Genomic DNA, 248,487 nt, shown 5'->3' with positions numbered 1-248,487 from the left:
CCAGGCCTTCCTAACTGCAAGAGCAGTGCTCCATCTACTACAACAGACTGCCTATCAGGGTATCCATATAAGAAACTGGATGGTAAGAAGAATTTGCTAACAATTAGGACTACCTAAAGGTAGAAACAGGATGCCTTGGGAGGTGATAAGTCTTCCAAGTAAAGACCGGGTACCTACTGTTCTGGTTGAGTCATTTTTCAGTCTTGTCTGACTCTCTGTGACCCAATTTGGGGCTTTCTTGGCAGAAATACTGGAATGATTTGCCATTTCCTTCTCCAGTTCATTTTACAGATGAGGAAACTGAGGCAAACTGGGTGAAGTGACTTACCCAGGGTCACAGAGCTAGTAAGTGTCTGAGGTCACATTTGAACTCAGGTCCTCCTGACCCCAGGTCTATCCACTGTACTCACTGTGGAGGCACTATATTAGGGAATTCATCTATAGGTACAAGTTGTACTAGATGTAGATGGCCACTGTGTGCCTTTCTAGTACTGAGTTTGATGATTCTTTAATGTGTGTGTGTGTTTAAGTTTTGTCTATGAAACTTAGTCTTGCTCTCAGTCTTTTGGGTATACTTAAGGATGCCACAAAGATTAATGAGTTAATGTTAGTAAAAAAGGTTTGAAAAGTCTAGTATGAAATATAGAAATATAAAATGTTACCATTTCCTTTTCTCACAATGATTTTGAAATATTCCATTTAAGTTTGACAGTCTTTGGAAATTCTAAGGCTGAGAACCCATCTTGATATGCTTCTCTTGGAAGAAAAATGGTCCTGCCATTTGTATGCTCGGAGCTTAAAAAACTTAACAGTTGATCATATCCTTTCTACTTGTTTATGCAGTTCAATAGGGACTGATTACTTACTTAAATACCAAAGAAGTTCTCAGGGAAAGAAATCACAATCTTTTTAGTTTGGAGAAATAGAACCGAGCTTCATTTCCCCTTTTGTGTAGCCAGCATTCTGAATGGTAAAGAAACTCAAAGAAATCTCCAACCTTTAGTTGAAGACCTTCAGAGTGAGGCATATTTAGAATGGAAGGTTTATGCTTTGAAGTACTCTGAGACTTTTCGTTAAGTCAGAAGCCATGAATTCAGTATTTGAGATCCTTGAATAAATTAGAGACACTGAGGTTTCATGTTTTCTCTACCAAGGGTTTCAGAGTATTTGTTGGTGTCTCCGGGCAACAGAGTAGAATGTTTTTTAGCAGAATCCTGTTTTCACCAGACAGCTTCTGTGTGAGCTAACTTTAATTAACAGGAGGATTTCAATTTCCACGTAACAATATACTCAGACAATGAAGCAAACTGCATCCACTGTATTTGTGATATAGGATTCTCAACAAAACCAAGTAGCTTAGAAGTCCAGAAACAGAGATTTCTTTGCCTGGATTATACATGAAAGGTACCACCCATTAAGATACCAGTATTAAAACTAGAAGGAAATCATGAAATATAGGGATTTTAGCAATGCATTTTGACTATCTAGTCAGCCCTAATTTACAATACATTAATTATACAATTAATATATGGTGTTTACATTTAAATATATAATTCAAATTCCAAATGAAATCTATGTTATACCATATGCAGAATATATTAAATAGACACAAAAATAACTGTGAACTACTAATAAGCAAACAAAATAAAGATTAGGACCAAGACTGAGGATGACAGACAAAGCTATAACAGAAATAGAAATACATACATGCAAGTAAGTATATGATCTATATATGCGTGTAGAAACACACACGCGGACCATCAAATCTCAGTGTCAGAGGGGGCCCTCACACACAATCTACAGGTAGTCTAACCTGTTCCTATGGATGAACCCTGCCCGATACAATGTCTCCAATAGAGAAGCTTCTATTTAGACTTCATTTGCAAGAGTATCATCTCCCAAAACAGACTGTTCCCACCTTACATAGCCCTAACTGTAAACAACTTCTTTCTACCATGGAGACAAAATCTCTTTCTTTGAAATGTCTACTCACTGCTCCTAATACTACCCTCTGGGGCCAAGCAGAAAAAAATAAAATTCGTTCTTCCACATTACAACCCTTCAAATACTTGAAGACAGCTATCAAGTTCCATACCACCCCCCAACTCCATCCACTGGACTCCCATACTTTCTTCTCCAGATGAAACACTCCCAACCCCTTCAGCTGAGCCTCATATGTTATGATTTCAAAGCCCTTCACCATGCAGGTGTTCCCTCTAGCTTGTCAATATCCCTCCTATAACGTGGTACCCAGCTCTCCAGATGTAGTCTGACAATGAGGCTCTTGCCTCCCTCACTTTGGCCCCTGCTTCTCTTAACATTAAATAGTTACAATATGAAACTATCAGTCGTTTTGCAAACAGAACTTCCAAAAATTCCTAAATGATTCCTTCTCGAAGGTAACAAAAGACAAAGAGGTTTTCATTCTTTTTGAGATGCAAAGTACTCAGAAAATACACTGAAGAGTTAAATTCAGTTTTTAAAAGTTTTTGCTTTCAATTTTGAACATATAATGCGGTTGACATCTGCCTTTGGAAAAAATAAAGAAAAGAGGGAAAATTTACATCTGTTGGTAGAAAAAAAAGTGTTCAGATGGAAATGTTTTGAAGAAAGAGCAGAAGAGAAAATGGAGGGAGGGCAAAGCAGGTTGTTTACATGGAACGTTGGCGACACCTAGTGGCTGTTTTCATGTATTGACTTTCCCCCTCGTAATATAATGTTGTGTAGGAAAGTGTCTATACTTTGCTTACAAAAAGCATACAAGGTTTTCCCTGAAATTTTTAACCCATTTCACCATAATGCTTTAATACAGTGTTGACAGAGCCCAAAAGGGAATGAGAGTAGGAATACAGGTACAAGCCATCATTGAAATAAGCTTCAGAAATTCCCTGACACAAAGACCACAAGAGATGATTGGTTGGAGTTTGAATGGCTTCACATACAGTTGAACCTGCTCGACATGACATGGTTGCAGGCCTAAAGTCCCATATAGCTCCCAGTTGGACATGTGTGGCTCTGGAAAGCTGTTCTTTTGCAACTCAGACTGTGGAATAACTGATCACTAATGCTTGTTGACTGACTAAGCTTGGAGGCACCTATGAGTCTCTCTCTCTCTTTCAGCCCTCAGGCCAATTAAATCCCATATTCATTCCAGACATAAAAGACTTTTATTCTCCAAGGTGAATAAAGAGAGTATTCATGCTGCATTATTCCTTAATAATTAGTTTCCAAGTATCCAACAATAGTCAAAATACTTTTTCCTTAACCTTTATGCTCTGGACTAATACAGAGAGATGGACAGAGAGGTAGAGACGCAAGAGAGATGGAGATGTAGGAAGTAGACAAACAGACACACAGGTAGACAGAGACAGAGAAACAGAGATGTAGGTAAACAGACAGACAGATGGACAGACAGAGGTAGGTAGAAGCAAAGAGGAAGATACAGACAGAGAAGTAGGTAGGTAAATAGATAAAAAGAGTGACATGCTTTTTACACATTTTTTTCTTTTCATATTCATGCATTCTTAGAGGTTTTTTGTTCTTTCTTTTTTAATCCACGCTTAAGGATCAATGCATAACTGTTCTATGATATCATGACAGCATTTTGCAAGCTGCAGTACTAGAGAAATGGGAGCTATTGTCATTATTTTAAGCAGCGTGGCACTAAAGTAATGAGGCTGATTTCCAGACGTCCTGAACGGCCAGGAGTGGCCACGAGTCTCCAGACTTTCCAGTCATGCCCTATAGCCACATCTGGATATGGATATAGCTGGCTGCCCTATGCACTGTGGGGGCACACTTCTCTGTGTATTTGCACACTGTCTAGCCAATCAGAAACTTTTTCTGAACTGCTATTATCTGAAGCAAGTGTAACGCATATAAACCCAAGGTCTCTCTGATCACAAAGGCAAATTCAAGTGAAACATCGGGCATTTGATGCCAAGTTAGAATGTGTGCCTTTATAAGTCAATTACTCATAAAGATTCTAATTATATAATTCATAAAACATCATGAATTAACAGAAGAATGTGGTGTGTTCAGAGATACATATACGCATGTATGTGTGTGTATATATATATCTATATATACACATATACATACATGTGTGTCTGTGTGTGTGATTTTGGAAAGAGATAAAACTGTAGAGGAGCTGGTGTCTCAACATTTATCTAAGTTCTAGCTTCCTCCCTAGAATTCTAGAGAAATTCCCCTTAGGTGAGATCACAGACCTTCTCTCTTGATTGAACTTGCAGCCCACAGGGGAATCGATTCCTTTGCATATTCTGGCTTATTCTTATCTGTATATACTGCTCTGATTTCTGTTTGTTTTCTGCTTCAATAAATGAATTTATTCAAAAAAAAAAGAATATGGTGTGCTGAGAGGCAACAGTGTTGTGGAAAGACTACTGGAGGGCAGACTTAGAAGACTTTGGTTGGAATGCTGAGTCTGGAACTCGTTAACTGGATGACTGTGGAATGGTCACTTCACCTCCTTAGGCTTCAGCATCCTCATCTGTAATACCTCATGAACCCCTGATTTAATATGTGAAGGTGCCTCAGTGGATGGTCTGCAAAAGTGACTGTGGCCAGAAACCAAAACAATACACCTCATCACTTTGTGGCCAATCAGGAGGTAAGCCTCTCCAAATTGAGCTAGGCTGGACCTCTGCTAACAGACATCCAATCTCACTGCTGTGTCTGTGATCAAACGCCTTTCCATCTTCGTACTAAATGCTAGAGCTGGCACAGTCATCTTCTATGTCCTGATAAGGCAGCTGAAGATGACTTTAGTGAGGGTGGTCTCATCTATCAAATGCAGACAGTAGTGACGTTCCCATAGTGCTTTAAGGTTTACCAAAAACGACCTTCTGTCACTGGAGCCTGACAACCACCTGTGAAGGTAAGTTTCTACTCTACAGATGAGGAAAAGGACTCCCAGAAATTACGTGATTTTTTGTCCCTTTCCTCCCCTCTTCATAGCAAACATAAGAGGCAGGCATAACTGGAGGCCAGATCTTCCAGGCCCCATGTCCAGTGCCTCTGCAGATGGTTGCTACTGCTTCTATTACATCAGTTTTATAAGGTCATGACAGAAGTACTCTGTAAACTCTAAAAGCGTTTCTACAAATGTGGGTAGTTATTTAATTTTTAAATGGACCCAATCTCCTACACACTAAAACTTCTACTAAAAACGAGTATTTCCCACAGAACAGCTCTGCTCCTTGTCCTTCCCCTCAAAGGAAACAAAGAGGGGATGTTTGCTATAGCCACCAAGCTGGAGCCAAGACTGGGGCTTCAGAGAGCCAGCCATTTGTGGGAAATGCGGCCCATTTTAGGAACTGCTATAGAACCACTGTTTGGGTTGTTGGCTTCTAGTCATAATCTTTTCTTGCCTGAGAAATCTCAGTTAAATCGAAACTGTGGCCACTATTCATGCACTACCTCCATGAAAGTCCTCCTCTGACTCCTGTGTCAACGTGTGGAGGTGACCCCGAGCTCTCAGAGATCATGCTGGAGGAATGCCAGCTTGGAGACATGCCACCGCCCCAAGCTTGGAGTCCAGGGCCAGCTAGGGGCTGACAGAAAAGATGGACTCGTTACCAGGCTGGCTACAGAGGAACAACTTTGGGGGATGAGAAAGTCCCAGGCTCAGATTTTGCCTTACCATGATACTTACCGATTGTGAAACAATGGAAGTCCCTAGGCCTGTCCGAAATGCATTTTCCCCATTGGGAAAATGGGGATAATAAGCACTTCCTAGATATCTGTCCTTCTGTATGTAAAGTGCTTTGAAAGCCCTAAGGTGCTACAGAAATGCCAGGTATGATGACTACGATCATTTCCCATGGGTCCATTTATTATCTCTACATAGTCCATTCATATCATTCTACAGACATCTCAAATGGAACCCAGTATCTTCCTTCTCTCCCCACCCCCATTTGCTTAATACCCCATTTCTGTCAAGGGGCACCACTATCATCCCAGTCATACAAGCTGGCAGCCGCAGAGCCATCCTTGACTCTCATCAGCTACTAAGACTTTGATTCTGTTCTTGTTCAGTCATGTCTGACTCTTTGTGACCACCCCCCGCCATGGACCATAGCACAACCACCTCTGGAAGTCTGTCCACATTCATGTTTGTTGTTTCCACCCTTCATATTACATTCACATAACCACCAACCAAGTTCAGGCCCTTTTTACTTCTCACCCAGACTATTGCAAGAGCCTCCCAACTGGTCTCCCTGGCTCCAGGGTCTCTGCCCTCTCCAATCCATTCTCTCCCTAAAGCTCTGGTTTGACCACATCACTCCCCCTGCTGGGAAGCTTCATCCTGCCACTAGGAGAAAACATAACTCCTCTGTTTGGCACTTAAAGGCCTTCACAATCTAGTTCCAACCTATCTTTCCCCACTGATTTCACACAGTAATGTGCCTCTCCCGCATGCTCTATGTTCCTGCACGTTGGCCTATTTGCCATTTCCCCAGGAGGCATTTTATCTCCTGCCCCCATGACTTTGCACAGCCATCTGCCATGTCTGAAATGTATGCCTTCCTCACACTTCCACCCTTTAGAATCCAGAACTCCCTGCAAGACTCAGCTAAAGTGCTACCTCTTACAGGCATACTTTCCTGACTCCCCCCAATGGTAGTGTCCCCATCCCCTGAACTGACTTGGTTTATATTTTTTATTTCTTACCTGGCTACATGCTGCCCTTCCCCACCTCACCTCCAAATAAAATGTAAGTTCCTTGGGAGCAAAGCCCGTTTCAGTCTTGTCTTTGTATCTCAAAACATAACATGGCGCCCAGCATACTTAATAAATGTTTGTTGAATTATAGTCATTTATATCATCTGGCAATATTGGGAACAGGATGGGGAAAAAATGTACCTTTTGTCTAATTATGTCCTAACTTCCAATGTCTAGAGAGACCTCTAGAGTCAAGTCAATGCAACAGGTTTGTTTTTCTGGATACATACCATGGCAGTTCTCGATTTGATAAACCAATCAAAACGAAATTGAGGAGCATTGCGCACACACTGCCGTAACTCTTCATACACATTCTCCTTGTCAAAACCCATTTTATGGAGCATACAAATCAAGAATCTATCTTCCTCTTCAGTGTAGTTCTTCCCTTTGTTGGTTCCATACTGAATGCGCAGCTGATGAAATGGTGCCTTGTATCTTGCAATCTGAAAACGAGATAAACAACAACTGTGTCTATTTGGGTACACGAGGGCAAAAGTTTGACCACTACCTCATTACTAGCAGCCTAATGATTCCAAACTTAGAGGAAAAATACTACTTTGGCGTCCAGGGCTTTCTTGATACTGATCCGGCGCTGAATTCTAGCTTCTCCTCGTTCAATTTGAGCCATGATTCTTTCGATATCTTGTAGCTCATTACAACGCTCCCAAAACACAGCTGAAAGACAGAAGAATTTACTTTTTAATAACAACCTGTCACCCACACCAAATGCACACAACAAGTGGACAAATTGGATTTGATGGCATTGACTAGACTGGAAAGGACAGAGCACTTAATAGAGTAAAAAGAATACGTGTTTTACTTACATGAATGCGTGGTACAATGGATTATGGACTACCAAGGATCTGAGACTTACCTGTGCAGGGCCTCAATGGTGTTTTTTCATTCCTCAAGAGATACTCCAGTTAGACAACGGATGCAACAAATGAAAAATGATTTACAGTCCAAAATTTTGTAACAAATTCCCCTTCCTTAAAACAGCATGGAATCTTTTATGATTGCAAATAATGAAAGTGATTCAGAATCCCAGGATCTCTGAGTTGGAAGACACCTTAGGGACCCCACTATATTATCTCATTTAACCTTCACAACAATCCTGGGAAGCAGATACCATTACTATGCACATTTTGCAGTTGAGGCAACTAAGGCAGATATTGCTAAAGTAACTTGATCAGGGTCACACAGCTAGTCTGAGGCCAGATTTGAACTCAAACCTTGCCTTCTCCAGTCCCAGTGCTCTATCCACATACCATCTAGATGCAGAAATCTAAGCATACACTGTGACCACAGTATGGCCCTAACCTATCAGCCTAGTTACCCTATCAAAAAAGGTCATGAGGGAAGTCTGCTATAACCTACTTGGGATGAATCCATGCTGGCTCTTTATGATCACTGTTTCTCTTCTCTTTCTCCCAAACCATCCCCCTTAATGATGTATTCTAGAATTTTGCCAGAAGTAGAAGTCAAATTCACTAGTTTAGAGTCTGCAGATACCACTGCCTTTTTTTCTTTAAAAAAATGGGCCTTTTTCCTTCTTCAGTCCTATTGACTGATAACTTTCAAAGATCATCAACAGCAATGAAATAATCAGATCTGCCAGTTCCTTCTCCTCAGGCATGCCTGAAGCTCACAGAAGACAGCTAGAGGCTTTCAAACCATTTCCTTCCTGATCTTGGGCAGTCACTCCTTCCAAAGCCAAAGATCATTCATCGTCAACTGATTCTGGATTTGGGTGCACCTGACACTATTCCTACAGGATGATACTAATCTTCTGAATTCATCCTCAGTCATTTGTCCTGACTTCCATCTTTTATTTAAGTCATTTAAATGTGAAAATGAAATAAAAATAAAATGTGTATTTGGTTTTGGATAAAGAAAAATTAAGTCTTTTAAAATCTGAGTTTATCACTGAGTTCTCCAGGTATCCAGGTAGCTTATCAGAATCATTTCTGCTCCTACCTTCAGAAATTCATTCCTGAAAAGCTCCTGCCCATCTTAGGCCAACCGCCCCTTTACAATATTAAGCTATTAGAGGCAGATAAGCAGCCCAGTAAATAGAATGCTGAGACTGGGGTCAAGGAAACATGAGTTCAAATTTGGCCTGGGCAAGTCATTTAAGTTCTCTTTGCCTCAGTTTTTTCAACTGTAAAAATGGGGATCATAATAGCACCTTCATCCGAGGGTTGTTGTGAGGATTAAATGAGATAACATTTGTAAAGTTCTCTGCAAACCTTAAAGTGTTTTATAAATGCTAGCAATCATTATTATTACTCCTCATTAGTCAAAACTCAGTCCAAATACAAATTCCCTTTATAATTTCCTCCATGAAATTATCAGTAGGGCAAATTCCAAACTGATCACTTTTGACAGACAGATAAGGCCATCAGATGCCCAGACAGATGGAGTTTCCCATTATTACAGTATCATGTTTCTATGTCATGTTTGATCTGTTTCCCAAACCCATATCTAATTTTTTCTTCTGTCCAGGTAGTCTGTAGTAAACCGTTGCAACATTACTTCCATTTGATGCCCACTGATCATCATCATGTTTCTCCCCTCAGATTCCCAAATTCCCTCACATGAGTTCTTAATATACAAAGCTATTCTACTATATCTTGCATTTATTCTATTCCTTCTAAATAAGGTATATATTCTTCCGGAGCCAAATTCTAGATGTAAGTCCCATCACTCAAAGTCTCAGTAAGATTTATATTAGAATCATCCTGTTTATTACCCACCCTTTGTGCATTTGTATGTAACATCTGAGGTCCCAGGTTTTACATTCCTGATTCATTGACTATTAAGACACAAGCCAGAAATATGAGACCTTGGGCCCCCCATTAGTGCAGACCTATACCCTCACAGTTAACTAAAACTAAACTAACCTCCAAGGGTAAAAATTCAGGGCACAATGTGTTGCATTTCTTGCTTTCAATATTTAGCAGGTAACACACTTTTAGGTGGTTATGTTAACTAATTAGTGCAGTGCTTTTAATGACCCCAAGCTTCTCCCTGAAATAAAGGCCAATCTTTTAACATCAGTATTAAATTGCAGTGATACTGCATGGCTGCAAGCTATGGAAAACCATGTTCACTGAAGACATTATCTTACAGGTTACCCAAAGGGCAATGCAGAGACTCGTTGTGGGCATCCAGCATATCAGCAACAAAGAAGAGTCTACCAGAAAAGGAGGTGGGCCAATCCTGTGGCACAGGCTAACCAGTGTTCTGTCCATCCATCTCCGGATAGTGTTAAAAAAGAATCTAGAAAAATACCCTCAGGACAGTGTATGGACTCTTTGGAAGCCTCACCGGAGGACTTGGAGGAGAGATTGGATTGCAATCTGCACTGCTGGAGGGAAGCCTGCACTGATGAGATCACAGATGCACTAAAAATAAAAGTATCAGCTGAAATATTCTAAATCAGATTCATATATGGAAATTACCATGATCCAGAGGGAAATAGTTTAATATTCTACTTTCATGTAAGTTTCACACCTTTAAGTTAAAATGATCTTTAAACAAGCCAAAATCCTATTTGAGATTAAAAATAAAAAGAAATGAATAAAACTAAGCTGAGACATTGTTTCAACCAATGTACAAACCTGAATATTCAATGACCTCCTCAGGTGATTTTCCCTCCACCTCTCGGGCAATATTATCTATATCATCACGCCCATACTTCTCATTAGCTTTAATAAACTGGTTAAAATCTCGTTTGTTCCAGTTTGTGAATCCCTGTAAGCCAAAAGAAAAACATCGCTATTAACGGAAAACTGAAGCCAGACTTGGTGCTTTTTGCATATTACTGTTAATAACGTGGAAGACTGTTTAAAACACCTTCTGTTATATACTTTTAATATCAAAAAATATGATAGTGTTTTATTCCAGAATCCAGAGTTATTGTATAAATAACTCTTCTCTTTTATCAAGAGAATGGAATCCTTTTGATCAACTAAAGGTTAATTTGCAGTTCTAAAACTGGAGATACTTTGTAATTTTTAATTCCAAGGCTTATTAATTTTATTTATAGAAAATTTATAAAAAATAAAATTTTATAGACCTAATATCATTACTGATCAATAAGTGGTAATAACTACATAGGCAGCTAGGTGAAACAGTGAATAGGGCACTGGGGTTGGAATCAGGAAAACCCTGAGTTCAAATCCAGCCTGAAACAATTACAAGCTATGTGACCCTGGGCAAGTCACTTCACCCTGTCTGCCTCAGTTTCCTCATCTATAAAATGAGCTGGAGAAGGAAACGGGAAACCACTCTAGTACCTTTGCCAAGAAAACCCCAAAATGGGGTCACAAAAGTGACAGAGCTGAATACAACTGAAAAACAACTGGGACAACAACAAAAATGATATTTCTTTGAATTTTCAAGAAAATAAAAGTATCAAATGTAGCTATGCATAGTCGATACAGTACAGGACATGAGATCAGGAAGACCTAGATTTGAACCGGACCTCGGGCATTACTAACTGTACAAGTGTGGGCAAGTCAATTAACCTCTCCAAGGATCTCTCCTCACCTCTAAAATGGGCAGAACAGGGTTGTTGTGAGGATCAAATGATATAATGGATGTAAAGTGCTTTGCTAACCTTCAGGAGTTATAGAAATATAGGCTGTTATAAAATAGCATCTTCTTATTACTACATTCAAGCAAATCATAGAGAGACACTTAGCAAGAGTAAGGAGTTTTCATATAGATTCACCTTCCATTACAGAATTCTATTTTCTTGTTTTAAAAAAGCAATCACTCATTAAGTAAATCATTTTTTAACTTCAGTTAAAATGCTGGAGAAATGTTCCCACCTTAGACTGAAGACCATAGCAAGGCTAGGAGAGGACACAAAAGACCCTCCCACCATCATCAGCAGAAGCAGCCGCAGCAGCAGTAGCCTATGGCAGAGGCTAAATGCAATAATCCCTTTCCTTGCCCTCTAACGGCAGGAAAAGGTGAGGGAAGAGATGATTCCCCCAGAAGAGAAATATTGACAGAGGACTGACACGCAGACAACAGATAACCAACATGGAACTAGTCCCCTCAATGTTTCGAGCCCATTATACTTTTTCTCTCTACTCCAGCAGAAACCAGGCAGAAATGGTTAAGTACACAGAAGAGGTGGAGAATATGGCCAGATGTTTTAAAGAAGCAATAAAGAAAAACTTGGAAGCATGGAGGTCTGGATTTCCCAGAAGCTCCTACACGTTCCATACATCAGGGCTCACATACACAACAAGCACTAAGTAAAGCTCCCACTATGCACCAGGCATCGCACTAGAAATACAAAGACAAAAAAATGAAACAGTCCCTGACCTCAAGAAGTTTATGAAAATGTCTTTTAAATCCACAAACTGTTTCATTTTGTAGTTTGAATTTCTGGATAAATGTTTCTTTGATTGGAATCCAGCAATTTTGAATGGCAGCCATTTTTCTAAACTGTGGTCAGTCCACAGAGCTTGCTGATATGTTAAAAAAAACACATTTGTTTCCATTCAAATGTTAAGAATTTGGATGTATTAGTGCAACAAAAACTAGGGAAATATGGAACAGAATTTATCCCCCAAATCTTTGTCACTCTCTACATGTTATTCCAAACCACTGTACTTAAATCACTTAACTGTACTTAAAAGGATATTGGAAAATTGAATTTGTATAAATATCATACTGTCTCCATAATTTCACTAAAAGATATCACACTATAACTAAGTGTTTTAACTGATCAGGGTATTAATTAACATAACTTAGAAGTCACCAGGGGAGAAACTTTACATATACACTCATTCAAGGGTGTCAGAGTAAATGTTTAACAACTGACTCTCTGAGGGAAAAAAAAACATATGCCTCAGGACATACTTTTAAGTTTAATCTGTGTTATTAACATTTTTTCCATCACTTTCTAGACTACACAATCAACAAAACAATAAATCAAGCCCTGACTTTTTTCCAAGGTGTAGATAAATGCTCACACTGAAAATCTGACAACCAGCTGCTCACCAACAAACAGGAACTAGCTGTAGCACATCCCTGCACTCAGCACCCCCTGGCCCCCCTAAAAAATCTAATTTTTCAAAATACACCATTGACTGCAAAACAGCTCAAGTAAGCTAGAAAAGATTTAAGAGGATCTTAAACCTAGTGCTTCCCCCCTGTCCACCTTGCTATTCCTCCTTTTTCTTAAAAAGAAAAAAAATGTAGTTCCCTTTTAGGGTAATAAATTCACCTACTGAGAGTGGTGGGGAGACCTCCTAGCCTCTATATTACTCCTTAAACTTGCTCTGTTCAAATGCATTCAGCAATCTTCATTCATAATATAGCAACTAGGCAAGCCCAGTAGAATTTATAAGAGCATAACAGCATAGCTCCATTTTTCTGCGTTCGGGAAAAAATGAAAATAAGATATAAATATGGCAATGCTTTGATTCACTTCTGTGAATGTTCCTAATGTGCTGTAAACTGACTATAATTTCAAACTAGACTTTAGCACCTGTGGGCACTCAATTTGAAGAATAACAAATATAATTTTTAAAAATTCACTAAAAGTACATTAACAATGTACAACAAAACATATAGCAAATAAAAAAAAAACTCACTTCCAGCCATGGTCTACCTTCTAAAACAAGAGAACTTCCCTATCACAAAACCTTATACATAAGTAGGTATTCAAATATTGATTCAACAAATGGATGAATCTTGCTGAAGTGGGACTAGATCGTAGAGAAGCCTAAAAGAGGTAAGAAGTAAGAAGAGTGGAGGAAAAACAGCAATTCTCGCAAAGGCCTTGCAAATTAAAAATCTTTGAAACAGAAGAATGGATGAGGTGAACTCTGTAGGGAAGTCTTATCTGAGTTGGGAAAGAGAAGGGTTAAACAAAAGGGAAAGACCAAAAGAATAAAAGGAAATTCAAAGACATTAAGGTTAGGAAAAGTAATGAGAGGGAGGAAAGCCTCAAGGAAGAGAATGGGTTCAGGTTAGTATAAGTAAAAGAGATGGGAGAGACAAAATTAAGTACTGACTTAACAGGTAAATTTATATTTTGTGTGTGTCTGTGTGTGTGTGTGTGTGTGTGTGTGTAAATACACACACACACATATGTATTTACATATATACATATATATTTACATATACACACATGCATAATTCATATATACTTATGTAAATTTATATTTAATATATACAAAGCTAAAGGAAGAAAACAAACTTAACAATTATAACCCTAAATGTGAATGGATTAAATTTCCCCCAAAAGAGATAAAATAGAGGAAATGATAAGAAAACAACACCTAAGGATTTGCTCCTTAACAAAAAAAAATGCATTTTAAAAATATAGACACATAAAGGGTGAAAATGAAGGAAGGGATAGAAGAAAATCTATTCTGCTTCAGGCTACTATAAAAAGCCAGAGTTGCAATCATGATCTCAGATAAGGCAACAATGAAAATTGAAAAAGTCAAGAGAGACAAACAGGGAAACTGCATTATGCTTAAGGGCACCCGCAGACAATGAAAACAGCAATAGTAAATGTATATGTACCAAGTTGCACAGCAGCTAGTTTTAAAAATCATAAAGAAATGTAAAAAGGCAGCTATAACAAATGTCTCCTTTTACAGACTTCATACAAAATAAAATGGGCAAAAACAAAGGAAATGTGAGCAAAAGATACAGGTCTAAAAGAATATGAAATAATGACATACTAAATAAGAACTGGGTCAAGAAACAAACCTTAGAAACAAGAAGCAATTATGTTAAAGACAATAACAATGAAACAGCATACCAAAACTTTGGGGATGACAGTGCAGCAGTCTTCAGATGAAATTGTTTATTTCTGAAAACTTATATTTACAAAATAGACAAAGAGATGATCAATGAACAAAGCATGCAACTTAAAAGACTAGGAAATAAATTAGCAACTCAAACAAATACAAAAGAAGAAATCTTTATAAACTTAGAGAAATACAGAGATACTAAAACATTTTAGAGAGATTAACAAAAATCAGTAAAATGTTAATCTGATATAAGGAAAAGATAGAGGGAAAACAAATTCACATCAGAGAAGAAATAAAAATCATCAAGAACTACGACATATAACTATATTCCAAAAAGACTGATTATTCAGTAGACTAGGATCTACAAGAATATAAAATAACCAAACATAACAAGAAATAGAGGGCTTAAACAACCTACTATCAGAAAAATAAATAAATTAAAAATAAATTAATAATAAATAAGTTAACTGCCAAAAGGAGGTTGGGAAGAGAAACCCAGGCCAGATGGATTTATAAGTTTAAGTTCCATCAAGCATTTAAAGAGCAATTAATACCTATGCTATGTAAATTATAATTAAAAGAGAAAACACTAACCAAATTCCTTTTATGAGATAAATATGGTCCTAATATAAAAAAGGGACAAGGCAGAGAAAGAGAATGATAGGCCAATCTCGGTAATGAATATTGATGCAAAAATTCAAATTCAATCCATATATCTGGAAAATAATTCATTGTAACCAAGTAAGAGTCATATCAAGTTGCTAGGCTGGTTCAACAATAGGAAAACACAAGGGTAATTAATCATACAAGCAACAATACCAAAAACCACACAACTATTTCATTAGGTACAGAAAAAATCTTGGACAAAAAAAAAAAAAAGAAAAAATCTTGGACAAAAAAGTGCTCATTTATGTTACAAACTCAAAAAAGCAAAGGTATGGAAGAGCCTTTCTCTTATGTGATCAAAAGCGTCTATTTAAAACCAAGATCTTTTGAAATCAAGGAACTCAAGAAGCTTTCACAATACAAACAGGAATAAAGCAAAAGACCCACCTTCCCTCTGCTATCTTTTGATATAGTTCTAGAAATGCTAGCTATGGCAATGAAGGAAGTATTTATTAAGTGCTTAATATATGCAAAACACCGTGCTGAGCACTGGGGATACAAACAGAGAAGTCTCGGCCCTCACAGAGATATACTGTAACACAGCAGACACCACCTAGGGAAGATCTTGGATATAAATCAGATGGAAAAGTAGGTCCCATGTTCCTTAAGGTACAATGACAAAGCAGATGGTGACGCCTCTTCCTTGATGTCATCACCACTGATAAAAACCCATCAGTTTCTAATGTTGAACCATTTGACAATCCCAAGGATTTTGGTAGGGCTTCCTTTCTGGGTCTTTGGGAGCAGTGGCCAGGCTACATCTCCACAGGGGTTGCTTCCCAGGATGGTGGCTGAGGGGCTAGAAGCATTGTAACTCCCAGGCTATCTGGTTCAGTATCCCCAGCCATCCCTGTCAATATCTGAAAGAAGACAGTGGTCAAGGCTTCAGTTAGACTGGCTGTCGTTTGCCAGGCATAGTTGGACCTTCCTTCAAAGGAGTTATTTCCCTGGGGCTGTGAGGGCTAGGCTAGAAGTAGGACTGGTCATCTGGGGAGGTACTGCCATTCCCAGAACTCCTAGTGGTGGCGACTGGTTGGTAGTTGTTACTGGTGTTCAGAAAGAAGGTGTATCCATTCTACACATGATTTCTCCCCTCAACCAAGGCTGTGAGGACTAGGCTGGAAGCGGGTCTGTTGGCTTAGGGGGCTCAGGATCCTGGGATGTCTACATCAGGGTGTCAGGATAGAGACTGTTGCCAAGGTGGCAGAGGTGGTGGTGGTGTTTTGACTTACCTAGCATATGCTGCCTTCTGTCTTTCCTAAAGGGTGCCCAGCTGCTTCAGCTAGGGCAGTAACACAGAGAATAAATTCAAAGACATAAGCTTAGGTAAAGAAGAGACAAAAGTATCCTTATTTGCAGATGACATGCTGGCATACTTAGGAAAGCCCCAAGAAGCAGCTTAGAAATTAAGTAAGATGGCCAAGAGCAAGAATGCGAGGTACAAAATAAATCCACCATTTCTAGACAGTACAACCCCAAACCAGAAAGCAACAATAACAAGAGAAATTTCCTTCAATATAACTACAAAATTCATAAAGTATCTTGGAAATAACCTACCAGGAGGACACCATTAAGATGTGTACAAATACAACAACAAAACTCTCTTTATAGAAGAGATATTCATAGCTCATTGTCAGGCCGTGCCAAATAAAAAATCTCAATGCTTCTTAAATTTACAGATTTAGTTCTGTGATAATCAAATTACTGAGGGGAGACTTTCTACAACTAGTCAAGCAACTAACAAAATTTGGTTGTAAGAACAAAAAAATCTAGAACCTCAAAGAGAATAAAGAAAAATGTATAAATGAAAGATAAATAGGATTCTTAGGCCTCAAGGTAAATGAAAAAGCAATAGCCAAAAAAACTAGTTGGTATGGGTTACAAAACAGAAATAAAACTTAGTAGCATTGACTAGATAAACATGAAACAAAGCTTACACCCCCAAAAGGAGATGTTGTTCAGTCATTTTAGACATGTCCACAACTCTTAGTGACCCCCGTTTGGGGTTTTCTTGGCAGAGATACTGGAGTGGTTTGCTATTTCCTTCTCCAGCTCATTTTACAGATAAGGAAACTGAGACAAACAGGGTAAAGTGACTAGTCCAAGGTCACACAGCTAGTATCTGAGGCCACATTTGAATTCAAGTCTTCCTGACTCCAGCCTCAACAGGCTATCCACTGTGCCACCAGCTGCCCAAAAAGGAGGACAATATTTGATAATCTTAAGAATATAAATAGGGGAAAACTCTGCTCTTCTTAAGTGCTGGGAAGACTCTGGAAGGCAGAAATCAGAGTAAGAACAACGGCATCTTAAATCATAATGCCACAATAAGCTCAAAGTAGATGCACTATCTGAATATTTAAAACCACACCACAGGAAAATCAGAAGACAAGAGCAAGATTGGGTACCCTCCACACCAAAGGCTAGAGGAGAATTCTTAACTAAATAAGAGATGAAGGATAACATAAAAGATAAAATGGGCAATTTTGACTGCGTAAAATTAAGACACTTTCACAGGAATGAAATCAATGAAGATAGAATTAGAAAAGAAACAGTAGAGAGTAGAAAAATATTTGCATCGATTTTTGGCCATAAAAATCTGATATCCAAAATATAAAGAGCTGACTGAAATACTGGAGTAATGAGAGTCATTTCCCAATAGCTAAGTAATCATAGGATATGAACAGTTATCAAAAGAAGAACTGCAATCTCTAAGTGAACAAATGAAACTGTTCCAGATCACTGATAGTGAAAGGAATGCAAATTAAAACAACTCTGAGGTTTTACTTCACACCATGTAAAGTGGCAAGAAAGACAAAATATGGGAGTAGTTAATGCTGGAAAGGCCATGGAATGAAGGCTCACTGATGCACACTGTTTGTGAAGTCGTGAAGTGGCCCAAATGTCTTAGATAACCAGTTTGAAACTATGCAAGGAAAATGATTAAACTGTCCATGCCCTTTGATCCAGCAATGCTGGGCATATATTCTAAGAAAGTCAAAGACAGAAACAAAGATCCGATGAGGTATATTAAAATATTCAAAGTGCAGATATTTCTGATAGCAAAAAAAAAATAATAAAATGGAAAGACAGGTATTCATTGATTTGGGAATGGTTAAAAATAAAAAACAAACAAAAAAACCTATGATGTAAGAATATAATGGGAAATTGTTGTACAGTAAGAAAAGATGAATGAGTTCAGAGAGGTATAATATTTGTATGAACTGATGCAGATCGAAATAAGCTGAACCAACAGGATGATATATACGTGACTACAGCAATGAAAAGATCAGTAAAAGGAAGCCAACCATAATCATAAGAATCATAATATCCTGAAGAAGAAATAAAGAAACATATGTGATGGCTCCCTCCTTTATAGCCAGAAGGTGGGGATCCTGGGGCAGAATGATATAGACAGTACAAGACATAGTTCCACATATTATATGTTTTTGCTTAATTGTTTTGCTTTGTCACAAGGCATCAACAGGCCTGACAAAAGGAATCAATAAAACGTAATTTTTTTAAAGAGGTACTATCTTATTTTACAAAAACCTTTTAAGTCCAACTTCTATCTGTCATTTACTTTACAACTGTGCTATTTAGAACACACAATAAAGCAATAGTTACATAAAACCACAGTTATTTTGTTTAATTGGAAAAGTTCTCAATCTGATAACTGTGAACTTTTAATTATTCAGCAATCAATGATCACCTTGGAAAAAATTCTATTTCTGACTGAAGGATGAGACATAAACAACTACATGAGAAATCTTTCACAGTTACAGTCAAAACCTTCCTCCAAAGGTAAAAGAGTTCTAGGTTTTCCTCTGAGAATTACAAGATCACTCTAGAAATAAAGATTGATGAATAGGGTGTGTTTTGAGATGCCAATTATTATTAATCAGCATAAGCGATTTAAATATCAAAAAATAAAATAAGAACTTTCTATCAGGATAATTAAATGACTTTAAGATAAGAAAAGAAAATATAACAGTTCTTTTAAAAAAGGTTGTTGTAAAAGATGTTTCAGATTGCACTGGAATTCCTTTATAATCAGTATGTTAGAGAGGATTTGTCTTTTAAAATCTTGAAAGGATTCAGAGGCCCAACCCAATGGTTTTACAGATGAGGAAACTAAGGCCCAGAGAGAAATGATTCCCTGGAGTTTAGGAAACTAGGTAGCAGTAGAGCTTTGTGCCTGGGGCACAAAGCGTGCAGGACCAAGCTAGGCCGAGGAGGGCCTTAACTGGAATACAACTGCTAGCAGATGACGAGCGGCTCACAAATACAAGGATGTCTGCTAGAAAAGAATATTGGCAAAGTGCCTCTGAGCTCTTGTCACCTGTAGAGTCAGGAGAAGGGGCTCTGTCGTTCACCCTTTCTTTCCTAAGTGTGTCGAGTGTGCCTCGTGACTGTCTGGGGGAAGAGTTTACAAGTCTAATCAGATAGAGAAATTTTTACTTGAGTGAGAAGTTTTTCTTTCTCCTCAGTCTCCTCAGATGTGTGAGGCTCGGCTTCATCAATCTTCTTCTGCTCCTCTTTCTGAGCCTGGGCTGAATTGGGGAGTTCAGGATTCCTTGGCACCTACAAATCAGCACAGCAAAGAGTAATGAGCAAGCGGTTAGGGAGCGCTCTTCTTGTGGCTCTAGACACACAGCAAGCTTAATGAATGACATAAAGTCTAAACACATGGAGATAGCCTTTGCCACATTTATTACAAAAGGAGCCATTTTGTCTGTCATGAAATTCTCGTAATGAAAATCGTTTTTTAAATGTGCCACCTAGTGATTGTACTAAAAGCCTATTCTGGACTACCTCATTATACTCCAGATCGGAGTATGCCATGTGATCAATTATGTCTCCTATGTACACAATAACATATAGGGTATTCTCTCTTTCTCACTTTAACGGAGAAATCTTAGAACATGGAAATCAGGCATTACCTTCCCCTCTCCTCCCAATACCAGCATCACACAAGACATTCTCAGCTATCCAGTATTTGTCCCTAGACTCCCGGATCGGCTTCAAAAATGAAAGTCCACACCTGACCCCTGCCAACCCAGTCTTTGGGTAAGAAGCATTGGAAAGCCAAAGCCTACACACAATGGGTTATGTCTGGTAAGTCAGTCACACAAAGGCAGAAGGTACTCTGCCTGGCCATTGCTGTCTATAAACCAGCCCATTTTTTTTAAAATGTGAAAGCTTAATACAGGAGGGCAGTGATAGGAGCCTAGAGAGACAAGAGAGAAAAAAAGTTGAGAAGTGGTCAGAGAGGAAGAGACGGTAGACACAGCATGGATTCACAATACTGATGGCAGAGAGCAGAAGACATGATAGGGCTGGCAGTAGCCGGTGGAAAAGCGAAGCAAAGACGGAGACAGCAGTAGCTCGAGCCAGAAGAGACAGGGTGGGAGTGGGGATGGGGGCAGGAGGAAGACACAGCAAGTGGTAAACACTGACAAGGGAGTGGCCAGAGCCAGAGGTAGAGAAGGGACAGCATATCTCAGCTGAGGGAGGCCAAAATTCCTAAGAGGAAGAGGGCACCACACTCACGGTAGGGACAATCATCATGTCGCTACATACACATAGTCTGAAGCACAATAACAGGTCATTAACCCACCTCTATGTCCCTATCTATGACAGCCAGGTTTACAGCTACATCTAATAAAAGGGAACATCATTTAAGATGGCACTCCATGAGATCGTAAAAAAATTTCTGTTAAAAAAAAAAAGCTTCAAAACTAAAAGGTGTCCTTAAGGAAAACAGAATTTCATTCCCTATGGGTAGCAGGTAATCCCCCTGTAATAGGATTCTTTTATATGTGAATGCCATAGAATATCATATTGCTCACTTTCCAGGTGTGATTATGTTTGATGAAGATGTGGGGAGTTGGAAAACAAGGCCTTTTTAATTTAACACCCAAGTGACCATTCTCACCTAAGCTTAGCACAGAATCATGAAAACAAAACACTTGACCTTTAAAGGCTGAATGTAATACAGCAGAACAAAGAGAAGCATCTGCCGTGTTTAAGATATATTAGAACTGTATTCTTTCTCAATTTGTTGTTTTAAAAAAAAAAACAAATCTGTAGGTCCAAGTGTTCATGGGTAATTTAAGTATTACTCTAAAATATCTAATACAAACATTTTCCTTTTGACATGATCCAGTTTTGGCTTATTTTGCCCACCTTCCCCCACATTACTTACTGTCTTTCACTGATGCACTGGTCAACCTGGCAGCACTCACCTTTCCCGAGCTCATCCTTCTGGTCTCCAGGCTTTTTGCTCACACCTGGAAAGTATGGCCCCTTCCTTCCTTCCTCACCCATGAAGCTTTCTGTTATCTCCACCACCTCGCTCCTCCCCTCCTCCCCCAGAAGTAACCCTCCCTCCCCTCCAAACTCTTTTGTAAAACCTTTCCGGTTCCCCTAAAATGCCACTTACCATAGTCTAATTTATCTTACATAGCTACTTATGTGTTTGTCTTCTGGGATCACAGGCAGAAGGCTAGAAATCCCTGAGAAGCCATGAAGTCCAACCCCTTCATTTTACAGAGGGGAAAATGGAGGCACAGCTAACCAGATTATAAAGCTTCTTAAGAACAAAGATTGTCTTATTCAGCTTTCTATTCCCCCCTCAGAAAGCTCTGAGCTTGAACATGGTAAAGTTTAATACATGTTTGTTGAATGCAGCACATATAACTCAGAAGATTAAAATTCTTAATTTCTTACCTTAAAATAAAGATATTGATATGTGTAGGGGAAGACTGGATCGAAAAAGCAAGCCGGCATATTGTATGAGCTATTGGGACAGGACTGTGCCCAAGTTCAAAAACCACAAAAAAATACCAGCCCCAGCAAAAACATGCAAGCAAAAACAAAAACCAAAAAAGCAGGATATGGCAGGATGCAATTCAGGGTGTCCCTATGGGATGGCCCTCTCTCCTCCACAGTTAAGTTCTGCTGCTCTATGATACTCCTTTGGACAAAGAGCTAACTTGCCTATATAGAAAAGAAACAAAGTAAAGAACCTGTAATATCACACATTCAAATAGAATAATAGGTAAGAAACTCGAGTAAATGGTTTTGATCAGTGATAGATATGAGAGCATTTGGCAGAGCTAGGGAGAAAGAGAAAGAAACAAATGTATACAACAAGGTCAGGAGAAGAGGCAAAAACGGAAGGCAAGGACAAAAAGAACAGATATGAGCCCAAAGCAAGGAAGGCCAACTCATGATGTAATGGTTGTGGCCATGAAGGCTTGAGAAAGGGGAGGGCAGGACACTCGGAGCTTTGGCCCCTGGACTGGACACTTGGGCCCATCTAAGACAACCAGCAAGGGGCCTTGGCAATGAGGGAACTGTGGTCTGCCCTGTTCTCTCCTGGCCAATAGGTCTATCACCCATTCTCCCAGATAGTGGGAGAAAGAGGTACCAGATACCTCGGTGTCTGATCGAAATGTCCCAAGTCCCCTACCATAGGGTCAGGAGTTAGTTCAAGGACAGGGCTCATGGCTGGAGAGGCAACCTACCAAAGGGTAATTCCTGGCCCCCTGGCCCTACCTAGAGCCCTGAAGGAAGGAATCCCAACCCTTTTTTGTGTCCTGGACCCTTTTAGCAATCTGGGGAAGCCTATGGACCTCTTCTCCAAAAAGATTTTTTTAAGTGCATAAAATCAAATGTGTAGGATTTACAAAGGAAACCAATTATTTTGAAATCCAGTTATCAATTTTTTTAAATGCAGTTCAAGGACCCCAGCTTAAGAGCCCTTGCTGGATGGGGAGCATCTGTCCTCACCTGCTTACAGGGAGAGCTCAGAGTACCCTTAGCCCAGAATTGCCGGCCCTTTAGGGATAGGAAAAAGGAGCTGGGAATCCTGTGCCCACACCACCCCCCACCTTCACCAACACAATAAAATGCTTGCTTTTTACTCTGCGAATGCTCTACCTACACATGGGGGTGTGGCAGGGAGTGGGGGGTGGGGTGGAGAACCAGACCTGTGACTCCATAGGGAATCTTATGGAATCATAGGGAACTCCTAAAAGGAAAATTCCTCTAGCAATGCAGATCCACACCTGGTGTGAAACTCCTAGGCTTAGAGAGATGCCTGGAACAGAGCAGGGAAATGACTCGAACCCAGATCTTCCTGACCCCTGAGGACAGCTCTGCCTAGTTTGTACTGCATTAATAAGTTTAATTCATTCTCCCTCACCAATACAACCTGTATGTCGGATTCATCTTCCCCAAATTGTTCCTTCATAGGATCATTCTCTATCAATCAGTCAGTCAACCAGCATTTATAAAGTGTCTGAGCTAGGCTCTGGGGACATGGGGGAGGCTGCCCTTAGAGGAGCTTCCCATCTAGCTGGGAGAGACCATAAGTTCCCATCCAGAGAGGATCATTTGGAAAGCAAAGCCACAGCAGCTTGGGGGGGCGGGGTGGGAGGGAAGGGGCGGAGGCAGGCAAGGTGGGGCCTCAAAGGAGCCAGAGTTCTAAAAGGTAGAGGCCAGGAAGGAGCTGTAAGGCCCGGTAAGTTGTGAGAAGAGGAATAATGTGTAACATAGCTAGAAAGATGGGGCCGGGATCAGGCTGTAAAGGGCTTTCAATGCCAAACAAGCCTTTCTCCTTGATCCTACAGGTAACAGCGAGCCAGTGAAGTTTACTGAGCAGGTGAATGACATGATCTAGGTGCAGCTATATGGAGGATGGTTTGGAGACCAGTTGTGAAGCTCATGCAGGGGCTATGTGGGTGGAAAGGGCAACATGTGAGAGATGCTGGGGAGGTAAAACCACAAGCTTTGCTAAGCAGTAAGACATGCCCCCCTCCCAGGACAGCCAGTTTAAAAAGACAGTCCTACTATTTGGGGCAACTAAAAAAAAGAGGGTCCTAGACAAACAAATCCTGCCTAATTCTTCATTTTTCGTCCCCACTCTTCTTTAGCTCCCCTGGCTCTTCCCAGGTCAGTCTCCTCCCCGTCTCCCAACATACTCAGCTCCTTCCCTTTTTCATGGGCTTGATGTCCTACGGGCCACCTGGAGTCCACATCCTCCCCCTTTCCACTTTGTATAACCAAATCCCTCACAGGATGCTAAAACCACCAAATTTGAGAGCTGGAAAGGGCCCGGGATGTCATTTAAAACAGCCTTTTCATTTTAAGGGTGAAGAAACTGAGGCAGGCTGAGGTTAAGTGATCTGCCCAAAGGTCACACAGCTAATTAAGTAGCCAAAGGCACTCTCCACTGTGCCACCTGGATGCCAATATTGGAAGGCAAAACAGTATCTTCCAAGGACTATAGAATATATTCTTTTAAAGAAAATATAAATATCAAAATAATGAACCTGTTCATCATTAAACTTCTTGGCAGGTAAATCCCAAAGAGTAAAGACATTTCCCTAACTTGCAATAGAAATTTTAAGCCAAGCTGTCCAGTATGACATCTTTAAAAGTTTCCAGTAAATAGTGTAAAACCTTCCCCTCTCACCCCCAGCCACTCCCTGGCCAAGTCACTTAATCTCAGCCTGCCTCAGTTTCCTCATCTTTGAAATGTGGATAATAATAGCATCTACCTCCAAGGACAGCCAGGAGGGTAAAATGACATAATATTTGTAGAATGCTTGCCAAACCTTAAAGTGATATATAAATGGTAGCTATCATTCTTCTAATTGTCAGAATGGAAAAGACTTAGTCACACAAAATAAAATGCCTATTCTTATTTAGAAATCCCACATAATCAAATATCCTACTCCAGGTACCAGTTAACTGAAACTGTGGAGTTTAGAACAATGAATATGTAATACAATGGATTCCAGGACCTACAGCACCATCAATTCTGAGAACAACGACTTCACTTAGAATTCAACCATTTGTGTCTCCTGCTTATTTGCCAAAAGCCTCAACACTGGAATAACTTTGAATGCCTGACCTTCTCTCCAAATCTGATGGAAGAGGTAGTTCTGAGGCTTTCAGCAAGTTCCAAAAATCTCCCAAAAATCTCTTAAAGTGGGCAGACAATTCACAGATTTTACTTCATCTGCTTCTTGGCAGCATTTGGCTTCTAATGGAGGTAAGCAGATAAATTATAGCCCTACTCCTTTGATAATGCTGACCGGATACTTCGAAGGGTTTGCCGATGTCTTGGTCGGTATGTTATCGTTTGGGGCCCAGATAACGGACAACTGCAATCTCCGAAAAGGAGATTTTAAAGGGAAACTCTGAGCACAATTTGGATTTCAAGGCAGCAAACTAAGCAGCATTTGATGAAGAGCTATAGAGTGGGGAGAGGCAAAGGGCCTTTTTTTGTCTTTAGCCCACGCTGGCGTTTTAGGCAGCATTCCACAGAAATATGGAGCGCAGGATTAGATGTGATGGCACATAAAATGAAAAAGTAACCTGAAATCACCTCAAACTCTTTTAGCTATACCTCTGCAAAATTGGTTGCACAGTGCTGCATCCCCCAAACTCATGAACATTACAGAACCAACCACCTTCCTGTGAAGCAGAGGCTTGCTACAGAATTCTGATTGAGAACAAATGGCCAAAGGTGTTTGCATTTTGCTCATTTACAGAGAGGAACCCAGGAAAATGCTTTCAGTCCACATCTCAAACCCAACTGTGCTACTATTTCTCTGAAGATTTCTAAGTGATGTTCTAAGAGGAATATAAACTGATAAACTCCAGAGACTGAATTATCCTCCCCCAGCATATGGAACTTGATGACTCTGGTGAATAGTGCTGAGAAGCTGGTGCTGCTTCTGAAAGATCTAGCCCCTAAGAAGGACTGGTTTACATTCTATTATTAACTTAAAAGCAGCAGTGGAGTCAGGAAGACACCCTCTGACATGTATGTTCTCACTGCCTCAGGCACCAAGATTATAAGTCACAGAAGAGATGTTGAACTATCTGGGTACTGGGAGGGCTGCCACACAGGTCTGGATCAAAATAAAATCTTACTAAATTATTTTTAAATTGAAAAATAACCACAAAAATGAGCTGAATTGTATCACTGAGTTAAAACATCTATGCCAGGGAGTGAACTGATCACTTGCGGAGTGCTTATTAACTACATATCCTTTTAACTGGATCATAACACCAGGATCAAGAATTAAACAAGCATTTCTAAAACTAAACATTTTACTCTGAGCCATTTATTAGAATCACAGCTCGCATTTACACAACAATTTAAGGTTTAAAAAGCATTTTCCTTATTCTGTGAGGTAGTTAGCATATATTATTATCCCCATTTTACAAATGGAGAAATAGAGTCTGGAAGGTTATATGTATTCAATATGACACGATCAGGAAACATGTAAGCCAGGACGTGAACTCAGGTCTCCCAAGTCCAGTGATCTTTTCGTTATACCAGACTGCCTCCCATCTATTCATTTTGAGATCTCAGATATGATTTATTATCATCTTGATTGTAACATATTATTTATCAAACGATAGTCAATGATCATTATTTAAAGATGTCTATCTTTGAGCCGATAAATTTTGGCCATCAGTAAGGACTGTATATGATCTCTAAGCATTCTACTGATTACTGGTTAATGAAAATAAATACAAATCTAAATGTGGCATTATTAGGCATTTCTGATTAAAGATCGGTAACACATGCCTCAAAATTAAGGGTAAAGTAACTCCCCCTCAATTAAATACTCTATAAAAAAAGATCTAGGACATAGCAGACACTTCATATATGCTTACTGACTGACTGATCCACCTTAGAAAAATCTGGAGTCATTTTCTTCCATGATCACTGAGAAACTGAAATAAGGAGAGGGTATGTTTTGTTTTGGGATGTTTACACTTAGCCTTCAATTAATCAAGGTTAGCTTTTAACTAATCAAATTAGTGAAAGAACACAAAGAAATCTCCATCTTAAGATATAAGTACTCACATAAAAGGAAAGGCTTTTGGGGGGACTCACCAGAGTGAATAATTTCTGCCCGAAGAAGTGGTTTCTGAACTCACAATGGAAGCGTTCCTGGCGAGGGTCACTACCCAGGAACCCTCGACCAAAATTGGCGATGGGTAAGATCTTCTGATCAAATCCCACCCTACCTCAAGACCAACAGAGAAATAGTCCCCAAAGCCCTGGTCTCTATGCTGCCCTCAGGCAACAGGAGACTTTCCCCACTCTCCCTGCGGTTGTAATTCAAGCCAAGAGAGCCTCAATTTCACTATTTAGTTTTTCTTTTCTAAACAGAGGCAGTCCTCGACTTACATAGATTGTGTTTGGAATGCAGAATGTATTTTCCCACTGAAACTATGTGATAAATGGGGCTTAGGTTCTCAGCTCAGGCCAACAAACCCAGCCTATTTCAGCCATGGCTACAAAACTGAACCACTGTTTATAGCCTCGTTTCTATGGGGAAATGCATTCTAAGTTCCGACTTGGGATGCCAAGCGCACATCTCTCTCTAATGTGACCCTAGCAGTGGGAATTCCCTCAGCTCCAAGCTGCTGGTGAAACAGGGGAGCTCATTAGAGCAGAAAAGAAAGCCAAGGCTTCTTAGGACTGCAGAAGAGGGTACAAAGCAGGGGTGGGGGTGGGTGGGTGGGGGGCGGAATGGTGGCAGAAAGCCCCACTCTCCCCTCTTCTCTCCTGCCAATTAACTTTTCAGGCAGAGAGCAAAAGGAGAGAGCGGCAGTGGGGGCCTCCAATATTCTGCCTTCCCCTTCCCCCCCCACTTTCCATTCTTGTCCTCCTTCTCATTCCCCCTCAACACTACCTCCCTGGGCAACAGCAGACATCACCCCACATACAGGCAACTGAGGGAAGGGAAGAAGCCAGAGAATGGGGGAGAAAAAAGAGTGGAAAAAAACCCAAAGCCATTCTTAGAATGCCAGACTGGGATAGCAATCAGGTACAGCTAAGTTGAAACTGGAAGTCGATTAAGTTAAATCTAGGATTGTACCCAAAATTCAATGTGTCCCACTGTTAGCCCTGTTAAGTTTCATCAGAGAGCCAAGTTACACTCTCTAGGACAGGAGTGGAGAATCTGAAACCTTAAGGCAACATGTGGCCTTTTAGGTCCTTAAGTGCAGCCTTTTGACTGAATCTAAATTTTACCAAACTGTAAAATTCAGATTCAGTCAAAAGGTCACATTTAAGGACCTAGAAGGCTACATGTGGGGCCTTAAGGCCACTGGTTCCCCCCCTCCGAGGAACTTGGGGTGGTCCAGTGTGGGGTGGAGGATGGCTGGCTACCCAGCACTCCGGAACTGCTTAGCTGCTGTTCCTTGCCCCCCCCCCTTCCTGTGAACATCCCATCCCCCTCTCATTAGGTCACAGTTGCCATGCTCACAGGCCTTGGGTCATCTTTGGGCTGCAGAATGCCATGTGATCAGATCTGAAGCTTAAATGGTTCAGCCCCACTTTGAGGTCTATGAGGGGGTTCATGAATCAAATGCTAGGCCTCCTTTTCAAGTCTTCCTTCTGATTAGTGTGGTAAATATCAGATTTTAAAATGTGAATATTATTCCTTCAAACTTTAAGAGACAATGTTTTTTCACCTCCTTAAATCTCTATGCACCTTTGTTACAAGAGTTTTGTTTTTCTTTTCTTGTTTTCAGTAGAGAGGAGTAAGAGGGAGAGAAAACTGATTTGTGTTCATTAAAAAAAATACAATGTCATTTAAAAAACCTGACTTCTTATAACCCAGTTCACTGAGACAAAAACATAATGATGTGCTTATTAATTTGGTGATTTTTATCTGGTTGAGTTTTTAATAAGAAGAGGGCCTCCATGTTCAGGCCCAGGCTAGAGTGTACTGCCTCTTCAGTCCCCAAAAACACCTCACCTACATTCACTCCCACCTCATCATCTTTCTTTTCTTAAAAACTGCTTGTAGTCCTGTTCTCTTGGGAGTTTTCCAGAGGGGCAGTGCTGCTTTTCTGTTTATTGCTTTGAAAACCTGAAGATATGTTTTATCCAGTCCTGTTGGTTTCAAGAGAGTCACATTTCTAACTATTTCCTCCACTGGTCTCTAACCAGCCCCCTGTTCCTGGACGGGCCAGAAGTTTTCTGAAACCTAAGTAAGGCTGTAGGTAGGCTTGGGTCTTCTTGGTTGGGCTCCTTTTCAATATTTCACCACATTGCAGCCTAATCTAAAAAGCCTTCCTACAGCTCCATACTCCAACTCTACAACTGTCAACATAGAGCGTTTCTGGACCCTTGGCAGCTATCAACCTCTGCTCCCTGAAAGTCACAATCCAATGCACATATACATAAAGTTGAGGATTTTAACAAATGCAAAACAGGTATGTGGTTGCTACTGTTTATTTTCTCCTATGGTTATAGACATCTATTTTTTTTACCAGCCCTTCACAAATTAATTTATTTCTCAACCTCTGGAAATAGCCTGCCCCTCTTACTTAATTCAGTGAACACATTCTAACTTAATGGCATTTAGCTCAGCTTGAAAACGGGCCCTTCACCTATTCTGTGTTATGTCCTAAGATGACTTGTCTGAAATGTGTAAACTTGTTATCATTCCTACTGAAGTGACCCCAAAAGCAAACACACAGTCCACTAAGAACTATCCCCAAGTATAAACAAAGAACCCCATGTATAGGCTTCAGCACCAATTTCCTTGACCTTAAATCATGGCCTTCCTTTTAATTACATACACAAATACCTCACTGAGGCTTTGTAAACAGTCATCACAAAATTCTACATTGATATCATGTTCGAATACCTCATAAAGTTCCATTCATCTCATTAAGTGAGAATTGGTGATCCAGGAGACTAAAGTGGTGATCCAGGAGAATTTCATGGCACCTTAAATCTCCTTTTCGTTTTATAAACACAGATTGCCCCTACTTACTTCAAATGAACCGATACTTTGACATTGCAAGAGAGTTCATTGCTCACTAAACAGGGATGGTAGAGAGGGAGGAATTACCTTATAACCTATAGTCTTCCGATAATAAAGAATTTCTTTTTCCAGAAGCTCAAATAAACGTGGTGGAAAGAATTGAAAATCTTGGATGTTTGGTTGTTTTGGTGGTCGGGGGGCCTGTAGAAGGAAATGGAAAAAAAAAAAACAATCCATAATGATACTTGACTCGTTTTGCTAAAAAAAGGAAATGACTGTGTATGGGGGACCCCTTTCTAACAGTTGCGTTGGGGCACAGGATTCCATCCCCCTTAAGGGTGTGTCAGAGCGGGCCTTTTGGGGCACAGTTGTTGTCCAACTCAAAGGAGCGAGATTTGGCTGGTGGGATGCTCTATTCTACATGGTACCAAGCCACATTCAGAATACAGAGCCAACTTCACTTACCTTTGGAACCTTCGGCTCACTGACACGTAAAGCCTCCCTGAAATAGGCATCCACCGCATAATTGGCCTTGCGTTCTCGCTTAGGAGGCTCTATCCACTCCATCATGCTGAGCTAGATAGCAAACAAAACCAGGAATTTAAGCATTTCCAAAACATGCTTGGAAAAGACAGCAGACAAAGATGCCTGAAATGAGAGGGAACTAATTGAAGCCCGATGCAAAAGTTGTAAATGGTACTTCATAACCTACAACGTCTCAAGAATCTGTGTTTCAACAAGCCTAATGAAAATTTCAATGGAAAGTCTCTGAACATTATACTAAAATTCTCTCAAACAATTTTGATGGAGTATCCGTGACCTCTGGGATACTAACATGAAAGGACTCTCCTATATTATGAGATGGCCTCAGTGAGTGAATTCTGAGGGTCAGGGGAACTCACAGACCTCTAGGGAGATACTGGATCAGTGGAACTGATACACTGATGAAAAGAATAAGAGGTAGAAAGGGTAAAGACTATGGGCCACATCACAGTAGGAGTCTGTCATACATCTATTGAAACCAAGAGAAAGAGGTGAATGGGGCGGGGTGGGGCGGGGCAGGAAGCAAGGATCACAATTAGCTGGAAAATATAATTCAGAACCCCCTTCTCTGCCACCACCCTACTCTGCACCTGGGCATGCTCCAGGATTTAACATTGTCTTCACCAGATTGCCCGCCCAGGTCCTTGGTGCTGTCACCTACCAGCCTCCAAGTCACTTCAAAATACACATGGATGTCCCTTCAAGGTCCCTTGGCCTCCCACTTCACCCAGCCTCCTCAACTGCCAAGACGTCAATCTTGACTCTACCTCAGTCATGCACATGGTTGGTCTTATCTTAGACCACACCATCATTCACAACAGCTCCCTCCATGGTCTTAAGTACTAAATTTCTCTCTTCTTGCCCTGCTTATCTTTTCATCTCTCTCTCCACCTCACTCCTAAACGTATTCTTCATCTTTACTACAACCTTTAGTTATTATTATCAACAACAATAATGGCTAACATTTATATAGCTAAGCACTTTACAATTATGACCTCATTTGAGCCTCACCACTACCTTGGGAGGTAGGTGCAATTATCCCCATTTTACAGATAAGGAAACTGAGGCAAGCAGCAGTTAAGCGACTAAGAGCTGGCCTTTTTGTAACACTGAGGTTTACAAATTGCTTTCTATACATTACATTAGTTATCTCTTTCAAGCCAGTACTACTGCTTCGAGTAGGTACTTCAACTCTCATCATCCTCATTTTGCAAATGAGGAAACAAAGTCAAAGATGTAAAGTGCCTTGGCCACAGGACCACAGCTAGTGTTAAGGGCAGGATTCAAACTCAACTCTCCCTGACCCCAAGTCAGGATAATGACTCCACTCACTACATCATGTTACCTCAGTTGTACTATCCCTTTCTCTGCTCCCAGGTCACCAGCCCTACTCTGGCCCTACTTTCTTCCCTTCAGACTCTTGATTCTGCAGTTATCCAATTCAACCATACATTCCACCCATCCCCAGTGCTCAGTTCCCCATCCTAACACTGCTCTCAGGCTGGATCACACCCTACTTTCGATTCATCCTGCTGAGATGCTTACCACAGTGCCCGGCACATAGCAGGCACTTAATGTTTGTTGACTGACTGACTGACTGACAAACACATCATGCCACTGTGTAGATTCACTACAAATTCAGGTTCCCTACTCTCACCTTGTCCCTTACTGCTACAGAGCAAAACTTGTAATCTTCCTCAATTGGTCAGTCATCTCCTTGAGCTCAGCAGCTGTTGTAAACTGTCTTTTCTCAAGTCTCTTGCCATTTTACAATTTTGTAGCAATGCTGTAGAGCCCCTGCAGAATGGAGGCTCACTGGGGATCATTTCATTCTTTTGTCGTTCTATCTCCAGTGCCTAACAGTACCCAGCACACTCGTTGTTCAGTCATTTACAACTCTCTATGACCCCATTTGGGTTTTCTTGGCAGAGATACTGGAGGGGTTTGCCATTTCCTTCTCCAGCTAATTTTACAGATGAGGAAACTGAGGCAAACAGGGTGAAGTGACTTGCCCAGGGTCACAAAGCTATAAGTGTCTGAGGCCAGATTTGAACTCATGAAGATGAGTCTTCCTGATTCCAAGCCTGGTGCTCTATGCACTATGGCACAACCCCCCCCACCCTAGGGGACAGTCAGTGTTTATTAAATGTTTCTCTACTTCTTTTGTTGAACTGGAAAGAAGATGCCCTTCTTGCTTTGGGCCTTCCCAATAAGTAAGACCTAATCTGGTTCTAAAGACAGACAAACCTCACGTGAAATGACCAGAGCATTTCTTGAAATTCCTTCCTCCTTTACAATACCACTCTCCCTTTTCTCCTCCTTCCCTGACTTCCCTCTCTATTAATTCTTCTTACTATCCTATCAGGCTTGTAAGGTTTGAGCTCTAGTCTTCTCTTATTCTTCCTCTAAACTTATTCCCTTAATAAATAGACTCAACAATCATCCCCATGTACAGGATCACTGTTCTAAAGTTGGAAGGTATCTCAGAAGCCATCTTCTCCAAGCCCCTCATTTTACAGGAAAGGAAACTGAGGCCCAAGGAGGTAAAAGGACTTGCCTAAGGTCACACACACAGGACCCAAGACCCATAATGAGAAAGGACAGTGGACGCCATATTTTACAGAGAAGGAAAAAGGTCCGGAAAAAGTGAAGGGGCTTGCTCAAAGTCACACAAAGAAACCTAGTTCTAGAGCTGAAAGGAACCTCAAAGGCCATCTAACCTCCAACTGCCTCACTTTACAGAGGGGGAAACTGAGACCTAGGGAGAAGTGCGCAAGGTCACCCAAGCAGTAAGCATCAGGAGGATTCAAACCCAGTTCTTATTGCAGAACCAGCTTACTCTCCACTATACATTACTTCCGATCTGTATTTTCAGCACTGACCTCTTAGCCTCTCTCTTATGCGAGCTCACAGTCACACTGAAAAAGTCTCAAACAGAATTCATTCTTTCCCCTGATACAAGATCTGCTTACCCTAAGCCATGAGAATCAACGTCATTACTTTATCGGCACACTTCAGATTTGTCAAGGTTAGCATTTAAGCAATATTCCTTCAAGTTTCACTTGTCTTCTCAGGGGAATATTTCCCACATTTTGAGAACCTCGCTAGAAAAATGGAAGTCACAAAATTTCAATGTAATCTTAGCTCAAAGTCTTTAGAGAAAACACCCTGCTTATTTATTATCGTGTGCATGAATGACTTCTTCAATTTTATAATATAACTGAGGTTTATGACCAAATGCTCAGGTTATAGCTACAGATCCCTCTATGTCTGTGTGAGGTGGAATTTATTGCTAAGAGACTTAGCAAGTTCACATAAAAATACCCAAGTAGATAAAAATTAGCTAAGTTACTTTTTGAAAAATCGGTTTGCTTCCTAGGAATGAAACAATGTTTTTACTGGTATTTAGCTTCTTACAAAATTAAATTTTTTCCCCTCAAATGTACAAAACATTCTTATTACCAATAAGCCCCTGGATACTATTTTCAAATTCATAAAAGTCCCACATAACGAGTAAAAGATAATGTAAAAAGAAGCTTTGCTCAAGGGTAATTCTACAGGTAAAATGCAGCTAGGCCGCCATCTCAACAGGAAGTCAAGAGCCAGGGACAGTAACTGAGCATCGGCAATATACTGGTTATGCTGTAAACTAAAATAGTAAAAGCTCTGATTCTTTGTAAAATTGACAAATAGAAGAAAAAATTATTACTAATATTCATTAGGCTAGTTTACAAAATGATGTATAATAAAACTTGCCAGGTTAAATAAGCATCAGCCTCCCTGATAATGCTGTCCCTGGGTTGCATTATATGGGGCTGCTTTATAGATGACACTATCAAAAAGTTCTTTTAGCATGTCTTAATTAAGTCCATATGTTAGAATGGAGTCTAGCTATAAAATGATGGTTGGACTAAACCATCTTCAAAGTCCTCTGGACCACCTTATATCAAAATGAATAACACAGAGATATCTCCAATTCAATATGCCCCCCAAACAGAACTCTACTATCTTTACCCCTCATCCCACACCCCTCTTCACAATTAAAGGACACAACCAACCATTCTCCCAACCCCTCAGGCTCCCAAACTCAGAGTCGTCCTGGCCTCCTCACTTGCTCTCACCCCCTCATAGCCAATCTGTTGCCAAGACCCATCGATTGCCCTCTTTGGCATCTTGGAAGCCCTGGTCAGGCACCTTGTACCTAAACTATTTCAGTGGGCTCCTGGAGGGGCTGCCTGCTTCAAAGTCTCTCCCCTCTCCAATCCAGCCTCCTCTCAGCTGCCAAGGTGATTTGCCTAAAGCACAGGTCCAACCAAGCCAAAGAAAGCCCAGCTTAATGATATTTCATTTCATTTATTATATTATAATCTTCAGTTTGGCTTTTAAAGGTTCTCTTAACCTGGTCCCCTCCTACCTTGCCGGTCTTCTCACACTTTCCTCCCTTCCACGTACTCTGGGATCCAGTGTCACTGGACTCCTGGCTGTGCCTTGCAAAAGACACTCCACCTCCTGACTCTGAGTATTTGCTCCGGCTGTCCATCACGCCTGGAACTCTCTCCCTCCTCATCTCCGCCTCCTGGTTTCCGTGGTATCCTTCAAGTCTTAGCTAAAGTCCAGCTTTCTGCAAGAAGCCTTTCCTGGTCCTCATTAAGCTTAGTGCCTTTCTTCTGAGAGTATATGCAATTCATTCTGGCTATAGATTGTTTGTATATATATAGTTCTTTGCACATTGTCTCTCCCATCAGAGGGTGAGTTCCTTAACAGTTTTTTGCCTTTCTTTGTAACCCTAGGGTTTAATGCAGAGTAGTGACTGGCACACAGTGGGTACTTAGTAAATGCTTGTCACTTGAACTGACTAAATGTTATATAGGTTAAGTTCCAATCAAATTTCATGATCATGAAAATCCTGGCTTGGTCATTTTAGGGGTGAGGCAAACAAATGCTGGAGTCAGCAAGGCCTGGATTCAAACACTCATTCAAACACTTGGTAAAATGTATGACCATGGGCAAAGCCTCTCATCTTTCTAGGTCCCAACTCCTCATCTGTAAAATGAGGGAGCTGGACTGGATAGCCTCTCAGGTCTCATCCAGCCTGAGCCTTCACCTGATGATCCCATGTGGCCTTATATTCTTTTAATTTAATTCACTTCACTTCAATAAGTAATGATGGAGCAGCTTAGGAAGTACAAGACAACCTGGCACAATCAGTGGAGTGCTGAGCTTGGAATCAGGGAGCCCCAAGGTCTGAGCATGCTTCTGCCACAGACTAACACTGTCATTCTGGGGTACCTCGGCCAAGTCCCCAGGACTTCTCCACTGATCTGGATTGGTGGGAGGGTTCCCCAAAATGAGGAGGGAACAGGTCTTTCCAGGACTCGTATGTACAAAGCACTTCTTTAGGTACTGAGGGTACAGAGACAAAAACTGAAATATTCCTTCCCCTCAAGGAACTTATATTTTGTTGTGGGGTACAAATGGACACAGAAAAGTAAAAGCAAGCTGATACGAGGATTGAGAGAGATAACTAATAACACAAGGGGATCAGAGAGGCTTCATGGAGGTGACAGCACTTGGGCTAAGCCTTCGAGGAACAGAAGAAATCTAAAAGGCTGAGGAAAGCAGGACGTGCATTAGAGACTTTGCTGGTACGAAGGCCTGGTGATGGGGAACTAAATACAGAGTTCAGGAAACAGCTGATAATTTGTCAGGATTTAAGACCATGGGAAGGAAAGTAATATGCAATGTCTGGAAGGGTTTGCTAGAGGTTGTGGAGGACTTTACATATCAAGCTGAGGAATCTGTATCTTGCCCCCTAAGCAAGAGGCAGCCATTGAATGTTCTTGAACAGAGGGAATGATGTGGTCACAGCTGTGTCTCAGGAAGGTTTTGGAAACTGTGGACCAGAGAAAACTGGAACCAGGGAAACAGTTTAGAAGGCTATTAAACCAGTCCAAGCAAGAAGGGCTTAAACTAGGCTGGTGGCCAAAGGAGTGAAGAAAAGGGGATGAATGTGAGAGATGGTGAAACTAGATGTTTATAAAGGACAATTGTGAAACTCGGGGCCCTTCGGTCCCACATCCAAAGTTACCTTTTGTTTTTCTCTATAATCTTCACCTTCAAAGTTGTACAAACTTGTTTCGGTGTCCATGGAGAAATTTCTAAGAGAGCTCTCTCCCATTTTCTGCAGCCGTTCATTCATCTCTGCAGTCTAGACACACACAGTAAAGCATGCTCAGATGGCTGAATTCTTCTTTTATCTCTTATCAAGACTTTCCACCTCTATTTAAACACTAGGGTTTGACCTGCAATGTCCAAGCTGGCCCACCTGCAAGACCGGATGAGTCCAAAAGACATGCTAAAATGACCCTTTATCAAATATTAACCTGAATAGAAATTCTATTTGTCCCCGAGTATTATTCATTCACTATTGACTCTTTGTTCCCATTTCTGCTTTCCTAACAACCCTCAACCAACGGCTGCACATTTCCATTAGAATCTTTGCTCAATCTGTTTTCTTTGAATCAGTTTATTCTTGTAGGAGATAAAGGCACATTTTGGGCAAGATGGTACAATGGGGGCTACCATAAGATTATTCCAAATCCAGCTGATGACCTTAGAAGCAGAAATCGTGTGACAGTTAAATTGCATATAAAATAATAATAGTAAAAACCATTGTGCCCACAGTGGCGTAAATATATGATGAAGTAATTGACACAAAAAGACAAAGACATGGGGCTAGGCAAGTCATATAGTCAGGCTATAGACTGATTTTAATGGAGTTACTGACAGTATTTTACACAGGTTAACTGCTGAGTCATCCAGACTTCAAAGAAGAGTACAATAAAGTATTGGTTAAGTTTTTTATCTCCTTGTTCCTGGGGGTGAGACTATTTTTCCTCAAGGCTAACCAATTGAAACATTGATGTTCTCTCACATATAGATAAGCAAACATTTCTGTCATCTCCCATGCAGGTAATTAGCTACAAAGGCAGGCTTTCTTTGCCAAGTCTTCTTATCCTAAAACTGGCTTTGCCGTGCATGGACCCATTCTCAATTGACCCTGCCTTGCAGCAGTCTAAGAGGCCTAAACAGGATATATCTGGCTCCCCACAAACCATATTATTCTAACACTTCAGTAATGATTTCATTATTTTATGGAGTAGCAAAAGAAATTAAATAAACAAGTGGAAAAATATAAGTTTCAACAAGCAAATCTGCTTTGGGATATGGCTGAGATTTGGGGGGAATGAAGCCAATGACTGTGAGATTTCTGTGGGAGGGTCTGCCTTAGACAAAAGGAGGACCAGAAGCAAAGGGGGCAAGGGCTGGGCTATCCTGTATTCTCAACACCCTCAGCCGGGTCCCGTCTCATCTCATCCACCCCTTCCTTCCAATACCTTCAGAGGTGACCCCTCAATGCCCTCAAAGTAGTCACACTGCCAAGACAGATCTCCTCTGTGTATACCTGCTCTAGTTTAACTGCTTTTGCCATCTTTGCTTTCTCTAGTGCCCCTCCCGTTTCCTCTAGAAACACATCCAAGACTGTGGGACGTGTGGTGGTTCCACTACCCTTAATAGTGAAAAACAACTAGTATGGACCCAAAGTGAAATGGGCTGCCCTATGCGGTCTAGGCCAGGGGTGGGGAACCTGCATCCTCGAGGCCATAAGTTTGGATTCAGTCAAAGGGCTGCACTTGAGGACCTAGAGGGCCACATGTGGCTTCAAGGCCGCAGGTTCCCCACCCCTGGTCTAGGCAATTCAGGCTTAGGTAGGAACTGTACAACATGGCCTGCAGTCCCTTCTAACTTAGAAATTCTGTGAATTCAAAGTATTCCAATAGATTGATAATGAGTAACTTCGAATCCGGTACCTCAGGCAGCTTTTTAAAAAGTTGTTGCAATTGAACCAGGCAGCACAGTATTCAATAAACTAAAAAACACAAACCATTAGTGGAATGGCTCCTTAACATGGACTAGTGGGAATATTCGAATGCAAACTAGTAGAAATTAGACTAAAATGAACATCCTCTGCCCTCCAACAATAACCTCCCAACGAATACACACATGGGTGAAGTCTGTAGGGAGACACTAGGAAAATAGGCAACAGCTGTGGTATAAAAAGGGATCGATAAAATCGTTGTTTAAGCTGTTGTCCTAAAACATTTTTATTTCATTTTTGGTGGAGACGAGGTTTCCCTCTATCACCCTGGCTGGACACAAAGTGGCCATCCATGGTTGAACCACCATGGAAGCTTTGACCTGCTCCATTGCCCAACATGCACTGGCTCCCCTCTCCTTGGGCAGCCTGCTGGCCCCAGCTCCAAGGGGACCACCATGCTGGTGGCAAGGCTTAGGACAGATGCCTAATGGGCTTTAGAACCCTCCTGCCACCCAGAACTCCAGAGTTCAAGCCATCCACCAGCTTCAGCCTCAGCCTCCCCCAGTAGCAGGAGCTCTAGGTAGGCCAGCCCTAAAACACATAAATGACAACAGGAAATTGGCTTTGAAGTACACCCATTTTCAATTTTTTTCAACAGGCATGTTGAGCTTTTATGCCCTCCCATGAAAAGCAAAGCAAATTGCCGCTGACCGAAACAAACACCAAATTCCCATAATAAACATAAAATGAACATACTTAAGATGCAAAGTTCCATTTTGAAATTCTCCTTCAACTGACCTTCTTTTCCCCTCTCTCTAAAATAGTTGTAATGTCTTCCTCTGTCAGTTCACTTTCTTTGGAAGCAAAAACATGTGTGGCTCCATGACGTATCATCTGAAGCATCTCATCTTTTGCCAACTTGTTAGACTGTTGATCAATGAGCCTGCCTAATATCAAAAGTAAATATCGGGGTCTTTAAATGGATTGTACTACAAAGCCTGTATAAGAAAGAGCTTGTGCATCTGTTTCTTTGGTGCTGACCTATTTCATCATTATGGAGAACTCACTGTATGGAAAATCCTTGTACCTGTATCAGGCGACAAGAGTTACTTCCAGACTCCAAGAGTCACCGGAAGCACCACAAGGTTAAGTGACTTACCCACACTCACAAAGCCAGGACGTGTTATCAGTAGGACTCGAACCCAAGTCTTCTCTGTCTTCGAAGAGAACCCTCTAACCACCTATGTTCCGTCTCACAATCAAACACGATCACATTTAAATCCCGAGTAGAGTTTGAGAAGTTTAGAAAGTTGGCTAGCTTTAATTTTCCTCAAAGCTACCTGTTCTGAAGCCTCTCTTCTGGCCCGTTTTCCACTCTGGCATTACATTCTTTGTCTAGAATTCTTCTAAAACCTAGAGTGGCATCATTTAGGGGGTTCAGATTTTCCTCTGAGAGTAGGCAGTCCCTTATAACTGTTTGCAGAAAAAAGAACGTTTTGTCCCCTGGATACCAGGTGTTCCAAATTACATGCTATTATAAATAAACCAATATCAGGTTAGCTGAGGTTCGAATACACAAGCTGCATATTAAATGTCATAGGCAGATAAGACAGCTTTAAAATAATTATGTTTTCAAAGAAGATCCTTTTTTCTCATTGCTAAAACCATCCCTCTATTTCAAACCCTGACCAATCTCAGCAAAAAAGATATCTTTAAAAGTAGAGGCCTTGAAAGCACAAATAAATTTTTGCAAGAACCAACTAAGGAATCATTTATATTTATACACATCTATGTATATACATACACATACTTATCTATGAATATTATGGAAAAGCATTTGATACCTTGCTGTATAACAATGGAGTCAAGCCTCAATTTTATCTCTGCTCTTTCTACAATCCTGTCTTCCACAGTGTTGTCAGTAATAAGCCGGAATACCCGTACTGGCTTCTTCTGACCAATACGATGAGCTCGATCCTGGTGGAAATGAACCAGATGGATGTTACTGGGGATGTCTCAAGTCTCTCTCTATGCCAAACCACCCTCCACTCAGCTGCCACAGGGTGATTCCTAAAAGTATGGGGCTGAATATGTCACTCCCTGTTCTCACCTCACTTCCCACTCAATAAATTTCACTGGCTCCCTATTACCTTTAAGATATAAGGTAAACTCCTCTGTTTGTCAGCAAAAGCTTTCTATCTGGCTGCCTTTCTAGCTTTTTCAACCTCTTTACACAACTCTCCCCTGCATGCACTCTGCTAGCCAGTCACATGGTCACACAGTCCTTGCTGTTCCTCACACATGACTGACCATCTCTAGTCTTGGAGTCTTTGTACTGGCTATGTTCCATGGCTGGAATGCTCTCCCTCCTTACTTGAGTTTCCTAGAATCCCTCAATTCCTGGCAAGCCACAGTCAAATCTTCCACTGGAAGCCGTTTCTGGCATCTGCCATTGCAAGGCGCCTTTCCAGTTTACCTTGTCTGTACTGACTTATGCACATGTCTCTCCCATTAGAATGTAAGCTTCGGGGCAGCTAGATGTGCAATGAGTAGGGCACCGGCCCTGAAGTCAGGAGGACCTGAGTTCAAATCCAGCCTCAGACACTTGACACACTTACTAGCTGTGTGACCTTGGGCAAGTCACTTAACCCCAATTGCCCTGCCTTCAATTGCCCTGTCCAAAGGAAAAAAAGGATCGTAAGCTTCTTGAAAGCAGAGGCTGAGTTCACTTTTGCTCTTTATCCACAGTGCTTAAAGGAACAGTGCCTGGCACATAGTAAGTCCTCAAGAAGTGCTTTTTGATTGGCTGACTGTCTATCCTTGGCCAAAATCCTAAAAAACATAACTTCCATCTTTTTCCCTTCAGGAGGTAAATGTCTATACCCACAAAGCACCCCAGTCACAGAGGCATATTCTAGGTGGGGAAAAAAAAAATGCCTAGAAACACTTTCCTGGAGATAATTCAACAGATGAGGCTGAGGGAGGGTACTAAGGTACCAGGTAACTAAACTGACTTTCCCACTAATAATGAATTACAAAAGCCAGTAACAAGGCAGCACACTTTCAACAAAATAGCAAATATATACATATATATATGCACAAAGCCAAAGCCAGAGGCTTCCTACTTTTTGCTGTTTACTTAAGGGAGAATTTTGAGTGTAATTCGAACCCAGAGGGAGATGCGAGACAGGGGCAATGAGGGCTTAACTGTTCTGTACAGTGAGATGATTTTGAATTGGGGAGGGGGGGGGCAAAGGACACACACCATATCAGAGATCTCTGAGAAGCTGACCTTTAAAGAGCTTTTTAAATGCCCACGAGCTACAGAAGCAGGCAGCTTAAACAGAAAATGGGAGGTGGGGGTGGTGGGGGCAGAGAGAAAAATGAACCACCAAATGGTGATAGACATGGATAAATCTGCAAACCCCATATAGAAATACTAGCTATTGGTATGATTAGGGCACAGAAGCAGCTCTATTTCTGGACAAAACTTTTTTAAAGTATCTAAAAAGTACAATAACAAAGCACAGGCACAGTATTTTCTTTATAAACTCTAATCCTGCTGGGAAGGACAGATGTTGGGAGACTAGAATCTAGTCCACTGGTAGCACTTCCACACAGTAACTATAACTAAGGACTTGGCTTGGCTCTTTGGATGCTTTAGGATCTCTCAGGTGTCGAAAGTCTCTCCGATAAGGCAGATCACAATTTGTCCAGGACTTTCCCATTCATCAGTATATTAATGAGTAATTTATTCAGGTCTCAACTCCAAGCTACATCCTCCTATGAATCCACCACAGAGACTAGGAGGCAGGAAGAAGGAGTTTTGACATTGCATAGGACCATGAAAACTATGCGTGGATTATCATGGCCATTATACAGATAAGCAAACTGAGGCTTAAGTGACTTGCCCATAGTCACACAGCTACTGAGAATCAGAACTGGGATTCAAACCCAAATCTGTCCTTACTCCTACTCCAGGGGTCTTGTCTTTCGCCACACTGTCAACTTCTTTGATGTCTAACAGAATTCACCACAATTCTAATTCCCAAAGAGCTGTGTGACCTTGGGCAAGCCTCTTCCCCTTCCTAGGCCTCAGTTTCTACCTCTGTAAAATGAGGGGATTGGACTAGATGGCCTCTCAATTCCCTCCCAGTTCTAATTTTAGGGATACTCATGTGTATTAACAGGTCGATTTTAAAAAAAAATCAATAAATTGACAGACTTCATATTGGGGATTTTTTACAAACCAGCTGTGTTTTCATATTCATAACATTCACTTTTCTCCCATTTTCTTTTTTTTTATTCAAGTGATATGGTATATAATTTCACAGTTTTAAAATGATGGTAAGGGGACATTTTTTAGCTTCAAAAAAATACCTTTCCTTTAACCTAATGCTGGGGGCCTTGAACCACAAGGCATATGGTCTAGAGAGCAGGTGCTAGATGTGCCCTCCAATCTGCTTTCAGTACCTGCCAGGGGATAATCCACTCAAAACCACCCCAGCAGTCCCAAAGAAGACCTTCCCTGTTCCTCCTCTCCCTATTCCCCCTTTTTCTCCTCTCCCCACCCACGTTCTTCAAAAAACTCAGGGCTCTGAATAGCCAGGAAGGGCTCTAGCCAAATCCTTCCTAAAAAACAGCTAATTGATTTGAGTAGAAAAGGAACAAGGTAGAGAGCCAACCAGTAATGACCTACGCAATCAAAGAAGAATGCAGCCCCTCAAAGGAAAACAGCCGCCTGCCTTGCCAAAGAAAGATATGGGGAATGTTGGATAATGCCAGTTACAGGCAGAAAGAAACAAATGCAGACAAAGGTTGGGAGAATGGGAAAAGGAGAAAACAGCCAAAAATATTTGCACTCCTTTGCCTTGAGAAACCAGAGGACGGACCCACTTGGGCCAAAGGCTTAGAAAAGGCTGCAAGATGCCGGGAGCCTCTGGATAAGGTAACAATATGAGGGCTTCACTCAGAAGAGAGACTACTGGATGGACCACAGAGCGAGAAGGGACCTCAGAAGCCACTAAGTCTACCCCCCATACTTTACAGAAGGGGAAACTGAGGCCAGGGGGATGACTTGGCCATGATCAATGTAATAAATGTCAAAATTGTGACTTGAACCCAGGTCCTCTGACTTCAAATTCATTTCTCTTTCTACTACAACAGATTTCTGACCAAGGAACTCAGAATCAAATGTGTAATATTCACCCTAAATCCCAGACACACCTCCCATAAGAGAGACCACCAAAGTTCAGTGGTTTAAGGCCAGCCTCTCCCTGAATCCTCCACCCTCTCCAGCCCACTGCTAACCATAATAAATATCTTCATTTCCTGAGGACATGACAGCTGGGCAGAGAGGAGAAGAGGCCTGGGAGGGTGCTGCACAGCCAGGCTGGCATTAATGAACATAATGACAAAATGAACAGTGAGTGGGTAATGTCACAAGCAGAGTGTCCACACATGGATCATTAAGAGCTGACCATCATCCAAAACACTCCCTTGCCTCACATCCAGGGGTGTGCAAGAGCCAGCTTAAACCCAGATGATTGTTAAATTTTCACTGTGATCACTTCTACCTCAGAGATCAGTGAAGGTTCCAAAGCAGGGCTTGAGCTAGTGCTTTCTTGATCATCCAGATTTGAGAAAGTGATAGAGAAAATACTGATAATGAAAATTAACCCTTAAAATGGGCTCGTGTGATTTGTTTTTTGGAGAGTCAGTAGTTAAACATTTACTAACACACTCCTGCTTGCAATTCAAACTACCTCAGAGCATTGGGAACTACATTACAAGCCAGACCACTGAGCCCAAATATACAGACCCATTACAAGATGACTTACCATAGCTTGCAGATCAACCTGTGGATTCCAGTCTGAATCATATAATATAACCACATCCGCAGTCGCCAAATTAATTCCAAGACCTCCAGCCCTTGTACTCAGCATAAAAATGAATTTGGTACTGTTAGGAGCATTGAAGGTATCTATGGCTTCCTTTGAATAAAAAGAAGAGAGATAAAAATGTGGCCTCACCATAGCAGCAGTCCCTAAAACATATACGCCATTATTCAAACTCACTTTATGCTTTATCTTCAAAATGTGCTTCTACATACTATGCTGTGAGACCTTTGTAAACAAATCAGAGACATCAGTCCCAACTTTTAGGATGGGGAATCTTAGCCTTTCAGGGGTCCTGGACCTCACCGGCAGCCTGGTGCTACCAACAGCCCCTTCTCAGAATAATGTTTTTAAATTCACCAAATAAAATACCTAAGATTACAAATAAAAATGTCCTTTTTTCCCCATCAACATTCACAGATCCCAGGTTGAGAACCCTGCTCCAGAAGCATACACATCATTAGAGGTAACTTCACGAAAAGAAGACACACAGACAGCTTGAGATGAACAAATACTAAATTGTTGTTCTGTCTACACGGCATCGGTATGGTGTTGGGGAAGAACTGAACATGGGCCCAAGGAGAGGAGAAGCCAACCTCAGGGGAGTGAAAGAATGGCAGAAACATCAATCCTGCGCCTTACTAGCTGGGAAATAAAAGAAATATTTTAGAAGTTGGTTCTGTCATTGAAAAGGGGGGACGAAACTAGAGTTGGCCAAGACAAGGTGTTTTATATAAGGACCCAAAAGAACCAAAATTTAACTTGATGGTCTATGCTGCCCACCTCCTGATAGAGTTGATGGGTTCAAGATGCAAGAATGAGACATGGACCAGCGTGGAAACTTGTTTTTGCCCACCTATGTATATTTGTTATAACAGTTGGGGTTTTCCTTCTGTCTTTTAAATCGGGGTGGGATAAGAAGGAAAATTGTTTGCTATTTGAAGAAGAAAAAAAGAGGAGAGAAGCTTCAGCAGCTGGGAATATGAAGAATAGATAAAGGAAGATGGGAGGAGGCTTCCCCCGGGCCTACTAACCAGGGAGTAAGAGATAAGAATTGGATGAGTGCCTTAGGACATTTAGCCGAGAGGCCGGCCACCAAGGTCACAGCTAATCTTGGTCCCAAGGGGCCAGTGATAAAGAATACTCCATTCTCCATACAGAAGCCTTGGGAACTCCACTGTCTTGGCTGGGTTGGCCGAACTGGTTTTCTTTTTTATAAGGGAGGATTCTATGTGGTGGGGGGAATAATTGGTAAGTGACCATTATAAGCCACAATAAAATATTGGTGAATGCACATGAAGGGTAAGTGATTTTTGTCAACTTGGGAAACTCTTGTCAGACCTGGGGATAAATCAACGGGAGAGGCCTGGGGCACACAGAGATTCAGTGAGCTGCCCAAGATCACACAGCTAGGAAGGGTCACCAGAAGAGGTTTTCAACCTGGGTCTTCCTAATCCTAAAGTCAGCACTCTATCCAATATGCCAAACTGCCTCTTAAAATGACTTTTTTTAAAGAAAAGAAAATTAAAGCCTAATCAAAGTTACAGGCAGGAAAGATGGCTCACTAACGAAGTCATTCAAACATGCAGAGGGTCCACATAGAGGTAAGGAGTCCCATTAAAGGAAGGCTGCAACAATCAAAGCAGAAGACAGAGACTCAACAAGGAATTTTTTCAGAATAATGGGGATGATAAAAAGGACAACTGCAGAGCTAGAAATCAGGTACAGCATATGGTATTTAGTGACAGCAGACATTTCTTTAGGGATGGGACTTATTTCATTAATATGGGTAACTTCCAAATGAGGACATTCCCTCTCCCAATGCAGATTGGGAATTTCTATGAACTTAGACTTAGAGCGATGCCTAGAACACTGAGAGGTTGAGTGACTTACCCAGGGTCACAAGGCCAATATACATCAAAGGCAACACTTGAACCCAGGTCTTCCCAGCTCAGAGGAGAGCTCTCTATCTACCGCACAACACTGCCTCTGAGACATTTACGTAGCCCCCTACAAAGCACTTTCCTGACAACAACTCTGGAAAGAGCAGCTTCAGTTGAGCCATGATGTAGACTGCATCAGACTACAAAGGGTTGAGGAAAGATGGGGCGTTAAGTAGGCCAAAGTACAGTTTAGCTGAGAAAGGAAGGAGAGAGGGATGGTCTGGGCCAGTGGAAGGCTGAAGGAGAACTGGGCATGCTTAAATGCAACAGAGAAGGAACCAGTAGATAGGGAGAGGGTGAAGATTCAAGACTGTGAGGGGCCAAAGGAGGATGTGGTATGCTGGAGAAGACAGAAAGGGATGGGATCGAGTGCACAGATAGTTGGGCTTTTCTAAGGGACTTGAGGAAAGGAGGAAAGATGGACAAATAATGTCAAGGGGTTCTGAAATGAAGAGAATGGGAGAAAGGGAGCTCCCCTTGAACATTCCGTTTTCTCAGTGAAGTAAGAGGCGAGGTCCTCAGCTGAAAGAGAGGGGAGAAGAGGTGGAGGAGCTTGAGGAGGGAAGAGAAGGTTTAGTTATAATAGCTTCTATAAAGAGTCAGACAGAGAGTCAATTCCAGAGGAACCAAAGGACTGCCTTGCTCCAGTGAGGGCCCAGTTGAGGCTGGATGACATGAATTTGTAATGTACCTCATTAGCATAGTTATAAGATCTCCTCTGGTTTCTCCAGTGGCTCATGAGGAGGGGCAGAGGAAGTGAGTTGTGGGAATAATCCACAGCTGAGGTCCAGCAAATAAAGTCCAACTGGGAGAGCAGGGAAAGGATTCAAGAACAGAGGACAATACAAAGTTGAAATGGCCAGCTCCTGGGTTGAAGTGGAATGGGCAGTAAGTGACAACAGAGCAGGGGTGATGGCCTGAGAAAGTATGGGTGGGGCAGAAGGATAGAAGTCCTGATGAGAGCAAAGGACAGGTATAGGAGGGGTGAAGAAAAGAGAGAGATGGAGAGATAGAAAGCTATTGTCAGAGAGAGGAATGTCAGAGTTTCTAATTAGGGAAGTGGGTAATGGCAAGATCCAGGATATGGCCCTCCCTTGGCAAGGCTGAGTTGGAGTGAAGGAGGCCACTGGGCTTAAGGAAGCTGAGGAAAATGGGAGTTTGAGGGACCATTGACATGGATATTAAAGTCCCTTAGTAGAGTGGCCTTAAGGGCAGAAGCTAGGGAAAAGAGGAAGGTGAAATTGGTAGATAAACTATGGCCATCAGAAGAAAGACACATACACAGCAAAGTAAAAGAACATCAGAGTTAGAAGGGACTTTAAGAGGGCACCCTCCCCACAGAGATGAGGAAATAGGACCAGAGCAGAGAAGGTCACACAACAAATTAGTGGCAGAAGCAAGAGCAGAACCCAAGTCTCCCAGGTCATCCAGTTCTCAGCACTGTGTCCACAACACCACCTGAAGTCGAAGTCCTACAGCAGTACAGGATTAAATGTTCCAAGCAAAAACAACAACATCTTAAATGGAAAACTACTTCAAAGTAGAAAATACAAAGTGAAAACACATTGCTTAATGGAGCTGTCATGGTGGACAGCTGCTTAACCTTTCTCACCTCCCTCTCCTCATGCGGCGTCTGGCCATCTAGCCGACAGTACTCATAACCCCGCCACATGCAATAATCCTCCAGGATATCCAGCAATCGTGTCATCTGGCTAAAAATGAGGACTCTTGACCCTAAACATGTTCACAAAATAAAAACGTGCAAGAATGAAATAGTCGCTTCGAAATTGACATGCCACATGCTTTTTAAGGGGCTCAACAATCCCATTCGAAAATGCATGTTGGTGTTTTTAAATATTCCAGGGACAAGTAAGATTCAAAATCGGACAATGTTATTCTTGTACAAAAGGTTCTCCAACATATGCTAAGGAAAATGAACACTCTGCTTTGCTTTTCTCACCCTGTTCTTTGAGCTTTGACAAGAGTTTATCCAGCGCCACCATTTTGCCACTATTATTGACAAGATGGGTGTCAGTCGTATATGGTGGGCCAGGTTCAGCCCCGTCAAAGAGGTAGGGATGGTTACAACACTTTCGCAATTGCATGAGAATATTCAGCAGCCGCATTTTATCCATCTTTCCAGCCGAATTTAAAATATCAATATCTTTCATCAGGATCCGCGTGTACCTGCAATTTTAGAAGCATGATATAATTAAATGATTTAGTAAAAGGTTTGTTAATACCATAAAGCAATATTCCCTTGGTAGCTATTTTAAATTCCCATTTTAAAATAATGAGATTTCTAGCAAGATTAAATTCAATCAGGAAAAAAGGGGGCAAAGAAAAAAGAAAAGTTATGGGGAAACAAGTTTGGATTTGAACATTTAAACTATTTTTCTGTCATTTAAATCGATTTCTCCTTGCTTTAGCCATCAATGAAAATGGAGATCCATTGGTAGCTACGTACTGTAAAATGCTTTTTTCTTATACTTGCATATGGTTCTCAAGTTCCTGGCCTTGGCTTCCCTTGTTTGAACTAAACATCCTCAGTCCCTCCGATCACCCTTCAGAGGTCATTTCCAGTCCTGTAAACAATTTCTTCTCTCGACCTTTTGCACAAGTCAAAAGGGGATTAAGGACTCATCAACAACAACCACAAAGGCTCCTCAGAGCCCCTGTCATATCCTCATTAAAGTGAGTGAGATTCTGTTCTTCTCTTAATGCCATTAATAGATCGCTGACCTGTCCGGCCTGTGGTTCATTAAGACTCCCTCTCAATTTCCTCTTTACTTACACATGGCTAATCATATCTCATCATCCACTTATGTAACATCCCCAATCAGTTTTCTTCAACCTTAATAGGCAAACTTCACGTCAAGCTTATTTTAAGAACTTTAAATCTGAAATTATTTTACTTCCAAAAACAGAACATAAAATGTAAGTTCTGAAATAAAAACAAAATCAAAACACTACTAGGTAAAAGTTCAAAGAAACAAAATTCTCTCGGACAAACATATGAACATTAAATGAAATTAAAAAGCTTACCATTCCCTTTGCATCTTACTTAGGCCAAGGTAAATTTTTACTTCCTTTTTAGGAGGTAGGCTCTTTTCTACTTCAGCTTTTATACGCCGTAACAAAAATGGTTTTAAAACCTAAAGAGTGAAGTTTTTCATGAAAGTTTATAAGGCATTTAATACTGCAAGTTATATATTTTACATGATATTAACCAACATTCTAATTCTGAATTTCCTTGCCATCAAGTGAACTGAAAAAAAACCCAACTTTTCCAAACTTTGGAGCAGCTCATGGCAGGTTGTGTCATTTTTAGATATGCCCTAGGGGTATCTAGCCTCCTATCTTACTGCTGGGATTTACCATCTGGAACCAATGGGCCGAATGAGCATCTCAAAATCACAATGTCCATTCCAAAGAGCACATACTGACTGAAGGACACCGTGGGCCCATATTATCAAAGAATTCACAGTTGGAAAGCCTCCAAGGAGATCTTGAGATACTGTGGTAAGTACTGGTTGGTTAAGTGTGGGGCAGTACAGTACCATGGAAAGGAAACTATTCTTGGCACTGGGATAACTTAGTTTGAATCACACCACACTATCTAGACATTTAGCCCTTGCTTTTCTGTATGTCAGATAAACAAAGCCTCCTTTATCTTATATCAGAGAAATACATGTCACCTATCTGAAAGAGGTGCTGTGAGTGAAGCCCCCAAAGAAATGTGAGTCATTATTATTAACCATCCCAAATCGCAGTAGGTCCCAGGAAACTGATCAAATCCTGAGCTTACCTGGGGTCAAAGAACTCCCCAATGGGTGAATTTGTTCAGGGGCTCCTCTGGGTAATCTGAATGGCTCAGACATCCCAAAGGTCTGGACTGAAATAAGACTTCCCCCCAAGAGGATTAGTAACCCTGGGTAAGAATGGGGGAGAGAGAAGCCAGACACAACCTGCCTGGTCTAGATGAAACGCCCAAGGCCTTTGTGGATGGGACCATAAAACTGTTCATCCAACTAATATAACAACAAATACCACCAGACATTCATCAAACAATTTCAACCTTAAACAATAAAGTGAAATCACATAAAATCTCATTTTATCTTCACAGCTGCCGGTTTTATTAATCCTACTTTGACAGATTAAGAAACTGAGTCAGAGAGAAGGCAAAAAACAAAACATTACACAACTGGCTGAAGACAGACTCTCTTGACTCCTAGCCTGGCCTTTTTTCTACTAGCAAATAGGGGAGTATAAGCATATGCCAGCTGTCATCTCTCCAAACAGATGGTTAATGGCTTCTCTTACAAGTGATGAGGAGAGGGTATAGCAGGGTCACCCTGCCCAGGAACCACTAAAAGAAACAACAGGCCCACATGTGACCTTGGGTTCATATCCCATAGGTCATTAGGTCTTTACTTCCATAATGTTCCCAGTACAAATTATTAGTTTCAATTTTTCAATGTTAAATCATAACTTGAAACAAATCATGAGGACCTCCACAGGTTTTGTAACTTTCCAACAAAAAAATAAGGCAAATACATCTATCCATGTAATGGGTCAAGAGTTCCCATTCATCATGGAAGGATACACAAGGGTGAGGGAAGCAAATTATAATAGCATTTGCATGGGCAGGAAAACAGGAAAGTTTTGGCTAGCACTGAAATAATAGCAATAGTAATCATAATAATATTAAATAGTACTTAAAGAGACCCTAAAGGGTTGCAAAGTGCTTTACATTTATCATAGAATGTTATAGACTAGATATAGGAATGCATGCCAATTGTGGGAGGAAAACTGACCATGTTCCTTCATGTACCTTGTTCTAACACAAATAATTTGTGTGCCAAGCCAGAAAATCTTGGGAATTTCTAAACCGAAGTCCAGTCATAATATAGGACAAAGGACTGTTATCTAGTCCCAGAGGCATTCTGTCTGGCTTTTGTTAGCTCGATGTGGTGGGTAGCCTCTGAGTATGACTAAAGGGATGTCAGTCTGCTTTAATTAGGGAGAGGCTTTCAAGTCATGTCATCACAGAAGACCAGGGCTCGGATAGCTGACAGGTAACCCTGAAGAGTCAAAATGCAGAAGCTGGTGGCAGGGAGTAACAGAGAGACAGATCGACAAAGGCATTCTCTGGTCCTGCAGAATGACAGAAGGCAGGTGCCCCTCCACTCACATTTTCTGACTACAAATGCCCACTCCCCTCTCTCTCTCTCTCTCTATATATATATATAGGGGGGAAAAGTGTGCCCCAGGTTTACAAAGGGAATGAATGTTCTCTTGTTATTCCCCTTACTATTACAACTCTTCTCACTGTTACTACTGTTTACTATATACTTTTTACCATATTTTCTATTTCATTCAATGTCATTGCTTTGAACTAACTTCCTGTGGCTCCCTAGGAAAACTAAACGCAGCAGTAAGAGCTAATGAGCTAGGATTTCTAGTAAAGGTGGGCTCACAGAGTACCTTGAACCTGGACTGAATTTTCTGGGAATTTAACAAGTAAAAGAGGCTTCCTGAGGTGCTACATTGTGGGGAGATTAATTGGGATGTCCCTTTCAAGCACTGCAAGGATCCTTTGACAAAGTATTCGTTCACAATTCGACAAGAGTAACAAGTAAAATAGCTGGCATTTACATATTGCTTTAAGGATTACAAAATGCTTTACATATTTTATCTCATCTGATCCCCATGACCCTGTGAGGTAGGTACTATTATTAACCCCATTTTACAGAAAAGAACACTTAGGCACAGAAGAGGAGAACAAACACTTATAAAATGCTTACTATATACCAGATACCATGTTAAGCACTTTACAAATATTCTCTCATTTGATCACCACTAACCCTGGACGGCAGGTGGTATTATTATTATTATTAATTACCCTCATTTTATAGCTGAGGCAGACAAAAGATAAGTGACTTGTCCAGGGTCACACAGCTAGGAAGGTCCTGAGGCAAGATTTGAACTCAGATCATCCTGACTCTAGGCCTAGCTCTCTATCCACTGCCCCACCTTGCTGCCTCAACTGTTCAGCTATCCAAGGAGCACAGGACTAAATACCAGAGGGGGCCAACAGATGCTTCCACATTAGTCACAGAGCAAATCCCCTTAATAAAAGGATTTGTTCTGTAAAATTTGGACTCAGTCCAAAGGCCACACCCAAGTGTGGCCTCAAGGCCACCAGGTTCCCCATCCCTGGACTAGATGGTCCCTGAAGTCTCTTCCAGCCCTAGATCTAGGAGCCGATATGTGACCCTGGCAAGTCATTCCCCCTCTCTGGGCCTCAGTTTCCTCATCTCTAAAGTGAGGGAGTTGGCCAGATAACCTTGGAGGTCGTTCTTGATCTAAATTGGTGAGCATATATACAACTATGGGCATATATATATATATATATATGTATGTATGTATGTATATGTATATATGTGACAGCATGCAGGTTATAAACACTGCCTGAAACAGGTACCAACCTGCCTGGCCAAAGGGACAAACAGGAATGGTGATGCTGGAGAATAACTGAGATGATAATTTTAAAGTGCTTTGCAAGCCTTAAAGCATGGTATAAATGTGAATTCTTGTTTTATTAATATAACACTGGCAATAAGTAGGAATTAATGAGAATGTGTGCAGCCTTCCGCGTGAAAGAAGTTATCAAAGGCAGAGTAATGAGGCTCAGGACAAGTGACAGAGGCATCACGTGTGGCATTCAGCAGGTCCCGTTGTTATGACAACCATAATCCCAGCACGTCCAGATGTTAGAGCCAGGGACATCTCCCAGGCTGTTAGGCTAACAGTGCTGCTAAGGACAAAGATAACTGAGAACCTAGGACTGCCACGGAGAGTGCACCTCCAGGTGAACTTTGTGGCAATGAATCAACCCTCTTTGCCTCAGTTGTCCTTGTATGACCAGTGTCCAGAGCACAAGGCAAGAATCGAGGGAATGACCCCTGAGGACCCACCCCAGCTTTGTTCCTTAGGGGGAACAGTGCTTTACTGTTGAAACAATGGAATTTGTCACAGCTGCGGAATGGGGTGCTAGAACAAATGCTATCCAGTCCCAGCCATGGCACCAACAAGCAGTGAGGGGGATAGATATCTGGGGCTAAAGAGAAAGCTTGAGCCTCAAGGCTCAGCCCTCAAGGGCCCTAGCATATTCAGTGGTGAGTGACTGAAACGCTCAGGCCCCGAGTGTCCCCAAGGCTGGGAAGGCCTGATTCTTTAGGTAGTTTCACTGCAAAGTCTCTATCATGGTCAGAGTGGCTCCCGGCAGGGAGGCTGAATGCAGAGACATACTTGTTGCATCACGTCTCAGCACCTGGAGAAACTTTGCAGTTCCTGGTTGGGTGTGTTTGTGCACATCAGGTGTCACCACTAGGATGGTGCCTTCATTGTCCCTGTCTTTCTTCTCTAGAAGGACAAAGCTGATCTACCCAAGTCCTAATCATTGTTGGCACTTCTATCCCCACCCACCCAAAAAGCAGCACAGGCTACCCACAGCTGTGGGTAGTTTTAGGGTAAAGTGCATGTGAATTGGACTATGTGGGTGAGATGATCTACCTGTGACATACTAATCAATTGATGCATTAGGATATGTGTTGGCAGATGTTAACGTGTAGCCCATGTAATTTGCTTGGGTTGACTATTTCTTATTAGCAGTAGAATACAGGAAGAGGGCAAGGCTTTTCGTTGACCAAAATAGATTATCAAAGCTAGAAGAGTTTGCTGTTGACAAACATAAGCCTAATAAGGGCGGGACTATGGGCCAAGTAGGAAGAGAAGAATGGCCTCCTTCACTTACTTTTTGTCCAGGCTCATGTTTGTTTATTTGCCAAGCCAGAGAGGGTTCAGGGACTTGCTAAACCCAAGTCAAATAGCTGTCTAGGACAAAGTTGTCTGGTGTTGATTCGGCACCAGAAAAGGGAATTAAAGGAAAAGACAATATTGGCCTAGTGGTACCTGGTCTGCTTTTTGCTAGCTGGATGTGGTGGCTACAGCCTTTGGCTGTAATTACAAAATCTTGAGCCTCCCCTAATTAGGAAGATGTTTTCTAGTCACTGTACCCTAGGAAACTGAAGCTGAAATGGTTGGCAGATGGTCCTGAAGAAGCCCAGAAGCTGAGAAGAGCAACCCAAAAGGCAAGTGGAGTGAGCAAAGCATCCCAGAAAAGAGAGGCAGGGAGATGGAATGTCCAGTGAGGAAACAGTGGGACACTCAAGCATGGGCCCAGAACAGCAGCACAATGACATCACCAGAAGACAAGATCAGGGAGGTCAGAGTTGTCTCACCCTGGCCTCCCATGCTCCCTCTGTGGGTTACCTATATGTATGCCCCCATGCCCAGCCCCTCCTCCTGTTGAGAATGTATTTTATTTATGGGAAAGTGCAAGAATGCTCTATTAACAGGTTTTCTTACTATGTTAACTGGCTAAATGCCTTTGCTTTGAACTAACTGTATCTTCTGGATGTCTGGGAAAGGGAAAAGAGATTAACAGGAGGGATGAGCAAATCGAGAGTGGATTAGAGGGTGGGACCTCTAATTGGTGAAACTGGAAACAGATGGGTTCAAGGCTGAAAGGAGTGCACTTATAGCTCTGGAATGGTTGGGACAAAGGAAAGGAAATTGCCTGGAGCAGTCCAGCTGATAAGAGGTGATAATTGATGGTAAAAGATTTAACCAGGTCCCTGGAGTTGAGTTGTAAACACCCACAGTGGTTCAAAGAAACAAGGCTGAAAACCTAGACCATCACGGAAAGTAGGGGAAGCTATGCATAACATGCAAGACGGGTGCAATTTTTGTACTCCAGCCACAGTGGAGAGCCTGTGTTCCAAGTTTAAGCTCATCTCTCTCATGGAGGAGAAGGTAAAGGGTCTCACCCTCACATCTCTCCCCACTCACAGTTGTTAGAGAGGATGAAGGGCTCCTAAAGAAAACAAAGAAACAAAAGAAGCAAGAGTTCCATGGGAAAGGCATCTGAGGTGGACTCTGGGAAACGTGGCCCTTGTCAGGATGACTGAGAATTAGAGTATTATTACACAGAAGAGAATGGGAATGAAAAAAGGGCCTGTACAATTAGAGCTTAATAACAGCCTCTTGCTGAAGAGGATAACTAGATGCTCTGAAGAGGAAGAAGCTGCTTGTCCTCCCAAGAATGCTATGGTAGAGCCACGGGAGCCATCCGAGGGAGAGATCATGGTCCAGCACGGGGCAGAGGAAGAAGAGAAGAATAGGAATAGCTGGTGACTCTCTGCTCAGGGGTACTGAGGCAGCTATTTGTCAGCTGACTCAATAACAACTGTTGTCTGCCTGGGGCATCTATCAAGGACTTAAAAGGAAAGTTCCCTCCCAAGACTTGTAAATTTGGCAATTCACCTGGGCACAAATGACGTTTCCCGAAGGATTCTCAAAAATATTGCTGAAAGTTATGGATGAGACACTGAAGCCCACAGGGGCATAGGTTGTGGTTTACTGTTTCCTACTGAAGGCAGGGGCGGCAGGAAAGAAAAACTTGCTTGGGCAGTGAACAGCTGGCCAAGAATGTGGTGTCTGAGAATAGTATCTGGATCATGGGATCATTGCTTACGATAACAGGGTTGAGAAATTCTGGCCAGACCTAACAAAGGTTGATAATAATGTATTTGCCAGATATCCTGCAAATCAAATCAAAAAGGCTTGAATTTAAAAAGGAGAGAGGAAAGAGAAGATTGTCTATGCATATCCCCCAAGTTACGATACTTTTAAATACATCAAACTCACAGTGGAACCCAACTGAGATGTAACCGGGAAAAGTTTAAACAAAAATACAATACAATGTTAATTTTTGGTTTTCTAAGTCAATGTGTGACCAGCAGGGATCCATTTCCATTTGAGTTTGACAGTACCACTAAAGAGCATCCATAAAAAATGAAGACTAGTGACTAAGACACTCAGAAATTCACAGAAGACAAAATCCAAAAATAAAACCAGTAGTAAAAATCCACAACCTCAAATGTCTATACCAAAATGACCAAAGTTCAGGCAACAACAACCTAAGGGGACAAGTTTGACCTCATAGTTGTCAGACTTGGAGAGATGAAATCCACGACTGGGCTATGGCTCTGGATGTGTATACTTTGTTCAAAGGCAGGAAATGGTGCATAGAATTGCACACCAAGAAGGTATACTCATGTGAGGAAATCCAGGAACCATAGCAGAGAAGCATAAAGGAAAGGATTTAGATGAAGGTCAAAGAATGGAGAAATACAAGTGATTTTATTATTGGAGTATATTACAGACAACCTAGAAAGAAACGAGAAAATAGGTCAGGAGTTTAGGAAGCAGATCACAAGCCTGACAATGGCACAAGATAACAGTGATGGAGGACTTCCACTATCCAGACATCTGCTTGAATTCTCTGCCAAAAACAGAGCAGCTAAAAACTAGTAATAATTTCATCCTTCAAAGGTAGAAGAACCAACAAGGAGAAATTCTAATCTGAATCCAGTTCTTCCAAACAGAGAAGAGGTTGTTAGTTGCTGGGGTGAAAATTAAAGGAATTGGGGAATGTAGTGGAAGAGTGATCACTCTTTCTCAGAGTTTGTGATACGGAGGACAGGAAATCCAGGCATCATCTGACATGAACATAAAATTCTGAGAGGGCAGATTTCAAAGGGTTCAGAGGAAAGATATGTAGGATTCCATGGACTAAAATGCTAAAAGGGAAATCAATCCATGAGGAATGGGACATGCTCAAGAAGGAAATTCTGAAGACAAAGAGGGAAATGTTCCAATAAGGAAGAAAGCTGGGATTGGTCTGAAGAGAATGATGTGGATGCAGAGGGAACTCACCAAGCAACTTAGATTTGAAACAGAAATGTACAGAAGATAGAAGCAAGGCCAAGTAAGAGAAGAGAAATTTACAAGTGTGCACAATACTGTAAAAATAGCATAAGGAATGCTATAAAGCTCAGAATGCCCTGAGGCTAGTAAGGGAAACTGAGGCTAAAAAAGAGGGGAGGAAGCTACCCTGGGAGGAGAGGCAGGATAAAACAAGAGAGGGATGGCACCTTTTCTTGAGGTGGCTGGGATGATCATCACTGACACCAGAGAGAAGAGCTGCTCAATTCCCATCATGTTTCTGTTTTCTCTGAAAAGAATGACTTTAAAACAGAAAATGACAGAACAACAATGACTAACAGGGAGTTGATAAGTAAGGCAATAGCAAGAAAGCTCCATTTACTCTCCATCAATTCAAGTCACTAGACCCAGAAGAGAAGTCACCCTTGGGTCCTGAAAGAATGAGCAGGTGTGATTGCCAAGTCATCATCAAGGATATCTGACAGATCATGGGAAATAAGAGAGGTACTCCAAACGTTGCCTTGTGTTCCAAAAGAGGACATTGAAGAGATGGCTGGCAAAATCTAGAAAGGGAAGAGGCCATGACAATAAGCCAGAATGGCTTCATCAAGTACTCAAACTAACCTGATTTCCTGTTGACAGGATCACTATACAGATAGGATGGCCCAATGGATATGGAACCAGTTTTGAAGTTAGGATGACCCAAGTTCAAGTCTGGACTCCAATGTGTGCTGTGTATGTCACCCTGAACAAGTCACTTTACCAGTCAGTCCCCTAGGCAACTCTATAAGACTAAAAATTGCAGACAAAGTGCCAACCTTCATCAACATAGGTAGTTCTCCCATCAGGAGCTCCCTATACCAATGAAAATTACCAAATTAATAGATGAGGGGAATACTGTGTTTATGGTTTCTCTTTAGTTTTTTTCTTTTTTTTTTTTAGCAGAGCTCTGGATAACATGTCATACTATTCTTGTGGAAAAGATGGAGAGAAATAGATTAGATACTTGATACAATCAGAGGGATTCAGAATTGGTTGGATGGCCAGACTCAAAGAATAGTAGTTAACGGTTGGTCCAATGTCAACATGGTAGAAGGTTTACAGCAGAGGATCTATACTTAGACTTGTGCCTTTTAACATTTTCATCAGTAACTTGGATAAAGGCACAGGTGGCAGATAGACAAAGGCAGATCTACAGATGACAAAGAGCTGGAAGGAATTGGATGGGAAACACACAGGATGCAGAGTCAGGATCCAAAAGGATATTCACAAGCTAGTGAGATGAAATTTAATTTTAAAAATCTGTAAAGTCTTGCACTCAGGTACCAAAAACCCAACTTCATACATAAAAGTCAGGGGCAGTTGTTTTTAAAAAGATCTGGGGGTTTTAGTGGACTACAAGCTTGATATGAGTCAGAAGTAGGATATTAGTAGCCAAATGAGCTAAATGCAACCTTGGACTGCTTTCAGAGGGGCCTAGTTTCCAAGACTGGGGAGCTGATAATCTCACTGTACTCTGTCCTCATCAGGTCTCATCTGGGATACTGTGTTCAGTTCTGGGAACCATGGTCTAAGAAGGACATTGATAAGATAGAATGTATCTAGTGAAGGGCACTCAGGATAGTAAAGGGTCTTGAACAGAGGGAAGACTTGGGGATTCCTGCTAGTTATGTTCAAGGCTCTGAAGGACTGTCATGTCAAAGAGGGTATAGATTTGCCCTGTTTGGGGGTCTCTGGGGGGCAAAACCAGTAGCAGAAACCAGAGAAGCCAACTGAAGTTTAATACCAGGAAAGGCGTCCTAACAATTAGAAGTGGCCCAAAGAGGAAATGACTGCCCTGAAAGGTGGTAGGTTGACCCTCCTTAGAAGTCTTCTGTGGGCAGCTGGCAGTATGTTACAGTGGGAATTACTTCTGTGTTAGAGTTGGACTGGACAGCTGGGGAGGGCCCTTCTGACCCTCAAATTCTGTGATTCGGAAAACTCATCATGAGCTCATGAGCTGGGCTTCCAAGTGGATGGATGTATAGCCAGAGTATCAGGAGCTTAGGGGAGATTTTCTAGGGGCCCCCTGGGCTCCATATGTAGAGGAGAAGATGGGACTCATTTTAGAGTGAACAGGGAGAGCAGTCTCAGTGCTGGGATTTCACTGAAGAAACTCCTTCTACCAAGGCAAGTCATCACCTTCTTGGCCAATTCGAGTCTTAGAGATTGAGTAGCCTTAGGCATTGCTAAATTAAATGACTTCCCCAGGGTCTCACAGCCGGAAAGAGTCAGAGGTGGGGCTTGAACCTAGGTTTTCCTGGCTCTGAGGCCAACTCTCTGTACCATACTTAGGAAACTAAATTAGGCACTCAGGAGTTGATGATACAAAATGGATCAGATAGGAAAACAATAAAGTGGGAAATGGAGATGGCCTGGAGTGCCCAAGAACATTCTGCCTGAGATGTCCTAAGTCCAGGGTCAGAGATGTGAAGGAATAAGTGTGTGATTTTGTGCTCCTGTTAGAGTTTATTCTGCTCTATCTCTATGAAGAGGAAAAATTACCTTAATCTTTTTTACACCGTATCTAGCTAAAATCTGTCGTCACCACTAACATCTCTGCATCCCAGACATATAAATCCAAAAGGCACTTTCAGGAAGTGACTGGTCAGAGTGGGTGGCTCAGGACCATACCAGCCAAGGCTAGGGATAGCCCACCTCTCTGCCCCCAAGTTGCAGCTGACCCTCTGACTCCGTTCACTTCATTTGTATTTACTCAATTACCTTGGGAACTGTTACTTACTGCATGTAGTCTTTCCACAAGCTTTTGATCACCAAGACAATTTTTAGTGTCAAACCAGGAATCAAAATCCTATAGAAGGAGGGAAAAAATCTGCAATTAAGTATATAGCTTTCTAAAAATTAAATTAACATTTATTGAGACAATTCATAGCAAGTACAAATATGAGGGAAAATATGGTAGATGCCATAGGAGAAGTCTAAAGTGATTATGGAGACACAAAAGAAGGAGAGAGGATGTCTAGGCTGCAGGGAAACTGAGGCAGTGAAGGGAAGGCAAGGAAGGCTTTGAGAAGGCAGTGGCATTTAAGCATGAATGATGAATAGTATGACCCAGATAGAGATGGAGGGAAAGGCATTGCAGGCAGAGGGGCCAGCAGGAGCATGGACAGCTGGAATCCCCAAAGAGTTAACAAAATCTAGTCCTCCACAATCCAATTTAGTTCCTAATTATGGTTCATCCTAAACAGAATGCAATTATTAACTATACGAACTGGCAGTAGGAACTTTCAGTATAAGGTATAGACCACTGATGCATAAAAACAAAACTTATCACATAGATAAGTGGACAAACAAGAATTATTATTTGAGCATGTGATAAAATAAAGAGACAACAGGAAGCCGAATTTTGTAACTGTCTATAGGCCGTTAATTTGGGCTCTGAGGAGAATCAGGCTCAACCATCCTCATCCCCATGAAGTTCAGATTGATATAGCAGCAATTTGTGCTTCTAGCAAAAGCAAAGGAAAATGTTATTATCATATACCATGAGCCCTTCAGCGCCCAGATCCTAACGGCTTCAAGAAATGGATATGTGAGATTCTTTTAAAGACACTCTATACAGTGTGTTAGCCTGCTTGCTGAAGCGCTACTCCAAACACCTCAATGGTGTTTGGAATGTTTAAATGCCTCATACACAAGCCTGGGATGGTTGGCACAAGAGGCGACCTGGGCCTGCTTCGGACGATATCGCATAAGTAGGAGCAGCAACATGCCATGTGCAGTTAAGGGCTGGCTAGTCTTAGAACCCTAAGATAAAGAAAAAAAAGACTTTTCCAGGTGTGTCTGTTTTAAGATGGTTAAGAACAGCTTAAATTCTTAAACAGAAACAGCACACAAATAAAGTACTATAAATTCAATCAAATTCTCTTTTAAGAAGTTCTATCTCCAAACTTCTTTTGAAATCATATCATCCAATTTGTAAACAGATGTTTGTGAACATGAGAAAATCAAAGCACCCAGCTTAAACTTACTTCTGCGGAATTGAAGACGTCAGGCAGCAAGAAATTGAGTAACGCCCAGAGCTCGTGAAGATTATTCTGCAATGGCGTTCCAGTTAGTAACAACCGGTTTGTGGTCTTGAACTCCCGAACGATCTCAGAAAGCTAGAAAGATAACACATAGATTAACAGATCTCATTAGAAGACACTCAGAGACTTAGTTCTCACCATCTTCATCCTTTACGCAGCAAGGAAACCACCAAACTGAAGAAAAAAAAAGTTTGATACAGAACAAATCGTTGAGGAAGGTACCGCATTGGAGTATGGCAAAATGAGCATCTCTGTGCTTACAGACCACAGAAGGGTCAATCTTCAGAAAGTTCGGGGTTACAGACATTAGCCTTGACTATCTCCCTTGGAGGCAAGGCTCAGCATCGCCCACCAACCTTGTTCATCCACATACCTGACCACCTATCCTGAGCACTACAAAGGCCAGAACCAAGTCTAATTTCTTTAACACCCTATATTAAACTTCTAAGATCTAGAGGAAACATGAAACTTAGTCATCAAAAGGCATTAAAAGTTTTGCATCAAAAGGAAGCAAAAATGCTTCGAATTAACTGCTAATGATAATGGCCACATCGATAACATTCTTTTGTAATTCTTTGCCTACCCTTTTCTGAAATGAAAAAAGAAACCACCATCGCACCGCTTCTTAACAGGCACTGTATTCAATATGAAGCTAACGTGTGCCTGTGGGTGGTTGTATGCTAATTCTGCCTCCCAATAAAGTATCCTAGTGCTTCAAAGAGACTGTTCACCATAACATGAGAGCAGTTTTTCCAACTGTTGTGAGAAATCAACAGCAAGATTGTCAACAAGGGCGGGGGAGTGCAGAGCCAAGATGGTGGCTGGAAAGCAGGGACTTGCATGAGCTCCCCTCCAGGTCCCTCCAAAAACCTATAAAAAATGGCTCTGAACAAATTCTAGAGCTGCAGAAACCACGAAATAGCAGAGAGAAGCAGGGCTCCAGCCCAGGACAGCCTGGATGATCACTGGGTAAGGTCTATCCCACAGAGCTGGGATCGGAGCAGAGCACCGCCCACCATGGGCTGCACCCGGACCAACCAGACTGGGAGCCAGGCAGAACAGGCCCTAGCGCCCTGAATCAGTGAGATATGGCAGTTACCAGACTTGTTAACCCACAAACACCAAAGACAACAGAGAAGGTTAGTGGGAAAAGCTGCAGGGACAGAGTGAAAGGAGTTGTCTCTTTGGCAGGGGCAGCAGAGGTGGTGCAGCTCTGAGGACAGAACTACAGCTGCAATTGCTTACGGCCACAGGCCCACCTGGTGGAAGGAATTAAGTGGCAGATCAGAGCAGGAGTGCAGAGCCTGCTTAACATCTGAATCACAGTATGAGTTGGCAGTTCTTGGAGGAGGAGGAGCACTGGTGTGGCAGAGGTTGCTGTGTGGAAATAGCTCTGAAAACAACAGCACATCCCCTCAAGCTTGGGACAAAGTACTCTATACTCTACAAGCAGTCATACCCCAACGAAAAACTCAAGGGTCAAGTAGTTGGCTGGGAACATGGCCAGGCAGGGAAAACAGACTCAGATTCAGACTTAGACTTTGGAATCTTTCTTTGGTGACAAAGAAGACCAAAACATATAGCTAGAAGAAGTCAACAAAGTCAAAGAGCCTACATCAAAAGCCTCCAAAAAAAACACGAACTGGTCCCAGGCCATGGAAGAGCTCAAAAAGGATTTGGAAAAGCAAGTCAGAGAAATAAAGGAAAAATTGGGAAGAGAAATGAGAGTGATGCGAGAAAACCATGAAAAACAAGTCAATGACTTGCTAAAGGAGACCCCAAAAAAACTGAAGAAAACAACACCTGAAAAAATAGACTATCACCTACCCAGCAAAACTCAGTATCATGCTCCAAGGCAAAATATAGACTTTCAATAAAATAGAGGACTTTCAAGCTTTCTCAGCAAAAAGACCAGAGCTGAATAGAAAATTTGACTTTCAAACACAAGAATCAAGAGAAGCATGAAAAGGTAATCAAGAAAAAGAACAAGAAAAAGAAATCGCAAGGGACTTACTAAAGTTGAACTGTTTTGTTTACATCCCTACATGGAAAGATGATGTGTATAATTATGATTCATGAGACCTCAGGATTAGGGTAGCTGAAGGGAATATGTATGTGTGTGTGTATGTGTGTGTGTGTGTAGGGCATGATATCTAAAAAAATAAAATCAAATTAAGGGATGAGAGAGGAATATATTGAGAGAGGGAGAAAGGGAGAGATAGAATGGGGTAAATTATCTCACATGAAAGTGGCAAGAAAAAGCTGTTCTGTAGGAAGAGAAGAGGAAGCAGGTGAGGGGGAATGAGTGAATCTTGCTCTCATCAGATTTGACCTGAGGAGGGAATAACATACACACTCAATTGGGTATCTTACCCCACAGGAAAAAAGGAGGAAGGAGATCAAAAATGGGGGACAATAGAAGGGAGGGAAGATAGGGGGAGGAGGTAATCAAAAGCAAACACTTTCGAAAAGGGACAGGATCAAGGGAGAAAATTAGATAAAGGGGGATAGGATAGGAAGGAGCAAAATATAGTCTTTCACAATATGAGTATTGTGGAAGGGTTTTATATAATAATACACATGTGGCCTATGTTGAATTGCTTGCCTCCTTTGGGAGGGTAGGTGGGGAGGGAAGAGGGGAGAGAATTTGGAATTCAAAGTTTTAAAAGCAGATGTTCAAAAAAAAAACGTTTTTGCATGCAACTAGGAAATAAGATATACAGGCAATGGGGCATAGAAATCTATCTTGCCCTACAAGAAAGTAAGGGAAAAGGGGATGGGGGAGTGGGGTGACAGAAGGGAGGGTTGACTGGGGAAATGGGCAATCAGAATATGCCATCTTGGAGGAGGGGGAGGGGAGAAATGGGGAGAAAATTTGTAATTCAAACTCTTGTGAAAATTAATGCTAAAAACTAAAAATATTAAGTAAATAATGATTTAAAAAAAAGATTGTCAACATATCTCATTGTGATTTACAATCCTAATCTTTATTTTCACAATCATAAAAGGTCAAGAAAATATTTTTAAATCAAATAGCACACTGACCCTCTCACTAAAAGGCAAAAATTACTTCTAAATGATTATAAAGTACTTTATTCAATATAAAAATGTTGTCTCATACCAGTGCTAACTTAGAAGAGAAACACAGCAATACAATGATCTAAGACAATTCCAAAGGACTCATGATGGAAAATACTATCCACATGGAGAGAAAAAACTATGGAGTCTGAATGCAGATCAAAGCATACTATTTCCTCTTTTTTTCTTTCTCATGGTTTTTCCCTTTTGTACTGATTCTTCTTTCACAACATGACTAATGTGGAAATATGTTTAATATGATTGTACGTGTATAGCCTATATCAGATTTCTTACTATCTTGGCGAGGAAGAAAAGGAGGGAGAAAAAAATATGGAACTCAAAATATTATAAAAGTGAATGTTGAAAACCATCTTTACATGTAATTGGAAAAAATAAAATACTATTAAATGGGAGGAAAAAAGGAAGAGAAACATTCAATCAATTCCCAACATCCTTTGCATTATTAACCCTATTAAGCTTTTGTCTCATCTTCAAAGATGAGGCCTAAGAAATTTGATTTTCCAACAAGAATGTATCATAATTCAAACCCATCTTTAGACACAGATTCATTATTATGACCTATCATGATCAAATAATAATAATACTGGTTTTTATTTTAAAAAACTTCAATAAAGATATAGCTCAGTAGCTTACCTTGGACTTTTCATTCTTGATTCTGTGAGCTTCATCAATGACCAAGTACCGCCAATTAAACTTTTTGAAAACAGACTTTTCTTTAATTACCATTTCATATGATGTGACACAAACATCCCACTCTCCTGGCATCATTACATCACGAATGAAAGCAGCCTGTTACAGAATAAATTTGTTTCCATTAGAATATCATTATTTGAAGATCACTGTTAAATTCTTACCAAATCATATAGCCTTAGCTAGCGTCTGGGGATGCATCTGGGAAAATTGAATAGATGTATAGCAGAAAATTAAATGGGTTTGGAGCCTTAAATTCTAACTGGACAGTGACCTAAATATTTTTTAAAATCATTTAAAAATGGCAACAAAAGGAAAAATATACTTGTTTCAACTCTAGAGAGGAGGTAAAGTTTTATGGAACAAATAGAAGAAAATATTAGTGACAAAAATCAACAAGCTTGTATACAAAATGCTTGGTTTTTTTTTTTAAAGAAAAACCTTTAAAATGAAAAGAAAACAGATTGGTTAAAAAATTGTTTTTAATATACCAGAAAAAAGTGTGATACCCAGAATCTAAAAAGGTACTATTGCCCAGTTGTAAGACTAATAACAAACATTCCCCAATGAGACAATTTTCAAGGGACCTAAATAGACAAATTATGAAGGAAGAAATACAAACTATTATTAACCTCATGAAAATATGCTCAAACTTCCCAATAATCAGAGAAATACATATCAAGACAACCTTAAGATGCTTCCTTATACCCACTAGTATATCAAATATATAAAAAACTATTAAATCCAATGTTGTCATGGCCACAGTGGAATACTTTGGTACCATAAAAATGTAATCATGATTTAGAAGTATATGGAAATATGGAAAGGTCTCTATAAGAAGATACAGAATGAAAAAGAGACCCAAAGCTATACATACTGACTAAAGATATACAACAAAGGAGAAGATAAGGAAGGCAAGAAAACAGGACCTAAGGTGGCAGATGTTGTATTTTCCTAGAAGGGGACACAGTACAAAAACATCCTATTTGCCAATTTTCTTGGGTGGGAGGAGCAAGAATGTTTGTTTTGAGGCTACCTCTCCCTATCTCACCCAGGGTTGGAAATACGGTGGCCTGCCTTTCATGGGTCCAATCCCACTACTGATTGGCATGGAAGCTTTGACATACTCACCATGTTCTGACTTGGGCAGTTTCTTTTGGTTCTGCCTTTTTACAGGCTAAGGGATAAGATTTTTCTCCTTATATTGTGTTTTCTGGATTGTTGTTCTTTTTTTTTTTAATTCAAAGGTCAAATATACAAATACCTTCAGTTAACAAAAGCCAGTCTTAACAACTAAAAAGGAATTCAGTCTATATCAGTGACTCTAACCATTCTGGAGCCTAAAGTCTGAGAAAATTTCCTTCCTCTTTCCTACAAGAGCAAATTTTATATCTTTAAACAATGTATTGAAGTTCACGGTGTTTGTTGTAAAAATGCAGGTGCTAATGTATACCAGTGATTGGATGTCTGATGGGAGAGAAAAAAAGAGGGGGGGAAGAATCAACAGGAAAAAGAGGAACAGAGTTGGAAAGTTGACATGGGCCTAAACTATGAAAAGGGAGTGTGACAAGGGAAAGAACAAAGCATCAGGAACCTAAGAAATCCAAAGAGAAGAAAGGATGGGCAGAAGCAACATGAAAGGTGGAGCCAAGATGATAGATCCAGATGGAACAGGAATAGAGGAACCCACCAAAATAGCTCAGATATCCAAAAGGCTGATTATTTAGGTTATATTATGGAAGAATGTCAAAGTCTAGGGAAGAAGGTAGAACAAAACTTGCTTCAGAGAAACAGGTATACCACTCTCATGGCAAAGAAGACAGCTAAAACCGATGCAGTTTTGACCAAAAGTCAGAAAAACAGATCCAGGGCCAAGTAGGGAAAGCCCTTCCTCCACCCATTAACATAGCTTAATCCAAGACTACGGCATGAAGAGGATGAAGAGGGTGTGACCTGAAATGCTTTCAAACCCAAACAAGCCAGTGGTCAGGGTGAAGACAATTGATGAGGTAAAAGCTCATATATCCTGAATGCTGGACCTGACATAGGTCAAAAGAAATCACCGAAAATTAATACGGGGCAGTGAAGGGCTGTCCTGAGAAAGGCCCGCCTAATACAATAAGGCTGCCATGCTTCTGAGTAACTGAGCTGAACTAGTAAGACTCTTTCCTACAGTCTTTACCTTTCACGGCCAATAAAAACTGATGTGAACCAAAATAACCATGAAGTTCATTCAACTTCCATTCAACTATTCATTGAAAGTCTCCGAGGTGCAAAGAGATTCATTAAACTAAGGAGAGAAGATGGGAAAGCCTGGATTGGGGCAGGATCTCCATTTTGTCAGTGAAAATCTGACTTTGTGACTTGTGCCACCTGCTGGTTCTTCCAAGTTTTGCACAGCATACATATTTTGGTCCTTTTTTCATTTAAAAGAATTAAAATTGTGCTTTGAGATGTCTGAATACTCTCAAGACAGAGTCATAGAATTTTACATCTGGAGGACACCTTAAATCATAAAAGTACAATCCTTACATTTTTTTCAGATAAGGACATGGAGGGAGACTCACTTTCCTAAGGTTCTACATGTAGTTAGTCACAGAGCTAGGCCTCAGAAACAAATCTGACTCTCAGTCCCAAGTTTTGTCTATACCATGTTGTCCTAGAGATATATGTATGGGTACAAAACCAAGGAGGGCATCACTGATATGCATACTTTAAGGACTGCACGTGGATGGTGAGGAGTAGCCCTACCAATTTCCCCAATGTAATCTCTAGCTATCCCAGAAAACATCTAACTTTGCATTGCTGAAATAATATACACTGGGCAAAGAAGACCATGAACAAAGAGAACCAAATAACAAAGAATCAAAGTCCCTGGTAAGCTAACATTTCTATAACTAAGGACTCTCCCTACTATGCTTTTGTCATTCTCTATGTCCCTCCCTCCAGAGGTACATTTGTTATTATGCTAGTGACTTCCAAGAGCCAGAGGAATGGTTTACAAATCGAAGACTTCTCATATCCCCAAATTCCAACTTCCAGTGGGATTACTGAGGTAGGGCCTGGAGGAGAGAGAGGTGGCACTAAGTTACTGTATGCAATGAGTCCATGCTTTCTGTCAATGAACCCTCCCACCTGTACCCTTGCCCCAACCCAGGGCAGGGTTCAACAGAAAACCCTTCAAAAGCTACTGTTTCTGAATATTCCATTGTGCAAGAGCCCATGGAGTTCACCTCTGTGATCTGTAAAAGAACATCTCAGAGGAAGATCGATATGTTAGTAATGCACAGACAGATGAAGATGAGTAACGGGTTCAATAACCTAGAGACCTGAAAGACTGAATAGTTTCCCCTACCCACCCCTTGGGTGCCTAATTTATTTCTTAAGGCTGACAAGGGAAGAAAAGAACCTTCTATTTCCAAATTCATAAGCTGAGTATTTTAGTATGTGAATGATTTATAAAATTAAATCTAAATCAAGTAATTTTTCAAGGTAAAATGAAGAGAGAATTACATAATTCATTGTGTTCCATACTTTAGAGGATATCTTTCTAAACCCACGCAGAACAGAGTGAATCCTTAATCTGAACTCTGTTCTCTAGAGGCAGAATCCTGAGACAATAGAAGCTACTGGTGTTCTCCTGGCTGATTGGCTGGATATTTGTGCATAAGCAATTATGCATTAAAGTACTATGTCACTGCTTATTAATAGTATGCAGGGACAGATTGCTGGGTTCCTAAGGCTAGGTCAATGGCATGTTGTACAAAGTTGAAAAGACTTCAAATGTCAGTGTGGCTGCAACAGACTGATTCGGCTAGTTCAGGACAAGCCTAGTTAAAAAGCCAGTCTCCTCAACAGAAGGTTGGCTATTAGGTGCAGAATTCTGTGGTCCCGATAAGCTATGAAACAGGTGAAAATATAAAAATGACCATTGGTCTTGCTGGGTCCTCTTTAGCTTCTGCTGTGATGATGACAAATGAATAAAAAAGAGATCCTACATAGGACCATGGCTCTAGAGCCAGAGGGGGACCTCAGAGACCAAATGGTCTCATTTTCCAGAAGAAGAAACTAAAGCCAGAATAGTGGAAATTACTTACCCAATTTCACCAACAGAAGCAGAGCTCTAGAGCTGGAAGGAACCTCAGAGGCATCTAGTCCAATTCCTCATTTAACATATGAGGAAACTGAGGCCCGGGGGGGGGGGAAGGACTGGTCTAAAGTCATGCACAGTCTTTGTATTAGAGAGATTTGAAACCAGGTCCTCAGATTCCAGGGCCAGAGGTTTTCCCATTCAAGTAGAGACTGCTGAGAATCATATAGTATTTAGGCCATCTATAAATGTGAACTGCTGGTCCCCTAAATGTGAAATCTTTGTCAAAAACCAGAGTCAATACCCTACTGGTATCAAAAAAAAAACCTCTTGGTAACAAAGCCACATGAATATGACAGACTTGCTATTGATAAAAGCAGAAAACAAAGGCTTTGGCCTTTGAAGAACCAAAAGAAGTTAGCATAGATGGTTTTGCTATCTACCCAAAGGCAACAAGACATCATTTCATGGGATATTTGGTCAACTCATCTGCAGAACCAGGATTACAAAATAAAGGAGACCAAAAGCCTAAGTAATTTACAAAAGCATCACACTTCCTCATCATACATGCTTCCTTCAAGAAAGCCTCAAGTCACAAATGATCAAAGGACTCGTTTTGAGAAGAGCAAACTATCAACAGCCCTATGAAATACTGCACATTAAAATAACTAAAGTCTCACTTGATTCCCTCAGTGTCAAAGATGATTTCTTAAAAATATGGAAATAGTCAATATTGGAGAAGCTATGTGAAGCCTCTCCCCACTCCAATCTATTCCCCATTCAGCTATCGAAATGGTTTCCTGAAAGCACAGATCTAACCATGTCACCACCCCCAACTCCAACTCAATAAACTCCAGTGGCTTCCTATCACCTCTAGGATCAAATACAAAGTTCTCTTCTTGGCATTCAAAGCGCTTCATAACCTAGCCCCCTCCTACCTTTCCAGTCTTACTCCCTACCACATACTCTTCCATCCAGTGACATTGGCCTCCTGGCTCTTCCAGGACTGAGACATTCCATTGGCTCTAGGCATTTTCGCTGCCTGGCATGCTCTCCCTTGATCTCTAACTCATGGCTTCCCAGCTTCCTTCAAGTCCCAACTAAAATCCCATCTTCTACATGAAGCTCTTCCCAATCCCTCTTAATTCTAGTGCCTTTCCTCTGTTAATTTTCCATTCATCCTATATGTAGCTCGTTTGTACATATCTGTTTGCTTGTTGTGTCCCCCATTAGATTGTGAGCTCCTTGAGGGCAGGGACTGTCTTTCACCTCTTTTTGTATCCCCAGTGCTTAGCACAGTACCTAGCACATAGAAGGTGCTTAATAAATGTCTACTGACTGACAATACACTGTTGGTAGAGCTGTGAATCAAAAATTCCAAGGTCATCAAAAACAAAAAGGTAGGTCCCATATATGCCAAAATAATTAGAACAGCACTTTTTGTGGTAGAAAAGATATAGAAACAAAGTAGGCATTAATCAATTAGAAAATGACTAAAACAGTCACGGCATATGAATGTAATGGAATACTCCTTTGCAATAAGAAATAATACCAAGAAGACATCAGAGAAGCATGGGAAGACCTATATGAATTGATACAGTGAGTCAAACCATGAGACAAATTGATGACAGTAACGGGCACAATGATCATAATAATGTTAACAAAGACAAAACTAAAACGTATCTTAACTAAGATTCGACAATAACTATAGGGGCAGCTAGGTGGCGCAGGGAGTAGAGCACCGGCCCTGGAGTCAGGAGGACCTGAGTTCAATTCTGACCTCCGACACTTGACACACTTACTAGCTGTGTGACTTTGGGCAAGTCACTTAACCCCAATTGCCCTGCCAAAAAGAAAAAAATAAATGAATAACAACTACTTTCTATTCCAGAGAACCACTGATTCAAACAAACCTCTCTTCTCTGAGCACCAACAAATAACCATGCTATCACATGCTGTCACAGCGCTATTACAAAACCTGCTTATGGAAACTTCCCAAGCCCCAGCATACACATTCCCCCTTCCTCCAGAATGAGGAGGCCATGCTGAAGGATGAACTCTAAAGTTTTACACAAAAAAGCTCAATTAGGAGGAAGTGGTGTCTACAGTGAAATGACTATGGTATAAAAACGAAAGATATCAATGAAACCTTTTGAAAACGTTTTTATTGACATCTTTCTTTGTTACATCGTCTTCGTTTCCAAATATATCCCTTCACCCTTCCCTGCCCACAGCCATCCCTGGTGATAAAGAATAAAAAAGCAAGAGGAAAAGGCCAGTTCAGCAAAACTAACCAACGTATAAACTAAGTCTGACAATATATATACTGTTTCACACCCACAGTCCCCCATTTCTGAAAAAAAAAAAACAGGAGTGGTTCACTTGTTCATCAGGGTCACGCCTGACCATCATAATTTCACAGTGGTCTAATTTGGGTTTTTTCCATTTGTTATTATGGTAGTCATCATGTGTATTGTTTGCATGGCTCTGCTTACTTCACTCTACATCAATTCACGTAAGTCTTCCCATGCTTCTCTGAAATCTTCATATTCATCATTTCTGATAGCACAGCAATAGTTCATTACATTTACAAACAACTTGTTTAGCCACTTCCCAATTAATCAATCAATCAAGAAGTATTTAATAAGCACCTATTGTGTTCCAGGCATTGTGGTGGGAATACAAGTACAAAAAATGAAACAATCCCTACTTGTAAAGAGGTTATATTCAAATGGGAAAGACAACAAGTACATATGATATATACATTATAAAGTAGTTAAATGCAAGGGACAGCACAAGCAGTTGAGGGGATCAGCAAAGGCTTCATGCAGAAGATGGTGCATGATGCTGGTGGAGTTGTGAGCTGATCCAACCATTCTAGAGAACAATTTGAAACTACGCCCAAAGGGCTATCAAACTGTGCATACCCTTTGACCCAGCAATACCACAACTAGGTCTATATCGCAAAGAGATCAAAGAAAAGGAGAAAGGACCTAGCTGTACAAAAATATTTATAGCAGCTCTTTTTGTGCTGGCAAAGAATTGGAAATTGAGGGGATGATAATCAATTGGGGAATGGCTGAACAAGTTGGTGTACATGATTGTGATGGCATACTACTGTGCTAAAAGAAATGACAAGCAGGATGATTTCAGAAAAACCTGGAAAAACTTACACGAATCAAGGCAAAAAGAAATTACCATAATAGCAATATTGTAAGATGATCAACTGTGAATGACTTGGCTGTTCTAAGCAAGATAATGATCTGAGACAGTCCTAAAGGACTCGTGAGAAACAATGCTGTCTACCACCAGAGAAAGAACTGATGGAATCTGAATGCAGATCGAAACACACTTTTTTCCTTTCTTTATTACTCTTGGATTTTTTGGTTTGCTTTTTCTTTTGTCACACAGCTAATATGGAAATGTTTTGCATGACTGCACATGAATAACCAAGATCAAATTGTTTGCCTTCTTAAGGTGGGGGGAGAGAAGGAAGGAGGGAGAGAATTTGGGACTCAAATTTTTTTAAAAATGAACGCTAAAAATTCTGTTTATATGCAATTGAGAAAAAAAATACTTTTAAATCCTCAGAGGAAAAGGTTCATGAGCTACATCTTAAAGGAAGACAGAGGGACTCTGTGAGGAAAAGGCAAAAGGAAGCATATTCAGGCACAGAGATGGGAGATGGAGCACCTTGTCGTGTGAGGAATGAAGAGATCAGTTTTGCTGAATCCCAGAGTGTAAAAGGGGGAGTAATGTCTAATTAGTCTGGGAAGAAAAGTTAGGATCATGTGGTTTAGGGCTTTAAAAGCTAAACTAAGGACTGTATAGTTTATGTTAGAAGCAATAGAAGCCATTGGAATTAAGTGAGTAAGGGAATGACATGCTCAGATGAGCACTTAAGGAAAATGGTTTTCACAGCAGCGTACAAGATGGATTGGAGTGGAGAGAGACTTGGGGCAGAGAGAAGAGTTAGAAGGCAATTGCAATAGTTCAGCTGAAAAGTGACAAAGATCTGAAAGAAGGTTATAGCTAGCTGTGTGCATAAAGAGAAGGAGGTATAAGTTACAGATGTTATGAAGGTAGAAATAGCAAAATGTGGAAACTGACTGTATATGTGGAGTGAGGAATCAAGGATAACCCTGAGATTAAGAACCTGGGAGAATAGGATGATGGTGCCTTTGACAGAAATAGGGAAGTTTGAAGGAGAGGAGATTTAGAGGGGAAGGAGGGAAGATAATGAGTTCAGTTTTCAACATTTTGAGCAACAGTTTGAAATGCTCAGAAGATAGACAGGGGCTGGAATCATAGATCTAGGAGTCACCTGGATGGCAATAACACTTAAGCCATGGGAGTTTATGGGGGGGGGGGGGAAGAGAAGAGAAGAGAAGAGAGTTTAGGACAGAACCTAGGGGAACACCCACAGTGAGAGGGCATAATGTGTCAGCAAATGAGACTAAAAAGGAGCATTTAGATAGGCAGGAGGCAAACCAGGAGAAAATAGTGTCACAAAAACACAGAGAGGGACAGTATCCAGGAAGAGAGAGTAGTTAATGGTATCAAATGCATCAAACAGGGTTAGGACTGAACCAAGATCATCAGATTTGGCAATTAGGAGATCATTAGTAATTTTAGAGAGAGAAGTTTTCATTGAGTCATGAGGTCAGAAACCAGATTTTGAAAGGATAAGGAGTGAGGGGAGAGGAAAGGGCAGCAAATACAGAACATCTTTTGAGGAATTTTACTGAGAAAGGGAGGAGAAACATAAGACAATGGCTTGAGGGGATGGCAGGTTCTAGTGAAGGTTTTTTTAAGGATGGAGAAGAGTTGGACATATTTGAAGAAAATATGGAAAAAAGTAATTGATAGGGAAAGGTTGAGGATTTGAGGGTGGGGGGAAAGGGAGGATGTAGTCTGCTGGAGAAGATGGGGGCAGTGGGATGAGATCAAGGACACATGAAGAAAGGATGGTTTTAACAAAGAGAAGGGCCATTTTTTCATTAGAGATTGGTTGAAAGGAGTGAGTAAAAAATGAAATCAAGGGGGTTTGCGATGAATGGAATGAGACAAGAGGAAGCTCACACTGAATGGCAAGGTCCTCAATTGAGGGAAGAGGTGGAGGGCTTGAGGAGGAAAAAAAGCTTAGAGTATCTTCTGAGAGATGTGAAACAGGGAATCAAATGGGGAGAAATAAATAAAAGGACTGACTGTCTTGCTCCAGTGAGGGCCCAGTTGAGGCTGGATAATAGGAGTTGTAATGTACCTCATCGGTACTGTTGCAAGATTCCCTCCAGCTTCTTCAGTAGCTCATGAAGAAGAGCAGAAGAGGTAGATTATGGGAGGACTTCAAGGCTGAGGTTTAGCAAAAAAAGAGTAGCCACAGGGCAAGGGCACAAGGGATTCAAGAGTAGAGGACAATGGAGAATTGCCATGGCTAACTAATGGGTTGAGATTGGAAAAGGAGGAAAGTGACATCAGAGCAAAGGTAATGGCCTGAGAAAATACTCGAGTGAAAAAATGGAGGCTTAGATGGGCTTCTCTTTTGTTTCCAGATCCTTGCTGCTATAATTATTTTGGTGCACATGGAACCTTTCTATCTTTGACTTTCTTAGGGTATATTGCTAAGCAGTAGGTCAACAGGCATGGACATTTTAGTCACTTTTTTTCCCATCATTCCAAATTGCTTTTCAGAAAGGCTAGATGTCTTCCCAACCTCTCCCAAAAAATTAATTTTTTTAACATGAGAGCTGAAACAATGAAAAACATCTCAAAAGCTGAAATTAACTAATATCTTGGAAAGAAAATGACAGGATATCAACATTTGAGTGATTTCAGACTTTACCATCTATATTTCTGGTCAGAAATTATGACCTGGACAACTCCTACCCAATCAATGTAAATAAACTTTGACTATAAACATGGATGAAAGTAAAGATATTGGCTGCTCTTTCTTAGAAAAGTTTAACCAATATGAAAAATCACCACAACAAAGAGGTCAAAAGAGTTGGGACAACACCATTTTGGATAAACTCCTTGGTGAAATATCACAGAGAAAGAATACAAGATTATAAGCAGAATCACCTTGCAAAATAGTGGAAAGTCTCAGGGAAAAAAACACTGAAAGTTCTCTGCAAGACACCTAAGCTTCATCATCCCAAGATTTTGTATTTAAGAAACTAGAAAGCAATGTGAGGATGAATTACTCTATCTGTAGCGTGCTGTTGTATTGCTATTGCTCCCTATTACTATCATCACTGCCAAATTTAACAAAGCATCTGGTAAAATCTCTTATGATACTCTTAAAGAAGAGATAGACACTTAGAGGTAAGACAATAGTACAACAAAAATGATTCAAAACTGCTTTAATGTTTGGACCCAAAAAGTAATCATTGAGGGGTTAATATCAACTTGGAAGGACATTGCTATTAACGCTCCCCAGGGATCCATGCTTGACCCTTGGCTAGTTAACATTATTATCAATAACTTAAATAAAGGTAGAGAGGTGCGTTTATCAGATGTGCAGATGGCCAAAAAATAAAAGGGACAGCTAATATACGATATTCTCACCACAGTGAGGATGAGAAGAAATCTTAGGCTGTAACATGGACTAAATCTAAGAAAATGAATATAATGAAGGGAAATGTAAAGTCTTACACTGGAGGTCAAAGAAAGGTTCATAAGTACAATCTGGGGGAGGTATAGGGAAATAAGCAATTACTCTGGCAGCACTTATGAACAGCAAGCTTGGTCTAAGCCCACAACTCAATATGGCGGCCAAAAAAGTGAATACTATTTTAGATATTAAAAGACAATGGACACATTAAAAGAGGTGTAGAGTCCAGGACTAGGGAGGTGATAGCCTTGCTGTACTCAGCCCTGGTCAGAGCCTTTCTGGAGTGTTTTAGGAAAGACAGTGATAGAGTATGCAGAAGAGAGCAACCAAAATAGTGAAGAAACTCCAATTCATGCCATAAGGATGGATTGGAGGAACTGGGTGCATTTAGCCTGGAGAAGAAAAGAATTGGAAGGGGGGATGAAGGAGAGACGTGAGAGCTGTCTTTTAAGTATGTGAAAGTCAATCACCTTCAAGACAGATTCAATTCTATAAAAATCACAGATTTAGAGACAGAAGGGACCTCAGAGGTCATGCTTGGCCCCAGAGGGTGGAAGTAAGAAGAGGGTGGAAGTAAGAACAATAGGGAGCAGTAGCAAAGGGGTAGGTACTTGAAGCTTAATGTCTAGTAATTAGAGGTTATCTACCAGTGGACAGGGCAGCCTTAGGAGGTATGGGGTACCTGCTTTCCCCTGGGCCCGGCAACTCAACATAAAAACTGGCTGCTCACTTGCTGGGGATGCTGTGCTTTCTTGTTCAGACCTAGGCTTGCCTATCAGTTAGACCCCTTCCAATTCGGAGACACCAGAACAATGGAACCAACACATTTATTCAGACTAGCCTCTCAGTACCAAACGAGAATGCAGAAATGGCATTCAAGAAAATAAAGTTGGAAAGAATGGCTACAACTACAGGAGAAATTCATATAGGAGGCAATACAATTTTCAAAAATCCTTAGAATTCCCTCCTTTCTATGTAGAGGTGGAGGTCTATGTGGGGAACATTGCATAAACTGCTAGATGTGTTCAGTGAGTGATGCTGACCTGCCCCACTCCCCCAATATGTCATCTTCATTACAAGGGATGGCTCTCTGGGTAGGGCAGGGGGAGGGATATATTCAAAAATGAAGGTGATGTAAAATAAAAAGAGATATAATCTTTTACTTAGATGAAAAATAAAGAATAAAAATCTTAAAAATACTCAAACACTTTAAAGCTCTCAAATGAGGAAGATTGCCCCTGAAACCGACTGTATCACTATTGCTCCCTCCCAAAAGTCAACCAAGAAGACATCAATAAGTACTTCCTCATCTCTAAAAAAACTTTTATGATCTATGCATATATTGAAGGTATCCTTGATGAAAACACAGTATGTGAAGGGAACAGATTGGCTTTTGCAGACAATTCTCTTAATTAACAGAGGTTTACCAAATACAAAAACTTAGCTGCCCTTGATGAGTTCAAGACACCCGGCCCAGATGAACTACATCCTCGAGTACTGAAAACCTGGCAGCTGTGATGGCTGGACCACTGCCAGTGACCTTTGCGATCCTGTGGAGAGGTTACATCGTAGAAAAAACATTTTAAAAACACAAGGACACCGCAGATCGATGGTGAGGCAGAGAATTCATAACCAAAGGATAGAGGAGATCACACAAGACAAAAATAAACCATTTTGATAAATGCAAAAGTTACAAGTTTGGCTTTTTATTTTTCACAAACAAAATCATTGTAACTGGAATAAGAGGAGAAACTGTTTAAGTGACAAAATCGGTATCTCTAATTTTATCTCAATGATCTTTAGCTCAAATCTCTGATAACAAGCTAATATCCAAAATAGAGGGAAATATCACAAATTTAAGACCAAGCATCATAACACAATAGATAAGTGGTCAAAGGGTATGAATAGCTTTCAAAAGAAAACTAGCAAACCATCAGAGCACCACATTTAAAAATGCTTCCAAATTACTAATAAGATGAGAACTAGAAATAAAAAATCACCTGACACCTATCAAATTGGTCAAGATGATGAAAGATGGAAATAATATCTCTGCGGTAGGGAATGTTACAGTTTAATGGAGCTGGATTCAATCCAACTACTCTGGAAAGAAATTTGGAATTTTGAGAAAAGTTATAAAACTATTCATACCCTTGGACTGAGCATTGCAACACCTGGACATATACCCCAAGGAGATCAAAAGCAGAAAGAAAGATTCCACATATACCAAAATATTCATAGAAGCACTTGTAGTGGCAAAAGAAAAGAACAAAACTGGTTAGAAATTCAACTAGATTTAATTCAACAAACATTTCTTTTGTCTACTTTGAACCAGGTGCTGAGGTTACAGACACAATAATTAAAGTTTCTAACCTTGAGAGGCTTACATGGGGTGAGGGGAGGGAGGAGGGAGACCCAATACATACAAAGACAAATAAATACACAGTCACTGGGGGGCAGGGGGAGAGGTCACTAGTAACTGGGGAAACGGGGACATGCCTCTTTTAGAAGGTGGTACTTTCGCTAAGCCTTGAAGGCAGCTAGGGAATCCAAGAGACAGAGACAAGAAAGGACAGCATCCCAGCCCATGCAAAACCAGAGGCAGGAATCCCAGTATTTCAATGTCATGTACAGGGAATAGCAAGTTTGGCTGAAAGCAGAGTGCATGCTGGGAAGTAATGTGTGATTGCTCTGGAAAGAGGCTGGAGCCAGACTGTGAAGGCCCATAGAGGTGAAACAGAGGGGTTTTGTATTTTATTCTAGATTCAATAGGGAGCCCCTGAAGCTTCTTGAGCAGAGGAAGGGCATGTGAGACGTGGGCTTTAGAAATATCACTTGAGCAGCTGCGTGGAGGATGGATTGGCAAGGGAAGAGACTGGAGGCAGGGAGGTCAATTAGGAGACAAGCACAGTAATCCAGGAGTGAGGTGGTGAGGCCTGAACTAGAATGGAAGAAAGGAGAGAGACTTAAAAGAAATGTTGTAGAGGCAGAATTAATAAGAACTGGCAAATGATTTAATGGGGGGAGGGTAGCAAATGAGAGCGAAGAAAGTAGGTGCCCATCAAGTGGGGCACAGCTGAGTAAAGTGTGGGATATGGAAAGTAATGGAATACTATTGTGCCACAAGAAACAACAACTATGAGAAATTCAGAGGAACATAGGAAGACGATTCAGAGCAAGAGTTCTAAAAGCAGCAGGGCATTTTGTAAAATAAGCACACGGAAACCAATGCAGAGCAAAGAAAGCACAATCAAGAGACCAAGATACACATTAATTACAATAATATAAACCACAACAACACTAAAAGGCAGCTAAACTCAGGATAAAGGCAAGGCCCAATGTTGATTCCAGAGAACAAAATGATGAAATACACTTCCCTGTCTTGGCAGAAAGGTGGGGGATTACCAGTTTCAAATGCTGTACAAGCCACCAGATTTGATCGCTGTCAATTGGTTTTGCTTCACTATGGGAGCCGGGACAATTTTGGGAGATCCTATCTGTGGCATGAAAAACAAAAAGGCATCCACAAAACTTTAAAAAAAGAAAAAAGACTGTTGTGAATGAGATGAGTATAGCAGGACTAGAAAGAGACAAATGCTGTCCCAATTTTCCAGAACAGAATGCACAGACTTTGGGCTAACAAACTTGACTTTGAGTCCTCAGAAAAATCTGGACCATACTGTTAAAGGGATGTTTAGTAAGCATTTAGAAACAGAAACAGTGATTACAAGGAGACAGCATAAGTCAAAAAAAGAGATCAGGCCTTACTAACCTTATTTTGTTTTGACAGGTAGAAGGAGGGAATGCTAGAGATATAGAGTGTTTCATAGATTTTAGCAAAGAAAGTCTCTTGTTATATATTTGTGAAAAAGAGAAGTGTGGGTCAAACTACGACAATTAAGCAGACATGGAATTGGTTGAGTGTCTACAAAGAGTAGTCTTTAATGGGTCAATATCATCTGGAAGGATGTTTTTGATGATGTGCCCCAGGAACCTATGCTTAGCCCTAAGCTACTTAACAGTCTTATCAAGATTTGGATAAAGGTATAGATGGTAAGCTTATCAAATTTGCAAATAACACAAAAGTGGAGGGTTAGCCAAATATACTGGATGAGAGAGTCATGATTCAAAAAACCCTGACAGGTTAGAATTTTGGCTCAAATTTAATCAAATGAAATTCAATGTCATCTTATACTTGGGTTCAAAAAATCAGTTTCACAAGTATAATAAAACAGGGAAGTTGTGGCTAGACAGAACTTAATCTAAAAACTGTTTGGAAGTTTTAATAGACTGTGAGCTCAATGAGTTTGACAGAGCAGCTAAATAAAAAGCTAGCACAATCTTAGGCTCTGGTCAAAGAAGCAGAGTCTAGAACGGGGGAAGTACTAAGTCCCATTGTCCTTTGCCCTGGTCAGAGGACATCTGGATTATGATGTCCAGTTCTGGGTATCACATTTTAGGAAAGACATTGATAAGCTAGAGAGTACCCAAAGTGGCCTTCAAGATCCTACCAGATGAGCATCAGTGGAAGAAACTTGAAAGGTTTAACCTGGAGAAGAGAAGACTCAGAGGAATGTGACAGGCATCCTCAAGTATCTGGAAAGCTTATATGTGAAAGAAGGACTCAGACACTGAGGGAAGAACTAGGAACAGCAGGCAGAAGTGCCAAAGAAGGAAATTTAAGGTCGCTGTAAGGAAGAGGAATGGACTACCTCAAAAGAGAAGGGATTTTCCTTTACTGGAAGTCTTCAAGAAGAATTTCAATGAGCACTTCTTGGGTATACTGCAGAGGAGATTCACATTCATCTTGAGGTCCCTTCCAACTCAGAGATTCTGTGTGTCTGCATGGATGAATTACTGATGTATGGATTAACAAATACTAGTGAAATCATGGATCCATCAAAGTATTAAATCAATTATTTTTCTAATCCCTCTAGAGTCCTAAAAGAGTAGTAGCTGAGTAAGTTGATAGATGCTTTCTTTCAGAAGAAGACTGGTAAATTCTTTCTACTTTGTCTTCTGGTTCCAAGAGATCTGGGCAGTTTTCTTTTATGATTTTTTGAAATATACTAGTGTCTCTTTTTTTTTGGTTAATGCTTTCAGGAAGTCCAATGATTCTTAAATAATTACTCCTTGATCTGTTTTCCAGATCAGTTGTTTTTGCTGTACCTTGCTTTTTCTTCTATTCCTTCAGTCTTTTGACTTTGTTTTAACATTTCTTGTTGTCTCGCAGAATCATTAGTTTATACTTGGTCAATTCCAATTTTTAGGGAGTCTTTTCTTGTACAAAGTTTTGTACCTGTTGTTCCAAGTTGTTAATTCTCTTTCCAAATCTTTCTTCCACAGCTCTCATTTCTTTTCCCATTTTTTCCTCTATCACTTTCACTTGGTTTTTAAAATCATTTTAGCTCTTTTTAACTCTTCTGTTTGAGCTCATGTCCAAGATGTGTTTCTTTGAGACTTTGCATGTAGATACTGTCATTCTCTTTTTCTGAGTTTGTGTCTTGGGCATTCTTATCACCATAATAGTACTTTATGATGACATTCGTTTGCTCATTCTCTCAGCCTACTTCTTGACTTTGGATTGTATATTAGGGCAGGGCTCTGCATACTTTGGAGGAGGGGGATGTCTGGCCTGAGCACCTTTCCTCTTGGATCCTTCTGTTTTATTGGGGTACTAAAAGTTGTGTTACTGAGTCTCAGGAAGAGCTCAAGCTGGGGAGTTGCAAGTTTTCACTGCTTCCAAAAGTGGTGTGATATGGGGCAAAATCTGATCACTGCTCTCCTGGTCTGAGCTCAGCAAGGTCTTGACCCAGGTCTGAGCAACACTCCTATGGGTTGGAAATTCCAATAGACTGCTTTTGGACTCAGTCAGCTAGGAAGCTCTTCTGGTTGTGAGGCACAGAACTGCAGGCTGCTCCTTGGTCTGGAATTCTTGCCCTGATTATTCCTCTGAAGGCTTCAAACTGGGGCTAGAGACTGGAAATGAGACTCCGCTCTGGTCCTGGGGTCAGAGCCACACAGCTACTGTTTGAGTCTCAACTTATTTCTCACTCAGTATACGGCCTTGAGCCTGTGACCACTCCATAGTCCAGAATGCTGTTCCTGGAGGCAGTCTCCTCAGTTCGCCCTGGAATAATGAGTGACTATAGCTGTCAGCTGGTACTTGTTCCCAATCTCTGCACAAGATCACAAATCTGGGATCTTGTCTTGCCTGGTACATGGCCTCATTCTCTTTTAGTCCCTAGGCAGAAATCACTGCTGTGGCACACTCCTGACCAGATCCTATCATCTGTGTCCACAGATCTCTCTAGGCCAATCTGGGCTAGAAAAATGACTGTGATTTTTTTTTTCTTGGATTTCCCCAATCAGAATTTGGTCAGACATGTTTTCCTGATCTTTGTGGAGAAGCTGTGCTTTCTTCTTCATGATACTCTGCCATCTTGGCTCTGCCCTCTTCACTGCCCACCCCCTCAGCCCCCACACTTCATCTATACACATCACCAAACTATAAGATTGGTCTCTGAAAATAAAAGTGCTTGATTTGGAGCCAGAGAACCTGGGTTAGAATCCTGGCTCTGTCACTTACTACCCATGTGACTTAAAGCAAGTCCCTTCCCCATTCTGGTTCTCAGTTTCCTCAGTAAAATGAAAAAGCCTCTTCAGTTACATTCAGCTCTAAATCTATCATCCTAGGATTCTGTATTATACTTCTATATTCAGAGACAAATTGAATCTAACTTAACAAGCACTTATTAAGCACCTAATATCTAGATTAAGTGCTGGGGATACATTGAGAAAAATGAAAAATGCTCTGTGTCCTCAAGAAGCTTACATTCTATTGGGGGTTACACATCCACAAGACAATTTGAGAAGTAAGACAGCATTAACTACTAGGCAAATCAGGAGAGCCTTCCTGAGGGGGTAGCACCTGAGTTAAGCCTTGAAGGGAGCTAAGCATTCTACAACAAAGGGGCGAGGAGGGGTGCATTCCAGGCAGAGGCAAGGTCTGTGCCAAAGCAAGAGGGTGGGAGATACAGTACCATACTCAGGAAACTACAAGCACGCCAGTTTGGCTTGAATGTAGAGTGCGAGAAAGAGAGCAATGTGAAATAACTCTGGAAAGGTAAGCAGGAGCCAGACAAAACTGGAAAACAATTGCAATGAGCAAGGCTACCCACAAATAAAAAAAAAAATTCCTCCCTTGCAAACAAAATCGAATCTAAGCCAAGAATAACAGCAAATGTCCAAGCCATACACATTTACAGAGTAGCTTTTGGCTTCAAAAGCATAAAATACTGCTTATTTCAATCTAACATCAACGATTTAGCCAAAGATAACATTTTCGGGAATAGACACACCCATCCTGGTAAGATAAAGCAAATAACTGAACATGAGTTTAACTTCAAAATGCTTAATTATCCGCTGGTTTAAAAAAATGAATTGTGTATGAGAAGAGTTATATGAATGTATGGAAGGTGAAGGAAACCAAACCAGGAAAACAAGATATTGATTACCACAACGTAAATGGCAAGAAGGCGGCAAAACAAAGAAGCTGAGCACTGTGGGATTCTAATGCCCTGGAGGGACCCTAAAGCAGAGATCTGAGAGTGCACAGCACCTTCCCTTCTTTGCACAGGTCGGGAGATATGGGTGTGGATTATGTCAGGGTTGGTTAACGTGTTGGCAAGTCTTCCTGAACTACTTTTTCCCTTCTTTCTTTTATTCTTCATTATAGTAAATGGCTTTCTGGTTGTGGGAGGGGGGAGGATATATTTAGAAATGAAAGTGCTAGAAGAACATAAGATAGCAATAATAAAATTTTGAAGCCAAACAAGAATCGTATATTACTGCTCAGCTAGTTGTGTTGCTAAGTAGTGGCAGCTCCGAAAAAACAGCATGAACACACTGCTCTTCCCAAGCACCACTGGATATACCTGAGTCTTACTTACTCTTGCATCCTTGTCCCCAATGAGACAAACAGCCCGAAGAGAGGGCACCCAGCGTTTAAATTCATTCATCCAGTTGTGTAAAGTTGATTTGGGAACCAAAACCATGTGAGGCCCAGGAATGTTCCGATAGTGTTTTAGATAGCCAAGCAACGCAATTGTTTGTAAAGTTTTTCCGAGACCCTGCAATATCAACACAAAAGGAAAGAAGTCACAAAACTTCAAATAATGAAACATTTTGTTAGCACTAACACTGGAACTGAATATTGGTCTATTCTTCCACATGTAGAATCATGACTCTAAGAAAAAACAATTAAAAATACAAGGTGGGAAATGTCGACTTTGATTCTTAGCATTTACTGAGTCAACAAAAGAGGAATGCAACATGCCAGGAGCCACTGGAATTGAGGAATTCTAAACACATTCAATCCAATCTGATAAACATCAATTACACACATGCTGGGGGCGGGGGAGAGAAGAAATACAAGATGAAAAACCATCTCTGCCTTCAGAGAGCTTGTGCGGAGGGTGGGGGGGGGGACATTGGGGGAAGGGGGTTACTATAAACAATGTAAACAGATCCATGTATACACAGGATTATTTAAGAAGGAAGAGAGCATTACTCACTAGGTAGGCAGGGAAAGCCTTATACCATAAGAAACGTGCCCAAGCTAAGCCTTGAAGGAAGCTAGGTGACAGACAGAAGAATATATTCCTGACATGGGATTTTGCCTGCACAAATTAAGAGGGGAAATGGAAAGCCAAGTTCTAGGGATCAATTAGTAGGCCAGCTTGGCTAGAACTGAGCAGAAACCTGAGGGAGCTGACAATGTGTCATATGTTCCTGCATGGACTCAGTCAAATGATGCATTTTGTGCTTATTCCTCAACAAAGGCTTCCCTTTAATAAGCTATTTATGGCTACTGGCCCTCTTGTTTCTCAATGTCCTCAAGGGTTGCCCCATGATACTCAGGCCATGTTGAGATGCCCATGACACTCCCCCATCATCCTATAGTTCTTTCAGATGTTTAATGTCATTAATAGGCTATTACATTATACTGGAACTAAATACAGGGCATTCAGAGGCTTCTTTGGTTAATGGAGATTTCCATGTGGCTCCAGAATCCACTAACTGGGAGTGCGCCCACTGAAGTCCTACTCCATCATACCAGAGGTAACCCTAGAGTCTTGAAGGCTCTGGCAGAGTTAATTAAGCCACAAATTCTTCCAATACAGTCTCAGAGATACACAGACTGTCACCCAAGGGACTGGCCTCTTCCACATGGCTTATTCCCAGAAAGTTGGCCACAGCCAGTAAGTAATGAATTTCTTTGCCATGAATAGATATTGATCTCCACTGCTGCAGAGAATGACCATGTAGACTCAATTCAAGTTAACAAACATTTATTAAGCACCTACTGTGTACAAGGCACTGGAGAAATAAAGAAAATCAAAAAGTCTCTGCCCTCGGAAATCAATAAGATGGCAGCCACCAGAGTATACCAGAGAACCACTAGGCTAACCCGATCAAACAGGCCCATTGCTTTTTATCAACTGCCATTATTTTTGCCTAGTACACACTCCTGAGGTGATGCTACCTCAAAATCTTCTGGCTATTTACAGATTCATCTTAGTGCAAGGGATTCTGGATCAATCCTGAAGCTCTAAAATAGAACCAAGGCAAGGGAAGGGAACCCAGTAGTGCAGGATAAAAAGCTCTACCTCTAGCAGATAGAACACAAGTCAGTAAGATTTGACTCTGAATCCTGCTTCAGTCACTTAACAGCCATGTGACCCTGGGCAAGTCACTTCGGCTCTCTGAACCTCAGTTCCCTCACCTGTAAAATGAGGATTACGATAATACACTGGTTTTTTGTGAGGATCAAATGAGATCATATTTGTCAAGCACTTTGCAAACTTTGAAGCACTACAGAAATGCTAGTTGTTCATATTTCACATGGAACAACAAGGTCTTGTTTCAGCAAGAATTCTCAGCAAGAATTTGGGAATTTGGGGGCAGCTAGGTGGCAAAGTGAGTAGAGCACTGGCCCTGGAGTCAGGAGTTCAAATCCAGCCTCAGACACTTGACACACTTACTAGCTGTGTGACCTTGGGCAAGTCACTTAAGCCCAATTGCCCTGCCTTCCCCGCCTCCAAAAAACCAAAAAAAAAAAAAAACGAACTTGGGAATTTGGGAAACAGGTCAGGAAACTATAAACTTTACTAGGTATTCCAGGTAGGTGCTATGCCATGAGGACAATACTAGCCTCAAGGCAATAAATCACTTTCGACATAATTAGGGACTATTTTCTTTCCCCACCCTGAGTCGGAGATCATTCTGATTTATCTAAAGCCTTTGAAAGGACAGGGAGTCACTATGATGACCCAAGGGATTACATGGCTAGGCAAATACCCCAAGGAGGTCACTGACAAAAAGGAAGCCTCTCTCTATGCCAAAATATTTAGAGCATCACTTTTCATAATAGCACAGAATTGGAAATAGTCGATGCCCAACGACTGGAGAATGGCTAAACAAATTGTGGTCCATGAATGTAATGAAATATTATAGTGCAGTAAAAACCAATCAACACAATGAATACATCGTGCGTGGGAAGACTTACCCAAACCAATATAAAATGAAGTACATAGAACCAGAAGAGACACGTACAGTGACTACGTTACAAATGAAAAGAACAACCAACCCAAAATAAATGAAACTACATGTCACCATGTTATAAAGAACAAGCTTGGTCCCCCCCCAAAAAAAGATGGAAGAAAATAGCACTATCCCCCCACACTCCTTGGGCAAAGGTGGGGCTCAACAGGTAGGGAATACTGGACTTAAGGTCAGATTTCTTTAATGTGTTCATTGGTTTTGCTCTTTTACTGGTATTCCTCTTTTTAAAAAATTCCTTGTTATAAGGGGAGTGGAGAGGGAGAGAGATGCAAGGGGAAATGTAGGCACTGTAAAAACAAACAATGCAAAAAAAAATGGATTTGCAAAGAAAAGAGAGGGAATCCAAGGCACACTCTTCTGTTGGCAGTTCCTTACCATTTCATCTGCCAGAATGCCATTAACTCCATTTTCATAAAGGGAGATCATCCAGTTCAGGCCCCTAACCTGATAATCTCTCAGAGTTCCTCCTTTCACATCTGCAAAATGAAATGACATCAACCATCTTACCATAAAATAAAGTATCTTTTTCTTAAAGGCACCAAGTAACATCCTCCTCCAGGAAACCTGGAAAAAGTCATCCAGACAGTGTAGTACTCACATGAAGGGGACACTTCGAATCGGACACAAACATTCGATGTTTTCCGGCTCTCAGACAAAAGTTCCTCATCTTCTTCTTGCTCAGTCCTTCTGTGGCGGTAGCTGAAAGGGACAATGAAAGAAGTACCTGCCTTCGTGTTCAATCTGAACTAGGGCTTTAGAAAGAAAGGAAGGACGGCTTCAGGGTCTCCTTTGTAATTCAGTGGGACATATTTGCATTCTGGCTAATCTGGGAATAAATCATCATTAAGCCTGACTTGGGAACTTCTGGCGGAAAGAATTCTTGCCAGCTCCATAGCATCATAGCTAAGCTTACCACAATCTATATGTGACTGAGATTCGAACATATTACAAAAGAGAGAAAGATGCAAACGTACTCCCCAGCTGAAAGAAGGCACTGCTTTTCATCGCGCTTCACTCGGGGCCGGCCCACTTTCACCTTCAGTGGCGATGTTGGTGATTTCTGAGCCGCCGGCTGAATGAAATGAGCAAAAAGCTCCGTCTGCTTCAGCAGAAATTCAAATCTTTTTGCTCGGTCTGCTTTCTAAAAAGAAAAACAACACATTTATAACATCTGTTAATTGTTATTAGAAGCAAGGAAATTCGCTTTAAGGCCCTCAAATCTGATAATATAATTCATTTTCTCTTTCTCATTCTTAAAAATCCTTGTAAGACAATAGTCAAAGAAACTTACCAGGGCTACTTCATAAAAAAGGAGAGGGGAGCTGATTTTACCAACAAGAAGATGTAAAGAAATTAGATTAGATAACATTCAGGGACCCTTTCAACTGTAAAATTATTTCATTTTGTCAGGGCACTAGGACGTGTTTAGTATATGATCCCACCTCTGATATTTACTGCCTTTCGACCTTGGCAAGTCACTTCCCCTCCCTGGGCTTCAGTTTCCTTATCTCAAAAATAAGGGTGCCCTACTGGATCACCTCTGAGGTCCGTTCCAACTCTAAATCTAGGATCCTATGATCTTTTCAGATCATAGTTAATAACCCAGTCACTTGAATGACTTAGTAAGCCCCTGAAATAAGCAACATGGTCCTCTTTAATAGTTAAGACCAAAAGAAAGTCATTTTTCTGAAAAACGATATGGTACTTTTCTTTTTCAAACTAACAGAACTTCAATTCAGCTCTCATTTACACAGCATCATGTGAAGTGCCTAACAAACATTATCAAATTTGATCTTTTCAACAATCTTATCATGGAGTCGCTATCATTAGCACCATTTTACAAGTGAGGAAACTGAGGCTCAGGCAGAGACTTAGTAACTTACTCAGGATCATAGAGCTAAGTAAGAAATTCCTTGAAATGGTCCATACATAGCAAATTCTCTGAAAGCCTCATAATATAAAATCTGCTGTGAAATTAAGAACGTAAGTCATTACTGTTAATGAATAATGTAATGCCATATGCTAAACTCTTTTAGGAATATATTCAAACTATAGCTAAAAATCAATATTAGCTTATTTCCTCTCCAAAGGGTTTCAATAGCATTTAATAACTCTGACAAACATTTCTCCATTCAAATACAGTAATGGGGAAGTTTATATTAAATCAACATATAGGCATTTTCACTGGTTGTCCCCCATGCCTGGATTGCTCTCTCCCCTTCCTAGTTTCCTAGCTACTTTCAAGTCCCAGCTAAAATCCTACCTTCTGCAGGAAGCCTTTCCCAACTCCTCTTAATGCTTCCCTCTTTTCAGTATTTTCTATTTATCTTCTACATGGTTTATTTGTACCTAGTTCTTTGCCCGTAGTCCCCCCCATCAGACTCCTGAGAGCTGTTCAAGGCACGGACTATCTTTTGCCTTTCTTTGGATCCCCAGTATAGTGCCTAGCACCTAGTAGGCACTTGGTAAATGCTTCCAGAAAGACTGATTAGATCATTCACTGTATAAAAGCTGGAGGCATCACAGTATCTGAGATTAGTTCTCAAAACATAATATTGCTTCATGCCACAGGAGGGCAACATGGCATTTGCCTTTGCTAGAAAAACACTCCCCTACAGCTAGAACAAAGTATCTCTTTAGGCAAATCAAAGAGTTGAGTTCCCCAGATAAGGGGCAGAAATACAGAAGCCTACCATCTCTTTCCTCGACTAAAAGGGACTCTGGGTACTTAGGAAGGGCACGAAATAAGAGCACCTGGAAAAGCTCTTTGTCTGACTCTCAAATTTATGTTAAACATATTCAAAACAGCAGCTGGAAGAAACCTAAAAAAGTTTCCATTCGTTCTGTCCCCTGAGGACCATCATTCTTACAGCCCGTAAGAAACACATCAGCCGTCTAAGACAACGGAAATTCGGGAAAATAAAGTGCCAAGTTGCTAATACCACCATCTTTAAGTAGCAATCTAAAACACCCATGTGAGCACCCAAGTGTACCCTCGCTCGTGCTCGCTCTCTCTCTCTCTCTCCCCCCCCCCCACCTTTCCCAAAACAATTTTCATTTAACAGCCTACCCCGCAAAAGGTGAAACTCAATGACCCCAGGGATGATGATGATGGTGGCTAACATTTATATAGCTCTTAAATGTACCAGGCAGTGTGCTAAGCTCATCACACTTATTATCTCATCTGATCCTTTCAACAACCCTGGGAGGCTGGAAGGGGATACTAGTCAAAATTAAATTCCCCCCCCCCACCCCCCACCACAAATGGATTCTAATACCTGAAAACTAAAATGTAATCTAAGAAATGCAGTACACAGATAGAGTATCTTCCCTAAGGAACATAACTAACCTACTCCAAACACATTTCTTTCAACTTACTACAATTCACTCACAAGATACACAGGTTTATGAAGTGATCTGGGAATGCCTCAGTTTCCCCAGCCTTAAAATAGGGCTTATAATAGTACCTACCTTGCACAGTTGCTACAGGGCTCAAAAGAGATCACCCAAGTAAAGTGCTACGAAAATGCGAGCTATTATTATTTAAGGTATGTGAAAATGTTGGCTATTAGTAGTTAATGTTGCTACAGGAGGTCTAATGGGATTGTAGAAAAAAAGGCCCAGGAAGCAAGTCCTAACTTCTCTGAGTTTTACCGTCCTCGGCTATAAAGTCGGGGAGTGTTTAGGGGAATGGAGCAGCATTAGCCTAGAATCTAGAAACGAAGAAGTTTGGAGCTACAAGGGACCATAAGGCTCCTGGAAAATTCTTTGGTTCTCCTACATCTCACACTTGTATTGGGTTACTTCCCACTACAACAAAAATTAACCACCCCAATCACAGATTGACTCAAGCAAATGAACATACCATCTTCTCTTCGTATTCGGAATCGATTTCCTTTTCAGGTCTGCAAGCTTTAGGAGGAGGTTTCAGTTGAAAAGGAGGGTCATTTTTCTGAAATTTTCAAGAACAAACAAGGTCAGTAGATGACAAGATATATCCTTAAAACAATAACAACAGAAATGTTGTCAGTTGACTCATGAAAAAGAGAAGTAAAATTGATTTCAACAGACAGAAAGTTAAAAAGTCACTTAGTTGTATGACCCTAGACAAGCCATTTCACCCTGTTTGCCTCAGTTTCCTACCTGTTAAATGATGTGGAGAAGGAAATGGCAAACCAGTGGCTGCCTTCAAGTCCCAGCTAAAGTCCAAGAGAACACCAAATGGCTCATGGAGAGTCGACAAGACTGAAAAACAACTAAATAACAAAACTACCTACAGGACCAGTGTCTCAGCCCAGGTTGCCTAAAGGCATAGACTTTTGAGGTGGAATCTGCCCCCACAGAAATGTAAACTCCTTGAGGGCAATGACTGTCTCTGCATTCCCACCCACCCTTAATCATCATTTTTTTTTGTCATTCTTTTACCAAGTGAGTCCAAAAAATTAGATCATTGAATATGATAATCTTTAATTAATTTAAAATTAATAATGTACAGTATATTCTGACAACCTAGAATATGCTGTCTTTACTGCTAATATTCCCAAGGTAAAGAACATGATTAAAATGCAGAAAGCCTGATTTCCATTCATGGAAATAAGGTGGGCTCTTAGAAAACCAGAGTTGGCATTTTTATAAATTTATGTTTTCATTAGTAGTTTTTAAAATGTTAGTACTGATGCAGCATGAAGAAAGTAAAAGCAGGCCAACAAGAGGCCAAGGCCAGAGGCAGCTTCCTTTTTATGAATCTCTTCATCTCTACCACCCGGTACAGTGCCTTTCTCATTGGAAGCATCGCCCTCAGCACCTAGCTCAGTGCCTGGCACATATCATGGAAGTGCAGCCTCAAAGAGGTGGAAAGGATCTTGGTGCCACTACTGCTGGGCAGATGCTCCAGGGAAGTCAAAGAAAAGAAAGAAATATCCCAGAGACACCAGGCAGTCAGGCAATAAACGATTAAGCATGGGACCTACAGAAAATAGCAAAAAGACAGACTGCTCTCACAGAATTTACACATGGCAGCATTTCTCCTGTTAGAAGAGAACTAGAAGCTATGTCGATGCTGGATGACTATAGTTATTTAGTCATTGCCTCAGTCTCCCCATCTGTAAAACAAGCTGGAGAAGGAAATGGCAAACCACTCCAGTGTTTACCAAGAATGCCCCTGAAAACAACTAAACAACAAATAAATTGTAGGGCTAGAATGTAGAGGAAGATTACTATTCTATAAAAAACAAGGAATACGATGAATGTGGAGAAGAGAAGACTTACTGGAGAGAGAACAATATAGACAACTGATAAATATTTATTCAACACCAAGAACTGTTAAGCTGGGGGATAAAAAAAAAAGAAGCAGAAGGCCTTGAGGCACTTACAATCTAATGGGAGAGAACTTGCAAACAAATATAAACAAAGCCAGCTAGGTACTGGATAAATAGCAAATAATTAACAGAGGGAAGGCACTGGAATTAAGAGGGGTTGGAAAAGGTTTCCAGTAAGATGAACAAGACAATAAGGTAAACCGAAAGCACAATTAAGAAGCAATTGAAAGCTGTGTAATTATAATGGCCTCATAGAATAGAGGAAAGGTAAGTAGCTCCCTTCGTTGCTGAACTGAGGCACTATGGGAGTAGAATACAGTATCTACCCTCCAACAGAGTAGGTTGGCTTTGCTGAACTGCTTGGTTCTCCCTCTTTCTTTATCGATATTTGTTACAAAAATTGACTTGTTGATAAAATAGGTGAGGAAGAAGCTATTGGGAAATGAAAATAGCAAAAGGCATAAATAAAAATGAAATACTGGCTCTTATGAAAAACTTTTGGGTTGACGTGATCTAATTGTACACACTGAAAATAATGTTTGGTGTATCTTTGCTTTCAACAAATTGGAAAAGTAACTCCAACAGGCATTATGGGGTAATGGATGGGCCATCCAGACAGGCAAGAAGACCTGGGTTCAAGTCATACCTCAAATATATCTTAGCCGTGTGACCCTGGAGAAGTCACCCTCACGACACCCCAGACAACCCCATAAGACTACATTCACCTCTGAAGCACAGTTGTAGACCAGCATTGGTGGAAAGAATTTCCTAAAAGGGAAAGAGCCCCTGAGGAACCTGGCCATGGGGGTTTGGGGGTGGGGTGGGAAGAAGGGGAAGCTTTCCACACAAAGATGTGTTTGTGTTATGCAAATAATACAGTTCATCTGAGCTAGTAATTTCTGAAACTTCTCAGTGTGGAAGAACACTGGACAGACAATCAGGAATCCTGGGTTCTAATCTTATTTCTAAATCGAAGAACAAGGGGGAAACCAGGCCCCACAGGCTCCAATTCCTTATAAGCTGTTGGTAAGGAGGTGAAATCCAGTTTTCCAATTTCATAATGCTGAAAATTGCCTCATTCTTCAGGCAAGAATATAAACATATACACAGGAACTTTTATGAAAAGAAAACCTTAATCTGACAAAGCATTTTGACTCAATAAGCTTTTGCTAACTTTTCAGAAGAATCTGCAAACCCCCTGTTGATTTAATTTATATGCTAATTAAAATTCTTGATCTGGGAGCAGGAGAGACCAAGTTTCCTTTAATTAACTTGCATTCCCTTCCCAAACGATTTTTTTAAAAAACCTACCAGGTAAACCTTATCCCCAAAAGTATGTATGTTGCTTTCAATCAAGTCGGAGATTTGGGGGATGGTATTCAAATGGAATGTCATTGCACCCACAGGAAGAATTCAGATAGAGAAAAAGAGAAGGAAGAAAGCTGGTAAGAACCCAGGAAATCAAGAAGGGAGAACCAGGAAACAAGACACAAGGACTATAATAGGAAAGTCAATGCCTGAAAAGCCTCGCCTGCACGCAGAGTTCAAGGACCAGCATGGCCCAGAGAAGAGATGATGCAACACCTTCCTACCGGAGAGGAAATGAACTCTTGGAGAATGTGGCCCCCAAGTCCCGGGATGTTTTCACTTAACTGTTTATCTTAGTTGCTGGAGGGAGAGAGGAAGGGATGGAAAACTAGAAAAGACTGATATTTAAAAAAAAAAGTAACAACAAAAGTTTTTTTCATTTTCTAGAGGAAAAAAAACCGCGCTAAGGTGGTACGGTAAACTTTTTAATTTCATGACAATTTTTAATAATTTTTTTTAATTAGTGGCAAGAGAATGTAAGGCAGCATCATTTTAAAAATCACGAGCCTTCTTTTTCCCCTTTTCTCTTTTTCTTTTCTGGCCAATTCAATTTGTGCGTCTAAGTCTCTATTTCCCCATCTGTGAAATGGGGATAAGAATATATGAACTTCCAACTTCACGGTGCTATTCTAAGGAAGCGCTCTGTAAACCTTAAAATCCTACAGATATAGGCATTATAATTTTTCCTGACATTTTTGTTCCTGACATTTTGTTCTCTAATAGAACAACCTCAGCTACCAAGAAAACACATCCCAGAACCAAGAAGAATTTCTCCAAAACCTCTGAGCAGTCAAAAGAGAAGTCAGAAGTCTCGGAAGCTTATCTACCCACTAACTTGCTCCTCACGTGCTCAAACCCAGCCTATTTACTCTTACTTTTCACATAATTCTAACAATTTTGATTATGAGGTTTACCAGGTACACAACAGGTTAGAAGTAACAAATAAGACGCGGGAAGGGAGAAACAGGAGAACCAGGAATAGCAGACAGAAGAAAACAAAAGGCACGACAGCCTGTAGCCACTGAAAATATAACAGATAACCTAACTTCACTAAGTCTCAGTTTGTTCAAAAAATGGGAACGATAAAAGTACCTACCTCTCCCGACGGAGCTGAAGACCCAATGATACAGAAAAGTGAGTTGAAAACCTTAAAGCGCTATTTAAATGCTAGCTAGGTATTACCTTTATTATCATTCAAATAGTTCTACAAAGATAGTCCCCAAGGGCAGAGAGGGTAAATAGGTCATTAAATTTCCCTCTCCAGTAGAATGAGGCTAATAATAGCCTCCCTTACCGGACCAGGACCGAGGTGAGGAGAAAGTGGCCAACCTTAAAAAAAGCTATAGAGGGAGAGGGCGAGGCGGCGTGGGAGGGGAGCGTGAGCGGCGGCGGCGGCGGCGGGGCGGGGCGGCAGTGTGGGTGGGGGGAGGTCTCAAAAGTCTTAGTGAAGTTTCAAGACATTTAAACTGAGAACTAAGTCTTTTGAGACACCCTGCATAAATACTAGCCCATCATCATTATCAGTAATAATAAAGATTAGCCTTTTCTTTTTTTTCAGGCAGCTACAGCTGGTGGAACGCAATAGTTAGAATCAGAAAGACCCGAGTTTGAATCCTGTCTCAGACACTTAACTAATTGTGGGACACACCCTGGGCAATTTCTTAACCTCTATGCCTTAGTTTCTTCATTTGTAAAATGGTGGTTATAATAGTACCTACCTCATAGGGTAGTTGTGCGGATCAAATGTGTTATATTATAAAGTGCTTGGCAAACTTTAAGGAGCTATGGAAAAATACTACCTGTTGGTATTTTCTGTAATTTCATTAGTGTGTCTACTCCCTCCGCCAATGCAAGTCACAACCCCTACATAACTTAGTAAAAACAAAGTCTTCAAGAATTAGTGCACCCCAAAATTCCCCACCCTGAGGTCAACGTTGTTCATTCATTGGTCCTTTCTCGACACTTAGACAAGACACACACAACTGACATATAGTCCACCACAGGCTCTGATTCAAAGCCTGGGAAGGCCCAGCCCAGGATGTACAACTGTCCCTATGCCAGCGTCCTTGCCCTTGTCCCTCCATAAATCTTCCACTGGAGGCCCTTTTCTGGGTCTTCAGCTGGGAGACCATCAGATCAGGGAAGGTAAAATGCACCCCCCTCCCTTTCCCTGCATTCATCTATCTCTTCAGCATCTTTTACATTTCTTGTGCACAAGTCATCATTATTAATACACCACAGTCTATTTACACCCAGTATACAATTTTCTGTGACTACACACAATATATACAGTTCTCCCAAAAGTCTAATTGCAGCTTCAAGTGTGTTTGTAATGGTTGAAAAGTGCACTAAGACTTTTGGGATACCCTGCATAACAGGAATGGGAGGGTTAAGGTATTCACTGTTTACAAATTCTATTCTGCTTTTTATGAAGATGAAAGCAAATGCCAGGGCATGGCACTGGCCTTAATGATTAAGTACCATCCTATTTCACAATTTGGGAGACTTAAAGTGGTATCTACCATTTGAGAGTCACAAACAGCCCAGTATAGTGTCATTCCCAGGGAATAAGAGATACATGCTCTTTCGAATCTTTATTTAAAAACTGGTTAAGCTTTGCTTCCTACTGTTCTTTGAGTAAACTCTGGCTGAATTTATTGGAGGAGGGTTTGAGCATTTTCAAGGGTCAAGTGGCAAAAGAACTCAGAATTTCACTAAACAGCCTCTTTTTAAGCTCTGTGTCTCTTCCAGCTTCTAACAGTAAAATCTGCCACAGGTTCTTTGGGGGAAAAAAACCTGCTGACTTTTAAATCACTCGCAAGAAAGCCTAGTAAGTGGTATTGTGGCATGGCAAAGCAAGAGACAAGTTACTGACTGCCCTCCAAAGGTTGATATTTGGTCCTCCGGCGTCACCATCACGTCATAAACCCAAGCCAGGCCACTTGAGGGCCGGGAAGCATCATGTTAATTACCCTACATAGTAAAAATGCAAGCCTGGCATGCCTTAAAAGGCAAAATCTCAATATATGGAGAGGCTATCACAAAAGCAATTTTGAACAACAACATCCCAGCTGTCCCTGTAGTGTCTCTGATGGGGAAAACTTCGAGCTGTGCTTCTTAATCATGCCTCGGGGGTTCTGTGGTCGAAGGCGGAGGGCATCGGAGCATCAATTCTAAAGGGCAAGCTTCAGAGCAGACACGAGCCCACCCGGGAAGCGGAGGGTGGCTCATCCCCAAAGATCCTGGTTAAAAGAAAAAATTCAACTGCGTGTGTTGAGGGGCCGGCTGAGGCTGAAGGAAAGAACGGGAAACAGGAGACAGACAGCAGCAAAGAAGGCCCCGCCGACGGAGGACCATCCCACACACCCCGCTCCAGGGAGGGATGACAAACGATGGGGGAAGGGAAAATTCAGGGGCTGCTGTCCAGGGTGGCCTGGCTTTTACGATGGGGGTGGGGATTGCCAGGGCCAAAGAAGATCTCTTTTCCCCTCCATCCCCAAGGCCCGGCTAGCCAATAAAAAAGACTCGCTCGAGCTTTCCCCATCCCGGCAATAGGGATCCAAATCAGCCTCTCTTCCCAGCCCTTTGGGAAGTGTAGGGCCCCTCAAGGGCTCGGCCCCCGTGCCCCTGCCCAGTCGGCCCCCCTTTTCCCAGCCTCTCCTTGCTCCTCCCCCACTCCCCGCCTCCTCCCTCAGGCCCATGCCGCCGGCTCCGACGGTGGGCGCGGAGGGGGTCACCCCTGCAGGCAAGGGCGCCGCGGCTGGAGAAGCGAGGCAGCGCGAATGCCGCTTCTCCCCCCCACCCCCGTCCCCCGGGCACCGCAGCAGGCTTAGCCTACCTCCTCTTCCTCCTCTTCCCCGCGATCCCCGGGGTCCGCTCCCGCCTCCCGAGCTGTGGACGGTCCCGGTTCCTCCTCCACTCTGGCCCCGGGGCCGGGCTTCTGCAGCTCCATGGGCACGGTGGCTGCGACGGTGAGGCCGCGGGCTCGGAGCTCGGGGCTCGGGGCTCAGGCCGAGCTCGGGAAGCTGGGCAGGAGAGGCGGCCAGCTGCGAGCCCCCTCCGCTGAGCAGGGGAGAAGGGAGCAAGAAGCACAGAGCCGCCGCCCCCTTCTCCTTCCCAGCCCTCCTACGTCACGGCCTCCCCCTTTCCCTCCCCGCCCCCCGTGCCCCCCTCCCGGCGCCCCCCACAACAATCGCGAGACTCCCCCCTCCCAACCCGCGCCGGGGGTGCTCGCCCAGGACGCGGGGGGGACGCGCTTTTCGTGACGCCCCCCCCACGACCCCCAGCGCACCCGCTCGACCACCCGTTGATGGGGAGAAAAGGGAGGGGGAAGAGGGAGAGGAGAGAAGGGGGAGGGGGAGCCAAGCTGAGGTCCAGCTTCTTCTTTTTTTTTTTTTGGTTGTTTTGTAACCTCCAAGGGCTCTTGGTTCCTTGCTTATAAAATTCCCTGAGCAAAGCTCCACCCAGGCCTTTAGGCCCAGACCGGTGATGGACTCTCTGGCCACCCCCAAACCCCAGAAACTCGCTGGCCCTTCCTTTGCTGGAAGGGGCTGTGTTATTCCCACCTTCTAATCCCATCCCCTCCTTTTACAGGTGGTAAAACCTAGCGGAGAGAGGCAGAGAAACTGGCATCCATGGCCACACGGCAAGTGGTGTTAAAAGGCAGCATTCTGCTCCGGGAGCAGACTGGTCACTCCTTGGATACTAAGTGAAGCCAAAATCAACTTACATCTACAATCCCAAAGGGAAGCTGGGCAATTCACATCCTCCGGGCTCCTGACACTATAAGATGGCCAGTCTCCCAAAGGCCTTCACTTCCCAGTACTAACCTAAAGCTTCACATGCTACCTGGCACATAGTAGGTGCTTAATAAAGGCTTCTTGACTTGACTTGAACTCCTGTGTTTTTTCCCTCTATTTTCTTTCCAACCTGCAGAGTTTAAATTATCCAACAGTCATTAAAAAAGGTTTAAAACTAAGCAGTGTGCAAAAAAAAAAAAACCACTACAGATTGAAAAGTTAAGAGAATTAATTAGTTCCACCCTGGGGACCTTGCTTTCTAATCCAGTCTATCAACCATTTCTGAAGGCCCTAGTGTGGAGAAAGGTAACCCGGCATTGTGGGTCAAAACCTAGCTCTGGAATGAATAGGAGAACTTGGATTGAAATGTCTACACCTGTGATTTCAGGCAAGTCCCTTCCCCTCCCTAGCCTCGGTTTCCCCCTCTGTCCAATAAACAGGGCTGGACTAGGTAACTTCTGATGTCCCTTTCGCCTCCACAGCTATGTTTCTGTGTCAGTCACTTTGGGATGGGGCAGGGAGAAGAGAGAAACACCGTTTCCCCTCCTTTTCCCTATAAAAATACCTCCACAACCTGGCAAATGTCTAAAATTCCGAGATCAGAGAGAGCCATATTGCTTTCACTGAAGACTATATAAATCACATCAGAAAACATAACTAGCCAAGGAAGGGAGAAGCTTTTAATTATTACAATTTATGAGAAAGATTCTCATTTCCTTGGGCAGGTTTTGATTGTGGGAAAGGAGGCTTGAAAGGCCTGGGTGGCTGGGAGAGGTATCCACCAATAATGAGCCAGAAAGGGGAGACGCTCACAGATACCAGCTTCAATTCTTCCACATCCTTAATTCTCTTTCCAAAATTCTTCCTGCTCACTTTGGAAACTCACCAGACTGCCAGTCCCTTAAGTGGGAACAACTTGGACATCCCAGGTTGCTGAAAATTGAAGGCCTTGGCTGGGAAATCAGAAGACCAGAGTTTGGCTCCAGCCTCTGCATTCACTGTATGACCTTAGGGCAAGTTCCTTCCCCTCTCTGGGCCTCAGCTCCTCATCTGGAAAATGAAGAGCCCTTTCCAGCTCAGTTCTTTGATCATACTAACACACTCCTTTTTCTTTTCTCTGCAATTCATTTCCTTACAAAGGCAGGAGAAAGGTGCCCAGCAAAGGAGGCCTTGATGGATCAGTTGCCTACTTGTGAGCCCTTGGAAATAGGATTACATTTTCCCAAGAAAATAAACAACTTCATTTTAAAACTACACTGTTTAAAAGTCAACCAGTGTAAATGCTGAGTTTCTTGTATACATATATTATCATAGGGTCAGAGACCTAGTTCAATCCCCTCATTTTACAGATAAGGAAACTGAGGCTTTCGGAGATTAAATGACAATCAAGATCACACAGGTAGTATCAGAAGTAGGATTTGAACACCCACTTAGTCATACTTCCCAGGCCTTAGAGTCAAGAAAACCTGGATTCAAGTCTCATCTGCAACATATACTGACTGTAATAGACAAGACATAACTTCTTGGGACAGCTAGCTGGTGAAGTGGATAGAGCACAGACCCTGGAGGGACTTGAATTCAAATTCTACCTCAGACATCTACTAGCTGTGTGACTCTGGGCAAGTCACTTAACTCTGATTGCCTTTAAAAAAAAAGGACTTAATTTCTCAAGATCCCAGGAGGTTTTGTGGGACCAAAAGTTTCAGACGAGTCAATAACCAGGATTTCCCTGGTCAATAAAATGACAGGTCCAGCCTTCCTCCCACCCCCTAAAAATGTATGGGAGCAGCTAGAAGGACAGTGTTTACCTATTACTCCTTTGCAAACAGCCTATATAAAGAGCTGTTGGCCAGTTTGTGGCAACAGCTGCTATTGACATAGCCTGGCCCCATACCCATGTGCAAATCCACCTAAAAGCCAATATTCAAGGAGTCAGGTCACTCCCCGTTGCATTGTGTACAGCAAGCTGCTTTTTCTCAGAAAGTCCACCCCAGCAATGCCTTCTTGTTTACAATGCCCCTTTCCTACTTTCTCTACTTCCTCTGATGATGGGGAAACAAAATAGCCTTTTACAAGGCAGCTTGAAGGCTCAAGGTTATTGGATCTGGAGCCAGGCACCTCATTTTATACATGCAGAAATTGATACCCAAAGGGATATTACTTGCTAATTACACAATCAGAATTTGAACTCAGGTCCTCTGATTCCAATTCTGCTAGTGGTCTTCTGGAAAACTGTACCCTCTAAACAAATCATGATCATAAAAGTATTTTCAAACTTGCCTTGTTTAAAGGTGTATTGATACCTTTTTCTTGTACATGCCATTCTCTCTAGAATATTTGTAAAGAACTTAGCACAGTGCCTGGTTTCATCGTAGGTGCTATATAAATGCTTATCCCCTTTCCCTCCCCTTCTTTCCTTATTCATGCTGGATCCTCCTTGGTAATAAAGATTCTTTCAAAAAAAAAACACTTCAGCAAAACCAACTGATACCCACTATTTCTGACACATGCAACATTCTGAATGCCTCAACCTCTTCTATAAAAGGAATGAAATGTTTTTTCTTGTCTCTTCTAAGGGACCAAGACATAATCATGCACAAGCATTCAGCTTCATTTCTTTGTCTTCCATTTACATTGTGGTAGTCACTGGGTCTAATTGGATTCTGTATCTGTTCATATAAGCCTTCCCACATTTCTCTGAATTCCTCTAAGTCTATTATATGCAGAGAATAGTTTCATCAGCCAGGTTTCCAGATTCAGTTTGGTTTGGTTTAATCACTAAAAAGTGCTGCTATGGAATATTCTGGAAGACATGGGGCTTTGCTGGATCCATCCGGAAGTTTTAAGATACTTAAGGTGAGCCAGAGTCAGCCAAAGAAACGTAGAATGTATTGCCTGGAAGGCCTGGGTCCAAGAAGGCATAGGGAGTGATAGCTGCTTTCAAATATCCAAAGCAGGCACATAGAAGAGGGAGGTAGTGAGTTCTCCCTCACTAAAGGATTTTAAACAGAGGCAGGATGACCACTTACCAGGGATACTGTAGAGGGGAATTCTTCGTCAGGTCTGAGTGTTGAATTAAATAGGTGATATCTCTTCCAGCTCTGACATTCCAGGATTCTCTGACTTATTCCAGGCTATCCAATCTTGTTTAGAAGCCAACAGAAGCCTTTAAAGAGTAACCTATACCATCTAATAATCTCCTAAGACACCAATCACCACTATATAATAGTTTCAATACTGCCCTGGTGCTTTTCTCAGATCTGGCATTCTAACAGATACACCAAGCCACATTGGGACCTACAACCAACTCAGGCACTACATTGACAGGGTTCCATTGCTAGGCCCAAAGGACTTTGGCTCTAGGTCTTAATCAAAAGAAAGTTTGTCTTCTGTCTTCTGAAGAGAGATTACTGCAAGCTGCTTCCTCAAAATCCTGAGGAATTGCCCCAGCACTTTGTATATAACGAGGAAAAGTTAATGCAGCCTAGAAGTGGTTGACCAAAGTGCCATATGAACAGGATGAGATATTATCATGCAGTGAGAAATGACAAATAAGAGGAATTCAGACAATAGACAGGATCTATCAATAGGGACCAATTTCTATGTGACAGACACCAGAAGGTCCTGGGGATATAATTACAAAGCAATAAAATCACCCTTGGCCTCAAGATACTTGCATTCTATCAGTATGGACACATAAAATTAGATTACAGAAGAAAATAAAATCTTCAGAAAGCAGTTGGGGCCACTAGAAGTTGCAGGGGCTCCCTAGTGGGAAAGGGGGTATGTAAGAGCATAATTTCTATGCTGATATAAATGAAAAGATCACTAAAAAAAGAAATTGAACCCTATGTGAAGGGGAAAACCAAAACCAAAACAAGGCACCAAAGAATGGAGAAAGAAATCTTATCTCAAGTCATTGGAGGGAGGTATTATGGTATACATTGGCATCTTTAGCAGATATTTTGCTTAATTAATTTTATTTTTGTTCACAAAGGAGGGCTTGGTCTGGGTGGGTCAGGAAGTGATTGTGATGTCAAGATAAAAGGCCTCAATAAAATTTATGTTAAAAAAATAACAATGCAGATTGCTTTGAATTGGGTAGTGGAAACTACTGTCACTCCCCCTTGTCAGGCTTTCTTGTGTCCCACAGGCCCATTAAGGATGGAAGCCATTGTGGTGGTGGGAAAAGAAGGTTCGATTTGGAATCAGAAGGTTCCAGTTCCCAACTCAGCTGAATTACAACTGTCAGTCTCTCAAATCACTCAGCTCAGTGAGGCCTTATTTACCTTATTATTTGTAAAAATTTGTAAAAATTACCTTATTTGTAAAATGTGCATCATAAAGGCCTGCTTACCTCACCAGGTTCTTGTGAGGTCAGCACCCTAGACAGTATATAAGGGGGTGCCCCGGCTGGGACTGGCACTGCTGTGTTTTGAAAACAATCTCATGATGCTGGTGTATAATACAGTAAGCTCACTTCTCTCTTTATATATGTAAAGATAGATATTTATATATAATATATACCTATATACATATGTATAGATATACACACACATACATGCACACACAGATATGTATATTTAGGAGTTCTCTTTGACCTTCAATAGCATTTGATAGCCTCTCTAATGTTAATTTACATTCACATCCCTAGATTTTCCCCCTTTTGATCTATCATAAGGTGTCAGCTTAACTTAGCTTGCCACTAAGCAAGTCTCCCTGACCCCTTCTAGGTCTTTATCCTAATTATTTGTCATTCTGTCTTTTTTAGGACAGGGCCAAAAACCCTTTAGCATGCTGATGATGACTTCAACCAAGGCTCCAATCTCAGGGGGGTGTAGAGCTGTCTCCAGCTCTTCCTCACCATGAGAGCAAAATGGAGAAAAAAGCGGGTGCGTCGTCTAAAGAGAAAGAGAAGAAAGATGAGACAGCGATCTAAGTAAATAACCTCACAGCAGCAACGATGCGGAATGCCATACTCTCTTAGTCTAACTCGAAACACCATCAAATGTCACACATCATAGGAAAATGTCACACATCGTAGGAAAAACATAAAACATACTCTTTCCCTGTGTAATTTAAGACCTAACTTATTCCATTGAACAACAACTTTCAACTTTGCCATTGGATCCTACAATGCCATCTTTAATTTAAGAAAGATCACTTGAATAAAACCAAAATCAAGTTCACTTATGTAAGACCTTTAATGTACACAGGACCAACGATTTTGATTTTCTTTGTTGCTGAGCACAGTATAAGAACCAGGGTAATAAATCAGTCGTGTCTGCTAAAAAACAAAAAGGGTCTTCGAGTGTGTTATTTAAAAAAAAAAAAAACTTATGTGATCTGCAACTGCATCTCTTTAAGCTAGGTGCTGGGGGAAGGGACATGAGGGGAGGGTCCAACCCATGTCATCTGGACTTGTATTCTAACTCAGGAGTTGGGGGAAGCTCAAAGAGCTGTTCAGACCTAGATCTGCCATTTACATCTATTCTAACTCAAGAGCATTGGAGGGCCCAATCTTGGTCCAGCCATGACTTCATATGGGTCATCTAATCAGTTTCTACACGTTACTCCTAGGCCTAGACTTTTGGGACCAAGGGAAGTCCAGTTCTTAATGACTTTTTGTGATCCTGATAACCAACACTATTTCTCACCCCTAAAGCTGAGGATTTGAGTTAGAATTTGGCTCTCTGTCAAGAGTCCTTTAGGGGAGGATTAATTATATCAATTAATTACACTTATTACTTAAGATTTTTTATTTATTATGAAATTGCTCCTCTCAGACTAGAGACAGACTGATGATAGTTGGTTGGCACAGGTCATGTGACAAACAGGAGGAAAGTACCCAGTGGCAACCCACCCATCAAGTTACATGATGCATAGTGACTGGTAGAAGGGTGGATTAATTGGAGTATGGACAAAGCAAGAAATACTTTCTTTTATATATCCTCTACATTTTTCCTAGGCTGCTTGAAACCCTTTGGCAAACTGAAAGCGGCCCATGGGCCTGCCCAATGTTGCACAGGCCTGGGCTAAGATAACCCTTGTTATTGGTAACCCTTGCCATCCCCCCATGTTCCCCAGCTCCACATTTATGATCCTCTTAAGGTTTCTTCTAGTTTGATATCTGACAGTTAGGAATCTAACATAGCAACTCCAGCCAGGAGGATATTAAATTCCTTTCCTCAATCTTGATCATAGCTTTAAAAATGCTATTGTTGTGTGTCCCACTAGCCTGGACTCATGCTGGACAGCGGGACTACCTGTTTCATCCTTGATCCTTTCTTCATCTTTGTAAAATTTTAAGCTCATGAAACTTTCTAATATTCCATTAAAGAAATATTACATTTTTTCTCTAGCCCAGTGCAGAAAAGGAAGTTGGTAAGAATGGGGGGGGGGAAGGAAGGGTGGTAGTGTCAAAAAAAAGGAATGCTTATCCTAAGTAATTAATTGCAATTATATTTTAATTATAGTTATATTTAAGAAATTTTAATGATATTAAACAATTTTTGTGCCTTGTCTACTTATTTTCCCTTTTGTTGTTCAGTTGCGTCTCTGACTCTTCATGACCCCATTTTGGTTTTTTGGGTTTTTTTCAGCAAAGATAACTGGAGTGGTTTGCCATTTCCTTCTCTAGCTCATTTGACAGATGAGGAAACTGAGGCAAACAGGGTTAAGTGATTTGCCTAGGGTCACATAGCTAGCTAGTAAATGTCTGAGACAGGATTGGAACTCAGGAAGAAGTCTTCGTGCCTTCAGGCTGGGCACTTGTATTAGGAGGGCAGAGTTTATAATCTCAAAGAGGATCATAAACATGTCTGAAACGTTCGGAACCGCCGGATATAAGAAACTCTCAAAGTAGAAGGCAAAAGAATCAAAACATATATTTAGGCTCCACAGTAACCAACCCATGAACCAGCAACCCCATTTTGATATATTGATCAAAGGCTTCCAGGCCCAATAAGTACGCCTTGAAAGAGTAACCAGGAGGCTACAGAGAAGCATGATTGCGTAAAGCAAAATCATGCTTCCCCCTCTATGGTAATAAGATTACCCACTGGCCTGAAGTCTTTGTTCAGCTTCCTCCCGTAGGTCAGCTCTGCTACTGGCAGCTCCTGCTTCAGCTGTGGCTGTGGCTGTGGCTGTAACTGTAACTGTAACTGTAACTGTAGCTGTAACTGTAGCCGTAACTGTAGCTGTAACTGTAGCTGTAACTGTAGCTGTAACTGTAGCTGTAACTGTAGCTGTAGCTGTAACTGCCTCTGGCTCCAACGGGAGCTGCTTTTAACCATCCAGCTTCTGCGGGGGTGCAAGGCACGCCGGGGAAAGCACAGGCCCCCCCAATCTGCCCAAGCAAGGCGAAGGGGTCGACCAGAAAAGCACAGGCCCCCTCCATCAGCTTAAGCAAGGGAAGCAAGGCGAAGGGGCCGACAAGCTTACTCCAGTCCAAGATACAAACAGCATTCAGTTCAGGGGAAAAAGCCAAACTAGTCAAGGGCACTTGTTGACTAAGTGCCAAGGAGCCCATTCTTGGTTGCCAACACAGCACTCTATCCACTTTGCCACGTAGGCCCCACTTATCTTTCCCAACAGATGTTATTAACCTCTTAAAAATTTTAGTTGATATCTTTGATTTGTATATCACTTAGATTTCCCCCTGTATCCTCACTTCACCCCCTACCCCCAAGAACTGTAACTCTTTAAAGGGCCAACTTATCTACTAGTCCAACCCTGGAGATACCCACAAACCTTCTCTTTGACCCATCCATGAACGAGGGGCAACCCAGACTCTGCTTTGATTATTTCCAGTAAGAGGGAAATTTCCATTTTTGGACAGCTTAGTCTAAATGGGTCATTTAATATCACATTTATGATTAAATTGATCAAGTTATTAAATAACTTTGCAATTAAACACTTGAGTGCCTTCTGTGTTCAAATTGAGGGGTGGTCTACACAGGTTGGAGCCTTCAGAGAGCTTACAATATTGAGGGCAAATCTCTTCCTGGAATTTCCCCTATCTCTCCTATTCATTTCCCATAAGCAATCCTGCTCTGATGCTGCTCATATCCCTCTGGTGTCTCTGGACATTTGTTAAACCCTAAATCCCCCACAAAATGAGCTAAATACAATACTCTAGGTATGAATAGATCAGTGTAGAGGACAAGCATAGGACATTCTCCTCCCTCCCTATTTCTGGATGCTCCCCTCCCCCACCTTAAGTCACTTGCAGTCCAAGATTATATCAGTTAAAATTTATCATGACGTTCATAGGCAAAAATGCCCATCTTTTCCCCTTGCTTTTTCCCCACATCTAGCCATGTTTGTTCTCTGGCCAAGAAATGGCAATTATTTTTTTTAACCTTTCAAAGTTCAGGACTTCACATTTTATTTTTATTTTTATTTTTTTGCTTTTTTTTTAAATTTATTTAACATATTTAGTTTTCAGCATTGATTTTCACAAGAGTTTGAATTACAAATTTTCTCCCCATTTCTACCCTCCCACCCACTCCAAGATGGCGTATGTTCTGGTTGCCCTGTTCCCCAGTCAGTGCTCCCCTCTGTCACCCCACTCCCCTCCCATCCCCTTATCCCTTCCTTTCTTGTAGGGCAAGATAAATTTCTACACCCCATTGTCTGTGTATCTTATTTTCTAGTTGCATGCAAAAACATTTTTGTTTGTTTTTGAACATCTGTTTTTAAAACTTTGAGTTCCAAATTCTCTCCCCTCTTCCCTTCCCACCCACCCTCCCTAAGAAGTCAAGCAATTCAACATAGGCCACATGTGTATCATTATGTATAACCCTTCCACAATACTCATGTTGTGAAAGACTAACTATATTTTGCTCCTTCCCTACCCATTATCCTTTATTGAATTTTCTCCCTTGACCCTGTCCCCTTTCAAAAGTGTTTGTTTTTGACTACCTCCACCCCCATCAGCCCTCCCCTCCATCATCCCCCCCATTTATTTTTATCTTCTTCCCTCTTTGCTGTGGGGTAAGATTCCCCATTGGGTATGTATGGTATTCCCTCCTTAGGCCAAATCTGATGAGAGCAATGTTCACTCATTCACCCCTCATTCGCCCTCTCCTCTCCTCCCACAGAACTGCTTGCTCTTGCCTCCTTTATGTGAGATAATCCACCCCATTCTATCTCTCCTTATCTCCCTCTCTCAGTATGTTCCTCTCTCATCCCTTAATTTGATTTTATTTCTTTTAGATATCTTCCCTTCATCTTCAACTCACCCTGTGTCCTCTCTCTCTCTCTCTCTCTCTCTCTCTCTCTCTCTCTCTCTCCATATATATATATATATATATACACACACACACACACATAGATATATACATACATACACATTCACCCATATATATCCATAAACATATATGTATGCATATTCCCTTCAGCTACCCTAATACTGAGGTCTCATCAATCATACTCGTCATCTTTCCATGTAGGAATGTCAACAAAACAGTTCACCTTTAGTAAGTTCCTTGCAATTTCTTTTTCTTGTTCTTTTTCTTGATTACCTTTTCATGCTTCTCTTGATTCTTGTGTTTGAAAGTCAAATTTTCTATTCAGTTCTGGTCTTTTCACTGAGAAAGCTTGAAAGTCCTCTATTTTATTGAAAATCCATATTTTGCCTTGGAGCATGATACTTAGTTTTGCTGGGTAGGTGATTCTAGGTTTTAATCCTAGCTCCATTGACCTCCGGAATATCGCATTCCAAGCTCTTCGATCTCTTAATGTAGAGGCTGCCAGATCTTGGGTTATTCTGATTGGATTTCCACAATACTCAAATTGTTTCTTTCTGGCTGCTTGCAGTATTTTCTCCTTGATCTGGGAGCTCTGGAATTTGGCGACAATATTCCTGGGAGATTTCTTTTTGGGATCTATTTGAGGAGGCGATCGATGGATTCTTTCAATTTCTATTTTGCCCTGTGGCTCTAGAATATCAGGGCAGTTCTCCTTGATAATTTCTTGAAAGATGATATCTAGGCTCCCCACTGCTTCCTACCTTCTGAGAAAATAAATGATCCATCCAGACAGGATTTTACCAGACACTCTGCTTTGAACATAATTGAGACTTCAACACAAATCTTGTTGAATTCAGAGATTTGATCATTGATCCCCATAATAATTATATGTGTGTATTTTTATTGCAAAATGAAAGCATGGCATATGGATAGAGAGTCAATCCTGGAGTCACAAAAGGCCCTGAAGCCATTTGTACCACTGATATAGACACACTGGCTATGGCTTGTGTGACCCTGAGTGTGAGAATAGGACAAATCTTTTAGTGCCCCAGGCAACCTCTACATTGAAAAAACCCACAACTGTTGCATTGGTTTTTTGCTTTGCACTAGTGGAGTTTCTTATAACCGGTATAAATTGAATAAATAAACCAGGATGGGGGAGATGCCAGGCCTGTTTTGTTAGTGTAGGGATCCCCAAGGGGGAAAACTCTGGCACTGATCTGAACATCTATCTTTCCACCCTGGAAGCTCCTGGAAGGCAGAGATTGCTGTTGGTTTTTTTTATTTTTGGTTACTTTCTTTTGCATTAATCCCAGTTCACTACTATGCATATAACAGGCAATCGGAGTTTTAACTCATTGACATCTCTGTTCTCCAGATTGGGCTCTCCCCACATCAAAACAGCCTGGCTTTTGTTTCTTTTTCTTTTTTTCCTGTTTTCAGGGAAGGCTATTTGGTTGCTGTGGGCAAGGAGAAGAGAGAGACAGGGCGGGAGGGAAATTTTAGTAACGGGATAAGATGTGATAAGGATGTGGGATGTGGATGGGTGGGTTTGGAGTGGGGTAAGAAAGGGCAGGGAGACAACTCGACAGGATTTTCCAGATGGATCCCTAAGACTTTGATTAGAAAGGGGGGAAAGGAGGGGATAAAGATGACCAGTTTATATAAACCTTTAATGTAAACTCAAATTGGGGAGTGGGGTGGGGGTGGGGGGGAATACACACAGATAACTATAATACAATAAAAGGTGATAAATGCAGCTGTGTGAGGTACCCCAAGTTGTTTGAGCTGGGGGTGGGGGGCCTAGACAGAAAGGGGATGATTTTAGAGAATTGGGTAGAACATTTTTATCGTTTGGCAGAACCTCGTTCTCACTTCAAAAATTCATTAGCCAGAATAACTAAACTAGGAACCCAGTAGATCAAGGATGGTTCTTCCCCGCCCCACCCTCAGGCCAGCAGGTGAGCGGAATTCCATCTAGGCTGGGCCCAAGTGTGCGTCTGAAGTGTTTGCACTCTCCTACAGGTTGGGGTGTCTCTCCACGGTTGCTCAGAGGACTTAGAGTCGGCTTGCCTTGGGGAATGACCAAGATTGCCACTTTACCGGGCTGCACTGGACAGCAGAAAAGAACCGGGCAGAGGGGACTGAGGAGCAAAGGAGGGGGACATGTTGGAGAACGTCCCGTGTGCGCGCGCGTGTGCTTTCATAGGCCCTCAGGCATCATTAAACACATTAGAATCTCACAGAATAGACTGTCAAAATGGAAATGGGCAGATTTAGGGATCCTGGATCCTAGAAATGGAAGGGGACCTCAGAACCTTGTCTAATCCAAGCCCCATAATCAATCATACAAGGTTGTTACAATCAACATCAGAGGGAAAATTTCAGCCCAGGTCATCCTCAGACTTCCAGAGCCAACATTCTTGCCTCTAGGTTCCACGGGATCATTTTGGTTAATATAGCACATACCAGCCTAGTACTTTTTGGGGGAGGTGGGGGTGTGGTGGATGGAGAGGCCGGACCTATGAATAATTTCATTTGTGTACCTGGTGAAGAACCCCATCTACCAATATAGATCAGATCCTTTTTAAACAGTTTGATTTGGAGAGGAGCCTAGGGCTCCAACTGATGAAGTGAGCGGTGAAGAGGGTCTCACTCAGCCAGCTATGAAGTAACTGAGAGCTAGGCTTTCCAAGCTCTTTCTACTCGGCTGTGCGTGGATAACTGGAAGGGCCCCAGGTTGGAGAGGGATGATGTAGGGCGACCATTGTCATTTCATTGAAAGCCTGTGATCTCAGCAGATGGTTGGCTGGCCAGCTTCCCAGCAGGGGAGCCGGCGGCCGAGGCACGAGGCTCCAGCTCTCTGCAGTGGCGGCTTTAGGACACGCGGGGGCGCCGTTGGCGGAGGGCGGAGCACTGCGCTCGCGGCGGCGCTCGCTCCCGCTGACGCTCACTGGCCCTAGTTCTCTCTACAGTCGGCTCGCGGCGCTCTCTCGCAGTCGGAGCGCGGGAGCTCTCGGGGCGGCGGTTATTAATTTTCCCAGGCGGGCAGGCAAGGCAAATCCGGCCGGCTGGCGGGCCATCAGGCAAGCGGGGGGGGCTGGGAGAGGGCTGGCGGCGGTTGGGTCGTCGGGTTTACACCGTGTGATCGGTGTTGTCAACCCCCGGCCCCCGCCGCCGCCGCCGCCCCCCCCCCTCCTCCCCCTCCCGCCCGCCCTCCCGCCCAGATGGAGCGGCCCTCGGTCAAAATGCAGTTCTTCACAGTATCCACCTCAGGGAAGGGCGAGGAGGGGCGGGGGCCGACGGAAGGGGGAGGCGGAGGGGGAGGGGGGGAGGGGAGAGAAGGGGGTCGTGAACGCCCTCGCCATCGCGCGCGCCGGCGGGGATGGCGGTGGGGGGGGGGCGGGGATGGCGGGGGGGGGGGGCGGGGATGGCGGTGGGGGGGGCGGGGACGCCCGCTGGGGCGGCCGAGGCCGAAACGGGGGCCGGGCGGGGCTGGGGAGGGAGTGCCCCTACCTCCGCGGCGCCCCTGCCTTGGCTTTAAGCTTGGATGCCTTGACTGCCCCTCCTTCATACAATCGAGGGATGGGAGTTGAAGGGCCTCGAACGGGAGAACTGCCGCTTGACCCTGGCCCAGAAGGGCTCACAGTTTGAGTAAGTAGCCTCGGGATAGGGCTGGGGGGTGGGGTGGGGAGGGAATCCTCCGGGCCCTCGATACTCCCGTCAGGCAGGGACTACTCCGCCAGTGCTAGTCTCGGCCACCACCGGGCGCGGCGCCCGGGCCCAGGTTGAAGAGCCTGTGCCTTCCGAGGGCTTAGGCTGGGCGGGGGGCGGGGGGGGGGCGGGGCGAGGGGGGGAGAAGAGTGGGGGGGGGAATTGGGGAGGTAGGAGGAAAGGGTGGTGAGAGGGGGGAAGGAAGGTGGATGGCGGGGGGGGGGGGGGGGGGAGGAAGGCGGATGGTGGGGGGGGGTGGGGGGGGAGGAAGGCGGATGGCGGGAGGGAAGAGGGGAATGGGGGGAATATTAAGGGGAGGAGGATTTGGGGGACGAAGGAGGGGGGAGCAGGAGGGGAACCTTTTTGAAGGCCCTTTTACGAGCCCCTAGGTAGGGGTGTGCCCTAGTATAAGGACGCCCGCCCCCCCCCCCCCCCAGTTCATATGATTAAGGATTTGTAGATCTGGGAGGGCTCTATTGCTAAAAATCATCATTGTAGAGTAGAGGGGCCTTCAAAGGTCTTTGACCCCAACCCAATCATTTTACAGGAGGAAACTGAGGCCTAGAGAATGACTTGCTCAGGGGCTCACTAAAGTGTCTGAGACAAGATTGGAATCCAAGTTTTCCTGACTCTTAAGTCCAGAGCTTTGTCCATGTTACAAACCTTGCTGCCAACCTCATTCTGCTGAGAGATAAGGGGGGCCCAAGGAAGGGGAAGGGATCACAGCTATAATAACGATAGTAACAAGAATTATAATAATATTATCTCATCTTCACAACAACCCTGCCTTGGGTGGAAAGTGCTATTATTATCCCCATTTTACAGATAGGAAACTGAGGCAAACATAGGTGACTTGCTCAAGGTCACACATGGCTCGGAAGTGTCTTAGGCCAGAATAGCACCTGAGTCTTTCCTGGGTTTTCTCACTGTGGCACTATATCTAGCTGCCTAGATTTAGAACTGGAAGGCAGCTCTGATAGGCCTCTAGAGAGATAATCCAACCCCCCCTTATTTTCCGGAGAAGGAAACTGAGTGATGGGGGACAGAGAGGAGCTACCAAAGGTTGAAAAAGTAGCAAAGTTGGAGATGAGAGAAGCCTAGAAAGAATCCAGTTCTTTAATGTTACAGAGTAGAACACTAAGGCCAAAGGTGAAAAATGCCCTGCCCTGCCACTGACCTTGTCATGGACCCATAGTATGGCCTTGTTACTTCATCCTTAGTAATAATAATAACAAATTATTTTTCTGTTCCCCCCCTTCCTTTTCTCTTTTGTATGGACTTGTGATTTCATGAAGAACTCTGCATGAGGTAACTAGAAAATCAATCCTGCCCTGAATCCTAAATCTTGAGAAAGTTGATCATCTTAAGTGACTTCAGTACTCAGGGTGATGAAGCTTCTATGTCATAGAAGGGACTTTGAACCTAGGTCTTTCTGACTCAACTCTGGGCCAGCTCCAAAGGCTTGGACCTTTTCATATCCCCTTAGGATTTAGTGCTTTCCTCACACCCTCGTGAGGTAGGTAGGACAAATATCCCCATTTTACAGATGAGGGAACTGAGGCTTAGGAAGGGGGGACAAGTCACATAATGATAACATCTGATATTCCTATAGTGCTTGAAGGTTTATTGATTTTATGGATAAGGAAACAAGTCTCAGAGGTATCTTACTTTATTTTAATAGTAGTATCTGACTTCTTGTTGTCTTTGAAGATAAATGGTTGCAAGTATCATTATCCCCATTTTGCAGGGAAGGAAACTGAGTCAGCTCAGAGCTGGAAAGTGACCCAATACAGATAAGTGGCAGAGCCAAAATTCAAACCCCAATCTCCTCATGCAGATTTAACATTTTTTCCACTATATCATTTTGATCTCTTTGGTTTTCATTTCCTGTGTTGGGACAGTGAGAATAATAACACCTCTCCACCTTGCTTGTGGATAAAATGAGATAATAGATGTGAAAATGTTTAGCAAAAGCTTGTATAAAAGTGCCTTAGAAATGCTTTTTGTTACTTTTAGCAGACCATGCCATCCTTAATTCTGTGCGGCTTGGTCACCAATTGCAACCATTGATGAGAAAATTAGAAACTCCTTTAAATGGAGACTTTCGATACCAGAATGGTGGCTTTTAGACATTACCGCTTTAATAATTTGACCTAGGGGGATCACACGGCCAGTATGAGTATCAGAGCTGGGACTCAAGCCCATGTCTCCTGGCTCTGAATCCAGTGCTTCCCCCTCTCCGCAGCCCCCCTTACCCCCACTAAGCGAGGACCAATAAATAACTCTCCCACTAAGTGACTTGGGGGCAAAATACTCTTAATAGCTTTGCACAGCACAAAGTGGGAATTTGATAAATTACTGGTGACTGATCAAAAGAATAATCTGGTGAACTGTCTGTGTGGCTGCCAGCTTTCATTCCATTGCCACCTTATCTGTACTCAAAATAGCCTGCATAGTAGCCACAGTCATCAGCATTACCTGTGCCAAGGGCCCTAACTGTTCCCCTAGTCAGAACCTTCTGAGGTCTTCATGGTGCCCGTTAAACATCACGTTCACTCTGAGCTGGCTTGACTTTTTGGCAGCCAGGTTCTGTTCATAACATCTCTGCTTACTCCTCTTCTCTCTGGTTACTTTCTAATCAAGTTGCTGTCTAGTCCTCCAAGAACAGACATACTCCTTTAGGTCTGCATCAGATGCCTCCCATCTCTCACCTGGCCAGGCCATCCAGGTGACCTCATTCTGGACTGTAACTGATCCTCTAGCCTGGCATGGCCTGAACACCTACTTCTGTGACTTCGATAGGCACTTGTGCTCTAGGGTCATCAGTCGATTTAGTTTGATGGTTCCCAGGGGTACTTCGAAGGACAACCTTGGAAAGGATGGCATAACAAATGGCTGTTATCTTCTCCTAGCTTGGTCAGACCACCTGGTAGCTTAATTGAGCCTAGAAAAATCTCAACATGTTATTGAATTATCAAAAAGAACATCAGTTTATTCAGTTATTAAAGGACTAACTAAAGAACGTTTTTCATGAGTTTAGCTTCTGATTCAGGCTGGACCTCCTTATATAGGGTGTGGTATCTTGGTGGGATTAACATGGTTCAGACTTTTCCTAACTCAAGTCTATATTCAGGTCTCCTGAGAGTGAGTGACTGGGGCCTGAGTGACCTAGCTTAGCCTAGCCAAAGTCACAAGAGATCTGTTTGCACCAGAAAGCTATTTCATTATTATTACTATCAACAAAACCAAGCTGGTTTTACCCAGCCTTTTCCTACCCTCTCCATCGGATAGAAGAAGCACCTTGATCCACATGGCCGGCTCTGGCTCTCCTTAGAAAGGTGACAATTGGTCACTTGTATAAAGTGTGTATCACTCATTTAAATAGATAAAGTATTTGAACGTTAGAAAGTTAGTGCACACATATATTATGTTATTAATTCACAATAATATTTACATATAGCAATAATACCTGCATGCATATTATACTATTAATAAGATTTCAAGTGAATAATAGTATAACACCTATATGTATACTTAATATATTATGGTTTATAATCTATTCTTCCACTTACTAGCTGTATTCATTACCTACCTACTTACTAAATGTACTCAGAAATTGAATTAGTAAACCAAGTTTGTGTATGGTGATCATGCAAGTCAGAGCAAAAGGACCTAGATGGTCTCAGAAGATATTTCCCGCAGGCCATGGTGAACTATTCTAATAGCGGCCAGATAGTTATGTCCACAAGTTACAGTGTCTCTTGCTCTACTTGATAAAAACCTGATTTTTTGACTTGTCCAGTCCCTTCTTTTTGGACACCATCAGAACCACATTATTTATGGTTGTTCCTATAGATAAAAAAAATCCCCTCGGTTCAACAGGTTTTCTTAACATGCTATAAATTCCAAAGGTCTAGATTATTTTTCTTTGATTACAGTTTAGCCTGGTTGTCTTATACTATACATCAGGAAGCTATTAATTTGACCATTAAGCTTTCTCTAAATCATCTTGGTTAAGGAGGTGTTTCTAAAAGGCTCTCCTAGACTGCAAATCCTATCCATAGTGTGCAGTTTCTTGTGTCTTATGTTGCTTGAGAAGTCAAATTACATTCAGAAGGTTTTCTTGATAAGCAAGAAAGTTGGAAGAGAGATTTATGGGGTTTCCCCCTCCACAAGGGATAGTTCTCAAATCCTATATACAAGTCTTCCCTGGATCATTTTGTAGAGCTGACCCTGGACTCTCAGTCCTTTCCTCTGGAAGGTTCTACCAGGAGGCCAAGACTTTGAGCACAGCCTGAGCTGTGGACTAACCTCATTAAATGTAGAAAAGTTCATCCCCTAAAGGTTGGCTGAGAGATGATGAATCTTTTTTTTTTTTTTGCACCCACCCCAGTGCATGAAGACCATTCTTCGAATGGGTGGAAGTTGTGATCTGTGAGAGTTGGGGAAATTCCCTCATTGATGAAATCACATATCTTGGGAGGATTGCCAACCTAGGTTAGGCTCAAACCTCTTAGCTTATCCTCTGCCAGGAACAAGGCTGGCTTCCCATTGATTCTTTCTCAGGCAAGCAAAATTTTTTGTGTTTCAGGCTATTCTACAACCTCTTGGTAGCTCTTCTTAACCTTATTGTTTCCTTATGTCATTTTCAACTTTGACTTTCTCCTTTAAAAGGATTATTGCTAGATGCAGGGTTTAGATTCACTTCTAGCCGCATTGTTTCCTGGGCTCCAGATTTTACCACAGGGCTATCATGTTGTTTATGGTGACCTCAAAGATTATAGCCCCATTGAAGTGTTTACACTGCTTCCCAGCAGTATCCCAAGTCTACATTCTTTTACTTCAGAAGTGGCATATTTAAGTAAAGTTAACATAAACCAACAGTTCCTCCTTAACCTTTACATTTTACCTAGTTTTTAGTGTCCATCTGGACTTACAAATCTCTCTTCTGCTTCCTTCAAAGAGCTTCACAGTTAGCCTCACGGAAGATGCGTCCCCATCTTAGGCAAACAGAATCAAGAAAGGGAAGGCAGAATGAGAATTCTTCCCACAAATCTGGCTAAGCAATTTCCCTCCCCCTAGAGTATCCTCATAAAGCTTAACAGATGTTAAAAAAAAAGAAACAAAACAAAAAACCTAAAGGAGAAAAGCATAAGACAAAAATGGAAAGTTAACCCAGAAAACCAACTTCACTTTTAGATGAGGAGAATTGAACAGTTTTAGCAAGTCCTTGAGGGATGGCACAAAGTAATTGCTTACCAAAAGGTCAAGTGACAACAGGCGATACCTTGATTATAGGCCATCTATTTCATAAGTAGCATCAACTTTACCGTTCTTGTATCTTATTCTAGGGGACTCAGGCTCAGTCCAGACTTTTATGTGGTCAGATATACCCCACCCAACATCCTCATGTTTAATTAAGCAAATCGTTACAGGGACCGATGGTCCCATATGGAAAAAATATTACAATTTGTATCTCAGAGGGATTGGCGAGGCTATGATTTTACAACGGGCTTTTGTGATCTGGTTATAATGGTCTAACATGAAATCGATGGTTGGGGCAATGTTGTGTGGGGTATAGAAGTATAAAACTTACTAACTTTTAGCCTTGGGAAGTGAAAGATAAGCATTTCCTTGTTTAGTTTGTATATTTGGAAGCACATTATGTGGCTTAGCTTGTAAACATTTATAGGGTGAGGACACACTGAACAGTGTTCTTTATGTGATCTTACCCCGCTGTGAGTTGTCAAAAATGACCCCTCGAGGCCAACCCTTTGGGACAATCCCTAGCTGTCAGTGCTACCCTATGTATGCCACAGGAAACCACAAGCAGGAAGTCTAATAAAACAAGAGGTCTTGTGGCCATAATCCTCTAATGAATGTAGATTCTCAATGTGAATATAACGTTGGCAAGGCGGTACAGTGTACTGGAAAGAGCACTTGATTTGAAGTCAGGAAATCTGGGCCTAAGGGTCCCGGCTTTTCACCTTGATGAATCCTGTGGCCATCTCTCTCTGTGCTTCAGTTTCCCCATTCGTAATGATAACATGTTCATGATAACATATTACCTCCTTGGGAGGGGGAGGAGAGGGTATGAGGCTCAAATGAGGTAATGTACGTAAAGAAGTGTGTCACCTTAAAGAACCACACAAATGAGGACTACTATTTGGTATTTGTAACATTTTTCATTGGTTGCTGCTCTTAAATCCATCCTTCTGTTTCCTAGGTTAATAATCGAGTTTTATGAGAAGGAGGTGCCTGTAAAAGAAGTCATTCCTATTGATAGCCACTTTAAATGTATACAAGGTACAAGTTTTGATTACTTAGCTGGTTTCCTAATTTTCCCTCTTCAGTCATTATTGTGTTATCTGTTATCACATACACTCAAACCCAGTCACAATCAGGTATACAAAGATGAACCTATTAAATCCACCGTTAGCAGGACGGATGCTTTAAATGATTCGTCCAGGGAAGTTTTTAAGTGGATCGAACTCTCTACACTGTCTGCTTCACTTTGTGACCCATTCTTGTTGGCTCATTGTCTAGGCTTAAGGAGGTACGTTGTCCTTGGCCAGAGACCAGAGCTTCTCTCTTTGACCTGTCCTTTCATCTCACTTCTCATGGCCTGCCATTTTCACCTCTGCAACATCCCTCACATTTATCTCCTCCTCTCTATTCCCATGGCCATCACCCTAGTACAAGCCCTTGTTACCAGCTGACTGCACCAGGGCAATTTACTTCTAATAGATTTTTTCAGATCCTCTTCCAAATCTGTCCTTCACACCACAGCTAAACTAATCTTCCTTATGCTCAGATCTGGTCACAACACTCCCATGTGTGGAAATCTTCAATGGTTTCCTTTTGCCTAATGTGGGAAGGTCAGACTCTTTGGCCTGGCATTCAAGGCCTTCCCAAATTTGTCACTACCCTACCTTTCTAGCCTTAGCTCATGTTACTCTCTCCTCCACACACTCAACACTTCATTCAATCCAAACTACTCTGTCCTGTAAATCTACCCATGCTCTCTCATCTCTGTCTACTTCTGCTCATGTTGTTCCTCATTACCTTCTCCAAACGTTCTGTCTGCCTCATCATGCAGCATGATGCCCAGCACACAGTAGGTATTCAATAAAGGTCTGTTGAATTGAAATGAATGCTGATCAACCTGCATGCAAATTGAATCTGCTGCACTCGCTGACCCAAACCATGGGTCTCACCCCTGAAAGTGTCACCATTTTATGTATCTTCTGCCATTCCCCCCATTGTGTGAAATTCCAACCCTTTGGGGTTGGGGGGGGGAAGCCCAGCCCAACGAAAATATCTCACAGTCTAGTCCATATTGTTAAGCCTTAATACTGATGAATTACCAGGAAGTATATTCCGGGGGAAAAAGTGTTTGGGCCTCTGCTCTTTTGAATTCCTATCTAGGGATTGAGAACAGAAGCTATCTGTTATTTCATTTCGTAGTACGTGCTAATTCTGTAACCTCAAATTGAATTGAGCTAGGCAGTTGAAAAGTTGAGGGTGGTTTTACAATGTCTCCTCTGGGCCCACCTGATTTAGCAGGCAGGAAGAAGCTTAGTGTACCAGTTCTTGTCTCCGGGGATCTTTTGAGAGAAGCCTGGCTAGAGTAGGTTCATCTTCTATGAGTACTACTCTCACCATAGCACTGAAGAGATGGGAGCTATTTGGCCAGCCAGATGGCATCTTCGTGCCTTGTTTTGTGGATACCTTGGTAGAGGTTACGTCAGTCTTCCAAGTGTGGCGTGTCCTTAGGCTTACGTGTAGCCAGCCCCTTAAACCATTTGGGAGCAACGCCAAAGAGGGCCCCAACAGCTTGCTCTGCTTCCAGGAAGCCCTGTGTTCCTCCTCCTACTTCAAAGCTCAACCCTTCCCACCCCCAGTTCTTCAAGTCACAGATTTCAGTGAGAAGAAGTGAATTGCAAATTTTTAAAAAATTGTGATATTTCAGCATTTCTTCTCTGGGATTTAGAAATGATTATCAGTCTAGTGCAGGGCTTCTTAACCTGGGGCCCACAGACCCTCAGGGCATCCTATGGATAGATTTTTGGGAGTCTGTGTACTTGGATGGAAAAAAATGACAACTTTATTTTCATTAACCTCCAAGGGCAGGTTAGCATTTCTGTCTATTAAGAAGTTTTCTCAAAAAAATGCATTATTTTGAGAGGGGGTTTATAGGCTTCCACAGACTGCCAAAGGGGCCCATAGTACATGAAAAGCTCCAGAACCCCCTCCTTATTTTTATAGGGGGCATTTTCCTTTTTCCATAGCCTACTTACTTTCTAATCTGTATATTATTTATACAAGTTCTACTTTGGAGCATTGTACAGAGCTAAAGGAAAATACTCTATAGTGCTCATATTCTTTTTTTGGGGGGGATGGGGCAATGGGAGTTAAGTGACTTACCCAGGGTCACACAGCTAGTAAGTGTCTGAGACCAGATTTGAATTGAGGTCCTCCTGACTCCAGGGCTGGTACTGTACCCATTGTGCCACCTAGCTGCCCCACTCATGTTAATTCGTGGTGGGTTTCTTATTTTTTCTTGTTTTGGGAGGCAGGCCCAAATTTGTGATTGTCTTCAGACCACTCTATCTGAAACTGGAGAGACTTAGTAGCACTCTACCTCACAGTCTCTTTGTCACCCTTCCATTCAAAGATCGTTGTTCTGGTCCCGTCTCTTGCAGAGCTCTGTGCTGGTACTGGGAGAGAGACAAAGTTTAAGTGACTGACACAAGGTCCCTGTTGTCATGAAACTCACCTTTTATCCAGGAAGATAAGGCATCAACCCAGAAAAATGAATGAATGAAAAAGGACTGTCATGCCTACACACAGTGCACCATAAAATACACTAGAGAAGTCTGAAACAAAGGGCTACAGGAGGCAGAAGATCGTATGTCCAAAGGGCAAGGGCATTACTGAGTAGTAGGAAAGGCTTTGTGGAAGAAGAGGAGGCAGTGAGGGGCTTTCATGGCTAGGGAGGAATTCATTGTGCAAAGAGGGGAAGAAGTCAAGGTACATGGAACAACTGCACAAAGACACTGAGGTAGGAAAGCTCAAGGGGCAGAATAGATCAGTTGGGCTGGTAGCATGTGCAACAGAAGGAAGTGATTTAAGATAATGTTGCAAAAGTCAGGTGCCACCAGATAGTGGCAGGCCTTGAATACTAGAAATGGGGAATTTTAACTGTACTTGTTGGGCAATAGGGAGCCACTGGAGGTTTTTTGAAGAGGGGAGAGACATGGTATTTGCACAAGAATCAAATGGATGCCAGCAGGTATAGGCTGTCCTGTGCTAGAGTGGCAGAGACAATAGCAGGTATAGGCTGTCCTGTGCTAGAGAGGCTATGATCAGAAGGTTTAAGATGGGCCTTTCAATACAGTTAAGGAGATCAGACACAAGGACACATAGCTATAATACACAGTAGTAGTAGTAGTAGTAATAGTATTCATACACATGGATCTGAAAGACCTAGGGCCATGATTTCAAGCTGAAGAAAGTGAGGGAGTAAGAGGCAGGTACCATAGTTCCAAGGCAGGCCAGAGTCCAAAGGTGAGAGAACTTTACAGCAAGCAGCCAGAACCAAAGGAGAGCAGAGGCCTGATCCTTCAGAACGGGCCAGTAATTGGCTGCCTCCTGAGTGTGCATGGTTCTGAGGTCACAGGTGCTAAACATAACCAGAAGGCAATAGAAAACCTTCAGATGAACCTTGCCCCTAAGTGGCTTAGATCCCTAGAAAGGTCATTATGGAACAGATCTATGTTAGGATGGTCATTTCTGGCCTTCTGAGGTCCCTTATTTACCTTAAGTCTCTAAAATAGAAAATATCTGAAGACCTAGCATATTAAATCTGGTTATTTGGTTAAGGGGAATTAAATTTTCTTCATTTGAATTTATACTGGTATTATTTCCCCGATTCTATGAACTTATACTCCAGGAGTGTGTCTTGTTTTGAAGATTCCCTTTGATTATCTGTTCAATGGATTTTTCTCTCAGTTGATGTCTGTGCAGTCTCAGAAGCCTGGGTACCTTCCCAAAAGGTCAAGGGTTTTCTGAATGACTTTCAAGACCTAAAAGTAATTATTGAAGGCTGGAGTGTTTTTTGAGTTGGGTTTGTAATTCTTTTGATGTTTATAAATTCTTTTTCCCTTAACTAATTCACATTTTTTTCCCAGAAGCACAGGAAACTCTACTGATTAACATAGAAGGCAACAGTGAGTATTTTCTTTAATAGAATAAATATGAGCAAATAAACAATAAGTATTCACTTAATTGAACATTTACTGTGGGGAATGCAGGGAAGGGAAGAGTGGTATTCCCTCTAGCCTCTGTTTCCCATCCTTTTACAGCAACTGTACAAATTAGCACCAGATCAAAAGCAAAAGAAATCAGGTGGCAAGCTAGAATTTTAGTAAAAATAGAAAACAGGCTGGCCCTTGAAATGCCCTCAGGCTACCAGTGTTTGTTGCCTTGAGCCAAATCACTAATATGAGTTCTCTCCAACTTTGCTCTGTGAGTAGTCTACCTTCTCTCACCCCTGGGGATTTTTCCCTTTACTCATTAGTAGATAATTCTATTTTCCTTTCTTTATATTGTCTTTGGGGGCTACAGAGTTACTGAAATTCCTTGTCTCAGGTGCCTCTTCTTGTTTTTTATAAGCCCCTCTCTTCTCTAGGAGTCTGTCTCTAGGCCAGAGGGAACTTGATCCATCTCTTTGCTTTCCTTTGGACTTTTCATGAACACATTCATCTTTGACTTCCTCTGCAAGCCGTTCTTCACTGTTTACTATTTTTTATTGTGATATGTTACGGGGAGGAGAAAAATCAACACTTGAGAGGTTGCTGTGGGCCAGCAGATCTGACCACTGAATCAAATCTTCCTAACCTAATGTTCTTTCTAACCTTGACGGAGAGGTGCCTGACACCGTGCTAGAGGAAATGGGACATATTCATGGTTTTGTTTAGCCATGGTTCCAGGCTTTAGTAGTGTCAGAGTCTGATGGTTCGGGTAGCCACAGCTTTCGTAGGCCTCTTCCACTTCTGATATTAGGATTCTCTTGGCTGTTTGGAGTAGCATTGCTGCACTTCCCAGCTTTCTGATTCTACAAGGCTGAGTTAAATGCACCCAGCTGCTGGCCCCTATTTGCAGATGTCCAAGGGAGAACATAACCTGCCCATGTGTTCTTTTTAAAAAGAAGGGGAAAAAGATGAAAATAGAGCAAAGGGCAGTAATGGCCTGAACTCTTAGCCTTAATTGTAGCAGTAGCAGCAGCAGCAACAGCTGACCTGTCAAAATGAGATACTGGTGGAAGGTTCCGTTCCTTGTGAAGTTCTGACCTGAAACTGAGAAGTCAAACTAAGCAGCATTTATCAAAAAATGGGCTTTATTGCATCCTCTCCTATAGTATAGAAATCAGTCGTGTATTGGCACATATATTGGCAGCGTAGAGGATCGGACTGGGGGGAAATTTAGCAAGAATCATTCTTGCATTACAGGAAAACCTAGAGGAAAGCCAGTTTTCACTTTGATATCAGATCTGAACATTGCCTGCCTGTCAGGGCACATAGAGTTTGTTGCAAGCAAGCAAATAGTTGAGCCTTTGGGCCCATCATTTCTTGGGTCATCTGGCGGTCCTGATTTGACTCCTTCAGGTGGTTCACCATCATAGGGAATTTTGTAGATATTTGCCTGCTGGGAAATCTTTCTTGTGTTCTAAATTAATGGAGGATTGAGGAGAGGACTTTGTGATCAGCAACTGATTAACTTAAATGAGAGAGAATTAACTTGCTGTAGCATGGTTTTAGGTTGGAACTCTTCCAGATTCTTGCCTGTAAAATGTAAGGATTGGCCTAGATCTGTCTCAGTTTTCTTTCAGCCTCAGGTTTCTATGATTTTCTCTGAGAAAGAAGTAACATGATCTGTAGTACTGGTTTAGAGATCACTCGAAAGGACTTACGTTCATCTTGGGCCACGTGAATCCCCCGGGGTTTGGAATGGTCTCAGGACCATTATAAACTTCCTTTGATTCCTGCTTTGGGGTCTCTTTGGGATTGGTGCCACAGGAATGCCTGGCATGCAACTAGAGTCCTTGGTCTGGATGCTGTTGTCAGGTGGGATATATGGCGCTCTCTGAGTGTATCTGGGCCTTAATCTTAGAAGCTGTTAAGTCAGTTTTGCCAAAATATCTTTCAATGCATTGAGGAGAATATTCTTATTTAAAATGTCCTATCCCGCAGTCTTATGCATCTTCACATTTTTCATAGAGATTCTCTAGGAAAGGGGCGAGCACGGGCCCGAAGGAATTTTATTCTTTTCCCCCCACCCTGTCCCTTTTTTCTCTCTCCTGCATTTTACTCTGTTCTGTGCCCTGGTTATTTGTTTTGTTGATTATTTATGCTTCCAGAAAGGTTTTGAGGCAACTTGTGCTTCTCTCAGGGCCTTCTCCTCTCTTTCTCCTGGGTGCCATCCTTTAGGTTTTATTCTTCTTGCTCAAGCTTTCTTTCTTCAATTCCTTCAAAGGAATTTTGAGTGCTCCCAGTATGTGCTTGTCATGTAGTAAACCTCTTCTTCTTTTTTCTTTTATTCTTAACTAAAGCCAGCAGATTATGAGCACGAGGGAAAAGAAGATAGGCAAAGGTTCACAAATGGGTCACTGCCCTAACAGAACAAGGAAGTTCAATCCATGCCAAGTATTTGACAAGTTTGAATGCTTTGTTACATATAAAGAAAAGGTCTAGATAGATCTTCTACTTGGTTACATTTATTTTTATTTTTACTAAATGACTAGAGGATGTTGCTTTTATATTGTATTTGGGAGATAAAGTTTTAACAGCCATCATGAATAGTGGTTATTATTTCATAGTAGGGATTTTCCATTTGGAAAGGAATTAGGTAGAATGCTCCTATTTCAGGAAGGCCTAAGACTGTCCTAAATTAGCAAACCATCCCATTTGCCTTTTGTCCTCTGGTTTTAAGCTATAACAAGCTAATAATAATGGGGATCCACAGCAAAGAAGTGAGGCTAGTTGATAGTGCTGGAGGTACCTTTGCTGGGGACTGTCACCCCTTTTCTCCTTCCCTCTCCCCGCAGTGTCCAACATTGTGGGTTGACTTTTGACTTTCTTGGAAATATTACTACAACATGAGAGTACAGTGGGCATTACTATGCTAGCTTGCTTATTTCCATGACACATCAGTCTTCGCGGGTACTCAGTTCTTTTCTGGGCTGTCCCTGGCAACTTCTTGGACTGGTTTTTGTGGAAGTTTGTTCCTAAAAACATCACTTTACCTTTTGCATCAGCATAACAGGTTTTCCTGGCCCTTTAACCCCTTAGGGCCCCTAATTCCAGAATTTCTGGCCTGGCCTTTTCCCTTTCTACTTCTTCATCTGTAGAACTGCTTAAAGCAGTGTAATGTTGTGGAAAGAACTTTGCCTTTACAATAAAGAAAACCTGGCTTTAGATTCTTCCTCATTCATTTACTTGCTTCCTGACCAAAGGCCAAGTCATTTAAGTTCTTGTATGCCTTGATTTTCTTATCTTATTTGAGGCAGGTAGGTGGCAAGGTTGATAGATCATAGGCCCTGAGTCAGAAAGACCTGAGTTCAAATATGGCCTCAGACCCTTACTAGCTGTGTGACCTTGGGCAAGTTGCTTAACCTCTGTTTGCCTCAGTTTTCCCATCTGTAAAATGGGGATAATAATAATAGCATCTGCCTCTCAAGGTTGTTATAATATTTGTAAAAACACTTAACATAGTGCCTGACACATAGTAAGAGCTATATAAATGTTAGCTATTATTATCATCATCATCATCTGTAAGATAGGGAAAATAATACCTGTAAATACTTACCTCCCAGGACTGTTGTGAGAATCAAATGAGATAATGCATATAAATGTGAATAGCAGCTATTAATATGGTTTTATCAGTGTTCTGTATTCTTTGTGATCTGCATTCTCGCATTTGCAAAAAAAAAATAAGAGTTAAGCTCATGATCAGCCAGTCCTGTTCCCTAGCCCTCTGTTTGCCTCTTCCCAGCTCCCTGCAAAATCCAGCTCTCAGGTGACTGGGTCGGAGAGCGTATCTTCGAAATCCCTGATGAGGATCGGTGCCTGGTTTTTCTCTCAGACATCTATGCTGTTCAGGATGGTAAATTGATACTTGGTGGTTTGTTTTTTTAAAATCTCCTTTGGGTAGACGTGGATTTCTTATATGTTGACACAGAGTAGAATTTACCAAGACCATTAAACATTAAACATCACTTCAGCATAGAGGCCAGTTCTTTTCGAGATGGACTTGGGAGGATAGGTTTGGGGGAGGAGCTTTCAAATCTACAGATACCTTGGAAGGCAGAACTGTCCCTGTTTATCATAGGCCTATTTTATAGTCAATTCACTATAGTTGGCCCCAGGGCCTTCACAGCTGGCCTTGAGGGAAACTGTTATCTTTCTGTTGAGAGTCCCAGGCAAATAACCTTTTATCTTTGTAAATTCCACTTGATATTGGGTGGCCAATTTTTTTGTGCTTACTTCTCTTTCTCTCTCTCTCTCTCTCTCTCTCTCTCTCTGCTCTATCTCTAGTTTTTAAAGGTATTTCACTTCCTGATTTCGATGTGTCCGCCAACTGGTACGAGACATTAGAAACTTCGGAAAAAACTCCCCATGAACCGGATGTTTCAGGTACTGAAGAAGCATCTCTTTGCATGGCTGCTCTGATCATTGCAGTCATGAGATTTTTATCTGGACAGATGAGGTGACATGAATCAATGGCAGTGTTGGAGTGTCCAGGGGTCTGGTTTCCCTTGGTCCACACCAGCTCCCCAATGTTTCTTCTAACCCTTCCTGTAGTATATGGTATCTCTTCAGGTTCCAGGTTAATGTGTCTCTACTTCTACTTAGTATGTCAGCCCTTCCTGATTGATGTTCTTGCTCCCCAGATCTACAAGGTAATGCTCTTTTCCCACTCTCCCTGGTATCTTCTTTCAGTCTGAAAGTACTCAAATTTCTAGCCTACCCTGGCTTACCTGGAAATTATCCCTTTTTTCCCTTTAACTTCGTTAGTTCTGAACTCTTTTAGGGGAGGGGGGCAAAACCTTCCTGATAACTTGAATAATTCTTGCATTTTCAGGAGCACTTGGATTTGAAGATAATTTCACTGAAATGAGTTTGGAGAAGAAAAGAAATAGGCACAATCGGCACACGAGGACCCGTCGGGAGCCCCCACCACCCCCCGGCCACATAAGCAAACAGTAAGTCCTGTCTGAGAAGCACCTAAGTCCTATATGAGAGACTTTGACTCCAAGAGAATTGTGGTTTTGATTCCCTTATTCCCTTGCCAGGTTTTTACGTGAAAAGGAAGCTGTAGGCAAAGACCAGCCTAAAGTGACCAACACCATGCGGAAGCTCTTTGTGCCCACCTCCCAGTCTGGGCAGCGAGAAGGACTCATCAGACACATTCTGGCAAAGCGAGAGAAAGAATATGTGAATATTAAGACTTTCAGGTTAGTGTGCCTTGCTTTCCCTCCCCCCAAAGGAAAGGAGGATGGATACATCATATATGTAAGGAGTGCTCTTTGACATTCTGTTTGCCACCTATAAACCTTCCTGAATAACTCCGAGAATGAAAAGGGCCATCTGATTCTCTTCCTTGCCTCTAAGTTGGTTAAGGGCCAAGACAGATAGTTGTGGTCTCTGCAATCATGTGGAGAGATTCCACGATCTCCTTTAGAATTTCTAATTACCAGTTTATTGCCAAATTTTAATTGCCAAAACATAGGATTTTGTTCCTTTGTGGTCACCTCTCCTGAGAGTATCATCTATCTTTAGAGCCATGACAAGATCTTTTAAGTTAATAAGAAAAAATTAAAATAATCTAAACTAAGAAACTGCTTTTCAACATACTTCAGCTTGTTCATCAGTTTACCCATGAGATTTTTTTCAGCGGGGTATCTGGGTCCTTAAATATTGAAAGCCCTTCCCCTCCCCCCATTATCTCCAGATCCTGACTCAGAGCTGCCCAAAATTTCTCCTACTGCCTCCTTCTGACTTGGAGGTCTGGAGCAGACTTCTGTAATAGCCCTTTCATTCTTTTCCATTCTTGCCCTAACCTAAATACTTTTCTCTCTGTTGACCTCATTCTCATACTTCCAACTACATTCAGTGTAACAAAAATTTGTTAAGAGCAGCTGGCTAGAGAGTCCTGAGCTAGGCACCAGGGGAGACCCAAAGCTTAGCTAAGACACCATCTGACTGAATTATTTGGGCAGTTGACTTAATGTTCCGTGCTGTTTTGTACATGTAGTACCTTGCCGTAGGACAGAATAACTTGGCAGGGAATGGGAATAAATAGGGTGCTTGTATAACCAGGCAATCTATAGTGATTGGTGAAGGAGAGCTACCTTCCTCACATCGATGAAATCACAGGTGTGTACAGTCCCAAGGTAGCCTGTGGGAAAAAACGTGGCAGATTGGACTCCAGCTTCAAATAAAGTTGTACTATTTTCATTGTTTTAAAGGAATTTTGACTACTTGGTTGGGCACCATCTCTGCCCTCATAAAGTTCATGGAGGGATGGGGTTTGTATTTACAGATAACTATGATAGACAATCAAACTTGAGGTACGAACAGTGTACTTACTGTCTGAGATCCAAGGGAGAAAAGAATTTCTACATCTAACCCTCCAATGTCTATATATTTTCTTCTCTAGTCATCTTTTAAAACTCAAATTTGATTCCTTTTCCCTATAGGAAGCCTTACAATTTCCAACCTTCGCCACAACTGGTAATGAATTCATTTTGTAACTCTAATGCACTTACTGTGTGGTATCATTGTAAAGAACTTAGCACAGTGCCTGGCACATAGTAAGTGCTATGTAAATGCTAGTAGTTATCATCATTGTTATTATTATTATTCACCATTTTTATGATTCTGTGTCTTATTCTCTTGCTAGAGAGGACTGGGAAATAGTGTCTGCTCCAAATTTGCTATCTTCCCCCAGCACCTAGCAGACTGCACTGTATGCAGCCATGTACCAAATAAACGTTTGTTAGGTTGACTGGCGGTACCATCTTACTTTCTTGAACAATGTAGTCTAGGGTTCCAGACTGTCCTATCATATTCCATTCGTTATAGTTAAGCTATCTCTACTATCTTAAGTCATGCTCTCTAATTACTCTTTTTTCCTATGAACTTTGTATCTGTCTGTAAACAGTTCAGATAGTTATAGGTTTCCCCCTTGGTGTTACTCTATATAGTAATGAGGCAGCACTGGAGTAGTAGTTTAAGGCCCATCCTGGGAGTCAGGAAGGCCTTGGTTCCAGTCCTCCATCTGACCCATACTAGCTGTGTGACCATGGGCAAGTCACTTAACCTCAAAGTGCCCCAAAGCTACTCTCGAAGATGGTAAGCTACAAATGAGCTGCTAATTTGTATGTTGGAGAGAGTTTTCCTACTGGGGCCTTCCTCACATTGATGAAATCACAGGTCTGTACAGTCCCAAGATAACCCGTGGAAAAAAAGGTGGCACACTTGACTCTAGCTTCAAATAAAGTTGTATCTTCCTGCCTCTCTTTAAAAGTCCTAGAGTCTGAGTATACATGAAAATAACTTTGTTGTCTCCAAGGTATTCCCATCAACTAGCTGCCTAATTACTCTAGATGTAAGAATTGAGAATGATAAATAAGTAAATAAATTGTCCTGTGCAGTTAACTTCATTTTACTTTGTGACTGTGGGCAAGACTCTTCCCTTTGCTGAGCCTTAGTTTCTTCTGTAAAATGGGAATAATTGTACCTGCACTGCCTGTTTTGAGGTGGGTGCTTTGTATTAGCACTTTTAAAGTGCTAGCAAAAATGTGAGCCATTATGGTGCTCATTTTGGTAGATTTTCCTAAGGAAAACAATTTAGGTCATGAATGGTAGAAAGCGGGTCTGTGTGTATTCATGGGTGTCGGTAACAGGGGTGTTTGCTTGCATGTCTGGCCAGATTTTGAAATCCTGTTTGAAATAACTATTTTTGCCAAGTGCTGCATTCTCCAATATAGGTAACATAAGAAAATACTTTCTATTGGTTCATATTTGGATTTTGGTTTAGTTTTTTAAAATAATCTATTTTGGTCTTTGGTGTGTGCCAGGTTCTTTGTTGGAACATGGAATGTGAATGGTCAGTCTCCAGACAGTGCTTTGGAACCCTGGCTACACTGTGATACCGATCCTCCAGATATTTACTGCCTTGGGTAAGGGATCCTGTTGTCATTTCTCTTTGCCTGTTTGCTTGGGGCCAGTCTACCCCCTCCTCCTTGGTTTTGCTTCTTTAGAAAAGTTGACTTATGGGACAGTTCTAGAAGACTACAAACAGACTGGTAGTATATATGACATAAGGAAACAGACAGTTCCATAGAAAATCATACCTGAGGACAAATTTTCAAATTCTAAACTTTAGTGGCCATTAGCAAATCAGATTTTAGGAGTGACTATAAAACATAAAATCAGTCATCCAAATTAGTTACAGTTTTATGTATGTTTACTTTATTACAACAAGAATGTCTTGCTGCTCTGTCCTTTTGTTTTCCTTTTCTGTAACCGTTGGGGTTCACTGCTGCCGTTGTTTTTACATGATTGGTGTTTGTAAGTGCATTGGTCCGAGTCTGCCTTTGTTATGTCTTCATTGAAGTGTCTTCATATTTCTTTGTGTTATTTTATAATTGGCACAGTAATAACATTCCGTTTCATCGATACGCCACCATTTATTCAGGTATTCTCCAATCATTGATTCATGTTGTTTACAACTTTTTGCTATTAAAAATGAAGTTTCAATGAATATTTTTATATAGTTTTTTTTAATCTTAAAGCCAAAGTTTGAGATCATTTTGTAGCAATGATTTCCTCAGATCTTAAAGCCAAACTCTGTTTCCTGCCTTTTGGAAATACGTAAGATTCAGTGGATTTTTTTTTAATATGGCTTCAAAATACGTTAGAATCTTCAGGAAAAAAAGTTCCATGTCATCACTGGACACGAGTGACTAGAACACTTCCTAGAAAAGTACTGATTGTTTTTCCTTCCCCTTTTTCATCTTGTATTTCTAGACTTGAGTAGGAGTAGGTTAGAAATAGCTGAAGTAGTATATATCAATCTCTATATCCCTTTCTTATTAGGTTTCAAGAACTGGATTTAAGCACAGAAGCTTTCTTTTACTTCGAGTCTACAAAGGAGCAGGAGTGGCTGACATCTGTGGACAGAGCCTTACACTACAAATCCAACTATAAGAAAGTGAGTACGGTTGAATTTTCTTCTTCAGCATGGGATTTACAAGCAAGTTCTCTCGGGTCCATAACTTGCTTTAATAGGGTAGCTGAAACTGAATTTCTTCCAGCCTGGAAGAAATGCCAGACTGATCCATTCCATCCATTACCTGGGTAAAGAGTATCCCAAGACTGAAATTGTTCTTAGACGATATGGTCAGACTTAGATATTTTACTCGAAAAATCACAGAATCTCCAAGTTGGAAGGGCCCCCCTACAGAGGCCATTAGGTCCAAGACCCTCCAGGTCCAAGGCCCCTGTCCAGAGGCCATTAGGTCCAAGGCCTTTCTACAGAGGCCATCAGGTTCAAGGTCCTCCTTCAGGGGCTATTAGGTCCAAGGTCCCTCTACAGAGGCCATTAGGTCCAAGGCCCCCCTGCAGGGGCCATCAGGTCCAAAGTGCTCCTTCAGGGGCCATTAGGTCCAAGGCCTCCCTAAAGAGGCCGTTAGGTCTCTGGAACTGAACAAGAATCAGCTCTAATAAAGAGGAACTCATTACCTTCTGAGGCACTCCATCCTACTTTTATCTTTTATAATTTTCTTTTTTAAAAAAAATCTCTTTTAGAGTTAGAATTTCTCTTCATTTCTCTTTTTAAAATTTTTTTCTTTTTTTAAATTTGAAATTAAGTGCTACTTTGGAGAGATTTGCAATTGTTTCATTCTCTTTCTAGAGCAGCAAGTTTTAACTTGGAACTTGGGTGTTCTTTAAAGCATTTTGATGACCATATTTGGATATAATTGGTTTCCTTTGTAGTCCTGGGTATTGTATTTTATGCTTTTAAAAACTGTATTCTGGGGCAGCTAGGTGATGCAGTGAGTAGAGCACCGGCCCTGGAGTCAGGAGGACCTGAGTTCAAATCCGGCCTCAGACACTTGACACACTTACTAGCTGTGTGACCTTGGGCAAGTCACTTAACCCCAATTGCCCTGCCTTCTCCCCTCAAAACAAAAACAAAACAAAAAAAACTATATTCTGAGAAGGGGATCCTAGGCTTCACCAGACTGACTGCCAGAGGGATCCAGGACCCAAAAAAGGTTAAAAAGCCTTCTGCTAAGGGCTTTAGTTTACATTGTATTCCATTCATTTGGAACTTTCTCTGTTCTTTCTTTTATCCCCTAGTATTTCTTCAGTATATTAAGACCTCTTTTTTTGTTGGCTCATTTCTCAATTCTCTGCTGGTTTCCCGTCAAGTGTTCCTTGTGAGGATTTCTTCACTTTGCCCTCTTTTTTGTCATGGTGATTTTCTTTTGGTAACTTTCTTGCTTTTCTTGAGATAATGAAGTATTTCAGGACTTTGACACAACTAGTGACCCAGTCATCTGGCTAGAAGTCCACATTCCACTTTGGGACAGCTCGGATTTTGAGGAATTTTTTTTTTCTTGATATTGAGCAAAAATGTATTTCTCTGAAACTTCTCCCCATAGTATCCCCTTTTACACTCTGCAGCCAAAGCAGAATAATTCTAATCTGCTTTCACATGACAGCAATTTAAATACTTGAAAATGGCTTTTGTGGACCTTCCATCACTCCCACCCACTTACCAACTAATTGTCCTCATCTCTTTCAACCAGGCCTCATGGGGCTTGAGCTCAAAGCCCTTCAGCACCCTGATTGCCCTTCTCTGGGTACTCTCTAGCTTATCAATGTGCATCCTAAAATGTAGCCCCCAGAACTAAAACTATATTCTCTACTACAGTCTAACTAAGGCAGAGTGGTTGCCAAGGTGCCTTCCGGTGCTAAAATCCTGCAAACCAGTGAGGTATGGGGGGAAAGAGCATTGCATTATGGGTCAAAAGGCCCCAGCTTTGCCACTTATTACCAGTTTATCCTTAACCAAGTCACCTCCCCTCTCTGGGCCTTAGGTTTCTCCATCTGTAAAATGAGAAGTTGCAACTAGATGTTCTCTAAGGGCCCTTTCAATTGTTCCTATGTCCCCAAGAAGAGCAGTGAGCAGTATTCTTTGGCAGGGTGGGGTAGAATATTGAACTTTAGAAGACTTCTCTGTCAAAGGTTGCTTGCTAAGTAAAGCAGTAACTTAGCAGTCTTTCATCTTGTGGCTGTGAAAGAGTCTAGCCTGTCTTTAGAAGTGTTTCTGCCTCTTTTGAAGGCTCCCATTGGGTATCAGTTTCCTGAAGATGTTGACATATTTCATTCTCATATGTTTTCCTTCTTTCTGACATGTCCTCAGACTCTCTGAATTTCAGCCGCATCTGTAGTTCTGTGCCTGAAATTAAAGTGATATTCTTTGTTATACAAGATGGCTGTCTGTGAAGAGGGGAGGGAGGAGTACTGGGAGAAGTTTGGGCAATGTAAAAACAATAATAAATTTAATAAATAAATAATCATACAATGGTAAAATGACCAAATAATTTAATAAATAATAAATTTGATGATGTATAAATTAAATACATAATGAAGAAATAAAATGTATTTTTAAAAATATAAAACAGGATAACTGAAGTTAAAAGGATTGAGGCATTTCATGGATGGAATGGTTTTTGGGAAAAAGAACTGAAAATGGTACAGTAAAAAGGAGACATTTGGCCAGGACAAGATCAGACTCTTTTCAGCTTTCTTTTGCACTGGCTGAATTTCCATCTAATCCTTTAAGTCTTTGTTCTTTCTTCTGTGAGGCTGGTTCCCCCACTGATGCAGATCATCACCCCTCCTCACTGTATTGGTTGCTCCTCATGGGCGGCTGTGCACACCTCCTCCCTCCCCTCCCCCCCCCCCCCCCCCCCCCCCCCCCGCCCCAAACCCTAAAACCCTTGTTCCCAGGAAGGAGACAGTGCATTGAAGTTCCTGTGCTTGACAGCTCTCCAGCTTGGTGCAGGTCTTGCCCAAGCTCACAGTCCTTTGGCATAGCTTTCAGAAGCCCAGGTTCATTTGAGAAAGAAATGTTTTGCTCACTCCAGATATTTATAGCCTCATCTTCCAATGGATTCTTTTTAAAGAATAAGAAGTTTCTAGGATTCAGGTTTAGGAATCAGCTCCTTGATAAAATTGACCATGAAGTATTATAGATATTGGAAAGAGGCTGTATGGTGTGATAATTTTCAACTCTTGGTGTGGGCATGTATTAGTTGGCTGTAAATTAGTTATCCTGGACAAGTCATTTTAACTCCTGACCTTCAGTTTCCTCATCTGTAAAATGGAGATAATCATACTTGGGAGGCAGCATAGACGTAGATGGAAAACCAGCCTTGGAATCTGAAACACCTGGCTCTCCTTATCTGTAAATGCAGGGGTTAGCTCTAAGGCAGGCCCATAGACCACAGGTTGTACAGGCCTGCTCTAAGGTCAACTCTAAATCTCGTGATCTTAGTATAAGCCCTGCCTCTAACATACTCTAAAGTTAAATGACCTCAGACAAGTGACTTTACTGCTCAGTTCCCAAGACAACTCTGCAAGACCAGAATTTTGAGATGGGTTTCTGATCTGCATCGGTGATGGGCATTTCCTTACTGGGGCCTTCCCAACCCTGATGCAATCACAGGACTGACCAATAAAAACCTATGTATGCCTTACTTTGCAGAGTTGGTGGGAAGAGTGTTTTGTAGACTTTAAAGTGCTCTATATATTACAAGCAATCTTACTGATGAGTATTTCTGCTAACCTTTTAAATATTCCCTTCCACTCATCTCTTAGGTTCAGTTAGTCCGCCTGGTTGGGATGATGCTACTTATATTTGCCAGAAAGGACCAATGTAAATACCTCCATGATGTTGTAACAGAAACTGTGGGAACAGGACTCATGGGAAAAATGGTAAGTTGCTTCAGGTTGGAAGTGAACTATTTATCTGTGTTTATATGAAATGCCCTTGCTCTCCTGGTTTTTGTGATCATTGTGAATAATTGCTCTTCCCATCAGGGTAACAAAGGGGCTGTTGCTGTGAGGTTTTTGTTCCACAACACTACGTTTTGCATTGTCAATTCCCATCTGGCTGCCCACGTAGAAGACTTCGAACGTCGAAATCAGGATTATAAAGACATCTGTTCCCGGATGACTTTCTTGGTCCCAAATCAGGGTCATCTAAACATCATGAAGCATGAGTGAGTATCTAGCTCTGCTTTAGCTTCCCAGGGGCATGATGGGATCAGTTGGAAAGCTTTCTGTAAAGGAAGAGCTGATATCATTTGACAGGATGGATCAGAAGTGGAAGGGAGTCTCTCAAGAGTAGTGGTCTCCTGGGATCATAGGCTTAGATCTGGAAAGGACCTTAGAGGTCACAGAATCATAGATCTAGAGGTAAAAGGGCCAGACTTTGAACCCAGAGGCCCTGATTCCATATCCAATGCTCTTTACAGAGCTTCAGGATTGTTGCAGTGGAGTAGGTGTTTGTTCGTGGGAGCTCAGGAAGGGATGCAGAAGATGTTGGCAGGCATCATTGGGAGATTCTGTTGGCAGGCATCACTGGGAGATTTTGTTCCAGGAATGGAAGGACTTAGTGAAATCTTAGGGGTGGGGATTTGAAGGGGATAGAAATCAATCATTTTGAAAGTAAATATGGAAGATTTTTAAGATGTCGGAGGGGGGACGGGGGAAGGGAATGTGAATAGTTAGTAAAGATCATGGCTTAATTTACAGGTGAAGGTTAGTGATAGAAGTCAGTTGGGAGTGGCTTGTCAGTGGTGGAACAATTAGGAAATGAAAGTTTGTGTGTGACTGAAATGTAATTAAGGAAATTAGGGAACATTAGTTGGGTGGCCATTGAGCCATCAGATGAGCCAGGATACAGAGATCTGGGAATATCAGGATCAACATCAGAGGAGGTGATTGGGGGAATGGTAGGTAGGGATAATGCTTATATTTGCTCATATCCAGACTGGACCAATGATGAGAATTCAGACTAAATTCCATAGCGGTAAAGACCAAAGCCTCAGAATTTAGAGTCCTTTGATTTTTTTTTCTGGATTCTCTTCATTTGAAGACACAGTTTGGATCAACAAAATGCCCCTTTGTACTGTGTGACTGTAGGCAAATCACTTGGGCTCTCTGGGCCTCAGTTATCTCAGCTCTAAAATAAGGACTAAATGATCGCCAAGGTCTCTTCCACCTTATAGATTATCCTAAATAACCATGTGAAAGTGGAACTTGAGGCAGGTAGTTGATGCGAGAATGCCCTTTGAAGTGCTCCTCAGGCTTCATAACACTCATGTGCAGACACTTTCAGGAGCCTCATGGGGCTCCCATTACAGCAGCACATTTGGGGACCTAATGAGAAGGTCAGGAGCCACACAGCATGGCAGACTACTATCTCCCATGCCAGGAGTGGGATACCAAGGCAGAATGTGTCAGTGAAAGTTACAGCCCTAGAGCTAGATTGGGCTTTGGAAATAGGGGCCCCCACCCCTGGAGAGCCCTGACACTGCTCGTCCTGCTGCAGGGAAAGCTGTTGTATCAGACTTACAGTTTCCCCTCTGCTGAGGGCCTGGCCAGAGTCTGAAATGTTCCAAGAAGTATATCTCATTTTTTAGTCATCTAACTCCTTGGCTTCTGAATCTCTTGCACGTCTCTTGGATTCTTTTCCCCACTAGATTTGAGCGGGGCGGGGGGTGGGGGGGAGGGGGTGTATGAGAGTGAAGCTAGGGGTGGCAGGGAGGGCCTGGCTTTCCCAGTAATTTTGCAGTTTTTTGTCTTTGTTGGGTGTGGATTTTTGCCCTCTGTAAGGATTTTCAAGGCAGGCCTCTCTAGCTTGGGCCAAAAGATGCTAGATGAATTACATAATCTCAGCAGCCTCCCCTCCTTCCATTAGGTGCCCTTAGGGAGCTGTTTTGGCCAGAGGCATACTCAGCCCTCTGCTTGAGCTTGGCTGTTCATCCCTGATTTTTCTCTTGTGTTTGTCTTTTCCCTCAGTGTCGTCATCTGGTTGGGAGATTTGAACTACAGACTCTGCATGCCTGATGCCAGTGAGGTGAAAACACTTATTAACAGGAATGAACTTCAGAAGCTCTTGAAGCTGGACCAGGTGAGTATATGGCCCCCATTTCCATTCTATAGCCATTGTCTGAAGAGGGGGTGGCGGAGAAGAGTGACTAATGAGGGAAAGGCCTGGTGGCTTTCCAAGCTGGGAAGTGAGTGGAGGACCTGTTCTGGGAGCTCTGGCCTTGGGAAGAGTGTGTGTAATCATTGTGAAAACAGAACGTGTGGATTGTGGCCCCACCTCAGGATCTATGCTACAACATTGGGTGCTGGGGAATGGGGATTAGATAACATCTCTTATCTCAAGGAGTTTCTATTCTAATAGGGCAGCCAAAACCGACATACAGTGACAAGTGATGGGCTGGAGAACTGGGAGGGCTGATTGGGAAGAGCCTCCCTAAAGAGGCAGGTCTTGATCCCAGATTTAAAGGAGGGGGAGGTTTAGTTGGACCTCAGGAGGAGGTGGGACTGTTCCACGATAATGATGATTTAGCAGGCTGAGAAACTGCTCAGGAAATGGGAGGGAAGAGCCAAGTGTGCTGACTGGGGTGGGGGGGGAGCAGATGATGGAGGTTGATGTGTTGTGGGGAAGGAGAATAAGCCAGTAAAGGGTGGGAGCACCGGAGAGATGTGAAGACTTCGAAATTGATTTGGAAATTTTTCTACAAAATTCAGTTTTGGGGAAGCTTGACATTTATTCTTTTTTTTCAATGGCAGTGAGTTTGTCTTCGAGTCCCAAATGTGACTTGAGGATTTCTCAATGAGATAATCTTTGTTAAAAAAGACGTGCTTGGCACAGTACCTGGCATGTACTAGATACTATATAAATGCTTATTTAACCTCTTTTCCCTTAGAGAGGGAACACACAGTTGAGATTTCCCAGTGTGGTATTGTGGGAAGGAACAGGCCTAGGAGACCTGGCTTCAGAGCTGTTACCTCTTGATATGCACAAAATAATGGTAGACAGCACACAAGAATCATTCTTCTATTTCGTAATGCTTTAAGGTCCCCCAACCTTTCTAAGTAAAAAGCACTTGGCAGAGGTGGAGGGGTTTCCCCAAGCTTGGCAGGAAGCTTTGAGCACGTCGCTTAATTCACTTCAACAAATGTTTATTAAGGGCTCGATCTGTGCCAGGCACCAGGGATCCGAAACCAAAAACCAGTCCTTGTCCTCAAGGCACTTCTATTTTGTGGGGTGGGTTACCATGTAAGCAGATAGCTTGAGGAGGGAGAGAGCAAGGCCTCTCAATCTTATCAGAGGTGAACTAAGGGTTCTGAGAGTTTAGGAACTAGCCCATTCCAGGCATGGGGAAACAGACTGTGCAGAGACAGAAAGGCAAGAGATGAAGTACCAAGTTTAGGGAAAAGTAAGCAGGCCAGTTTGACTGAAAGCTAGAATATGAAGGAAATAAGGTTTAGGGAAGTGTGAGCAGCAGTAGTACACAGGGCTAAGGTATTTAAGGGCAGAAGACGGAAGAAATGAGTCGGTTATTGACAGGATTGACACTGCAAAGGAAGGAAAGTCAGGCCAGAGTTGTGTCTAGAAATCGGAGTGGAATGTAAGCTCATGATGAGTATTTCATTCTTTGTACTTATATCCCCAGAGCTTAGAAAGTCAGCAAGGGTTTGTTAAGCATCTACTATGTGCCAGGCACTGTGCTAAGCATTGCGGCTACATAGAAAGGCAGAAACAAGTCACTTTTGTCTAATGAGAGGAGAGAAGGAGGGGTGGGGGGGAGGTATGGGACTTGGGAAGGTAAGACTCGGCACCAGATTGGATGTGAGAGGTCCAAGGAGAAATGAGAGTCAAAGATGGCACCCAGGTCATCAACGTGCGTGATTTGGAGGATGGGAGTTGGGAAGAAGGGGAGGGTTTTGGGGAAATGATAATGAGTTCAGTTTTAGACATGTTGTGGTTACTTACCATCCAGTGTGAGATGGCCAATAGGCAGTTGGAGGTGAAAGATTGGAAGTCAGGAAAGAGATTAGGACTGCATAAATATATCTGAGTCATTTGCTTAGAGATGATAATTGCATCCATGGGAACTGATGAGACACGGAGTGAGAGAAGTTTAGAGGGAGAAGAGAAGTAGGCCAAGGACAGACCTTTGGGACACCTACAAGCTGAAGATCCAATAAAGGAGACTAAGGAGTAGTCAGACAGTAGGAGGAGAACTAGGAAAAAGCAGTGTCACTAAAGCCTAGAGAAAAGAGCGTACCCAGGAGAAGAGGGTGGTCAGCATTGTCAGAGGGCAGGCCGAGAGGTCAAGCAAGATGAGGACTGAAAAAAAGACCCTTTCAATTTGGCAATTAAAAGCTCATCAGTGACTTTGAGGAGGGCAGTTTCGGTTGAATGATAAGCCAGACCACAGAAAGTTTAGAAGAGAGTGAGGGAAGAGGAAGTTGAGGCATTAATTGTAAGATGGAGAGGATGGTAGCTAGTATCAACGGACAGATCAAGGGAGGGGAGACAATGGGCATGTTTGTTGGCAGGAGGGCAGTAGCTAGTAGGCAGGGGGGAGATCAAAGATAAGCGAGAGAGTGGGGATGATAAGGGGTGAAGGAGGAGAAGTTGAGGGAAGGCTTCTGAGTGATGTGAGATGGCAAGGGGAGAAGAGGGAACTGTCAGTGAATGGCATCATGTGTTTTCACTGAAGGAGGAGGTGGGGTTCTCAGCTTAGAGGCACATAGTAAAAACTTAATAAATACTTGGCGATTGGTTGAATAGATTTAAGAGGGTTGGAGGGAAAGCTATATAATGAGAGAATTGGTCTAGATTATCTCTTCAGTCCCTTACAGGCTCCAGCATTCTCTGATTCTCTGAATTCCTGTCCTTAAAAGTACATAAACTTCTTGTCAATTTCTACCTTCACATTTGTGTCATGGTTAATTCTAGTACTGCTATGCAGTTTTGCTATGCAGTTCATCTTTTAGCCATTTTGCTCTCTGAAGCAGAGAGAGTAAAGTTCAAACTAATCGATTTTGCTACTTGTATATCACCATGGTAAAAATAATTGATTGAGGAGGAGCTTGAAATTCAGTCTGGTCCCTCGAGGTAAAAATGATTGGTGGAAGGCAGAGGTTTAATTTTTCCATTTTATCCTTGACCCCCATCAGCTCGGAGAGATGGCTGGATGCTACTAATGAGCTTCTTGCCTGGAATTAGATGGGAGCTCTTGATTCAAAAGATGGAAGACGATCGTCTTTGTTTCAGAGAGCTTTGGGGCCTATGGAAATGAGATACTTAACAACTAGGAGAGGGTAGTGATTAACTCGGTGATAGCATATACTAAGATGATGTTTCTTTCCATCTCTAGCTGAATATCCAACGTTCTCACAAGAAAGCATTTGCTGACTTTACAGAAGGCGAAATTCGGTTTATGCCCACCTACAAGTTTGACCCGAAAACAGATAGATGGGATTCCAGGTAAAGCAGGAGCCACCTCCTGGAATAATTTAAGGCCTGATGACATGCGCCTTTGAAACATGCTAAATCCCTCCCTAGAGTGCCAGTGGTGAAAAGAATATACTATCCAAGCAGTTTTAGTTGGGACAGAATTGCATTTTTAAGGACTGGTGTTAAATAATAGATGTCCTCAAAGGCAGAAGTGAGGAAGAAACCATTATTTCTGTTGGTGACATTGGGAAAGCCGAATCCATGCCTCCAATTCCTGCTCGGTCCCTTCTCGTATTTTAATACCACCAAAGATGTGCTTAGGTTTGTTGCCTTCTTATTCATCTGCTACCACCAACACCACTCCTGCTGCCCTTCTGGATTTTTCTCAAACTGCTTCTCTGATAAAGAATTACTGTTCTGAAGGTTGGGGGAGGTATCAGAGTGGGGAAGGAGTGATAGCTCCTTCCTGGAATACGATCCCAGAAGAGTGAAGGGGAGAGACATTTGGGTGATCAAAGCACAATGGAAGCCTTCCTTAGGAGGCTCTGATCTTTTAATCCCTGCCCCTCAAGGGTTTGGTTACTCGCTAGGCAAGTTCCTGCCACCTTCTTGTCTTCTTCCTTCTAAGCCACAGTGTTCACCATTTCCTATGTGACTGAACCCAGAATCCTCAGGTAGAAGTGATGGGGCAGACACCCAGACATGCTTGGCTTCCTTAAGTAGGGATTGGTGTGATGATTCTACCACTAGTATTGAACTGCACAGATGCAAAGGTGATTTCGACAGATCTTGTCTTTGCACTTTGTTGTTTCTGTACTCGTGGTCTGTAGCCACCTGGGCAAAAGTTTCCCTCTCCCCTCAGTAGATGATGAACTGGGTGTCTTCCCTGGCCTCCTGATACACTTCAGGCAAGTTAGATGTTCTTAGATTTGTTTGACACCTCTAAATTTGTATTCGATTATAAGAAGATAGAAGTCATAACTTTAGGAAAACTTCTCAGTTTTATATCCCAGATTTGGAGACAGTGAGCCCAAAGTTAATGGGCAAGTAAGTCCCTGTTATTTAGAATGGCGTGTTGGCCAGGTTTCTCATTCTAGGGAAACAGGTTTGAGGCATGATTAGTTGTCTGGGATGGACAGCTCCCTACTGTTCTGCTGCCAGCATAGTACATGTAGAACAAGGGAGGACTAGGGTTGCGCTCAAGGGTATGTCACTGTTGTGACCTCCCACAGCATATCCTTTGGTGCCCCAAGGCAGAGGGGACACCAGGCTGGGTAGACCGTTGGGCTCACCCAGTCTGGTGTTGATGTGCGCATTCTTTTATTTGCAGTGGGAAATGTCGTACTCCAGCATGGTGTGACCGAATCCTTTGGAGAGGGACTAACGTTAATCAGCTCCGCTACTGGAGTCACATGGAGCTTAAGACCAGTGACCACAAACCTGTTAGTTCTCTCTTCCTCATTGGGGTAAGTGCCTATTTTGTCATTTTTTTTTCACCAAACATTTATGAAGGGTTCCCTTTGTTCCTAGAGCATCGATCAAGATCCAGAGTAATTCACTCAAATACAAATGGCACTCTCGGAATCAATTTCAGAATTAAGGACTGAGGAATAGATGTGCCAGCAGTGTTAAAAGGAAATACATTTCATAGTGGCATGAATGTTCCCCTAACCTGGATGTCATAAATGGGAAGCAGCATGTTGTGGTGTGGTAGAAGGGGATCAGGAGATTTTAGTCAGAGGATCAGATCCTACTTTTCCACTGCTGTTTGACCTTGAAAAAAATCATTACCCTTCTCTGGGCCTCAGTTTCCTGTTCTGTAAAATGCTGAGGGTTGAACTAGGGCAGGGATTCTTTACTTGGGGTCTTAGAGGTTATTTTCTTTAAGATTTTGAACAACACATTTCAATAGAATTGGCTTCCTTGGTAATCGTATATATTTTGTTTTATACATTGACAAACATGATTCTGAGAAAGGGGTCCGTGGGTCTTACCAGACGGAACAAGTGGTCCATGACACTAAACAAAGATTAAGAACCTCTGAATTTGATGAGCCCAAGGGTCCCTTTTAGCTACAAGTCTTATGACCTTGTGACTTCAATGAAACAGGGATCTTGTTCCCCCCACTCCCACCCCAGCCCAACAGTAGTCTCAGTCTTTTGCAGTTCCTATTCAGAAGAAGTTAGAAATTTTCAAAGGCCTGTGAGCAACTCTCACATTTCAACAGCTCCAGAGAGCATGGAACATGCCAGCCAGCCAGGGAAACCTGCCTCTGTCATATGGGTCATTTCTAGGCTGCCAAGACCCTCCCAAGGGATAAAGCCCCATTGGGAGACCCAGCGCAGTGCTGGTACAGGGCCCCAGCAGGATGGGTCACACAGAGATGAGGAGGTAATATTTCTCCATTCTACATAGTGCTTTACAGTTTCCGAAATACTTTCACATATAGTGTTATTCTACTTGATTTTCACAGCTCTATGAGGTAGGCAGGACAGGTGTAAGTAAATGAGGAAATTTGAGACCCAGGGAGGTTAAGTGCTTTGCCCAAGGTCATATGACCACTCTGTGGTTAAACCAGAGCCCAAACTCAGGTCTTCTGATTCCTAATCTAGAGGCCTTTTTGCTACACAATGGTGGTGTTATATGCAAGCCATGTTGCCTTGGAAATTTGAGCTCAATTCTAGAGGAAAATATGCAAAGAAATGTAGCTAGACAAAGGTCTTGCACCTCTGCCGCCTTCTTTGCAGGCTGGTTTGGCACTGGGCGAGGTTCAGGGATGTGACTTGGAGACACATGCATGTATGAGGGGTCCTGTACTGCACCAAGTTTACAGAGTGAACCTTGGGTGGACCTGAGCCTAGCTTGGGCCAGAATTAGGATTCGGGATATTGTAGGGTGACATGTGGGGAGAATGCTGGCCCTCGGCATCCTGATGTCACAAAGTAAGACAAAGCATGGCGCCTTGAGTGCATAGCATGTGGGTTCAAGACATTCTGCTGTTACCTCTTGATATGCAGAAAATAATGGTAGACAGCATACAAGGAATCATTCTTTTACTTTGTAATGCTTTAAGGTCCCCCAACCTTTCTAAGTAAAAAGCACTTTGGGGCGGGGGATTGGTTTCCTTTCTTGGACGACAAAACTAGAAAAGATTCAAATCATCTGCTTTTCAAATTAAAAACAATTATAAAACTTAAAAATATTTTTTGTCTCATACTTTTGGCCGGTTCAAATGGGAAGCGGGCCTTCCCAGGCCAGGAAAGACAGGAGGAAGAGGCATCAAAGAGAAGGGAAGAGCCCTGAGAAGGAGACCGACAAGTCTCACCTGCCCAGCTCACGGTCCCTCTCCTGCTTCCTGCTCACTCTTTTTATCTCTGGGCCTACCTTTAATACCGTGATTATTAACGCCGGCCGAGAAATTGGTCTAGGGTAACTGTCATCTCACCCTTCTAGCACTTTAAGGTTTTAGTACTTTCCTCACAACAGTTCAGGGAGATAATTATTATGTACAAGTGTTATTCCCATTTCACAGAGGAGGAAACTGAAGCTCAAAAGATTGATTGACTTCTTCAGCTATTAAGTGTTGGAGCTAGGAGTCAGATCTAGGTCTCCTGATTGCAACCTTGATCTTCTGAAGACAAAGCCTTGGGACGGTTAATTCTTATGTTCTCCTGAAGGCATCCCTTGGCGTCCTTGGTTAGAGACAGAGCACTGGGCTGGAAGAGCCTTTTTCTGACTCTATGTAGGGTTCATGTCCTCCCATAATATTCTGTAGCCATCTTCTGCCCCTTGGGCTTTTTAAAGCGTCTCATTACTGTGTTCTAAGTTGTTTTTCCTAATTTCAAATTTCTTGCCTGTCAAACCTTGCAGACTTCACTTTGTTGATGATCCAGTTTTTGAAAAGTACCTTTCCCCACTACAACAGGCTGTTTGAATTTACCAGTCAGTCATCCTGGGGCGGGGGGTGCTTCATTTGGCGGGGGAAGGAAGGTTGTTTTTTAATACCTCATACTTTTGTTGGAAACGTGTTGGACTGTTAATACAGTGTTTTAAAATAGACTTTAGGCCTCTTGTGAGATACTGACTTTGAAAATTCCACTCTAATACTTTACTTTCCTAACTAACACCTACCTGTATTTTGCCATATTTTCCCTTTTCTAAAATGAAATTAGTGAGGAAATTCTTTGATTTTTTTTCCTCCCCTACCTGGATGTTGAATTTAATAATGCTCTGATCCTTCGTACCACAAAGATCTACCGAAGGAGGAAAAGGTTTCCCTTTCACAGAGTAACATCTCCATCTGAAAAGCTGTTAGACTGTTAGTGCAGAAGACTTTCAAGACCATGCATCTTTGTGGTTGTAGAAATGTATGACTGTTAGCAGAGGGAAGAAGGGATGCCCAAGAGATAATCAGTAGTTGCAAACTTGTTGCAGGCCAGAGAAAATGAACCCAAGGGCTGAAGGCTTCCCAGCCCCTGCTCGAAGCAGTTCCAGTTTATTAGGAAGAACTCCAGTAGCAGTTAGGAGCCCTGAGTCCTAGGCCCAAGGAGCTAAGTGCTTTTCAGTCATGTTCCTTAACTTTTCTTGTGGCTATTTCTTTATCTATAAAATAGGTGCGATATTCCTTGCCCTTGCTACCTCGCAGAGTTGTCATGTGGACAAAAGAGCTTATATGTATTGTAAAAAGTATGAGGTTTTCTGATTAAAACGCTTCTTCAGTACTTCAAAGATGCATTGATTTAGTACCTCCACTGATGCAGATGGCACCCCCTCAGTAGCTTCAATGATCTTCCAGAAGTGCTGTGATCTGAGCCTACAGCTCAATAGAGTTGGCCTTAATACGGCATTACACACTGGGACCTAATGAAGAAACTCATTACAGTCATGTGTGGTTGGAATTAAAATCTTCTAACACTGTCAAACATATGTTGGGATAATACTACTTTTTAAATTCAATTCATAAACATTTATTAAGTGCCTACTACATGCTAGGCACTGGCACAAAAACCAAACAGTCTCTGTCCTCAGTTAACTTGTATTCTACTGAGGGTACAGCCTCTACACAACTGAGGAAATACAAAGTCATATTTGGGGCTGGGAGGGGGCAACAAAGGCCTTGGGTAGGAGGCATACTACCTGAGCTGAACCTTGAAAGGGGATTCTGAGAGGCCAAGGTGAAGAGAGACAGTGTTCCAGCCGGTGCCAAGGTCAGAGAAGCAATGCAGAGTTTGAGGTAGTCCACTTTGGTTGACCTAGTTCCACTTCTATAAAGTACCCAACTTGGATGGGAAACCATTCTACTCATTTAAGTAGCTGCCTCAACTTCACTATTATTCCACTGGCATGTTTGCTTTAGAACCTACCAAAGTCACCAGTTTCTTTTGGCCACTGCTTAATGTGAAGTTCTTATTGAACGCAATAGCCATTTCAGTAAGCCATGCTATGTTACTAACCTTAGCAGAAGGGAGAATGTTTCCCCATTTGTTGGCCATGATTTTTGGGTCTGTCATCATGGCTTTATTTTAGTATGATTTATAGGGTCTATTTTCAAAAATCTGAATAATGTTGGCATGCTGCTTGGTGTCATCCACAGATATATTGCTTCCTCTAACGGTTTGCCCTATTGTCTAACCAATGGGTGGGGAACCTGTGGCCTCAAGGCCACACGTGACCTTCTAGGTCCTTGGGTGAGGCCTTTTACTGAGTCCAAGTTTTATAGAACAAATCCTTTTATTAGGGGTATTTGTTCTGTGAAGTTTGGATTCAGTCAAAGGACTGCACTTGAGGACCTAGAGGGCCATATGTGGCCTCAAGGCTGCAGGTTCCCCACCCCTGAGCTAACTGTTGTAATAGTTCACATTTCTGTAGTACTTTAAGGTTCGCAAAAAGCTTTCCTCACAAGTTTACAGAGCACACTTGACTCACAACAACCTTGTGAGGTAGGTAGGAGAACTTGTATCATTCTCATTTTACAAATGAAAAAAAACTGAGGTCCAGAGAGGCTGAGTAATTTGTATGAATTCACCTAAGTGCAGAGTCAGGACATAAACTCTGGTATTCTCACTTCAGTTTTTCACAGTACCAAGCTGCCTCTCTCTTGGTCTTATCACTCATTATTGGTATTATTATAAATCATAATAATGACAGCAGTGCCTAGTACATGTTGGACCAGTTGATATCATTCTGACTTATTCAAGAACTCACTTTTGCCACATGTCATACTTCTTTTACTGAAAAATGTAGCAAAAATTTTGTCCTGAGTAGTTGATTCTTCTCCATTTTCTCCATCATTTGAAGTTTTAATTCACAGGAAGGCAGCCAGGTAACTGCCAACCACCATGTTTGCCTTAAAGTGTGCATCTGTAGGGCTCAGTATCATCCAGGCATTTACCTTAATGATCATTTCGGGACTGTTTGCAGACTTGGATGCGGTGGGTTATAGGAAGAAGGTGACATACAAAACTAAAAAGTGGCTTGTTTTCTTTCAGGTGAAGGTTGTGGATGACAGAAGATACAGGAAGGTATTTGAGGACAGTGTTCGCATCATGGATAGAATGGAAAATGATTTTCTTCCTTCATTAGAACTCAGCAAGAGGGAAGTGAGTTGGATCATGTGCCTTCTTTGCATGCCATATATATTGGCTAGCCCAGAGGAAACTGGGATTACTTCCCTTTCAAAGATTCTGGGGATTTCTTCTCCTTAACACTAAGTAGAAACCCAGAAGCTGGATTTGGTCACAGGGCCACTAGCAGTAGATGACCCTGGTGAGAGTCCGGCTATTGAGACACCAAGAGTAGTGGCCTGGAGAGAGAACAGTGAAGAGGACCATCTAGTTAGTTATGCTAGCCAGCATGCGATACCGGCCCCCCTTATTCTGTGCCCTACCTTGCCCTGCCCCCCACCACAGTCTCTATTTAGGTAGTCAGTTATATGGTGAACACCAGCTAATAGTGAACCATGTAGCAGAGGAAGCATGTGGGAGGGCATGGTCTGGGCTTAGTTACAGAGTCCAGCTGGTAGCAACACATTTAGCAAAGACTAGCTCTTTTGCCCACTACCTACAATGTCTCTGAAGCCACTGGCCCAGTCGCATTTCCCCTGCTTATGACATGAATTATTTATGCCTTTTTCTCATTCCCTAGTTTGTATTTGAGAGGGTGAAATTCCGTCAACTGCAGAAGCAGAAGTTCCAGGTCACCAACAATGGCCAAGTGCCATGTCATTTTTCCTTCATCCCTAAGCTCAGTGACAGCCAGTACTGCAAGCCTTGGCTTCGGGCTGAGCCCTCTGAGGGCTGCTTAGAACCAAGTGAGTTCCTTTCCTTATCTTTGGTACACATGGCACTTATTGTCTCCTCAAGATGGCTGGGCATTTCTTTCCCTTGTCTTTTCTAGCTGTGGCTCTTATGTCACTTTCCTTGTGTTCATGGTGGCTGTGTTTTGTGTTTCTAACCTCTACGTATTATTGCTTTTCTTTTTAATTTGATTTACATTGCTGTCACTTCCTAGCACATCCATATATGTCCCTCTATCCTTCCCTAAAAATAGAACCCCTCTGACCCACCAGAGGACAGTTAAGCTAAACAAAGCAACACATTGACCATGTCTGATAGCATATGCCTTATCCTGTACCTGAGAGAAGAGGAATTATGTTTCATCATCAGTCCTTTTTTAATGCCAAGAATTGGTCATTATAGTGATATGGACATTCTGATATCAACATTGGTCTGATCGATCTTTTAATGGTGTTTTCCTTTATATTATTGGGATCATTGTGTATTTTCTCCTGGTTCTTCTTAGTTGAACAGATCCTTTCTTGTTTCTCTGTGTTTCTCATATTCATAATTTCTTAGAGCACAATAATGTGCCATTATGTTCCCGTGCCACAGTTTCTTCGACTGTTTCCCAGTCAATGGAAGCCTTCTTTGTTTCCAGTTTTTTTGCTACCACAAAAAAGTCCTTCTGTGAATGTTTTGATATTAGGACCTTTCCCATTTTGTCTTTGACCTCATTGGGATACATATACCCAGTAGCAGTATCAAAGGGTTTGAATAGTTGAGCCACTTTTATAACATAGTTCCCAGTGGCACTTACTAAGATAGTTCCCAATCATTTTCCTAGAGCAAGTGGACTGATTCCAAGGCCCATGCACAGTGGACTCATGTGCCTCCATTTCCACAATCCACCTTACATTGTTTCTGTCCTTTATTGTCTCTGCCAATTGGCTGGATATGAGTTGGTCTTATTAGTGATTTGGAGTGTTTTTCTCATATAGTTGTTGATAGTTCACCTTTCTTCTTTTGAAAAATTATCTTTTGGGGCTTCTTACTGCTTTTCCTCTGGAAGTTTGCATAGCCAAGTTCTCTCTACCTCATTTCAGGTGAGACAATCGACATTTCCTTGGATGTCTATGTCAGTAAAGACTCAGTGACAATTCTGAATTCGGGGGAGGATAAGATTGAAGATATTCTTGTCCTTCACTTGGACCGAGGCAAAGATTACTTCTTGACCATCAGTGGAAGTTACCTCCCAAGCTGCTTTGGCACATCCTTGGAAGCTTTGTGCCGAATGAAAAGACCAATTCGAGAAGTTCCTGTTACCAAACTCATCGACCTGGTAAGGAGTATTCCTAGAAGAGGAACACTTACTGTGCTTTACATCTCACCTCCCTGTGTCTGTCTTCCTGCCTTGATCTTTGACATTGTCTGGTTTTGTTCCCTTCCAGCTTTGGGTTAATAACAGAACCTATTACTCTAGGTTGACTTCAGTGCCGCTAGACTAGAGGGAAACAAAAGGTTGTAATGTGTAGCTGGTGCTGGGCTGGTAGTATGACTTGACAATACTAACCCCAGTAAGTGAAATTTAAGCCTTCCCATTTCAAAGAAAGCATTTCTTCATATGTTATCTTGAGTAGTCTCCCAACAGCCTTTTAGGGTAGGTATTCATTCACAGCCTAACCGTGTTCCCAGTGCAGAAATGTATGCGAGTAAGGATGCTGTGGCATAGGCACAGTAAATTGGTTAACATCGCCTAGCAAGTCCATGTTAGAACCAGGACTTCTGAGGTCTTCCTAACTCCAAGCCTATTGTTCTATTCACTGTAATTTACTGTCTCTTTAATGAACCCAGGTGGTTTTCTGGAGTAGGGACCACTAGTGGAGTATGTGGCCTGCTTAAAAGAGAGTTACTCTATATTTCTCTAGCCAAACCATGATGAAGCTGATCATGAAAGTGATACTTATCCTGGATAACAGAAAATTGATAAGGACTTTAATAAGGAACTTTTCTCCTCTATGTAAATGGTGTTAGGTTTTTCTACATACCTCTTCTGACTCCAAAAGGGAACTCTTGGTCCTGACCCAGAGTAAATAAGGTGAAATGATGGCCAAACATGACATTAACATTCAGGCTTAACTATTTGGCCCAGCTGTAGCAAATGATTGGCTTAACCAAGGGAGAGGTAGAGCAGCAGTGGGCAGCTGACTTGTCTGTGGATAGTCTGTTCTGTTGCCATGGTGTTGTCTCAGCTGTGACTCAAATAGATTAAAATCCTTCGGTCCAATCCCTACATCCTTCCTTGAAATTTATTTATTTCCCTCAAGCCTTCTTACTGCTACAACAGGGTTCTTTAATCCTGTTTGAAAGAGAATGATTTCCCTCAGCACATCAGAGTCCAACATTTCTGATTATTTTTCCTGATACCTGTTTTCTTCCATCTCCATATGTTAGTCTTTTCCATTTAATGCTTCACCATTTAGAATGCTAGTGATACCATTTAATAAAGATACTTTCCCAACTTTATTTTTGATTGGTAAAAGCTGGGAAACCACCCTACACTGGTGTACTCCTTTACTGGCACTGATTCTCCCCTGAAGCTCAGCCACCACAAAGAGGCCATTGCTATTATCAAGCAGTAAAATGCCATTAGGTTTGAGTTAAGCCAACATATGTAAAGGACTTATACTGGACCTGCTGGTTCCGCAGAGAGGCCTCTTCCATCCCGGTTGGTGTTCAGCCCTTGTTTATAAGGGAAAGGGTGAGCTGAAGCATATTTTACTTAAATGATCTCCCAATCCTCAGAAAGAGTGTTCTTTTAAATAGAGTTCTGGTGAAAATCTATGTTTAGTTGTAACCTGCATTCTGTTAGTCTTTCTCCATACAGAGTGTGGGCTTTGGTATCCTCGTTCACTCGACAGCTCGTAATATTCCAATATTCTTCAATTCCGGCATTCTCCCTTAGCAGGGGCTGTGTTTCATCGCTAAGTGATTCGAATTAATGTTTGGCAGCAAGGAACAAATCTAAGATTATTTGTGAGATGTCTTTAATACTCACATTCCCATCCTGTCAATTGACTCGATTATGACCTGAAACATTTTCCTTTAGGTCTTAACATTTTTCATGTTCCCAGCCACAAGAAGGTAGTTAAATGTTATGAGATAGTAGTATTAAAAGCTGGTATACTGTGCTGTATTATTCATTTTAAGATGTATGTGCAAAAAAAAGTAAAGCCCTTTTTCCCATGGGTCTAGTCTCTGTTCTCTGACCACAGCTCCTGTTTTTCCCCATCCCCTTGTTCTTTTTGTTTTGTTTTTTTTTTTGGAGAGCGGGAAGGTTCCAGTTGAAGGTTAAGTGACTTGCCCAAGGTCACACAGCTAGTAAGTGTGTCAGGTGTCTGAGGCCGGATTTGAACTCAGGTCCTCCTGACTCTAGGGCCAGTGCTATACTCACTGCGCCACCTAGCTGCCCCATGTCCCCCTGTTCTTAATCACCTTTCATGGTGCCTGTGACTTAGGCCATTGTATTTAGCTTACTTTGTATATATTTATTTGCATGTTATCTCCCCCATTAGATGGGCACCTCCATAGGGTCAGGGACTGTCTTTTGTCTCTTTTTGTATCCCTACCACTTAGCACAGTGCCTGGCATATAGCAGGGGCTAAATGAGTAAATGTTGATTGATTGATTGATTGATTGATTAGGCCATTCCTAGCAAGGCCAAGGTTAGAGACAGATGAGGGAAAGTGTCTTCTGATTTTTTTTTCAGACAAAAACAGTCTATCTCTTTTGATATTTATGGAAGACAGCAGAAGATCCTCCTCAGACATTCATTCAGTACTCCCAGGATACATGATATCTGAGGTCCATGTTGGGCAGCTTGAGGTTTATGTAGAAATGCCTCCGGTTTAGTTGGGTGATGCTGATACATGGGTAGTGAGGTTTGCATTATGATCAAAGTCTCATGTGTGGTTAGCATTGAGCTGATTTCCCTTAATCCTAACACCAGCCACACTCCCTGAATTATGTCGAACGTGTTGGGCACTTTGTCATCCTGCTCTGGCAAATCCATGTTTCACAAAGTCAGTGGCAGAAAACTCTGCAGCTTGGGGTTAATAGTGGATTTTTAAAATTTCTTGGAGGGGTTGAACTTGATTAATCTCAAAATCATGCAATTTGGGATTATAGATATGGCACTTAGATCCTGCATATGACATTAGGAAGAAATCAGCTAAGTTCAGTACAGGAGAGAAAGTGATTCTGGCCCAAATGGGGAAGAGTTTCCAAAGGAGCCACATTGTGAATCAAATCCAGTGACTTGAAGAGTAAGAATTACGTAGGAGAGGTCCTTCTAATAGAGGCAGGGGAACAGTTTGAATCAAGAGTGAAAAGTGCAAAGGAAGTCCCCACATTTGTCTAGTTGGAGTGGATGGTGAAGGTCTCTTTACATAGGAGAGGGATGGATTCTGGCAGTGCCCTGAAGGTCACTAACTTTGGTCCATGAGGCACCTGGAAAGGTTTGGAAGGTACATAACACTAGAGCGTGGAGAACTGTCTCTCCCCTCACCCCCCATTGGACCACAGGCTCCACAAGAGCAGGAACTGGGGTGGACTGTTTTTGTTTGGCATCATTTTGTATCGCCAGCATTTAGCACATGCCTGACAAATAGCAAGCATTTGATTGATTGACAAATGGAGGGAGGCTAGAAGTGAGGGATTTCATGAGGAGGAGAGGGATAAGGACTAGATTTGTGGTCTCATTGATATAAAGAACTCCCAGATGAGGAAATTCCCTCTACCAGCACATGTTGCTTCACTCAGAGTTACCTAGAGCAGTGGGAAGTTAAGTGCTTTCCCTGAAGTCACATAACCCTCATGTGTTAGAGACAGGACGTGGCACCTCCAAGGGCAGTGCTCTGTCCACTATTCCAGACTGTCTCATGGGGAAATGAGATGACTAGAACCTGATGATAGGATTGGATTGGATTTGGCTCATTTAGATGACCCAAAAGGAAAATAAAAAGGTTGAGGGATAGGTAGCCAAACCATTTGGGTGAGAGAGAGGAGTCCTTTAGGAAGGGAATAAGGACAAAAAAGCGATTAGAGATGAGCTTAGCTCCAAGTCCCTTCAGTATCTATTTGCTCTTTCTCTGACCCACCTGACCCATCATTCCCTACTTCATCTGTGTATAGTTAGAGAGCTTTGATTTCCAATAGCTTTTTTGCTTTTTTGTTTTCAACTCGGATTCACATTGTTCAAGTATGAGATTTCAAGTACTGAAAAAATCATCCTCCACGTGACTTCAGATGATTTCAGAGTTAGGCATAGTGACATTGTAGCCGTCCTAGGGAACACCTCTTTAGTAGGCCACAGGCCAGTGGCTGGGCAGTTTTGTGCTGGGGAGTGTCATTTTTGTTGTGTGGTGACCACTTAGGCCTTCCTTAACAATCTGACCTACCCTTCCTTGGCTAAGTGAAAGGGAGCCTACTGGGCACCTCATGGACCCCAGAGTAGGCTGTTGATTGGTCACATAGCTGTTTCCCTTTTCAGATCTGAGTCCAGTATTGAACTTCTCTCTACTTTCTCCTTCCCAGACATGTGGGCCTCACCCTCCCTCCTCCCCAACATAGTCACCAAGTTATATCTTCTCCATTCATTCATTGATGTGACTTTTTCATATCAATCCTCTTCTTAGCTGTCTTCACTCCTAGCTCACTTCCTTGTAGCCCCAGGCCAAGACAAAAAAGAAAAGCGAAAAGCAGCAGGAGTACGTGTTTTGTTCTAGGAACTGAAGAGTTTTTGCCTTTTCTCTCACGCCTCTGTGGTCGTTCATTTCACACTTCCTTTGTGTACAGTTTGCTGCCCAACTGGTTTTCTTCCTTCCAGCCTCTTCATCTTTTTAATCTGGCCTGCATCCCATCATTGGATTAAGATTTCTAAAACACTGCTTTAATCATATCACCCTCTGGCTAAAAATGTTTCTGGGCTGCCCATTCCCCACAGGATATAGTTCAGACTGCTTAATCTGGCCATCATAAACTCTCTGGATCATGGCTCCAACCTACCTTTTCTGCCTAATCTCCCCCTACTCACCTACTTATACCCCCATTTCCAATGAAACTAGTCACAGTGGCCTCTGGATGTTGCCTTGTATGTCTCTGCCTCACCACCTTTGCTCATAGTCATGCCTTTCCTCCTGCTTAGAATAGCCTGCCCTCCCCCTCCCCCTTTTTCTCTCTCAAACTCTTATCCTTCTTTCAATACTCCACTCAGACACTACCATTGACACCAAAATGCCCCCACGGGTTGAAAAGAGGGTAAGTTAGAGGACATTGGTTCAAATCCCTACTCTACCACTTACCAGCCATGTGATCTTAGACAAGTCGTTTTCCCTCTCTTCACCTCAGTTTCCCCCTCTTTAAAATGACAGAGTTGAACTAGGTGACCTCCAAGGTCTCTTCTGGTTGTAGAACTATGATCCTGTTGTGACCTTGAACACATCATTTTCCCTGCCTGGGCTTCAGTTTCCTCTAATGAGGGATTAGTTGGCCTCTGAGGTCCCTTTCATCTCCAGTCCTCAGAAGTCTTATAGATGCACAAATTGCCTTACCACTCAGTTGGCGCTTACTGGTTGTTATCGTTAGTCATCACTTTTAGAATGTGTATATGTCTTAGCTGAGGTTCTTCTAGCTCAGGGCACATCTCTTATATTTCTTTACAGCTCCCTAAGGCATTAGATACACATAGTAGGTATTCAGTATTGATTGGCTTGATTCATTGATGAAAATGTTGTTGGGTCCTTGTTGGGCAGGTTTTGGTTGCAAGTAGGGTGACCATTTAGTGTCTTCACACTTTTCATGGACTCATGAGAGATGGTCATACCTAACCGAGTTTTCCTCCCCAGTGGTTGGGTTCCCAGGGAAGCTCCCAAAAGCATATTTAATGATGTACCTGAAGGCAGGCAAATGTTGTACTGGTACTGCTAGTACTGGTTCTATAGAACCAACCAACATGTCTGACAGCGTCTTTATGGGGAAATTCATCTGAAATTCCATCTTGAGGTAATCACCCCATTTCCCACACCAGTTGAGCCAAAGCAATAAGACTCTCCCAACTCCAAGCTAGGAATGGTAACTACAAGAGATCTGGGGGGAACCTTTGGCTTGTACGACGTTCTCAATCTGGGCAGATTCCATATTACCCCCTTTCTTTTTTGGAGACTCCTTATTGATTGATCTACCCACTTCTCTTTCCACTGTTATTACCTGTTGCTTACAATCGCAGTTTCTCTCCTTCTGTGGCCTAGTGCAAACAGAGTGGTTCTCATACATTCTCCCCTACTTTTCTGTTCCTGAAAAACCCCCACAGCCCCTTTGATGTTTTCTAAGCGTTTTTACAACAGAAGAAATGGGACTAACAAGGTTCATGCCTTTTTCTATTGACCTCCTGCCTCCCTTCTCTTTTTTCACTTAGGTCCTCCCTGTAGAGAAAGGCAAAGGCTCAAATAAGTGAGAATGGTGGACCTTGGGGTACCTAAAAGACTAAAGTTAGATTAAATGCCCAAAGTCAATAAGCCTAGTGGGTCACTGGAAAGAGGGGAGACAAAGAGATTGTATGGGTAAGCCCAACTTTTTGGTTGGAACAGTGGTGGTAGTGAGGTATGGGGGGGGGAAAGAGTGATTTGGTAGGGGATTTTCACCTTTCTTTTTCCAATCTCACTGTCTCTCTGGTCCTGCTGCTGTAGATGTACCCAGACCAGCACCTCGGTAGGTGAGAATGGACAGGCAGAAATGTGGTCTTCAGTGGGCAAGAGGGAAAGAAAGTTCCTAGGGCCAACTGGTCCTATGTACCCAGGTAGTCGTTTCTGTATGGGTGTTTTAAGTCAGGGATTGCTGATGGGTTTTTTCCCTATTAAAAAAAACAAAACCAAAAAATACATTTTTTATAATAATTGCTCTAAGTTTCCATGGGACTGATTCCTCTATCATATGTAGAAAAAAATTCAGTGTGTATATGTGTGTGTGCGTGAGTGTGTGCGTGAGTGTGTGTGTGTGTATGTGTGAGTTGTGCTACATGTTCCCCACTTGTTGGACAATCCAAGACTGTTTTAAAACATTTGTTGGGAGAGCTGGTTAGTTCTCATAATACTGATTCTGCTTCTACTTCTGCAAATTCTAACCATTTTCTGTCTGTAAATAACATTCTCTTCCTGCTCTGCTCTCAGGGAGAAGACAGCTTCGTAGAAAAGGTAATACAATTGATCGATGGTTTCCGAGTTTCTCTGGTCTCAGTTCTTTGGGCTTTCCCCTTCAGGTTAACCCCTTGTTCTTGAATATGTCCAAAGGAAAGGAAAGATATTAACTACCCAAATCTAGTCATTGGTGCCAAAGAGCAATAGGACTTTGAGGGTTCTGGGCCCAGATTTTTAAAAATGAAATGTGACTCTCTCCAGTGTTTTGAAGGTTTATGAAAAAAATGAGGGAAGGGTCAGCCAATTGTATTCCATCTTCATGGAGGGCAGAACTAGAAGAATTGAATTTCTATTACTATTAGAATTAAGTTAGGTTAGCAGTAACGCTAAATCCTTGAAACAAGGTACACAGTTTGGTCTCAAAATTTTCATCTGTTCCTACAGTGTCCAGAGGTGGATCAGTACCTATGGTAAGAGCCTGTTTAGAGGCAGGACTCTTAAGTCTCTCTCAGTCTGAAACTGATGAAAGATATTTGTTGAGAGTTTTTAATAATAGCATCTAGCATGACACTAGCCTGTAGCTGGGGTCTTAAACCCCTAGTGATGGGTTTATTATTGTTATGTGGCACTGCATACTTTAGAGGGGAGCCACAACATAGTTGTTTTGCCTTTAGAAATCAAAATAAGGTTTAAGATTAGATTTCAGGCATTTCAAAAGTAAACATGCCCTACCTTCACATGTATAATTGCTTGCCTTCCCAATGAGTGGGGGAAAGGCAAGAGGAAGGAGAGAACTGAGAATTCAAATTTTTTAAAAAATGAGTGCTAAAAAATAAACAAACAGTGCACAAATTGGGGCCAAGGAACGTCCTCCATCTGTTGGTGGAGAATTGGTTGATTGAAAGTGTAAAACAAGACATGCATTCTCCCCCATGGCCACTACATTGACCTTTCTTTTTGCCTGACTATACATATACCTACATACACACATACATCTGTTCATGCATATATATAAATATACATGCACATCTACACACCCATGTGTATAGGGGTGTGTGTGTGTGTGTGTGTGTGTGTGTGTGTGTGTGTGTGATCAGTTTTTCAGTTGTGTCCGACTCTATGACCCCATTGGGAGTTTTCTTGGCAAAGATACTAGAATGGTTTGCCATTTCCCTCTCAAGGTTATTTTACAGATAAGGAAACTGAGTTAAACGGGGTTAAGTAACTTGCCCAGGGTCACACAGCTAGTAAGTTTCTGGGGCCGGATTTGAACTCAGGAAGATGAGGCTTCCTGACTCCAAGCCCAGTGCTCTATACACTGTGTCACCTAGCTGCCCCAGCATATATGCACACATACATATTACAAGGAGAGCTTCTGTTGGGGTAAAGAAAGGTTAGGGATAGATATGTTTAAAATTTCAGCAAAACATTTTTAAATGTATAGAAGTAAACAAAAAATATCATATGGACACATAGAATAATTTTGTTACTATCTTGTTAGATTTTGTATATACGTTATTTATATATGCTAACATAAAGATATTTCTCTATATAAAAATTTTTTAAAGAAAATAAACATGCCCACATATGTCTTCCCTGATACTTCAAAGCCATACATACTCAAATGTATCTTTTAGGATTATGATGTATGAGTTTAGAAATGGAAGTAATTTGGAATAGATAACCTACTGACAGTTTACTAACCTTTAAAATGGCTAGGATTTGAGAGAACTTCATTCCCTGATCCCCTCCTGTTAATAGCCTGCTCAGTTCTTCATCTTGTACATTGGTAGTAATACTTTAATATCATTAATATGTCTAAAAATTTCCATTGTTTATCAGAAATAAGTGCATTAGAATCAATTATCTGTATTCCATTTTGGAGAAGAAAAGTAAATACAGGCAGTTGCCTAGTTTCCTCCTGCATTGTGCAGTGGAAAGGGTTGTTGTTCAGTTGTGTCTGACTCTGTGATCCCATGGACCATAGCACACCAATCCTGTCCTTGGGGTTTTCTTGGCAAAGATGCTGGCGGAGTTTGCCATTTCCTTCTCCAGGGGATTAAAGCAAACAGGTTAAGTGCCTTGCCCAGGGTCACACAACTGGTAAATATCTGAAGTTGGATTTGAACTCAGGTCTTCCTGACTCCAGGCCTAGTGCTTTATCCACTGCAGCGCCACTTGTTGCTTCTGGTCAAGTCAAGAGTACTATATGTATAGTCAGACTTGACTTCTTGGGCATGTCACTTAACTTCTCTAGGCCTTATTCTCATCTATAAAATGCGAGAATTGGATTAAATTACCACTAAGGTCCCATAGAATTCTAAATGTATCACCCTAACAATAGTCTCCACTGAGAAATTTCTCCAGGTCTATGAAATTAGTTTAAATTTTTTTTTGCTTTATTCTCCAGCAGTTTTCAAATTCAGATTTAGTTATTACTACCTTGGATGATGTCACACGTTGATTTTTTTCCATTGTTTTTGTTCACTTTCTCATTCCAAATTACCCAAAGACCACCAAAGCACCCTACAAAAAGGAGAGGCAAGCTGAGCAAGAGTCAAAGTCTCCATAGAGAAAAGCTTCTGGCCTTAGATCCCAGAATTTTCCCTGTACTCTCTCTTGGCTCCTTCATTGACTTCTTCTGCACTGCTGTAGACTTACAGGATTAAGTACCTTAGGTCTGAGAACATTCCATACAGTAACAGCAATATTGTTTGAGGAATAACTGCTCAACTAAGCTATTCTGAGTATTGGAAGTACTGAAATCAGCTACAAAGGACCTAGGAAGGAAGATGCCATCCACTTCCAGAGAAAGAACTGCTAAGTAGAAAGGGTGCCTAGTATGGTTTGACGTACTATGTCAAATGATGGCCTTCTCTAGTGGGGGGTGGGGAGGCAGGGAGATAACTGGGAACTTAAAATGTAACAAAAAAAAAATTTTAAAAGAAGTCGCAGGTCTGGACCACACCTGGCCTAATTAGCATTCACTATATATGTAGGGTCAGGAAATGCAGAAGATGCCCTTTGGAGGCCTCTGTAGTTATTTGGTTCTTGAGAGTTTCAGTTTGTGAATGGAAGTCTAGTGAGGTTACTGTACCTGTCACACCTGTTCATACTTAAGATCACAAAAGAATTATACCCAAATTAATGGCAACAATGGGGCTGATTATTTTTAGCTCTCCATGGCCAGAGCTTACATTCATCAATGTTTGGAGTATACAGGCTCTTGCCATGTTGACATTTATCACATAATTTCCTATTAGACTCCTGTTGGTCTATTGCCCATGCCGTGATCTAGCTGTAGAGCCCTGGTTCTTGGTACCATTGCTCTGAAGATGGCTTCTTACTTCAAAGAGATGGTCTCTCAGAGGCATAGAGGTGTAGCTCTACAAAGTATTTCCTCCATGGTGCCTACAGAAGCCCATACAAACATTAGAAGCTCCAGCATGGCAGTGCCAAAGACACACAGGAGACTTTTTGAAAGGGGGGCAGGGAGCTGATTGAAGAATTCAGTCATCTGTGCTTCCATCTGATGTCTCTATGGTGGCTGCTGCATGAGAACTGTCATAGATGAAAGGGAAGCCATATTGGTACTCTCAGACATAGGGGATTAAAGTAAGCAAACCTAGAAGCCCTCTTTTAATGTTAGCTGTTGACTTTCATCCCTTTTTCATATTGATAATTAGGAGAGCCCTCTTCTGCCATTGGCTCCTTTGGAGGGAAATGTCGGCGAGAGACCCCTTCAGGTTCCCAAAGAAATCTGGCTTTTAGTGGATCACTTATATAAAAATGGCTGTCAGCAGGTAAGTGGGAGATATTCTAGGATCTTTGGAGGTAGGTGGGTGCTTTATGAAGTTAGGATACCTTCAGTTTGTATGGTTTTCACTTTTCAAAATGTCTTTATACATACATGATCTTACTGGTTGTCACATTTCAAAATGGCTTATATTCAGGATTTCATTAGAGCCACACATTTTATTACTCTGAGGTAGGAAGGTGTTTGCTCTTTTTCCCACTTTACATATAAGACTGAGATCCAGATTATGGCTAGGTAATTTGCCTAAAACCCCACAGCAGAGCTGAAGTTTGAACTGGGGTTTTCTAAATTCCAGGTTCTTCTATATTCCCAAAAATCAATTTTGGGAGCATCAATTTTTATACGGGGGTAATACTTTAAAGTCTCCAGCAAAATTGAAGTCAGATAGCTCTAAGACTTGTACCTAATGTTTCTTTTAAATTGACCCCAGAATCTCCAGCAGAGCCAAAACCAGACCAAGGGAAAAGATTATTGTAAAAATATCTTTTCACCGTTTAGTAACATGAATAATATATGATTCTGCTTTATTGATAATCTTGCCCCCTTTTCCCAAGTTGAGCACTCAAAGTTGTCTACCAGACCTAGGGAGAATTCATTTTTCTTATTTTTTCTCAGAATCTTCTACAGACTGAAATGAAAATGATTTCCTTGTGTTGAAATCCACCCTTCATGACATGGGTTTTAAAGATAATTCAGGAAAAGGCAGTTAGGCTTTTTCAGTACATGCCCCGGTGTTGTCCATTTCTGTGGCTTATCCAAATGCTACCCTCCTTTTGCTCCTCACTGCTGTTTTCAGCTGCTAACTGACCTCTGTAATCCTAGCGTTTCTGGGATTTGGTCTGTTTTCCCTCACTCTTGACTTCTTTGATAGGAGGACCTGTTCCAGACTCCTGGCATGCAGGAAGAATTACAGCAAATCATAGATTGTCTGGATACCAGCATTCCTGAGACAGTCCGTATCCTTTTCAACACAGGCCTAGAAAGCTCGGTGAACCCCAGCACCTTTTTTTGCCTTCCTTTCCATCTTTGTGCTTATGTTTTCATTCTCTTACTAAACACCTTTATTAAAGCTGTCTTGGATGTTTCCTTGGCTTGGCTCTTCACAGCCACTGAGGAGCCCCTGATTTCTCACTATACTAGCTTGGTTCTGAAAAAAATGAGGAAGCTGGTGAATGGGAACTGGAATGGGTATGGAAGATGTGATCCACAGCATTGGCATTGCTCTCCTTCATGCTGTTAACGTCCATAGCCATCAGATAATAACATAGAGTACTTTTACACCCAACCTTGTAAAATGTTATTCCCACTGTATAGATAAGAAAAATGAGGTTCAATTGCAGGGATTTATTTATGATCACACTTTAGTAAATATTGGAGCTAAGAGGTGAACCCCTCTTCTTAACTCCCTAGTCTAGCTTCTATCCATAATACAAGGCTACCTCAGTCAGGTCCATTACCATTATGATCCTGATGCACAAAGGATCTGACACTTTATTAGCATAGAGAACTCCCATTGTGGGATTTACTTCCAACAATGCAAGGCACAAACCAGCTTCGTATAGAAGCCTCATAAGCCTCCTAGATAAGAGAGCAAATGATTTGCCCAAGGTTACACAGCTAGTATCAGAATCAGTTGTTGAACACAGGTCTTCTTGACTCTAAGCCTAGCACTATGTACCAAGTTGTATAGCCTGTCTTTGTCCTTGCTAGGAATGGGGAAGAGCGATGGTTAGTTTGGCCAGATGGGAATTGGGATCACATAGACCTTGAAAACCACTGACCCTGAACCCCAGCAGAATTTCCCTTTACCAGTTTTGATCAGGTCTTACATCTGAAGGGCCCTGATTTTCTTTTTTTTTTTAAATCATTTTTTTAATATTTTTGGTTTTCAGCATTAATTTTCACAAGAGTTTGAATTACAAATTTTCTCCCCATTTCTACCCTCTCCCCCACTCCAAGATGGCATATGTTCTGATTGCCCCATTCCCCAGTCAGCCCTCCCTTCTGTTACCCCACTCCCCCCCCCATCCGTTTTTCCCTTACTTTCTTCTAGGGCAAGATAAATACTTATGCCCCATTGCCTGTATATCTTATTTCCTACTTGCATGCAAAAACTTTTTTTTGAACATCTTCTTTTGAAACTTTGAGTTCCAGATTCTCTCCCCTTTTCCCTCCCCACCCACCCTCCCTAAGAAGGCAAGCAATTCAACATAGGCCACATGCGTATCACTATGTGAAACCCTTCCACAATACTCATGTTGTGAAAGACCAACTATATTTTGCTCCTGCCTAACCTATCCCCCTTCATCCAATTTTCTCCCTTGACCCTGTCCCTTTTCGAAAGTGTTTGCTTTTGATTACCTCCTCTCCCTATCTGTCCTCCCTTCTATTTCCCCCCACCTTTTTTATCTCCTTCCTCCTCCTTTCCTGTGGGGTAAGATACCCAATTGAGTGTGTATGGTATTCCCTCCTCAGGTCAAATTCGATGAGAGTAAGATTCACTCATTCCCCCTCACTTGCCCCTTCTTCCTTTCCAACAGAACTGCTTTTTCTTGCCACTTTTATGTGAGATAATTTACCCCATTCTATCTCTCCCTTTCATCTTCTCTCGATATATTCGTCTCTCACCCCTTAAATTTATTTCATTTTTTAGATATCATCCCTTCATATTCAACTCATCCTGTGCCCTCTGTCTATATTCCCTTCAACTCCCCTAATACTGAGAAAGGTCTCCTGAATTACACACATCATCTTTCCATGTAAAATAGTTGAACTTTAGTAAGTCCCTTATGAATTCTCCTTCTTGTTTACCTTTTCATGCTTCTCTTGGTTCTTGTATTTGAAAGTCAAATTTTCTATTCAGCTCTGGTCTTTTCATTGAGAAAGCTTGAAAGTCCTCTATTTTATCAAAAGTCCATATTTTGCCTTGGAGCATGATACTCAGTTTTTCTGGATAGGTGATTCTTGGTTTTAATTCTAGCTCCTTTGACCTCCGGAATATCATTCCAAGTCCTTCTGTCCCTTAATGTAGAAGCTGCTAGATCTTGTGTTATTCTGATTGTGTTTCCACAATATTCAAATTGTTTCTTTCTGGCTGCTTGCAGTATTTTCTCCTTGACCTGGAAACTCTGGAATTTGGTGACAATATTCCTAGGAGTTTTCTTTTTGGGATCTTTTACAAGAGGCAATCGGTGGATTCTTTCAATTTCTATTTTACCCTCTGGTTCTAGAATATCAGGGTAGTTCTCCTTGATAGTTTCTTGCAAGATGATGTCTGGGCTCTTTTTTTGATCATGGCTTTCAGGTTGTCCAATAATTTTAAAATTATTTCTCCTAGAGCTATTTTCCAGGTCACTGATTTTTCCAAAGAGATATTTACATTGTCTTCCTTTTTGTCATTCCTTTGGTTCTGTTTTATAATATCTTGATTTCTCATAAAGTCACTAGCTTTCACTTGCTCCAGTCTTAATTTTTAAGGTAGTATTTTCTTCAGTGGTCTTTTGGACCTCCTTTTCCATTTGGCTAATTCTGCCTTTCAAGGCATTCTTCTCCTCACTGGCATTTTAAGGGAGCTCTTTTGCCATTTGAGTTAGTCTGTTTTTTAAGGTGTTGTTTTCTTCAGTATTTTTTTGGGTCTCCTTTAGCAAGTCATTGACTTGTTTTTCATGGTGTTCTCACATCCTTCTCATTTCTCTTCCCAATTTTTCCTCTACTTCTCTAACTTGCTTTTCCAAATCCTTTTTGAGCTCTTCCATGGCCTGAGACCAGTTTTGGAGGCTTTTGATGTGGGGTCTTTGACTTTGTTGACTTCTGGCTGTATGTTTTGGTCTTCTTTGTCACCAAAGAAAGATTCCAAAGTCTGATTCTGAATCTGAGTCTGTTTTCCCTGCTTGTTTATGTTCCCAGCCAACTACTTGACCCTTGAGTTTTTCATTGGGGTATGACTGCTCGTAGAGTAGAGAGTACTTTGTCCCAAGCTTGAGGGGTTGTGCTGTTGTTTTCAGAGCTATTTATACACAGCAAACTCTGCCACACCAGCACTCCTCCTTCCCTAAGAACCCCCAACCCAAACTATACTCAGATCTTAAGCAGACTCTGCACTCCCACTCTGATCTGCCACTTAATTCCTCCCACCAGGTGGTCCTGGGGCCGGAAGTAACTGCAGCTGTAGTTCTGTAGCTACATCACACCTGCTGCCCCTGGGGTGGTGGCCAAACTGCAAACTCCTTTCACTCTGTCCCCACAGCTTTTCCCACTAACCTTCTCTGTTGTCTTTGGTGCTTGTGGGTTGAGAAGTCTGGTAACTGCCACAGCTCAGGATGCTAGGGCCTGTTCTGCCTGACTCCTGGTCTGGTTGGTCCAGGCGCAGCCCACGCTAGGCTCTGCTGTGCTCCGCTCCCAGCTCCGTGGGATAGACCTTACCCAGCGACCATCCAGGCTGTCCTGGGCTGGAGCCCTGCTTCCCTCTGCTATTTTGTGGGTTCTGCAGTTCTAGAATTTGTTCAGAGCCATTTTTTATTGGTGTTTGGAGGGTTCTGGGGGAGAGCCCTAGGCAAATCCCTGCTTTCCAGCCGCCATCTTGGCTCTGCCCCAGCCCTGATTTTCTGAGAGTTTTCAGAGGCAATAAAATGTGAAACCCCAGTGACAGCTAGTGCGATATGAGTAACAAAGCAAATCCTGCCAGAGATCAAGGCAGGAAGGGGGCATACAACCTAGCACAGATTTGTTGCCATCGTAGTCGTGATGATATCTGCTCCTTGACTCATCTTTGTTCAGCTGGCAGCAATCATTCCGTGGCCGAAGCCCTTCTCATCTTCCTGGAAGCTCTACCGGAGCCTGTCATCTGTTATGAGTTATATCAGAGATGCCTTGACTATTCCCATGACCCCCGCCTCTCCCGACAGGTCAGTTCCATTCATCTGAGGAGATGATCAGGCTGGAATCGCCCACCCTAAGGGACAACTATTTGGCAAAGTCAAGTCAGCAGCCACATGATTTCTTGGGTATAGGTCTGTTTTTTTCCTGGTGGGGTATTGAAGTTGAGACTTGCATCCTTAAGACTTTGAACTTAAATTGTATCATTCTCTATTCTTTTTGCTGCTTTTTTATGGTTAGCCCATTTCTCTTTGCAGAAAACATAGGTGAGGTATATAATAATACCCTTGTATTCCAAGGTGAAATTAATGGCACTGGCTACATGAAGTTATGTCTTCTGAGATAGACCAATGGGAACCAAGGCTGACAACTTTAAACCAGCCATATTAAATGACATTGAAGAAAACCCATTTGACCCAGTCGGTGCTGTGGCTAACCTGCACGGGGAGGGCGGAAAGAAGCAGATTAACACTGAGCTGCTGGTGAGGCAGAGCATACAAATAAAGGTGGTGACAGTACGGCTTGATTACCGTGCGAATGGGAGTCAAACAGGAATCTTGTGTGTCATAACCTGGCAGGTGTTGGTCTGGAGTAAGAGAGTCATGACCAACATAAAGAAAGGGTGGAGGGTGTTGTAAATTTTGAGGTATAAAGAGCTTTTGGGGAGCGCCTCTATTTCCTTCTTCCCTCTTCTGCTTTTTTTTTTAAACAGGTGATATCACATCTTCCACGGTGCCACAGAAACGTTTTCCGGTACCTGATGTCTTTCCTTCGGGAACTCTTAAAGCACTCTAAAACAAACAATGTCAACGTCAACATGATTGGTGAGGTTTCTTTGCAATTGTGACTCTGGAGTGTGTTTTTTCTAGCTGCTCTCTGATTTGATTGGACTTGGGCACCCAAGTCATTCCCCCACATCCTCATCCTCTGGAGTCTGTGTGTAGGTGAAGCCTAACAAGGACCTCTGCCTTTTTCTTTCTTCTTTCCCTCCAGCCAATCTCTTCTCTGGTCTCCTGCTACGGCCTTCACCTAATCTGATGTCAAGACAGACTCCAACCGATCGCCAACATGCTATCCAGTTCCTCCTGGGGTTCCTGCTTAGCGGTGATGAAGACTAACTCTCTTCATCGTGCATCCTCCACCCCTTTCCTGAGATTCTAGCCTGGAGGATCACTTGCTTTGAGTATTAAGAATTAGTTGAAGGAGTTTTTCCCAGCAGGGGAGTTGCACAGCATTGTAGCTGCTGGCTATCAAAAATCTACAGTTTACAGTGCTTAGGGGAGTCTTCTAGTAGCTCCTCTGCCCACCAAAACACAAAATTACATGTCCTTATACATTAGAGAATTTCAGACTCAACATGTTGCCAAGCCAAAGTCTCCACATTTTGGTAGTTACGTGCTTTATCTTTATGGGACAAAGAGATCTGTATTAACACTCCAGTGTTCTCCAAATCTGTTTGTTGCCCAAATCTGACTGTCCTGTCTCTGCTTAGCACCCTTGACTTGGGGTCTAAGATGTGAATGTTCTAGACTGATACGCACTATTTGCTTTTGATGAGATTTGTATCTGGAGTCATTCATCTGAATGGTATTTGGCTCTCTTGCCCCCAGCCCCACTGGCACCCCCATTCAAGCAGTAGTATCACTTTGGAGAAGGTCAGCTGGGTAAGGTTCCTGGGGGACTTACTTGTCTCACTGCCAGCATTTGTGCATTCTTACTACAGTGGCATTTCTGAGTGTCGGTGTTCATGTGCCTACAGTGGCTAGGGCCATCTCCTCTTCTCTCGAACCATACCCAGCAACTGAACCTTAGTGACTACTGGAAAGTGAACTTTGTTCTAATGTCCCGTTGGCTTCAGAGGCTCACAACCAAAATGAATGCAACCTGGCTACCTTGAGGGCAAAGGCGTTTCTCTGTCTTGCAAGTCTTATCTGGGGGAGGGAGGGGGAATAAATATGAGGAATAATTGGCTCTGGGTGTCCTTGGGACTTACTCCCACCCTTGGAACCTCATCTTCCCAAACAGCACTTAAACCCTTAAACTAATGTACAAAGTGTTGGGCCTGACTCTAGCTTCATCACTGGAGAAGACCTCAGAATCCTCAGGAACCTCTTGGCATTCATCCCCAGTACCAAAGGGCAATCAGAATCCCCCTGCTCACAAAGAAATAGGCTACTTCAAGGGTTTAGAGCCAGGGTAGACAGTATTTTGGGGACTTCCAATGTAGCACACAATCACTTTTTTAAGTACTAAGTCAAAGAGGCAACAGTTTACCAAGATGACATCGGGGCCAACAAAGCACCTGATTTCCCCACCTTTAATATCTCTTCAAATTGTTCATTGAAAACAGACCAGCAAGTCATTCTCCCTTTTTTTTTCTTAACCTTTATTAGTAAGCAAATTGGTTGCCAACCATTAATCAAATTGCCTGATGGGAAACCACACCACCCCACCCCCTTGAGAGCCACAATGGGAAGTGACTCATTCTTGCCTTCTCTTGAAAATGAAATTAGAGGTGCTTGACATACAGTCCTTTTATTCCATATGTGCTTTGGGCACTTGTTCTGTTAGCATACCTAATGGAGGGATGTTGGAAGCCATGCTAGGAATGGCTCTCCAATCTCTTCAGAATTATTTTTTTGACATGGAAGAAATGTCAGGTGATTGAGTAAGCCAACCTGAATTCAGCCCTTTGGAAATAAGAATTGAGTCATCAGTGCCAAGCAGTTTGAAAGATCTGTTAGCCCTAGGGTAATTTTTTTTGTCCTAGTTGGCTAACAGAAGACTGAAATTAGATGGTCTTGCCTATTTCCAATGGTCCCGAAAGTTGGGGAGGCTGGAGGAGTTAGGGCATGGTCGTGGCAAAGGGCCTGGAAGGATTTTTTGTAGACAAGCTTTCTGTTGTATCACCAACTTGGAATCTCTTGGCTCAGCAAGCATGTGTGGCTACTGGCTGTTTGGGGGTAGTAAGTGTATAGCCACCGTACCTACTTCATCTTCAAATCAGAATACCAAGTAGTTTCTCTGCCTCAGTCTGTTGTGGAGCTCTGGCCATGGCACGTTACCAGAGCTGAGGGTTTTGGACAATCTATAGGTAGGGGGTTGGGAGAGGGGGAAGCAAGAGGGGAGACGTTGCTTCCCGGCCCAGGCCTGCCTACTCCAGGCTTCTAGCCTCCACTTCTTAAGTACCTCGTGTGTGTGTTCGCTCATCATTGCCTCCCAAGTTGGATGGGGAGAAACTTTGCATTTACTGTTGTTGTTGTTGTTGTTGTTTGTTGTTGTTGTTGAAAAGGGTTCGAGCCCTTGGGGCTTTGTCATTTCCTTCATTGTTTTTTCATTGTTTTGATTCTTACTCCAAAATATTTTTTTGTCTTGTTTTTCCCCAAGGGGTCTTAGCTGCTAGTGGGTCCCCTTTATCTTGTTGGTATCTTTTTTTTTATTATAATTTATTGGAAAACTCTTCATTCCCTTGAATAAAGATGTGTTGTACAACTTATGAAAATGTGGTCTTGGGATGGGTGGGGCTGAAGGGGGGGGGCAGTGTGGCGGGATCCACAGGCTGGACTCTGCCTGGGTCTGAAGTGTATCCTGCCTCCATTGGTTTGCAATCCCCATCTTAGAATAAGACTAGGGTTGAGGAGGACCTTAGTACTCATCTGAGCAAAGCTCCTTTTTTTTTTTTTAACAGCAATCTAGAGAGGGCTGGTCCAGGGTCACCCAGTCATCTGGTGTGGTGGCCATGTAGAGAGGAAGAGTGATGTAGTGAGTGGACAGAGTACTGGACTTAGTGTCAGGTAGGACCTGAGTTCAGATCCCATCTCTGACACTGAACCATGACCAAATCACTCTTGAGTCTCTAAAATGAAAATATCTGTAGTACATACCTCTTCCCCAAATGAGAGAGGGTATATAAAGTTAACTTTAAAGCACTTTATTTTCATAGTAAAACTGGAGGGGCAGCAGACTCCTAGGCCAATATTCTTTCTGAATCATTCTGCTTTAAGAAATCTGGCTCTGTTAAAACTTTAATGCATGATCTCATGACAGGGGATACCTCTGGGGAAAAGGGTGAGAGGGTCTGCATCTTTGTCATTTGAAGCTCACAGGATTTCATTTATGTGGGCCCACTCCACCGACACCGACCCCATCCTGTCTTCATTGGTCACCAAAAGTTCAAAAAAGACAAGGTGCTGAGGATCCCTGCTGGTGAACCTCTCCAAAATGAATGAAGCCGGTTGGGTGCAGACCCATACTCGGTGCCATTCCCGCTCGGGAAACCTGCTGGGACTCAAATTTTGTTAGTGAATCTGGGGCCACCTCCATACCAGGAAGGGCTATTACTTAAACCATACCCTGGTGTTTAGGGAAACATCTTCATCTTCTCTAACAAATCCATTCTGGGTCTACCATCTAAGAACATTGAAACCTTTTTAAGGGTCTCTTTGCCAGCTGTGCTAGTTATTTTTGAAAGATAATTTTTGCCCTCCACTTTCATCCCTTTCAAACTTTGAAGGAGAGGAGAACCCCCAGTGTCAGCATTGTAGCGTGTGGGGGGACAAGGTTGCTTCCTTTCCTGGCCCTTGTAATTTCGTGACCTGTGGAGCTCGCCCCTTCTAGGCCTTCTTGAAGAGTTAGACCTCAGAGTTTCCTCTCCAGCTCAGCACCCTCCTCCCTCTTCTCAGGGTGAATGTGCTGACAGAATGATCACAGCCCAACCTCTCTAACCACACCCGAAGCTTCGAGAGTGCTGTGAGCCAGCAGATGACACCCAGCAGCAGCAGCGGTAGCAGCTTGTGTAGGCACACTGATGATGTGGCAGGCCTGCTTTTCTCAATTTTCCCAGAAAGTCAGAGGAAGAAACCTTCATACTGCTGACTGGCTGAGCACCAGCATATTTGTTAACTCCATTCTAGGAGAAGGTTCTTGGGGGTTTCCTGATTTAAGGATGAGCCCTAATCCACTTTTAACTGTCTCTACAAGGTGACCATGGTAGATTTCTTATGATAACCTTATACACAGAACTAAGGGTATTAGAACTAGAGTGAATTGAAACTGGAAGGAAGCTTCAAGATCATTTAATTGAACTCCATCGCTTTTCAGAGAAGGAAACATTGAAAAAGGGGAAGGAATTCCTCTGGACCATAGAGCTAGTAAGTGGCACAGGACCTGGCTTTCTCGAGGCCCAAGGCTATTGCTCCTCGAACCACACTGGATGTCTCTTGGTAACATTCAATCTCATTTGGGTCTGACAGTGACCACCTTAGAGACCAAGCAGAGCAAGCCTAATAAGCAGGGGCTTTTTTTTTAAAAAACATTTTTCTTTGACAGGCTGCTGAAGCCTATAGGCTCCTCAGAATAATGGTTTTAAATGAATTTTTTTAAAAAATGGCCCAGACTCCAGATTCCAACAGTCCTTTATCATCCTAGTTTCCTCACAGAATCACTTAATTTGAGAGCCGGGGGGACCTTGGTGGCTATCTAGTTCAATCCATACACAAAAGGAATCCCTACTACGATCCCCTGCCTGAAGACTCCAAGGAAGGGGAAGCCACCACCTCTCTAGAGAGTCTATTCCAGGTATGGACAACGCCCATTGATAGGAAGTCTTCCCTGACATCAAGCCGAAAGTTGCCTCTTTGCAACTTCTACCCATTGCTTCTGTTTCTACCTTCTGGGGTCGAACAGAGTAAGCCTAATCCCACTACATGAGAGTCAGATCCTTCAGCATGGCAATTCTGGTGCACACACACACACACCCCCAAGTCTTCTTTTTCTCTAGACATGTACTGTTTACCAGATCCCCATATGGCATAGACTCCAGTCCCTTCATCATCCTGAAAGCCCTCTTCTCACTACTCCAGCTTATTGATGGCCCTAAATTGTGTCAGTAACATAATACTCCCTACAAGGTGTGATGAAGGCAGAGCACAGTGGGACTTAAAACTTCCCTATTCCTAGAAGTTATGCCCGTCTTACATAGAAGACTATCCGTCAGTTTTCAATGTCCATCGTAAAATATATCACCCAGAAATGAATACAATACTCCAGATATGAATTGGCACAGTTGAGGATAGTGGGAATATCACCTCCCTAGCCCTAGATCCTCAACCTCTCAGCATAGGCTAAGGTCACATTAGCTCGTTCAGTTGCTACAGCATACCGCCTGACTCATTATTGAGCTTGTGGTCAACGAGATCACCCAGATTGTTTACAGAGGAACTGCTATTAAAGTCACACCTCCCCAACTTGTATTTACGAAGTTAATTGTTTTTTTAACCCAAATGTTAAGATCTGACACTTGTCCCTATTACGTTTCATCTTATTGGACTTTGCCAAACCTTCTAGTTTGTCAAAATCTTTTGTGATCCTAACTGTCAACCATTGTGCTGGCTATCCCTCCCAGCTTGGGTCATCACATTCAGTAGGCCTTTACCATATGTCTTTATCCAAGTCACTGATTAAACTGTAAACTGCCCAGGATCCAGCACCCATCCCTGGAACACTCCACTAGATGCATCCTTCTAAGTTGACATTGAACTGTTAATAATTATGCTTTGGCTGTGGTCACTCAAACAGTTCTGATTTCACTTAACTGTACCATCGTCTACCTCAAATTACCCCATTATCAACAAGCATACCATGAGTGCTTTTCTTAAAACTGATTGTTTGTTACTTGTTGCTGTTGTTGACTTGCCCAGGATCACACAGCTAGTAAGTGACTAAGTCCAGATTTGAGCTCAGAGAGTCTTCCTGATTCGAGGCTCAGTGTTCTGTGCACTGTGGCACCACCTAGCTGTCTGGATATGCCATTTTCCCTTGACCTACCATCAGGAAGAACAGGGATAAGGACTGGATTTGTAATTTCATTGGCATATGGAACTCCCAGGTGAGAAAACTCCCCTTTTCCATGCAAGTTGGCACCTTCTCTGCCACATATTGTCTTAGCAAGATGCCTCAAGCACTGAGAGGTTAAATGATTTGCTCAGGGTCGCACAGCCATTGGCAGAGGCAGAGGCAGGTCTTAGGCTGCTAGGTTGCGGAGTGGTTACAGTGCTGGCATTGTAATCAGGAAGACCCGAATTCAATTTTTGCCTCAGATGCTAGCTAAATGACCATGGACAAGTCACTTCAGCTTCAGCCTCAGTTTCCCCATCTGTGAAATGAAGGAGTTGGACTCAATGGCCTGGAAGATCCCTTCCAGCCCTAATTTCATCATCCTATGATCTTCCTGGCTTGGAGGTCAGCTCTGTATCCAAGGAAATGAGGTTAGTGTGCCCTTACCTGCTTCTGATGCAGAGACGCTGGCTGGCACTTCATCATCACCATTTTCTTTTCTGAACATTCGCTAACTGTCCCTTTAACGATATGTTCTAGAATCTTGCCAAAAATAAAAGCCAAGCTCCCTGATTTGAGTAGTTTCCAAAGTCTATTCTCTCTTTTTTTTTAAATTGGGATTTTGCCTTTCTCCAATCCTGTGGTACCCTTCGTTCCTCACAGTCTTTTAAAGATCACTAAATAGTCAACAAATATGAGCATTAAAAAAGTACAAGCTACCAAGAGCCGTGTGAAAAAATGCTACCGACGACGAGCTCGAAATAGTGTTGGAGGAGTTGGAACACAGGCCGATTTCTGCCCTGGCAATTTGGAGCTCATTGAGAACAGTTGGCTGCTTTCTTCCATCTCTCTACTTGAGTTTCACCTCCTTATTAGCCATTTTTATTCTGTACTTTCCAGTCCAAAGACCACTTTCCTAGGCAGAGAAAAAAGAAGCAAAAAACCTGCCCAATGACTCTACCTTCTTCCAGTCTTAATAATAGGCATTTATGTAGCGCTTTTGGTTTGCAAAGTGCTTTACAAATAGCAATGCATTTGATTCTCACAACAATCCAGTGAGGTAGATGCTCTTATTTCCTCCATGTTGCAGGTGAAAAAAGCAGGCTGAGAGGCTAAGTGACTTAGCTCAGCATCACCCAGCTGGGAAACGTCCAAGGCAGGATTTGAACTCAGGTCTTTCTGCCTCCAGACCCAACACTATCCTTTGTACATCTAGCTGCCTTATCCCATTCACCTAGAGCAATGTTTCTCCCTCTTCTTTGATCCTCCTCTCTTCCCTCTAATGTAGCATAAAAAACCTTTTTTTTCAACTGTCCTTAGCTTTCTTTATCAGCCACCAGTCATTTTGAACTTTAACGCTACTAGTACCCTTCCGAAAAGAACATGTCACGCTTTTGTACTCTTCCTTGGTTACCTGCCTTGCTTACCTCTTCTGTACATGTCTTTTTTTTTTGAGGGGGGAAGGCAGGGCAATTGGGGTTAAGTGACTTGCCCAAGGTCACACGGCTAGTAAGTGTGTCAAGTGTCTGAGGCCAGATTTGAATTCAGGTCCTCCTGACTTCAGGGCCGGTGCTCTACTCACTGCACCACCTAGCTGCCCTGAAGCTTACATTCTAATGGGAGAGACATGTGCATAAGTCAGTATAGACACCTAGCTGCCCCATATACATGTCTTTTTAAAACAATCTAAATTGGTTGAGAAATTACCTATGTATCCACTCTGGACTCTTTCACCATTTCCCCTTTTTTTCCTCATTGGAATTCTTTGTCCCTCCAGAATTTTGCTCATGAGAGCTTCCCACCCTTCCTGGACTGATCCCCCACCCCCCATACAATTTCAGACCATGGGATCCTATCTATCCTTTCCCCGAACCTTGTGAAATACACTTTTTCTAAAATCTGAGCTGCTTGTCAGACTATGCCTGACTTTCCTTCTATTTCATATTCTAAGTGGTCCCTTCCTCCTAAGGTTCTCATCATTTCTGCCTCAGCAACCAGTTTCTCCAGTTTTACCAGTTAGTAAAAGCCAAATCCAGCATAGAAGTTCCCTTTTGAAGGATGAAGTTATCATTAAGGCAAGTCAAAAATTCTTAGCTTCTCTGCTTTTGGCAGAGAGAGCTACAGCTAATTTCCAGAAAGTTGAAGTGCCCATCACAACTCTATTAGGCCTTTGTGCCAAACTTGTGATGTATCCCAAACTCTTCATTCATTTCTTCCATTTGTCTGGGTGGTCTGTAACCATGCTTGCCCCCTTCCCCCCAACCTTTGGTTCCTGGATTTCTTCACATGAATGAGGAATGCTACTCTATCCAACCCCTTTTCCTTTTCTTGTTCCTTCTGAATAAGGTCTGCCCTTCTAGAACCATATTCCAGTTATGGCTCTCATCTCACCAACTCTCAGTGATGTCCAAGTGGTCCAATTTTCCTCCTATCAGGCTCTCTAGTTAGACACATAAAGCATTTATTAAGTACTTGTTATGTGCTAGTTAAATACATTTTTACCACCCCTTGTTAGGTGCATTCCTTACTGCTCAAGAGCCTGGCATTCTTATATTTTTCAACTATGGTCTAGAAATCCATTTTAAGACATCGTATTCTTAACCAGCTGTTTACTTTCCAAATCTCCTTTCTCTTCTAAAGCCCTTTTCTTTAATGAGCAGCAATGATAAAAAACACCACCTATGCCCTTAAAGTCTTCAGTTTCTTGCCCAAGACTTCATAATCTTTTGTGATGCCTCAGTTAGCTGTCTGTCCCTGGGCTTCTCACTTCCCCCAGGACTCAGTTCCCTCTTCTGTAAAATGAGGGGATTGGATTTTATGATCTCTAAGGTATCTCTCAGCTCCAAGTCTATGATCCTATGAATGGTTGGTTATTGCTGAAAAGGACCTCAGGGATTATCTAAGCCTAGGGGTGGGGAACTGGCGGCCTTGAGGCCACATGTGGCCTTCTAGGTCCTTCAGTGTGGCCTTTTGACTGAGTCCAAGTTTTACAGAACAAATTCTTTTCTTAAGAGGGTTTGTTCTGCGAAGTTTGGAGTCAGTCAAAGGGCCACACTTGAGGACCTAGAGGGCTACATGTAGCCTCAAGGCCACAGGTTCCCCACCCCTGGTCTAGTCCAATCTCATTTGAGAAAGGAGGAATCTTTGACCCACTGAGGGGAAAGTACTTGCCCCAGATCACCCAACTAGGTAGTAAAATAGAAAATGTCAGAGACTGTTCTAATACAACTCTTGTCAGCTTGTTCATACAGCAAGCTAGCAGTTGGATCTAGGATTGTACCCACTCCCCTGATGCTTCATCAGGAGTCTTTACCATTGTACCATGTCCAGTCTCACAGGAGAGTGGATCAGCCTTTCCCTCCGAAGCACCAGCCCCTTGTCTTCTCCTATGGAAGTTACCCTTGCTTGCTTCTTGGGTGCCACATCTTCCTACTCCCACTTCTTCACTTTAGAAAAACCTGTTGGCATTGTAGGGAACCCACAAGTTAATCTCCAACTCCTGTCCTTTAGAGGTCATCTAGTCTACCCTCCTCATTTTATAAAGGGGGAAACTGAGGCCTGGAGGGAAGTGACTTGCCGAAGGTCACATGTAAGTTCATAGATGGAGAGCTAGAAGGGACCTCAGAAGCCATCTGTCCTGTTTTACAGGGGAGGAAACTGAGGTGGAGGGAAGGGAAGTGATTGTCCAAGGCCTCATGGGTAGTAAATAGCAGAGCCATGGGTTGGAAACCAGGTCCTCTGATTCCAGAGCCAGGGCTCTTTCTGTACTTCACTGTCCAGTTTGACTGCAATATGGAGCACATCAATTCAACAAGCACTTATGAAGCACCGGGGATACAAATATAAAAATAAGACAGGCCCTGTTCTCAAGGAAGTTACATTCTACTGGGGGAATAGAGCATATTCATGGATAGTTAAATACAGAAAATCTGTACAAAATAAACAGTGATGATGGAATGGGTTTGTGAGTGGGGGGAGGACAGGCACTACTAACTCAGGGAATTTGAAAAGTTCTCTTGAAGGTGGTGGCCCTTGAGTTGAGCCTTGATTTCAAGAGGCAGAGGTAAGGCAGAGAGCACCCTGGGGAGGATGGGTGAGAACAGTACGATGGGGAATAGTATGAAATAATGTTGGAAAGGTGATTTAGAGCCAGGTTGTGGAGGGCCTTAAATGCCAGGTTGAAGAAGGTAATGTTTTCCCCCATCGGCAATAGGGAATCTTTGAACAGGACAGTGGAATGTGTCAAGCTGAGTCTTAAGATGATTTTGGCAGCTACATGAAGGATTTGATAGGGGAGGGACTGGAGGCAGGGAGACCAGTTAGGAGGTAAGAGGTGATGAGGGCATGAGCTAAAGGGATGGCAGTGCCAGTGGAGAAAAGATTGATTCCACAAGACTTGGCAACTCATTGAAAGTGGACCATGAAGGGTGACTCCAAGATTGTGAGCCTGGGTGTCCTGGAAGGACAGTGGTGTCATTAACAGAAATGGGAAATTGGAGAAAGGGGCAGATTTAGGGAAGATTAGTTAAATTTTGGACATGTTGCATTTGTGATGATATCCATACATCCAGCTGGAAATGTTATACTGTAGTTTAAGGGGGAGATTTTTCACAGATATTAGGCCTGGAAATATTAAAAATAGATATGTCAATTTGGAAGTCTTTCACATAGAGGTGATAAGTGAACCCGTGGGAATGGATGAAATGACCCATGGAGGGAATGTATCAAGAGCTTAGGACATCCCCTTGAACATGCAAACTTGGCGCTAGTGGCGGTCGCTAAATGTCGCTGGGCCACCTGTTTCTGGAGCTTGGGTTCAGGAGCTAGGAGCGGAAGGTTGCTGATCCTAGATCCAGCCAGCAGGTGGCAGAGGTTTACCAGGATTTTACTCATCCTTTAGAAAACAGCAGCAATCATTTTTAATCGGCGTAATCATAGTGGTACTAGTAATGTTGACTATGATAGTAACCGGCATTTCCCTAGCATTTGCACATTTTCAATGCACTTTATAGATGCTATTTCATTTGATCCTCACAACGACCCTGGGAGGCAGGTGCTATTATTATCATATCCATTTGCTAGCTAAATTCTGCCTGGATAGTTTGCCGGACTTGTAATCAATTTCTCGTTTGTTTGTTGTTGCGTGTCTGTTTATCGGAAGTATTATGGACTATTCCCTTTACCTTTCTACACAGAAAACAAGCTTGTTCAGGTATGTGTGTGCAGGGTGGGGTATAGGAGCAGGGGGTGCTAAAATAATTATTGTCCTGCTCTGAAGAGTGGTAAAGTGACTTTGGAGTCAGAGTACCCGTCTTCTCATCCCTGCTCTGCATGGCCTTGAACACTTCAATTCAGTGAATGCTAATTAAGGATTTACAATGTACAAGGCTCTTTGGGTGGGGCAGGGGATAGAAAGGCCAAAAAATGAAAGTTCTTGCCTTCAAGGGGTTTCCATTCCACTGGGAAGCTACAGTATGTATACAAATAGCAGAAAGAACTTGTAGAGGAGCCAGTGCCTGAGCTGAACTGTGAAGGGCATTCCAAGAGGTGGCAGTGGGGAGGAGCATAGTCCACACCTGGGAGACCAGCCACCTGTGCAAAGACACACACTGGGAATGGAATGTTGTATATGGAAACAGCAAGAAGGCTGGTTTAACTGGGATGGGGAGCCTATGAAGGAGAGAAATATGGAAGAAGACTGGAAAGGTCAGCGGGAGCCAGATGGTGGAGGGATTGAAGTGCCAAGGGTGAGGATTTTGTATTTTGTTCTAGACTCAGGGCTTCTTCAACTTTTTCCACTCTTGACTCTTTTGGTGCTTCTTAAACTGTGGGTCAAGACTGCACTGAAGGGGTGGCAAGTGGAAAAAGTTGAAGAAGCCCGAGTGGAGAGAATAGAGAATCACTAGAGATTTTGGAGTTAGAGAGACAGGTCATATGTCTGTTTTAGGTATGTTACCTAATCTCTCAGGGCCTCAGTTTCCTTATTTGTAAAATAGGGAGGGGGTTGGACTAGAGGACCTCTATGATCCCTTCCAGCAATAAATCTGTGCCAACCTCCATGTCACCCTCAACTCCCGATGCCCACTCATGCCACACATCCAGTGTATTGGCAGTCTTCTTTGTTTCTGTCTTCACATCTCTGGTATTCATCTCCTCTCTGCTCACGGAGCCACCATTTTAGTACAGGCCCTCGTCACCTCATGCCAAGGCTATTTAGACCTGCTGCTTTGTCTCCCTGCCTCAATTTCTCCTCCACTTTAGTCCATCCTCCATTCAGCTGGCAGACTGATCTTACGAAATCGAAGGTCTGACCACATCACTCCCACCCCCTTCAGTCAACTCCTGTGGCTCCCTGTTGCCTCCAGGATCAGATATAAAATACTCAGCTGGGCACTGAAAGCCCTTTCCAACCAGGCCTCCTTGCGCCTTTCCAGCCTTTTTGTATTTAACTCTTCCTCAAAAAGTACCTAGTTGTTTGCGGTTGTCTCCCCAATTAGACCATGAATGTATTGGTTTTCTTTGTATCCCCAGAAAGGAAGGAAACAAGCATTTCTGTGCCAGCCTAAGCCCTTTACAAATGTTATCTCGTTTGATCCTCACAACAACCCTACAAGGCCACAATAAGAATAATTGTTAATAATAGTTAACATTTGTATACCACTTATCATGCACCAGACACTATACTAAGCACTTCACATATTTTACCTCATTTGCTCCTCACAACAACCCGGGGAAGTAGGTGCTATTATTTCCCTCACTTTACAGATGAGGAAACTGAGGCAGACAAGTGACTTGCCCAGAGTCACATGGTTAGTAAGTGTCCGGGGTCAAATTTGCTCTATCCACTGAGCCATCTAGCTACCTATAGGACAAAAAGAAACCCCTCTCTCAGGTTGGAATCTGAGAGATTCCTCTTCAGCCTCCCAGCCCCAATGCAGGAGCAGGAAAGAATTAGCCTTAAAGTTCACTGTCTTATAGTAGCCTTCCTATCTCAGGAAAGTAAGAGGCAGGCACACAGTTAACTCATAACACTGGAAAGCTTCTGGAAATTCTCATAGTTGTGTTTGCTTGAGCGAACAGGACACCACAGTCTCAAGAACGGGGCTGGAAATATCCCAAGTGGCTGTCTGGCTCACGCACCTGTATATCCTTGAACCACCCCTCAGTGGAGAGTCATGCAGGAAGGCTCCCAGGGCCTACAGCACACAGACTTCATTGGCAGGGGCAGACCTATCTTGGCTGTGCCCTTGTTCGTCAACGTGCCTCAGTCTCTAGCTTTTCAGTCTCTGTCCTTTCTTCTTCATTTCTCCATCTTCTCATCCCTGCTCTGTACGGCCTTGAACAACTCAATTCAGAAGGTACATTTCATGTACCACCCTTCATATGACATCCTCCCCCTGTGTCCATGACAACCCAAGAGGCCAAAAAGGTGGATAAAGCCATGTCCAAACATCAGAGTACTGGCACCTGTCTAAGCTGCCGCCTTCTTTCTTTTCCTCCCCTTCTCCTTTCCCCAATCAAACTTTCCCTGCATTGTGTCCCACCTGGTCAGGCCTGGCCTTCTACTAAATGAATCAATTCATCATAATGCAACACATTTATGAAGCACCTACTGTGTGGATAGCCCTGTAGTCAGTGCAAGGGAAGTACCAAGTTCAGATAAGGAACCGTCCCTACCTTCATGAAACCCAGTCTAATAAGGGGACAAGAAACAAAACCCAGAGTGATGCACAATGTTAGATGAAGCCCTGGCATTTTTATGTGGCCTTGGGCAAGAGACCCCTCTGGGTCTCAGTTTCCTTAGCCGTAAAATGAAGGAGAGGGTCAGCTCAATGACTTCTAACTTCCTTTCCAGCTCTAAACTGAGGATCCTACAATTATGAATACATTAGTGTAAGCAGCTCTTCATAAGCCCTGGGGGGAAAACCAAGAGTAATAACACTAAAGGGAAAAGAAGTGGCTTAAAAAAAGCCACATGAGAAAAAAATCAACCAAAACAGAAACTGAGCAAAGAGAAGGATAGCACAGATGCAAGACAAAATCCTAAGGGGCAACTGCGATCTCTTCACATGTACTGGTGACGCAGTCAGAGAAATTCTCCTCTAACCCATGGCTCTCCATCCTATCCATGAGCAAGGCATGAGAGACCTTGTCAAATATTTTGCTGAAATCTAAACATACCGTGTCTATAGCATTCCTCTAATGACCCTGTCAAAGGCAACAAGGTGCAGTGGAAAGATTCAGAGGAACTTGATTCAAATTCTGTGACTCGGGTGAATTTCCAAGATGGTCAAGCCAGTACCCAGAGAAGGATATGATGACTGATTCTAATGAGCCAAGCTGGCTTCGTCAGAAACAAGTCGTGCATATTCTATGAACCTCATTTTGGTTTTTGACAGGGGTAGATCATAGAACCAAGGATTGAGAGCTAGAAGGAATCTTCATGGCCATCTAGTCCAGTCTCCCTCATTTTTATGGAAGAGGAAACTGAGGCCAAAAGAGGATCTGGAGAAATGTTGTGGATATCATTTATTCAGTCTAATTCCTAAAATGCCCTAAGTACAAGGCACTGTGCCAGACATTGGGAATATAGAGACAAAACGGAGACCTCCTTGTATTCAAAGAACTTATATTCCATTGGTGAGATACAAGATGTAAACAGACAAATAGATACAGAAGTATGTGAGGAGGGAGAGAGTACTAACAACTGAAGTGGGGGGAGATCAGGAAAGGCTTCCTGTAGGAAATGCTACGTGAGCTGAGCCTTGAAGCTAGAGTTTCTAGGAGACAGAAATAGGCCAATTGTGCAGGAACATAGAGAATGTGAAGAGGATTCATGTGAAATGAGCCTGGAGAGGGAGGCAAAAGTCAGACTGTGAAAGGCTTTAAATGCTAGTCTGGGGGGTTCATAGTTTACCCAAGAGGCAATAGGGAGCCACTTAGGTTTCTTGAGCCAGAAAGATTATTTTGGCAGCTTTGTGGAGGATGGATTGCAAAGGAAGAGGCTAGAAGTGGGGAATCTAATTTGGAGGCTGTTTCAATGGCCTGGGGAAAGAGAAAGAAGGTCCGAACTAAGGTGCTGGCATTGTGAGTGGAGAGAAAGAGATGAATGCATGATTGCAGTGGTGATAATATTTGAGCACTGTTTATATATGGCAGGTGATGGAGAGGGAAGAGTCAAGGATGATTATGACATCAGGAACCTGGGTGACTGGAAGGATGGCAGCCCCCTGAACAGAAATAAGGGAGCTCGGAGGAGGAGAGATTTTTGGGGCAAAGATGGCGGATTTTATTTTGGATAGATTGAATTTGAGATGCCCATGGCATATCGAGTTCAAAATTTCCAGTGGGCCTGTTGATGTGGTACTAAAGCTCATCAGAGATACTAGAGGTGGCTATCTAGACCTGGGAACCAACTGCATAGAGATAACTGACCCCATGGGAGCTGATGAGGTCACCAAGTGAGAAAACATAGAGAGAAAAGAGAGGAGGAGCCAGGACCCAGAGCCTTGAGGACACCTTTGACTAGGGGGTGGGAAATTTAGCAAAGACTGAGAAGGAGTGGGCAGGTCCAAAGAAAACTAGCAGAGAGAGAGCGATGGCAACTAATTTACCTACATATTAGCAAAATATTTGAGAAAGTTACTTGTCATTCTTGAGGAAAAAGTGGAGTGATGTGGTCAAGACACTAGTATTTTGAGGTGGATTTGGAGCAAGTTGAAAGATCAGACATAATTGATGGTTTGATGTCAGCTTGGAGGGAAGTTTCTAGCGAAGCCTCCCAGAGATCTGTGCTTGTCCCCAGAGAGCTGTTTTAACATTTTTTGTCAATGGCTTGGATAAAAGGATAGGTGGAATGCTTCTCAAGTTGCAAATAACATAGAACTGAGAGAGATAATTAACACATCCATCAGGCAACAAGAGTCAGGATCACAAAGATTATGACAAGCAAGAACATCGGACTGAATTAATGAGATGCAATTGAATGAGGCTGAATGTCAATTCGACACCCAGGTTCAAAAGATAAATTTTCTAAGTACGATACTGGAAAGGAATGGCTAAACAGCAGCTCCTGGGACAAAGATCTGGGGGTTTTAGTGGACTTGGGTTCTCATTATGAAGTACCAAGATGCTATGACACCCGAAACCAATCGATTGCAAACTTCGGTTGCATTAAGAAAGGTGTAGTTGGGAGTGGAGGAGGTATCAGAGAGGAAGGGAAGGCCTAGAGAAGTAATGATAGCAATACTAAAAAGATGAAGAAACAAAAGACAACAGCATCAATGAATCATTTGAAAATAAACAAGAGAGGGAGAGGAAGAGGAAGTTCAGAAGGGGACACAGATGGATGGGGCAGTGTTGGAATGACCATGTCAAATTTGAAATATATAAAAAAAAATAACAACCCCTCAAGCCATGTGTGGTGGAGATTCATGGTTTCATATGTTGTCCTGTCCTTTTAGTCCAGGAAACTGTTTGTGTTGGTTGATGGTGGTCAAGTTCAGCTCTGGACAGCAGCACATTGTAGGAAGGATGTTGATAAGCTAGAGGAAGTCCAAAGGAGAACAACCAGACTGGTGAAGGTTCTCTACACCATGCTGTACATGAATGGGTTGATGGGATATTTAGCCTGAAGAAGAAAAGACTTGAAAGTCGCGATGGAGTTGGGAAGGGGAGGGAGAAATTAGGTAGCTGTCGTTAGGTATTTGGGTGGACATCTTCAAGAAAAGGTTAGATGGCCTTTGGTCAAGAGATTCTTGTTCAGGTATGGCTTGGACCAGATGGTTGCTGAGATCCCTTCCAACTGAGAGGTTCTGTGACTTTGACTCTAACCACCTTTTTTATTATCAGTTTTTCTTTCTAAAAAATTACTAATTAACTCTAAGCATCTTTAGAAATGTTAGCTACTGGTTTTATTATTAATAGCAAGTCCAGAAGTACAGCTGTCAGGTTGGGCCCAGGTTGCATACACAGGAAAGCAAATGGAGGTTGTGGCAAGGCACAAGTTGTCTATGCTGTGAGCTAGCCATGTTTTACTTGCTTATGGGGTTTCAGCTCTTCTTCCTCCAAATCTGATGTTTTTTCATGAGGTGTTAGAGCTCGGAGGGACCTCAGGACATGGAATGTAGAGCTATTGTGTCTCCCACTAAGTCTTCTATTTTCCAGGCTAAACATGCACCTTCTGGACTATGTTAATTCTTCCTTCGTCATACCTGGGGTGTGCACTTGAGCCAGGGGAACGAACAGCAAGGGCCTGAGCCAGCCGACCTCGATACTGGGTCCTCCTGTATGGGCCCTTCTCTAGTCAGGTCACTCGGGGCCAGCTGGACAGCTTGGAGGTTTCTCATTGTGGGGGCAGGAAGGGGATCCTGCTGACTATCTCCCAAGTCCCCAAGGCTGACATTCACTTGAGGACAAGAATGGCAAATCCATCAAGCTTGAGGCAGGAAATTCCATAGTGAAGGCTCCTTGAATCTCATCATCTTGGTACAGCCCCATCGCTCATTGGAGGCATGTCTAATTCTCATTTTGTTTTGTTTTTCAGATTCAATGTTATTGCCTCTCTCTGTGATGTTTATATCAAGGAATGTTTACCATAAGAAAACAAAGTTCAGGCCACGGGGCCAAGTCCCTGTGGCTGCAGGCCCCCTGCCCCCACTGCAGCATTTCCGCCTTCTCTCCTACCTGATTGAATCTGCCATCTTAATCGCATTAATGTTCTTTCCCCATCACCCCACTATCTTAAAGAGTATGTTCGAGGTGGGGAGCCCATTGACTATGAAGAAAAACAACTTACCTCTGCCATGGTGAAATAGCATAGGTTGATAGCAAACGGCAACATGCCAGGAATCAGAGAGCTGGATACTGACCTCTGTAAATTAGGGGTAGGCCAGTTGGTCTCCAGATTCCCTTCTAGCTCTGATATGCTGTGTTCTATGTCCTAAGGTTCCTCCCAGCTCTGCCATTCTGTGTTCTAAGGCTCAACTCTGACATTTTCTGTTCTAAGGTCCTTTCCGGCTCTGATATGCTTAGTTTCAAGGTTCCTCCCAGCCCTAACGTTCCATGTTCTAAGGTCCTTTCTAGCTCTGATATTCCATGTTCTAAGGTCCCTCCCAACTCTGACATTTTCTGTTCTAAGGTCCTTTCCAGCTCTGATATGCTTAGTTCCAAGGTTCCTCCCAGCCCTAACACTCCATGTTCTAAGGTCCTTTCCAGCTCCGATATTCCATGTTGTAAGGTCCCTCCCAGTTCTGCCATTCTGTGTCCTAAGGGCCCTTCCCACTCCGATCAGTCTCTATTCTAAGATCCCTCCCAACTCGGACATTCTATATTCTAAGGCTCTTTCCAACTCTGATATCCTATATTCTATTCTAGGTTCTAAGGACCCTCCCAGCTCCAATGCACCCTGGGTGAAGGAATGAAGATGAAAATATTGTAGAGTGGTAGAGCCAGGAGAAATATGAGTTCAAATCACACCCATGGCATGAAGTAACTTTGATGGGACAGTTCCCCTCTCTGGACCTCAGTTTCCTCATCTGTAAAATGGAGATGATAATACATGCCTTCCTTACATCCCTGGGTCATTGTGAAGAAAGCATTTTGTCAACTGCTATTCAAAGTGAGCTATTAATATCCACGTCATTATTGTTAGCATTATCAGGCTGCAGAGAGCTTGGCCATCTGTTTGTATAGCTGTAAGTCAGGGAAGGTAGGGCCTGAGGGCCCCTGCTCCTCAGGTCAGAGGGAAGCTGCCCGCCTTGAAGCAGCTGCAGGGGGGAGGCCAGAATGCTGGAGCACATCCTGCCCCGGGAAATGCCTGTCAGTAGCATCTCTAGCGGCTTCCTGCTTCCTCCTTCAAGGATTCTGTCTACTCCTGCATGTCACACTCACACCCCCTGCTCTGCCTAGGCTTCTGGAAGGCAGCTGTGCCCCTCCCCCCACGAGGGGCCCCCATCCCAGGGACCACATCACCCACCCTCTAGGGGCCAGGGCTGTCCTCTCCCTATTGTTCTTGGTCCTTCTCCTACATTCCTCTGGCTGATGAAGGGAAATGCCTGGAGCTTCCCCCACCTCCAGAGAGGGATGCTTGGCCTCTGAGGAGGGGAAGCCAGGCAGAAGGGGCCTGGCAAGGCCAACTTTGGTATATGCACATGCCTAGTAGACAGAGTTGTCTAGGGATCAGCCAAGATGCCCAGGGACCAATTGCCCTGCCAGGGCCAGCCTGGGAAGATGCCTGTGGGCTTCACATCAGCAGCCCCTCTGGCTTAACTGAAGGAAGCAGAGAGCCTAGGGATGTCCCAAAGTGTCCTTCTCCGGGCAATGTGGTCACTGTGGCTAAGCCACAGACCCAGGGATCTTAGAAAAGGGAACAAAGAAAAATAGCCCCAGAGGGGGCCTTAGAGATAGAAAAAGGCCCACAGAGGGGAAGTGTGACGTGCCTCAAGGGCACACAGTGAGGCAGTGGCAGAGGCAAACGGAGAGCGGACACTCTGAAGGTAGAATTTGAATGCTGCAGTGGGTAGAAGGCTGGGCCTGGAGTCAGGAAGACTCTTCTTCCCGAGTTCAAATCCAGCCTCAGATACTTCCTAGCTGTGTGGCCCTGGACAAGTCACTTAACCCTGTTTGCCTTAGTTTCCTCATCTGTAAAATGAGCTAGAAGAGGAAATGGCAAACTGCTCCAGTATCTCTACCAAGAAAACCCCAAATGGGGTCATGGAGAGTCAGACATGGCTGAAAAATGACTGAACAACTGAACGACCCTTACCCACAACAGATTGTAAGCTCCTTAAAAATAGGCACTAAGTTATTTCACCCTTGTATGCTCAGGCCTGAGCACAAAGCCCCTTGCACGTGACAAGCCCCTCATTTGTTTCATTGAATTAAAATTGAGCTGAAGTTTGACGTGGAGACAGGGAGATGTCAGAATACCGAAGTTCTAGTCTGAGGTTCAGCCATTTATGTTCTGTGTGTGACCTTGGGTAAGTCCCTTCTCCTCTCTGGGCCTCAGTTTCCTCATCTGTAAAAGGAGGAGGTTGGACTAGGTGGTCTTTAAGGCCCCTTCTAGCTGTGACATTCTATGTTTTATGTTCTGATGGCCCTTCCAGATAGAAACTCACCTATAAAATGATTAGATGGTCTTTATGAAGAGGAGAATGGTGTGGTAGAATGAGCCCCAGGCTTGGAGTCAGAAGGGACCTGGAACTGTCGAGTCAAGCCAAATCAGTAAACATTTATTGGACACTTACCAAGTGTTGGGCACTGAGCTAAAAGCTGAGCGTACAAATAGAAACAAAGCCAAAACCAGGTCCTGCCCTCAAGGAACTTCAATTCTAATGCGGACAGGGAACTCACTTAAGGGAGCTGGAAAATGGGGGCAGGGCGTGGAGGGAGCTGTGAGGAGGGGAGGGGCGGCAGGGGGTTGGTACAAAACCAGGAGCAGAGCTGGTTGAGGAATGGAGGATGGCTGGCTTGGGGGCACAGGCAATGAGGGGACTTCCGGGCTGAGAAGGCAGCTGAGAAGGGTGGTGAAGTCCAGAAAGTCAGAAGCAGAGCTGGCACAGGAGTGTCCAGACTTCCTAGCTGTGTGCCCCTGGCTGAGATGCTCAGGTTCTCTGCATCTCAGCTTGGGACTCTAAAATGGGGCACCCTCCTCACCAGCTTGGTGGGAGACTCAGACAGGAGAATGTTCAAATGGTGAAGCGCTAGGCTGTTGCTAAGGGCGCTCTTATCACTACTATTTTATGGTTCTGTGATTCTTGTGCTGGGTGGGGGGCAGGAAAGATAGGAGACAGGTAGGGAGCACACAGGCCAGGTAGATGAAGAAAGCTCTGGCTCATCTCCTTTCCATGGCCCTGACACTAGGGAATGAAAGGCAGAAAGAAGCATCCTCAATGTAGAGTCAGGGGACCTGGGTTCAAATCCTGACTCTGCTCTTTACTGCACATATGACCTGGGACCAATTGCTTCCCCTCTCTGGCCCTCAGTTGCCTCCTCTGAAATGAGGGGACCGGATTAGATGGCCTCTAAGGTCCTGGTCCCTTCCACCTCTCCTGTACTCTTATAGCCCTACTAATTCTGGCCCAGGATGTCTCCTTAGCTATGAATGTTCCCCAAGTCAGCATGCTAGGGCCTCCCGGCCTCTAGTGGAGGTGCTCTTCCTAGGCCACCTAGACAGTGGACTTGAGCTCCAAGCTGAAGTCACATTGCCAGGCATTTTGGTCAATGACTGAATCTGCTTTGAAGCCATTCACAAAGCAGCCCCAATTATTTCAGTTTGTCTTTGAGAGGGGCAGTCCAGAGCAGAAGCTGTAAGTATCAAGGACAGCCCCAGGACATCAGTCTGCCCAGAGAGGGGTGTCAAACATTGGACTCTTCTGGCAGAACCAGGTCATCTGAGCACCCTTCCAGAGAACAATGAGGCATATGCCCAGAACAAGCCTGCTCGGTGGCTCTCCACAAGGCAGGAGAGGTTCCTGAGCTCCTGAGCCCCAGCTATGGGACCCCCACCCCAGTTCTGGCTCATGTCCCACTCAGGCTGTGAAAGGTCAACTATCCAGGCTGACTCCGGGGAGGTGTTAGCATTGGCATTACTTAAGTCAAATGCTGTTATGGGAGTGGAGGGGGGCGCAATCTCAGCCTCCACATATGTCCTGGGCAATTTTAGCCTCCCAACATCCATCACTGTGACAACTCAGTGCCTGGTGCTGTTCCCAGGGAATGCATGTGCATAATCCATGGGTAGGTTGTAACACCTCTCATGCCTGTTCTAGGACACTCCAGTTCAATGGGACCTGGAGACTTGTGGCAGACCAAGGGAGCCATTAACATGGCAATATTGCTTTAAGATGTTCATTCAGCCAACATGTATTGAGTGCCTGCTATGTGTTAGGCACTGGAAGGGACCAAAAATATTACTGTGGTGCAATAGAAAGGAAACTGGCTCTGGAGCCAGAGGAGCTGAGTTCAAATCCCACCTGTTGCTACCTGAGTGGCCTTGGATGAGTTCCTTAATTCCCCTGGGCCTCAGATGTCTCATATGTAAAAATGAGTCAGCTGGACTGGATAGTTTCTGAAGTCCCTTCCAGCTCCAGGATCTTATGTGTGACCTGGGGCAAGTCACTTCATCAGCCTGAGACTCAATTTCTTCTGTAAAATGTGGCAGTTGGACTAGATGGCCTTGGAATGACCTTCCAGGTCCTGTGTGTGACTTCAGGCAAGCCATTCTCCTCCCTAAGCCAGGTTATGAAGGACTTTGAACACCAATCAGAGGATTTTATATTTGATCTTGGAGGTAATAGGGAGCCATTGCCAGTTATGGAATGGGGGAGTGGATGGGGCGGATGATGTAGTCAGACCTATACTTTAGGAAGATCACTTTTGGCAGCTGAGTGGAGAATAGACTAGAGTGGGGAGAGAACTGAGTCAGGGAGACCCACTGGAAGACCACTGCAATAGGCTGGGTGTGAGGTGATTACGGCTAGGACCAAGGCGGTGGCAGTGTCAGGAAAGAAGAGGGAGCCTTCATGAGATGTTAGCAAGGTAGGATTGACAGGTCTTGCCAACAGATTGGATCAGCATCTTCCCTGCAACTGATAGTCTTAGAGATATTAAATAGGGGCAACAAAAATGTCAATGACTTGCCCAGGGTAACACAGCCAATATATGTCAGAGACAGGGCTTGACCCCAGGGCTTCTTGACTCCAAGGCTAGCTCTCTATCTGCCCCCACACTGCCTTCTCACTCACCTAGCCAATAGGAATAGGGAATTTCACCAATATAGAAAACTCCCTAATAAGGAAACTCCCTCAATCTACCAATGCACAGCAACACCTTCCCTTCCCTTCCCTCTCCTCCCCTCCCTTCCCCACCCTCCCTTGCCCTCCTCTCTTCTCCTCTCCCCTCCTCTCCTCTCCTTTCCTTTCTCCCTCCCTCCCTCCTTCAATGTATGCATACATACATATATCAAGAGTATGTTAGCAAATGTGTAACAACCAGCTCTCCAAGGAAAAATGAAATGTATACCGGGCACACGTTGAAGTTGGAGCTGCCTTATTGCCATTTTCTCCATCACTTTCTTAAGTCTAGACAATCAACAAAACAATAAATCAAACCCTAATGTGTCGCTTTTGCTGATTTCCAAGGTATAAATGTTCACAGTGAAAATTTAACAATTGGCTCCCAGCAAAATTGGCTCCAGGACACCTTGTGAATAATAGCCAACATCTCTACATCTACTGAAGTTTTACAAAGCACTTCCCAGGCATTATCTCATGTGATCCAAGAGACAACAAGAAGTCCCTGAATATTTTAGAGCAGAGGGAAGGGACGTGGTCAGACTCATAGCTTAGGAAGACTATGTGAGTGGAGACTAAATTGGAGAGGAGAGAGATTAGAGGCAGGAAGACCAGTTGGGAGGCTATTACAGGAGTCCAGAAGAGAGGTGCTGGATGTCTGAACTAGGGTGGGGGCAATAGCAATAGAGAAAAAGAGATGGAGGTAAAGCCATACTGGGATGATAGAAACAGACAGGACTTGGCACCTGATTGGATTTAGGAGCTGAGGACATTGGACAAGATTTGGAGCATGGGTGCCTTGGAGGATGGAAATTCCACCTGGACTGTCCTAAGAAATATTCCTTGGAATGGGCTGATGCCAAAACAGACCAGTCCCATTACCCCAGATAGACTTGGCTCACTTGGTGCCCACTGCTCCCAACTTCATGCCATAGTCCGGAGCAGGGGTGGGGAACCTGCAGCCTCGAGGCTACATGTGGTCCTCTAGGTCCTCAAGTGCAACCCTTTGATTGAATCCAAACTTCATCTTCTTCACGTTTGGATGCAAAGGGTCGCACTTGAGGACCTAGAGGGCCATATGTAGCCTTGAGGCCACAGGTTCCCCACCCCTGGTACAGAGTAACCTAACAGATAGGACATCATCCTGAAGGAGGTAGGGAACTGGGGAGTGGGTTAAGGAGAAGGCTGGGATTGGGACACAGAAGATCACTGATTCAAAGCTGGAAGATACCACAGGGGTCATCTAGTCCAACATCTTCATTGTACAAATGAGAAAACAGGCCTGGGGAAGTTAAGCAGTGGCAGATCCAAGATTCAAATCCAGGTCCTCAGACTCCAGACCCAGTGCTCATTCCATACCCCACTATGGCAGATGCCTATGCAGATGGATAGCATGGGAGAAAAGGATTTAATCAATTAAGCCACAAACATTCATTAAATGTCTACTGTGTGCCAGGCATTGAGTTAGGTGATGGGGATGCAAAGATAAAAATAAAACAGTCCTTGCCTTCAAGGAGCTTATATTCTATTACTAGAAGAGGCCTTAGGAGAGAGATCATCTGGTTTAACTCATTTTAAAGAGGAGGAAACAGGTCGAAAGAAGGGAAGGGATTTGTTCAAGATCACGCAGCTAGGAATCATCGGAACCAGAATTTTAACTCAGTTCCCTCCGACTATAAAACCAGTGGTCTAGGAGAAGCAAGATGGGAACTCAGGGGAGAAATGCCTGCCAGAGATTTAGATTTGGGAGACTTTCTCACTGAGCTCCCCCATCCCTTCACTCTGGGGATCAGCAAGGAGATGGCAGATTTCAGCCAACACATGTGAACTTCTCAGACCAGATGTGTGAAGAATAGAAACAGCTGCAAGTGCTGGCTGAGGAGCCTGTTTGGTGCCTAGGAGAGGAAGTGAAGATGCTTGTTGCCAGAACCATCCCAGAAGAGGGGTGGAGAGATAATCAAAATCCTAATCCTTCTTGATCTATTTGCTATATTTGAACTAGTGACCATCCTCTCCAGGATACACTCTTTGCTCTAATATTTAATAATAATAATAATTCACCTATCTTTCTGACTGCTCCTTCTCAGCCTCTTTTGCTGGCTTATCACCCATATCTGCCTAACAGCACCTAACTGTATCAGAACCCCAGGGTTCTGTCCTAGTGCCATTTCTCTTTTCTCTCACTACTCTCTCACTTAGTAACTTCAACAGCTTTCATGGATTTAACTCTCCTCTCTACAGAGATGACTTTCAGATCCATATATCCAGCCCCATATATCTCTCCTGAGCTTCAGCTCCACATCACCAGTTGCCTATTAGACATTTAAAATGGATGTCCTGGAGACATCTTAAACTTAATATACCCACAACTGAACTCATTATCTCTAAACCTTACCTTATTTCAAATTTCCCTATTTCTGTTGAAGATACCATTGTCCTTCCAGTCTCCAAGGTTTGTAACCTTAATATTATCTTGGCTTCCTCACTCTCCCTCAACCCAAGTATCCAGTCAGTGTCATCTCTCACATCTGGCCCTTTCTCTGTACTCGTTAGGTTAGCTACAACCCTAATTGTGGCCCTGATCATCTCTTGCTAGATTATTACAATAGCCTCCTAATTGATCTCCCTGCCTCAAATCTCTCCCTACTTCAGATCATCAGTGAATCAACAAGCGTGTACACATACTGGCTCCAACCTACCTTTCCAGCCTTGTTGGACAGTGCTTCCCCTCCCACATTCTGCAGTCCATCCAAATTGACCTTCTCTCTTCCCCATACACCATGCTCCATCTCCCAGCTCCCAGCTCCATCCCTGAAATGCACTACCTTCTTGCCTTGTATTTAACTACTTTGCATATATTTGTATTTATTCACCTTATATAAATGTTGTATATATTTACGTATGTACTTGTCTCCTCCATTAGAATGTAAGCCATTTGTGTGTAAAAATTCGTTCTTTGTACTTGTATATTTGGTGCCTCACACAGTCTCTGGCACACAGTCGATGCTTAATACATACTTGTTGATTCACTGATTCAGCCATCCCACTAGGGCTGGTATTTGTTTTCTTGGTCTGGCACAAAAGAATCCCCTAAGTCTGAGGCTCTGCCGGCACTGACTTCAGAATAAATCAAATGATAGTAAAATTTAGAGTTTAAAGGGTTAGACACAATCAGAGAGTCTCCAAATGTCCTCAGTTAGGAGGAAACTCAGAGGCCTTTACTGGAACAAGAATTCCCTCTACCAAATTCCTAAACTAGACTTTGCTTAAAGACTTCCAATAGTGGAGAGTTCACCACCTGTCCAGGCAGCCCATCCCACTCTTGGACAGTTCCAATTGGCAAGAAGTTTCTACTGACACCAAGCCAAAATATTCGTTCGTCTTTGCACCTTCTCCCCATTGCACTTGGTCCTGCCTTTCAAGGAGTGGTAGAGTATGAAAGAAAACACTGCGTTGAGCATCAGAGGACTGCAGCTTGGATCCAGGTACTTCTGTTTGGGCTTCTGTTCTTGCCATATCTTCTTAGTAAACATCCTTTCATATTCTCAGTTATGATTGCTAACTGTATTTCCCTCCATTCTCTTCTCTTCTATTTATACTTCTCTCTCTCTTTTTAGTATTTTATGTTAATTGGTCAACGGAAACTGGGACACTAATCATTGAAGGGTAGTGCTGATATAAAAGAGATACTAACTGTAACATGGGATTGATAATGGGGCCCCTCACTGGGTCACAGGACACACCAGAATAGAGGGTTGAATTGATAGCATTAGAGAAGAACTCTGCAACTCCTCAGGGGTACCCCTAGATCCCGGAGAAAGAGACATAGCAAGGGCACAGCCAAGATGGCAGAGTGAAATGAGCATTTCTGCTGAGCTCTCCCAAGCCAACCTTCTAAACATCTTTTAATAAACATGTAAAACCAAATTTTGAATAGGATAACCAATAAAAAGTCACAGTGAGACATCTTTCCAGCCCAAGACAGCCTAGGAAGAAAAAAAAAGAGAGGTCTGTGGACACTAGGGTAGGGGCTGGCAGGGAACACAGTGTGGCATGGTATAAGCAGGACCAGCTGTGGGACTTGGAGGCAGCTGCAGTATCAGCAGAGGCACCAGGAGTGCTCAGAGATGGTAATGGGATTAAATATTGAGAAAGAGGTTATAGAAGATCCCTGTGCTAACACTGGGTGCAGGACCAGGTACCATTTGGCAGTTCCTTTGCCCGTTGCCCAATTCTGGGTCACAGTTCTAGGGCAGAGAGGAAGGAACTCTTGTGGTCTGTAATCTTGAGGGACCAGAAGCTCTACTTGGGTAAGGACTAGATTCATGGGGGTGGGGAACCTGCAGCCTTGAGGCCACATGTGGCCTTCTAGGTCCCTGGGTGCAGCCTTTTGACTGAGTCCAAGTTTTACAGAACAAATCTTCAGTCAAAGGGCCACAGCTGAGGATCTAGAGGCTACATGTGTTCCCCACCCCTGGACTAGAGTATAGACATTGACCAGATCTCTCTCCCCAGATCACACCTCCCTGAAAGCACTGAAAATAGGTCCCCAGATCTAACTACAGAAGTTCAGGCTGGCCATCCCCCCAAGAAATGAGCAGAGCCCAACTTTAACATAAAGTCCAAAGTTAAGAAATAGGCTGGGAAAATGAGAAAACAGACAAAAATACTGATCATAAAAAAGTTTCTATAGTAGCAGAGAAGCTCAAGACACAAACTCAGAAGAAAACAATGTCTTAAAAACATCTACAAGCAAAGCCTCAAAGAAAAATGCAGGATTATAACCAGGAATAACTTACCCAGCCAAACTGAATATAATCCTACAGGGGGAAAATGGATATTTAATTAAAGGACTTTCAAGCATTCCTGATGGAAAGATCAGAGCTGAATAGAAAATATGGCATTCAAACTCAAGACTCAAGAAAAACATAAAAATGTAAACACGAATGAGAAATTGTAAGGGACTTAATAAGGTTAAACCATTTACATGCCTTTATGGGAAGATGATATAAGTAATTCCTAAGAACTTTATCATTATTAGGGCAGTTAAAAGGAGTCTACTTAAACAGAGGGCATGGATGTGAGTCTATTATGTTGGGATGATATTAAAAAAAAAGAATGGAAGAGTGAAAAAGAAATATGCACTCAGAGAAGGGGGAAGGGAAAACAAGAATGTAGAAAATTATCTCACATAAAAGAGGCACAGAAGGAAGAGTTTTTACAACGGAGGGGGGAATACTGACAGGGAGGAGCAGGCAACATTTGAACCTTATAAGAATAAGAATAATCTGAACTGGTTCTAATAGGGAAGAATATGTGTGTGTGTGTGTGTATACACACAAATATACATATACACACATATATACAGAGTTGGGTATAGAAATTCATCTTACCCAATAGGGAAGTAGGAAGGTAAGGAGCTAAGAGAGGGGAAGAAGGATAGTAAGAGGGATGATGGATTAAGGGAGACAGTGATCAAAAGCTAAATAGATTTTTGAGAAGGGGACAAGGAAAAAAGAGAAGGATAAATTTAAAAAGGATAGGATGGAGGGAAATGCAATTAGTAATCATAACTGTGAATATGAATGGGATGAACTCACCCATAAAATGGAAGCAGATAGCAGAATAGATTAGAAACCAGAATCCAACAATATGTTGTTTGCAAGAGACACACTTGAAACAGACACACACAGAGTGAAAATAAGGGGCTGGAGCAGAATCTATCATGCTTTAACTGAAGTAAAAAAAAGGCAGGGGTAGCAATCACAATCTCAGACAAAACAAAAGCAAAAATAAACCTGATGAAAAGAGATAATCAGAGAAACTACATTTTGATAAAAGGCAATAAAATAGACAATGAAGTAATATCACTACTGAACATATGTACACTAAATGGCATAGCATCCAAATTCTTGAAGGAAAAGTTAAATGAGTTACAGGAAGAAATAGTAAAACTAGGGGGATCTCAATTTACTCTTCTCAGACCTAGATAAATCTAACCATAAAATAAACAAGAAGGAAGTTAAGGAGATGAATAGAATTTTATAAAAGTTATACATGAGAGACCTCTGGAGAAAATTGAATGGGAGTATAAAGGAATATACCTTTTTTCTCAACTATGCATGGAACCTTTACAAAAATTCACCATGTGTTAAAGCATAAAATCCTTACAAATGCAGAGAAACAGAAATATTAAATGCATCCTTTTCAGACCATAATGAAATAAAAAAATAAATTTAATAAAAAGTATTTGAAGCATAGATTAAAAATTAATTGGAAGCTAAATAATCTAATCCTAAAGAATAAGGGGGTCAAGGAACAAATCATAGAAACAATCAATAATTCCATCAAAGATAATGGCAACAATGAAACAACATAACAAAATGTGTGGGATGAAGCCACAGGGGAAATTTTATAACTCTAAATGCTTTCATCAATAAAAGAAAGAGTAAATCAATGAATTGGGCACACAACTAAAAAACTAGAAAAAAGAACAAATTAAATTTTCCCAATTAAACACCAAATTAGAAAGCCTGAAAACAAAGGAAGAGGTTAATAAAAAGAAAGTTTAAAAATTGAACTAATAAATAAAGCTAGAAGCTGGTTTTTATGAAAAAAAATAGATAAACCAACGACTAACTTTATTTAAAGAAAGAAAAAAAGAAGAAAACCAAGTTACCAGTATCAAAAAGGAAAAGGGTGAATGCACAACCAATGAAGATGAAATTAAAGTAAATATTAGGAGCTATTTTACCCAACTATGGGCCAATAAAACTGACAATCTAAACCAACTGGGTGAATATTTACAAAAATATAAACTTTCCAGATTAACAGGAGAGGAAATTATTTAAGTAACTTTATCTTAGAAAAATAAATTGAACAAGTCCTAAATGAGTTCTCTAATAAAAAAAATCCTAGGACTAAATTGATTTACAAGCAAATTCTACCAAAACTTTAAAGAATAATTAATTCCAATATCATATAAACTGTTTAAAAATAGATAAAGAAGGAGCCCTACCAAATTCCTTCTATGACACAAGTATGGTTTTGATACTTAAACCAAGGAGAACAAAACACAGAAAGAAAACTATAGACCAGTTTCTCTAATGAATGTAGATTTAAAATTTTTAAATACAATACTAGCCAGGCAATTACATCAAAGACCAACCCATATGACCAGGTTGGATTTATATCAGGAATGTGAGGCAATTCTATATTAGGAAAACTATAATTGATGAAATCAATAACAAAAATAACAAAAGTCATAGGATAATATCAATAGATGCAGGAAAAACTTTTGACAAAATACAATACCCACTCCTAATAAAAACCACTAGAAAGTATAGGAATAAATGGAGCTTTTCTTTAAATGATAAGTAGTATTCTTCTAAAACCAAGAATAAGGTTATTATTATATACTTATTGATATTGTTATTAATTATTCATTAATCATCAATAATGTCTATTATTTTATTATTTAATTAATTTTATTTATTTATAATTATAATATTTTTATTATTAAAATTAAAATTTTTAAATTAAATTAAATTTAAATCATTAAAATTATTATTAATATTAATTATCAATACCAATAACATTGTTAATTATTTAATAATTAGCTAATTAATCATTTAATTAATTATTGATCATTAATTATCAATATCAACACTGATGTTATTCATTAGCTATTGTTTAATAATTATTATTAATAGCGATATTAATATTATTAATCATTTAACAGTTATTATTTGTTAATTATTAATGATTTGTTAAACATTAATGTTACTATTAATGGTATTAATAAGGGATAACATCTGGCATTATTCCTGGGGCAATATTCTCTGGGTTTTTCAAGGTCAACGAGAGGGTGAAAGTGACTTACTATTTACTATGCCATTTTCGCTCCCGGGGAAGTTTAAATAGGTGACTTTCAAACATTCAGTCTGTGGGCTGATAACCCCAGGAGTAGCTGCTGTTGATGCTGAAGGCCTTCCTCAGGAAGGTGCTTCTCTATCACCCAGTACCAACACAACTCCCATGTACACTGAGGTCTGGGAATGGCCACCAGCCATTCAGCCCACTGGGGGTCTGCTCCAGCCTCACTATGGTCAAGTCTGCACTGTTGTAGCCCTGCACTAGACTGTGCTCCTCTGCCAGCCTAGTGCAACAGATCCTTCCTGTCCACCCTCCAGGTTGTCCTGGGCTGGAAATCTGCCACACTGTCTCTTTGTGGATTCTGCCGCTCTAGAATTTGTTCAGATTCACTTTTTAGAGGTATTTGAAGGAGTGTGGGGGAGAGCTCAGGTGAATCCTGCTTTCACTCCACCATCTTGGCTCTGCCCCAGCATTATCTGTAATGAGGATAAACTAGACGGCTTCCCAATAAGATCAAGAGTGAATCAAGAATGACCATTATGACCATCATGCAACACTATAATAGAAATGCTAGCTAGAAATGCTAGAAATGAAAGGAATAGGCATTGGCAGCAAGGAAACAAAATTATCACTCTTTGCAGACGATATAATAGTATACTTCGAGAACTATAGAGTCAACTAAAAAAATAGTTATTACTATATAAATGAACGACTTTAGCAAAGTTGCCGGATATAAAAAAAACCCACACAAATCATCAGCATTTCTATGTATTACCAACAAAACCCAGGCAGGAAGAGATAAAAAGAGAAATTCCATTGAAAATAACTGCAGATAGTCTAAAATATTTTGGAGTCTACTTGCCAACACACGCACGGGAGCTATATGAACACAATTATGAAAGACTCTTCACACAAAGACAGATCTAAATAACTGGAGGAATATTAATCGCTCATGGGTAAACTGAGCCAACATAATAAAAATGACAATACTACCTAAATTAATTTATTTTTTCAGTGCCATACCAACCAGTCTACCAAAGAACTACTTTATAGAGGTAAAAAAAATAACAAAATTCATCTGAAGGAACAAAATGTCAAGAATATCAAGAGAATCAAAGAAAAAAATGTGAAGGAAGGGGACCTAGCAGGACTAGATCTCAAACTAAAACAAAGCAATAATCATCAATACAATTTGGTACTGGATAGGAAATAAAATGGTTGATTGGTGGAATAGATTAGGTACACAATATATAGAAGCAAATGAGCACAGTAACCTAGTGTTTGATCAACTCAAAGATCTCAGCTAATGGTGCAAGAACTCACTTTTTAAAATATGTATATATATATATGTGTGTGTGTGTGTGTGTGTGTGTGTGTGTGTGTGTGTATTTTTTTAGTTTGCAACATTCAGTTCCACAAGATTTTGAGTTCCAAAATTTCTCCCCCTTCCCCTCTCCCCCTTCCTCCTTCCCCCTTCCTGTTAACAGTAATTACAGTGTGACTTTTTTTATTGTTTTCTCTTTTAAAATGCTAAAGTAATCAAGTGCCTTCAATTAAGTCTTACTAGGTGCACAGCCCCAGGCCCACATCCTTTTGCTAACTAGGCATAAAGCCCAAGGCTCACACCCTTTTGCTGATTAGATGTGAATCCTTGGGGCCCTAAAAAGGATATATAAACTCAGAGGTGAGCATTTTGTTTGGGGCTCTCACTCACTGGAAGAGTGTTGGTGTGGAGACTCTGGGTGGCCATTGGAGCCTCCCCAGCTTTGAAGAAAACCCAGATGTTGGCGCTTTTGCTTTTGGTAATTATGTATGTGATGTCTTGATCAGACAAAGTCTGTCTGTTGAATTGTGTTATTTGATCTGTTGATAGTTTCTGTTTGTAATTTCTATTTGTATTTTCTCTGAAGTTCAGGGTGCTAGCTTTTCCCGCTAAACTAAGTGAATGATATATGTATCTTGGATTAAAGTGAAATTGTTAACCCCTTACAGTTGCTTTCCTTAGAAAAGCAGATCAAAGAACCTGTGCTAGCAGCAGCTCTTGTTGCTGGTCTTATTGGGTCTTACAGCAGCTGCTAGTCACATTGTTGTTACACTCCCCCCTTCCCAAGATGGCATACAATCTGATATACACTCTACATATACATTTATGTCAAACATATTTTCACATTAATCATGTTGCAAAGAAGAATTATAACCAATTGGAATGAACTACAATAAAGAAGAAACAAAACAAAAAAGAGAGCAAATAGTATGCTTCGATCTGCATTCAGACTCCATAATTCTTTCTTTGAATGTGGATAGTATTTTCCATTGTGAGTCTTTTGGAGTTGTCTTAGATCCTTGCATTGCTGAGAAGAGCAAAGTCTATCAAAGTCAGTGTAATAGGAGGGCAGAGTTTATAATCTCAAAGAGGATCATAAACATGTCTGAAAGGTTCGGAACCGCCGGATATAAGAAACTCTCAAAGTAGAAGGTAGAAGAATCAAAACATATATTTAGGCTCCACAGTAACCAACCCATGAACCAGCAACCCCATTTTGATATATTGATCAAAAGCTTCCAGGCCCAATAAGTACGCCTTGAAAGAGTAACCAGGAGGCTACAGAGAAGCATGATTGCGTAAAGCAAAATCATGCTTCCCCCTCTATGGTAAAAAGATTACCCACTGGCCTGAAGTCTTTGTTCAGCTTCCTCCCGTAGGTCAGCTCTGCTACTGGCAGCTCCTGCTTCAGCTGTGGCTGTGGCTGTGGCAGCCTCTGGCTCCAACGGGAGCTGCTTTTAACCATCCAGCTTCTGCGGGGGTGTAAGGTACGCCGGGGAAAGCACAGGTTCTTTCAATCTGCTTAAGCAAGGTGAAGGGGTTGACCAGGAAAGCACAGGTTCTTTCCATCAGCTTAAGCAAGGGAAGCAAGGTGAAGGGGCCAACAAGCTTACTCCAGTCCAAGATACAAACAGCATTCAGTTCAGGGGAAAAAGCCAAACTAATCAAGGGCACTTGTTGACTAAGTGCTAAGGAGCCCATTTTTGGTTACCAATACAGTCAGTCATCACACAATGTGGCTGTAACTGTGTACAATGTTCTGGTTCTGCTCACTTCACTCAGCATCAGTTCATATGAGTCTTTCCAAATTTTTCTGAAGTCTGCCTGCTCATCATTTCTTATAGCACAATAGAATTCCATTACATTCATATACCACAACTTGTTCAGTCATTCCCCCAGTTGATGGGCATCCCCTCAATTTTCAGTTCTTTGCCACCACAAAAAGAGCTGCTATAAATATTTCTGTGCATGTAGATCCTTTTCCCATTTGTATCATCTCTTTGGGATACAGCCCTAGAAGTGGTATTGCTGGGTCGAAGGGTATGCACATTTTTATAGCCCTTTGGGCATAAAGAACTCACTTTTCAACAAAAATGGCTGGGAAACTGGAAAGTAGTCTAGCATAAACTAGGCATAGACCAACATCTCATACAGCATACTAAGATAAACTCAAAATTGGTATGTGATTTAGACATAAAAGGTGATAAACAAATTAGGGGACCATGGAAGAAATTACCTGTCAGATCTGCATTAGGGAAGAGTTCATGACCAAACAAGAGATAGAGAAATTCACAGGAGGTAAAATGGATAATTTTGATTACATCAAATTTAAAACCAACAAACAAAACCGATGCGACCCCCATTGATGGGCATCGCCTCAGTTTCCAACTCTTTGCTACCACAAAAAGAGCTACTTTAAATATTTTTGTTCATATGAGTCCTTTTCCTTTTTTTTTAAATCACCTTGAAGTTAGGCCTACTTGTAGTATTGTAGCTAGGTGGCGCCATGGTGTATAGAGCACTGGGCTTGGAATCAGAAAGACTCCTCTTCCTGAGTTCAAATCTGTCCCCAGACACTTCCTATTTGTGTGACCCTGGGCAAGTCACCACCTTGTTTGCCTCAGTTTCTCATCTATAAAATGAACTGGAGAAGGAAATGGCAAACCACTCTAGTATATTTGCCAAGAAAATCTCAAAATGGAGTTTTGAATACTCCAATACAACTGAACAACAGAGTGGTATTGCTGGGTCAAAGGGTATGTATATCCCTCTGGGCATAGTTCCAGATTGTTCTCCAGAATGGTTGGGCTAGTTCACAGCTTTCCCAATAATGTACCAGTGTTCCTATTTTCCCACATCCCCTCCAGCACTTGTTATTTCCCTTTTTTTGGGTCATCTTAGCCAATCTGATGCCTTCAAGTTGATACTTCAGAGTTTTTTATTTGCATTTCTCTAATTATTAGTGATGGATAATGATAGATTAGTGATAGAACTATATAAGAAATGATAAAGGTGGGGCAGAGCCAAGATGGCAGCTGGAAAGCAGGAACTTGCTTAAGCTCTCCCCCAAATCCCTTAAAACACCTGTAAAAAATGGCTCTGAGCAAATTCTAGAGCTGCAGCACCCACGAAATAGCAGAGAGAAACACATCTCCAGCCCAGGAGAGCCTGGATGGTCACTGGGAAGGGTCTATCACATGGCGCTGGGAGCAAGGGCAGCCCAGCGTGGGCCATGCCAGGACAGACCAGACCAGGAGGCAGCCAGAGCAAGCCTTACGGCCATGAATCATTGAGCTGTGGCAGTTGACAGACTTCTCAACTCACAAACGCAAAAGACCACGGAGCAGGTTAGTGGGAAAACTGTTGGATCAGGTTAGAGAGTGCTCTGGCCCCAGCCCTGGGGCTGGCGGAGGTGGAGTGGTGGTGGTGGCAGCAGCAGCAGGAAGCTCCTGCAGCTGCTTCCAGAGCTCCAGTGCCAGCTTCTTCCAGAGTCCATGGCTCACACAGTGGGAGGAATCAAGAGGCAGATCAGAGAGGGAGTGCAAGAAGTGCTTTGTGGGCATAAAGGCAGACTCTCTTGCTGTGCCCTGCTTAGATCTGCATTGCTATCCTGATTGGCAGTTCCTGTGGGAGGAGGAGCGCTGCTGTGGCAGAGCTTGCAGTGACAGTGGAGTAGAAGTAGCTCTGAAAGCAGCAGCGCAGCCCCTAAAGCTTGGGACAAAGTATTCTCTACTCTACAAGCAGTCATACCCTGACAAAAAGCTCAAGGGTCAAGTAGCTGGCTGGAAACATGAACAGGCAGTGAAAACAGTCTCAGACTCAGACTCAAACTCAAACTCTAGATTCCTTTTTTTGGTGACAAAGAAGATCAAAACATACAGCCAGAAGAAGTCAACAAAGTCAAAGACCCCACATCAAAAGCCTCCAAGAAGAATATGAATTAGTCTCAGGCCATGGAAGAACTCAAAAAGAATTTGGAAAAGCAAGTTAGAGAAGTAGAGGAAAAATTGGGAAGAGAAATGAGAAGGATGCAAGAAAACCATGAAAAACAAGTCAATGACTTGCTAAAGGAGACCCAAAAAAATACTGAAGAAAATAACACCTTAAAGAATAGACTAACCCAAATGTCAAAAGAGCTCCAAAAAGCCAATGAGGAGAAGAATGCCTTGAAAGACAGAATTAGACAAATGGAAAAGGAGGTCCAAAAGACTACTGAAGAAAATACCACCTTAAAAATTAGATTGGAGCAAGTGGAAGCTAGTGACTTCATGAGAAATCAAGATATTATAAAACAGAACCAAAGGAATGAAAAAGTGGAAGACAATGTGAAATATCTCATTGGAAAAACCACTGATATGGAAAATAGATCCAGGAGAGATAATTTAAAAATTATTGGACTACCTGAAAGCCATGATCAAAAAAAGAGCCTAGACACCATCTTTCAAGAAATTTTCAAGGAAAACTGCCCTGATACTCTAGAACCAGAGGGTAAAATAGAAATCTAAAGAATCCACCAATCACCTCTTGAAAAAGATCCCCCCAAAAAACTCCTAGGAATATTGTCGCCAAATTCCAGAGTTCCCAGATCAAGGAGAAAATATTGCAAGCAGCCAGAAAGAAACAATTTGAGTATTGTGGAAACATAATCAGAATAATCCAAGATCTGGCAGCTTCTGCATTGAGAGATTGAAGGGCTTGGAATATGATATTCTGGAGGTCAATGGAGCTAGGATTAAAACCTAGAATCACCTACCCAGCAAAACTGAGTGTCATGCTCCAAGGCAAAATATGGACTTGCAATAAAATAGAGGACTTTCAGGCTTTTTCAGTGAAAAGACCAGAGCTGAATAGAAAATTTGACTTTCAAACACAAGAATCGGGAGAAGCATGAAAAGGTAATCAAGAAAAAGAACAAGAAAAAGAAATCACAAGGGACTTACTAAAGTTGAACTGTTTTGCTTACATTCCTACATGGAAAGATGATATTTGTAATTCATGAAACCTTTCTCAGTATTAGGGTAGTTGAAGGGAATATACATATATGCATATATATATATATATATATATATATATATATATATATATAGACAGAGGGCACGGGGTGAGTTGAATATGAAGGGATGATATCTAAAAAAATTAAATTAAGGGGTGAGAGAGGAAATATTGAGAGAGGAAGAAAGGGAGAGATAGAATGGGGTAAATTATCTCACATAAAAGTGGCAAGAAAAAGCTGTTCTGTTGGAAGGGAAGAGGGGGCAGGTGAGGGGGAATGAGTGAATCTTGCTCTCATCGGATTCAACTTGAGGAGGGAATAACATACACACTCAAGTGGGTATCTTACCTCACAGGAAAATAGGGGGAAGGGGATAAAAAAGGGGGACAATAGAAGGGAGGGCAGATAGGGGGAGGAGGTAATCAAAAGCAAAAACTTTTCAAAAAAGGACAGGGTCAAGGGAGAAAATTGAATAAAGGGGGACCAGATAGGATGGAGGGAAAAATAGATTTTTACAACATGATTATTGTGGAAGTGTTTTGCATAATGATACATGTGTGGCCTATGTTGAATTGCTTGCCTTCTTAGGGAGGCTGGGTGGGAAGGGAAGAGGGGAGAGAATTTGGAACTCAAAGTTTTAAAAGCAGATGCTCAAAAAAAGTTGTTTTTGCATGCAACTGGGAAATAAGATTTATAGGGAATGGGGCATAGAAATCTATTGTGCCCTATAAGAAAGTAACAGGAAAGGGGAAGGGGGGGAGTGGGGTGACAGAAGGGAGAGCTGACTGGGGAATGGAGCAATCAGGATATATGCCATCTTGGAGTTGGGGAGAGGGTAGAAATGGGGAGAAAATTTGGAACTCAAAATCTTATGGAAATCAATGTTGAAAACTAAAATATTAAATAATAATAATAATAAAAGAAATGATAAAGGGGATGGTTTCTGAAAATCCTGGGAAGATCCGTATGAACTGATACAAAGTGAAGTGAGCTGAACATTGTACAGAGTAACAGAAATATTATAAAAGATAATCAACTGTGAAAGTCTTGGTAACTTTGATCAACAGGATGACCCATCACAACCCCAAAGGACTCATGATGTAAAACTCTAACCACCTCCAGATATAGAACTGATAGTCTCAGAGTACAGATTGAAGCATATTTTTATTTACTTTATTTTCCTTGCTTTTTTTGTAACATCGCTAATGCAGAAATATATTTTGGATGACTTCATATATATAATGGGCATCCTATTTTTGCCTCCTCAATGGGTGGGGGAGAGAGTGGAGGGGGAGAGAGACAACTTAGAACTGGAAATGAAAAAAATATTTATCAGTGCAAGTAGGAGTTAGAATAAGGCTCCCTACAGATTATATGAGCTACAGTAGGATCCTAGCTCTAGATGGGGCCTCAGAGGCAAACTAGTCTAACCTGCACATTTTACAGATGAAGAAACTGAGGCCCAGGGAGGGCAAGTGACTTGGTCAAGGTCCCAAGTGTCAGAGGTCAATTCCTCTGACTGTAGACATAGAGCTCTTTGCACTATACTAACGGAGTTGGGATACTAGCCCTTTATTTGTTTATTACTGTCCTGAATAAATATTATCTGTTTAAGTGCTAGTGGGAAGCCTCTGGCTCTTTACATAAGTCCTGTCTGATGCTCGTTCCCCTCCTCTCCCCTTCCAGAGAGCAGAAATGAGGCAGATGCTGAGGTTCCCAGAGAATCACTCTGGGGGAGGATACAAACTACATAGAATGTATCTAGGGAGAAGCCTCCAAGATCTGAACTCCTGTCCAGAAGAGGCCCCATCACAAGCTAGTAATCTTCTTTGTTGGGCTCACCCTACTTCTTGAGTTCCCAGAGGATGAGGGCCGCAGCCTCTTTCTTTGGCATCCCCCTAAAGTGCCCAGCACAGTGCTCTGCACTGCACAGTCAAGGTGCCACAGTTGATGAACTAGAAGCTTGCTCATTTTACTTATTACTGGACAAAAGAAAAGGTACGGTTTCCCATGACAGTGCTTGCAAAGGGAATGGGCTTAACAGATGCGGCTCTTAAAATTAAACCAGGGAATCTGGAACAGAGAATGAAATAGGGCATAGAACATTGACCTTGGAACTATACAGGGCATGGAACTTGGAAGCTAGAATGTAGGATATAACACTCGAATCCTGGAATTAGGGCAAAAAACCTGGAACTTGGAACCTGACAACACACGGGGCATAAAACCTGTGATTTGGGACCTAGAAATACACAGAATGGCACTTGGAACCTGGAACTGCAGCAGGGTATGGAACGTGGAAACTAGAGCTTGGAACCATATAGGGCATGAAGCTTGGGATGCGCAACTTGGAACCTGGGATTTTATTAGGCAGAGGGCTTGGAACTTTGTAGGCTATAGAAACTCTCACTTATCCTCTGCTCACAAGAGACACCCCAAGTTGTTGGTCTTTAAAGAATCAGTAATGATTGCAATTCAGGCCCATGTGTGAGAAGAATTCTCTCCAGTTCTGGGAAGAGGGAAAAGCTGGCTTGGAAGGGCTGGAGTAAGGAACCCCATCTCTGTGCTATTGTTAGAATAAGCTGAGTGTAATGGGGATCTAATATCCCTCCTGGCCCATCTGCCTGGTCCGGGGTAGGGGGGAAGGGGGGGGAAGGAGGGACTGAGGCATATAACATTAAGGAATCCCAAGGTGGGTGGGTGCACTCAGGAGACATCTCCTTGTCACCCTTTTCAGCTCCCACTCCTTTCTGGGTGGTCTTTAGTTTATTCTGCCCTTATCTTGCCGTGCCTCTGATGCCGGCTGAATTCATGGGTAATAGAAAGGGGGGGATTCTTGTTCGTGAAGTCAGGGGCCCACAGACAGCAGGGACAATAATCAGCTCATCCAATCCTTGTCACTTAGACCCTGTCAAGATACCCAAAGAGGAGGAGCTCAGACCAGCCCCCATTTGAACCTTGGAAAGCAGGCCCCCATCTCCCATCTCCTAACCTTAGCAGGGACACCCCCAAACACCAGCCCTGATGCTTGTGTCCTGCTCCTAACTAGGCAGGGGAGAGTCATAATCGCTCCCATGCCCAGCATGTTCTAAGCACTACAGATGAGAACCCAGAATACCAAGAGGTGAGATGACCAGCCCAAGGGTACATAGTCATGAGAAGGCAGAGCACAGCTTTGAATGCCCCACTCTCAGGAGCTTCCCCTCTCTTCAAGGGGTTCAACTAGATGATCTCTATAGACCCTTCCCATACTTAGAATGACCTATAGCATAGGTCTGGATAAGGCCTGAACTTGTTATCTCATTGGGGAACAAGGGAAGGGGAAGGGAAGAAGCATTTATTAAACACCTACTATGTGCTAGGTGCTGTGCTAATCATTTTACAAAGATTGTCTCCTTTGATCCTCACAACAACTCTTTGAGGTAGGTGTTATCAATCCCCATTTTATGGTTTGGGGAACTGAGGCAGGCAGAGGTAAGTGACTTGCCAAGGTCACACAGCTAGTAAGTGTCTGAAGGCAAATTCAAACTCAGGTCTTCCTGACTCCAGGTCCAGCACTCTATGCACTGCAAGTGGTATCTGGGACTCCTAGAGGAGGAAATTCCCTCTACCAATGAAGGTTGGCATCTTCTTTATAACTTAGAGAGTTGTTTGTCCTTATGTTTCTGCTCGTGCTTTTACCACATATTGTTCTTTTGGGTGCTCAGATTTTCTTCTGGGGAGGAAGGGAAGGGAAGATACATTTATTAATCACCTACTATGTGCCAGGCACTGTGCTAAGTGCTTTACAAATATTCTTTTGTTTGATCCTCACAACAACTCTGGGAGGTGGGTGCTATTATTATCCCCATTTTACAGATAAGAAACTGAGGCAGACAGATTAAGTGGCTTTCCCAGGATCATGAAGCTAGTTAGTGTCTATATTTGAGCTCAGGTTTTCCTGACCCTGAGCCTGGTGCTCACTCTACTGTGCCACCTGGCTGTCTCTGGTACACAGCATCCAATTAGGCCAGTGTTCCCAGAGCGAAATAGATTTTGTTTTATGGAGATAGTGGGAGTCAAGGAGTTGGGTTCAAATCCAGCCCCAACGACTTTCCTAGCTAGATTACCTTGAGTAAGTCTCCTTCCTTCTCTCATACTGAGATTTATCAGACTATAAGTCAACCCCCAAAGTCCATTGATATGGGCCTCTCTCTTTACTGGCGGAGATCAATGCCCTGCACCTGCAGGAAGGTTGGGGGCAGAGTTGGCAAGAGTGGGAGAGGAGAAAGGGTCAGTCTCTGCAGGCACTTCTGGCTTCCAGCTTCAAGAGAGAATATGGACAATGCCAACTCTTCTTCAGGTTGTTGAAGGGAGAATGAGACTCTGGGAAGAAGCCAGCGTGAGAAGGGCTGGCAGTTTCTGTTGTATCCCAGACATAATTGTAGTGCTGAGGAGAGCAGGGTGGCCAAGCAACTGGCCACAATCTCTTGCTTCCCCTCCTGGCAGGAATTAAAGGAAGACAAGAAGAGGCTAGAGATATCCATTCTGCCCCCTTTCAAGCCACACAAGAGACTCTCCCATGCTACATTTGGGGGAACAGACCTCACTGCATGTAAAGCGGGGGGCCTGGATTTGATGCTGTCCAAGTCTGAATCCCATGAGCTGGAAGAGACATCGGAAGCTATCTGATCCTTCTACTCCATCTTTCAGAAGAGGAAACTGAGGCCCAAAAAGAATTGACTTGCTCACAGTGGCATAAGTAGTACCAAATTTTTTTCTTTTCTTTTTGAGATAGAGTCCTCCCAACTGGCCCAGTAGCTGCTCACAGGCCAATCCCACTGCCGATTAGCATGGGAGTTTTGACCTGCTCCATTTTTCTGATCTGGACCAGTTGGGCCCCTCCTTATGCAGCCTAGTAGCCCCTTGTTCCCGGAAGCTAGACATATGGGTGGGGATGCCCCACTGGAGCTCACAAGTTGGAACGTCACCAGCCTCAGCCTCCCCTGGCATCAAGGCTTATAGGTGAGGGCCTGACTCCAATTTTTTTAAAAATGCGTTTTATTGATTTATTTTTCCACATCACTGCCATAGGCCACCCCCAACCCCCACAACCCCCATGTCCATAAAATGAGATCCAGCTAAGCAGAACAAGCCAGTCCACTGGACCGTCTGAGAGGCATACCTCATTCTGTGACTGTCATGTGCCACACACAATCTGATTCACAACCTGTGGGAAAAGACTGGGGGAGGGCTTGGGTTATCAGCCTTATACCCCCAAAGGAGAAGGGAACACACCATCACTCAAACTCCAAAAATAAGGGTTTATTTCCCTTTTAAAACTCTTTATTATAAAGATATATTTACACAGGACAATATTACAAACACAGGAATTGACATGACCATTGCCAGGAGGGGATGGTGCCTCAGGGAAGAAAGGTTTTATCTTGGCATAAATTAGAACCACAAACTGAACAGCTACCATGTGAAAGGGGATTAGCTGGGATCCAGCTGTCCCCCTTCTTCTCCTCTTCCTCTTCCTCCTCCAGCTGTCTGTGGCCCTCCTACCCTCCCAGCCAGGGATATATCCCTGGCCCACCAGTCCTGAGAGTGTGGACAATCCCAGTCTGACCTCAGGTGAATACAGGGCCTCAGCTACGAAGGTCAGGAGACTGGAGGTGGGTGGGGTGGTGAGGCCCAGCCAAATGGGAGAAAGGGAGGGCCCAAGTCAGGTTCTCAGGCCCGGGCCTGGGCCACAAAAGTACATTGTGGAAAGAGCTGTAGTATAGTGGGAAAAGTGCTGAATTGGAAGTCACAAGACCTGGGTTCAAATCCCAGCTCTGCCACTTGCCACTTGTGTGACCTTGGGTGAGTCATTTGATCTCTACAGACCTTGCCCCCTCCCCCCATAAGATAAGGGATCGGACTAGATGAGCTCTCCAGGTCCATCCAAGATCTCTATCTTATGATGGGCCCAGGGCCACAATGGCACCTAGCTCTCATATGGCCCCTGGTCCACTGCTTTAACTGCTGCAGGGGAGGAAAACTAACCCAGATGAATCCAAGTTACCCACAGCAAAGGGACATTTGGGGAGGAACGTTTGTGCATCACTAGGGGTGCGGGGGGAGTGGTACAGCTCCCTTCCAGAAAGCAGGCAGTTCATAGCTAGCTCTCCCTCTCTCCACCCCAGATCTGGCTCCCCCACTCCTTTCTTGGCCTCAGTTTCCCCATGTAGGAAAAGGGGTGTGGTGGACTAGAGATCTCTAAGCAACTTTCTAACTCTGATATTCTAGGATTCTTGGCACCGTGGTGGGTGAAAGGCACCTATCTCCCCAGTGGGCCCCCCATTTTATGGGCTACCCCAACCCACGGTTGGGAGTGGGGGTGGCAGGGAGTCAGCAGCCAGAATTTCATTTGAGAATGGAGGGATGAATGAAAGGGTGTGGAGGACTGGGGTGAGGAGCATTACGCCCTGCCTCTGAGTCCCAGTCTCCTTTGTGTAACAGGAAGGATGCAAAAAGCATCCTGGGAGAAGCAGAGACAGGACCTTTGAACAAAGGCAACGTATCCCCATTCCCCTAAAGGCTGAGGACTCTAACCCTGTTATATTCACAGAATCTCAGAGCCAAAAGGGGCTTTGGGGGCCATTCAGTTCAACCCAACAGGAATTATCTCTACAACACACCCAGCAAGCAATTGGTCAATCTCTGCTGGAATACGTACAGTGACAGGGAGCTATCTCCCAAGGCAGCTCATTCCACTTTAGGCCAGCTCTCATGATTAGGTAGTTTTTTCCTTGTATGGAACCCAAATCTGCCTCAATGCAACCTTCACCTATTGCATTATTTTGACCCCTCTGGGGCCAAGTGGAACAAGCCAGATCCTTTTCCCTTTACTTTTGGAAGTTTAATTAAGAATAAATAGATTCCTCCCCTCCACAGAAGCCACTGTTTCACAAAAATAGCTCTCTTCTTGACTGCATATGTGTGTATGTACGTGTGGACTTTTATATATGTATTTTATATATCTTCTTAAATCTCTAGAAGGTAGAAGGAAGGAACACACACCATAGAGACAGGGAAATGGGGGCATCTTAAGACTTCAGAGGGGACTCCCCTCCCCTCACATCTAAGAAAGTGCTTCAAAGGACCCCCTTGAGGGGGGGTGACAAAAATTGAAACTGTCCCCAGCACTGGAAGGTGGGAAAGACACCAGCTGCTTTCCCCTCCAACAAAGGATCCCCGTTGGCTTCACCAGAAACCAGCCCCCCAAATTCCAAGGCACAATATCAAAGCAACCCCACCTTCCACCAGACCGTCCCCAGGGTTCCCCAGTTTCTCTTAGCCATTTGATCTCTATCCCCATAAATGCCCCACTCAGAAGGCTCTGCTGGCTCCTCTCTCCCCTTACATCTCCCCATTTGGACACCCTTGAGGCCAGGGCTCATTGAAGGGAAAGCAACTGCATCATAGTACCCAAGGGAAAGCGGGGGAAGCCCCAGCCTGGACACCCAAATTCCCATGGATCACTGGGTGAAGAGGGGCCATAGTGACATTTGGAAGGCGGACCTGGAGGGAGGCAGAGAAGGGGACGAAAGCCTTCCCCCACTCGTCTCAGTGTCGGGGCCCCAGATTAATAAGGGCTTAGGGCAGGGAGGAGGAAGAGAAGTGGATTAAGTCAGTCCAAGAGAAAGAAAGGGGTCCAGGACAACTCCATCCAGGCAGCGGCATGGGGAAGCTGTTCTGAGGGAGGGGCCTGGCCCATGTGCAGGTAGGAAAAGCCGTCCATCTGCTGGGAGCAGAACAGGGAGTGAAGACACGGACCCTTGGAGGCCTCAATAGCCCTGGGGACAAACAGGAGAGAAGAGTCACGAGGATGATCCCACTCAAGGTCTTCTAGGGCTGGGGACACACACACACACACACACACACACACACACACACACACACACACACACACACTGTCTTGAATGGAGCCTGAAATCCAAACCAAGCCTAAAGCATCATGGGAAAAGGGAAGAAATCCTAAACAAAGTCACATCCCCAGTATTGTGGAAAGAAGCAAGAAGGAATAAAGATCCTGGCCCTCAGGAAGTTGACATCTTGGACTTCCTGTTCCCTCCTAGCCTCACTGACCCTGGCTGAGAACCCTTTCACCCCTCCCAGGGCTGCCTGGGCTGAAAGCCCATCTACACTCCCTCTCCAGGGCTGAGAAAAACCCTCAGCCTCCAAAGCTATGCTGGGTCTCTGTCTGTCTGAAGGATCAATCCTTGCTAACTACAGGCAATACAGTATCGAAAACCATAGTTCAAGAGACAAGAGACCCAAGTTAAGTCCCTAACTAGCTGTATGACCTTGGGCAAGTCTCTTTCCCTTTGGTTCTTAATTCCCTCATCTAGAACAGGAAGGGGTCAGACCAGGTAAGCCCTTTCTGCCTTTGACAGTCTGTGGTTTATGACTCGATGACTACCTGGGTGGCCCTGGGCCTTCTCCAGGCTCCAAGTTCCTCTATACTGGAGTATGGGGAGATCAGTTTTAGAATAAATGTTTTCTGGGGGAACCTGGTGTCTGAAAATGTGTGAGTTCTCTTTGTTCTTTCAACACTCTTCCCAGAAACCCAAGTTCTTGAATCCCAGCTCTCCAACTTCCTAGCCATGTGACCATAGATGAGTCACTTCTCTTTCTGAGAATTGGTTTTTTCATCTGTAAAATGGGGTAATAAGACTTGGGCTGCCTTCCTCTCGTGGCTATTGTGGGGAAAGCCCCTGGTCACCTTAGAAGTACATATTCTTGCACTGGGCTCTTCTCTACTGGTTTCATCGACTCATGCCAGGCTCAGAGCTGGGAGGGGTCTTGGCACAGAGAAGAACAGGGCTGGGAGGGACCTTAGAACAGAGGATGTGGGTAAAGGAGTCCATTCTCTTCATTTTATAGAAAACCGAGCCCCCTCCAGGAGGAGAGCCTCCTTCCAGGTCACTGTGCCCATATCTGTATCCATCTCATTTAGCTCGATTCCCTAACAGGGGAATGGAGACTCTCCATGGGAAGGGATCACTGCTTTGGCCTTCCCATGCTTCCCACGCACTGAGCAGGTGCCAGTGAAGGAATGACTGCCTGATGTGTCCTGGGGCAATGGGAGGCTCCCTTCTCTCTCCCCCAAGTTTGGCCCAGTTAGCTACCTGCTTCAGAAAGGCATGGGGCCTTTGTGGGAGAGGCGAGGCCGCTGCCTTCGGAACTTCCTCCTACCGCCCTGCCAGGGTCCCCCAGTTCTTGCCACCTTGGGCTGCACCAGGGTCCGAATGTTCCCTTCCTCCAGCTCCTTCCTGTCCAACGCCTCTACCAAGGGCCCTGAAGGGAGGAAAAAGAAGGTTAGTAGACTGCAGGCCTCAGAGCTGGGAAGCCTTTTAGGGACCATCTTGTCAAACCCTCTCATTTTCCAGATGAGGAAACTGAGGCCCAGAAAGGTGACATTTTGTGACTGTCATGTGCCCCAAGGTTACCCACAGCATATGGAGCTGGCAGGAACCTCGAGGACCATTTAGTCCAACTGAGGCCAGGGAGGAGAAGGGACTTGTCCAGGCTCACACAAGTTGTAAGCACCAGAGGCGGTATTTGGACCCACTGTACCACACTGCCCCCCACCGGACATGAGCCTGGAAGGTAGTAGGGATGCCTCATTCCCCCTGTTAAGAACATTGCTCCCTATTGCCTTTGGGATAAAATTCAAACTTCTCTGTTTGGCTTTCAAGCCCTTCCCAATCTGGCCCCAGGGCATCTTTCCAGGCTGATTTCCCATCATTCTCCCTCCTTACCTAGACTTCCTGGTGTCCCACCAAGGCTCATTTTAAGGGCGCTCTCCTGACTAGATGCCTTCTCTGATTTATTCGCTCTCCTCTCCCCACCATTACTGCTCTCCCTTCCCAGAACTCCTTTGTATTTACTTTGAACATAGTTCTCACGTCCATTTTCCCCTGACCCCAAATAGAACAGAAGCTCTCTGAGGATAGGAACAATTTTCAGTTTTGTTTTTATATCCTCCCCCTCAAGTCTTGCACAGTGCCTGGTATGTAGTAGGAGCTTAATAAATGCTTCTTACTATTGAGATTAAGAGCCAGGCCAGGGCTAAGACAGGGGCCAAGATTAAGGTCAGTGTGGGGTCAAAGCTCCAGCAGGGCCTGCCCCTGAAACGTTGGCCTCCAAAGAATCGGCTCATCCACCTGGTCCTACCTAGGACTGGAATCCCTGCCCTTCTCTCCTACCTGAAGCCTCTGCCCAGGCAGCTCCAGGGTCACTGCCAATCTAGCCCTGAAAGCCAGGGGCATCATCTTTCCTCTTTAAGCATGACAAAGGGGCCTCAACCAGTTCCGGCTGCTTGGTTTCCTCCCAGCCTCCCTGTTCTCCCTGTCAGCCTCTCTGCCTCCCTCCTTCCCACCTGACCCCCATTGCTCCCAGTCAACCATCAGAAGCAGAGTTTCCTCTTAAAGGAGGAAGGGCTGGGCCTCTTATTAGATCCCATTGACGGGCTGGGGACTGCCCCTCACCCCCGGACTTACCTCACTCTTCTTCCTTCCTTCTGAGATCAACCCTCAGGGGGAAGGAGCACGAAAGGAAATGCCGGAGGGACCCCAACCTCCTTCAGTCCCCTCTGATCCTCACAATTCAATGCCACTTCCTCTTGAGACAGCCCTGCCCTATTCCAGGCCCGGGACCCCCACTCACTCCTCCCTAGTTCTCAGGCTCTGAGCAGAAAGAGCTCTGAAGAGGAACTCAAAGGGCCTGGGTGCAGATCCTGGCACTTCTCTTTACTAAGTGTGTGACTTTGGGCAAGTCATCAATAAAACAAAGGGGTTGGATGAGACCAGCCAAAGGTCCCTTCCAACTCAAAATTCATGATTCTACAATCCACATCCTGAGAGTAAGAGGGGCTGTGACACCAGTCTCCTCTCTTCCCTCTTGTCCCCCAAGCAGGTCCCAGGAGAGCTTCGGTCCGTCCGTCCCTCCCTCCCTCCTCCCCATCCTCTGCCCTATTTAAACAGCAGCCAAAAGGAGATGAGGTCACTCCAGCTGAATCCAAAGGGAGGCCTCTGTGCTAGGAGCTGGGGGCTGGGGCCATTATCTCCACCCCCCGGACTTGGCTTGATTCACAGGATCATAGATTTAGAGCTTAAGGGAACCCCGGGGGTGCAAGGGGGCTCATCGCATAACCTCACTTCACAAGATGAGGAAACCAAGGCCCCAAAAGGCTAAGGGATTTGCCCAATGTAGTAAGTGGCAGAGCAAGGACTGGAACCCAGAACCTCTAACTCCAAATCCAATTTTTTTCCCTGCTAAGGTGGTGTCTTTTGGTGCCTCAGCTTCTCCACCCATAGCAGTGGTCCTAGTGAGGAAACTGAGTCAGCAAAACACATTACCTGAAGAGTTCTAATAAAGACCTTAGAAAATACAGAAAGTGGGATGTTACTGGGCAAGGAGAATATACTAGAAGGAGCTCTGGGATTGGAATCAGGTTGGCTTCGAGCCCCAGCTCTGGTGCTTACTACCTGTGTAATCATGGACAAGTCACTCAACTTCTCTGGCCTCAGTTGCCTCCTCCACAAAATGGTTTGTTGTAAGGAAGGTACTTGGTAAATTCTGGGGAAATTCAAGTTAATGTTAATATTACTAAGTACATGGTAAGATTAGAAACAAAAACTGGTACACAAGAGCTGGACAGAACCTTGGAGTGAGTTTAGCTTTCTCGTTTTAGGAAGTAAAAGGCAGAGCTGCGATTTGAATCCAAGTCTTTTGGTTTTTTTTTGTTTTTGTTTTGTTTTTTGGCAGGACAACTGGGGTTAAGTGACTTGCCCAAGATCACACAGCTAGTACATGCATCAAGTGTCTGAGGTCAAATTTGTACTCAGGTCCTCCTGACTCCATGGCCAGTGCTCCACTCACTGCGCCACCTAGCTGCGCCTTGAATCAAAGTCTTTAACTGCTAGTCTAGGGTCTTCCATTAGGCCACACTGTATCACAGTGTTTTTTCCGGAAAAGTGCCTTCCTCTCTGTGATCTTAACCCATTACTTTCCTGTTTCTCAACAAAACAGAGAAATTCCTCTTCCCCTCTGAAACTCAGTTTTCTCTTTCATGAGGGGCTGAGTGGGGAGGGTATTGTTCTAAAAGATCTCAACAGAGATCTTCTAGAGATTCCTTCTAACTCTAGTAGTTTATGATCCAAAGCCACTGTCCCTTCCCTCCCCCCACCCTCACCCCATCCCATGGAGGGCCAGCCCAGGAGGAAGTAACATTGAACGGTTAGTGATAGGGACTAGAAAGGTCTCTAATCTGTTATCGCTGCCCTCCAGTCTAGAACCATGCCCACCAGTCCACTTCCTGACAATGTCAGCTTCTTCCCATCCTAGTTAACGTAGCCCTTCTTCTGTTGACCATGGGTCACAGGATCCTAGATCTGAAGCTGGAAGGGACCTGAGAGGCCATCTTGTCCAACCTCTTCATTTTACAGAAGAGGAAACTGAGGCTCAAGGAGGGGAAGTGCTTTCCTAAGGTCTCACAGGTAAGAGGAAGGATTTGAGCCCAGGCCCTCTGACTTCTGAGCCACCATTCTTTCCATACTGCCTCATGTCTGCCCACTTGTTTTCCAGAGGAAGCTTCCAATCGATCCATCATTGAATATTTGTGCCACAGGTGGGTCAACAGCCACTGGTGCCCAGTCTCTGCCATCCAGGTTTACATAGAGGAATGACTCTTCATTTTCAACAAATGAGGAAACTGAGACCCGGGATGCGTTAATGACAATACTACACGGGCAGCCTCTGGACTCAAACCTAGGACTCCAATCCAGCACTTCGAAATGGAAAGATACTAGAGCCAGGAGACTTGGGTTCAAGTTCCAGCACTAAGCTCCCTAGATGTATGACCTTAGCCAAGTCAATGTTAGAGAATCTCTAGAGAAATCATTTTGTTACTATGCAGGGCCATGGGTCCTCTTTCCCCACAGCTACTATCCTCCCCCTGGTGCTCCATTTCCCCATCCTTCCCAGAATCCTCTACAATTAGCTCACTATTTCCACACAGCCTCCCACCACGGCCCCTCCCCAGCTTTCCAATCATATCTCCTCCTCTTCCAAGGCTTGCCTCTCCCCTCCTGCCCCCCGACACACACACATCCCTTCTTTGGCTCCATCCTGACCATGCCTCACCCTCTCCTTACACACAGTTTCCATGCATTTGTTGGCATCAGTCAGAGTTGGCCATGACCTAGGGGAAGACAGGCCCTTCTACCTCCTCTCCCCTAACCAGGTCCCCAAAGCCTTCTTGCTAAACCCCAGCTCTGTGCTGGTTGACATTTTTTTTTTTATCAATGACATGGCTGAAGGCAGAGATGGTAGGCCTATCAAATCTGCAGATCCAAAGATGAGAGGGAGAACTAACACACATAGTGGTGACAGGGGTGTAAGATGCAAAAAAAAATCTGGACAGTCTAAAACAGTAGGTCAAACTTGGTAAGGAGAAAATTACTGGGGATGAATGCAAATCCTGCACTTGGGTTCAAAAAACCAACCTCCCAACTACAGGATAATCTACTAGGCCATGTTTCTCATGACAAAGATCTGGGGGTTCGGTGGATTGCAAGGTATATTGAGTCAAGATGATGACACGGTGGTCCAACAAAGTAATGCCATTTAGGTGGCATCAAAAGAGGTGTGACATTGAGGCCCAGGAAGATGGAAGTCCTACTGTTCTCTCTAGATGGTCAGACTCCATCTGGAGCATTGTGTTCAGTTCTAGGCACTAAATTTCAGAAAGGACATTGATAAGCTGGATGGCATCCAGAACAGGGTGACCAGGCCTGAAGTACCTTCATGCTGTATAACAAGTCAAGTCAGGTCAACAACCATTTATTATGCACCTACGTATATATCCAGGCACAGTGCTAAGCACAAGGACTAGAAAGAGAGGCAACAACACACAAAACAACCATGCTGAACAGAACTGAGGAAAGAAAGTCTCACAAAGGCTCCACACTTGCTCAGCATCACACTTGTTATTGTTCAGTCACGGATGACTCCCTGTGACCCCATGTGGGGTTTTCTTGTCACGGATCCTAGAATGGTTTGCCATTTCCCTCTCCAGACCATTTTACAGATGAAAAAAACGGAAGCAAACAGGGTCAAGCGACTTGCCCAGGGTCACACAGCTAGTAAGTGTCTGAGGCTAGATTTGAACTCAGGTTTTCCTGAGTCCAGGCCCAGCACTCTATCCACTGTGCAACATGTTATCTACAAGATAAATTAGAGACAATCCACTGAGGGAAGCATTATGGGGGAACAGAACAGACTTCTAATAACAGGTGAGATTTTAATTGGGACTCAAAGGGAACCAAGGAATCTAGGAGGGAGAGAATTCCAGGCCCGAGGAACAGCCAATGAAAATGCCTACAGGGGTAAAGGTGAAGTCTACAAAGGAGGCCAGTGTAGCTGAGTTGTAGGACACAGGGAAGGGAATAAGTGTATGAAGACTGGACAGGTAGGAAGGGGCCAGGTTATGAACCAGGTGGAAGATTTTATATTTGATCTTGGGATAACAGGGAGCCACCGAAATTTACTAGAGGGTTGGACGGACATAGTCAGACCTCACCATTAGGAAGATCAATTTGATAGCTGAGCGAAGGATGGAATGGGGTGAAGAGAGAATTGAGGCAGGGAGACTCCAATCAGAAGGCTATTTCAATAGTCTCAGTGTAGGAGAATAAGGGTCTGGACTGGGATGGTAGCAGGGTCAGAGAAGAGAAAGAGACTATGTAGGAGATGCTGTGAGGGCAGAAACAACAGGACTTGGTAACCCATTGGATATGGAGGATGAGAGAGAATGAGTTGAGGATGATACCTTGGCTGTGAGTCTGGTTGACTGGAAGAGTGGTGATACCCTTGATGACAATGGGGAAGTTAGGATAGGGGAAAAGATACTGAATTTCAGTTTTGGAAATATTGAGTTTAAGATGTCTAGGGGACATGCAGTTTGAGAGGTTCAATAGGCAGGTGGAGACGTGAAAATGTAGGCGACAGAGGTCACGGCTGGACAACTAGATAAGAGAATGATCTGCATAGGAAAGACAACTGAACCTATGGGAACTGATGAGACTACCGAGAGAGGGTACAGTGTGAGAAGAAGGCCCAGAACAGAGCCTTGGGAGACACATGGTTAGTGGGTGAAGATCCAGCAAAAAAAGGAATCTGGAAGAAGGAAAACCAGGAGGGAGCAGCGTCTCAGAGGTCTAGAGAGAAGAGGCTGATCAATGGGTCAAAGCAGGATGAATGTGTGGCCTAATGAAGCCTTGAGAGGAAAATGAGATCTCCCTCCACGTGTATGGGAGAGGGACCAGACCTGCTCTGCTTGGCCCCAGGGGACAGAGCCAGACCCAGTGGTTGTAATGGCAGAGGCAGATTTCAACTCAATGTAAAGAAGAATTTCTTAAGAACCAGGAGCGTCTCACAATGGAAGAGGTCACCTGAGAAAGAAGAGGAGGAAGACGAACGAGGGAGGGGGTGAACGCTTGCCAGAGGCTAGTGTTGGAGGTGCAGGGGATTCCTGTTCAGTCATGACTTGGTCTAGAAAGCCTCTATAGTCCCTATCCAAGGGCATCTCATTTGCTATAATGAGTCAGTTGGGTTTTTTTTGTTTTGTTTTGTTTTGGTTTTTTATGGAAAGGGAAATGAGGAAGGCAGTTCTGCTTTGGATTACCAGGAGTAAGTGAGCACCTAAGGTCCCTTCAGACTCTCAGATTCTGCAATTCTTAAGTCACCCTCCCCTCACTCTATCCTGGGAGCCACCATTTCCTCATCTGTAAAATGGGGCTGATAGCCCCTAGCTTGCCTACTTCACAGGATAGAATGTGGCCCAAAGCATACAAATATGGGGGTTTATTGGTCCTGGTCCCCATTGCATCATTCTGGACCTTGCCCTCCCTCCCCAAAAGCCTGTCAAACTGCTTTCTATTTCCTAAACACTCAAGCTGAGAGTTCCCTGATATGTGGACTCTGCAGAGACCTGGGGGCGGCCACCGTTAGGAATCTGGGTTGGACTGCTCATGTGTCCAGCTGCCTGGAAGATAATCCGTGAAGAAGTGTTCCCCCCACCCCCGCCTTCCCCATCGTGAGAATCCAAAGTAGGGCTGCCTCTCTCAGCCCCTCTGCACGAAAGCCAGCTCATTAGAGCAAGTGGAGGGGGGGGCGCCCCCTGGGTAGGGAGCCAGACGTGGGCCACCCCTCCATGAAGCTGAGTCAGAGGGAGTGGAGGCTGGCTCCCAGCCTGGAACCAGGAGACCTCCACCCCTGAGCTCCCTGTGCCACCACAGAAGGGGGCTGGAGCTGGGGAGAGAGAGGGCTTGGTGCCCCCAGCTCCTTCCCTCATGCTTCCAGAATCAATAAGGCCCCTGCCCCAAGCTCTTCCTGGTGAACCACAAACCAGCCCCAACAACAGCAATCTCTTCTCCCCTGAAATTCGATCTATTCAAATTGGTCACCCTATTCCAATCCTGGTGGCTGTTGGCTACTGGCCCTCAGGTCATTCTCCCTGCTGTCTCAAGGGGTTCAAAACCTGGATGAACGGCATGCATTTATTAAGTACCTACTGTGTGCCAGGCACTGAACTAAGGGCTGAGGATCTGAGGAAAGGCAAAAACAGGGTCCTTGACCTCAAAGAACGCACATTCTAATGAGGGAGACAACGTGCACAAAATTGAACCGAAAAGTATGATTGTACATGGAAGTCCCTTGAGGGCAGGAACCTAGCATGGTTCCAGGCACGGAGTAGGAGCTTGACCAGTGCTTTTGGATTGATCGACGGGAGCTCTTTGCAATAAATAACCATCAAAACTAATAATAACTGTAACGGCTCCCGCTTTTCATAATACTGTAAGCTTGACAATGTGTTTACCTTCAGATCATCCTTTGAAGAAGGTGAGACAGGGATTCGTATCCCTATTTGAGAGATGAAGCCATTGTTTAGGGAAAGAAACAACTTGGCTCAAGGTTTCAATGTGGGATATTCATCAGAAGCTTGGGATGAAATCCCAGCCTTGCCCATTACAACCCGTGTGACCTTGGGCAAGTCACTTTCCATCGGGTGGGGGCCTCAGTTTCCCCATCTGAAAAATGAGGAGACTGTGCTAGATGATCTTGGAGGTCCCTTCCAGCTCTAGATCTTGGAGCCTAGGATGATTTCCTCAGGTCCCTCTAAATCCCATGATTAGGCAGCCTCTACAGTCCCCTCTTGCTCTGATATTCCATGATCTTTTGTCTCTCTGACTGCATGACCTTGGGTCAGTCCCCACTCTGGGCCTCAGTTCCCACCTCAGTAAAATGATAGAGTTGGCCTAGATAATCTTCAAGGTCCCTTCCAGTTCTTATCTTCTAGAGGTCATGTAGCTACTTAGCCAAAGAGGGACTGAAATCTAAGGATCCCATTCCTAGCCTAGCACCCTTTCTACCTCTTGGGGGAAGGGGGGGCTGCCGCCTAAGAGTTGACTGTGAAGTGGAAGGGCATATATGAGTCCTTCCTCTATCTTTGGGCTGCCTGAGGCTTCCTGACCTCAAGTCAGGTTGATCTAGCCCCTATTTAATGCTGCCCTCTCTGAATGATCTTCAAGGGCTCCTTCCAGATTCCTGCTTGGACAGCTGAGCTCTCTAGGGTCTGACTGTCAATGCTCCCCAAACCCAGGGAATTGTACAGAATAATTTTTGGTTCAGTCGTTTTCAGTCGTGTCTGACTCTCCATGACCCCATTTGGGGTTTTCTTGGCAGAGATATTGGAGTGGTTTGCCATTTCCTTCTCCAGCTCACTTTACAGATGAGGAAACTGAGGCAAACAGGGATAAGTGACTTGCTCAGGGTCACACAGCTAGTAAGTGTCTGAGGCTGGATTTGAACTCAGGAAGATGAGTGTTCCTGACTGCAGTCCCAACACTCTATTCACTGTGCCACTTAGCTTCCCTAATGTTTGGTTAGGGCCATGAAACCTTTTGTCTCCAATGGCTGAAGTCACTGTTGGAGAGGTGTGTGGAGAGAATAGGAGGGCTATCAGATTCCTGCCAACAAGTCAGGGGTGATGCTTCATCTTTATCATGGTGTAACTCCACCCCTTGCCTCTTCAGTCTGGCAGGGCCCTTGTTCACTTGCTCTCCTGCTAGTTTGAACCTTCTCCAGGTTCTGCCACTGCACGACCTTGGCTACGTCACTCCCCCTCTAGAACTCAGTTTCCCCATCAGTAAAGTAAGGGGGTTATACCAGATAGTTTCTATAGTCCCTTCCAGCTCTATGCCTTAAGGGCCCTTCCAGCTCTGACAGAGAGACACAGGTGAAGATCTGGGTTCAGATCTCTGCCATTCAACCATGTGCCTGTGAGTAGGTCCCAACCTGGCTGGTCCTCAGTGACCTCCTCTGAGGTCTCATCCAACAAATCTAAGACCCTGCACTCTTTGGTCTAAGCTCAGACCTCTAACCTCCCAGCACTGACATTCTGGGTTTAAAGGACTATCCTATGATTGTTTTTTCATATTCTAAGATTTAGAATATGAATGATGTGAATAAAACTTTGAATCTAAGTCCTTTGGTTTCACCTCTGGGCTTCAGGGCAGTCAGCAGAGCTGGGAGGGCCCATTGCTAATGAATAGCTGAGAACTCCTGGAAGTTAAGACCCTTGGAACACCCAGGGGTAAGGCCACTGCCATGGAGGGGTGTGGGCACCAGCAGTAACTGGAGTGCTGTGGGCGAAGGCCAAGGAAGAGAGAAGGCAGGTCCCAAGGGCCTAGAATTCAGGTAGGACTTTCCCAAAGACTCCCCTGAAAAGCATTTGGCTCTCTAGCCTTTGGACGGGGGGGGTGGGGGGGGGACACAAAGTACAGAGGGGGAGGGGGACTGAGAAAGTCTTAAGCTGCCCCCCACTTCACTTCCCACCCTGCTGCATCAGATTTCCAGCTGACAGTCCAGGGCCACAGGTAGGGACCGACCTTGTGCACACTGTGGGAGATCCCTTTAATCAAGTTAGGAATAACTTTTCCTATGGAGAAAGGCTGCAAGGGATTTCACCGTCATTCTATGAGCTAACACTCAGAGAGGGGCAGTAAGTTACCCAGGGTCACAAAGCTACTACAAGAAAAGAGCTGGGATTTACACCCAAGCCTCCTGAGGTCAAGACCAACACTCTATGTCCAGGCTTTCTAAATGGAGCACCCTCTCCTTCTCCTCTATGATCCCAAGAGGGGTCCTCCAAGTCTGTGGCTTCATCCCTCCCCCTCCCCCAACTTCCTGACATCTAGCCTCTTACCTCATAGACTCATTTACAGACAAAATGACATCTGAAAATCCAGATCTTCCCAAAATAAGACATCAGAGAACCTGTGCACAAACCCCACCTTCAGAGACATACTGCCTGTGTGACCTTGGCAAAGTCTCTTTCCTCCTTGGCCTCAGTTTCCTCTTCTATAAAATGAGGAGATTTGACTAGTTGACCTCTGAGGGGCCTTATAGCTCTAGATGGAGGCTCCTCTGTGTGACCTTGGATGAACCACTGCACCTCTCCAACCTTATGACTGTCACAACAACCAGGTGACTGGAGCGGCTGCTATCTCTACATTAAGGATAAAGAAATTGAAGGTCAGAGAGGTCAAATGACTTCTCTAACGTCACTGGGCTGGTGTCAGAGGTAGGATTCTAGCCCAGGGCTTCCCGTCTCCAAGTCAGGCTGATCTCCAAGGTCTCCTTCCAGTTCTAATTCCTAGTTCTGAACCTAGCTATAATCCAGCCTCTTGACTGCCTCTCCTGCCCTGGCCTGCCCCATCCCCATCCCTCCTCCCCTAGAGCTCGAAAGCAGCCGGGAGGTAGGAAGGCTCATTTCTTGGAGCTATTTCCAGGGCCAGTAGCCCTGCCCTCACTCTGGGGCAGCCTTTCTTGGCTCAGGGACACCCTCTTTATGATTTGTCCTTTGCCTCGTAGAGCCCTTGCTCAGGTTACCAATTACGTGGGTGTGAAGTGTTTCGGGATGGCATGGGCCTATCTCCACTGCCCCCATACCCTGGGCAGACAGGACCCTGTTCTGACAGCCCTGGCCATCCAGGTGGCCAAAAGCTTTGAGCTAGCAACCGGGCGAGATAGTCTAGACAAGGACAGAGGGCCTGTCCCCAGGGTCTCAGCCCCAGAATAGCAAAGGGTAAACCAGGTCAGAAGTGGGGGAGATACATTCCAAGTCAGAACAGAGCTTGGAGAAAGGCGTATGGAGTTTCAGCCCCTGAGTAGCAGAGAGAGCTCGGGAAGGGGAAGAGAGACTAAAGGCAAGAGGTGGCCCTGGGAGACCTTGGGAGGAGGACCCAGGACTGCTACTTGGTCCTCAAAAGGGGAGAGAGGAGAAAGGGGAGGAAGGGAAGGGTGAGACCTGGCGGCTAGCTCCAGAGACACCAACCCTTTATGGTTACAGGGCAAGTCACAGGCTCAATCCTTTAGGATGGAAAGCTGGAAGGGTTGCTCAAGACCCAGCGAAGGGGAAGGGACTAACCCCCAAGGTCACACAGGGGCCACAATTCTAATGGAGCTCTTCTGACTCCAAGGCAGACGATAAACAGGTGATGCTGGGGGGGGGGAAGCTACGGGGACAGACCAAGAGGGCTCACAAGGGTTGGAGTTGGGGGTGGTGGTGGTAAGGATTCATGAAGCGAGCAGTAATCACTGGCTCTATTTGGCATCTATGGCCAAAGACAGAGGTGCACCCTGCTTGACAGTATGGCCAACAGGTGATCCTACCTGGCCCCCAGCCCCACTCCCATCGCCCTCAGCCAGAAGCTGCAGAATACAGTGAGAAGAGTTCTCATCTTAGGAGTCAGGAAACCTGGATCTGTTTCCCAGCTGTGTGACCTTGGGGAGAAGGAGAGAATCACCTCTCTGAGTCTCAGTTTCTCCATTTGAAAAATGAGGAGACTAGTAATCATACTTCCACGGGGTTACAAGGAAAACACTAAACTCAAATGGGAGTTGTTAAATCATCTGCTAAATGGGACAATAACATCTGCCCTACCTATTCTCTCTTAGTATCGTTGCAAGGATGAAATAAGATAACTTGATAAAAGCATTGTAAACCATGAAGATCGCAGGAACCTCAGAGGGCATCTGGTCCAACCAAGTCAATTTACATTTGAGGAAAGTGAGGCCCAGACCTGTGCTCAAGGTCACACAGGCAGCCGAAGCCAGCGCTCTCTGCCGTATAAATAGCAGCTCTCATGCTTCCCATCTGTCTTGTTCTTTCTCTGACCTTACTATGTGAAGCATTTGACCTCCCATCTCCCAGTGAGTCAATAAGTTGTTTGAAGGCTTGGCACCTCACCTGCATCCCAACTCTTACCTCCCTCCACCCATATAGAGTACTGGCACATAGTAGGCATCTGATAAAAATAGTGAGAGGGGAAAAGGGCTGGCCCCACTAGGTGTTGAGAGGCTGACACCATCTTGGTTAGACCAGGGTCCTTCTTCCTGATATCCGGTCCCCGGCTAGCCCTGCTGCCCCGCTCTAGGAAGAGAGAAGACTGGACAGCTCCCATGAGGCTGGGGCTGAAGGGGAGCTCCTGAGTTCTCTTTCCAACCCAGAGAGGGGGAGAAAGGAGAATCTACTTAAAAAAAAAAAAAACAAAAATGGGAGAGGCAAGGAATTGAAGAAGAGTGAGAAAATGAGGTACTTGTCACAGTATTGAGCCCCACCATTGGACGGAGAAGGAAACTGAAGTTTAGAAAGAGGTGCCCTGTCCAAAGTCACACAGGTAGGGCAGGGGCAGACTAGGGTCTAGAACCCAAATCCTTTCTTCGACTTCAAATTCAGTACTTTTTCCATTGACAGAAAGCCATCCCTTCCTCCTCCTTGGTTAGTATAGAAGTCACCTTGAACTTTCTCCTCTACCCCCTGGCCCCTAATCCTGTACCTCTACTTCCCAGGCACCAAAACCCACTAAGTCTCAGTTTCTCCCCCTTTGTTGTGAGCTGGGCCTGGAGTAGGGGTGGGAGGGGGAATGCCTGGCAGATATGCCCATCAGCAGGGAGCCGGGTAGATCTCAGGATTAGGGCCAGCTTGAGATGGGAGCTGGCAAAGGCAGGGGAAGTCATTGACAGGCAGAGGATGACCAGCCTGGGTGGTGCTGGTGGGTGAGTGGCTGAGTGGGCGGCCAGTTGCCAGAGCCTGGGGTACTGTGAAGCAGCACAAAGGGGTTTCTTTTCTTTGTGCCATGGTTGGGCAAGATCTGTGCCCACTCAGGGCAGTGTAACTTCCTCTCCACATACCTACTACCCCTTCCCCCAGGGAAAAAGTTTCAGGATTTCATCTTTGCTATGGCTTAGTGCTAAGAGATGCATGCGAACAGGGGCAAAAGGGAAGGAAGAGGGGCAGTGACAACAGAATCGAGAGCATTGGACTGGGAACCAGAATCATGGGATCCTTGACTTAAAGCACCATGGGACTTTAGGGCCATGGAGCTCAACCCACTCATTTTACAGATGAAGAAACGGAGGCCCAAAGAGTTCAACCAACTTGTGGGAGACCGCATAGGTGGGAAGCGGCAGAGCCAGAACTCAGGAGACCTGACTCAAGTCCCAAATCTGCCACTTGACTGCCATGTGACTATGGACAACTCATTTGAGCTCCCTGAGCCTCAGTTTCCTCATCTGTAAAACTGGAGGGGGCCAGGCAGGGAAAGGAGAGAGAACTGCACTAAAGACTCTTGAGATTACCTGGTCCACCCCTCTCATTTTAATAGAAGAACCCGAAGTCAGAGGAGTGCAAATTGTTCAAGGTCACACAGCCAGGGGCAGAGCCAGGACCACCCAACATTTCCCACTTGACCAAAGCCTTTGTGACCTCTAAGGAGCCTTTGAGCCCTGTCTCAGTCTCTGGTCCTAAGGCAGCATCTCCTGAGGATGAAGAGAGGGACAGAAAGCACCGGAATCTCCAGGCCTTTATCGGAGAGCTCTGGACCAGGTCCAACCTGCAGGAGGTGGGAAGCGGGGGAAGGGGATTTGATTTTTCTCCCCATGGGTCAACTGAGCAACAGCTGGGCTCCCGCCCCATGGGCCAGGGCCTATGCAACAAGTGTCACGTCTGCATGCTGGCACATCTTCCACCCTGTAGGGCTGGGGTGTGAGTGGGGGCGCAGCTCCCTGGAATCTTCCTGCCCCAGCCAGCCCAATTTCCTCCTCTGACCGGGGGGCACTTTGTGCCCTCAGAGCTGCGCTCCAGCCCCCCTCCCCCAGCCTCCGCCCCGGGGCCGTCCTGTCAATCACCTCCCGGCGCGTGGCTCAACTCCCCGTGGCGGGGGGCGGGGGGGGGCCCGAGGGGAGCAGAGGGGGGTCTCAGAGCTTGTCAGAAGGAGCAATCCGGGGCGCGGACACCTCCCTGCCTCCCCCCAGCCTCCACCCCCCCCACACTCACCTCCACAAACCGAAGTCAAGGAGAGCCACAGAAGCAGGAGCGCCTGCAAGCACAGGCGCAAATTCATGCTTTGGCCGGGCCGGGTCGGGTCGGGCCGGGCTGCGCTGCAGCCGCTGCTGCGCCGCTGGCCGCGGCTCGGGGGGCGAGGAGGGCGCCGACCCCGGGGAGCCGAGCTACCGGGGAGAGCTCGAGCTAGCAGCCGTGCGTGCGAGGGGGGCGTGGGCGCGGGGGTGGGGGGATTTCAGCCCGGCAGCCCGCGCCTGCGTCCCTGCGTCCGGCCAGCCAGCCGGCCGCGCGTGCCGTGCAGAGCGCAGCCGAGCGGAGCCTTGGCGAGCCGTGCAATGAGCGCCGCGCCGGGCCCCGCTGCAGGCTGCCCGGGCTAGCTCGCTGCCTGCCTGCAGGGAAGGACTGACGGACGGACTGAGGCAGGCTGGCTGGCTAGCTGGCTGGCTGGCAGAAGGCTCGTGATCTCGCGCTGCTCAGCTCGCTCACTGCCCAGTTCTCTCCTTCCTCCGAGGGGGGCAGCCGGCCGCCTCTGTTCGCCTTGCGGGGGCCCACACGGCAGCCAAGCGACAATGCTGGCCCGATCACTCCCCGGGCTGCATTTTGTAGCCGAGCCCGGGGCTGCCTTGGCCACGAGCCCGCCTGGTCATGTGGTCATCGGCGGGGGCTGGAGGGAAGCGGGGAGAGGGCCTCCCTCCCCGCCCCGCCCCCCCATACTTCGGGCACTGAAAGGGGGCGACCCACAACAAAGGCAGCCAGCTCCTCCCCCCCCCACCCCAGCCCCACTCTCCCAGGACAATGCCCGCCTGGCCCTAGGCCAAGGCTAGTGGGTTTCCAGAGACCTGGAGGATTTCAAACGCAGGAAGCATGGTGGGGGGGGGGGGGTAGTCTTAACCCTTTCTCACCTCGTTTCCTCTGCAGCTGTCAGGAAACCTAGGGAAGGAGAAAAGTCAACCCAGGCTGTGTACGCCCCCATCTACTCACCCCATACTCGACTCCAGTTGCTAACCCCCAAACCAGAAAGGTCTGCTGTAGACAGTTGCAGGGCTGACCATTGCCCACCACATCTGGAACTGAGTTTGGGGTGATCAGAGAGGCCTAGTCCTCAGGGGCCCCCCTTTCCCTCCATCACAGTGAAGAGACAGTGAAAAGAGCGGCTGGCTCCGCAGTTAGTTGTCCCAGCTCCGGAGTTCACCTTTGAAGCTTGCCTGTGTGACATGGGGCACATCATTTTCCCTCCCCAAGCCTCAGTTTCCCCCTCTGCAAAATGAGAGGGTTGCACCAGATGGCCTCTGAGGTCCTTTCTGACTCTAGATCCTGTGACCCAAAGTTTCACAATATCTCACAGTTAGAAGGGCCTTTGAGGGCATCTAATTAAACCTTACCCAGGTTGGCCTCCCTTATGCAGCCACCCTAAGAAAAGGTTCTTCTGTGATGTACCCTAGGCCTAGAAGATCCCTTCTCCCTGCCCTGCTTCCCCTATCCCAAACATCTGAGGCCCCACATCTTCTTGGAAGCTTTCCCTAAGGACAACATGCCTCTTGACTTTCATATACAGATGGGACTAGATGCCCCAGAGGTTCCTTCCAACCCTGAAATTCTGGGATTCTGTGACAATCCTGGCTTGAACTTGCAGCCCCTTGGTTGTTCCCTTGGCTTTCCCCATCGTCCTGTGCTCAGGCTACCTGTTTGTGTATTCAATTTGTCTTGAGTTTTTACCCACCCTTTGGACCAGAGTATTGTAATGAGATTCTGCATTTTTTCCTATCTAGCATATGGGATCATAAATTCAGAGCAGGAAGAAACTTAGAGGCCAGCTAGTCCGAGGTGGTTAGTCCCCTCCAGGTTATCTGTCACTTGCCTAAGGCCCAAGGTCATGCATGGGTTTGGTAAATAGCAAGCTGGGATTTGAACCCAGATCACACAGGTATTCTGACCCCAAAGTCCATGCCTTTGTACCACCCCAGGCTGACTGCTGAACTTGCTAACTCCATCAAAAGGGGAGAGGAGAGGAAGGGAGTGGAGGGGAGGAGAGGGGAGGGGAGGGGAGGAGAGGACAGAAGAAGAGAGGGATCTGTGTTTCCTCCCCAGTCAAGGAATTCCCAGGGACAAGGGCTGTGTCTTTTCTATCAGCCTGGGAGCTGCCCTGGGCATAAAATCTAACTTCTTTTTCAGAACCTTGGCACAGTACCCAGTATAAGACTCAGCATATAGGTGGCAGTCATAGCATATTGAAAATCAACCTTCAATCCCGCTGCTTTAAGCAAATCCGGTACAGGAAGGACCTGATATGCACAGAAAACTCACTGAGGAATAGCTTTAAAAAGAGTGAGTTTTTACTATCTAAAACTACAAAGTGGCAAGCTGTCTGCCCTCCGATCTGGAAAACTCCTCAATGGAGCAATAGACTTAGTTCTAGGCACCCCACTTTAAGAACGACTTTGACAAAAACTCAAGACCCCTCCCCAAGGAGGGAGTAGCAGATGGGTTCTCACCCTGGAGACCCCACTATAGATGAGAATACAGTGAAGGGGCTGGAGAGGTTTAGCAAGGAGCTAACCTTACCTATCCTGGTGGGCTGGGTAAGAGAGCTTTTGTGGAATGGAAAATATGCCGGGATTTGGGGGAGTGTGAATTTGAATCCCAGGCTGCCAGTTACTGTGTGACTGACCTTTAACAAACCACAACCTCTCTGTGCTGCCTTTTCCTTCTCTGTAAAGTAAGGGGCTTGGACTAGGGGAAGTAGCACTGGATTCCAAGTGAGAGGTCAAGGGTTCAAATCCTTGCTACTTGCGAGGACTTGGGATGCCAGTTAACCAGCGGAGACCTCAGTTTCTCCCTCTGTAAAATAAAGAGGCTGGACTAGATGGCCCTGAGGTCCCTTCCAGCTCTAGGATCTTGTTCATACCTCCCAGCACCAGGATTCTGGGCTCCTAAGCCTTGACGAATGCCCAGGTCCTTCCTTGCTCCCAATCCATAAGCCAATGTCATCATCACAGTCTTCAAAACATCTGGAGGGCCACCATGTGAAAGAGGGAGTAGGTTTCTCCTGTTTGGCTCCGGGGGCCAGCATTGGAAGCAAAGGGTCGGAGCTGAGGAGAGGCACATTTAGGCTTGATAGAAGGAAGATCTTCCTGGCAGTGGAAGCCTGGAGGCTGTGCTTTCCTCATCCCTGTAGGGGTCAGGGCTCTCCAAGGAGAGGCTGGAGGACTGCATGATGGGGATTCTTGTTCACGAGTTGTACTAGAAGGTCTCTGAGATTCCTCCCAAGTCTGAGATTCTGTGGTGACATAGGCCTATTCCCCATGATGATGTGCACATGGTCATAGGACACAGAAGATTGTGCCAGCAGAGATCAAGATCTGACAGATGCTACCAAGCTGGAAAGGCTTAGCGTGTGAGCCCAGAGACAGACTCTGATCAGCAGAGGGGATTGAAAAGGCTGATGAAGGTCACAGTTTAGTCTGTGGGCAGGATGAGGGATCAGGCTGTGCGCAGGGTCATAGAATCCCAGAAAGTGGCAACTGGAAAGGAACCCGAGAGATCTGAAGCTCAGAGACAGCAAGAAGGGACCTAAGAAGTCAACTGCCCTTATTTAACAGATGGGGAAAACTGAATTCTGGATTGGAAAAATGACCTACCCACAGTCACACAGTCACTGTCACAGCTGGCCCTAGAACCAGGCCTTCTGCCACCAAATGCAGGGCTCTTCATCCCCAAACCCTGATGCCTCTTCCCTTTCTCTAATTCTATTTCCTCAACTGTAAAATTGGCAGCACAATGGCTGCCTCATAGGCCTGTTACGGTATGGAGCAATGGGAAGAGTGCTAGATTTGGAGTCAAAGGGCTTGGGTTTGAATCCTGACTCTGCCACTTAAAAGAGTTTTGTTTTTGACTAAGCCTTCCCTGACTCTACCACCTCAGTCCCCCTCTCCCCTCTCCACGTTCCCCCCTTTATCCAGTTGAGTTTAAGGTATTTCTACATCAAGCTTTCTGCATGTGGGTGGGTGTGGCCAACCCACCTTTGACCCCTTATGTCCATTCTTGTTGGCAGCTAGGTGGCACTGCAGTGGATAGAGTGCCAGGCCTGTAGTGAGGAAGACTCATCTTCCTGAGTTCAAATCTGGCCTCAGACACTCCCTAGCTGTATGACCCTGGGCAAGTCACTTCACAGTGGTTGCCTCAGTTTCCTCATCTGTCAAATAAGCTGGAAAAGGAAATGGTAAACCATTCCAGTATCTCTGCCAAGAAAACTCCAAATGGGGTCACGAAGGACAACAAAAGTCCATTCTTGTAAGACTTTCTTGAATACCTCGGGGACAGTGTAGTGTAGTATAAAGTCTTATATAGTACAAAGTGCACTGCCCTTAGAGCTGGAAGGTGGATTTGGGTCCCAATTGTGCTGCTGTCTAGCTGCATCAATGAATCAACAAGCACTTGTTAAAGGCCAACAAAGACAAAAGCTAAACACTCCCTAGGGCAGCCTGGTGGTGCAGTGGATAGAGTGCTGGGCCTCAAATCAGGAAGACCTGAGTTCCAATCCATCCTCGGACATTTCCTAGCTGTACCCTGTTTGCCTCAGTTTCCTCATCTAGGAAAAAGAGCTGGAAAAGGAAATGGCAAACTACTCTAGAATCTTTGCCTCCCAAATAAAGTCATGGAGAGTTGGACAAGATTGAAAATGACTGAACAACAATAAATATAAACTCCTCAAGGAGGGATCGGGGAGACGATCTTTAGGCATATATAAAATATATATAAACACATACACATGACTTTGTACAAATCACTGAAGTTCTACAATCACCAGTTTCCTTAACTGTAAAATGTGGATAAAAATCCTTGTGTTCCCTACCCTGCAAGGTTAGTACAACCTGTCGCTTGTGGAGAACTTATGCCCTTAATTAGATTGTAAACTTGTTAAAGTGTTACTAAATGGCTATCGGTAAAGTCTACACATTTATCAGTAACATCCGTCCAGCAGTGGGGATGGGGTTTGTGGAGCCATCCACACACCCCCCAGCCACTTTCCAGGTTGGCAGACAGGAAGCATTTGCAAAAGAAGGTAGGGTTTGTCCAAGTAGAGCTGGGATCAGCCATTCTAGGGCCTGGGGCCAATGGCAGGAAGGGGCCCCCGAAATCAATTTTTTGAGGATGAATCCAGTTGAGGAGAGGAAGGCTTCAGGAAGAGATTTCAGGACTCTGACCCAAGCTACGGGGAAACAGAAACTTGGGACACTGGATGCCACCTAGGCAGTAGCCACCTAGAGACTATTCTTGCTAACTGTGCTAAGTTTAGTTGTTCCACCTATTGAAGGATTACAGGTACCATCACTGTCCTCTAAATTTTGGCACCCTGGAAAAAGTCCCCTCCCCACCCTAGTTGTGGCCTAGTAGCTAGTGTTAAGGAACACCGTAGGGTAAGAGTTAAGGGTTCAGTCTATGGACAAGGATACTAATGGAGATAGATCTCTTCACATGAATGGTATCATGATATGAGTTATATTAATAATATAGATCATTGATTATGGTTACATATAATTATACGAACCAATATTATGAATTATTGGTTATATAATTACATATTATAATCACATCATATTAATCATAACCTTCACTATAATATGAATATTATAATGAAGATTAAAGCCATGACCTTGACCTTATTAGAACTGTGCTCCATCTAGCTGAGCCAGACACCAGTAAGAACCAGTAAGATTCAATACTGACAGCTGATGCTTTACAATTCACAAAACATTTCTGGTAGCCCTATGAGGACTTCAGTTTTGTTAAGGTTCAAAAAAAGGAGGAAGATCAGCTGAAGGGAGGAAGAGGAGAAGAAGGAGGAGAAAGAATCCGGAGGTCCATTTAACAAGGATATTGTAGAGTCTTTTGATGGCCCCTGAGGCTCCTTCCAACCCTGAGACTCTGTGATCCATTAGCCAAATGTCACCGAGGGAGCTGATGCTACTAATTCACTTACTTAACCTCTCTAACCTCTAGTATCCACCTCTGCTAAATGAGGAGGTGAATAGATATATGAACGCCTCAAGAACAGGGACAGACTTTTACCTTGCTTTGTATCTCCAGTGTTTAGTACAGTTCCTGGCACATAGTAGGTGTTTAATAGTAGGTGATCTTGGGCCAGTTACTTCCCTTCTGCAGGCCTCAGTTTCCTCTTCTGTAAAATGACATCGTTGGACTCCTGGGGTCCCTGTCAGCCCTAGATTTAGGATTCTAGGCTTGTTAAATATGTAAATCACCTTATAAACTATAAAGCACTTTATAAATGTCAGTTGCAGTGTTAATATCAGCTCACTTCCAAGGCTGAGAGTTTAGCTAACTGTTTCTTTCAAGAATCTCTTTCTTTCATCAGACATAAATCTGTCTGCGATTTCCTCTCCACTTTGCTCCCAGTTCTATCCCCGTGAGCCAAGATGAACAATCCTGATCCCTCTTCTCCCATGACAGCCCTTCAAAGGCTCGAACAGAGCTAGTACGACCCCCCTGAATGTCCTCCTCTCCAGCTAAACTTGTCCAGATCCTTCCAGCTGGCTTTTCAGACAATTCTTCCAGCCCTGGTTAAGGGGGCGCTCAAACCTGAGCTATTAGAATTCTGCGTCCCTTAAGGCAGAAAGGCAAGGACCTAGCAAGCCTGGTAGGAAGAATACTGGGTCACCCTGGGCAAATCCCTTAATCCCTCTGAGCCTCAGGCAACTCTAGAAGATGCTAAATTATGGACGTGTTGCTATCTGCCTAGGAAGTGATAGGAAAGAAATCCTCACCGCTCATTTTTTGCTTCAAGAATTTTAATCAGAGACCAGGATATACAAACAACTTGGAACCCAGATTGGAATTAACGATATGAACCGTAGGTCCACACACCTATTTAAGGCAGGCATACAGGTATAGTGGAAAGAAAACAGGAGCAGCTAGGTGGCACAGTAGATAGAGCACCAGGCCTGGAGTCAGGAGGACCTGCGTTTGGATCCAGCCCCTTACACGCGTTTGGATCCAGCCACTTACACGCTGTGTGACCCCGGGCAAATCATTTAACCCTGATTGCCGAAAGAGAGAGAGAGAGAGAGAGAGAGAGAGAGAGAGAGAGAGAGAGAGAGAGAGAGAGAGAGAGAGGGAGGGAGGGAGGGAGGAGAGAGAAGAGAAAAGGACTTAGAGAGTCAGAAGACCAGATCCTGAGTTCCTCAGTCCCCAACTGCCCACTAAGTAGCTGTGAGGCCATGGCAAATCATTTCCCCTGCCTCAGTCCCAGGTTCCAGGTAATAATTCTTGCATCCCCTGCCTCACAGGACTGTTATGAGGAAAGTTCTACAGAGATGAGACCTATTCCCTCCCTTCTTTGCAGAGGCGGGGGGCTATGGGTGTGGAAGATTGCATACACTGCTGTGCATGAGCTGGTGGGTTTTGATGAACAGCTTCTCCTTTTCTGATCTTTGTTAAGAAGGATCACTCAATGAGTATGGGGAGGGAGGAGTGATATATTCAGAAAAAAAGGCAACGTAAAAACAAAAGATCTCAATAAAAATAAGATTTCTGAAAAGAAAGATGATGGCGATGACTATGATCACATCATTGAGGCCTAAAAGATTTTAGGAAGAGGATTTCTGGATTCTCTGAATTCTTTGCTTGGCTCCATGGGTGGCATGCCACCGCGCCCTGGTGGGTAATGCCTACCCACCTTCTTTCAATGCTTCTTGCCCCTGCACCAAGAATCTCCCTGCTCCAAATGACTTATTCTATTGAAGGAAGAGTTGGCCTCAGTCCACGGGATCATAGAACTAAAGCTGCATCAGGGGGTGCTGGAGCCAGCATTTAACACCCCCCACCCCATGCTCCCAGTCAGAGTTTGATTGTTTTGTTGATTGTCCAGACTCCAGAAAGGGAAGGAGGAAATGTGAATATGTAAATTAAACTTCAAAGTGTGTCCAGCATACATTCCCCACCCCTACCCCCAAGCTGGTTGTTAAACATTGATCAGCATAAGGCTGGCTGGCTGGAAGGGACCTTCCAGGCCTAGCTTCCTCATTTTCCAGAAGAGGGAACTAAAGCCCAGATAGATTGGCCCAGATAGCCAAGATCCCATCGCTAGGAAGGAACAGAATAGAAATTTGAACCCAGATCCTTAGGCGCCAAATTCAGCAAACTGCCTTTCGCAACTTGAAATATATTGTATTCCATAAAGTAACTGGCTACTTCCTCTACCCCCTATTGTTTTGGTGTGCAAGCTTTTCTCCAGTATGTGCCTGTGAAATTTCAGATGTTCCCTGATACCTCCTTTTAGGCAGTAGCATTGATCCAATAGGTGCTGCTGGGTGGTGCTTACAATAGATAGGTAGATAGAGCACCGGGCTTGGAATGAGGAAGACTCAGCTTCTTGAGTTCGAATCTGGCCTCAGACACTTACTAGCTATGTGACCCTGGGCAAGTCACTTCCTCCTGTTTGCCTCAGTTGCCTCATCTGTAAAATGAGCTGGAGGAGGAAATGGTAAACTACTCCAGTATCTTTGCCAAGAAAATCCCAAATGGGGTCATGAAGAGTCAGACATGACCAAAAAACAACATAAAAACAAAAAATTGATTCAAGAAAAGAGGAAATTTTTCTAAGTGAAACACCATTTGAAATTCCCTCAGGGAACTTGCTCTCTAGAGGAACACTCTCCAAGGGAAGCATCCTTTGGGAGCTGAGGAATTGGTCTTCTCATTTGGCTTTTGCATAAATCTAGGAAGCTGGTCGTGTCATGGAAAGAGCATAGAATTTGGATCCAGAGGATCTGAGTTTAAGTCTAGGCTTCCCTGCTTACTAGCTGTATGACCTTGGAACAATCCTTATTAAACATCTACTGTGTGCCAGGCAGTGGGTAGAGACCTAGCCTTGGAGCTCAAAAGAACTGAGTTCAAGTCCCATCTCTAACATATACTGACTGTATGACCTTGGAAAAGTCACTTAACCTCAGTGTTCTATGCAGCTCTCTAGGGCTATAAGGTGCAAAGGAGATGTCAACTTGCACTGGTAGAGGGAGTTTCTTCATCTGGGAGTTTCAACGGAATCAAATGTCCTGTCCCAATCCCTTTTCCTGTGTGCCAGGCACTGTACTAGGTGCTGGGGATACAAAGACAAGAGAGTCCCTGCCCCCAGGGGGCTTACCTTCTAATGGGTGAGACAACATGTACACACACGGGTGTATACAAGATACATACATACAGAGACACGAAGTATCCTTGTGAGAGAAGGCATTACCAGGGGTGGGGAACCTGTGGCCTTGAGGCCACATGTGGCCCTCTAGGCCCTCAAGTCTGGCTCTTTGACTGAATCCAAACTTCACAGAACAAATCCCCTCAATAAAAGGATTTGTTCTGTGAAACTTGGACTCAGTCAAAAGGCTGCACCCAAGGACCTAGAGGGCCATAGGTTCCTCACCCTTGCAGTAACCACTGTGGGGGGACCAGGAAAGGTCTCTTGCAGAAAGTGGCCCTTGAGCTGACTGAGGGTCCTACCCGCCCATCTTTAAAATGATAGAGTTGGACAGAGATGTACTCCAAGGTCCCTTGTGGCTCGAAATGCTTTTGTCAGATTTGCTTGATGTGGGAACCACCTGGATAGGAGAACGTCACACTTTTCCCAGCCCCTCCATGTCTTACTATTTCGAACTCCACCCCACAGGGTCAACCTATCCCTGTGGCCCCTTTCTTCTGTATCCTTCCTGATTTCTTCTGATCCTCTGGCTCCACCCATGGCCACACTGGTCCTCCTTGTCTTTCCAAGCAGATTCTATTTCCTCCCCACATCCTTTATGATATCCCTCAGGGGTCTCCATCCTTCCTCTTCTCTCTTGCCCAAAAATAGTCTTGTCCCCAAGGGGTGACCTCCCTATTCAATCCCTTTATTTCTCCAAACTGAGTCCTTTTGAAGTTCAATATCTCCGCCCCTCCATTCATGAATTCCTTCCTCAGGAGGCCTGGCTACTGTGTTTTGGGAGTCACTCCCAAAAGGGTCAGTCATCCTCAGACATCAGCAGCCAGCCCACAGAACCTTCCCAATTTTCGATCTCACTTGCTGATGTTATCAGAAACGGGTGGCACATTGTAAGGCTAAGATACAGGAACAGGGAAATAGCTTCACCTCTTCCCTCTCCTCCAACCCCTCCAGCTAATCCATTGCCAATATTTAGTTCCATTGATGACATAGGGGTCAAGGTCATGGGCTGTTCCATCCTATTCCACCTCTAGATCCATATGGCACCCTCTAAACCCAGCCCCAGACTCAGCCTTAACTCTGATCAGGGACCAAACCCTGACCTAATTACACACTGGGTTCTGATCCCAGGTCCAGATTGGGGCCCTGATCATGGTCCCAGATTGAGCCCTACTCTCACTCAGTTTGGCGTGCCAGCAAAAAGGGGTGAGAGGATATGACTAGACTGTTCCCCCACCCCTGCTGGAGAAACAAACCTCTCCTTAGTCAGAGGAGAGTCCAGGGTGACCCCTGTCCACAACTGTCTGACACAGTAACCAGCAAGAGTATGCCTTAGCCAGCCCCCACTGATTCTTCACCCCCAAGCTCCAGGCACAGAGTAGTCTGTACTGCATGCCAGATAGAGCATTTCTACTCTATGCCTGGCCTTATTTGGTCTCCTCTCCAACATTCAGGGAATTGAGATCTTCCTGGGTTCCTACTTTATCATCTTTCATATTTGCCCTTTCCCTGAGTACACAAAGATCTTTCCCAAGGTAACATCCTCACAGGCAAAAGAGATACCAGGATTCATTTTCTATAGTGACCTTGCAATTCCACTACACTTTTTCCATTGATGTATTAGGAGAGCCCTGGATTTGGTCAGAGGGCCTGGGCTCAGATCCCATCTCCACTAATTTCCTGCCTTGACAGCCCTAGGCAATCTTTTAACCTGTTTGTCTGGGCCTCAATTTCAAAGAATCACAGAATCTAAGAGCAGGGAAGGATTGGATCTCAGCTGCATCTGATCCAACCTGAGCAAGAAATGTCTCTCCAACTGAGGCAGGAGGCGTGATCCAGAGAATGAGATACTAGTCAATGCTCGATGTGGGGAAACAGCTTCATCTCTTCCCTCTCCTCTGTCTCCTACAGCTAATCCATTGTCAAGCCTCAGCTCTTCCTATCTGGTTGCCCCTCTCTGCTCCAGCACCCACCTCACTTCAGGCTCTTGTCTCTTCTCAGTGAAAATAGGAGCTCTGGGGTTCGAAGGGACCCGAAGAGTTTGACTGGTTCAACTCCTCATTTTACAAATTAGGAAACTGAGGCCCAGAGGGACTAATCTCAGTGTAATAACCTTATAATTGTTCTCCCCTGCCTCCGGTCACTTCCCCCTCCTCCCTGACACACACCCACATCGTGTTTTTAATGCACCACTATGAGCATGTCTGTTGAATCGAATGGAACATCTCCTTTGGGGTTCACTTCATCTTTCTAGGTCATTCTATCCATTTCCTACTTGCACTTAACTATGGGCCTCAAGGCAGTTCTCCCTCCTTTCACCAGGAACTCAGCACCTGACTCACAGTCATCCTTTCAGACGTACCCAGTGTTGTGTCCTTCGCTCTAGAAGAGGACCATGACATCGGGGAGGTGAGGCCTTGACTTGCAAGTGAATTGGACTTAAGGGAGGGAGGGCTGTGCAAAGTCACCAACCTTACTTTCTCTACCACAGCCTCTGCTTTACCCATTGGCACCCATTCAAAGTACAATCAGGTTCCCATTAGTTGGAATAATGAATCCTGTGAAATGATCGAATCATTCAAATTCAAATTGCATACTTCCGTTGGACTGGAACCAATGACTGTATCTCACATGTAATGATCATTTCTAATATTGAGAACCTGAATACATGCGACAGGGTTCATCATTCAAACTAATTATTACTTAGCTGGAAAAACTACTGAACCCATGTGTGTGGCCTTGGGTGAGTCACTTCTACTCCCTGGCCCTCAATTTCCCCCTCTGTAAAACAAGGGGGTTGAATCCAATGGCCTCCAAGTTCATCTCCAACTCTAGATCCTATGACCTGGGATCAGGCTGGATATTTTAGATTCTTCTAATTCTAAAATGCTATGACTACTTTTCAGCCTACTTCCGGGTCCATACTTTGGTTCATGACATTCCCTCATACTTGAAATGGGGGCTTGAAACCTGCCCTACCCCCAGTCCTTGTCTGCTGAAGTCTGACTCCAAGTTTGGGAATGTGGGTGACTGGAAGGATGATAGTACCCTTGGAAACAAGGAGGGGAAGGTGAGGTAGGAGATAACGAACCCCTCGTTGGCTCTGCTGAGTTTGAGATGCTGCCCCATCAGCTATAGCACTGGCTGACAGATGGCTTTGGGGAGCGGTTATTTTGTCTTTTGTTTCCCTTCCCTTTCCTTCTGGGCTTTCACCTCCAGCCATCAATATATGGCCTCTTTCCTCTCTCTCTCTCTTCCCCCTGGTGCTTCCACCCCAACCACCTCCCTTGAGCCTTGACATTCCAGGTCTTCAGATTCTTACAAGTGGCTTCCCTGATGCAGGCTGAAGCATAATCTCCTTTCCGGCAAGGACACTTCCTCCTCTTCCTCCCTATTCTCTGGGCTCCTCAAAGTTGGGTCAAGAGACTGAAAAAAATCCATTGCTCATTTCCATCTTGTCTCCCATTGTTTTCTCTCCCTCTGGTATGTCTGTGCATTCCTGGCCCAGGATATCTCATCAGCTTGGAATGTCCAAAGGCATGCCAGTCCCCTGAGTCACTGATTTGTAGAAATTAGAAAGAGGAGAGCTCATTAAGCTGCTTCCTTCCCCTCACCTGGAGAGCTCTCTGATAGCAGTCTTGTTGGACTCCTTCCCTGCTCAATCCTATTTGGACTTCAGACCATGTCTACACACACACACACACACACACACACACACTCATGCACGCATGAACACACACTACTGGGGAAACTGATAATTGATGTAGACCTCTGGATAATTCAAGTCAAGCTCTCAGTTTCCCCAAATGTTCTGGTCAAACAGTGTTGTTGGAGAAGGAAACTTCTGGCTAATTGCCTCCATTTTATTCCAGGGGTGTGCTACTATCACTATTAATACTAATAATGAGAGCTTATATTGGTAGAGCACTTTCAGAGTTTACAAAGTACTTTTCTCACACCTGCCCTCCGATGGAGGCAGTTTCAAACCTATTATCCCCATTTTTCAGATAAGGAAACTGAAGTTCAGAGAGAAGAGAAATGTCTTAGCATTACAGAATATCAGTGATAGAAGATAATTCCACTCCCTCAGGTATCTTAGTTATGTCTTTTTCCTTTTCTTTCTGAGATCATTGTCTTTTCTCAGTGATGTCCCTGCTCATTCCCACCAATGGAACCCTCTCTTGTAACAAGGAAGTGTAGCCAAGCAAATCAAACCAGCACATGGGCCATATATGACACTGTAGGCCCCATTCCACCCCCATAGCCCTTCTGCCGAGAGGAAGGAACTGTGCTTCACCAAAGATCTTTCAAAGCCATGATCGGCCACTGCATTGATCAAGGTTCTGATGTCTTTCGATATTGTTTCTCCTTTATGTTATCGTAGTCATTGTGCAGAGTCTTCCATTCCTGCAAAACACCCTCACTTTCCAGAGGATAAAACTGAACCTCAGAGAGGGGAAAGTACTCTTTCTTCTCCCTCCCCCTCCAAATCTAATCAGTTTGCAAGTCTTGTTAATTCAATCTCTATATCTCTTGGTGTCTGACCTGGCTCAAGTCCCCATCTGCTTATACCCAGACTATTGAAGGAACTTCCTACTTGGTCTCTCTTCTTTCAGTCTCTCTTTTCCAAACCATCCTCCACACAGCAACCAAAATAATCCTTCTAGGCCCAAGGCTAAGCATATCACTTCCCATGCTCCCAAAGGCCATTCCATTGTTCTCTTTCAATGGTGTCCCAGGCTGGCCTGTCAGAAGGGAAAGGAGAGAAATGCCATTCTGTGGGCCCCACCCTACTAGTCAGGGGGACCTGAGTAGCCTACAGCCCCAAGAGAACTCCACCCTGAGGCTAAACCCCTAGGGATGTTGATAACCTACCTGAATATATTCCTCAATGATTAACGAACTCCCCCCATTCTAGTGGTTCAGGCCCTATTCTCCGAGCTCCCTTATTCCTTTTGCACTCAATTCAATCCCCTCAATATCCCACTGGACTTTGATGAATCAGGAAAAGAGAGAGTAAGGCTGATGATTTTGTACAACTCTGTCTCACTTAAATTCAATTCACAGGCAAGTCAAGACATCACCTATGATGTCATGGGTCCTCTTCAGAAAATGAAAGGCAAGCAACAACAATCCCACTCTAAAGCTACCTATCCCTTTCACAGTGCTCTCTGGAATGCTTGCTCCATAGGTAACAAACTGGCTTTCATCTTAAATCTTTTCCTTTCCACTCCCTCCATCTTCTGATTCTCACTGACATCTAGCTCCCCACTGATGACACAGCCTCCCTAGTTACCCTTTGTCACTCATTGCCTCCAACTCACTAGGGGGAAGGGGAGTGTAGGAATACTACTTGCTCCCAATGGCCACATCCCAGCTCATCCTCTACCAACATCACTTAGTAAACTCTCCTCCTGTGAGATCCACACCTACCACCCAATCATAATTCAGGTACCTATTGTCTACCAACCTTCAGGATAATCCCCTTCTTTCCTCAATGAATTCAGTGTCTGGTTCATAGTCTTTCTCTCCTCCCCAACTCCTGCCTTCACACTAGGGGACTTCAATGTACATATTGATACACTCTCAAATACCCTAAGCTCCCAGTTTCCCAACTTACTCATTTCCCATAAACCCTTGAGCTTGACATCACCCACAAATATTCCAATTCCATGTTCATGAATCTGAAATTCCCGAATATGATCAGCATCTGTTGCCATTCCATCCCTTTTGACTTGCAGCCTCTTACCCCATCCTTCATTCCCAATGTGACCTCCAATCCCTTAATCCCTCACTTCTTTCCCAGGCTATTTACTCTGCAGTGGCTACACTCTCCTCCCTTCCCCATCAACTCTATACTTCCTTCTTTTCTTGGGTCCCTTACTGTCCCACCAAGCCTCAGTCCTGGAATATTCCCTCCATGTGCTACTTTCACTCCTATTCATGTACTGCTGAATGAAGCTGGAGAAAATCATGAGATCATGCTGACTGAGGGCATTACAAATTTATGTTGCATAATCTCAACTGGGTCCTCACCATGTCTAGGCAATCCTTTTACACCTTCATAATTGACTCAGTATCCCACTCACCACAGTGAGTGGCTTTTTCAAACTTTTCCATTCCTCCTCAAACTTCCTATAGCTCCCTCTCCCCTTACCCTCTCAGCTAAGAACCTACTTCATATTTCACAGAAAAAAGAGGCCATTGTCAGAGAGTTTCTTCTTCTCCCCTTTTCATTATCTTACATCATCCAAATGCCTTCTTCCGCTATTTCCTCTTTCATCCCTGTCTCACATGAAGAGGTAGCCCTTCTCCCTACCAAAGCAAACGCTTCTACGTGCACAAATATCCATTCCATCTTGTCTTCTCCAGTAGATTGCGCCCTCTGTCATCTCTACTCACTCACTTAGCTTCAATCTCTCCTCGTCTACTAGCTTGACTTTTGTCTTGCCACTGGACTTCGATGACTTTGGAAGAGAGAGTGAGACTGACTACTTTGCCACTTTGTGCAACTCTGCCTCACTTAAATCCAATTCACGAGCAAGTCAAGACATCACCCTGTGATGTTATTGATCCTCTTGGAAAATGAAGGACAAACAACAACAGCAACAACTGGCTGCTTCCCTAACTGCCTATAAAATCCCCTCACTTCACAACCAGGACTACATTGTACACAATAACAGTAATATTCTAAGAATGATCAATTGTGAAAGACAATGACTCAAGACAATTCCAAAGAAGTCATGATGAAAAATACTATCCCTTCACATAGAGAACTGATAAACTCTGAGTGCAGATGGAAGCACATTTTTTTTAATTTTCTTTTTCTCTTGCTTTTTTTTGAAGGAAATATTTTTTTTGCAGGAGATATGTTTTGTATGACTTCACATGCATAATAGGTATCATTGCTTGCCCTTTCAATGGGTGGGAAAGGGGCAGGAGGAAGAAAGAAAATTTCAAACTCAAATTTAAAAAAAATAATGTTTAAAAATTTTGGAAATAAAATTTAAAACCTCTCCATTGATCCATTCCCTCTAGCTATCTTCCTATACCTCTCCTCCCTTTTGTAGCTAAATTCATCGAGAAGACCTCCTACAATCAATGCTTCCACTTTCTTTCCTCTCTTAACTCTTAGATGTAGTCTGTCTTCTTCCCTCATCAATTCAACTGAAAGTGCTTTCTCCAGTTACCAGTGATCTCCTTATTGTCTACTCTAATGTCCTTTCCTATGTCTTTGTCCCTCCTAACCTCTCTGCAGCTCCACACTATCAATGGCTCCTTTCTCCTTGATACTCTCTTGTGGAGGCATCTGTGACACTGTTCTGTCCGGGTTTTCCTCTTCTCTACCTTACTGCTGATTCTTTGTTCCTTTGTTCTATCTTTAGGTCACACCCATAGCCATGGGTGTTGCACAGGGCTCTGTCCTGGACCTTTTTCTCTTCTCCCACTATAATATTCTCCCTCTAAATGATTTCACTTAGTGATCTCTTCACCTCCCATGGATTCAATTATCATTGCTATGCAGATAATTCCCAGATCTATTTATCCAGCCCTAATCTTTCTCCTGACCTCTAGTTTCACATCTCCAACTGTCTATTGAACATCTCAAACTGTTGGAGGCATTTTAAATTGAATATTTCCAGAACTGAATTCATTATCTATCCTCCTAAACCCTCTCCCCTTCTACTTGAGCACCACCAGCCCCTCTGTCACCTAGGCTTTCGACCTTAGTATCAGCCTTAATTCCTTGCTCTGTCATATCCAATCTGTTGCTAAGTTCCATCGATTTTACCTTTGTAACTTCTCTCATAGACACCCCTTTCTCTGTTCTGACACTACCACTGCCCTGTTGTGGGCCCTTATCATCCCACCCCTGGCCTATTACCATAGCCTACTGGTTGGTGTCCCTGCCTCCAGGCCCTCCCCACCTCAGTCCATCCTCCATTCAGCTGGCAAATTGATCTTCCTAAAGAACAGGTAGAAGAGAGCATGTCATCCAACTCCCTATCCAATAAACTCCAGTGGCTCCCTATCACCTCCAGAATCAAATATTAAATCCTCTGTTTGGTGCTCAAGGCCCTTCATAAGTGGCCTCACTTTGTCCTATCTTTCCAGTCTCACACCTTAACCACCCCCCCCCCCGCCACACACACACACACACACACACACACACACACACACACACACACACACACGTTCTATGATCCAAGGACATTGACCTTGCTATTCCTCAAATAAGACACCCCATCTCTTGACTCCATGCATTTTCACTGTCCATTCTCATTCCAGGCATTCTCTGTTTCCTCATTTCCACCTTCTGCTTCTCTGGTTTTCTTCAAATCCCACCTAAAATCCCATCTTCTACAAAAAAGTCTTTCCCAAGCATCCTTAATTCTAGCACCTTCCAATTTATCCTCTCTATAGTTTGCTTACATGGTTGTCTGTTGTCTTCCTCATTAGACTGTGAGCTTCTTGAGAGCAGGGACTGTCTTTTGCCTTTCTTTGTATCCCCAGAACTTAGCACAGTGCCTGGCACATAGCTGGTGCTTAATAGATGTCCATTGACTTACTGACTGACTGCTTAAGAAAATTCAGACAGCTTGAGCAGGAATAGGTCATGCCAGACAAGATTTCCTCATTTGTAAGGGTTTCTAAGCCAGTGGGCGAGGGAAATACTGTACATATAATTCGCCTAAATTTATCAAAGCTTTTGATAAAATGTCTCATGTCATTTTTGTGGAAAAGATGGAGAAATAGGGACTAGATAACAATACAACTATATGGGTTCGGAACTGAGTGGCTGGCCAACCTCAAAGACTGGTTTCAAATCAGCAGGGTAGGGATCCCCAGCCGGGTGCTTCAGGGCTCTGGTCCTATGCTGTTTAACGCATATTTATCAAAGACTTAAATAAAAGCACAGAAGGCATGCTTATCAAATTTGCAGAGGTCACACAACCAAAAGAGAGAGCTAACACCCTGGATGACAATGTCAGGATCTGAAAAGATCTCAACAGACAAGAGCATTGGGCTGCGTCTATTCAGATTAAATTCAGTTGGATTAAATGTAAAGTCTGACACTTGGGTACAAAAATTCAACTTCACGAATACAAAATAGGGGAGGCCTGGTCAGACAGCAGCCTGTCTGCAAATTATTTCAGTGGTTTAGTGGACTATGAGCTCAGTATCAGTCAGTGATGGGATATGGCAGCCAAAAATGATAATGCTGGGCATTATCCTGGGCAGGGCTTCTAGGAATGGTGAGGTAAGAATGCCACTGTTCTCTGCCCTTGTCAGACCTAGTCAAGAGTATGATGTTCAGCTCTGGACATGGTGGCTTAAGAAGCACAGCGATAAACTGGCGAGTGTTTGCATGAGGACAGCCAGGATGATGATGGACCTAGAGTTCATGTCATATGAGAATCCATTGAAGGAACTGGGACTGTTTCATCCAGAGAAGAGAAGACTCTGGGAACAATTAGTAACTGTCTTCAAGTATTTGAAGGGCTGTCATGTGGAAGGCAATTTTACTTGGTCTGTTTGGCCCTAGAGGGCAGAAGTGGAAGCAGTGGGTAGAAATGAAAAAGAGGCAGCTTTAGATTGGCTTCTCAAGAAAAACTTCCAAATGGTTTGAGCTGTCCCAAAGTGGGAAGTGGTGGGCTTCCCCTCCTCAAAGTCCTTCTCAGAGAAGCTGAATTATCCAAGATGTTACAGTGGCATGGGTTTGGACATGATAGCCTCCAAAGTTCCTTCCAACTCAAATTCTATAATTCTCTAATACCTGCACCCCTTCCTTCCCAGGCATGCAGTGAGGAAAGCACTTTGGAAGCCTTGAAAGCCTAGAGAAGTGGGACCTGTTGCATGTGTACAAGTCATGTTTCCCCAACTCCTATATCCCCTCCCCTTTCCCCCCAGCTTATTAAAATGCAGTAGATCCCAACAAAATTGGTAACAGTCAGTAAAAATGCTGGAAAACAGATGATATTTTATGTTCTAGGAATTGCATGTCTGTTTGGGTGAATTGTGATTTGCAACCATCCTGGAGAGGGAAAGGAGAGCCAAATAGTAAAGAAGCTATGTCCAGGATTTTACGTTTTATCCTCAGGGCCACAGGGAGTAAACTGAACTTCTATAGCAGGGGTCAAACTCGTGCTTTAGTAATACCAATTTGGCAGCTTTGTGGAGGACAGATCAAAGAAGTCCTTCCTGAATCTAAATTTAGGCCTGGCTCCTAAATCGGATTTGTAGGTGTTCACTTTTGACCCCTGGACTCAACCCCTCCCTATACTCCCAGAACCAGAAAGGTGATGACCCTGGAAGTAAGGAGACCAATAGGAGGCTATTGCAATGCTTTCAAAGCTAGGCCCCTAGAAGATAGTGATACTCTCACCAGAAATAGGCAAGTTTGGCAGAAGAGAGGGTTTGAGGGAAAAGATAATGAGCTCTCTATTGATTATGTTAACTTTCAGATGCCTATAGGACAACCGTTCAAAATGAACAACAGGCAGCTGGAGACTGGAGACTGGCATTCAGGAGAGAGACTAGGGCTGGATATATGGATCTGGAAGTCATTTGCATAAAGTTGATCATTATACCCATGAGACCTGAAGAGATCACCAAGAAAGAAAGGGTAGAAAGAGGTCAAAAGGAAACCGGGGCAAAGTCTCGGCATATACTAACAGTTAGGGGGCAGGATGCAGATGATGATCCAGCAAAGGATATTGAGAAGGAGCACTAAGCAATCAGTAAACAATATTAAGCACCTACTATGCACCAGGCACTGTTCTAAGCGCTTGGGAAACAAAAAGAGCAAAAGATAGTCTCTGTCCTCAAGGAGTTTCCAATCTAATGGGAGAGGCAACATGCAAACAAATATATTGAATCAAATTATATACAGAAATGGGAAATAATTAACAGAGGGAAGGCTCCAGAATTAAGAGGTAAAGAAAGGCTTCCTGTGGAATGTGGGATTTTAGTTGGGACTTTAAAAAAAAGCCAGTAGGGTCAGTAGTTAGAATGGAGGAGGAAGAGTGATCCAGGCATGGGGGACAGACAGAGACAATTCCTGGAGCTGAGAAAGATAAAAGAAGAACCGAGAGAGCAGTCAGGGTCCCAAAAACCCAGAGAGGGGAGATAATCCAGAAGATCACTGAAGGCAACAGTTTCAAATGCTACAGAGACTTTAAGAAGGATGAGAACTAAGAAAAGGCTTCGAGGTTTGGCAATTAAGAGAGATCATCGGTAACTTTGTAGAAAACAGTTTCAGCTGAGAGATAAGAGCAGAAATCCAGTTTCCAAGGAGAGCAGAGAGAAAGTGAAGGCAATGAATGCAAATAGCTTTTTCTGGGAGTTTGGTTGTGAAATTGAGGAGAGATGGGGCATACTTGAAGGTCTAGTGAGAGTTGGGTTTTTTTTAAGGATGCTGGTTTGGGTGGAAACCTGGTCATGTTTGTAAGCATCAGGGAAGGGAGAGATTGAAGATTAGAGAGAATAGGGCAATCGGCTGCAGAAAATGGGAAGTGATGGGATGAAGGACACATGTACAAGTTGTTGACCTTGGCAAAGGGAAGGGCCACCTCTTCATCAGAGACTTGAGGAAAGGAAGAGAGCATGGAGAATGATGTCAAGGGTTTTTGATTTGTAGAGAAGGCAGAAGAGGGAGTTCATAGTGTATGCTTTCACTTTTCCAGTAAATTATTTTAAGAGGTTGGGGGGAGATGGTGGTTTGGGAGGCTTGAGGAGAGAAGAAAAGGTTTGGAATAGCAGCTGTGGGGAGCTTCTGAGCAAATAAAAGGCCTCCTGATTTCGTGCAGATTGGAACTAAATGTCTGGAACTTGGTACTCCCCAGAGGTAGTAAGAGGATGAAGCTGAAAAGACAAAGTCTTTGAAAGGGCTGTGGTAAATCCATGGTGTCAAAGCAGGGAGATGTTTATGAGACACTCCTATGTCCACTGTGGATGTTCGGTGCCCCTGAGCACCCTGTTCTCAAATAGGAAACTGGCAGCGAGTTCAGCTGGTACCACTGGGATAAACAGCACTAGGCTGACTCTGACATTGCAGCTTTCTTATCCTTTAGGGACCCTTCCAGATCTGGATTTATGATCCTAGATGTGACCTTGGCCAAGTCCCTTTCCCTCCCTGGGCCTCAGTTTCCTCCTCTTTGAGAGGAGAAGGTTGGACTCGATGCCCTTCTAGGGTCACTTCCAGCTGCGTTTCTCGGTGGCAGTTTTTTTTTTTTACTAAGTGATTCCCGGGAAAATTCTGAGAGCAGCCCTTTCCCGCACCACATCTCCCAGGCTCCAGCAGGGGGCAGTGCGTGCGGGCTTGCGGAAGGCTGCGCTAGCCGAGGTCAGCGCCCATCTCCTCGGCGGCAGGTTTCGGGGGCGGGAACAAGGGACCATCCTCAAACCGTTGTCCCCTGCCTGTAGCCAGGTACGGTTCCCCAAACACATCCCTCCAGCTCAGTTGGCAGTTGGCCTGGTGCGCACAGCGCGAGTCCCGTTCAGGGAATGAGACTTGGGCTGGGGCACGTACTACTCCTACGTCCCCCAGGGGGGTATCCGCGGCTGCCCGGCCCACATCTGACTTCCTGAGTTCGAGTCCTTGCGTAAATACTTCTGCAAATTAGGTCCCTCTTGTGGCCTCAGTTTCCCCATCTCTAAAAGGAACTAAAGGACCTCTAAGGTCTCTTGCAGCCCTAAATCTGTGATCCTGTGATCTATTATCCCAAGTCACTTCCCCTCTCTGGGCCTCGGTTTGCCCATCTGTAAAATGAGATGGTTGGACTACATAACCTCAAAGGCCACTGTCACCTCTAAAATTCTATGATACTATGAGGTGGGTCCTACAAAAAGGACTGTCCCTATTTTACAGAAGAGAAAACTGAGACCCGGACAGGGATAATGACTTGCCCAAAGGTCGCGCAGGTGGCAAATGTTATACCTAGTCTCCTGATTCCTAGCCTGAAAAGGGCTCTTTCCACTACCCACCCCTCCTCCCTCTCCCCCAATGCTGTTGGAGCAGCCAGGGCCCATATTCAAGCCATCTGATAATTAAGGATCCAAATCTTAGGACAAAGCAAGAACAGAAGGAAAATAAATGTGATCTAGTATTTTGAGGATGGGGAGAAAGGGGTGCCCTGGGGATCCACAGGGACCAGTGAGTGTCATTTAACCAACAAAAATGTACATTAGCCTCTGGCTGGTGGTTTGGCTGGTGCCAGGGACAGGGGATGAGGCTGTAGGGTGAGTTCTTTACTCTACTGTTCTCACCCTCCCTCAGAGCAGGCCCATTATAAACAGATTCACTAGGTTGGGGCTGCCTGTGAATGGAGCCCCTTGTGTTTAGTACTGCTTGGTCTAGGGTGGGTTTGCAGCTCCCTTAACAAGGCTGCTGCCATAGGGAGCCATGACCTACTCTCCCCTCAAGGAGGCAGAATAAGCAGGTGTGTGTCCTGGGCAGGTACAGTCTAGAGAGGGAGCAAAGTATTTGGGGGAGGGGGTAAGTAAAGGCACTGGCTCCCCCCACTCTGCCTCTACCTGAAGTCCCCCTTCCATGGATCAGACCATTCAGCCTGGGCCTAGGACAAGCAGGCAGGCAAGCAACAGACATTTACACAGCCCTTACTATGTGCCAGGGACTGTGCTAGGTTCTGGGGACACGAAGAAAGGCAAAAATAGTCCCAATCATCAAGGAACTTACATTCTTATAAGGGAGACGTTGTTGTTGTTCAGTCATGTCCAACTCCTCGGGACCCCATGTGGGGTTTTCTTGGCAGGGATACTAGAGTGGTTTGCCATTTCCTTCTCCAGCTCATTTTACAGTTGAGGAAACTGAGGCAAACAGGGTGAAGTGACTTGCCCAGGGTCACACATCTAGTAAGGATCTGAGGCCAGATTTGAACTTAGGTTTTCCGGGCTCCGGGCCCAGAACCCTATCCGCTGCACCACCTAGCTGCCCCTTTTAGGGGAGATTATGCATATATAAACATATGTGTGTATATGTATATCTATATACACATATGTATGTATTTATGTATGTATGCCTAAGATACATACAAAGTAGATAGGAGGTAATCTGAGAGGGGAAGGTCCTAGCATCTGGGGGGACTGGGAAAGATCTCCTGCAGAAGATGAATGTTGAGCGGAGTCTGGAAGGAATCCAGGAAAACCAAGGGAAGAAGGTGAGGAAGACAGAGGCCCAGCTGAGGGGGAATGCCAAGCCAGAGAGACAGGCTAGCTCTATCTCCCCCTCAGGGTCCCAGGGGTTATTCCTCTAATGCTTTCAGCACAAGCCCCCAGTCTGATGTGTTCTATCCATCAATCACTAGCTCTGTTTAGTTTCTCCCTTATATCATTGACTAACCTCCATATGATTAGTGCCCCACTCTCAATCTAACTAGTAAACATCAATTTTAACTTTTACAAAGGGAT

General features: G+C 43.4%; 3 protein-coding genes across 5 annotated transcripts; 1 reads left to right on the top strand and 2 right to left on the bottom strand.

The window, feature by feature from the left end:
* Positions 1 to 6,977: 6,977 nt before the first annotated feature.
* On the bottom strand, positions 6,978 to 97,175 carry SMARCA1 (SWI/SNF related, matrix associated, actin dependent regulator of chromatin, subfamily a, member 1; the record flags this gene model as incomplete). Of its 3 annotated transcripts, XM_036740184.1 has the most annotated exon segments (23): positions 6,978 to 7,190; positions 7,304 to 7,422; positions 10,371 to 10,503; positions 19,668 to 19,790; positions 30,116 to 30,229; positions 30,494 to 30,604; positions 36,660 to 36,779; positions 39,249 to 39,397; positions 40,295 to 40,427; positions 44,291 to 44,443; positions 47,903 to 48,024; positions 48,251 to 48,477; positions 49,336 to 49,445; positions 59,927 to 59,995; positions 61,176 to 61,307; positions 64,965 to 65,120; positions 77,152 to 77,274; positions 83,674 to 83,853; positions 86,723 to 86,823; positions 86,946 to 87,046; positions 87,322 to 87,488; positions 90,213 to 90,299; positions 96,872 to 97,098. In XM_036740184.1, coding segments are annotated over 23 exon segments (3,057 nt in total), but the record flags the coding sequence as incomplete, so codon positions are not given.
* A 13,508-nt stretch (positions 97,176 to 110,683) lies between these two features.
* OCRL (OCRL inositol polyphosphate-5-phosphatase) lies at positions 110,684 to 167,086 on the top strand. Its single transcript, XM_036740094.1, has 23 exons — positions 110,684 to 110,740; positions 117,027 to 117,106; positions 120,997 to 121,032; positions 124,856 to 124,966; positions 125,398 to 125,496; positions 125,945 to 126,065; positions 126,156 to 126,317; positions 128,946 to 129,047; positions 129,967 to 130,081; positions 133,762 to 133,878; positions 133,984 to 134,165; positions 135,970 to 136,081; positions 139,353 to 139,462; positions 140,763 to 140,898; positions 145,921 to 146,031; positions 146,576 to 146,741; positions 147,813 to 148,048; positions 154,932 to 154,955; positions 158,585 to 158,701; positions 159,587 to 159,671; positions 163,492 to 163,619; positions 164,303 to 164,414; positions 164,584 to 167,086. Exons 6-23 carry the CDS (start codon positions 125,977 to 125,979, stop codon positions 164,706 to 164,708), a joined length of 2,229 nt encoding a protein of 742 aa, XP_036595989.1. The 5' UTR covers positions 110,684 to 110,740; positions 117,027 to 117,106; positions 120,997 to 121,032; positions 124,856 to 124,966; positions 125,398 to 125,496; positions 125,945 to 125,976; the 3' UTR covers positions 164,709 to 167,086.
* A 39,612-nt stretch (positions 167,087 to 206,698) lies between these two features.
* On the bottom strand, positions 206,699 to 224,910 carry APLN (apelin). The gene is made up of 3 exons (XM_036740136.1): positions 224,844 to 224,910; positions 210,568 to 210,736; positions 206,699 to 209,232 (listed from the first exon to the last, which is right to left on the bottom strand). The coding sequence occupies exons 1-2, from the start codon at positions 224,908 to 224,910 to the stop codon at positions 210,573 to 210,575; spliced, it is 231 nt and encodes a 76-aa protein (XP_036596031.1). The 3' UTR covers positions 206,699 to 209,232; positions 210,568 to 210,572.
* Between the last annotated feature and the right edge of the window lie 23,577 nt (positions 224,911 to 248,487).

This window comes from Trichosurus vulpecula, chromosome X (genome assembly GCF_011100635.1).
Source record: "Trichosurus vulpecula isolate mTriVul1 chromosome X, mTriVul1.pri, whole genome shotgun sequence".
In the NCBI taxonomy this organism is placed as follows: Eukaryota; Metazoa; Chordata; class Mammalia; order Diprotodontia; family Phalangeridae; genus Trichosurus; species Trichosurus vulpecula.
Note: the sequence above shows the minus strand (reverse complement) of the source record. Positions and strands in the feature narration are given on the sequence as shown.

Bases quoted from the DNA above. Each gene is read 5' to 3' on its own strand.
- OCRL (XM_036740094.1), top strand. From the start codon at position 125,977: ATGAGTTTGGAGAAGAAAAGAAATAGGCACAATCGGCACACGAGGACC. The intron at 134,166-135,969 runs GTGAGTATCTAG...CTTTTCCCTCAG, and splicing joins CTAAACATCATGAAGCATGA to TGTCGTCATCTGGTTGGGAG. The intron at 146,742-147,812 runs GTGAGTTCCTTT...ACCTCATTTCAG, and splicing joins TGAGGGCTGCTTAGAACCAA to GTGAGACAATCGACATTTCC.
- APLN (XM_036740136.1), bottom strand. From the start codon at position 224,910: ATGAATTTGCGCCTGTGCTTGCAGGCGCTCCTGCTTCTGTGGCTCTCC. The intron at 210,737-224,843 runs GTGAGTGTGGGG...TCCTCCCTTCAG, and splicing joins CTTGACTTCGGTTTGTGGAG to GGCCCTTGGTAGAGGCGTTG.